General features: G+C 35.8%; 9 protein-coding genes and 1 long non-coding RNA gene across 30 annotated transcripts; 6 read left to right on the top strand and 4 right to left on the bottom strand.

The window, feature by feature from the left end:
- Positions 1-8730: 8730 nt before the first annotated feature.
- Positions 8731-19219, bottom strand: LOC148274307 (uncharacterized). Its single transcript, XM_088237327.1, has 3 exons — positions 19106-19219; positions 12755-13309; positions 8731-12100 (listed from the first exon to the last, which is right to left on the bottom strand). Exons 2-3 carry the CDS (start codon positions 13260-13262, stop codon positions 9957-9959), a joined length of 2652 nt encoding a protein of 883 aa, XP_088093453.1. The 5' UTR covers positions 13263-13309; positions 19106-19219; the 3' UTR covers positions 8731-9956.
- A 1577-nt stretch (positions 19220-20796) lies between these two features.
- Positions 20797-27715, top strand: LOC148274306 (uncharacterized). Its single transcript, XM_088237326.1, has 3 exons — positions 20797-20933; positions 24087-24923; positions 26373-27715. Exons 2-3 carry the CDS (start codon positions 24134-24136, stop codon positions 27158-27160), a joined length of 1578 nt encoding a protein of 525 aa, XP_088093452.1. The 5' UTR covers positions 20797-20933; positions 24087-24133; the 3' UTR covers positions 27161-27715.
- Positions 27716-29358: 1643 nt separating this feature from the next.
- On the top strand, positions 29359-38533 carry Zpr1 (zinc finger protein Zpr1). Its single transcript, XM_088237297.1, has 10 exons — positions 29359-29613; positions 31037-31289; positions 31726-31908; positions 32326-32441; positions 33972-34119; positions 34522-34592; positions 34775-34864; positions 36127-36293; positions 37281-37399; positions 38365-38533. Exons 1-10 carry the CDS (start codon positions 29518-29520, stop codon positions 38469-38471), a joined length of 1350 nt encoding a protein of 449 aa, XP_088093423.1. The 5' UTR covers positions 29359-29517; the 3' UTR covers positions 38472-38533.
- Positions 38534-46515: 7982 nt separating this feature from the next.
- LOC148274304 (uncharacterized) lies at positions 46516-51331 on the top strand. The gene is made up of 2 exons (XR_015824329.1): positions 46516-46667; positions 49090-51331. It is a non-coding gene; the product is annotated as an uncharacterized LOC148274304 (long non-coding RNA).
- A 21553-nt stretch (positions 51332-72884) lies between these two features.
- On the bottom strand, positions 72885-97878 carry LOC148274303 (cytochrome P450 9e2-like). Of its 3 annotated transcripts, XM_088237321.1 has the most exons (10): positions 97663-97878; positions 91857-92077; positions 85969-86132; positions 85733-85876; positions 83754-83959; positions 82678-82912; positions 80169-80390; positions 78520-78620; positions 76074-76242; positions 72885-73200 (listed from the first exon to the last, which is right to left on the bottom strand). In XM_088237321.1, exons 2-10 carry the CDS (start codon positions 92072-92074, stop codon positions 73025-73027), a joined length of 1635 nt encoding a protein of 544 aa, XP_088093447.1. In that variant the 5' UTR covers positions 92075-92077; positions 97663-97878; the 3' UTR covers positions 72885-73024. The 3 variants fall into 3 exon arrangements, with proteins under 3 accessions (XP_088093447.1, XP_088093450.1, XP_088093448.1); XM_088237322.1 differs by lacking the exon at positions 76074-76242 and having other exon boundaries at positions 73120-73200; XM_088237324.1 differs by lacking the exons at positions 85733-85876; positions 85969-86132; positions 91857-92077; positions 97663-97878 and adding an exon at positions 85503-85607.
- A 6219-nt stretch (positions 97879-104097) lies between these two features.
- LOC148274302 (uncharacterized) lies at positions 104098-124533 on the bottom strand. Its single transcript, XM_088237298.1, has 5 exons — positions 124362-124533; positions 121187-121420; positions 119580-119904; positions 117287-117466; positions 104098-110805 (listed from the first exon to the last, which is right to left on the bottom strand). The coding sequence occupies exons 2-5, from the start codon at positions 121414-121416 to the stop codon at positions 105253-105255; spliced, it is 6288 nt and encodes a 2095-aa protein (XP_088093424.1). The 5' UTR covers positions 121417-121420; positions 124362-124533; the 3' UTR covers positions 104098-105252.
- Positions 124534-127267: 2734 nt separating this feature from the next.
- Positions 127268-188262, top strand: LOC148274301 (uncharacterized). 10 transcript variants are annotated; one of them, XM_088237299.1, is made up of 5 exons: positions 127268-127527; positions 128085-128771; positions 141346-141492; positions 150150-150296; positions 160823-162291. In XM_088237299.1, the coding sequence occupies exons 2-5, from the start codon at positions 128207-128209 to the stop codon at positions 162157-162159; spliced, it is 2196 nt and encodes a 731-aa protein (XP_088093425.1). In that variant the 5' UTR covers positions 127268-127527; positions 128085-128206; the 3' UTR covers positions 162160-162291. The 10 variants fall into 10 exon arrangements, with proteins under 10 accessions (XP_088093425.1, XP_088093426.1, XP_088093429.1 ...); XM_088237300.1 differs by lacking the exon at positions 160823-162291 and adding an exon at positions 135869-136012 and having other exon boundaries at positions 150150-151611; XM_088237303.1 differs by lacking the exons at positions 150150-150296; positions 160823-162291 and adding exons at positions 135869-136012; positions 144573-145120.
- Positions 165287-201142, bottom strand: LOC148274300 (cytochrome P450 9e2-like). Of its 9 annotated transcripts, XM_088237314.1 has the most exons (12): positions 200942-201142; positions 198062-198267; positions 191441-191530; positions 189250-189470; positions 187616-187779; positions 186444-186587; positions 182745-182950; positions 175002-175236; positions 172763-172981; positions 171354-171454; positions 167963-168131; positions 165287-165980 (listed from the first exon to the last, which is right to left on the bottom strand). In XM_088237314.1, exons 4-12 carry the CDS (start codon positions 189465-189467, stop codon positions 165814-165816), a joined length of 1623 nt encoding a protein of 540 aa, XP_088093440.1. In that variant the 5' UTR covers positions 189468-189470; positions 191441-191530; positions 198062-198267; positions 200942-201142; the 3' UTR covers positions 165287-165813. The 9 variants fall into 9 exon arrangements, with proteins under 9 accessions (XP_088093440.1, XP_088093436.1, XP_088093441.1 ...); XM_088237310.1 differs by lacking the exon at positions 191441-191530; XM_088237315.1 differs by lacking the exon at positions 198062-198267.
- LOC148274299 (cytochrome P450 9e2-like) lies at positions 185314-233320 on the top strand. Of its 2 annotated transcripts, none has more exons than XM_088237320.1 (10): positions 185314-185334; positions 207093-207313; positions 210089-210252; positions 218315-218458; positions 219739-219944; positions 221146-221380; positions 223499-223720; positions 226539-226639; positions 229927-230095; positions 232540-233320. In XM_088237320.1, the coding sequence occupies exons 2-10, from the start codon at positions 207096-207098 to the stop codon at positions 232713-232715; spliced, it is 1635 nt and encodes a 544-aa protein (XP_088093446.1). In that variant the 5' UTR covers positions 185314-185334; positions 207093-207095; the 3' UTR covers positions 232716-233320. The 2 variants fall into 2 exon arrangements, with proteins under 2 accessions (XP_088093446.1, XP_088093445.1); XM_088237319.1 differs by lacking the exon at positions 185314-185334 and adding an exon at positions 203678-203817.
- Positions 233321-244483: 11163 nt separating this feature from the next.
- On the top strand, positions 244484-270556 carry LOC148274298 (cytochrome P450 9e2-like). Its single transcript, XM_088237325.1, has 9 exons — positions 244484-244610; positions 246608-246852; positions 250395-250558; positions 252548-252691; positions 253406-253611; positions 264991-265222; positions 267734-267955; positions 268858-268958; positions 270365-270556. The coding sequence occupies exons 2-9, from the start codon at positions 246608-246610 to the stop codon at positions 270539-270541; spliced, it is 1491 nt and encodes a 496-aa protein (XP_088093451.1). The 5' UTR covers positions 244484-244610; the 3' UTR covers positions 270542-270556.
- The last annotated feature ends 704 nt before the right edge of the window (positions 270557-271260 follow it).

The following is a 271260-nucleotide window of genomic DNA, read 5'->3' as shown; positions in this document are numbered from 1 at the left end:
AAACGAGGCACTAAATAAAAAGTCCAGATCTTGTCTCGATGTCCCTTATGTTTGTCAATGCTTCTTTCTTTTTTAAAAAATGTTTTAAACTATTCTTTTATTGTAATATTTAAACCTTATATATTGTATACATGGACAATGTCCGTTAATAAATAAATAAATAAATATTTAAACCCTATAAATTGTACACATGGACAATGTCCATTAAAAAAAAATATATATATAAAGTCCGTTATACGATGTTCCATTGTAATGGTCACCTTATACTTTTTAAACTCACGCCCCTTCCTTCATCCCCTCCGACCATTTCGTTGGTTTTATATTTTTGTGCAACATTCCATGAAAAACATTTATTGTTTTATAAAAATGTTCAGGGTTCAACTAAGGGTGAATTTTTTATTTCCATTTGCTGATTTATTAAAATTCTATCGTTAGTATTTTATATACTATTTATTTTTTAAATTTGTAATCCATCTTACTTTGGACCTTTATATGTCCTACATGTAAAATAATTATATCTTTTCATACGTCAAAATTATGTTTTAACTCATTTAAATGTTTTGAGTTTGTCCAAATTTTTGTAGACAAGGACTGGATTCAACTCCCTGGGGAGCTGTTAACATTAACGTATTACAACTCTCTTTTTTAAGAAAGTATAGTATAGTGTAATTTTTTTTAAATATATTTTTATTTTGTTAATCTTTGTTTTTAATTTTTGAATAAAATTGTCGCAGACCCTATGGCATGGAATGCTCTCCCAGCAGAGGTGCGAGGCTGTGAAAGCGAAGTGATGTTTCGGAAAAAACTTAAAACCCACTTGTTCTCTAAATCATTTGAATAAATCCGTAGCATGTGACAACAAAATAAATTATTTGAATTAAATTACAAATTTAAAAGAATCACTATGTAAAGCGCCCTTGAGGTATTTTGTTACGAAAATGGCGCTATATAAGTTATCCATAATAATAATAATAATATATAAATATATATATATAAGTGTTAAATAAATAAATAATAACATCCGCGAACACCTAATATTAAATGTCAATATATTTACGTTCCCCTCTCCTCTCTTCATAGTACAGTGTTAATTTTTTATATTCGTAGTAAAGTGTTAATTTTTATTTTGTTAATCTTTGTTTTCAATTTTTGTATAAAATTGTAAGATTCAATATGTCCATGTATTTATAATTTTCTCAAACTGAACGGTTTGGGTAGGTAGGGAGAAATTGCCTTAAGGCAATATGCCCGCCCTTATATGTGTATATACAATGTATATGTGTATATAAAGTGTCAAATAAATAAATAAACAGAGATGAAGAACATTTTAGAGAAGGTAATATGGAAGTCTAGGCATCTACAGGGCTTAAGACCTGTCATTAACTGGTTTAAGCGGCCACTTTACACACTGTGTAACATTCACCATTCTGCCCACAGTTCTTCATCTCTGTTGTAATATGTTAATGTTAACAGCTCCCCGGGGAGTTGAATCCAGTCCTTGTGTACTAAAATTTGGACAAACTCAAAATATTGTTGATAAATCCACCTGGTCCATGAAGAAGTATAGAAATTGAAAAAATTAAAAGTTTTCAGGCGTTGCCTAGTCTATAGGCGAAATAATTCAATCAGATAAATCTTACCCGCATAAAGGTTTCAGCTCTTTAACTTTACAAACATCAACAGAATTGAAGGAATATAGATGTTGATCGAATCAAAAAATAAGTAATTTGATGTTGTTCATGAAAAAAGTATAAATGTCTCATTTTTTGGTTAATAATTGTGTTAAACACACTATAACAGGCCTGTTTTTGCATTTTTTATATCAATTTTCGGAAACAGAGTTTCATGATTGCATGAAATCGATTTGATCAGTGATCAGTAACTCCCCATCACTAATGAAATGAGTTTAACAGCTGTCATTCTAATCAAGCTATATTTTAAGGACTATAGGGAGGCCTTCCAGCCAGTCTGCAAGCATTTGGACATACTCAAATATTGTTGTACCAAGTATTTTTAAATTCATGACTTATATGTAAATATAAATTTTGTTATTATTATTTAAAATAATGAAATCAATAATTGACAGCCCTGCTTTACTTGAACTAATTCAAATTCGAATACCTCGTCAGTGCACTAGAAGTAGAGAATTATTTTATTGTAACAATTCTCGTACCAACTTCAAAATGCATTCACCTATATCCAGAATACATGGGTATGGAAATAAGTTCGAAAAAATATTTGATATTTTTAATACAAACTCTGTAAATGCATTAAAATGTAATCTCACTCATTATTTTTTAGAAAATTAATGAATTTATTTAAATATATATTTTTATAAATTTAACTTTGTTTTTTGGATACATATTTTTGTTTATTTCTTTATATATAAATCGTTCATTTGTGGATTCATTGCCAAATTCCAACCAACTGATAGGTAATATAAAGGTGTTATTAAAATAAGCTTTCACATTGATCCAAAAACCGTATTATTTATAAAATCTTATTGTAGCATTATTTTTCTTTTTCATTATAACCTAGCTAAATACTAGTCGCTTTATGTTTATGTTAAATTATTCTCAATTTTAATTTGCTATATTTATATTTAGAACATAAGGTTTTCTCACTTCATTTTGCTATCTTTGATTTGTCATCTTATATTTGTATGTTTTTAAAAAAAAGTTTAGTTTTAATTATTTAGTTGAATTATAAAGTTATATTTCATATTGTATATTACATAATGAATTGTTCACTGCTGTGATTATTTCTGTAAAACTTTTTATTGTAAAAGGTTCTTTGAACCAAATAAATAAATAAGTTATTACATCATAACTATGGTAAAGGTGGCAAGTGGGTTTTGCATGTCGGTTTAATCGGTGTCCTGACAAAACCGGTAGACACAGAAAAGTCGGTAAGTGCTTATATACAAACATTCAATAACATTTGGTAAAATGTTTGACGACATTTTTGTTTCCAATTTCCACAGCACTAACTTCCTCATTAATAATTGCTTTGAATATACATAAATTACAATGAACTTTCACCGAGGACTTACGCTAATTAATGATAGACAATACAGGTATCGTCATGACCTTAGAACAACGACGCATGTGATTTACTTCAACTTTACACGAGATTGCTTTAAATTGTTTTGGACACGTTTTTGAACACAGCAAGCTGCTGCAAACATCAAGATGAGCACAGAAGTGCATCATTTGATACTTGGGTTTGTTCTATACATAGGCACACCACATACATAGTTATCAGGCAGACTCCTCGGACATCAGTATTCACTTTCATCTTGCAAACAATAACAAAGTAAAATAAATAAAACAGCTTTGTTTTTAACCACTAATTTTTATTTTTCACCGACCGGTTTCAAAGCAAACAAGCTTCTTTGTCAAGGTTTACGTAACTAATGAATTGATTCCTTTTTTATTTTTATCGTGTTCACTAAATACTACACGTGGACCCAATAAATCAAGTCGTTTTTTCCTTACACGGGTGGTAATTTGATATCATTATTTTCGAAGTAAGCCAGGAGAGGACTAAAAGAAATATTGTTTATTTGGTTATTAATTATTGTTTTCTTATTATGAATCGCTTTTTAAAGTTGTCTAATTTTAATATTTTATTTTCAACATGAAGTACTTTTAATCCAGTGTCTTTATTGAAGTTACGATGATTAGTTAGTGCTTCAAATATAAACTTTATAATAATATAGTACTTTATTGTTTACTTTTGTAAGTTTTTGTTTTTTTATTTATGTTTTTTTATTTAAATCATTGTCATAGACTATCAAATTATTTCAAACTTAAAATTCATAAAAATGGTTTAGAATCCCAACCGTCAATGCGCTTTGTAACTATGTGTTTGGATATTGTAAAGCCCTTGAGGTGATTTTCACAAAAATGGCGCTATACAAATTATCCACAATAATAATAATAATAATAGGTTTACAGCCAGACGTAGCAGTCAGCCATAGAAAAGTGAAACGTAGATAAAAGCAGTTTTATGAAATGAGTGAATAATCAAATCTACACAACAGTTGGAATGTTTTTTACTTTGAAGACGATAAACAATGCATACTTTATTTACATTTAAGTCAATATTGAAATGTCACCATCTAAATATTTAAGATGTTCCTTTATCCTTCTTTCCTTCCCACCCCCTCGCCCCTCTTCATAGTAGTGTTAATTTTTATATTTTTTATTTTGTTAATCCTTGTTTTTGATTTTGTATAAAATCGTAAGATTCAATATGTCCATGTACAAGCAAATGTCGATTTACGCCAATTTACAATTACGCCGGTTGGTGCGGCCGACACCAGAGGACAGTAGGCGCCGCGATTCTAAATAGCAGACACACTTTTACACGTTGTTTTATTCTATTACCGTGTACGCGAGCAGCCTATTGTGTGTGTGAAATTGTTTTCAAGTTAGTGTTCGTTTTGTTTTTTGTCAACACAGACGCCCAAGTTTTTGCATGACGCGTATGATCTATTTATTTCGACCACTACCTATGCTAAAGCCATCTACAGGAAAAAGACGGAAGTTGTACACCTAACATATTTGTTTTCAAGCCTGGTATAGCCTTTTCAAGATCAAATATTTAAAAAAGTCAATGTCGCATTTTTCTCACATTCGTCGCTGTTCTATAATCACAATGGCATATATATGTCTCACAAAGTACTTACACATATCGTAAAATTTTCAATTATCTTAAATATTGCACTTTCAATATAATTCAAATGAAGAAGTTTAATGTTACCTGCGTCCTTTTGCATTCCTTCAGGACATGCTGGAGACCAACAATTTGCAATTTAGAAGGGATGGGTTCGGACTGACCCGTTTGTGCAGGCTAACAAAAGGTCGCATCGAGAACTCGGCCACTTTAGACTGTCTGTTTTCATGTTCCGGGTGGATATCTCCAACAGCGTCAGCAGACTGTTTTACCTCCCGGCCTCCGGGACCGACCTGCTTCCGGTCAGCAGTCAGGCAGCTGAACATTTTCACTTCGGAGGAGATCGACACCTTTCACATCAGTGAAACTATTTTTACTCTCGCTATTGAAGTTTCTACATCATTTTCTATAGAATCCAATATCACATTTAATGCAATTCTATCAGCAGCTCAATCACAAAAAACTATCGACGTGCTTAAAAACATGCTAAGCATTTGAGCGATCACAATGAACAATAATGAACATGCTTAAGTTATCGCGGTCGTAAGTCAATGCGTGTATAATCTCTAAGTCAACGCTCGTGTCGGTTTTTGTTTTCCTCATAAATACAGTTCATTGGCGAAAAATCGGCGTATACTATAAAAAAGAATACAATATATACCAACAAAAACAACAACAAACCATCACGCCATTTCCCCGTAAGGGTAGGCAGAGAGGATATAACGCCACATCACTCTATCTTTATTTATTTATTCATTCAAAATTACACTAGTTTAAATATTAATAAACTTATTAAGGCATTTAAGGCTTTGTCCGTGTCAAGCCAAGCCCTTTGCATACAGGTCTCGCTTCCTCTACATTCATATATTTTCTCATGCACGCACGCCGATTATTACGACTTTTGACATGTCCATCAAGCATTTGTTGGATTTGGTCATGCCATGTCTTTCTCCGTCTTCCTCTATTTCTGCATCCATTAACATTCGCATTGTAAATATTCTTAGCCGTTCTTTCGCTGTCCATTCGTTCTACATGTCCAAACCAGCGCAGAGCTCCTTTCTTGATTTTGTCGATAATGCTCGTCAATAGTAAGGAGTATCTAATACAAAAAAGTGAAAATTAAATTACAAACAATTTCGATGGCGACTGCTTTTCTTGACATTTGTCTTGCCAATCGCCGGCTAAATGCAATAAATAGCATGAATAAAGGGCATTCATTTTCAATCAGCATTCAAATATGTGATTGCGCAGCAGGATTATACGTCGCAAAATGTAAATATTTTGACATTTTATATTAGGTGTTCACGGATGTTCCATTGTGATCGCGAATACGATAACAACCATGGTGACAAATTGTTATCACGTCGCTTTTTAGCACGTCGATAGTTATTTGTGATTGAGCTACTGGCCTGATATGTTATCCTAATATAACGTCTGAAACGTTTTGTCTTATTTATAATGTTATTTTGGTACAATAAAAATTTATTTGAATTTTTAAAACGTAGGACTACGTAAGGCTTGCGTTGACAGCACCCTAAAGCAGCTAAATTTGACTAAAGTAATTTGCGAAAATTTGTGAGAGGCGTACGCTAAGAATACCCTGGACAGCCAGACGCACCAAAGCCCCCATTCTTTAGGAACTGAAGCTGACTGACAGACTCTCGACATACCTCAGAAGAGTTCTCCATTCTGTTTTGGTCGCCTCGCAAGGAGAGAAGAAGATTGCTCGGAGAAGAGGACGGAAGGGTCTCCCACGAGCCGGCCTGACCAGATGAAAACTGCATCAGGTTCTTCCTTTGTGACAGCTTCTGGAAATGCGGGCTGCCGATACAAGCGGAGGATTGCAGTTTGGAGAGTGCGACATGGTGGTCATGATCCTGTCACGAGGGGTCGACTTGGAAGAAGAATCTGTCGACAATGTTTTGATTTCGTCCAAATTTTTGTAGACGACAGGATTCAACCCCCTGGGGATTTCTGCGGTTCGAATAAAAATTGTTAAATATTTTCAGGCGTTGCCTAGCATGCGTGTGAAATGATTCATTATTAGATGAATCTCACCCGTGTCAATAAAGGTTTCAGCTCTTTGACTTCACAAAAATCAACAGACAGAAGAATTGAAGGAATAAAAATGTTCAAACATGGGCAGAATGGTGAATGTTATACTGTGCGTAAAGTGGCCACTTAAACCAGTCAATGACAGGGCATTAGCCCTGTAAATGGCTAGAATTATTTTAAATAGTGAATGATATAAATTCAAATATAAATTGTATGGAATATATTAATATACAGGTGTCACATCCAAAACCACGATGATCAGTATAGACTAGCATATTAAAAAAAATATTTAGAACAAAGAATTTTTTTTTAAATAAAATATTTAAAAAACAAATGGTCGCTTACTTCTGCAGGGGAGAAGTGAGGGGAGCTCGGTTGTTGGGGTATCAGGCTCCCCCTTCCCCCCTCGTTTCTATCCTGCAGAAGTAAGCAACCATGTGCTCTTTTTGATATTTTATTTTTTTAAATTTTTTTTGTTCCAAAAAATTATTTTAATGTGCCAATATGTCTTCTTGCTCATACTGATCATCGTGGTTTTGGATGTGACAGGGTTTAATGAACACCCTGTATAGCTCAAAAGTTCACATTTTTCACCCACAGAACTGTTTTCTTCGTCCGACTGGACACGTGATAAAAAATAAGTGAACATTAAACTTCCCCATTTGGTCGTTTTATACAGTTGTCCGCCGGCCGATTTGACACTTTCAATCGCGCTGTCTCTGGTTAAGCAGAGGCATATGATAAATTGCAGTGGCAGTCACTTTGATGACATAAACTGACTCCCAAGATCGCTTGATCTCACCCTGAGCGATTTTTTCTAACAATACTACCTTAAATCTCGCGTGTACGCTAATTTTCCTTCAACAGCAAGTGCCCTACGGGAAAATATCCGATGTGAGATTGCAGCTCTCTGCGAGCGAGTTTTAGCCAATATGAGATCTCGATCGCGAGAGTATTTGCAACAAATTGTAGAACATCTGGGTGATTAAAAATAAATAAATAACATTTAAAATGTCAAATCTGCCGGTGGACACTTGTATTAGTTGACTGACTACATATAATATTGCATTTAACATTAAAAATTCTAAAGACAAGAAGTACACGGCTTAGTTAAGACTCAACATTATATAAATTTAAGTAATAAAATGAAAGATTTTTTGGCTATTTTATACATAAATTACATAAAAAAGAATTGGAATGACAAAATCAGCAATCAGCAGTCGAAGATATGGAAAAATCGGTTTACACTGTGAAGGATAAAATCCCATCCTAGTCTTTTTTTAACGGCATCATAGCTTTCAACGATTTCCTAATGCTAGAGATGGCCGGTGGACCATCGCCTAAACTGAGGATGCTAACACCCCGATACTTAAGGACCCGGGCTCGCAAGAGGAGATTTAGCAATAGACATGAAAACTCTCGCCTTCCATTCAGTAGCCTGGTTCTTTAAAGACAAGAATTAATTTACGGGGACTGCAGAGACGCCAGGAGCTCGTTTGGCACACTACTAAGAAAATCCAAGACGCTTAAGTCATTAAAACGCCTAATGTTACATTTATAAAGCTGCTGACCAGACTATTTATGTGACTGTCGAGCCTCTGCTGATGGTATACTGAACACGCTGAGTTTCCTAGTCCTTGTAGATACTCCAGCAATTCATACTTCTTGGCAAATCCTTGGGCATTTGCTACCATCATTGTCGAATAGGATGGATATTCATTTGGGTGCTTGCTTTTTTTTTTAACGGATTGGTGGGCATGCATACAGAATTCAGATATACTGAATGAATTAGATCTGTTTGTCCTGGTGAGACTTCGATCACGATCTTCAACAAAGGCAATATGGAGATATCGATGTACTTCATGACAGTGGGATTCCTCTTAGGAAAGCAATTTCCAAATTGTAATGTAAGTTAATTATAGATGATTATTTTTCCTATTAAATTGATCTATTTTGTAAGGTGTTGATGATTAATTCGATGCATTTTCTGTAATGTTTTTGATATTGTTGTTAAAATAATCTTCTACGCAGTCTCAATTCTGGGATTGGTTTGCAGCAAAGTCCCGCATCTTGCCCTCCACTGTGCTATATTCTCCGCAGCCCTCTTCAGATCAACGTATGGGCAGCAGTTCAAGTCCTTGCACTCTGTGGTTCGTGCCCTCAGCCATTCCTCTATTAGAGATCCTCATGGCGCATAATGTGGTTGACCCATTGGGCTCGCCTCTCTGATATGGTTTTAATTAGGTGCCTCCCGTCTTCGGTTCTACTGAGAACCTCGTCATGAGCTGGTCTCTCCAGGAAATTCCTAATATTCTCCTGTAGCATCAGTAAGGTACCATGTTTCACAGCCGTACACCAATCTGCTCCATACGTCTTGGCAAGTTGCTTTCGGATCTTTAGGACTTTGTTGTTGTTGACTTGAAAATTTTTGATTTCTTGTTAAACACAAGCCTCGCTTGATGTATGCGGATGTCGACATTTCTTTTTAATCTACCATCCCAGGTGATCCTTCTTCCAAGGTACACAAACTCTTTCACGGTTTTCAGTGTTGCTCCTAATTAATTTTCTGCTCGTTACGGCCCGCAGTCATAACATTAGTTTTGATTCTCTTAAATGAAATGAAGTCACTCACGATACCTTATTTCGGAAGCATATTTACATATTTCAATTTTGGAGTGACTCGCTGTACTCCAAAATAGTCTGTAGGTTCACACTGGTTTAATTATCAACTTAATCATAAAAAAATATGTAGGAGTAACTGTAAAAATATTATGCAAAATGACACTCACAATGGTCAATAATTTGTCTATTTAGGACCTCACTGTAATTAATAACTTTGTAAAAACAATTAATCAAACTAATAATAATATTGCGAGTTGAAATATTCTTCCAATCGCATTCTACAAATACTCAGGCTAGATGCAAAAATTTAACCATTCCTAAAGCCTACCTATATTTAAAAAAATAACTGGGTCATTTGAAAACATTAAGAAATAGAAGTCAATTTTCCCTTGCATAAGCTATAAACAAATTACTTTTACCCTTATCCAAATAAAATGATGCAAAGGGCACTATATTGGTACATTACTTGCAGCACATTTGAAAAAATGATAAATATTATGCTTCTGATAGTGCGAGTAAACAATTTTACAATATAATATTCTAGTTTTGAATAAGAACCAATCTCATACATGATTATCCATAAAATACATATTTGTATCCTAGCTGTCGAATGGTTCCCTTATGTCGTGAGATAACATGTGGGATTTTAAATTAGTTTTTTGCGAACACTTGAATCCACACATCAAACACGAAAACGGTTTCTCTCCCGTATGAGTTAATATGTGCGATTTTAAATTAACTTTTTGTGAACATTTATATTCACACTCTGAACACGAGAACGGTTTTTCTCCCGTATGAGTTAATATGTGTGATTTCAAGTTCGCTTTTTGCGAAGATCTGTAATCGCACTCTGTGCACGCAAAAGGTTTCATGCCCGTATGAGTGAACATGTGTAAATTCAAGCTCGATTTCTGAGAACATCTAAACGTACATACTGTACAAGAAAATGGTTTCAAACCCGTGTGAGTCAACAAATGCGATTTTAAGTTTACTTTTTGCGAACATTTAAATTCGCACAGTGGGCAGGAAAACGGCTTTTCACCTGTGTGAATTAAAATGTGCGATTTCAAATTCGCTTTCTGCGCGCATTTATAATCACATTCCGGGCACGCGAAAGGTTTATTTCCAGTATGTGTAAACATATGTAAATTTAGACTCGATTTCTGAGAACACCTAAATTCGCAAACTGGGCAAGAAAACGGCTTCTCACCCGTGTGAGTTAGAATGTGGGATTTTAAGTTCGCTTTCTGCGCGCATTTAAAACTGCATTCTGAACACGCGAATGGTTTTTCACCGGTGTGAGTCAGTTGGTGAGAGTTCAAACTTGACTTCTGCGAACATCTGAACTCACACAGTGAGCAAGAAAACGGTTTCTCACCCGTATGAGTAAGCATATGCGACTTTAAATTTACTTTCTGAGAACATTGGAATGGACACTCTAAACATGAGTATGATTTATTTCCAGTGTGAGATTCCATATGCGATTTAAGATTCGTAAGTCTCTTACATTTATATTCGCACTCAGAGCACGAAAACGGATTTTCACCAGTGTGCGTTAGAATGTGTAATTTCAAGTTTGCTTTCTGCGAACATTTGAATTCACACATTGTGCACCAAAACGGTTTCTCTCCCGAATGAGTCAAAGCGTGTGATTTTAAATTAGCTTTATGAGAACATCTAAAATCGCACTCTGGGCACGAGTACGGTTTCACACCAGAGTGAGTGAGAATATGCGATTTTAAATTTCCCTTTTGTGAACATTTAAAATCACATTCTGAGCAGGAAAAGGGTTTTTCTCCCGTATGAGTCATGCTGTGTGACTTCAAACTCGATTTCTGCGAGCACCTAAAATCACACAATGTGCACGAGAACGGCTTCTCACCGGTGTGAGTTAGAATATGAGATTTTAAATTTGCTTTCTGTGAACATCTGTATTCGCACTCTGAGCACGCAAAAGGTTTCTCTCCAGAATGCATATCCATGTGTAAATTTATCATTGTTTGTCTCTTACACGTATATGGACATTCGGAGCAAGAAAACGGATTTTCACCCGTGTGAATTAGCATGTGAAATTTAAGATTCGACTTCTGAGAACATTTGAATGGACATTCTGTGCACGAATAAGGTTTCTCTTTAGTATGAGTGAGTAAATGCGATCTTAAGTTCGCTTTTTGGGAACATTTGAAACTGCATTCTGAGCACGAGAAAGGTTTTTCACCAGTGTGAGTAAATAAATGCAATTTTAAATTCGCTTTTTGCGAACACCTATATTCGCAGTCTGAACACGCGAATGGCTTCTCCCCGGTGTGAGTTAACAAGTGAGATTTTAAATTAGCTTTTTGTGAACATTTGTATGGGCACACAACGCAAGAAAACGGCTTCTCGCCGGTGTGAGTAAACATGTGCGAGTTTAAACTAGCTTTTTGTGAACATTTAAATTGGCACTGTGGACACGAAAATGGTTTCTCACCAGTATGAGTTAACATGTGAGATTTTAGATTCGCCTTCTGCGCACATTTGTATTGACAGTATGTACACGCGAACGGTTTCACTTTTGAGTGAGTATTTAAATGTGTTTTTAAATTAGCCTTTTTTGAACATTTAAACTTGCACTCAGAGCACGAGAAGAGGTTGGCTTCAGGATCAAAAAACAAAGCTGAACTCAAATTTATTTCCTGTGAATATCTGCTGAAGGACGAATTTGTTTCTGAATTTCCCAATACTCCCCTATTCATTTGCAAATCTGAAAAAAAAAACGAATAGAAGCATATTAATTTAATTCGAAAGACGTATGTTTCGAGACTATTTCAATTTATACCACAAATTTAGCACTAATCGATAGTTCGAATTGATGGGAAACTCACAGAATAGAGACGTATCACTTTTTTAAAAACATTTTTTAAATAATAAGGGTCGATGAAATACTGTCAATTAAAATAAATAATTTTTTTGCTACTTTGGCTACGCCCCTAATACGTCACAATTCATGTTTTTATTCAACTTTGTTCCTGACCATTCAATTTTTTTTAGAACAATCTTATTAATTATACCCGACTCAGATTTACACTTTCGTCTGATTTCATCATTCGTAACCCTGTCATACATTGATTTCCCACAAATTCATCAAAGAGATTGTATTTCAATTGCATTCACTCGGCTTTCATCATTCCTCTGCCAGTTCCATGTTTCACTTCCGTACACAAGTGTTGAGACTAAAACTCCGTTGCGCACTGCCAGTTTAGCTTCGATTGACATTTTTTTTGTATCATCGTCCATTAAAGCTCCAAATAGACAAGTCATTTATCAAAATCATTATAATATTATTTGAATGCATCACGACTGAACGACGCGATATAAACGCAAACATGTATTTTGAAATGTGCTAAAAAAAACAAACCTGGGGCAAAGCGTGCATTGCGGAAGGATCCTATACAATCTTGTTTGATGTCCGGATAAGAAATGTCTATTCCAGGCAATGTATAAATACGTTTATCGAACTGAAGTTCAAAACTCGCTACCGGTTCCGTCTTCACAGAAGCAATAATGGGCCCATCACTCATGGAAGGGTAACTTCCGTGGGTTGTACCACCAGTTTCTGGGTCCACTTTAATTGCACCAAAACGCGGAGTCCAGCTTTGAGTTTCACATCTTAAATCGTAAGTCCCAGGTTCAGCCTTTACGGTAGCAACACCTGGCTCCTCGCTTCTGTAGGGAGATGACGTCCCTTCTCCATTATGGAGTATTTCTTCATCTGCATCATTAGCCTCCGGTTCAACTTTGATAGCAATTTGTTCCTCGTTTCTATCAACCCACGGTATTGCTTCTTCATTGTGAAAATCTCTTTCTGCGTCGCCAGTCCCCGGTTCAACCTTAATTTTAGCTAACGTGAAGTCCATTGGTTCCATCTTCGAATCTCCTAGAGTTAGGCCATTATTATCTGAAGACGAATTTCCTGCAAATGTACGAATTGTTAAAAACATCAATTGAATTTAAAAAAGCCCTTCAGATACCCCAGCGTCAAGTTGTTTGAGAAATTCGAGATCTTAGATATAAGGCAATTTAAATCTCTAGAATAATAATGTTTGTGAAAGCCAATTATTCTACCAAATCCCAAAAGGAACACTCCCACACTACCAGAAGTCAAACTAGAGGATGGGTACCATGTTTGTGGTAGACCCCATGGTCTACCACAAACTTTGAATTCGGGCAAAGAAGTTTTAGGTTTCTGGGCCCCAAAATATTCAATATGTTACCCGAACATTGCAAAATCGTGACCTGGATTCAATTAAATAAATTTGTAAAAAAATGGTTACTGGATTTGGGTGGAGAAATCAGAAAATTTACTCAAAAACATTCTAAAAAAATAAATGGTATAATTAAATATTGTATAACTGTATAATAAATTAACTAGTAGGTAGTCATGTTATTGTTTATTTTTCCATAAAAATGTCTGCCTTAAAACAGGTTGTACCTAGTTAGGCAGACTAGACATAACCCAGAGAAATCTGTGGGGTTCATAGTCCATAGTCGATGACACACACGTGTTAAATTAGTTCACCTGAAGTAGACTAATGACCAACGATGCAATGTCGTCATTTTCTATCGAATCCAATACATTCGTAGAATGCAACTCTTATAATATTGGACGTTAAACCGGGAGCATTGTTCTGAAGTACATTCACATTATCTCATGAAGAAATGAACTACAAAAGAACGTCATATATAAAGAAACCACAGGACGCAACGCCAGTCAGTCAGTCCAACAAGATCAGTGATGTTCCACTGATCTATTACCTAAGTATGTAGGTAGCAGATAAAGAAATTGTATTTTTTTGTTAATAAACCATTATTATTATAAATAATAATAAGGAGAACACAATTGCTAATGTTGTCTTATTCCAGCTCCGTAAACAGCCTCGACCGCGCAGGACAGAGTGTTGGGACATTACGAAAATTCAGCCGTAAATAAAAATGAACTTCCAGCAATAATTTTCACAAAACAAACAAACTTGAATCCTTAGGGGGTGATTTTTGTGTTCGTGGAATGAGGCAGAAAGAGACCGACCTTTTTTCTTTTTCTACCTGTCATCCCTTTTTTATTTTTAAATAAGTTTAAAAATGCGATTGTAGCGGTCCTAATATTTTTGTCGTGCGACGTCAGATAAACTTTCGGCAAAGGTTTTTGAATTACAAACAGCACGTATGGCGTTTTGACGTCAAACTTGTACGCAACGTTTATGAGAATCGCCGTTGGCGGTCATAACGCGTGACGTCAAAATGACGTGATGCCAAATTGTGAGCCGTTTTGTATGTGCTCATTAAACCAGAAACTTATAATTGAAAACTTGTTTTGAATACATTGATAGTTATAAAATTAGAATCATAAAAATCCGCTCTAAATATACATTATATTTTTGACGTTATTCTCGACGTGTGGTTGTGTTCAGCCGTTCGATCACAATCGCGGCAACAAGTCATCAAACACACAGTAGTTTTTTTGAATGTTGAATATTGAGGTACGTGCGGTAATTGAATTTTCAACATAACATAACTAGGCGGGTGCCACCGTTTTGCAGTAACAACTCACGCACAGTATATAATTGTAATGCCGTATTAAGCCGACTTCATGAACTCGGCAATAGTTGTTCCCACATATCGGATATATTTAATGTGGGGTATTGTTCTTATAGAACAAACCTTATAAACTTTTTCAAAGATGAGCAGTAATCATATTTAAGGTAGTTACTTCATATGATTTTCTGTTTTTTTTTTTTTTTTTTTTTTATATATATTTTTATTATAAACCTTATTATGTTTAAAATTTGATTTACTTTTTATATTAATTTTTAAAGTTCTCGTATACTTTTTATTTCAAACTTTTGTTTTATTTAAACTTTTTTTTTTTTTTTTTTTAAACATTATGTTATATAATTTTTATTATTTATTTTTAGGCTTGATTATTGTTCCTTAGTTTTGAGTGCAAATATGTAGTTTAAAAAATATCAAACCTTATATGTTTATATTATAAATTTGTAAAAGGCAATTATGCCGTGTATGTTAATAAAATAAAATAAAATAATATAAAATAACATTTTAAATGAAATTGGAGCGGTTTGCGGTGGCACTTGTCCCGGTCAAACAACGGTGTATAAGTGGAACCGGTTATTTCAGGAATATTTCAGCGAATTGGCGATGAACGAAAGTAAGTCAAAAGTGATAGTATTTGAAAGGGATAGTGAGGTTACTGACTGCATAATAAATGTAAACAACGAATGTCTCGAACAAGTAGAAGAATTTGTGTATCTTGGAAGTGTGTTTTCAAAAGATGGAAGAGTAGAAAAAGATGTTGAAAGGAGAGTAAATGCGGGCAACAAAATGAACGGAGCACTAAGCACAGTAATTGCTAATAAAGAATATGTCAATCGAAGCTAAACTGGCAGTGCACAACGGAGTTTTATGTGTGGAAGTGAAACATGGAACTGGCAGAGGAAGGATGAAAGCCGAGTGAACGCGGTTGAAATGCGATCTCTTAGACGAATGTGTGGGAAATCAATGTATGACAGGGTTACGAATGATGAAATCAGGCGAGAGTATAAATCTGAGTCAAGTATAATTGATAAGATTAAGAACGAATGGACGACGAAAGAATGGTAAAACAAGTATATATGGCGAAATTGAACGGTAACGTGAGACGAGAACGACCGAGGAAGACGTGGCATGATCAAATAAACCAAAACCTTAAGTCTGGTCATGTCAAAAACAGACAGAACCGAAGGGCATGTATGAATGTAGAAGAAGCTAGGAATGTATGCATGGATAGACGTGTGTGGCGGTTCATTCTCTCTGCCTACCCCTACGGGAAAATGGCGTGATGGTAGTAGTAGTAGTGGTAGTAATATTAATAGTAAAAATAGTAAACAAAAAATCCCACAAAGGCATGGCCTGTTCGTGGGTATACAAGAAAATGTCAATGAATTTTTGCTCCCATAATAAATAGACAGTTATAATATTTTTGAGTAACATAAGAAAGAGAAAATAAAATATTCTGATAAAGATTATATGGTATAGCCGGCGGTTGGCAAGCCAAATGTCAAGAAAAGCCGTCGCCATAGTAATTGTATTTTTTTAAAAACTTTTTTGTATTAGATACTCTTTACTATTTGCAAATGTAGTATATTGTATCAGTTTTTATAGTAAACGCCGATTTTTCGCCAGTGAATTGTATTTATTTACGAGGAAAACAAAAAACAAACCGACACGAGCATTGACTTAGAGATCACACAGGCGTTGACTTATGACTGGTTCATAATAATGAAGAATTAATAATGGCTCAATAGCTCAAATGCTTAGCATATTTTTAAGCACGTCGATAGTTATTTGTGATTAAGCGACTGTTCCCAAATTTGAAGAAACAACTTCGTGGAAGGGATTTTGATACTGGTTTGGCCGTTTTTGATAATGTGTCAAAGCGTAAATAAATTCCTATGCCTGTCTCCTTTTATTTCGCCAAATTCAATTCTGTTCCTTTCACACCTATGGGAAGGTTTCAAAACCAAATTCAAAGCTATTATTTGTCACCTGGAGTCAGTGTCCGCTTTGAATTCGATAGAAGTACACGACAAATCGATTTTGGTACAAAACGCATAGCAAATTACACAGAATTAAGAATAGTCCAGGAGCGTAGAATCATATTTGAATACATCGGACTGTGTCCGAAAATCCCCCCACTTTGCCCCACTTCCACCGCGCGCATTCTTCAAGTCACCGCGTAATGTTGCACGATGGGATAAATATAATCATAACACAAATGTAAGGTAAAAAAATCGATCTGTTAATTTCTCTAAAATTTTATTGTGCACGCAGAAACAATGATTGATACACAACAGAGTAGATAAGTAAAGGGTCATTTAATAAGAGTAATTGAATTAATGAAATTTTAACTTAAAATATAAAACAAATTTTATCTGACATAAAACAGATTCTTTTAATATCATGTTAAATAATATTTTATGTTTTAAAGATAGTGTCGGTCAAATGTCCACCACGGCGTTGTTTAATACGAGGTCCAATTTTCATTAGTGAGTAGGGTAAAAAAATTTACTACCCTGGCAACACTAACGAAATGTCCATTTTGTTTTCTTCGACAATCTGACAGATGGAAAAATAATTTAATTTTTAAGTATTGCATTTGGTACTTACACATACATTTGCTAATTACACATAAAATATGATCGCATCCTGTTTTTTAAAGATCCCGGCAGTATTCCTACACTTTTAAACGACACAAACGGCATTGTTAAATTCAAATCGGGAATTGCGTACTGAGCGACGTCTACAATGAAACTAATGGGTCAAAACGTAAAACTACTCTTTTAAGAGTCGTTTAGTCGCCTTCTGTTTGATGCGCGTATGCGGTTTCTGGACTATTCTTAATTCTATGGCAAATTATAAAATATAATTAATAATAAATAAAAAAAATAATGTTATGACAAAGAAAACGACGCTACTAACAGTGTGGCGTTTTGCCGCAGTTTCCAGAGGAATAAGAAAAATCTTCAAAAAGGTCCGTCTATTCACTCCATTTCCTTATTCATCTATTTACGCTGTGACATTTACAAAAATTAATATACCCGCTGTCGTGAACCAGCCCACGCTTCGCAAGCTACCGATGAGTCACCCATGCAGCAGTCAATGACCATTTTACAAGCAAAGATAAAAATATTTTTTACGAAGCGTTAGAAAAATTTGTCCTAAGAAGAAAATTGGCTTATTCCGCGAATATAAAAATTACCTTTAGCAGTTCACAACGGAGTCCTGGTCCCGACCCTGGTGTATGGGAGCGAAGAGAAGACTCGGAAAAACAAGGATGAAAGTAGGCTGAATGCTGTCGAAATGCGATCTCTCATGCGAATGTGTGATAAACTATGCTCGATAGATTCACAAATGTTGAGATCCGTGCCTTATAGCTGAGACACGCATTATCTAAAAAATCAAGGAGCTCTGCGCTGGTTTGGACATGTAGAGCGAATGGACAGCGAAAGAACGGCTAAGAATATTTGCAATGCGAATGTTGATGGATGCAGAAATAGAGAAAGACCGAGAAAGACATGGGTGGCATGACCAAATCCAACAAATACTCGAAGATGGACATGTCAAAAGTCGGAATAATCGGCGCGCGTGCATGAGAAGATGTATGAATCTAGAGGAAGCGAGATCTGTATGCAAAGATAGAGTGATGTGGCGTTTTATCCTCTCTGCCTACCCTTACGGGGAAACGGCGTGATGGTTTGTTGTTATTGTTGTCGTAACAATGATTTTGACGTGTTCCCATTTTCATGTGAATACTCGATTTTAGAAGTCCTGTCCCTTCTCGATTCTCCATCTCTGTTGCAATACTTGTCGAGTTGATATTATATTGAGAGTATATTGATTCAGTTGGTTGACAACGTATTTTTAGATATTCCCGTTGTGTTCGTACGCCTTCATTATTGTTCAACAGGAATAATTACTTTCAATTATTTTGGTATTTCGCATGATTCACACGAATATTTGGCTAAACCTAAGAAAAGGCAGGGATATTAAGAACATACTTTTTTAAAGTAATTAACACCGCAATTTACGCTTTTGCACTGTGTGCATACTCAAATAGATACATTTAATATTTTAAAAGGCGGTTAATCATTTTTATTAGTAGATCTGCGATTGTCAAAGTAATATACATAAAATACTATAATTATCATATCGTTACCTTTGGACCATTTCTTTAGAAACAAAAATACTTTACAAACAGCAAAAACTGTCGTAATATCGACGAAACACTATTTTTTTCCACAAAAATACATCCACAGCGGGCTCATTTGACACATGACATTTGGAAGTAGCACATAGACAATAATTTAACCCAAAGACAATAAAAGTCGATTTAGTTCTTATTTAAATTTATCGCAACAGAGAGGAAAAACATTATTGAAAAGGGAATATGGAAGTCTAGGCATTTACAGGGCTTATGACCTATGATGGGCTGGATTAAGTAACCACTTTACACACTGTGTAACATTCACCATTCTCCCCATGTTTAAACATCCACATTTCCTCAACTTTTCTATCTGTTTATTTTTGTGAAGTAAAGGAGCTGAAACCTTTATCATGCGGGTGAGAGATTCATCCGGCTGAACCAAATCCATATTCCATATCCCATTCTCAATGATGTTTTCCCTCTCCGTTGCAATAAATTTAAATATGAATAACCCCCTAGAGAGGAAATCCAGCCAGTCTGCAAGCATTTGAATATACTCAAACATTGTTAAATTAACTACCTGGTAAAAGAAGTATAAAAAACTGGAAATTGTTTTCAGGAGTTGCGAAGTTGGTGATTTGGTTTAGCCGGATGAATATCATCCGCGTGATAAAGGCTTTTATATTCTTTTATCGAGGCTTTTAAGTTCCCACTGATGAAGGAAGGCTGCATTTATAAGGACCTTATTGAGGCAAATGACAGGGCGATATTAATTTCCGTATATTAGAAGGGCAGAGTTTGATCAAGCTGGACACCTTAACGTAAGTAGTTATGAAGAATTTCGGAACTCTGAGAGGGTTGGTAACCCTTTAGTTTTCGCACAAATTTGCAGTTTCTGAAGCTTTTGGAATGGGTAGTATGTTCCTAATAAATCATTTATGACACGGAAATGATATCAATCGGTTTGTGATCCCGTGGCCAGTGAAGCAAACTTATGAACCCAAAGACCAAGCTTTTAGTCCCACTTTGCCACAATTTGAGTCCCATTTTAAATAGTGAAATACTCACTGCTCGTTGAAAATGATCCCCAGAATAACTAAAATTACGAAAATATGTTTGCCGTGACATTCTGCAGTATTTTTGACCAAAAGGAATAATGTAAAAATACATTATTCCTTTTCAATCAACACAAAATTTGAAAACAATAAAATCCAAAAAAATTACGACGTTTTACGAAAGAAAAAAATCATTACATATTCATCGTCAGCCTCGTGGTTAAAAGTGGTCAGCGCGTCTGCTAACCATGCAAGAGGTCTTGGACTCAATGCCCGACATGGTTGACATAAAACATATATTTATTTAAAAGTGTTTTTTTTCACATTATAATATTTCATTATTCCATAATTGGCACCTGAAGCGTAAGGCTTCTTATCTTACCTTCATGTAATAAAAATTGATCATTCTCCGTGATTGGTGTACAAATACAGTGCCCTATGCACTATTAGGTGCCGAAAAGGTACGACGATTAGTGCTTACGTACACCTAAATTATTGTTTATGAATATTTTGGGCATTGCCAATCCTTCAAAAATGAGTCTATTGTCTATGACTACATTCTATTGTCTATCGGAGTACGCGTCAGCGTTACATAAAATGGCGTCCGATGGCATCCCTTAATCAAAATAAAAACGCCCTTCGGCCGTAGTAGAAATGTGTGTGTGGCTTCTGTAACAATAATTATTACAACCAAATGATTATAGATACTCTGGAAACGCTATGAAGTTGTCAATTTTGCTTTCATTATATCTCCCAGTTGATGCGTACACCTTTCTCCTAAATGGGTAAGTAAGAAAGTTGTGTTTTGTATATTATCAACATCTTTACGGTAAAACAAAACTCTTGACTTAAAAAATAATGGGAGTTAGTTATATTTTTGTCTTGCTTATTATGTACAAGGTTTATCTTTACTACAAAAGGTCACCGAGGTATAATCAAATAGAGATAACCGAGTTTCTCCAGGATATGCTTGGCTACCACAGTTTAGAGACTAGAAGGAATGTGTATTTGACTACACATTTGTATCGATTGTTGCGCGGTATGATCAGTAATTCTGAGATTATGATGAGCATTGGTTTGTATGTTCCTGATAATTACCTAAGACAGCGTCTACATAGTTTGTTTCATATTGCGATATGCAGGAGCACCCTGCCACCTGCCTGCTACCGCTATGCTGAACAACATCGCTCTGGATATTGATCTGTTCCATGTATCCGAAGGGGTTTTCCGGAGCAGGATTCTCCTACTACTTTGACACGAGTCTCTCATGTATTTTCTTTTTTATAATATGTACCTACGTATTGAATATATGTTTGTAATGTATATGTTATATTTAAATAAATAAATTGAATTGAATACTTCATGGAACGATTTTTTTGAAATTATGAACCGAAAAATGAGCGTTGTCGCGTGATCATTGCCGTGCAGAACGTGTAGCAGGGTAAAAAATATTGTCTTTGCCAGTTTCCTGTGAATTCAAAGCTGTATCGCGCCTTTTGTACGCTGCTTCACGTTTACTGAATTCAATGTATGCTCCGGAACTCCAGTTGAATGGAACATAAGACGGGTGTTTATTGCTACATCTAGTGTATTATTATTCTTAGAGGTTGGGGTCAGCGTTATGCTGTAAACTCTTGATGTTACTGTGAAGATCTGTAGTGACAGGTTCCCGTGAATACATATCGCCTTCAAAGCCCAGGTCTATAAAGAGCCTGGCTACGGTGTGGAAGGCGAAAGTTCTCATTTTGCTAAATCTCCCCCTTCTAGCAGGCTATTAGGTAGGGGGCGAGCTCTTTAACATCCTCAGGTTTACCCAGCGTTCCCCGAGGATGAGGCTCCTTTTATGATGGAAAGTATAACATTGACTCATCTGCACTGCAGAACCTGCATCTAGAAGTTAGGAAAAGTTCATTCTAGCGCGGTGTTTGTTCAATCTGCAGTGCCCTGGGCGGCTCTAGTGAGGATGAGCTCTCACTTGATGAGGCTGAGCTTCATTAGGTCGAATGTATTCCTTAGCGAGTGAATCTAGTGTATTCACATATATTAATGCAAAAGGTATTGGAAAAATATGTGCTGATGCTGCAGCCAATTCAATAAACATGACTGACGATCTCTACTAAATAAAAGATCTTTATAATAGTGGACTGTATAAATACTTATTTTAAAGCACAGTGCGCTTCGTAAAGAACAAAGACTTCGAAAAAAAACGAAATAGAGAGCGATTATAGCCCTTGTGCTATCTTTATATACTACGCTATTAGTATTCACCAAAGCAAAAATACTCTGGTGTGGCACTCACAAAAATCAATATGAATTTAAATAACTCCTGGGAATGTAATTCAACGTATTATACTTACAAAATACTTTGTGTTATATGGTTTACAAATAAATAAAAAATAAAAAATCAAGAACTTTATTAAAGAAATAACTTAACATATATGTTATTTCTAAATTATCTAACTATCGTTTGAGGATCTGGTGGGATAGTCCGCTGCGGCCTTGTTAAGAAAGTGCTCGGTATTTATTAATTGAAGAAGAAACCTCTGAAACCTTATTCGGGAGATGCCGGACAATAGTCAATAGACAGACATCAACAGACCTTCCGTTCAACTTAGTCAGAATAGGCAGAGTTCATCATTTTGTGTACTTGTATTTATTTCAACAATTGTTTGTTGTTGGCGATAAGATTTTTTAAGACCGAGTTAACAAAAAACCTTTTCTTTGCGTATGTTTTATTTTAACAATCCAACACAAGTATGCCTTTGTTGGAATTGTATTTAGTAATGTATAGAAAACTATAATTGGCCCATAATTTTGGTTTATTGTGAATATTGAATTTTTTTGTTGTGATCACTGTTGTTTTTTTAAAGAAATAAATAATATTTATAAAAATGCCGTAGGTATGTGCTATATAAGCTTAGAATATAATAAATTACATATATAGTTTAAAATGTATATTTGAAGCCCTAACTTTTTGGTTATTCATTATAATGTAATAAATATAAAAAACTTTGTTTTTGACCACTTATTTTTAATTTTTCTACCGACTGGTCTCAAAGCTACAAAATCTGAAATTTAAATTTAAAGTTCTTCACGTTGAAATTAAAATATTACAATTAGACAACTTGGAAATCATAGAAATTAAAAAAGCGATTCATAACAAGATAAAAATAATACAAAGCCAAATAAAAAAAATAAATCCTTAAGTCCACTCCTGTATAGTTTTAAAGATCGTATCCATCTTATTTCACAACTCTCATCTTAACAAGAACAGCACGACAAAAAGACTTGCTGTTTCGGGTTCATTATCTTTTATTCAAGTGTCAATCCATTCTTTCCTTTGATTCCGGTGGTCCTTGTTTTGAATCCCAATGTACCTCCTCCCTGACGGCGAGTTAAGAAAGCAACGCGAAAAAACACAACAACGAAAACCGTACCGCGATCGTGACCAGTGATTAGAATCAGCAACATACACGAAACGTTCAAAGTGACTTGTGCAAGCGATAACGGTGTTTTTCTGGACCAGTGCCAAAGGGAGGAAATCGTATGTCCTTACTGCTTTCATTCATTCCAGGATTGACACTCAAAACAATAACGTCAATTAGTTTACATTAAGTCAAACGTTCCCTGTTTTCTTCGAACACGCGTATCGCGAGAGGGCAGGCCTTGTTTACAGTCCCGAGGTCGAAGGTATCGAGTATCCAACACTTGGCGTATTAGCTCCATATGTTTCGATTTCATATTTATGAAGCACTTAAAATAAAATAGCATAAGATTCATGATTAAATTATACCTTAAAAATAAAGCTTGTGTAGCTTTAAAATCGTTCGTTGTTTTAAATTTATTTTACTAAAATAATTCATTATATTCTAAGCTCATTTAATTTGCAATAAACTGTGGTTACGCGATCATCAAGTTTATTTATATTCCCTTTTCAGGATGTTTAAACGAAAGTCCCAACTAATAACTGTCTAAAATTGATCAAATGGAGTTCGTGAATAATGAGGCGTCTGGTAAAGTGGAAGGTGATGTTCATCATACTGCTGGAGATGCTGCATGTCCGGATATTATGGAAGGGCCATGTGTTGCTACCGTAAAAGCTGAACCTGGAATCATCGATTCAAAAAGCGGTATTCTCCTTACTGGGGAAGAGGCAACATGTTCCGATAGTGGAAATGAGCCAATTTTAGCTAAAATTAAGCTTGAACCGCTGACTAATGATGTAAAATATGTCATTTTCCATCCTGGGGAGGAAGTATCACATCTAGACACAGAGCCAGTTGCTGCTCCCCTGGTGGCGGAGCCACGGACTGGCGAAAGAGATATTCTCAATACCAAAGAAGCGATATCATTTGTTGATGGAAACGTGGAGAAAGGCATTGCTGGTGTAAAGGCTGAACCGGGAATTTGTAATGTAAATAGAGGTATTATCCATACTGCGGAGAAGACATCAGATCTAGGCACAGAGCCAGTTATTGCTCTCCTGGTGGCGGAACCACGGACTGGCGAAGGAGGTATTCTCAATACCAAGGAAGCGGTACCATTTGTTGATGGAGGCGTGGAGCGAGGTATTGCTGGCGCAAAGGCTGAACCGGGACATTATGATGTAAATAGAGGTATTATTCATACTGGGGAAGGGGCTTCTTGCATCGACAGCAGTGAGCAGACAGGTGCTGCCATTGTGAAGGCTGAACCGTGGATCAGTACTGAGCAACATATTACAATAGATTATCCCGATGAAAAAGAATATAAGAAATCGTCTCAGATTACTAAAGGTAAATGAATGAAAATAGTGTTTTTTTCACAATGTTTTGAAGACTGAATTTCACCCCTAAAGAGTCATTTAGATTAAAAATGGAGATCTTATTCAAAATTTTTGCAATAGAGAGGGAAAACATTTTTGAGATGGGAATATAGAAGTCTAGACATTTACAGGGCTTATGACGTGTCATTAGCTGGTTTATTTTTAGCTGGCCATTTTGCGCACTGTGTACACAGACCGTTTTACTTATGTTTGTTTTTTCGATTATTTAATTCATATTGCCAAACATTCAATTATTTAAAAAATTCCGACTCGAAGGGCCAAAAAGGAATGTTTGGTCAGTTCAATGCCTTTCAGGCACTGAGCACTGATAAACAGCGGGATTTAGAGTTTAGTGGACTGTATGGAAATTGTTACTCACTTTTAAAGTTTTTCCGATTGTTTCTTATATGGAACACTTCCCTATTGCTGTAGCACGGATACCGGTATCGTGTAGATGTCAATGAACTGTATTATTTAGCTGTTTATATAACACTTTACTTTACCTTGTACGTAATATGCTGATGCAGTATATGATAAAGATTTATCAGAGGGACAACTTTAAACATGTGACTTGCTCACAGGACGGTAGAAGCACAAGAATTTTGAAAAAGGAAGGATTTGGAAAGGAACAGGATATTTACAGTCTTATATGTGTTGCCAGTATAGAAAATGTAAATTCAGTACGTATTATAATTCGTATAGAGTAGTATAATTCATTCGATTATTTTTATAAATATTCTAGACTTCCATATTTCCTAATCTAAGATGTTCTCCATCTCTGTTGTAATTTGTCAATATTTTTAATTATGTTAGTATTTAACCACTCACCAACTTTTTGTGTCTACCGGTTTCGAGACGTGCCCATCTCTTCGTCAGGACACTCACTACACCAACATGCAATTACTTAAATACAATTAACATTTAACAACAAGGTGTTTAATATTTTTAAAAACCTAAAATATAATATTCCCCTTATGAATAATCAACTCTTTTTAAATTTTTCAATACAGCCACTTGTTGATTTAAAATTAAACCAATCGTGTAACCTTCAACCTCTTAGCCCCTTTCCTTTATAATCTGTTCTCCACACATTATAAATAATATTATAAACCTAATTTTAGTGCATGTTTGGACATGGTGGTGTTTGCATCCCCTTTGCTTTGATGTAATTTATGTATTTTTCATAAATACTATGTATACTTACTACGGTGACGCGAAAAGTAACTGTGTATTTTAGTATTTGCATGTTGGTGTAGTGAGTGTCCTGACGACGAGACAGGTACGTCTCGAAACTGCTAGACATAAAACTCTAAGTAAGTGGTTAAATACTTATATTTACTAACATTAATTGTTTTTTAGTAAGAAACATGTACCTATCTATTAATTTCGATACAATGATGTTCTTTTTCTTTCTTTTTAGATCTTCAGAGAAGCGAAGAAGACCCTAAATATTCAGAAAATTGTGATACAAAATCATCCTGCGTTTCTAGTTCGTCGAATACCTCAAAATGTTCTCAAAAAGATCGTGCACACAACTTAACCAATACTGTAGAAAAGCCGTCTTCCTCAAAATTTAAATATCACAAAAATCCAGTCCAAATTTATACGAGCGAGAAACCCTTTTTATGCCCTGAATGTAAATACACGTGTTGCAGTAAAGGCCGATTGAATAGTCACATGCTCACTCACGGTGATAAACCTTTTTCGTGTTCAGAGTGTAAATATTCGTGTCTAAGGAAACGCGATTTAAAAACGCACATCCTCATTCATACTCGTGAAAAGCCCTTTTCATGTTCAGAGTGTAAATATACATGTTCTAGAATTTGGGATTTGAAAAGACACGTTCTGACTCACACTGGGGAGAAACCGTTTTCTTGTTTAGAGTGTGATTACAGTTGTATGCAAAAACGTTCATTTACGTTACACATGAAACTTCATACTGGCGATAAACCTTTTTCGTGCTCAGAATGTAAATATACATCTCTATGGAAAAATGATTTAAAAAGACACATCCTTACTCATACTGGTGAGAAACCTTTTTCGTGTACCGAGTGTAATTATACGTGTTTACAAATTGGTCATTTGAAAACGCACATTCTCACTCATACCGGCGAGAAACCCTTTTCATGTTCAGTGTGTAAATACGCTTGTTCCCAAAAAAGTAATTTGAAATCGCATATGAAAACTCATACTGGCGTGAAAGTTTAAAAAGTATAAATAAGAATTTGCGAGTTTTCATTACGCATAAAACAAACAAACTGTCACGCTGATTTTTGTAGGGGTAGGCAGAGAAAATAGAACGCCGTATGACTCTGCTTTTGCAAAGAGAACTCGCCTAATCTATATTCATACATCTCATGCACGCACGCAAATTATTCCGACTATTCGCATGTCCATCTTCAAGTATCTGTTGAATTTGGTCATGCCATGTCTTTGTCGGTCTTCCTCGTTTTTTGCAACCATCAACATTCGCTAATAATATTTTTTTAATAATTAAGATTGGATGCAACAGAGAGGGAAAACCTTTTTGAGAAGGGAATATTTTGTGAAGAGAAGAGAGAAAGAAAGTCTAGGCATTTTCATGGCTTATGACTTGTCATTGGCTGATGTAGGTGGCCTCTTTACACACTGTGTAACATTCACCATTCTGCCTATGTTTGAACACCCACATTTCCCTAACCCTTCCATCTGTTTATTTTTGTGAAGTAAAAGAGCAGAAACCTTTAAAAGTAAATAAATTATAAGTAATTTACCATATAAAAATGTATTTTAATACCTCTTGTTTCTTCCTTTCCCGTATTACGATTAAAAATTACCAAATAGTCTTTCAGTCTGTAATGAATATATTTTGCATGAATTTGGTTGAACGGCGGTGTCCGTCGTGTAGTGGCTTAGGACTGACGCACAGAAGGTTTTCTTTTTTTCAAATAAAGGTAAACGTCATTTTGCGCCGGTTCGATTTACGCCGATTTACAACTACGCCGGTTGGTGCCGTCGTGGGACTCCCCGGTTTGGCCGACACCAGACGAAAGTAGGCGCCGCGATTCTAATAGCAGACGTACTCTTACACGTTGTTTTATTCTTTTATCGTGCACGCGATCAGCCTATTGTGTGTGTGTAATTTTTTCCGAGTTAGTTTTCGTTTAGTTTCTAAGAAAAATAAAAAGGTATGATTAATTTTTATACTTTATTATTATTAAAATTAAAAGAATATTCTAATATTTGTAGTTCATGCTATGATTCTGCAAGAAAGGAAGCAATAATCAAAGCAAATGAAATTGAACGCATTTTCAAAAAAATGTGAGAATTTAATTTAGCACCGACGAACTGGTGAGTTAGTATTTATTATTAAAAATTCAATATTTATATCAAGAGATTATTTATTTTGTAAACGAATTTGAACTGTTTCTCGAGGTCTCGTGTTCGATTCCTGACGTGGTTGATATGAAATATTTATTTAAAAGGGCGTTTTCATACGAAAATATTTTATAGTCTCTCAACTGGCACCTGAAGAGTAAAACTGATCATCTTTATTGATTGATTTAATCATTTTATATACATATACAGTTTACGTACATATGTATAAGGGCGGGCATATTGCCTTAAGACAATTTCTTCCTACCAACCAAAACCATTCAATTTGAGAAAATCAGTCGTATATGAACATATTGTTTGTATATTTTAATCTTTTTTTTCTTATTCTTCTTTTCCACATCCGCTTCTAAGTGAAGCATGTGGACATCACCATTTTCCTCCAGGAGACCCTATCGCCAGCCAGCATTTTCGCCTCTTCCCACGTCAATCCAGCGCTCCTTAGTTTCGCCGAATAAAGTCGAAAGATCGTCATTGACGGCCTTCCAGGACGGCGTAAGCCAGCAGGTTTAAAGAAGAGGCAACTTGGGTTTAGGTTCTCCTGAGGCATGCGCAGCACGTGCCCAAGCCAGGTCCACCGCTGTATCCTCAAGACGCTCGTTATAGGAGGCTGCTGCGTCCGTTCTCGGACTTCAATGTTAGTTATAAAATCGAACCACCTTATACCTAATATTCTTCTCAAACACTTACTCTCAAAACTCAGAAGTTTAGTGTTTTGAGCTGTATTAAGGTGCCAAGATTTTTTTATAAAACAAAATATTACAAAACGCATTTAAGAAATAAAAATTGACCAAATGTCTACACTATACAATGAAAAAGAGGAAGGTAAAGAAATAAGGAAAGAGAAAAATATCTTCTTGTAACAAAAAATATCAAGATACGCTGCGATTGGCGTATCAATGCAGTGCCCTATGCACCATAAGATACGGAAATGGAATGATGATGAGATTCTTATCAACCTAGGCCTTTGAGGCCCGATAAAATGAGGTGGAGTGATAAACAAAGAAGAAGAAGTGAATATTTATGTTTTATCTATGGAGTGAAGTGTCAGCACTTGTCAACTGTCAGCGTGCAGAGCCGATCAGCCGAGCCTAACCTATAAAATTGCAAAATAAACCGTTGTCTGCTGTTGTCAGTTGTGATTCCGGCCGATTTTGTACAATTTGTTCACAAAAGCTCACAGATTTGCTGCCATGGACGCCGAGAAGCCGGTGTTCAGCGACTTGAGCGCGGAGGACGATCCTGAGGTCACCGTAGTCGACTCCTTGTGCATGAACTGTCACGAAAATGTAAGTAATTGCTCGTTTTTCATTTCAATCGACGTATGACCGTTGAGGTATATAACTAGAGTATACATAAGTGCGAAGATTTTCACGGTCACAGTTATCAATATGTTTCGTTTTTGTGTGATACCGTGCGTGTTGGATTTGTTCCGACGTCTCGGCTACCATTGCAGGAGCCATCTTCTGGGTAAACTGAGTGTTTTTGTAGAAAAAAGTATGTGTTTAAGTACTAGTAATTTGTACCGTGTCGCAGTCGGCAGTAGGCACATTTCTATTCATTTTCGAACATTCACATATAAAAAAAACATAAAAATATTCCTTATTGTTAAAGGACAACTAAATGTATCATAGAAAAAAAGAGTATATAGGTGAAGTACAAATTTTCTTCATTTTTAATATTACTTCCATTTGTAAATACTCACTACAAACTACAAACTTTAAAATATATTTTTTTTCACTTAAATTTAAATTTTTAAACAACTTTCATTTATATTTTTCTTTTTCCTTCTCTTTTTTATACTTTCATAATTAACCTTACATATAATTGCTTTATAATATGGAAACTTCACCGGTCCATTAGAATTAAGTCTAATTGAGTAAAATATTAAACTTTGTAACTGTACTGTATGCTTCCTAAATAAAAGAAAATAAATAAACATCACAACAGAGATGAAGAACTTTTTAAAGAAGGTAATATAGAAGTCTAAGCATCTACAGGGCTTATGACCTGTCATTGGCTGGTTTAAGTGGCCACTTAACACACTGTAACATTGATTATTCTGCCCATATTTCGGGGGTTAAGGGTCATAAGGGCGAAACTACAAAAACACAGTTTTGAGATAAATGATAAAACAGTTTTCAAAAAATAATACTGTCTTTTAAGGGTAACAAATAAAGAAAATAAAAAATACAGTTAATAGAGCATCAAATGTTTTAGAGACAAAAATATGAAACTACGCTTTCGTCTATATGACCCTAACTTGCGCTTACATTAGTAAATTAACAAAATGATGTAAAAGGTGTTTTATTCTTCTGACTTTAAACAAAACGCTTCATTTGTAGTTTCACACAAATTTATCTAGGTAACTACTTATCGGATGAGTTTCATCTTTTTGTCACTAACAGGATATTTTGTTTGGATATCAGATTAGTACTTAACACAAAACAGCATTTTTTGTAGTTTCGCCCTTATGACCCTAAGCCCCCGATTTGAACATCCATATTCCTTTAATTCTTTCATCTGTTGATGTTTGTGAAGTTGCAGAGCTGAAACAGAAACCGCTCTTCGTTTGGTGAGAGTAGTCAGAGTATGGAAAGAGAAAGAGTCATCATACGAATCGAATATTACATCATGTTCTTATCTTGGTTTGTTTACATCTTTTTCCATATGGTTTATTTGCTTAGTTTCATCAATGCGCGTGATTTCCAGGGCAGCACGCGCATCATGCTCACGCGCATCCCGCACTTCCGCGACGTGGTGGTCATGTCCTCCTCGTGCGCGCACTGCGGGCACAGCGACAGCGAGCTGCGCGAGGCCGGGGTCACGCGGCCGCAGGGGTCCGCGCACCGCCTGGCCGTGACGTGCGCGCGCGACCTCAACCGCCAGGTCGTGCGCAGCGAGCGGGCCGTCGTGACGGTGCCGGAGCTGGAGCTCGAGATCCCCGCCCTAGGACAGAAAGGAGGTCGGTTTTTATTACCTGTCTACTCGTTATCATCGTTCCTTTTCCTCACCTAATGATGCATAGGGCATTTTATTGATACACTGACCACACCGTATTTCGATTACTTTACAAGAAGGTAAGTTGATCAGTCTTACGTTTCAGGTGTCGGTTTAGGGACAGTGAAATATTTTAGTGTATGTAAATACATTTTTTATTAACATATTACAACAGAGATGAAGAACATTCAAGAGAAGACAATATAGAAGTCTAGGCATCTACAGGGCTTATGACCGGTCATTGGCTGGTTTAAGTGGCCACTTTACACACTGTGTAACATTCACCATTCCGCCCATATTTGAACATCTATATTCCTTCAATTCTTTCATCTGTTGATGTTAGTTAAAATTAAATTACATAATTAAACTGAAATTATTTCCTCGCTTTCTTTTGACCGTAGAGGTGACGACAGTGGAGGGAATACTCGACCGCGTGTCAGCGGGGTTGAAACAGGACCAAGAGAAGAGACGGATCGAACACCCAGAGGATGCAGAGAAAATAGAGCTTTTCCTACTGAGCCTTCGGAAGCTGAAAGACGTCGAGGAGAACGGACCGTTCAATCTCGTACTAGAAGACATTAGTGGTAAAAACTATTTTTGCTTGTTTGTGTATCGTTATGATTTTTTTACTAACGTCTTACAACAGAGATTGTCTACAAAAATTTGGACAAACTCCAAACATTGTCGATGATTTTATTAATTTGAAGTTTAGTAATTTTGCTAATCCCTACTAAAATTTTGAAATAACACCGCCATCACAAGTATCGTTTTGGTCAGTGAGTGTTTCTGACATTTAATCCTTCTCTCACTGTGCCAAAAATGTCCGCGTGTTGCGGTGCTGTGTAGTCGCTACACATGCAAGAAATGAGAGATTTTAAATAAAAAAAAATTGAATATTCATAGGCAATTGCTTCAATTATTTATAGTTAAAGTCAGAAATAATAAGGTTTTAAATCTAATTGGTAAAAACATGAAAAAACCATCGGTTAATTTATTTTTAGGTAACAGCCATATAGAGAATCCTAACGCGCCCAAGCCTGATCCCCAGTTAAAGGTGAACTATTTCAACAGAAATGAAGAGCAAAATAGAGTACTGGGCATATATTCTGAGTCTGAGGTAATTCAAAATTATAAAAAATACTCATTTTAAGTTTTAGATGCAGATCTTGTTACTACTCGGTAATTTATTTTAATTTTTTATTTTATTTCACTGGAAAGCCAACAGACATTTATAAATTCATAAGATACAATTTTATTATAAAACACCAAATTTCGATCACCTTCAAAGTATTCTCCCTTGACCACAACGCACTTCTGCAAACGATCTTTCCATTGTTCAAAACATTTTTTAATTCACTTATCGTGATGTTCTTTAGGTCTTCGAGCGATTTTTATTTTACCTCCTCCACAGTGGCAAAATGCTTTCCTCTCATGTTCCTCAAAAAACAGCTTTACAGAGAGAGCGGTGTGGGCCGGCGCGTTGTCATGATAGAAGAACCGTTCGCTTGTGCGCCAGAGATCTGCCCTGATCTGCAAAGCTGTTTTCGACCTAAAACGGCATGACCCCAATTGTTCACCTCCCCCCCACTGACCGGATCTAGCCCCCTGTGATTTTTTTGTTCCCCAGACTCAAAAGGGACATGAGGGGAAAGCGTTTTGCCACTATAGAGAGGAGGTAAAACAAAAATCGCTGAAAGGCCTAAAGAACATCCCGATAAGTGAATTAAAAAAATGTTTTGGACAATGGAAGTATCGTTTGCAGAGGTGCGTTGTGGTCAAGCGAGAATACTTTGAAGGGGATCAAAATTTGGTGTAAAAGAGTTAAAAAATAAAGAACCCAAGACGAAATTCCCATTTTTCGGGTCCCCCCTCGTACATAAACATTATTATTTTTGTGTTTCGAATTACATAAATTATGAGGATATGCGATGAGAGAGAATTTTGATAATTAGGTATTTGAACATTTTTTTCCCGTCACTTTCTTGAAGATGCCTCCCCGATGCTATGCAAAAAAGACAAATGCATTTCGGACTTAACGCCTAACTAAAATAGACAAAATCGACGTTTTGTTGTCATGGAAAAGACGGAGTAACTTTTCGTTGATAAGTGGGAACCTAAGTGCTTGTTTATGGTTGAATGCCGAATCTAAAAATAATTAGTATTCAAATATTGAATTTAAGTAGGTACCTAAGTACTTGTTTATGTTTGAACTCCAAAACACAAAATAATTCATTTTCAAATATGGAATTCTCTTTGAAAATGTCAAACTCTGCTCTTCTCATCAACTGGGTTGCACTCTATTCAGAAGTGCGATTTTCAAAAATTTATTGAATGTCAGGTAATATTATTTTTGTATTACCAAAAATCCAGTAATAAGATTTTAATGGGTAGTAATTATAAAGAATTTAATGAAATAACCTGATCCATAAAAAACGAAAGTTGTTTGTAAACATTTAAAAACAAACTTTTTTTATAGACAAAAAATAGCATACTAAGCGATGTCTACAGAGTAACTAATGGCCAAAATTTAAAACTACTCATTTATGAGTAGTTTAGTCGGCTTCAGTTTGATGCGCGTACTCGGTTCTGGACTATTTTAATTATATGCTCAATACTTTGTTATATTTTTTATTTGAAAAATTGTTAGATCGCAGGTGACGACAGCGAGGGAATCTTGCACAATACTAAAGAGGGGGAGCATTCCTTGCAAGAATTAGAGGCAGGGGAAGTCCTCACATTCCGTACGAATTGCCCCGAATGCAATTCTCCTTGTGATACCAACATGAAAGTGACGAGTGAGTTGATTTTAAAGTCAAAATTTGCTATTTATTAAATCTCCTCAGAGCAACTTTTGCTCAGAGTAATAATGCGCCAAACTATAGAGGAGCCCAAACGTAGGATAACCATTCTACGACTATTATAGTTCTCAAAATATAGCTTGATTAAAATGACAGCATAAAAACTAATGTCACTAGTGATGGGAAATTACTGATCACTGATCATGTACCGATCAAATCGATTTTATCAGTTTTTTCATGCAAACATAACACTCTGTTTCCGAAAATTGATATAAAAACGTAAAAACAAGCCTATTATAGTGTGTTTAAGACAAGTATTTACTAAAAAATAAGACATTAAATATTTTTTTTCATTAGTTGACAAGCGTTGATATTTATTCTGAGTAATGGTTTTTGCAGGTATACCTCATTTTAAGGATGTAGTTATCATGGCGACATCTTGCGACCAATGTGGACATCGCACCAATGAGGTAAGTAAATGACAGTTGAAGATCTGTGGTGCCATACTTAAAAAAGTTATACCATATAAATAATATTACCATTAAAAAAATATATATATTTAATAAAAAAATCGTATGCATTTTATGTAAGTTAAAATTTTTAGAAGTAGCTAGATAAAATTATCTATGTCAGTCTGTTTGAAAATTTTCAGGTCAAGTCTGGAGGAGGCATCGAAGAAAAGGGAGTTAGAATCGAAGTGAAGGTTAGGACCCGAGATGACTTCTCTCGAGACCTTTTGAAGGTAAATTTTACTTGATTTAATATTAAATCTGACTAATTAAAACTTTTTTTATTATACTGATAGATCGTATTTTTAATACTTTTATAATTATTTTTCCAATTCCATACTTCGCTCCCATCGATAATCTGAAAAAGGCAAGCCATAAGATTTAGTGAAAGGAAGGAAATGTTAGAAGTAATTATTATAGTTTTGTGGTTAAAAATGAATTTTTGTTTTTAAATATTTTTTTCAATGTTTCAATATACAGGTTGTTCTTTAAACCCTGTCACATCCGAAACCGCGATGATCAGTATGAGCAAGAATACATATTGGCGCATTAAAATATTTTTTTAGAACGAATAAAATTTTAAAAAATAAAATATCAAAAAAGGAAATGGTTGCTTACTCCCGCAGGGGAGAAACAAGGAGGGGGGAGGGGGAGTCTGATACTGCGCCGCGCTCCCCTAACTTCTCCCCTGCAGAACTAAGCAATCATTTGTTTTTTTTAAATATACTTATTATTATTTTATTTTTTTTTTACGTCTTTATTACAGCAATTTACAAGTAATTATTTATACAACAAATTAATTAAGTAGTAACAGTAAACATACATATTTTTTATTTTTGCTGTTGGTTCATCTAAACTGCCTAACTAGGGATAGCTTCCCCGTTCTAAGGCAGTAAATTATGTATTTTATAATAATATTAAAAAGTAATTACAGTTTTATCATGATGTGTGCTTTTTCAGTCTTGAAAGTGAACAATGAATATCCAGAGAAAACATAAATAATACCAAAATCTCTATATCCTAAGTCCTAAGTCATTACTAGTAAAACAAGAAACCAGCTTACGTCCTTCTACATCGGACAACGATTTCTCTGACTCCCTCCGACCAATATGGATTAAAAATGCAGTCAACACCTTCCTCAGCCTGGCAATCCAACCACATTCCCACGAATCTGGGATGAGGTTATATACCCTCGGGCCTATGTAATATTGCTGCCTTTGTGCCAAAAAAGTATTAACTCATATTAAAAATATGCTAATATGTCTTCTTGCCCATACTGATCATCGTGGTTTCGGATGTGACAGGTTTTAAAGAACCCCTTTATAATAATATAATGTCACATAGAATAGTCAGGATTTACGCAACTTTTTCTAAGTTCCCTTGTTGATATTTATTGCCTCTCAGAGGACATAAGGAGTCCTGCTCCCGACCCTGATGTATGGGAGCGAAGTATGGACTTGGACTAATGTTGGAAGTGTCTTTGTCCCGATTGCAGTCCGACACTTGCGACATGCTCGTGCCCGAGCTGGAGCTAGAAGTGGGCGCGCACTCTCTGTGTGGACGCTTCACCACGGTGGAAGGTGTCCTTAGAGCAATGCGCGACCAGCTGACCGGGCTGGCCGGAGACTCGGCGAGCCAAGATAGAGCTACGCAACTCGATAAGTAAAGAACATTTAAATTAATTTCTGAAATTTCTTGATTTAAGTTTCTTAAATATAGTGTCCGTGCGGCTCCACTGTGGAATCATCTCCCATCCACCATCAAATATGTTAGTACATTATCTCTGTTTAAATCACGTCCGAAGAAACATCTCCTTTCTCTTCCTTAATCTCTTCTCCTTTCCTCTTTCCTCTTTTTTCCTTTTCCCCATTGATTAATGGTTTTGATATAAGATAATTTATAAACAAAAAAGGTTATTTCTATTTCTGTATATCTTCAGCTTTTTAATCTTTATTTTCTATTGAATATGTTCTGTAACTTGAATTATAAAAATAAAACTTTTATTTTATTGGTTGGTTGGAAGAAATTGCCATTTGGCAATAAACCCGCCAATGTACAAATAACATTATGAACAACATTTTGAGTTTGTCCAAATTTTTGTAGACAAGAACTGGATTCAACTCCCTGGGGAGCTGTTTATATTAACATATTACAACAGAGATGAAGAACATTTAAGAGAAGGTAATATAGAAGTCTAGGCATCTACAGGGCTTATGACCTGTCAATGGCTGGTTTAAGTGGCCACTTTACACACTGTGTAACATTCACCATTCTGCCTATATTTGAACATCTATATTCCTTCAATTCTTTCATCTGTTGATGTTTGTGAAGTTAAAGAGCTGAAACCTTTATTTATGCGGGTGAGATTCATCCAATTGAATTATTTCACCTACATACTAGGCAACGCCTGAAAATATTATTTTTTCAATTTCTATACTTCTTCAAGGACCAGGTAATTTATCAACAATATTTTGAGTTTGTCCAAATTTTTGTAGACAAGAACTGGATTCAACTCCCTGGGAATTCTATATTACCTTCTCTTCTATATTACTTTCTCTTAAATGTTCTTCATCTCTGTTGTAATATGTTAAAATAACATTATGTACAAAAAGTTGAATAAATGAATATTATGAAAATATAATTTTTCAGCTTCGTAGCTCGAATGGATACTGTCATAGAAGGGAAGTTGTCCGTAACATTAGTTCTAGACGACCCAGCGGGGAACTCCTATGTACAGACTTTAAATACTGACGGAACTCTGGATGAAGGTAATTTTAATTAATTTATTTTAATGAATCACTGGAATCGTTTGGCGCTATGTAGCTGAAAGACTTTTGTACTATGTCTAAATTAAACCTCAACTGTATATAGGGTCTGGTATGCATCTGGTCGGGCATGCACATTAGAAATTAAAAGACCCATTCTAATCGCAAAAAATGCCAAGACTCGACGGACCGAAATTTGGCAAGATCGGGGCATCTCTTCTTGGAAAAACTTCTTGGATTTATTAACAGAAGCACAGCTGACTTCAAAAATATCAATACCCTTAAAACTCTCTTCTGTTCCCTGGTTCGCCCGCACCTAGAGTATTCCTCTGTTGTCTGGTCTCCATATTATGATGTTCACATCAAGAATATTGAATAAGTTCAACATCGATTTTTGAGAAAGATAGGCTGGAGGTTGGGCTTATCCAGAGACCAATATACGTATAATGAGTTAGAAACTACCTTAAATATATCTTCTCTTCAAGACTGTCGAAATAAATCCGACCGTATAGTCCTATTTAAAATTCTCAACTCACTCTTTGATGCGCCTGAACTACTGAGCTCAATAAAATTAAATATCCCAACTAGAAACCTCAGACAAAACTTACTCTTTCATACCGATAACCATAGAACTAACTATGGTTTTCATTCCCCTATGCCCAGAATTCTCAGGTCTGCCAACAAACATACCAGTCTTGATTTCTTTGATAACAAGTTGTCTTCTTTCAAACGATCACTGAATCAAATTCAATTATAAACACCTCTCTCCCGCTTCCACTCCCACAAGGTCTACTATAAACCATTGAGTCTTTTTAATAATAATTTTCTATGTATAAATGTGTCCATAAAAATGCCCATTGGGCGTATATATAAACAAATAAAATAAATCTAAAATGTTAACGTAAAGTGCAGACTCATAAAGATGTAACATTTCTATCCCCACGAGTATAAAGGTTTTGCTTTTTCAGGTCTGAAGATAACCAAGTACGAGAGGAACTTCGAACAGAATGATGAACTCGGACTCAATGATATGAAGACTGAAGGCTATAATGGCAAGCAAGATCTTGGAAATTAATGATAATCAAGTATCTTCAATTTTGTACATTTAATAAAATAAATATGATTGTATTTTTAAAATGTCGTTTTTCTTACCTTGATGCTGCCAATGTTGATATTAATGTTGATATTTGCCAGGTTGACATTAATACACGGCAGTTGCGTGCACAGAGATTTTAACTAGGGTAGGCAGTAGAAAAAAAAGTATGTTTTAAATAATACAAGTAATCGATCTTAAGTCTGGTAAAACGCACGCAAAATGAGGAAATCATACAATTTTGTCATTTTAAAACTACTTTTTTTTTAATCACACAATAATAAAAAAACATGAATTAGATTAAAACAATATTTTTAAAGGTAATATTAAAAAATACACTTGAAAATTTCATGTAACTAAAATATAATTACTTTTAGACCGGCAGATTACGCCATTTCAAATTTAGACTAAACTTAGGTATCTGGGATATCAATAAAGACTAAGTATTGAATTAAAATTTTTTGCAATAATTTGAAGGTAATAAATTGAACATGAAGTGGCCTAAGCGAAATCTTAATTTTTTGTTTTCGAAAAGAAATAAAAGCATTTTAAATCACATATATTTTTGTGACATTTTCTTTTATTTCTACGTAAAATTATGCCTTCGTTAATATACTTTTTTTGATAAGTAGCTACCCAGGTACTTGCTTGTGATTAAATTCCAAAGCTAAAATTAGTTAATATTCAAACATTTAAATTTAAGTAAGTACATGTTTATGGTTGAATTCCAAAACATAAAATAAATATTGTTTCAAATATAGCATTCTTTTTGCAAACGTCAAACTCCGGTCGTCTCACCAACAAAGGGGTGTACTTATGTAGGAATACGATTTTTTAAAATGTGTTGAATTTAATATTATTTTAGTGTTACCTAAAATCCAATAAAGATAAATAAATTGGTAGAAATTATGAGGAATTTAAGGAAAGAATCTGATTGAGATCCACAAAAACAAATGATGTTTGTAAACATTCAAAAACAAACTTTTTTTATACATAAAAAAACAACTACTTTCCATTTTTTTGCAAATGCATTCTCCTCAAATGCGACCCTGGTAGATCGATAAATAAAACATTTATGCTCCTTACTTCTTTTTTTACATATTCGATGAAAGATTTTAATATCTACAAACACGCACAGTGCAAAGATCTATATTTCTCTGAAAACCGCACATAAATCGGTTAAGCCGTTTAGGAGTACGGTGACATCACACGTACAGAGGAATTATATATATATAAAGATTACTAGCCAAGTATTGGGTATCTGAAGTGGCCTTGATAAAGGCCGATGTCTTTGTGTACAATTTAATTAATTTATTTTAAAGAAACAAACAGTCAACAATGATATAATATCATTTGTTAAAAGTATGGTTTATAGACAGAACAGCAAAGTTTCTAAACAAGAATCATAAATATTATTAAATTGTGTTTACAACAAAGGGTGTGTTTATGTGTATTTGTATGAGAGTAAGTGTAGATGTGGGTTTGTGTGTATTAGTGTGGAAGTAAGTGTTCAGGTGTATGTAAGTGTGAGCATCATTAAATAGTAAGTGGGATCGTATCGCAGCCAGAAAAAATAAGTCTTAATTTATTTTTAAATAAATTAAGGGGCATGTAAAATATATCAATAGATGAAAAAAAGCATTCTATAATTCTGACTATTCAGAGCAAAAACAATAGAGGAAAGAGTGTTGTGCATAGTTAGTGCTACAGACTGGCAGATGGAATAAATACTTATTTCTTGTCACGCGAAAGGGGACATTAAGATTAATTTTGGAGAGTAGGTTAGAAGAGTCTACTTTATTATTGAATAATTTATGTAAATAGCATAATTCAGATGCAGTGCGTCTATTTTCAAGGGTAAAATATCCATTTTATTTGGCAGATTGGCTGTAAGTACAAAGCATTTTATTGTTTTTATAATCTAGGTATTTAAAATTTTTCGTTGAACATTTTCCATCCTTTCAATGTTTGTTACGTATTGTGGGCTCCACACGACGGATGCAAACTCCAAATATGAGAGTAAAGTCCGTCTTTTAACTAATTTGTATATTAAATCTACGCACCTATCTTTGATGGGTGGACATAAGTATAATGGCAAAAGTTGAACTTTTTAGGAGAGCAAAAAAACGTTATTATGAACCCAATCTTCATAGAATTAAGAATAGTCCAGAAGGAGCGTATAATCATATTTGAATACATCGGACTGTGTCCAATAATTCCCCCACTATGCCTCACTTTCGCCGCACGCATTCGTGATGCCGCAATGTAATGTTGTTGCGGGAAAAAGCAATCTGTTGATTTCGCGAAAATTTAATTGTGCACGCGGAAACATTGATCGACACAGAGTAGATAAGTAAAGGGTCATTTAATAAGAGTAATTGAATTAATGAACTTTGAACTTAAAATATAAAACAAATTTTATTTGACATAAAACGGATATTTTTATATCATGTTAAATAATATTTGATGTTTTAAAGATAATGTCGTTCAAATGTCCACCACGGCGTTGTTTAATCTGAGGTCTAATTTTCATTAATTCTTTCATTAGATGAGCAAAGTAGGGTAAAAATATTTACTACCCTGGCAACACTAACGAAACTTCCATTTTGTTTCTTCGACAATCTGACAGATGGAACAATAATTTGATTTTTAAGTAATGCATTTGTTATATACACATTCATGTGCAAATTACAGATGAAATGTGATTGCATCCTGTTTCTTTAAGATCCTAGCAGTATTTCTAAACTTTAAAAGGACACAACACGGCATAGTTAAATTCAATCCAGGAGTTGCGTACTGAGCGACGTCTACAAAGAAACTTATGGGTCAAAACGTAAACCTACTCATTTATGAGTAGTTGAGTCGCCTTCTGTTTGATATGCGTATGCGGTTTCTGGACTATTCTTAATTCTATGCCAATCATTTAGCTACAGAACTCATTTCGCAAAATGTGTTATTATTTACAGATTACAGTAAAACCTCGTTTTTACGTTCCTCAATTTTACGTTTTCCCGCTTTTTACGCCGAAATGTCAAGATCCCATTTTTTCCCCATACATTCTCATTCAAATATCCCCCTAATTGACGTTTTTGTGTTTTTCACAACTTCGGTTTTACGTTGAAATTGGAAAAAAAATAATTTCTTTAATGGGCCGATATTTGCCTTTATAACACCATCGTAAAAAGTGCCAGAACGCTTTAAATCCAAAATGAGTTTCTTTACTATCGAAATCATGGAAAGTTCGGAAAGACACTGTTGACCTTGCGCGCTCCGTAAATATGTGTGTATCCGTTTTAAAGCCAAAAAAGGTCGTTCAGTTGACCCACAGTTAACTGTAAAACTTGAGGAAAAACAAAATGTAAATTATTTTCAGAAAGATGTTCAATCATTTTGTAAACGCCAAGAGTTTTAAATTCTAGCGATTTGTAAATGCACCTCGACTCATTTCTAAGGCGATCCATTAAATAATAATTGATTTGATTAAATAATAATAGAAATAAACGCTAGATGTCAGTATTATTATACATAACATATATAGCGCCATTTTCGTAATATAATACCTCAAGGGCACTTTACGAAGTGATTACATCCCAGATAGCAGTGAAACTTGGTACAAACTTGATTTAAGATTGATGGAAGGTTGAAAAGGAAAATTTGACGCGACAAGTTTTTATCAAAAGTTGCTGGAATATTGTTATGACAAATTTGAAGAGACATGTTTTGACAAAACTTGCTAGAATCTTGTTATGTCAAGAATGGTATTTCAGAATCCGAAAGTCATATAGTGATGATCAACACATTGCCATATATGGAAAAATGATATATTTCACCGTTTTTGTCAGTGGGTTTCATGTCATTTTTAATTACGCATTTATATTGAACGTTTTTCCGGCGATTTGAAAACTTTTAATATTGTCGAAGTGTTAATACTCAGTTAAAGGATAAACTATTGATATGGCACTGAGGAAAAAACAATAAAAATGAGTTTTTGTTGCACTGTCACTCGACAAAACCGTCTTGTCAAGAGCTCTTTAAAAGTAAGTATGATATAAATATCTCATCCTCTGCATGATGCTTACAATAGTTTAAATTGATTAATTATTAAATATCACAAACATTATACTATTATTGAATTGAATTGATTGAATTATGTTTTATTTACAGAACGAAAAAGCTGTTGATAATATATCGATATAATAAACCAATACTTTAACCCCAGAGGCTCTTATACTTCACAAAAGTCAACAGATGGAAGAGTTGAGGAAATGAAGATGTTTAAACATAGGCAGAACGCTTAATGTTACACAGTTTGTAAAGTGGCCACTTCAACCAGCCAATGACAGTACATAAGCCCAGTAAATACCTAGACTTCCATATGTCCTTCCCAAAATGTTTTCCCTCTGTTGCAACAAATTTTGATTTGAATATCGGATACTTTTTACCATGAGAAATCCCACTAGTCGAAAAGCTATTAAGTCATAAAACCGTTTTATTTATTTGTTTCAGAGTTGAGAGACAAAAAAATACACCGGACTCTGATCATCACATCATCTGACTTTCTTGGCAAAAATAGCCCGTAATTTTTATTATTTATTCAAAATAAATATACTGAGTAATAGTAACAAGATATTTTATTTAATATTAATATTTTTAAGAAGCTTCGTGTTTTTGTTTTTTTTGGTTTGTGTTTTTTATTGTTTCTTTTTTTTGTTTTTTCCTTTTTTTTTGTTTTTTCTTGTTTTTTTTCTCTATTTTTTGGTTTTTTTGTTGTATTTTTTGTTTTTGTTTTTTGTTTTTGTTTTTTGTTTTTTTTTTTGCTAAATAAATCCAAACTTGCATATTTGTTTTTTTGTAAAAAACAAACATCATGCAAGTTTGTTGGATGGTAACTAGGAAGTTTGCTTTAAACTTGCCTCAAGTTTACAGAGTTGCGATCTCAAACTTGGGTCAAGCTTGAACTCTTGATACTTCAAACTTGATACAAGCTTGAGGCAAGTTTAAATTGCTATCTGGGATGAAGATATAAATTTAATTTAAACTTTTTAATTTAAGAAAAACAATATACTTTGTCACCACATGCTAAGGATTTATTCAAATGATTTAGAGAACAAGTGGGTTTTAAGTTTCTTCCGAAACATCACTTCACTCTCACAGTTTCGGCGGTCTGCTGGGCGAGCATTCCATGTCGTAGGGCCTGCGACTGAATTTAGTGCGCTGTTTGCGTAGAGGTATAATAATTTTTCCTTTCGACGTAGATGTAGCTGATCTAAGCGTAAGACGTCTGTCAGCTAGTTCACCTGGAATCCAGAGTTCCCTTAGATATTCCTGAGCAGAGTTGTGCAGTGACTTATACATAAGCCAACAGAGTTTGTATTCCACCCTCTGTGGAAAACGTAGCCAGTGTAATTCCCTGGCTACGTTTTCGTAAAAGTAAGTGGAGTGATTTGACTGAACTTAGAGATTTAAAAAATAAGCCTCGCTGCTGCATTCAATACAGACTGAAGGCGAGTCATTTTATTAAAAATTAAAAATCACAGAGTCGTAATTGGCCCGCAACAAATTACACGCGCACTTTGACAGGTTCTGCCAAGCCACTGAGTAAGGTTAGTGACTAAAGCTTCTGAGGGAAGTTAGTGACATTAATCTACTTTCGTCCTTAATGTACCAAATTTACAGAAATCAAATGGATATTATATTTTTTATATATTTTTAAAGGTTGATCATAGATTAGACTTTTTGGGCAAAATATCCATCCAGGGCAAAATTGGACGGTTCCGCGGTATGCATTTAATCTGTCTCAGCTGGTAAAAGCATGAACTTATTGTTCTACTAATTATATAATTATAATACGAAGCGGATGAGGAAAAGAAGAAGAAGTATTCCATCTACTTTGGGTAATTCTATAATTTTATTGAAGATGCATGTGAAATTGTATTGACGAATGTCTTCAAATTGTATGTTTTCTAATATGTATCTTTGTTAAAATACCTGATAATTATGTAGCAAAAATATATGCGAAATTTATCTTTATGTTTTGACGTTAAGCATCACCTTTGACATTAAACATCGAATTTTAATAAGATTACATTTTAATATTTAGTGAGGTGCGAAACAGGAATAAACGGGTAACACATAAATGGATTTATTTATTTAGAATAATTTGTATAGCACCATTTTTGTGAAACTCATCTTAAGAGCGCTGGTCAATAAGCATCCCAACACGCCCTGCAGCTACAGAGCGCATCGGGCAAGCGCAACGGTTGAGATTCTAGTTCCTCATTTCCATTAAGGTTGAATTTTAATGATTATACGATTAATTAAGTTTTAAGATATGGCAATACCAGTGTGAATGTGTCTAATCTGAAATTGCTATCGTATAGTTTGCCATTTTTAATGGTAAACTTACTCAGAACGTTTTGTCATACGAGTGATATTTATGTTGTTTTCAGATACTTAAAAAAATAATTTGATCTAAAAAGTGGAACTAAATTGTGAACATTTTCGTGCGAAGATTTTCTATGACTTTCGACGTGGATTAAACCAACAGCAGTGTGCCGACCAACTCGCTGCGACTTTTGGTGATGAAGCACCATCTCGAGCCACCGTGTTTCGCTGGTTTTCTGAATTCAGTCGAAGGTCGTCCAAAATCGGCTGTTGTGCCAGAAAAAATCGATGCTTTGCGTGAACCGATATTGCAAGATCATCATGTGACATACCGTGAGATTGAGACATGCTTGGGCATTAGTTCCGCTGGAGTCTCTTTTCGTAACTATTTAGTGTGGAACCCAATTGAAATTTCTGTTGTGGAGGTTATCACAACCAAGCCGTAAAGTTGGCAGGGCCGAGCACCGTTTTGGCCCGCAACGCGTAACCCGACGCAACGTCAGCTCGGACAAGCAATAAAACGTCGTGCAGCAAAATAATATGCACATTTCATCTTGGCATTTCGTGTCGCCCGTCCACCAGCTCCTCGCCAGTGTTTGCTATTGTAAATTCTTTCTGTACAAAATTGTAAGGATGTAACTCGTGTGTATCTACTCAATAAATAACTTCAATTGTAATCCATCTTTCTCATTTAACCTCAAATCAATTCACGCGCACTCATCCATACACTGTGATAAAAGTCTAAGAATTTTTTTCGTACAGATTCAACAACACATATATTTATTGTAATGTGGATTCCAAATGGTTGATCCGTATTCAATTTTACTTCCTACTATAGTCCTTAAAATATAGCTTGATTAGAAAGACAGCTGTCAAACAAATGTCATTAGTGATGGGAAATCTATAATTCTATAATCACTGATCAAATCGATTTTATCAGTTATTTCATGCAATCATGAAACTCTGTTTCCGAAAATTGATACAAAAACGCAAAAGCAAGCTTATCATAGTGTGTTTAACACAATTATTTGCCAAAAAATAAGACATGTATACTTTTTTCATTTAATTATTTTTTTATTCGATCAATTTACATTGATCGATTTGTCCCATCTCTAACATTTTTGCAAAATGATGTAACCTTGTAAGAACGTCGTTAATAATTAGGTTTATTTTAGTTTTAAAGCTGATTTTATATATTTATGTTGATTTATGTGTCAAGCATTGTATTACAAATATTAATTAACACGCCAGATACGAATGACTTTTTGTGTGTCAATATAAATAACTCCTTTGACGTTACTACAAAGTTATGTTGTCACTTTTTCTGACAAATGTCATTCTAATCAAGCTATGTTTTAACGACCATAGAGAGTTGTATAATTTTATAGAAGATTGATGGTATTTAAATATGCTATTCAAAAAGTACTTTTGGGTCTAAAATAATCCCAAGATATTTAATTTCGCGCTTTCTCATTAGTACCTACATTATTGTTAAGTTTGTAATCAAAATTAAAATAAATATTCATTGTAATAATGTGCCAACTAACAGTACAACACTATAGTGACATAATCTATTACGTACGTAGAAATACCAAGAAATAGATAATTTTTCAATATTTTATAATGTTCTATTACAGTATTATTTATTTGTGTGAAGAACTAACTTTGTGGTTATTCATTATTATAAAATAAACATAAAACAATAGTTTTATAAATAAAAGCTTTGTTTTTAGGCATTTATTTTTTATTCTTTCTACCGACCGGTTTTAAAGCCTCACAAGCTTCTTTATCGAGGTATACTTGACTAATAAATCTAATCCTATTTTATTTTAACAGTGTTGACATATTACAACAGTGATGAAGAATTATGTAAACTAACTGAATAATAGTTCAAACTAAACAAATTAGTTGAAGTAAAATATATATTTTTTTAAATGCAAAAAAGTAAACAAGAAATATTTCTAAGAACACAAATAAAAGATAACAATTAACATATATTACAACAGATATGAAGAACATTCAAGAAAAGGTAATATAGAAGTCTAGGCATCTACAGGGCTTATGACCTGTCAATGGCTGGTTTAAGTGGCCACTTTACACACTGTGCAACATTCACCATTCTGCTTATATTTGAACATCTATATTCCTTCACTTCTTTCATCTGTTGATGTTTGTGAAGTTAAAGAGCTGAAACCTTTATTTATGCGGGTGAGATTCATCTTATTGAATTATTTCACCTACATACTAGGCAACGCTTGAAAATGTTATTTTTTTCAATTTCTATACTTCTTCATGGACCAGGTAATTTATCAACAATATTTTGAGTTTGTCCAAATTTTTGTAGACAAGGACTGGATTCAACTCCCTGGGGAGCTGTTTATATTAACATATTACAACAGAGATGAAGAACATTTAATTATAATAATATTAGCTTTTCTTCAATGTTCTTCATCTCTGTTGTAATATATGTAAACTAACTGAATAATAGTTCAAACTAAACAAATTAGTTGAAGTAAAATATATATTTTTTTAAATGCAAAAAAGTAAACAAGAAATATTTCTAAGAACACAAATAAAAGATAACAATTAACATATATTACAACAGATATGAAGAACATTCAAGAAAAGGTAATATAGAAGTCTAGGCATCTACAGGGCTTATGACCTGTCAATGGCTGGTTTAAGTGGCCACTTTACACACTGTGCAACATTCACCATTCTGCTTATATTTGAACATCTATATTCCTTCACTTCTTTCATCTGTTGATGTTTGTGAAGTTAAAGAGCTGAAACCTTTATTTATGCGGGTGAGATTCATCTTATTGAATTATTTCACCTACATACTAGGCAACGCTTGAAAATGTTATTTTTTTCAATTTCTATACTTCTTCATGGACCAGGTAATTTATCAACAATATTTTGAGTTTGTCCAAATTTTTGTAGACAAGGACTGGATTCAACTCCCTGGGGAGCTGTTTATATTAACATATTACAACAGAGATGAAGAACATTTAATTATAATAATATTAGCTTTTCTTCAATGTTCTTCATCTCTGTTGTAATATATGTAAACTAACTGAATAATAGTTCAAACTAAACAAATTAGTTGAAGTAAAATATATATTTTTTTAAATGCAAAAAAGTAAACAAGAAATATTTCTAAGAACACAAATAAAAGATAACAATTAACATATATTACAACAGAGATGAAGAACATTCAAGAAAAGGTAATATAGAAGTCTAGGCATCTACAGGGCTTATGACCTGTCAATGGCTGGTTTAAGTGGCCACTTTACACACTGTGCAACATTCACCATTCTTCTTATATTTGAACATCTATATTCCTTCAATTCTTTCATCTGTTGATGTTTGTGAAGTTAAAGAGCTGAAACCTTTATTTATGCGGGTGAGATTCATCTAATTGAATTATTTCACCTACATACTAGGCAACGCCTGAAAATGTTATTTTTTCAATTTCTATACTTCTTCATGGACCAGGTGGATTTATCAACAATGTTTTCAGTTAGTCCAAATTTTTGTAGACAAGGACTGGATTCAATATTTGTTTATATTAGCATATTAGTATTTTTTTTGTCCTAGTTTTAATTTTTAGTGGTATTTAATTTTATTAGTGCCTGTATCTATTACAAGAAATTGTATTTACCATCCTTAGAATGGACTGCATAAGTCCGTCAAATAAATAAATGAAAAAAAAAAAAACACAACAGAGATGAAGAACATTTAAAAGAAAGCAATATAGAAGTCTAGGCATCATGGCCACTTAAACCAGCCATTGACAGGTCATAAGCCCTGTAGATGCCTAGACTTCTATATTTTGTGACAATGTATGTAAATTTAGGTCAAAAATTATAGAAATTTTGAGAGAAGCAGATATTTAACTTTATTATTTTTATTATATACATATTTTTTCATTTTGTTTCTTTTACATATATTATATTGAACATAATTAAATTATTGTCTTAAGAGTAAACAATATTTTTGTGTGTGCATTAGTTTCTTACACTAATATACAAAGAAATTGGCAATAGATGTGTACATACTGTTTGTTTACCTAATAAAATAAATAAATATTACCTTCTCTTAAATGTTCTTCATCTCTGTTGTAATATGTTAATATAAACAGGGAGTTGAATCCAGTCCTTGTCTACAAAAATTTGGAAAAACTCAAAATATTGTTTGTTCTATTGCTTTACAGCTGATGAACCCATTGCGGAGAGATGAAGCTGGTTTGTTGCCTAGTCATGGCGTTAATGTTCGCGTCGCAAGCGCCGGCCACGGCGGCAGGCAACTTTAGGCGGCTCCAGCGACCGCGAGACCTGGACACCTTGACGTGTTCAGTCGTCGCTGACAAAAATGGCCCTGCTGCGTTCTCCGCGAAAACCGAACCGGGGCATTTGACACAATTGAAAATTAAGAATATCCGCCACTCTGCGAAGGTCCACGCGTCACTCTTCACCAACGTGTCATCGCTGATGAAGCTCAATCTCTCTGGGAACCGAAGATTGTGCATCGAAGGGATGGCGACATCCACATACCGAGTCTACAAACATTCGTCTTGATCGACTCATCACTGTCGCCTTGCAACAAACACATCAGATTTCAGATCCCCAATTACGATTTCTAGACGTTTCTTCAAACAACGAGAACAATACGGTAATATTACGTCGGAATCCAGACGCATGTTGGAACTCCAAGAGCTGCCATCTCTTCAGGTGTTGATACTAACGCGCGCGTCATTCTTTCCGGCTGTCGTATTGTCCTCATTTGGGTTCGTTAAGAATCTCAGATTCCTAGACGTCTCGTTTTCTCGAAATGTGACTTTTGGCGACGGGTTCTTCCCTGCCGCGCGCAATATCAAAACTCTGAATATGACAAACTCGAGTTGTTCCTTGCACGGACCATCCGACTTCTCCCGCGCTGGGGCACTCGACGAACTGAATCTGTCGAATAACAGTCTGACTTTTGAATCCGTGTCAAATATGAAACTACCTTCGTCTTTACGTTCGCTCAATTTATCTTGCAACAGAATTGAAATGTTGTCCTTTAACAAGAATAGTATCTTCGATTTCATCGGCTCCGTAGAAGTTCTAGATTTGTCGTACAACAGTATTACGGATGCGAGTTTAACTTCCAAGAAAATTGAGATAGAATCGTATCGCTAAACTTGTCATACAACAAAATGAAAATAATTTCTGTTGACATATACTTTCCACTACTTTTATCTTTGGACCTTTCGCACAATGAGTTAGATTCTATCGGTACTTTCGTTTTTCGTTATTTTTTAAACGTGACTTCGTTGAACTTGTCTTTCAACAAATTGAAATATCTGGAGAGACAAATATTCGAACAAAACGACAATTTAAAAATATTGCTATTACGTCACAACAGTCTAAAACAATTAGACGTTTCAACATTTTACTCTCTCAGATCTCTCTTCGCTTTGGACGTGAGTAATAATTATTTGACGAATTTGACAGAAGACTTCGTTTACTTCTTAACTAATCTTCGGCTGCTGGATGTTTCGTGCAACAGGCTGTCAAAACATCGCTGTGCACCTTTCAGTGGACCCAGATGTAGTATTGTCCCTTCGCATTCACGGGAACCCATGGCAATGCGGGTGTCTGGACGACATTTACCTCGGGAATATCATAATGGATGAACATTTGCTGTTCAGTGGAAGATACCCGAGTTGCTACGTCGGTAATTATAATGCAAGTTCATGCGATGACGTGACTCTGACGAGCGAGGACTACGTGGCTTGGGAGAAGTCCATATCGCAACTGGTATGCCATGTCTAAACACTGACCCTCAGCCATAGAATTAAGAAAAGTCCGGAAACCGCATACGCACATTAGACAGAAGGCGACTTAACTGCTCATTAATGAGTAGGTTTACGTTTGCCCCATTAGTTTCTTTGTAGACGTCGCTCAGTACGCAACTCCTGATTTGAATTCAACTATGCCGTGATGTGTCGTTTAAAGTGTAGAAATACTGACAGGGTTTTAAAGAAACAGGATGGCATCACACTTCATGTGTAATTAACAAACGAATGTTTAAGTAGCAAATGAATTACTTAAAAATTTAATTATTTTTCCATCTGTTAGATTGTCGAAGAAACAAAATGAAGTGTAGATTGCCGTAGTGTTGCCAGGGTAGATTTTTTTTACCCTACTTTGCTCATTTAATGAAATAACTAATAAAAATTAGACCTCGGATTAAACAACGCCGTGGGGGACATTTGAACGACATTATCTTTAAAACATCAAATATTATTTAACATGATATAAAAATATCCGTTTTGTGTCAAATAAAATTTGTTTTATATTTTAAGTTCAAAGTTCATAAATTCAATTACTCTTATTAATGACCCTTTATTTGTCTAATCTGTTGTGTCAATCAATGTTTCCGCGTGCAAAATAAAATTTTAGAGAAATTAACGGATTAATTTTTTTTACCTTACATTTGTGTTATGATTATTTTTTTTCCCATCAAGCAACATTACCCGGCGACTTAAGAACGTTTTAAAATGAATAATTGTTGTATCACAAGTAATTAGTTGGCTAAGGAATGTAAACGCGGAATCGGAGAGTGTCGTACATAGTTAGTACCTACGTATGAAGTTGCAAACAGCTCCGTACTTCTAGTGACTATTATATTATGTATTACATAATCAATTGTTTACTGCTATGATTATTTCTGTTAAACTCTTTATCGTAAAAGATTCCTTGAAGCGTTGATGTATAAATATTCATTTTATTTACTTAACTTTTTGTACTACTGTTATTGTACATTGGCGGGCTTATTGCCAAATGGCAATTTCTTCCAACCAACCAATAAAATAAAGTTTTATTTTTATAATTCAAGTTACAGAACATATTCAATAGGAAAAAAAAGATGTTAAATATATAAAAACGAAAATAAACGTATGTGTTTATAAATTACCTTAAATCAAAACTATGACTCAATGGGAAAAAGGAAAAAAGAGGAAAGAGGAAAAAGGAAAGGAGGAGAGATTAACTCATGTGTGGCTATGCGGTAACGGATGTCTACCTCGGGTAAAAAACATTTAATAACTCTCTTATTTTTTTAAATAACCAACTCATATTTTTTTGTAATCCTTATATGGACTTTTTTACACCAAAATAAGGAAACATTTTTATAAAAAATGCACGGGCTTTTTCTATAAAAAACAATTTCTTCATTTTGTAAAATAAATTAAAACAAACGAAAGAGATGCCAGTATTATAAGTAGTTTATTAAATTTTATAAGAAAGAGCACGAGAATATAGCATATCAGAAGACCGACAAGGACACTATTTGTTAGGGGCGGAGCTTGAGTGACCGAGAAAACAATACCGAAAGAGCACGATACAGAATTATACCACTTGTGGGACAGAGAACACATCAGTCGCGTGAAGTTTTTTGTAGTATACTGAGCTGACGCTGTATTTAACACACCGTGTTCCCGAATGTTTCTACAATTTATTCACAATTTATCTGATTTAAATTATTTTTTGACAACTCTTGATGGAATTTCATTGTAATGATGTAATATTTACATACATTTACATATAAGTTATTAATCAAAAATACTTGGTACACTTCCACTCATTTCCACACTTAAGATAATATTTTGATTTCTATAAATCATCCTTACATTGTATAATATTCGCCAGTCTGAAGATGTCCATTAGAGGATGAAAGCGCTAATTGGTCAAACAAATAATTGGAAGTGTACCCAAGGAAGTGTGCAAAGTTATTTCATTTAAAGTGTTCAAAAAATTTGTTTGTAACTAGTTTTAAAAAACGTGTTTACGTTGTCATTTTTGTGTATGTTTAATTATGATTTGATTATATCACGTATTACGTACTATTATTTTATTTCTTACAAGTTTTTTTTGCTATTTTTTTAGGTTTTATTTCAATATTATTCTAAGAATATGTTTTAACAGCGTTTTTATTTATTCTAATAAAATCTAGTATTTATTTGCAATAAAAATTTGATATTCTTTTTTGCATTCAAATAAGAGTTGTATTAGCATAGCATACTTTCTAGTCTCCCGGTTGATCTATTTCCGCTAAATTCAGTCGTAAGTGTGATTCAGTCGACAACCAGACGCGGGCGGCAGTGCTTGCTGGCGTGATTTTAAAAGGAATGAACACAATTTCTAACTCTATTTTGCATAAATATGCTTTAATTTTATATTTTTTATGTAACATCTTTGAATAAAGATCATTTTTAACACATACCATTGTAAATAATTTGGTATTTTAGCTTACATTTCAAAATATCTCGACTTATGCTTGTGGTCACATTGTGTTACACCACCGGCTGCAAAGGGATTATTCAGCACAGTCTTTTAAGAGTTAAGGAAGAGAAAGGAGATGTTTCTTCAGACGTGATTTAAACAGAGATAATGTAGTAACATCTTTGATGGTGGATGGGAGATGATTCCACAGCCGAGCCGCATGGACACTATATGAGTTAGAGAAGAAAGAGGAATTGTGGATGGGTATTAAGAGAGTGCCTTGAGAATTAGAACGAAGAGGTAAACCATGAACTGATAAGCGTTGAAATTTTACACGCTGGTATATACCAGCGTGTAAAATTTCCTATATAATCTAATTTCCTATAAATCCTATATAGGAGCGTTAGGACTATGAAGTACATTGAACAGAAGTGAGAGGGAGTGATAGTCTCTCCGCAGTCTAATTTTGAGCCATTTCAGTTGCCTACGATAATCAGAAATATGGTCATATTTCCCAAGACCAAAAATGTACCTTATGCATGTATTCTGAAGTCGTTCAAGTTTATCGAGTTGCTCACAGCTTAAATCAGTCATGGAAACATCAGCGTAATCTAGAATGGGTAGTAGTAATGCTTGTACAAGGGTGCATAATGGATAAGAATTTTCGCAACCTTCTAAGTGAGTGTAGACTGAAAAATATTTTGCGGCTTAATTCATTAGTATGAGCTCGCCAGCAGAGATGTTCGTCCATTTGTACTCCTAGATTGTTTACGGATTTCCTGTATTGAATATTGGTACCATGACATCATTACGTCTAGCTTACTAAGCAATCTTTGACTACCCGCAAACATAATTTGTGTTTTAGATGGGTTTATTAGTAAACCATACTCTTTTGTCCATGTTGACACACAATTTAGTGTTTTAGACATCGATGCTATTGCTTCGCTGGTGTTTTCAGGTCTGCAATGAAGATATAATTGTAATCATTATCAAATATCACAAATTATAGTCAATAATGATCATAAGATAACACCGTGTTTATCAGTAAATTAACGTTGATTGTGGGCGTGAATTAAGATATTATGTACGATGTTTGGTGGAGCAAATCAGCGAATAGAGGAATTTAAATGTGGGTGAGATAGAATTCATTATACTCTGATTTTCTACATACATACTTTACAAAAATTATGACTATTTATATTTTCATTTGAATCGACTTTGAAAATTTTTGGCGTGCCAATTATATTAAATTGTGATTAAGTAATTCGTGATACCATAGTGATTCGAGTTTTGTGAAAACTGATTATAAAATGGTTACTACATATCAATCGATGTTCAATCAGTACTTTGAATTGAAATCGATGGTGGTTACGTCCATCAGCAGCAATGATAATCCGTTGTTTTTAAGTAATTTAATTGAGGAGTATCCAACATCGCGCAGAAAGAAGGAAAACATTAATAGTGCATCAGAGTTTTTTAGTTTAATGGAAAAATTAGACGCCCTATCCTTTGAAAACATTGACATTTTTTTCCGTATATCTGATGAACTGAAAGACCGAGAATTGTCAGAGAAATTGTCAAAATACAAAAAGTACGTGGCAAGTAATAGTCACGTGAAATATCCAACATATATGGGTAAGCTTTATATCATTTACTAAAATTTGTAATTCGTGCAGTCGGCGGTGTTTATTTATTTATTCCATATTTTTCGTTTACAAACTATAATTAATAATAAAAATAATGTGACCTCACTGGGGTTTCCCGTGCCGAGGACACTTAACAATTTAGTTTTTTTAAATTACATTTGAGAATAAACAAAGAAGGCTAACTTAAAAACAAGCATAATTAACAAATATTCAGACAGTTTTAAAAACACTTATTTATGTACATCTATATTATTTATATTACAAAACACACAATGAAAATAACAAAAACCTAACATAAGCTATACACTTGTGGAGCAGTTGATTCAGTATTGGTATGGGCGAATGAGACAATCCATTTTACTTCTACCCAGCTCCACTATCCATTTGTTTATATCCTTTTTGAATATTTTCTCGTTGGTAATTGTTTTAATAGATAGTGGAAGTGGGTTATAGATTTTAATTGAATAATACTCAAAATCCCTTTGTCCGAAAGTGGTATTAGTTTGTATTTGTTTAAGTTGTCTATGTGTTGAGGATCTAGTGATTATATTATTTGTATGTGATGTATTGTGGGGGTTATGTCTTTCATTTGAGTAAGAGTAGTTTTTGAATCTATAAGTGAGTATTGTTTTAGCGTATAATTGTTTTGGTGTCATAAGTTGTGATTTATGGAATATTTCTTCAGTAGATGTCGATGTAGATGTAGATTTATATGTATTACTTCGACGGCTTACGTCTTTGACAAAGTATAAAATAATATTGAAAAACAATTATAATGAAACAAAACACAGTATAAAAATATAGATACATGAAATAAAATCAGCAGAAAATAAGGAAATAATAAAGAAAAATTAAATAAGAAATTATAACATAGGTATGCAGAGAATTAACAATAAATAAAGAGTTTAAATATAAACAGTATTGAAGTAACAGAGGCGATGTATCGTAGCATAAACAGTAACACAAGTATAACACTTAGTAAATTTTTATAATTTAGAAAAGAAGTGATTAAAAAGTAATGATTTTAATTGGTATAAAGATAAATTAAATAAATCTAAGTTTCCATGCTTGTTTGCTAACATGTGGAGCCGTGGAATAGGTGAGTATTTGGCATAGTTTGAACTATGCAAATCAACAGCAAAAGAAGTATTTTGTCTCGTCCCACGCTGTCTCACATAAAAAATCACACATTTTGAAAGTTCGGGACTGTCAATGACATTATTTAATAACTTATAAAACAGCGCTAAATCTGAAATTTCCCTTCTATCACTAATACATATTAATTTTAACTGCTTCATTAAACTGCTCTTCTTAATACTTGGCAATCGCGATGGGAATCTTCCTCTTCAGGGAGGGTTACCTTTCTTTTTTTTCCTTCGATCCGTCAGCGCCTAGAACCTTCTTGGGTTATCCCCGATCACTGGACTACGCAGTTTTTATCAGGTCATGGTAAATTTAATCAAAAATTATTTGTTTTTAATATTGTTGACTCCCCTTCGTGCTGCTGCGGATATCCTAACCAATCTTCTGAACACATCCTGTGGTCTTGTCCCTTTCCTCTTCTCTATGATTACCGAATGGAGCTTCTCGCTACTATCCGTGGCCCTGTTATAGGTCCTGTCGGATATACAGATCTGGTGGCTTCTAAAAAGAATTTCAAGGCTTTTAAAAAGTTTTGTAATCATTTCGGCGAATTGATCATGTCCAATCAATTTAATCCCAGTCAGTGAAGAATTCACTTCCCTCTCTTCTCAATCCAATGAAGTACATATTATGTACTTCTGGATTACTTTCTTTCAGCACAAAGATGCTAAGGCTACCAGATTTCAGAGAGCTCCTTCGGGCAGCTTTTCTCGTTTGACAACGAACAAATTTTCCGTGTATGTGGGCACCGCCAAGGAGACTTATGTCCTCAGATGCGGTGTGCGGTATGTGGTGGGTAAGCTGCTTCATTAAACATTTATAGTTAAGCTCTTCAATTGGAATGTTTAATTTGAAATTTATAAATCTTAAAAAATTGCTTTGGATCTTCTCCACACTGTTTGTATGGGTGACATAATGAGGACCCATATTCTAACTAGCTTCTTACTAGGGTCATGTATAATATTTTTATTTGTATAATATTTTTCACCCCTGTCCCTAGGGGGTAAAATCCAATCTTTTTGCCAACAAACATTGTAATGAATTGATTTTATTTTCAGATAACATCATACGGGAAGATATTGACAACGGACGAGAAAATGTCGCTCAGCCCCCAGTTTCCGATGAAAAGAGATTGATTTACGAGACTGTCGCTTACAAGATCGGTAAACGCTGGAAAGTACTGTTACAGAAGTTGGGTTATACTCAAGCTGAGATTGATGTTATAGCAATTAGATCCTCAAATGACATCAAAAACACAGTTTATCAGTTGCTCAAGGAGTTTGATGAAAACAATCCCGGGAGATTTCAAAAGAAATTGGACTCGGCATTAATAGAAGCACGCCGTGAAGATTTAAGAAAAAAGGTTTTAAACATTTATTTTGATAGAAATCTGGATTAAATATTTCTTCAATTTTTAAAATCTTTGTGTAGGTATAAATAGTAAATATAACTTTGTGTAGGGTAAATATGGTATTGTAGGATGGTGTGGTGCATATCCCAATATATTAAACCCCTTTAAAATAGTACAAAGATTAACTATCAAAGTAATTTTAAAGAAACCCTCAACATTCAATACGGAAAGTCTATATAACATATTTAAGGTTCATACAGTAGACACTCTTTATAAAATAAATTCCCAGATACCAAAATAATGTGGCGCCTCCTCATAAACAATCCTCAAGGACCTACCGAGGAGCGAAACCACGCAAGCGAACGCAGCTCGTTAAGTTACCAGCCTGCGGTTCGATACCCAGCCGGAAGTAGAGGGCGACAAGAACAAAGGCTATAAAAGGCGCGAAGTTCAAGGCCCGTCCTTCTCTCCTTGTCCGAAACTCAACTGCAGTACTTCCTCACATAACATTAGTCTTCTATAAAACACGTGTTAGATATAAATTCGAAGTAAGTTAGATTTTATTGAACGTGTAATAAAATATCTTTGTATTACACGCCAGTTTTCTTATAAAATAAATAGTGTTATCCATGTAAGTAAGCCGTTCTTATTTCTTGTGTGATAATATATATGTGAATCCTTTTCCCCGCCACCTTCTGAAAAGAACGTAGTAGGGTGTTGAGCGAGAGGCCATAAGGCACCGACGGGACTGATTGCAGGCTCCAGCAGGGACGCGAACCCCGAGCGGACGGATGCAGGTAAAAAGGACGATTGCCTAATCCTACCTCACGCACATGCCTGTGCGTATAAAAGTTACACACAGCGTGTACAGAGAGACCCCGACAGGTAAGCCAAAGGCCGCAAACCACCCCCACAATAATATTAAAATTTCTAAATTCCACACGAGTCATGGTCAAAATAGCGTTGTCTTCAAAGGTGTGAAAAATTATAATAATCTCCCTAATGAATTAAAAACTATTTATTTATTTATTTGACGGACTTATGCAATCCATTCTAACGATGGTAAATACAATTTCTTATAATAGATACAGGCACTAATAAAATAAAATACAACTAAATAAAATTAAAGCTGGGACAAAAAAAATAAAAATTACTACCTCAAGACAAGATCTGGTCTATCTTAGTGAATTTTTAAAACTATAAAGACTTACACCAAAAAAGTCCAAATCTTGTCTCGAGTTTACAATACGACACAATCGGGACATTGGTGCATGCGAGCCATAGTTTGCGCTGTGTTGATCGAGGAACAGCACATTATTATTTCGCAACCGGCGGATCGGAACATTGAGTGCCACCTGTTCCAGTAACGATGGTACATCAATTAAGCCATTCGGCAAATTAAACATAAATATGGAGTCAATGTTATTTCTACGTTTTTGTAGACATGAGATTTTTAACATTGGCTCACGTTCTCCGTAAGTGTAGTCTCCCCTCTCGAGCATGGATGATTGGCCATGCTACTTTTCTTAGCAAACGATGTTGCATCGATTCGATATGATATATCCGGCCTACATAGAAGGGAGATCAGATCACGGATGCATATTCTAAAAGAGGACGAACAAGAGTATTAAAAATAATGTATCAATAAATGAATTTAAAGTAAATCTAAAGAATTTTTTTAAACTAAATTAGTATGAATAGATGATTTTTTTTTCTTTACATGTTCCTATGTTTTTATTTTTCTCTTGTACTCGTATTTTCAAAATTATATAAACTCTTATAAAGTTTTCAAGAGATGGAAGAGTAGAAAAAGATGTCGAAAGAAGAGTGAATGCGGGCAACAAAATGAACGGAGCACTAAGCACAGTAATTTCTAATAAAAATATGTCAATCGAAGCTAAACTGGCAGTGCACAACGGAGTTTTAGTCCCAACACTTATGTATGGAAGTGAAACATGGAACTGGCAGAGGAAGGATGAAAGCCGAGTGAACGCGGTTGAAATGCGATCTCTTAGACGAATGTGTGGGAAATCAATGTATGACAGGGTTGCGAATGATGAAATCAGGCGAGAGTGTAAATCTGTGACAAGTATAATTGATAAGATTAAGAAAGGGTCTCTGAGATGGTTTGGTCACGTAGAACGAATGGACGACGAGAGAATGGTAAAACAAGTATATGGCAAAAATGAACGGCAACGTTAGACGAGGACGACCAAGGAAGACGTGGCATGATCAGATAAACCAAAACCTTAAGTCTGGTCATGTCAAAAGCAGACAGAACCGAAGGGCATGTATGACAAGATGTATGAATGTGGAAGAGGCTAGGATTGTATGCCAGGATAGACGTGTGTGGCGGTCCATTCTCTCTGCCTACCCCTACGGGGAAATGGCGTGATGGTAGTAGTAGTAGTAGTAGTACTTATAAATAAACAGCTACAACAGTGTAAGTCACTCTCCAAGCACAAGCGTTTGTCTCTTTTTTTGGAGAGTTACAGTGATAACATTTACTAGATGTATAAAAGTAGATCTGTACATAATTTAAAAAAAACATGAACCTTTTATGAATATTATTAATAAAAAAAACTAAGGTTACAGACCCAATACCTGGCAGCTTAAGGAAAAATAATAACCTCACCCGTTATTGAGCTTTCCATTGTTACTAAAATTAATATGAATTTTGTCCAGCACATAAATAATACCTTTTTTTTGTTTCCCCAGTCATCAAGGAGTTGCACCGTAATCTTTGCCAAGGGAGGTCACGTTCCGTGAGCTCCGTTAGTGAAAAATTTACAAACAGCGATATTAGTGGTTTTTTCTGCGTTTTTTTATATGTGTTATACATCGTTCGACTCGTGTTTTTTATGCGCGTCTAACAGTGTTTTTAGTTTTTATGTACGTGTTTTGTTTTGTTAAAAAATAGTAAAAAAGTGTTTTTTCGCGTTAAAAAGTGCCGTTTTTTAGAACGCTGCCCTTATGGTAGCGTTTTTCATAAATATTTTTTGCTCATTTTGTGCACCGTCAAAAGACCTTTAAAAAAGTCCGCGGTAGATATATACTACCACCTACCGTTTTCGAGACAGACTGTTTTTTCACTTTGCCACGTGGTTGTGAAAAAATCCGTTTGTCACGCAACATAGTGTTGTGATATATAAATCTGCGCGGATTAGTAAGACGAACTCAAAACTAGTTAAAAAAAGTGAAATTTAGTGACAATACTGTGTAAATAACTAAAAATTGACCTTTTTTGCTGAACGCTCTTTTTGTGGTGAAAGATAAAATTGTGCAATAAACACTATTAGACGCGGCTCGACCAGAGGAACATTTAAGTCCGCGACAGCACATTTTTATCTTTTATGGTTGGGAAGTTATTGCGTATTTTCGGTTTTATACCTACGTTGGTTGAGTGAGAAACCACCTGTGGGGTCCCACAGGGTAGGAGGTTTGGGTGCGTTGTTTCCTGGGGCGTTCTCTCGACTGTGCAGTCGATTCTTCGTGTGCTTGAGGAGCGTCCTTCACTTTTGTGCCCTTCCCTTCCCCTTACCCACGGCTTTCGAGCACTCTTCCGTCACGTAGGTGGCACTCCGCGAACCTGAGGACCAGCTAGCTTTTTCCGGCTGTGCATCGACGCCAACTGGAGGACTCACCCCCTCTTAGTGGGTGTTCGGTGTATCAGTTGCGGGCGGAGGGTACGTGAGCGAGGGAGTTACCCCCCAACCTCTCAAACCACTTCGCTCCCGGGGTAGTGTCAGGTTTGTCCGGCTGCGGGCGGGGTTGCCGGGGACAGGTCGTCGGACCAGAACCGGTTATATTTCGTTCGCGGTTGTGAGGCTATATCCTCCTCGGGCTAGGGTTTAGTTTTTGCGGCTGCCCTCGGTTGGCGGGAAGGAATTTATTTTTCTTTTGGCCATTCTCGAGGTTTGGTAACGGGTTGGCGCGCAGGTGTCGAGTACCCACTCTAGTCCTGCAGTGACCAGCTTTCGCTTAGATTAGATTCACCGGTCCTCGTTAAGGTCGCATTCCTGGTCGACCACCTCAGCTGCTTGACCTGTTTTTACTAACAGGATCAAATCAGCGCAGGTGATTGGACGGTTTCCGTCGAGCGTTGTTTTACCTCACCCGGAATCTCCGAGTGAGGGTGTAGACACTCCGTCTCCAGCTTCCAGCTGAAGAGGGACGCCGACGTCCTTCCAGGTCCAATCCCGACCGCAAATCAGCAGCTGGGAATGTCGACGCCGGAGAGAAAGGCCACGGCGACGCCTTCGCCTGCAAAGAACCCCTTCGAGACGTCAATTTTGACGCCTCGTTCTCCCCCTGTCATTATTAGATCAAAAAGCAGCCCGGAACTGAAGATCAAGAAGGATCAGCCGAAGAAAGGAAATCCCGTCATGGAAAAAAAGCCCGAGCAACCCAAGAAGCTGCAGCAACTGAAGAAATCGACTCGCCAGACCCAAGCCAAGGCAAAAGAGGCAATCCCGAAGACAGCCGATACAAAGGAGCCGACTCCCTCTTGTTCTGGGACAACGTCCCAAACAGCACCAAGGTCAAAGGTACCAACCCCTTCGACTTCGCTAATCGCTTCCCAGAGGACCCCCCCGCCCACTTCGAGCCAGAAAATAAGCCAAGAAAGTAAGTCAGAAGACATGCCTCTCGACGCCATGTCTTTGAACATGATAACCCTTTCGACCAAAGGCTTGCGCATGGTGGACCCTTTGAAAGGGAATATTACAAAAGAGACCCGCGAAGGCCTGATGAATCTGTTTACAGACATCATCGATTTGGCCTCCGCGATGTCCAGAAAATCCCAGCAGCAAGAGACGACTTATTTGAAAGAAAAAATCGCTCTGATGCAGAGAAGTGTCTTCGCCAATGCTCCATCTTCAGCCAGTCCGAAAAGCTATGCTTCCATGGCAGCATCAGGATCCTCCCATGCTGTCATCATCAGTTCTTCGGACAAATCCAAGACGAGCTCTGACATCATGGCTTCATTGAGACAGGATGTCAGACCATCCGTCTTGAAGGTCGGAGTAAGTGCCATGATTCCAGCTAAGGATAACAAGGTTATCATTAAGCTCCCAACGTCCAATGATGCCGAAACTATAAGGGCTGCTCTCCCAAGGTTGACCAAGGGAAACCTGGTCGCCAAGGAGGGCAAAAGGTTAATGCCGACAGTCCTGCTGAAAGGCATTGAAAAAGAAACCCACGATGAAGACCTGATCGAATACATTCTCCAGCAGAATGACTCGATCTTCGAGGCCGCGGGGGAAAACAAAGACGCTTTAAAGTTGCAAAGGTCATTCCGCAACAAGAACAGTGAGCGTTTGAGAAATGCCGTCCTACTTGTGAGCAAGGAGGTGAGAGAAGCCATGATCAGCCAAGGCCGAATCAGCATCGGTTATCAGAGGGTGCAGGTCGAAGACAGCTGCCCCTTAATGCAATGCTACAAATGCATGGGCTTTGGTCATTCTGTGGCAAGATGCCTGGAAAATAAAGACCGTTGCTTGCATTGTGCAGGAGACCACAAATCTATAACCTGCACCAAGAAGGACAAAGAAACCGATTATCGATGCTGGAACTGCATCAAGATGGCTAAGGGTAAAACCGAGGCATCTAAGCACAGGGCCAACGATAGGGAATGTCCCTATCGAATCAAAATGATGATGAGAACTATGGAGAGAGTCAATTATGGCTAGCTCCATTCTGACAACCACAACCGGGATCCATTCACACATCGCCGGCGCGACTAAAGTTATACAATGGAACCTGGGCCGCTGCAAAGCGGCACAAGAAGAAGCACTGGCCAACAGACGGGGGGCGGATATACTGCTGCTTCAGGAGCCTTACACGGGCAACACAGGCAAAATTAATGCATCGGGAATTACCGTCTATCAATCGGTAACATCATCGCAGCATGTCTGTAAAGCAGCGGTTATAATCTGCAAACCCAATTTAAATGGAATTCTGTTGAGTAAATACAGTGACTCTAATACAACGCTGGTTCAAATAACAACTGACGCCGGACCCATGGTAATCGGATCCATGTACGTGGAACCAACCTCGGATGTTGCTCCCGCACTAGACAAACTCAGGCTCCTGGGAGATGTTCCCATTCTCATAGGAGGTGATCTTAACGCCAAAAATGTGTGGTGGGGAAGCGCAAGAACGGACCGAAAGGGCGAAAAAGTTGCAGATTTCTTGTCTGAACTTAATTTGCACACCTTGAATGAAGGTAATCGGCCCACTTTCGAGGCCTTTCGCGGTCACCTCCACCTCAAGAGCGTTATTGACATAACATTCTGCTCTTCAAGTCTGATAGACACCGTCGACAGATGGAGAGTGGAGTCTAACAATAACCATCTTAGTGATCACAATCCTATATACTTCGAAATTTCAGCCAGAATATGGAACCCTACGGAAACCAAAACGGCCATTTATAACAACAAAAAGGCCAACTGGGAGAAATTTTCGAAAGAAGTTCGACGTAAATTAAAGGAACGTAAAATATCACAGATTTCTTTCTCCGAAGTAAGTAACTCGCTGGATTTGGAGAAGAAAATCATTTTGTTGATGGAAATTTTAGACGAATCGTGCAAAGCAAGTATACCAATCAGGAAACCCTTCAAAAGGCAACCCTGTCCTTGGTGGAACACTGAGCTCGATAAACTAAAGAAAGTTGCTAGGAAATGCAGGCACAGGCTTCAGAACTCAAGTTCTCTCCGTAGAGAGACTAAGACACTTCCTGAGTACCTCGAGGCTAAACAAGCCTACAAAATCGCCATTGAAAAAGCAAAAACGGAATCCTGGAAGAATTACTGCGGCTCTCAAAACAGAGAAACCGCCTGGTCTGCAATTCACAGAGTGCTGGTCAACCGGAAAAAGACTACTCCATTAGCGACGCTTAAGGATGGCAGCGAATACTTGGCTTCGGCTGAGGAAAGCGCTAGACGTCTATTGGAGAGGTTCTTTCCGGACGACAATACACAACAAGAGACTAGTGAGCAAATCGACATCAGGCGGATAGCAGAAATCATACCTTATACAGAAAGCGACCCGATATTTACGGCAGAGGAGATTGAGGATATAATATCAAATATTAATCCAGAAAAGGCGCCCGGTGAAGACCATTTCACCGCGGACATCTGCCTTCACTTCTTCAATGTGAACAGGTCTCTGGTACTGGGTATGTATAATGCATGTCTCAGAGTGAGCCACTTTCCATCTCAATGGAAAATAGCGAAGGTCATTGTCATACCCAAACCGGGAAAGGATGACCTTCAAGACATCAAGTCCTACAGACCGATCGGACTTATCTCGGTATTTGGCAAAGTACTAGAAAAGCTGATGATCAATCGGATCAACTGGCATTTTCATCGCAAAGGTAAGTTGAGTCAGAAACAATACGGATTTACACCCCAGAAATCAACAGAAGACGCTCTTAACGCATCAGTTAAGGTAATCAGGACTGCACTGCATGACAAGAAAATGATCATAGCGATCTCGCTCGACATAAGAGGAGCCTTTGATAACGCTTGGTGGCCATTTTTAATGTGCCAACTGAGCAATAAGAAGTGCCCTCGAAACTTGTTCATGTTGGTGAAGAGCTATCATCAACAAAGGAAAGTTGTATTGTCACACTTCGATGCCACTCTCGAAAAGGTAACGACCAAAGGATGCGTTCAGGGATCCTCCTGTGGACCGAGCTTCTGGAATTACATCTTAGATGATGTACTCCAGAAAGACTTGGGTGCGGGAGTCGAACTGAAGGCATTTGCGGACGACCTTCTCTTGACAGCCGTGGCAGACAATACAACAGAACTTGAGAGGATGACAGACAATGCGCTGAAGATTATCACAACATGGGGCTCAAAAGCTAAACTCCAATTCGCTGAAGACAAAACCAACGTGATGTTTATAACCAGAAGAAAGGACCGCCAGCCAACCATTCATATGAACGGAGTCCAGTTGAACTATGTGGACCACTTTAAGGTTTTGGGTCTTACCATAGATCGCAACCTAAATTGGTCCAAACACGTTGACGGTGTTTGTAAAAAAGCCGCAGGTATTACAAACAAACTCGTGAGAGCCGCCAAACCCACATGGGGTGCATCGCCGGAGGTTATGCAGCAAATATACGTAGGCGCTGTAGAGCCTCTGATTACGTACGCCTCAAGCGTGTGGGTGGACGCGGTCAACAGGAAAGTCAATCGGAAGAAATTGAACTCCATCCAACGACAAATAGCCATCAGGTCATGCAAGGGATACAGAACAATCTCCTTGGTATCAGCACAGGTTTTAAGTGGATTCATGCCACTCGATTTGAGAATCAGGGAGCTTGCAGAAGCATATGAGGTGAAGAAGAGCCTCACTTTGCAAGACTTGCCACAGGACAGATTTTACCAGGGAGTGGGAGACTATTTCTCACTTCCTCATCCGGCGGAGCGCTATCCGATAGATCACGGCTATGATGATCAGGTTCTGCCTGGGACGGCGCAGGAAGAGTTGAGGATCTACACAGATGGCAGTCTCTTGGACGGCAAAGTGGGTGCAGCGTTTGTACCTTACGATGGCGTCAGAGAGCTGCCGTCGAGAAAGTTGAAACTCGGCGATTTCTGCTCCGTGTTTCAGGCGGAACTCTTTGCGATCAGAGAAGCCCTGGTCTATGTTTTGAAGAAACCACCAAACAGATGGAAGAAAATAACGATCCTGACAGATTGCAAATCTGGCGTCCATGCAATAACTGACCGAAATTCGGTCAACCCTATTGTAATGGACATTAGAACAGATATCCAGAAGCTTCGATGCAGACACCAGGACGTGTACATCGGCTGGATACGGGGACACTGCGGAATCCTTGGCAACGAAAAGGCTGACGAAAAGGCTCGGGAAGCTACACTCAAGAAGACAGCCCCCGATTTTGCCGATTTCCCGCTCAGTTTTGCCAAAAGGAAAATAAGAAGCAGAACCCTTCAAGTCTGGAACGATCGTTATTTAAGTGAACCTACCGGAAGTATAACTAAAATGTTTTTCCCTACCATTTTCCATGCCTTTGATTTCAGGAGAAAGCAGAATGCTGGCTACGAGCTCACCCAGATGCTTACGGGTCACGGTGGGTTTATGAGCTACCTGCATCGCTTCAAGATCTCCGAAATCGACAGCTGCCCATGCGACGATGAAACTCCTCAAGATGTCCCTCACCTGTTGATGCATTGCCCCCTTTTCAGCTTTCAAAGACAACAGCTGGAGGCGCGCTGCAGAAGCTTGGGTGAAGATCTATGCGACATCCCATCGGTGATAGGTAATAAAGAACTCACACGAGAGGTAGTATTATACATGATCAATATAGTGCAGGCTATTGGTAAAATAAACCAAAGTAGGGAAGAAAATGCCGAACACTCCTCTAGTGGAACGGAAGGCCTGTTGACTACTGCCAACAGGCCGGCTTCTCCTGAAGAGTTTTGAGTGGTTTCCTCTCCACATAAGCAAATGCTGAGAAGTTCCTGATTGGCCCACATTAGTATATCCCACCTGATCCCAACAGTTTAGATCAATTTAAAGAAATTTAATTGCAGAAAAATCCACTTTTGAAATATAAACCTTGTATATTATAAGCAAGGTAAATAATAAAGCAACTCCTATATAAAAAAAAAAAAAAAAAAAAATAAAAAAAAAGTCATCTGGGGAAATAAAAAAATAAAACAAATCCACAGATAAATACAATTTTTTTTGTTAAAAAAAAATAAAGTTAAAAGTACCTACCAATAGCTGGCATATTCAAATCCGCCTTCCTCCAATAACTGGCAAAAACAGGACCAATAACTGGCAGTCAGACAGCTTACCCACCACATACCGTACACCGCATCTGAGGACATAAGTCTCCTTGGCGGTGCCCACATACACGGAAAATTTGCTCGTTGTCAAACGAGAAAAGCTGCCCGAAGGAGCTCTCTGAAATCTGGTAGCCTTAGCATCTTTGTGCTGAAAGAAAGTAATCCAGAAGTACATAATATGTACTTCATTGGATTGAGAAGAGAGGGAAGTGAATTCTTCACTGACTGGGATTAAATTGATTGGACATGATCAATTCGCCGAAATGATTACAAAACTTTTTAAAAGACTTGAAATTCTTTTTAGAAGCCACCAGATCTGTATATCCGACAGGACCTATAACAGGGCCACGGATAGTAGCGAGAAGCTCCATTCGGTAATCATAGAGAAGGGGAAAGGGACAAGACCACAGGATGTGTTCAGAAGATTGGTTAGGATATCCGCAGCAGCACGAAGGGGAGTCAACAATATTAAAAACAAATAATTTTTGATTAAATTTAGCATGACCTGATAAAAACTGCGTAGTCCAGTGATCGGGGATAACCCGAGAAGATTCTAAGCGCTGACGGATTGAAGGAAAAAAAAGAAAGGTAACCCTCCCTGAAGAGGAAGATTCCCATCGCGATTGCCAAGCATTAAGAAGAGCATTTGAAGTCATTTTTCTAATATTTGACTGAGACATTCGTTCAGTCAGACTTAGTCAATATTAATTTAATATATAAACGTGAATTGATATTAAATCTCAATAGTTTGCATTCTTACAAGAATAGGTACTAACCAGTGGCGTGTCGTCCATACATGCGATACATGCGGCGCGTGCCTTTAATACTGGAAAACTATGTAGGTAGTAGGTACATAACTTGTAAATGAAATATATGTACACTCTAATTATTAGATCTCACATAAGAATATGTTTATGTGTGCCCTATTTCAAGATTTGAAATAATAAAAATAAAAAACATCAAGTATTTTAATCATAGATTATTGACGTAATTATTTTATTTTATTTATTTAATTTTACAATACGCCCAAGGGGCATTTACAAAAAATATACAGTTAAGTACAAACATAGTGCGTAAAAATTTAAAAGATAAACAATGCTTTTTTGTATACATTTAGAAACAATAAGAAGCATACTGCCATGCAAAATAAAAAGTGAAACTTTACATAGTAAAAAAGAAAAAAAATATTTTAGATGGATATAATAAAAGTAATTGAAATAAAAATCAAATTGTAAATAACTTCTAAAGAATTCAAACAAAAAAATATATACATTTTCATATACTTATAAGTATAAAAAAAAAATGGTATCAACAAATTTTTGTTAAAAACAAATAATGAAAATTAGTTAACAGTAAGTATATATGTGAAAATACTATAATATACGGTACACAAAAATATTTGATAAATTAATATCAGAAAGAGATAAGATAATAATAATACACATCAAAAACAGAGAAAGAATTGTATGAAAAAGAAAGTTTTATTACGACATTAATAATTTGTTTCAAATAGTGCATTTAAGAACGTTTTAAAATTGATAATTGTCGTATTAAAAATGTCTATTTCACAAGTAAATTTGTTGGCTAAGGAATGTAAACGCGGAATCGGAGTGTCGTGCATAGTTAGTACCCACGTATGTACTCGTAGTTGCAATGAATTATGAAACATAATCGCCCCTAAGATCGGCTACAACCAACCACGCATCACAGATGACCGCAGCCGACTGACGAACTGATACGCATATAAAATATTAGATGCGCATACGCTCAAAATGCTCCTGGGATTTTGAATAGTTGGCGCATGCGCATTAGAACTGAAACCGCTAATTGCGCCCATGTATTGGAGTGTTTTACACTGTTATATCAACCTACACTACCAACTGTGCATGCTGCTCTTATTTTGCTTTTGTATGAGGAAAAGATTACCTACCAAGTAATAAAAATTATTTTTGAAATACTTTTCCATTTTTCGTGGTAAGGACTTTTTTGTGGTTTTCTACATTTCTTTATGTTTATAATTAAAACTGTTAACTAAATTGAGTAAAATATTCAGGAAACAGAATTTTGTGAATATAATTTTCAAAACATTATAATTATGTAACCAAACGAAAATTTCGATCTGTTAAAAAACAATAATTACCTAATTAAATTTTTTTATATTTTATTTAGTGTAAAACAGCGTTGTTAGAACTCTTGACGTTTTATCACTAAAACAATGTTGACTTCCGGTTTTTATTATGCCTTACCCAAACAACGTAATTTAAAATTATTTTTGAGTGCAGGGTTTTTTCACGTATAATATAGCTTATCGCGATAACTTTTACATTTTTAACTCCAAAATTGCAGTCTGAATCATTATTTTTGTTTTTTATTTTTAGTTATTTGTTTTTTTATCTCATAATCCCTAATATGGCCGCTCGGGGAAGCAAATTGATTGAAATTGCCTAATTGAATCTTTACTGAAGAGAAGTTTTAGTGGTCTTCCATTTAATTAAAAGGAACGTTATTATTATTATTATCAACAGGATATTTAGTTTTATAGATTTTTTTTAATCGGCGTGCGTGGAAAGTACGCCAGGAAATAGTGGTATGGCGTTCTATCCTCTCTGCCTACCCCTTAGTATAAAACTTTGAACTTATCTGAGAAATTCGCAATTTTGTTTCAGGGGTTTTATTTTTGTCAGTTAACATTTTTACTATCGAGATGGGGTTCCACAAAAAAGTGACCAATCATAATTAAGGTTCCATAGGCAAAAAATGGAAATTGCTGTTCTAAAGCATACGATATTATGTTTATCAAATAATCAAGTTGTGGTCCTGTGGCTAGTATTTCGGACTCACAGATCAAAGGTCCGTGATTCGAATCCCACTCTACCCCAACTTGATTCCCATTTTCTAATAGTGAGTTATTTACAACTCGTTGAAAATGGTCCTCAAAATTAAATATTTGGGTAAATCATAAGAACGCAAATATTTCTTCATTTAAAAAAAATAAAAAAAGTTAATAATGTAAAAAAAACAGATTTTTTTTTAGATTCCAATTTGTTTTTTACCTTCTTATGACCGCATGCCCAGTTTTAAAAGTCACCGCACGCCACTGATGTATATATTTTTATTTATTTATTTATTTATTCACACTCTTTATCAAAATACAATTCCATATTCACTTTGCCCAGCTAACAAGGGTACATACCCCGTTCCAAGCTAGGCAATTACATTTTAATATATTATAATACTTAACAAATTAATATAGAGCACAGACAAACAAAATATAAACTTATTCGGATGCACATTTTGATTCATATACATACAGACATACACATATATACACACATATATATAAATATACACATATATACACATGTACATACACACACACGTACATACACTCATGCGCATACACATACATACATTCATAAAAAAACATAGACAATTTATTTATGCGAAACTTCATGGTTGTCATCTATAAATATATATTTTTTAAATTATTCCTTATTTTTTATATTTTATTTTTGACATCCAGTAAGGTTCTCCAATCCGTGGCATGCATCAACTTTTCTGACTCCCTACGGCCAATGTCATGAAAGAGCGAGGTCAACGCCTTCCGTAACTTGACAACACTCCCGTCTTTCCACGATTCTGGCAAAAGGTTATGGACCTTTTTGCCTACGTTATAGTGTTGTCTCGATGCCAGAACAGTGTTGACCCCTTCACTTAGTATCAGATCCCTATTAGAGTATCTTGTATTATGGTTGTGGTTGACGCTTGAGTAAATGTCTCTATTGATGTGTGTAACCACTACCGTTCTCAATATATACTGTTGAATAATATTCAGTACTCTGAATTCTTTGAAGAGCAAGTCACTTGGATAGCGAAATGTTTTTTTTAAGATGACTCGGATTAAAGATTTCTGTGCAATTGCTACAGGTTCAAGGGCGGTTTTGTGCAAGCTCCCCAACCAATTAGAGCGTAAGTCAACACAGAATTTGCCAGTGCATGGTATAGGTGTTTCAAGTCCGGGACTTTAAGTATATTTCTAAGTGCGATGAAAAAATGTATTAAGCGCTTAATTTTTGTGTGTATATATTATGTAAGTTTGTGTATATGTATGTATGTAGTATGTATGCTATATATATTTAATTGTATTTTTACATTTAATGTAAACTGTACTTTTTTTTCATTTCTTCTCTTTTGGGCTATAGCTGTTTTTTTATTTTTTCAATATTATTTTTATTTATGGGAAATATATTCGAAAACCATATTTGCCGCAACAAATCGGTTTCTTATAAAATGCATTTGCCCATATAGGAACCGATTGCAACATTAGGCATACTAATATTTCTGGTATGCCGACCCTTCATGTACTGAGCCTACTCCTAGTACAAGCAGAATTTGCCAGAGTGTTTTTTGTGCCATTTTTGTAACAATGTATGCATAAACTAATAAATAAACACATAAAAATAAATAAATAAAGGGAAAGCCGCCACTGAATGTAATAATAATAATAATTAGGGAACATCGTCAAGTCCCCCTCCTTCCTGACCACAGAATCTGATCTGATCCAGACTGTCGCTAGAGAAGCTCCAAACAATGGGGTGCCAGAACTCCAGTACAAGGTAGGTAATTGCATTCATTGTATTAGGGTTCAGTGGCAAAGTAGACGAAAATAACGCATCCCGCGAACCAACCAATTTCGAGCGTTCATCTGCCATCAGGCAAGTGGCGCGATCAAACGGATTGTCGTATTTTTGCATAGCGATACTTGGAGGACCGGCAATCGACTGGCTACCCGATCCCGTTATATCGAAGAAATTCATATTGTTAAACGACAGAGGTAATTGATTAACTAATTTCTCCCTAATACCATGCGAGCAAAGCCAGCATATAACATGGTGACGAGACTGATAAATAAAATAAAAGAAAGCGTTGAGTTTTTTTTAAATGTGTATTTATTTCCAAATTCTAAAGTTATTTACATTATGAGGACATGATTAGAACATGCCTGTGGCTAATAGTGTGGCCCATACGGAGAAAAAACACTCTATGATTATTGAAAACGAAGTCAGCTACAGATCACAGCAACACAATGGGCCGTAGTAAGACGTTTGTTGTTAAATTGACCGAAAATTTGCAGCGCTTTTGTTCTATGCGACAGAGCTGAAGGGCTTCTCCAGAGAATTATTTCTCTGAGAGGAAATTGTCCCAACTCCGAGGAACCTAAGTCCTGCATTGAGTTGTGGACGAAGAGTGCTACATAGTACAACAAACATAATTAAAATATAAATATAATAATATTTTGAGTTTGTCCAAATTTTTGTAGACAAGGACTGGATTCAACTCCCTGGGGAGCTGTTTATATTAACATATTACAACAGAGATGAAGAACATTTAAGAAAAGGTAATATAGAAGTCAAGGCATCTACAGGGCTTATGACCTGTCGATGGCTGGTTTAAGTGGCCACTTTACACGCTGTGTAACATTCACCATTCTGCCTATACTTGAACATCTATATTCCTTCAATTCTTTCATCTGTTGATGTTTGTGAAGTTAAAGAGCTGAAACCTTGATTTATGCAGGTGAGATTCATCTAATTGAATTATTTCACCTACATACTAGGCAACGCCTGAAAATGTTATTTTTTCAATTTCTATACTTCTTCATGGTGATGGTGAATGGTGAATGTCACACAATGGTGTTACAGAATGGTGAATGTTACACAGTGTGTAAAGTGGCCACTTAAACCAGCCATTGACAGGTCATAAGCCCTGTAGATGCCTAGACTTCTATATTACCTTTTCTTAAATGTTCTTCATCTGTGTTGTAATATGTTAATATAAATATAATAGTCGTAAATTATCAAACATATAGCGTATGAATGCATAATTATGGATTATTGTTGTGTTGACTGGATTATTGTTAGTTTGACTTATTTCTGGGCTTTAAGCCAATCCAAAACCCGTTTTTAGCCATCATGTTGAAAGTATTCATCTTTAATTCCATCGGATGTTTGGTTTTTGGTATTTTCACAAAGTCGAACTTCCGCAACAGGTGGAATATAACCGCCTTGGCCTCCATAAGGGCGAATCGGGACCCTGAAATAAATAATAAAAAATCAACGTCATTCCGTTGGTGCAAATCAATCATCTGTTGAAGAAGGTGAAAAGTCTCGAGCTTCTGGAAAGAAATAGAATATTCCAGTACGGAACCACCTTTTATTTATTTATACATTATAACGTATCGCTAACTCTACGAGGCCAAGAGCCCTGTGTTGAGTTGGGATACAACAAAACGGAAAGTGGAAGCATTCATATTGTAACGTACGCGTTACCACGATTTTGCTGGTCCGTCGCCGCGTCTGCCGCAGTCCCGACAGTAAATGAGAAGCCCAGACAGAGTCAAAGACAAAGTCGGAAGGTAGGGGCACAACTCCGCCGACCGCAAGTCAACCTCAATAGCCCTGAAAAGAACCCGGTCCAAGTGGTGTAGAGAGGCGAAGGTAGTCAGCAGCAGAGCGGAGAGCAAAGTGCAGAAAGGCGAAAAGAGGGAGAACAGAGTAAAACACGTGTGAGCTGTTCAGAGTTAGGAACTCAACTGATTTGTGGCGAAATACACGCCTTATAAAGCGGTGCGCGTTGGGCTCCGCGAGTCCGCATCATTCGCGCCGGCCGGCTTGGAGTGGTGGGAGTGGCTTACCCCCCCACTCGCCGCATACCACTGGCCGCAGGTCACGTAAATAGGGGCGTACGGGCTGTTTCGCCGGCAGCCGCGATGCGCGCAACATGACAAACATAATACAGTGGCCCTTTTAAGAGCTTTATTTACATACAAACTCATTATTTTGAAGTAAAAATGAGTTTTCAAGGGCCTTATTTTGCCCCAGTATTACTGAGGCCGGGCTCAAAAGCAAATAATTTATTTTTATTGGAAGTCAGCACTCATATTATATTTTAGACGTGTATTATAACGCATCCGGAACACACATTATAAAAGAATACTACAAAAAAAAATGATTACATAAACATTTTTTTTTAATTTTCGGCATTATTGGCATATGTTTTTGGCATTATTCATTTCTAGAACAAATAGGCCAGTTGGCAATTTAGCCGTTATTAAAATACCTAATACTGACTGAATTATAAACTTTTATATAAGTTATGAGTTAAATTAATAGACAATATAGCTACACAATACAATATATCACGAAGTTACGTCATTTGAGTTGATTTCACAGATGAGAGTTTTTGTTTCACACAGAACCACAGAAAAAATTGCAATTTAAACTATATATAACCTACATTATTTTATAGCTTACCTGTAAATAGAATCACCGTTCGTCACAGGTAAATGCCTATACTTCCATATCCCTCCTCAAAAATGTTTATCCTCTCTGTTGCAGCAAATTTAGATCTCAAGATCAATAACTCATTTGGACTCGTAACATTTGGACACACTCAAAACCATAGAATTAAGAATAGTCCAGAAGGAGCGTAGAATCATAATTGAATACATCAAACTGTGTCCAATAATTCCCCCACTATGCCTCACTTTCACCGCACGCATTCGTGATGCCGCAACGTAATGTTGCACGATGGGAAAAATATAATTATAACACAAATGTATGGTAAAAAAAAGCAATCTGTTAATTTCTCGAAAATTTGATTTTGCACGCCGAAATATTGATTGACACAACAGAGTAGATAAGTAAAGGGTCATTTATTAAGAGTAATTGAATTAATGAACTTTAAACTTAAAATTTAAACCAATTTTATTTTACATACAACGGATATTTTTTAATCATGTTAAATAATATTTGATGTTTAAAAGATAATGTTGGTCAAATGTCCACTACGGCGTTGTTTAATCCGAGGTCCAATTTTCATTAGTTCTATCATGAAATGAGCAAAGTAGGGTAAAAAAATTTACTACCCTAACAGTACTAACGAAATGTTCATTTTGTATCTTCGACAATCTGACAGATGGAAAAATAATTCAATTTTTAAGTAATGCACTTGTTACATACACATTCATTTGCTAATTACACATGAAATGTGATTGCATCCTGTTTCTTTAAGATCCTAGCAGCATTTCTACACTTTAAAAGGTCACAACACGGCATAGTTGAATTCAAATCAGGAGTTGCGTACTGAGCGACGTCTACAAGGAAATTAATGGGTCAAAACGTCTCATTCATACATCTTGTCATACACGCCCTTCGGTTCTGTCTGCTTTTGACATGACCAGACTTAAGATTTTGGTTTATCTGATCATGCCACGTCTTCCTTGGTCGTCCTCGTCTCAGGTTACCGTTCATTTTCGCCATATATACTTGTTTTACCATTCTTTCGTCGTCCATTCGTTCTACGTGACCAAACCATCTCAGAGACCCTTTCTTAATCTTATCAATACTTGACTTAGATTTACACTCTCGCTTGATTTCATCATTCGTACCCTGTCATACATAGATTTCCCACACTAAGAGATCGCATTTCAACCGCGTTCACTCGGCTTTCATCCTTCCTCCGCCAGTTCCATGTTTCACTTCCATACATAAGTGTCGGGACTAAAACTCCGTTGTGCACTGCCAGTTTAGCTTCGATTGACATATTTTTATTTGAAATTACTGTGCTTAGTACGCCGTTCATTTTGTTGCCTGCATTCACTCTTCTTTCAACATCTTTTTCTACTCTTCCATCCCTTGAAAACATGCTTCCTAGATACACAAATTCTTTTTCTTGCTGGAGACATTTGTTGTTTACATTTATTATGCAGTCAGTAACCTCACTATCCCTTTCAAATACCATCACTTTTGACTTACTTTCGTTCATCGCCAGTTCGCTCTCCAGGCATACATCATTCATTCTAGAGACGATTTGCTGCAAATCATCCTTGCTGCTTGCTAACAGAACTGCGTCATCAGCATGATTTGCCTATTCAAAATATCGTTAAGTGAATGAAAATTCTTTACCAATGCAGTTTCTTGGTCCCGCGCCGAAGGGAATGAAAGAAAATGGTACAATGTCGTTTTTATTCTCATCGGAAAACCTTTCGGGGTCAAAAGTGTCCGGATTCTGAAAGTAGCGGGGGTCGCGGTGTATTCCCACAATTGGAATTATCAAGCCGTCTTCGGGTTTTAGCTGAAAAATATCAAATTTATTTCAACAGAGAGGGAAAAAGTTTTCGAGAAGAAATTTGGAAGTCTAGGCATTTACAGGGCTTATGACCTGTCATTGGCTGGTTAAAGTGGCCACTTTACACACTGTGTAACATTCACCATTCTGCCCATGTTTGAACATCCACATTTCCTCAACCCTTCCATCTGTTGACTTTTGTGAAGTGAAAGAGCTGAAACCTTTATCACGTGGGTGAGATTCATCCGGCTGAACCAAATCACCTACTAGGCAACGCCTGGAAACATGGATGGAAGGAGGAAATGTGGATGTTCAAACATGGGCAGAATGGTGAATGTTACACAGTGTGTAAAGTGGCCACTTAAACCAGCCAATGACAGGTCATAAGCCCTGTAAATGCCTAGACTTCCAAATTTCTTCTCGAAAACTTTTTCCCTCTCTGTTGAAATAAATTTAAATATGAACAACTCCCTAGGGAGGAAATCCAGCCAGTCTGCAAGCATTTGGACATAATCAAACATTGTTGAAAAATATCAAGTTTAATTAGTCGGGGAGGTCCCCTGACTAACAATAAGTTAAGACATCTGTCATTCATTCATTAGTGATGGGAAATTACTGATCACTGATCAAATCAATTTTATCAGTTTTTTCATGCAATCATGAAACTCTGTTTCCGAAAATTGAAATAAAAAACGCAAAAACAAGCCTATTATAGTGTGTTTAACACAATTATTCACCAAAAAATGAGACATTTATACTTTTTTTATGAACAACACAAAATGAATTATTTTTTTATTCGATCAACTAACATTGATCAATTTGTCCATCTCTGACGTTTTTGCAAAATGATTTAACATTGTATGAACGTCGTTAATACTTTGTTTTATTTTAGTTTTAAAGCTGATTTTATATATTTATGTTGATTTATATGTCAAGCATTGTTTAAAAAATAAATTAACACGCCAGATATGAATGATTTTTCGTGTCAATATAAATAACTCCTTAGACGTTACTACAAAGTTATGTCGTCACTATATTATTTATTGACTCGGCGTTAACATTGTGGAATAACATATTGAATTGTATAAATAAAACAATTTTGTTTTTAGTCCACTGAGTTTATATATTTAACACGACATATTTCGGACACGCAGTACTGTCCATCTACAGGTGTATTTAAAAACTGTTAAAAACAGTGATAACTGTTAAAAACAGTTTTTAAATACACCTGTAGATGGACAGTACTGCGTGTCCGAAATATGTCGTGTTAAATATATAAACTCAGTGGACTAAAAACAAAGTTGTTTTATTTATACAATTATGTCGTCACTTTTTCTGACAAATGTCTTTCTAATCGCTATATTCTATATATAGTGGAGCATGTAGCATGTGGACATCATTAAACGCCTCCAGGAGACTCTCTGGATTCCCGCTGGATTCTCTGGTTCTGCTGATCGCCATATTGAACATTCAAGACTCAACCTGCTCCGTAGTGATGCTGGACTTTAGTCCGTTTTCCAAATTCCGCACTCGAGATCAATTTATCACGTCATCTTCTTGCCATGTTTTGGAATTGTTCTGAAGTATAAAGCTAGGGTTTCCTAGGACAGCGGTGCCCGTATTTTAACGGCCGTAGTGAACGGTGATGCAGTGGACAGCCGTCGTAAAGGTGACTAGAGTGTGGTTTTCTAGGAAAACGGTGTTATCAACACCATTGACCACGGTTTTCTAGGAAACCACTCTCTAATCACCTTTACGACGGCTGTCCACTGCATCACCGTTCACTACGGCCGTTAAAATACGGGCACCGCTGTCCTAGGAAACCCTAGCTTTAGGTTTCGTTAAAATATGTATTTATTTATTTATTTTAAAGAAACAAACAGTCGACAATGAAATAATAACATTAAAAAAAATACGGTTTAAAGACAGACCAGCGAATTTTCTAAATAAGAATCATACATATTATTAAATTGTGTTACAACAAAAGGGTGTGTTTATGTGTATTTGTATGAGAGTAAGTGTAGATGTGTGTTTATGTGTATTAGTGTGGGAGTAAGCATTCAGGTGTGTGTAAGTGTGAGCATCATTAAATAGTAAGTGGGATCGTATCGCAGCCAGAAATAATGAGTCTTAATTTATTTATATATCTCTGTTCCCGGCAATCGCCCTCCTTTAAATTTCTTTCTCAATCATTTCATCCCTAGTAAACATACTTCCCAGATACACAAATTCCTCTACTTGCTTTCAAATTCTTTAATAGGAAATAAAAAACCATAAAATTACCGTGTAACCCGTCGAGGCGTTTTCGTTCGATGGAGGAAGCGTATATGTTTTGACGCATTTTCTATCAATGGACACAGCGGGAGGCCAAAGCCGCAAACTTTCTAAAAAGACAACAAACACTACTAACAAAACACAGCAATATGTATTTTTTTTTTGTTTTTATAGATCATTAGCATATTAAAACATCATCATTGGTATTTGCTGCCCACTAAGCCCTGGTTAAGATGTTGCGATTCCTACTGTGGGTAGATACCACATTTTTGTCTCCGGCCCAACATAATAATATTTGGTGTACCCATAAGTATTCAATTATTAAAATGGCAACAAAAGAAGAATTTAACTACATTTAATTTCATTTTTAATCGATTATATAATCTCCATCGTTATTTAGGACCTTTTGCCATCTTGTTGGTCGACTTTTAATTCCTTTTTCATAAAATTTTGTGTCCTTTGAAGAAAAATATGCTTCTAGGTTAGTTCGAACGTCATCGACATTTTTTTTTAAATTTATTTATTTACAATTTTAAAAAACCCGTTAGGGTTACATTAGAAATTTAACATTGTCTAGTCATTTTATGTCTCGTCTAGTCTAGTTAGTTCAGTCATTATGTGCTTTTTTAGATGGATTTTAAATTTGTCTCCAGTAAAAGTTTTCAAGTAGTAAGGTAGGTCGTTGTAGTGTTTAAGTCCATTATGTAGTATTTTTGACTGTCCTGTGTTTGTCTTTGCTTTTTCAATATGATAGTGTTTTTGTTGTCTGGTGTTATATTTATGTATGTCAGCATTTTTTACTAATATTATGTCGTCGTCTTGTATGTTTCCCAGTGTTATTTTGTGCACCATTTTTAAGGTCTCAATTTAAGTCAAGTAGTTTATGTCAAACTGGTGTGTTTTTTTGTACAGTTCAGTCGTAGAGGTCAGGTAGGGTAGGTTGTATGTTAGTTCAAGAATTTTATTTTGTTGTCTTTGTATTCTTGTTATGTCTGTATATTCTATATTCTTTTATTTAAAAAAAATTCTTCAAGTAGTGTTCCATGGACCGGAATAAATAAAAATCGGATTGTGCTGTGTCTAAGGAATATGGGGATGTGGTAAAACCTCCCAGTTTAGCTGCCTTATTTTTTCTCGGGTTAATCTTGCTGCATGCGGCCGGGCATTTTGCAATATACCCGGTCGTTTTACCAACGATTGGTTGTGCAATAAATTGGATAAATCCAATTATTGGCCACACAATTCAGGCGTACCTGTTACTCCCAGTTTTAATAGCTCAAAATGAATGACGCCACCACAGTCCCACCAAACGCACAATAACACCTTTAAAGTGAGGGATGGTTACGGCTAGTTGATTTGGAGAAAGCCATTGTTTAGTGCGCTTGTTGTTGTTCACTTCTAGTAACCCATTTTTCGTCACTAGCAACAATCCTTCGTAAAAATGGATCACTTATTTTTCTGCACAAAGGAGATCTTTATTCATCTCCGACAATAAATGTGGGGCCCATATACCCTGTCTGCAAGCAAACCTTCCCGATTTCGTGAAAAGGTAGGAATGAAAATATTTCAATTGTCCGCTATCACAAATTTATTTAAATCTCAAAAGGTTAATTCTATTTACACGGATTCTCCAAGTGGTGAAACAAATTAATATCTACCTGAGACTACCATGTCCAAATACTGCATACTTTGAAGATCGTTGTAAGAGATAGAATTTGAATTAGAAGCTGCCACTTCATCTATTTCTTCTTGTAGCCTTTTCTGGATAGAAGGATGAAGAGCTAGCTCGTGTCCCATAAAGCACAACAGTGTAGAGGCCGTGTCAAAGCCAGCAAGTAAAAACAAAAATGCTTGTGCTGTCAATTCATCGTCTGTCCATTCTGCAAACAAAACGCATTTTATAATTTATAAACAAACAAACAAACAAACAAACAAACAAACAAACCATCGGATAGAACGCCATATCATACAAACGCCATACATCTTCTCATGGACGTAAGCCGATTATTCCTTCTTTGGACATGTACATCTTCAAGTGTTTGATGGACTTGATTGTGCCATGTCTTTCTCGGTCTTCCTCGTTTCCTACACCAATTAACATTCGCATCGTAGATCTTTTTAGCCGTTCTTTCGCTGTCCATTCGCTCTACATGTCCAAACCAACGCAGCAACGTTTCTTAATTCTGTCAATAATGCATACCTCTTATACATTCTAATAACTGTCGTCGTAATACATTGTTATAGTAACTGTCTTGGCATTCAGACCTCGCTTCCTCTACATCAATTCATCTTCTCATGCACGCACATAGATTATTATCCCAACTTTTGACGTGTCCATCTTCATTGAATTTGGTCATGCCATGTTGTTTCTTTCCATCAAATCAACATTAGCATTGAAAATATTTTTATCTTTTATAGTAAACGTCGACTTTTGACCAAAGAACATACAGTTCTCTCGCTTCCACTACATTAATACATCTTCTCATGCACGCACACAGATTATTCCGACTTTGGACGTGTCCATCTTTAAGTATTTGTCGGATATGATCATGCCATGTTGTTTCTTTTCATCAATCGAAATTCGCATTGAATTTTTTTGAACGCCGATTTTTCACCAATGAACTGTATTTATTTACGAGGAAAACAAAAAAACAATCTGACACGAGCGTTGACTTATGACTGCGATAACTTAAGCATGTTCATTATTGTTTATTGTGAGAGCTCCAATGCTAAGCATGTTTTAAAAGGCACGTCGATAATTATTTGTGATTGATCTTACAGTACCTACATAAAATAAACAATGTCTCAGAGGGGAAAGTTGGAGGACATTGAAACATCACTCTAAGAATTATTTTTTATATATTTGTTAGGGGGTTCGTGACGGACGCCGCGCAACCTCCCCAGCCCAGTATACCACATAAACTGACTGGAAAGTAGTGAAATCGCAAATGGGGGACATCGAAGCATCACATTCAATATTATTTTTTGTAGTATTTAATTATTATTTAATATGTATTTGGGGTAGCGATTATAAATGTCGGTTCCATAGTCCATAGTCGATGACACACACGTGTTAAATTAGTTCACTTAAAATAGACTAATGACCGACGATGCAACGTCATCATTTTCAATCGAATCCAATATATTCGTAAAATGCAACTCTATGAGTATTTCACATGAAATCGGAGGGCATCCCCCTGCAGTACATTCACATCGTCCCTGCCATGAGGAAATTAACTAGAAAGGAATACGGTATATAAAGAGACCACAGGACGCAGCCAACATCAGTCAGCTCGTTCAGTCAGCCCAACAAGATCAGTGCACTTCACTCAGTTCCAGCATGTAGTTCAAGTACAGTTACTTCTACCTATCATCGCTGCTACGCTCGCGCTACACAAACAAGTGCTGTATCTTATTTGCCATGTAATAAATACGCATTAAACAGCAACCCGTGTCTTCTCTGTCAATCTATTACTGGGGTAGGAACTCCAACCAAAACCCTCAACTACTTTTATCCTACATAAATTTGCGTAGGTATTATTTAACTGAATTGTTGATATGTGTTAATTTTTTCAGGGTGAGAAAAGATGCGTTTGCGCGAAGTGGCAGATGCGGACTAGAACAGTATGCGGCCAAACAAACTACAGCAGATAAAAATCCTACCTTTGGGAAGTCAGGAAAGGGAACCAGGGACAGGAATCCGGACGCTATCTCCAAGTCCTGGCTTCTGGGTGGTGTTTCCTTTTTCGGCAACAACAGCACTTTCACTATAATTATGCGAGGAATATATCGATGAATGTGGCGGCGCGGCGGTCAGAATGTGAAAAGGTGTGCGGATGCGGGCAGATGATTAAAGGGCGAGCGGATGCGGGCAGATAAAATAATGAACATGCGGTAGTTGAGACAGTACAAAACTATCAAGAGAAAAAAAACGTGATTGTTGATGTTGGTTGCTATGGATTTTGAAAATTGTTCTCATAGCAACCGAGCTACCCATGGCCATAAAGACGAGGAGAATAAACTAACATTGGAAGTTGGGAGATCACAGGATGGGTAGGATAGGTGGATCTTCATCCATTGGCAGTCCATCCAGCCACAAACCACTCAATCCCATCAACCACTCTCGCAACCAGTACTTATATTTCAAATAAATAATAAAACTAATACTTCTTTTGACAGTTGTTTTTCCAATGGTTGATTCCTCTACTGTGGCAAACCCTGCTTCCTTCGTATCCTCTTTTATTGTATCCTCGTGCTTCAGTGACCCCTTCTTGGCTTCCATCAGGAGTTGAATCATGTCGGGTCTGACGATGTTCTGTTCTTCCCTCTGCTTCATTGTTCCTTGTACCAAATTTCTGAAGAAGTTTTGCACTTCCTCCGTCATAAATGGTATTCTCAAAAACTGAAAGAAATGCTTACAATGAGAATATAAGAATGACGTTTTTTGAGTTGCTTTCTTTTTCCGAAATGCAAGATGTACATGTTATTTTTGATCGAAAGTTGTCTTTTGTCAGGCACATAAATACTGCGTAGCCTCCGTGGTGTAGTAATATCAAGACGCTTGACTCGTGCATGGAAGGTTCCGGGTTCGATTCCCGGCGAGAACACAATTCTGTGTTGCAATTCACTACTGTAATTGGGTCTCCTGGCTTGTTGTGCAAAAAAACAAATAAATAAATTGTCAATGGCTGGTTTAAGTGGCCACTTTACACACTGTGTAACATTCACCATTCTGCCTATGTTTGAACATCTATATTCCTTCAATTCTTTCATCTGTTGATGTTTCACAGGTCATAAGCCCTGTAGATGCCTAAACTTCTATAATACCTTTTCTTAAATGTTCTTCGTCTCTGTTGTAATATGTTAATATAAACAGCTCCCCAGGGAGTTGAATCCAGTCCTTGTCTACAAAAATTTGGACAAACTCAAAATATTGGTGATAAATAATGTTAGAATAAGTATAGATGTAAATATTGTGTTGTAAATATATATTAGACTATATTAATCATAGAACTAAATAAATAAAATAATAATAATAATATGTATTGACATGCATTTTTTTAGACTGCTGGTAAACTACGTGAAAACACGGGACCGGGACACAACGCACGGTTATATAATCACGTGTTTACACGGCTCCGGGATACAGTGTCAACACCTTAATCAACCATATAACCTAGCTAATCTCTATGAATCTGGTAAGTATCAATTTTAGGATTAAATTCAGAAAAAAAACGGTTTACCGACAGAATTTTAGGGGATACAAACATCACTAGGAACTTGAGCATTTGTACTCCCGAGAAGTCCGTCGCTTGTTTGCCCATCTTGTAGAAATGGTTATCATAGTCTTTCAGGGAGTTCACTTCGAGGCCGAAGGCCGACGTGGCTATCACGTCGTTCGTGTATCTGGTGAATGCGTCCTTCATCTCCACCTCGACGAGTCCTTTAGCTAAAACAGAGATGCATTTTGTTCAGTGGTTAGCAAGCCAGGCATTTCCTCCCTAAGGAGTTTTTTAGATCTAAATTAGTTGCATCTGAGAGGGAAACATTTTTGAGAAGGGAATATGGAAGTCTAGGCATTTACGGGGCTTTTGACTTATCTGTTACGTACTGAATTTACATTTTCTATACTGGAAACTCATATAAGACTGTAAATATCCCGTTCCTACCCAAATCCTTCCTATTTCAAATTATTGTGTTTCTACCGCCCTGTGAACAAGTCACATGTGAAAAGTTGTCTCTCTGATAAATCTTTATCATATACTGCGTCAGCATATTTCGTACAAAGTGAAGTGTAGTTTTACATAAACAGTTCATCATCATCTAAACGATACCGGTATCCGTGTTACAGCAATAGTAGAGTGCTCCAAATAAGAAACAATCAGAAGATCTTTAAAAGTGAGTAACAATTTCCATACAGTCCACTAAACTCTTATTCCTTCTGTTATCAGTGCACAATACCTGAAAGGCATTGAGCTGACCAAACACTATCATTGTGCATTTTTTGTATGTAGTTCGTTTTGACCATTAGCTACTCTGAAGACATCGCTTAGTACTCAATTGTCGATTTAAATTCAATTACGCCGTATTGTGTCGTTTTTAAGTGTCAAAATACTGCTGGGATTAATAGGAAATAAAGTGGGATCATATTTCATGGGTAAATAGTGCATTTACAAATAATATTATTACAGAATTCGATTATTTTACTGTCTGTCAGATTGTTAAATAAAACAAGGCGGACATTTTGATAGTATTGCTAAGACAGTCGAATTTTTTTACCCGGCTTTCCATTAATAAGCCTAAGTATAATATTAAACTGAATTTAAAAAAATAATTAAATAATCATTTAGTGATTAAGTCAAATTAACACATTCAAATATTATATTAGAAAGCCTACCCTAGTTGTACTAACAAAATGTCCACCTTGTTTTATTTAACAATCTGACAGTCGGTAAAATAATCGAATTCTTAAATAATAATAGTTGTGGATTCGCTACTTACACATGAAATGTGATTACCCAGCAGAAATTTAAAAAAATGTTTCAACCGAGAGGGAAAACTTTTTTGAGATGAGAATATGGAAGTTAGGCAATTGCAGGGCTTACGACCTGTCATTGGCTGTTTTGAGTTGCCACTTTACACACTGTGTAACATACACCATTCTGCCTATGTTTATATATCCACATATCCTCAACTCTTCTATCTGTCGACTTTTGTGAAGTAAAGAAAAAGCTCATTTACTTCACAAAAGCCATGGAGGGCAAGAACTAGCTAACGAGGATCCGTCAAAATAGATGTGCACAGGTTGCAGTGACACCAGGAGCTTAGAAAGCACTGACCCCCCCCCCCCCCTTCAAGAATACACTAGTTTTATTGACTTTTATTTTCTGCTTGGCCGCCTGCTCCAGGTAGTAATCGGCCATCTGCTCCCTGCAGCGAGCCACGAAATCAAACATTTCCCTCGTCTACAGGAATAAAATAGTTGTATTGACCTTTATTTTCTGGTCGGCCCGCCTGCTCCAGGTAGTAATCGGCCATCTGCTCCCCGCAGCGAGCCACGAAATCAAACATTCCCCCCGTCTACAATGATAAAATAGTTGTATTGACCTTTATTTTCTGGTCGGCCCGCCTGCTCCAGGTAGTAATCGGCCATCTGCTCCCCACAGCGAGCCACGAAATCAAGCATTCCCCCCGTCTACAATGATAAAATAGTTGTATTGACCTTTATTTTCTGGTCGGCCCGCCTGCTCGAGGTAGTAATCGGCCATTTGCTCCCCACAGCGAGCCACGAAGTCGAACATTCCCCTCATCTTGGCGCTGGTGAAGGCGGGGCTCAGGGTGGACCTCATGTCGCGCCACTTCTGACCTGTGATACCAGAAATGATTTGTTGAAAAAGCCGGTCCCATTTCCCAAAATTGGATTAATATTTTCATTCTAGATATGGTTGAACTACAAACCTTTGAGCGAAAATAGATTGTTGGCAAAAAGAGGGTCTATTTTTTCATTAGCCAAGCCCAAGTGGTCAGAAAAATGGTCAAAATCCTTGACAGTTATCTGCTTCAACAGTTCCAAATCCGTAACCATTATTAGGGGCCTGAGGAACTGTCTCACTCCAACATATCTACAAAATAAAGTGTTTTACTCACTGGTCAATTTTGAACGCATAAGCCCTGTAAAGCTACCCTTTACAAGACTGCTTTCTTCTTCAATCAGACATTAACTCTTTTAACCGATGGTGTAAAGTCAATAAATTAGAACTAAATATTAAAAAATGCAAAATAATGTCATTTCATAGAACAAAACAACCAATTTCCTTCGAGTACCTTTTAGAAAACTCCAAAATTGATGAAGTCAAGTCCATCAGAGATTTAGGAGTTGTTTTGGACTATAAACTGACATACAACGAGCATATAGATAATACAGTAAATAAATCACTGAAATTACTTGGCTTCATTAACAGAATATCCTCCGATTTTACTAATGTCCGTACAATCAAAACTCTTTATTGCTCAACTGTTCGCCCTCTTCTTGAATATGCCTCAGTGGTCTGGTCTCCATTCTATGTCAATCGCATAAATCACATTGAATCAGTCCAACATCTCTTGCTTCGAAAAATAGCGTGGATGCTTGGACTAGAGAGAGATAATTATTCTTATGCTGAAATAGAGTCAATGTTAAATATTTCTAGTCTACAAAAACGTAGAACTAATATTGACTCCATATATATGTTCGGCATACTAAATGGTATAATCGATGTTCCATCATTACTGGGACAAGTAAAATTCAATATTCCAACTCGTAGATTGAGAAACAATGAAGCACTGTTCATCGATCAGCATAGAACAAACTATGGCCTAAATTCTCCAATGACCCGCCTTTGTCGTATTGTTAACTCAAGACAGGATCTGGACTTTTTTGGTTTAAGTTTACAACGATTTAAACGAGCACTAAATAAATAGTCCAGATCTTGTCTCGATGTCCCTTATGTTTGTCAATGCTTCTTTCTTTTTTCTTTAAATGTTTTAAACTACTCTTTTATTGTAATATTTAAACCTTATAAATTGTATACATGGACAATGTCCGTTAATAAATAAATAAATAAATAACATTTATTTTTGTGTGTGATAATGTAGGGAAAAAATTAAGTCCATACTACAAAGTACTGCGAACTTTATAGATCTATTGTGATAGATCTACATCAGTTGATTTTGTATATTTCAGTTAGCCTTAATTCCGCCCCTTAATTCCGCCGAATAAAGTCGATAGATCGTCATCGATGGCCTTCCAGGACGGCGTGAGCCCGCAGGTTTAAAGAAGAGGCATTTTGGGTTTAGGTTCTACTGAGGCATGCCAGATCCACCGCCGCATCCTCAAGACGCTCGTTATAGAAGGCTGCTGCGTTCGTTCTCGGACTTTAATGTTAGTATTTTTTATTAATATCCCTACAGAGATGAGGTAGAATTTTTTTCAAATTCAGGATTATGGATATTCGAGCGTTTACAGGGCTTATGACCTGTCATTGGCTGGGTTAAGTGGCCACTTTACGTTTTACAACATTCCCCATTCCGCTTATTAGCGAATATCGACAAAGGTAACATTTTGATTTTTGTATATATCTTATTAAATGAGAAACCATTCACTAGCGTGTTGGAGCGCCATCTATGTATTGATATTGAAGTTAAGTATTTTTAATTAGCATATTACTTTATTTTATGAATTTAAGACTCTTCCGAGTTAAATTAAGTACTAGTAATCGCCTGCAGATGATTCTACAATTTATTTATACTTATATTTTGACCAGATCTTATTACACAACATTATTTTTTAGTATGTGTATTTTTATACATACACAAATTTGGATTTCTCCCGAGGGGGAGTAGGTATATATTTTTTATTAATATCTTAAAGATATTAATAATGTTGTTTAATGTTAGTGATAAAATTGAACCACCCTCTACCTAATTTCCTTCTCAAGCACTTATTTATTTATTTATTTATTAACGGACATTGTTCATGTATACAATTTATTAGGTTTAAATATACAATAAAAGAATAGTTTAAAACATTAAAAAAAAGAAAGAAGCATACTCTAAAACTCAGAATTTTGGTGTTTTGAGCTTTGGTAATGTGCCAAGATTCGCACCCATATAGGAGTAGTGACGTTCTGAGCAGATAATTGTTTTTTTATTTAGTTTTTCTATTTAGTTTTTCTACTTAGTTTTTCTTCTTGGTTTTTCGTATTTTTAATTTCTCTCTATCTATCCTCGCCTCTATTGTATACACCATGATCGGTCTGACACACGTTTTGTATATCCGAATTATGTTTCCAATAATCATGTGTTCATTGCACCATACGAAATTTCTTAGGCATCCACATGTTTACTAACTGAGATGGATATGTTCTCATCATCACTATGGCAGCATCATCTGCATGGCATGTGATGTTAATGACCTTATCTCCCTTAGTGGATTCACTACTTTTTTATTTATTCTTAAAAGCGTTTTTTTATATATATTTATTCTGCTTGTGTAAGAAAGGGTTTTTGGCGTATATATTGTTGTGCTATATTTAGTTATAAAGGTGCTAAACTTGCTTTGTTTCTTTGTTGTTCTCAATATGTGTTATTTTTCAAATGTTAATATGATTTATGTTCCAAATCGAGTTGTTGGTACTCCTGGGAATGTAATTCAACGTAATATACTTCTAAAATACTTTGTGTTATGTGATTAATAAATAAAAAATAAAAGTAGGCATTATTCAAGAGTTGACTGAGTATAGACTAGAGTTCCAGACAACACGCATCATGTTAAAAGTTGCTCCAGCAATTCCTAGGCGGGTGGCGAGCTCTCTGTGCATGCTTGCATCCTCAGTTGTGAGTATTAAAGCTGTCGACTTTCTCGATCCTCTGCCCATTATTATAAAGAGGCTGATCAGGGTCAGGACAGGAGTTGTTGCACATAATCAAAGTCTTTTTATGTCATCAATCATGGACTGTGAACTCCACCCGACCAGACGTCTCCACACGAAATTGCGGATAACGAAACTTTATTAGTGTTTGTGAAAATGTATCTACAGTATCAATATTTGCATAGATGATAAATAATATTCTTATCTGCGGGGAGTTCATAAAATTGTGATTTTCAGTAAATGTTTTGAAATTTACCATCCAAATCAATGTATATGATAAACTTTTGAGCGCATTTTTGTTATCAAGTTATATTTCTATAACACAAGCAAAATTCTTTATAGATAAAACAACTAGCGAACAACAAAGGAGATAAGAACATTTAAGAGTGTTTATTTCTTAACTTATCTTCTGGTTTTCTTTCTAAAGATTTTATTTATAAATGAATAACATACTGGGTATAACCTGTGTTAAGGCATTTATTTAAATTAATTAGTAAAAAATAATAGTAAATGTATCATAAGTACTGCGCAGATATTACGCCGAGATGCAAGCCGCTGTCGTGGGCTATTTGGCACCTCTACATCGGCAAGTTCCTGATAGACCAACATCTGCGCAATTACGAAATATACAATGAACACAAAGTAATGTTTATTTTATCAACATATACGGCGAAACTGCCATTTAGACAATTTATATTAACATATTTGGCTTAATTAACGCGTACAATACTTTTTGCCCAAGATTTAGAAACAAACATTAAACCTAAAAATTCTATAACACGTTTAAAAGAAGTTAAAAAAATTTAAAAATAAATAAAAGTCATAGAGCACTGTGGTTGCGCGAGTGGTTGGTGGAATTAAGTGGTTTGTAGCTGGATGGACCGCCAGTTGATGAAGGTCCACCTATCCTACCCATCCTGTGATTTCCCAACTTCCAATGATATTTATTCTCCTCGTCGCTATGGCCATGGGTAGCTACGGTTGCTATGAGAACAATTTTCCATATCCAAGCAACCAACATCAACAATCACGTTTTTTTCTCTCCTGATAATTTTTATTGTCAACAACCGCATGCATCATATTAATTCTGCCCGCATTCGCTCGCCCTTTAATCATCTGCCCGCATCCGCACACCTTTACATTTTCTGACCGCCGCGCCGCCACATTCATATATATACTCCCCGAATAACTGTTGTGAAAGTGCTATATAGACGCAAAAAGGGTAACACTACCCAGAAGCCAAGACTTGGAGGTTTGGTATCCGGATTCCTGTCTCTGATTCCCTTTCCTGACTTCCTTTGGGAGGATTTTTATCTGCTGTAGTTTGTTCGGCCACATACTGATTTTTCCCGCATCTGCCATCATCGCAAAAAAGCATCTTTTCTCCCCCGCAAATATTTACACAGATGAAGGATTCAGTCAAATAATACTGTAACGTACGCGTTACCACGTTGTGTTCGCCGGTTCGTCACCCGCGTCTGCCGCAGTCAAGCTTCCCGGCGTAAGTGGGAAGCCGCCCTCCCAGACAGAGTCAAAGACAAAGTCGGAAGGTAGGAGCACAGCTGCGCCGACCGCAAGTCAACCTCAATAGCCCTGAAAAGGACTTTCCACCCGGTCCAAGTGGTGCAGAGAGGCGAAGGCAGTCAGCAGGCAGAGCGGAGCGAAGAGCGAAGTGCAGGAGGGCGAACAGGACGGAGAACGGAATAAAACACGTCTGAACTGTTCAGAGTTACGAACTCAACTGATTTATTCATTCATTCATTTTTTTTAAATTCATTTATTAGTTTATACATACAATGTTATAAAATGGCACAAAAAACACTCTGGCAAATTCTGCTAGTACTAGGAGTAGGCTCTGTATATGAAGGGTCGGCAAGCCAGAAATATTAATACGCCTAATGTTGCAATCGGTTCCTATATGGGCAAATGCCTGTTCTAAGAAACCGAATTGTTGCGGCAAATATGGTTTACGAATATGTTTCCTATAAATTAAAAACAATATTGAAGAAATAAAAAAAAAACAGTTAAAGCCCAAAAGAGAAGAAAAGAAAAAAAAAATAAGTTTACATTAAATGTAAAAATACAAAGACAGAAATACAACAGACAAAGTAGACAAAAGGTGGAGTAAATAAAATAGAATAGGAAGGTGGAAAAATGGAAAAAGATAGAAAAAGGTAGAAAAAAGGTAAAAAAAGGTAGAGAAAAGGGAACCTTTATAAAACACAATCTCATTAGAATATGATATCTCTCTCTACAAGAATTTCGGTAATAAATTTAAAACAAATAGGCTTGCGTTACGTTGAACGTTCCCTTTCTTGAAGGACTACATTTTTGCCTCTCTTTGAGTCCTCGCGCGACAGTTGGACCGTTCGTCCCGAGTTTTCAAATGGAAAAGAAGTTATTTCTAATGCACGGATATCGTATGGATGAGTTACTACCGCGCCCATCAGATGGCGCTAAATCAGGCAACTTAGAATTATAATCCAGTACTAAAATGCTTTCAAAACGGGGATCGTTGGACTTGTTTTTTACAACGTTACAATATATAATGATAATCAATATTAATATTGTATCCCTGGGGTATATTTTTTCCCCCGACATTCATATATTTTGTTTTTGACATATTTCATTTTAATTTATTCACTTTTAACCATTTTGATCTATTTTCCAAACCGTTATTTATCTTATTTATCATTGTATCATAATTATCTCCTGATATGTAAACCAGTGCATCACCTGCAAAAAGTTGTGCATGACTCCTCCGACCAAATGGAATACGAAAGTCCAATTTCTGTGTTTAGTGCGGCGTCGATTTTGTTTTAAGAAATCTGCAACTTTAAACAGCTACCCCAGCACCATTTATTATGGACAGCAACAAAGCCTGCATTAAGTAAAATAAAAGTTGTACAGATTGGCGAAAACATGTTTTATAATTACTTTTCTGCTGGATATGAGTTGTACATTCTTTGGGTGAACCCGAGGAAGTGTTCCTTCCCTGTTAGAATTTTCATCATATGTCCCACGAAGGGAAAGCCAGTTGGTAGACTCTTGACTCCTCTACTACCGAAGCGGCTGTTCTCCCATTTCCCGTACAGGTAGAGGGCAGTGACTGCTCCTATCACCACCAGGAGGACGTCCCAACTCTCAGCAGACATTGCCTGGAACATATTATTTTATTTTTTATTTTATTTGTGAAACCAACAGTTCTACATACATATTTATAGTAAACAAACAGATATAGTGTATAAACTCAGAACTAATAACAAATTTCCACAAACTATACAAAGTTAGTAAAGAAAATTTATTACATATTAAATAAATACAAATAAGTTTATACATATTAAAATGTTATTTTCATGTACTTGTAAATATTTTTCAATAATCAAAGATTTTTTTTAAGAACAGCAAGTTATTGTAAATTGGGCGGGATTGGGACAAAGATGCTTGAAGAGAGGATACGGAGGAGAGGGGAGATGTACATATTTATTATTATAATGTTTACTAAGTTACATAATGCATTTTTAGTGTAAAATTTAAATCTGACAAAGTGATATGTCTTTAAATTTTGTATTGTACACTGAAAAAGTCCTACGAAAAAAAGCATTTTTAACATACGATGTTTTACTTATTGGTACATGAAACAGGTGGTACCGTCTACAAATCCTGGCTGGCACGTGTATTGTTATTAAACTAAGTAGTTCTGCACAGTTAACACACTCTGCGGTATTGTAGAGAAGTGATTCCATGGTAGGCGGAGGCAGCGAGAGTTGATACTTAAGAAATACCGATTTTGTGTTTTAGGTACTTTATACATTTGTTTTGAATATTTTCTATTCTTGTTATATATATGGCATACTGGGGATTCCGTATCTGAGATGCGTATTCCAAATGGCTTCTTGTCTAATATAATGAAATTGGGGCCTTATATTAAGTACAGTGGTGCCTCACACAACGAACTTAATTCGTTCCAGGAGCAAGTTCGTTATGCGAAAAGTTCGTTATGTGAAACGCGTTTTCCCATAACAATACATGTTAAAAAAAATAATTCGTTCTGTAGCATAAAATATGGTAAGATGACATAAAAAAAAGATAAATTTTTTGTTATTATTTTTATTTAGATACATCTAAAAACATAATGAAAAAAACACACATTTTTTAATTTTAAGAAATAATCGAATCTTGCACATCTTCATCCATTTTCCGCTTTTTGGCCGATGGTGCAGTGAAAAACCTGTCCAAAGTCGTTTGTTTCTCTCTTTTCTTCAACATCTGCCGGAAATAACGGACAAGAGTATCGGAGTACAGGTCGTTGATCTTGTTTGCTTCAGCGGAATCCGGATAGTGGGCATTGGTAAACTCCTGAACTGCTTTCCATTTGACCAGGATGTTCTTGATGTCAGCAGTTGGAATTGGTTGATTGTTTGATTGTTGCTCCTCGTTATCAGATGACGCTTCCCTTTGAGCATTGTCCTGTTGTTGGGCCAGAAGTGTTTGGAGCTCTTCAGTTGTCAGCTCTTCTTTGTGTTCCTCAATAAGCTCCTCTACATCCTCTTCAACGATTGCTGCGACACGTGCGTAAGTTAAGCGTACTGCTCAGTGACTAACGACTGCCTGCGCGGAAGGATGCAATAAATCGGCAGTGATCGTGTGAAGTGGGCGACTTCGTTGTGTGAAGCGAAGTTCGTTGTGTGAAGCGAAGTTCGTTGTATGAATCGTGAAATGAACGAAAAAGAAGTTCGTTGTGTGCAGCGTTCGCTGTGCGAGGCGTTCGTTATGCGAGGCACCACTGTATTATTATCACATGTCCCGCAAAGGGGATTGTAGTAGGGAGACTCCTGGGGCCTTGTGCTGGACTCGTTCGTCTTTAGAATCGTATGCGACTTCCGTAATTCAACGAGCGACAGCATTCTTGAACCACCCATACGAATGCAGTCGATTGAAAACCAATCGACATTATCTTGAGTGCCCAAAAGCACTTGACATTGACAATCGAATGCGACATCGCAACTTCAGCTGTCAAACTTCCTTCTTGTAAAACGCTCGGCATTCATGTTTGAATGACGAGTAGGTATTTTTGTCGTATTTTACCTTTAAATGAATAACACTGATCGATATTATGATGATAGCGTATCAATAAACGTGCAACAAATAAATTGTACTTATTTTTAATCCATTATCAAATGATAGTTCACTAAAAACATGATTTTATCACTCGTCAATGTCAAAATACGTAACGCGAAACCGTCCAATTTTACCCTTAATGGATATTTTGCCCAAAGAGTGTAATCTATGATCAACCTATAAAAAATATATTTCCATTTGATTTCGGTAAATTTGGTACATTAACTCTTGTGTGGCTGTGATGTCACACAAGTCGACATAGGACACAAGACTTGATATATCTCTCTTATTTTTTTGAGTGATGAATTCGTATTTTTTGTAATCTTCAAATGGACATTTTCATACCCGACTTGGAAAGTAAAATTTGTATAACTATGCTAAATGTTTATTCAAAAAATATTTATCCTTGCTACGCGAAGAATGAATGTCCGCTAATTCAGCAACACATCTATACATATACCTTATACAAGAGAGAGCACGAAGATATAAGTCATAACAGGAAAGACAGACTCTGTTCTGCGGCGGGTGTCGTCTAAAACAGATTTAGCCTTCAGTTCGTTAATGACAATGATAGGGGGCGCACGCGCGTAACATGAGCGGCGTATTTATGATTTTTAATTTATTTGCTATAACAGGGCTAAATTATATGTTTATTCACATAAGTTATGGAAAACGAATTTTAAACAGTTTGTTTCCATGTTTTTTATTTTTTTCAAATGTCTGAACTTTAGAATATTCCGTCTTTTACTAGTGGTAACACGATGTTACATCACCGCGCGCAAAAGGATTATTTAACACAGTCTTTTAAGAGTTAAGGAGGAAAGTAAATTTATGTCACTTACTTCCCTCTGAAGCTTTTGTCCCTAACCTTACTCAGCGGCTTGTCAGAACCTGTCAAAGTGCGCGTGTAATTTGTTGCGGGCCAATTACGACTCTGTGTTTTTTAATATACTGCTCGATAGCAAACACAAAGGTAAGTTTTTCTTGTTGCATAATATAGACCAAGGTTTTTAGATCATTTCTTGTTTATATTATGTGCTGTCGGTAGCTTAAATCAAGAATTATGACGATGGGAAAATTAATACGCAAAAGTTGAGCCTCTGGATTGTCAGTTTTACCCAAACGAAAAATGCGTTAAGGTTGTCACTTTCTTATTTTATAATTAGTTTAAATTAAATTAAAACTATTATGAAGGTTAATGGTGCCTTAAAGTCTGTCGTAGCAAATAAGTGTCTATCGCAAGAGGCTAAATTAGCAGTTCATAATGGAGTTCTGGTACCAACCCTAATGTATGGAAGCGAAGCATGGAGTTGGAAAAAAAGGGACGAAAGTAGACTGAATGCTGTTGAAATGCGATCCCTCAGGCGAATGTGCGGAAAAACAATGTATGATAGGTGCCCTAATGTCGAAATTAGAGCAGAATGCAAGGCTGAGTTAAGCATTATCGACAAAATTAAGAAAGGTCTTTTGCGATGGTTCGGTCATGTGGAGCGAATGAATGATGAAAGAACGGCTAAAAAGATTTATGATGCGAATGTGTCTGGTTGTAGAAGTCGAGGAAGGCCGAGAAAGACATGGCATGATCGAGTACAACAAATTCTTGAAAGTGGTCATGTGAAAAGTCGGAATAATCGACGTGCGTGCATGAGAAGATGTATGAATGTGAAGGAAGCAAAGGAAGTGCGCCAGGACAGAGTGGTGTGGCGTTCTATCCTCTCTGCCTACCCCTCCGGGGAAATGGCGTGATGGTTAGTTAGTTAGTTATGAAGGTTTTGCACACATCAGGTATTTTAGATTTTCAAAAGTATTATCATTTTTGTGGATAATTTAATTTAATTCTTCTTTGCCTTTCTTAATTCATTTGATAATGTGTTTTTACATTTTTAATATTGCTTTTTAATATTTTCTGACGCATTTCTCATATTTTGCATGGCATAAAATTTGTTTCTATATTAGATCATTTTCATTTTATCTGGAGTGCCCCAGCCTTCATTATTATCCACCCTCAAATTATATTTTTTCGCTTTCATAGCTATGGGCTTAGATTCCGGAATAATTTATTTTAATTTTTAAAATTGATGTCGTCTAGTTTTAACCTTCTTAGTTGTTCGTTAACTATATTCCCGAAACAGTTATTATTTCTCACAGCAAAAGCATATGTATTTGCCATTTCGAAAAATGTGTGTACCTACCTGATATTAGAAATTGTCATTTAGGTAATTAAGACTAGGATTATTGGTATGTGTTAAATAACACATTTCTTTAAATAAACAAGATTTATCAATTTTTCTTAAGTTATCAACCAGTTTTTGACAACCCTAAGGCCTATAAATTGTTTGTATGAAAACAAATAAAGTTCGGCAGGTAAATTTGCCCAATCGTTTTTGGACGAATATTTTATTAGTTAGCTATTGTAAATATGTTCAAACGTCAATTTTGCCGTTGAATAATTAATTCAATAAAGTAGTTCTTAGATAAGAACGCCATATGAGCTACAGTTCAACAAATAATCGTTGCGGACAAACGTGGAGGAACATGCAGGTAATTTTGCCCGCCATCAACATTTTTAATTGCTTGAAATCCTTTAAATTTATTTCAACAGAGAGGGAAAATTTTTGAGAAGGCGATATGGAAGTCTAGGCTAGTCTAGTAAGTCTAGGCTTATGACCTGTCATTGGCTGGTTTAAGTGACCACTTTACACACTGTGTAACATTCACCATTCTGCCCATGTTTGAACATCCACATATCCTCAAATCTTCCATCTGTTGACTTTTGTGAAGTAAAAACCTACACCTACACTAAACCCGGTAAAAGAAGAAGTATTAAAAATGGAAAATTGTTTTCAGGCGTTGCATAGTACGTGATTTGGTTCAGCCGGATGGATCTCACCCACGTGATAAAGGTTTCAGCTCTTTAACTTCACAAACATCAACAGATGAAAGAATTGAAGGAATATAGATGTTCAAATATGGGCTGAACGGTGAATGTTACTCAGTGTGTAAAGTGGCCACTTAAACCAGCCATCGACAGGTCATAAGCCCTGTCGATGCCTAGACTTCTATATTACCTTCTCTTAAATGTTCTTCATCTCTGTTGTAATATGTTAATATATTATATTTGTTACCTTTACTACTACTTCTTTGAAAAATAAAAAACAGTACGTCAAATTCGTTTCTTACCGCAAAATACCGTATTTTACCAACAACTGGTAAAATACCGTATTTTACCAACATCTGGTAAAATACCGTATTTTACCAACATCTGGTAAAATTCCAGTAAAATACAGCGGTAATTTTACCGCCTTGCATCGCTAATACAGACATAAATATAGGATCAGAAACACAAAAAATAATTTAAAAAAACATAAATACAGCACATCAATATGGTAAACAGTAAACTCAAACATTCGGAAAATCATCAAGGAGTTTCCTACTCAAATCCTTGTTTTGTATCAACACCAAACTGCACTATTATTTAAGCCTGATTTATATCATTAAAATCATTCTGAAACATCTATTTGTTTTTCGTCTATAAAGCTTAGAGTAAAAAGTGTACGAATCCTACCTGCTCTCCCCTTTGTACTAAAAAAATGTTAATTTAATGAAATATTTCAAATCTCACCTCTGTATCTCACTTTAAAACTAAAATGGGTTTTAATGATTTTGGTATCAACACCTTTGGAGTTTATCAAACCTGGGGGAACCCGATTCTATTTATAATGATAATTTATTGTCTTCACAGTAATTACACACAAGTATTATTAATTGATATAAGCCCGTCCTCACAGAGATATCACAATAACTGGCCATACTCCATGACTGTAATATGTGAGGTGATTTACTCAAGAGTAAATGATTTTAATCATAAGATAGAGTGAATTATTGATACGGGGTGTTCATTTATTTATAGTGACAGACTGAAACAGAATTCCGGCTTTCCGGAATGTTCCGGCAGAAAGTTCGGCCGAAACCGAAAACGAAACTTATTTAGATTAGATTAGATTTAAATTTATTTCAACAGAGAGGGAAAACATTTTTGAATAGGGAATATTTTTATTTTTATTTTATTGAAATAAACGGCACTTAGTGCCTTTTACATATTAGTTACAAATACAATTAAATATACATACATGTAAACATAGTTATAAGTAATACAGAGCATTTAAAACAATATTATTAATTTAGAAAGTCTAAGAAATATAAACTATATAAAAGAATAAAATATTACCAGTTATAGAATTATCGATAAAAAAAGATAATTTGGTATTAGAGATACTTTGAACCAGTTAAAAAAATAACTAAGAAGTAAATTTTGAATAACATTAAAAATATATATATATTTATATATATATGTATTATTATTGAAAACTAATATTTAGGTAAATAGTATATGTTTATGTATAAAAGTATATAATGATATAAAAAAAATGAAAAAGAGAAATATTTTTTACTTATAAATTAATTAAGAAAAGAAACGAAAAAAGAAAAAAAAAAACACTAATAAAGAAATATGGAAGTCTTATGAAGGGCTTATGACCTGTCATTGGCTGGTTTGAGTGGTCACTTTACACACTGTGTAACATTCACCATTCTGCCCATGTTTGAACATCCACATTTCCTCTACTCTTCCATCTGTTGACTTTTATTTATTTATTAATGAAATCATACAGTCTTTATACAAGGTACAAAAGAACAATTAAAAAAAGTAAGACCAATTTCAGATTTCACACTAATTTATTATGAATGCCGGAGGAGAGGGGAAAAATAATTGAATTCTAAAAAAGTAAAAATAAAAATACTAAATAAAAGTACATAAAAAGGAGAAGACATTGCATAATGTAAATTTTAATTCAATTAATATTTATAATTGAATTAAAATCTAAAATTTACTTCTCTCTTTGCTTCCATGAACATTTAAATTCATTTGTAAAAATTCACAACCAACAATAATTTATTAGATGTAAGTAAGTATAAATTAAGAGTTGAAATCAAAAGTTAAAATTAAAATGAATAGTTTAAATTAAAAGTTGAAATTAAGAATTTAAAAAAAAAAGTTAAAATTGAAAGATTAAATAAAAAATCAAATTAAAAGTTAAAAGTCAAGCAGGAGATAAATTTAAAATGTCTCTAACAGATCTGATAAAAACATCGTCGCTTCTACGGCAAAACCACTTATCAGAAAATTTTGTGAAATTATACTAAAATTCATAATTCTACACCAGTAGGCAAATACTCGTATACGGGGGACCAATAGAAAAGCTTCAATTTGAATGAGGAAGTTCAGTAGTTTAAAAAAAAAAATATTTGTCAATAGACTGTTAAACTAAGTCAAAAATTTTTTTTTTAAATTTTTATATGTCGTATTATCGGCGCTACGATTTTTCAAAGTCTTGTATTTCTGAAATAACTCCGCGTGTAACGTCAGAGGTTCATTTCCGCTTATTCTCATTCAGTTCTTCCCATTGGTCCAGAAGCGACAAGCAGACCGGAAATCTTCCATAGCTCTCAGATCATAGGTTGATTCACATGAACCAGTGACGTCATTTAAAGTAGTGCGTTTTTATCAAAATATTTTTTATTATTTCTTCTGAACATTTTCAAGAAACTTTGCCGTACAGTTTAATGGTCTAATTTTTACCCCGCGTAAGAAAACATTTTTGTATCCAATTTCCCGTAGGGCTGAACTTCCTCTATGAAAACATGTATCAGCTTGTTTCTTTTTGTGGAGTGGTAAAAACACGAATCGGCCATTTTGCATAGACTTAAAGTGACAGTTGGTTAAGTTTGAGATGTGTTCCTAGGAAAATGGTAAATATACGTTTATTTTATACCGTACTTCAAATATTTTTGTAGAAGCTTATACAAAAGTGTCTATATAATAATATTAATAACATATTTGGGTAAAATAATCAGTAATCAGTACTTTGTAAACATTATAATATTTCATTTCTAATAAGGTAAAGGCACCAGTGATGGACAGTTTTAGAAAATGTTTTTAGACTTCATAACCCTACGATCCATTTTTAACAAAATGAAATCAGACGATGTGAAATAATAATAGTACGGTATGTTGGAAATCTTTTTTTAATAGTAAAATTAATAACGGGTTACAGGTTTAAATAAAAAATAGAAAAACCATAGTTACTTCTAATCATCAGTGATGGACAGACAAAATCTAATTATGGACACCCATTAATGGACAACGTCCAGTAATGGACGTCCAGCATTGGACGTATGAGTAACAAAATCTCTTTAGGTCATATAGATATTAGGTAAATATTTTTCCATCTTCATTACTTAAAAAAAAACCTCTTTTATTTTGCTGTACAGGATCATTTATCCTTTCCACAATGTCTTCTATTTTGTACCAAATCTTATCGGTTTTTCCGACCATCTGAAGGTGTTTCCAATAGATAACGTCATTGTACTAATTTCAAACAAAGAAAAAAGTTTGTTTTCAATTATTCCGGGTTATTTATTTGTGGTACACCATATTTTAAGGCCGCTGCCCCTACTGCTTCCCCCCTGTTCACTGCATCTACGGCACGTCCCATTTGTTTTGGCGTATATTTTTTTTTGGGTGCCATGGCTAGAAAATAAAACACAAAATATACCTTTATTTAAGATCCACTTATGGACAACCAGTATTGGACACCCATGTCCATGACTAAATTGCGTACACTTATCAGTACCACAAACATAATGTACAACAAAGACGGCACGACAGACTTAAATTGAAGGTAACTGCGATAAAAACACAGATAAACTATTTGACTCAATTTATGGACATTTTGTCCATCACTGGTCTAAGATGAAAATCGGTAGTCAGTTATGAACATTCAAATTTGACAAAATATACAAGTAGCTAGGTATGAATTTAGATTGATTTTGTATCTACGGTATGTCTAGAAAACGTATTATTTAATATTTCAATAAGTAATTACTAAAATTTCTACCAACTAATTACAAAATAGTTACTCACCTCACTAATTATTTCTGCAAGAAATTATGAATTTCGCTAACGCCGTTCGATTGGTGCCTTTAAATGCTAGCTATTTTTTAACGTAATAGCCGATTGTCGCGATATGCATCCCGGTTGATAGATAAATATCTATAGTTTATGATTCATTTTTTCCAGTATAAAAATATGTTGAATATTTCTTATTTTAAAGGATTTAATAAACTTTTGTCCATAACTAAGGTGCAGTCCATTACTGATGCCATTACCTTACGAGGTTTTACTTCGGATTGCTTTTTTTCTTATTCTTGTACGTGTTTTTGCTTCAAACAGATTCCAACAATATATTGAATACTTATGGTTATTTTTAAATAGTACACAAGTGTTTGCATTCGTAATCTAACGAACCGTAATTTTTATAGGTTTATCGCTCGATGAGATTGGAGTATTATTACTGGAAGAAGATGGCAGTGACAATACCTAGGTAAAAACGCTTGACAATATCAACATACTTTTACCAAACGCTCAGAACAACACTGGACAGGTGGATAATATGGAACAAGAAGAACTATCGGTTCAAAACATACCTTTTAATTCTATTATCGAAGCCGAAGTTCGGCCTTGTCCAGTTACAGAAGTTACACCAGATGACGATACAATCATGACCCAGAAACTTGATGCAGATACCACCACAGAGTCTGCTTCGCAGCAAAGAAGCAAAAATAAAAAGTTAAGGGAAACTGGAAGAGAATATATGGGTTTGAAGAAGAGAGTCGACTCTGCAAATTATATTATGCAAAAAAGACAATAAAGAAAACTCGGAGCAACTTGTGTTTCCGAAAAATGTAAAAAAATACTAATATATTTTGTCCATTCATAAGTCAAAATCAACGACAGACTATTTTTGACTCTTTTGGGCAAAATATGAATTGGAACACAAGAAAACTATACGTGTCTTCATGCGTTGACCAAGTTCCGAGTAAAAAAAAGACAGAAGATTCTTGTAGATTCTTGTAGATATATCGTGTTTACAAAGCAGTGTATTCTACTCCGAGTTTAAGGATCTGAATCTATCCACATACATCCCCAAAAAAGATCAATGTGATGTATGTATTGCTCACACTCACGGAAACATTTTGGATGAAGTCTTTCATGCACATCAACTGAGGAAAGAAGCGGCTCGAAGTTCTAAAACAGCGGACAAAAAAATGGCAAACGATAATAAAAACGAAATTGGTATCTTCACGATGGATGTTTAAGCAGTTAAACTGTCTCCATTCTTGAATGCGAGCTCTATGTACTACAAGACCAAATCATGCGTCCACAATTGGACAGTATTTAATTTGACATCAAAAGATGTTTCGTGTTATTTGTGGGATGAGAGTCAGGGTGGTCTAGATGCTGATATGTTCACGTCTTCTATGATAAACTATTTACAATCATATTTATCGCAAAATCCAGAAACGGAGACTTTAATATTAAATAGTGATGGATGCTGCTACCAAAATCGTAATGTCACTACTTCAAATGGTCTTCTGTGGCTTTCGATCCAAAGCGGTGTAGAAATGTCACACCCAAATGGAGGTAAACAGTGCTCACAGTTTGATTGAGCGCAAACTCAAAAACTAAGAGTTTTGTTTGCCTACTGATTACGGTTTTGTATGTAGAGATGCCGACTTCAACAAAGATTTAATGTAAAATATTTAACGTATGATTTTTTTCAAAAAGTATAGTGATCTTTCATATTATGCCTCTATTTGCCCTGGCGCTCGAAGAGGTGACCCCGTTGTTACTGACTTGAAGTGTTCGCTACAAAAATGGTCATATTTATTTTTTAATTAATTTCCCTCATGAATGGAGAGAATTGCCGAAGAAACCTATTAAGTGTGACATGTTGATGATTGTGCTATATTGCAAAATAATTTAGATAAGTTATCTGTATGGTGTTCTATTAACAACCTTCAATTGCTTATAAAAAAATGCCATATCATGAGATTTTTCAGGATAAAAAATCATATTTTATTTGACTACTCAATCGGTAACACTGCATTGGATCAGTTACTGAGATGCGGGATTTGGGTGTGATTTTTGATCAGAAATTGTCTTTTATCAGTCACATTAATGATATTAGTAGTAGATCTTTGAAGACGCTTGGGTTTATTTTGCGCATCACTAAGGACTTAAAAATATATACACTTTGAAAATTTTATACACCTCCTTGGTGAGAAGCATCTTGGAGTATAATTCTACAATATGGAGCCCTTATTATGCCTCTCACCAAATTACCATAGAAAGAGTTCAGAATAAGTTTTTGAGATATGTTAATTTTAAGTTAGGAATACGTAATGAATTTCGTAACTATGATTATGTATTAAATATGATTAAATTAAGGGACAGGAGAACTATTAATGATTTATGAGTTCTATTTAAAATCGTTAATTCAGTATTGGACAGCCCTGTGAAATTTTGGCCCTCGTTAGTGACTAGGCTAGTTCAACTTTATCACTGCAACAATCATATCTCAATATATTCGAGCAATTCAGTACTGAATCGTCTACATGCGCTGGGTAATAAACATTCGGATTTAGGTGACATATTTTTATTGAAATTTCCAGCTTATAAACAATTACTTGTAAAACATTTTAGTGTGGAATCAATATTTTAATTATGTTTGTAACAGACGCGGCGGATCGCTGGCTTCCGTAGCAATCGCGCCCGTCACAAGAACTGTATTTCTGTCGGTGCTGATGTCAACGCAGAGTGGCCGGGCGTAGGCGGGCCTCGGCCGACGGACGATAAGCTCCGGGGGAGGTATCGCTGCCTAGAGATCCCTTGCGGGGTCGCTAGCGAGTAGCGCTGGCGGCCGCAATCCTGAGTCAGGCAACCGGGTTGTAAGGCCGGTATCTCTCCGTCGGCGGGAGCGGCGGGGTGTGTTCCGGGGAAGTAGCCAAGGGTCCAAATTATCCGGGGTCCAAAATCCAATCCAAAGAGTATCCGAGTTCCAAGTCCAGGGGGTAGCGGTGTTCGAATATTCCAGGTGGCGATGAGGTCCGGTTTGAAGCGAGGCAGGGAGACGCGGTGGAGAGTAAAAGCCCTTAGTAGCGTGACGAGTTGACTAGTTTATTATTTGCCCGGCGGGGCTATATATACAATATATTTTGCCGTGCGGCGGCGGTGCTGGGCCAACAGCGGGCGGTACTAGGTTGACCAATCACGCGGCGAGAGAGATAGCGAGCACATTCGCCGGCTCTATCGGTCTCTCTCGCGCCACGTATAAGGGCTCCTCCCTCCCGCTACCCGGCCGCAGTTCTCCGCCGACCGCGCGGCGATCAACACTCATACAGAATAATCGATAATTTATAACATAGGCAGACAATAATATTATTACGATTCCTAATCTATATCTGCTTCAGTATGGCGATGACCACCCCCGAAAGCGACAAATACCGGTCTTTATTGGGGAGGTGGTACCTCGCTTACACATACTGAAGCTCCTATGCTACATTATTTTAAAAGCCCCGGGAAGGGCCGCCAAGTTTATATAGGCGCTTTACGTCGGCAACAATGTTCTTTCTAAGTAAGCATTGAAAAGGTTGTTACTGTATATACTCCACTGTAAATACTTATTACGTTACGTTATCTTTATACAGGGTCTTTCATTAAGCGTTTCCTATCTTTAAATTGAAATAAAACCAAATGTGTGTGAGATATCATCGAAATTTTAGATTAGTTTGGAAGGTCTATCGATGCTATTATGTATGGAATATAACATCGCTCAACTGTCCGCCGTGGTATCTCTGGGTGGCGCGCATCCAAAATGTCAAATTTTCCATGACTGGCGCAAAAATCAGGCTGAATTTGTCTGACGGCATGGGTTATGTTGGCTTTGAAGGCTGCTGTGGTTTGTGGCTTATTTGCGTAGACCTGCGACTTAAGAAAACCCCACAAGAAACAGTCTAACGGGGTCAAATCGCACGATCTCGGTGGCCAGTTCACATCACCTCCGCGTGAGGTGACATGCCCTCAAATCACCCGTGCAGAATGTCCAATGTGGCATGAACTGTATGGCACGTAGCGCCGTTTTTTTTAAACCACATGTCGTTGGTGTCCACATCATTCAATACAGGACAGAAGAAGTTGGTAATCATCATCCTATAGCACTCGCCGTTAACGATGATGGCCTGGCCAATTTAAAGCCTTGGTCACGATGATGGCCTTTTAAAGCTTTCCGTACACTCGCAAATGGTTATTGTTTTACTCTGAATCGGAATCTGAATCTTCGTCATCAGCTTCGATCAGTTTCAGAATGCTTTCGTGATCATTGAACTTTTTCACGCAAAGGATCTGCGGCCTGCTTTTCTTCGCCACCAAATGTAATTTTTTAAACGAATATTCTATCTGGATCGGCCTAGTATCACCGGCCTCCAGATCGTTGCCAGCAATGACTTTTAATTGATTTTTTCGTCTCATTACGGAAACGTTATTATTAACATGATCTAATAACTCCGCAACTTTTGAATCGTTCGGGCTCAAAATGCGGATCATTCGATTCCGTCCATCTTTCATAAGTTTATCAGCCTTGTATTTGTTTTGCAGCGCCAATATCGCTGCAACTGTATTCTGCGTCACGGCGGTGTCACGGTGTTTTGTTCCTAACTCCTTAACTTGAAGTCCGAGTACGGAGAATAATAATGTTGATGCCTCTTCGAGTTTCTGTTGACTCGCTAAAGCAGTGGCTGTATTGTACATCGCTCTCAATGTGACCGGATGGTCGGAGCCGAAAACCGTCTTCTTATCTTCGTAGATCTGCTGGATTAAAAGAAATGCTTCCTCAAACCTTTCTTGTTTGCTTAGCAAACCAGCCGTGTTACCGAGAACCCAGGAAACCAATGGATATTCAGGGTTTAGTTGAAGAAACGATCGATAGATTTCATCATTCAAATTCGGACAGGGTTCATTTCTGTTCAAGCATACGAGAGTATAAGCTTTGCACGTACGAGTATACAAAGTGTCTACGTGATCTTCTCCAAATAGCGTGCTCTGAGATTTTTGGACAGCTTCATACATATCCAGCGCTTCTTCGTATCTTTCTAACTTGGCTAAAATCAATGCGATAATAGCTTTCGCCCTCAAAGCAATTCGGTTACATTCTCCGAAAGTTTTTTTTCTTTTGGCATAAACGTCTTGATATAAATCTAACGCTTCGATGTTACGCGATCTGTATAAGAGAATGGTGGCTTTCTGCGCCAAGAGTTCCCATACTGCCGGATTGTCATCACCCAGAGTGTCGCTAGTTTCCTTCAGAAGAGATCCTATCGAGTCCAGAGCACCAGCGAAGTCTTCGTTCAAAATTAAATCACGACATGCAAGTTTTTGGTTCGATATGTTATCTTGCAATATTTCCTGCAATATTTTGCATTCATTGAATTGTTCCCGTATGGCTACCACAACAATCGAACAGTTTTCACTGTTTTTTGCCCTCATCACCGCTCTCGCCTTCCCAACATCTTCCGTTTCTCGGAGATCCTCAATCACGCTTGCATCGTTAGTTTCTACCTTCCGAAAGCATTTGGCCACAAATTGGATCAAATTTTCTATATTTTCATCTTCCAGTAAGAGAGCTCTGTCTGTTTCGAATTTAGCTCCGTAAGCTAAAAGCATCAGGCAAATATTGTATCGGGACATTTCAGCGGCGTAATGCAGGGGCGATTTATTTTCGCTGTCCAGACTATCAGGGTCAGCTTTGCTTTTGAGAAGAATATCGCATGTGGTCTCATTCCCCTGTTTAACGGCTGCGTGAAGAGCAGTCCAGCCCTCGACAGATCTCGCGCACGCAGCAGCGCCCTGAGCTAGGCAAGATTCCACAGAGGGAGTATCGTTGCGCACGACAGCGGAAAACAATAAATCGGTATACTTAAACAGTTTCAAAATATTATTATCTCGAGTATAGTCCTTGGGTTTATCATTTACATCGACGCCATCGTACTGCGCTCCGGCTGCCAGCAAATCTCTGACGATGGAGAAGTTCCCTCGACTGGCGGCTATGTGGATCGGCTGCAAACCGTTCAACGTGACTGCGTTTACGCAGGCCCCGCGGGATATCAAAAAACTCGCCACTTCAGTTTGCGAAACGAATGCCGCATGATGCAACAAATTCATCCCTTTCGAATCTATCTCATTAACGTCTAACCCATAATCAAGGAGATATTCGAGTACTTTAAGACTTCCTCTGCCAACGGCCACGTGTACCGGTTTCATATCTGTCGAGCGTATCATTTGATTTATATCCGCTCCTTTGTGTATCAAGTACTCTACAATTTGTACGCTGTCCATACTAGCTGCTAAATGTAAACTGGTGAATCCATTACTATCCGCTTCGTTTAAATCGATATTATGAAAATGATTCTCTCGCGGTTCGTAAAATAATCTTACGACATCTAGGTCGCCGATGTCAATCGCATATTGCAATGTCGAATGATTTTCTTCTTCATTTTCGATAGTCAAACGAAGATGCAACGTCGCTAACGCACCTTTTGTTAGTAAGTAATCGACGAATTCTTTTCGACGGTGAAAAATCGCAACTGCCAAAGGAGTGAAACCTTGATTATTTGTGGAATCAATTTCGACCTTCCTTTTAAGACACTCTTCGACTACAGTAAATATGCCATACCGGGCTGCCATATGTAACAGGGTGTCTCCTTTAGGATCTACCCCGTCGAGGATAATGTTCGTGTTCTTTAAGAGAATTTCGACGACTTTGTTGTTACCAGAAGCGATAGCGTGTTTCAATGGTCTTCCTTGTCTGGCGTTCACGTCTGCGCCACGCTCTATCAGGAAGTTGAGTAGCTCTATGAAGTTGTGACAAGCGGCGAAGCAGAGTGGCGTGTCATCTTCCCACACCGCTTCTATGTCGGCTCCGTTGTTAGTGAGGATTGTCACGATTTCGACGTTGTTATTTTCTGCAGCGATGATCAAGGGAGAAATTCCGTTATATGTGAGGGCGTTCGGGTCAGCCTTTTTGTCGATTAAAAATCGTACTTGTTCGACGTGTCCGAGGGAGCAGGCTAAATGTAACGGGGTGTAACCGATCGCATTTCTAGAATCGATCTTCGCTCCTCCTGCAATTAGGACTTCCATCGTTTCCTCCGAAAATTGCTCGTTACGAAGTGCTTGATGTAATGGAGTCAATTTATCAACTGAGAAAGCATTTACATCGGCTCCGAAGAGAATCAGTACGGAGGATATTCCAACGTGGCCATGAGTAGCACTGGCGTGTAACGGTGTCCACCCATCTTCTGTAGCGCGATCGACGAGCGCTCCCGCCTCTAGCAGAGTTTTCACAGCCTCTAAATGGCCGAATTTCGCGGCCAGGAATAAAGGAGTCATAAAACTCTTACAAATAGTGTTCGCGTCAGTCCCTTTTTCGAGGAGTATTTTGATAATACTGTTGTTACCACTGATCGACGCGCAGTGGATAGCCGATAAGCCGGAAGAATTTTTTCCAAACGGATTTGCCCCTTCATCCAACAAGTATTTAACGATTTCTAAATGTCCTTTGTAAGCCGCGCACATAAGAGGAGTCATGCCATAGTGCCGGGGAGCATTGATAAGGGCGTTTTCTTCGTCGTATCCGACGAGATTCAAGTCATTCTTGTATTTTTCTAGTAAAAGCTTAACAACGTAAATATTATTCTGATAAATGGCGGCGTGAAGAGCAGTTTCAGAATGTTCATTTGTATCTGTAATCGAAGCTCCCTTTTCGAGGAGTACTTTCACAATACCTCCGCCGGAGTCTTTCCCTCCATAAATAGCGTTGAGTAAAGCAGTTTTCCCCGAAACTCGCGCCTTGTGGTCGACATCGGCTCCCCCGTCCAGGAGCCGTCTGACTATCTCGGAGTGACCGCCGTTAGCCGCTAACAGCAAGGGAGTGTCCCCTTCCCAACTGACAGCGTCGACGTCGGCACGATGATCGAGTAACAGATCGACCATCTCCAGGTAGCCGTACTCTGCGGCGTAGTGCATGGCCGTCAAGCCGGTATCGCTGAGGGAGCAATTAACGTCGACGTCGCAAATTTTCAATAAAACTGTCACCACTTCAATGTGGTTATTCCGAACTGCCACGTGTAACGGATGAACATTCATTTTGGTGTTGCGGGAGATGCTAGCTCCGAGACGTATTATTACTTCTACACATTCAGTTTCCCCGTTCTGAGCGGCTATAATCAAAGGTGTTTTCCCCGTAAAATCCATCTCATTAATGCATAAACTCGTGTGGTCCACTAAATACCTCACCATGTCCCTGTGCCCGTAGGCTGCCGCAGAGTGTAAGGCAGTTTGCCCAGTAGCATCCTTAACATCCGCAATATCCTCGTCAATCTGAGACACCAAATACTCGACCATTTCAATATTGTCGCGTCCTTTAGCAGCCAGATGCAGAGCGGACTGTAGAAGAATGTTTCTGAACTTGATTTCGGCTCCTAACTCGAGGCATCGCTGTAGATCGTCGAGATTTCCACATTCCAACGCTTTCCTCAAGTTTTCTTGCGCGTCGAGGATGAATAAATCTCTCTGGTATTTATGTTTTAATTTTGCTACGTCGTTGTGGTGTATTTTTCCGATGTTTCGCTTGTTAGTGTCGGCGATTTCCGCAAGTATGGCAGCGTTGTAAAATACAGATACAAACGGATCTGTAAAGAATATGTCAAATAGAGGACTCCCGTGAGCTAAGTAATTCCTCAGGCCTTTTCCCGTCAGCACGGGGGCGTCATCTTCTATGTAAAGGGTATTCCCATAAAGGCATTTAGCATTTTTCAAATCAGACAAAATGTCCAAGACGAGTAGTTCTACTTTGGCTCGACAAGCGTTCCTACTGACTGACGGCGACATTTTCTTAATTTGGCACAATATTTCTTTAAGCTTCGTCTGAGAGGCATTGTAACCGGGTACTTTACTCACATATTTTTTCTTTCCTATTTTATTACTCAAATCTGTTTTATATTCGTCAATCCATCTTGTACTGTGATTTTCGTAAGATAATAAATGATGAATTCTAAAAATCGTTACGGCTAAATGAGTTCTTTTATCATTATCGAGTTTATTGTAAACACTTTCATAAAATGTTTGCAAGTTGTATACCAGATTGTTGAGCGAATCGTAGTCTAAGAAATTAGCAGAGTCGGGTTGGAGCTTGTGAAATATGACCGAAGCGGTGTCCTTTATTCTAGCGAGACAAAGTTCGTCTATCTGATTACACCTTTCCTGGAAAACATACTCGCAAAAATCTTTAAGCATCGCCAAACCGTCGGAATATTCCTTGATAATTTTTTTGATGTTCACCGAATCGGATATGATCTCGTTTATCTTCTTCAACAATTCTTCTTCGCGTCGCGTTTTGTCCGGAGTGCGGCTCATGTCTCGGAAGAGAGTCTCCAGTTTGATGAGTTCATTTGTGTTCAGATCTAACATCATCTCATCTATCTTCTTGGAGAAGGTGAAGTCTTTGAACACATCCATGATCTCATCTAGTTCGCTTACTGTTTGAACGCTCGCAATTTCCATCAGTCTCTGTCGGATCTTGTTGATCTTGATGGCGTAGAGCCAGCGAGACGTGGCGACCCTAACTTTCTTGATGTCATTGCGCAAATTGCGGCGAGTGTCCGCGCCTCCCTGGAAGTCGGCAGTGTTGACACGAGCGAGGTAGTTTCGCACCTTGGTCAGGAGAGGCCGGGCCGCGAGCAAGAACATCTCCGGGGGGGGTATACACAGGTTGGGAGAACTTATCGTGTTCTTGAGCTGTTCCCCGAGCACCTGAAACAAATACACAGTTAATCTGCGGGGGTCATAGTCCATTGATGGATCACACGCACGTGCGATGATTTCTCCTGAAATGTAGAGCGACGACCGATGAAGTGAGTCATCATTTTATATTGAATACTGTAATAGAAGTTATTACTGAGGAACTTTCAGAGATGGCGCTGACGTATGAAAAATGGTGGGGATACCTCACAGAGAGAAGAAACCGTAGCGTATCTGCCGGTGCGTAGTGCCAGGAATGCATCTAGGAACTTATGGATAAATATGTAGGATTAGGTTGTTGAGGGTTGGTTGGAGCTCCTACCCCAGTTAGAGATTGACAGAGAAGATGAGTGTACAAAAAGATGATCGTGTTAATATTTCTAGTGTTCCTATGTCTCTAAATATGATTGTTAATATTATTAAGAATCTCTCTAATAGCTCAAGTGGAGGAAGTGACAATATTCCATCATATTTTATCAAAATGTGTTGTCATGAAATTGCCAAACCCCTGTTACTAATATTTAAAACATCACTAAGTGAGGGAGTATTTCCTGACATATGGAAACGTGCCCTCATTACCCCGATATACAAATCTGGCTCCAAAAATGATGTGAAAACTACCGCCCGATATCTAAACTGTGTGTCATGAGTAAGATTTTTGAAAAAATTATTTACAATCACTATACAATGCTGTCCAGAGCATAATTATTGAAAATCAACACGGTTTTGTCAATTTAAATCTGTCACATCCAACCTAACATTATTTTTAGAATACGTTTCAAAGGTTATGGACGAAAGGGTTCAAATAGATGTAGTCTACACTGATTATTCCAAAGCCTTTGACACCGTTGTACACAACATACTCCTTACTAAACTATGGAGTTTGGGTATTCATGGTGATCTGTACAGGTGGCTCGTTTCCTACTTAAGTAATAGACTTCAATCAGTGGCCATTAACGGGTTTATCTCAAAGGACGTAAGCGTGCCCTCAGGTGTTCCCCAAGGATCGCACTTGGGGCCGCTACTTTTTATCATCTTCATCAATGACATCAGTAAATGTTTTAAATTTGCCAAATTTTTACTTTTTGCAGACGACATGAAAAATTTATTCTGAAATCAATTCACATCAAGATTGCTCTAATTTTCAAGAAGATCTTATTAGGCTAAATGAATACTGCAAACTAAATCACCTTAAACTAAATACTAAGAAAATGTTATGTAATGACCTTCACTAGAAATAAAAACAAAAACTAATTTTAACTACACAATTGATAACAATATCCTCTCTAGAGTAAACGAAATTCGCGATCTTGGAATTATACTTGATTCTAAATTAACTTTTGAAGCTCACATTAATGCAATCGTTAAAAAAGCTTATCAAATGTTGGGTTTCCTAATTCGCATAGGCAATGACTTTAGTAATATACAAACCATTAGACTATTGTACTGTACATATGTAAGAAGTCAGTTAGAATTTGCGTCACCTGCCTGGAACCCTCATTATAAAAAATACATTCATCGAATTGAATCTATTCAATCAAAATTTATATCATACTGCAGATTTAAATTAAGGGTTTCAGAAAATGAAACCAATGAATTTCTCACTCATCTTAACCTAAAACCACTGAAAACCCGTAGAAACGTAGCTGACCTTGTATATCTGTACAAAATTATGAATAATCAGGTTGACTGTCCACAGCTCCTATCCCTAATTGGTTTTAGGATCCCTGTAGCGCAGACCAGAAACAAAAACCAATTTCATATTTTTAAAATATAAAACTAATGCTTGCCAAAATTCTTATATATGTAGAACTTGCAATCTGTATAACAATAAATTTAACCATATTGATATTAATAATATAACATGCAACAATTTTAGAAAAGTAATTGAAAATCAATTTATGTTTCACTATTTTTTTTTATTTTTTTTTTTTTAAAAATATGTTTTTTAATATTCTCTTAATAATATCTTATTTAACCGAAATACCTACCTGTGCAGTTAGATTGTGTATGGATATGTACATGTACATGTGTATGTGAGTTTTGATATTTGGTTAATTATTATAAACACTTTATTTTATTTTAGTTTTTGAGTTTTTATTTATTTTTATAATTATTATTTTCTTCAATTAAGTTGTTCTTCTTATAAGGCTCAATAATTATCGCAAATGTTATACTCGCTGCATATGTATGTATACTTATTATTATGTTATCCGCACTGTAAAATGTACATACATATCTAAATTTAATATCTATTCTTAACTTCTTATTAGTAATATTTATCTTTTAGCTTACGAGAAGGCCTGTAATTGGATCTTAATATATAATTTAACCTACACTGTAATTAATAAATATTGTAATCTGTTGGCTTTCCAAAATAAAAAAAAAATAAAAAAAAAAAAAAAATAAAAAAAAAAGACACGAGGTTGCTGTTGATGTTTATTTATTACATGGTGAATAAATAATGAATTATGTCGGACGAGTGTTACGTCGATGATGGGTTGAAGAGATTCATGCTGGAACTGAGTGAACTGGACGAACTTGTGGGCTGACTAACTGAACGAGCTGACTGACGTTGGCTGCGTCTTCTGGTCTTTTTATAGACAACGTTCCTTTGTAGTTCATTTCTTCATGGTAGGGACGATGTGAATATACTGCAGAACGATGCCCTCCGATTTCATGTGCAATACTCATAGAGTTGCATTTTACGAATGTATTGGATTCGATTGAAAATGATGACATTGCATCGTCGGTCATTAGTCTATCTTAGGTGAACTAGTTTAACACGTGTGTGTCATCGACTATGAACTATGGACTCTACAAATATACTTCTCTGTGCGAACCGAGTAAATAAGTCATCTTTCATTCTTGTATCCATCATTATTTCTTGGGAAAACATTCCTATAAGCTGATTTTCAGGAAGTACATATATTTCCAAACAGACTAAATATGATCAATATGTTTTTTACAAAAATTTTGAGTTTTTCCAAATTTTTGTAGACAAGGACTGGATTCAACTCCCTGAGGAGCTGTTTATATGAACATATTACAACAGAGATGAAGAACATTTAAGAGAAGGTAATATGGAAGTCTAGGCATCTACAGGGCTTATGACCTGTCAATAGCTGGTTTAAGTGGTCACTTTACACACTGTGTAACATTCACCATTCTGCCTATATTTGAACATGTATATTCCTTCAATTCTTTCATCTGTTGATGTTTGTGAAGTTAAAGAGCTGAAACCTTTATTTATGCGGGTGAGATTCATCTAATTGAATTATTTCACCTACATACTACAACTAGGCAACACCTGAAAATATTATTTTTTCAATTTCTATACTTCTTCATGGACCAGGTAATTTATCGTAATTTATATTATTAATAGACTTCCATATTACCTTCTCTTAAATGTTCTTCATCTCTGTTGTAATATGTCAATATGTTTTTTTTTGGGTTTTTGCTACCATTGCAGGAGCCATCTTCAAGGTAATCTGTGCCACACAGATTATACACACACAAATTTTTAATAATGTCCTTTGCTATATTTTTACTTCACTACCATTTTTTTTTTTTTTAAATATTGATAACTTTTTCTTTATTTTTTGCCTAACTTAGAACGGGGTAAATAACCCTAGTTAGACAGTCAAAGCAACTTTGTATAAATGTGTAATTTTGTGTATACAATATGATAAGGATAAATAATATATTTGCATTCTTTTGATTTAGCCAAATATTCAATTTTGACGGCCATTTTCAACGAGTTGTAAATAACTCACTATTGAAAATGGGAATCAAGTTGGGGTACAGTGGGATTTGAACCAGGGACCTTTAAGCTGTGAGTCCAAGACACTAGCCACGGGACCACAACCCGATTAAAACCGGCATTTATTTATTTATGCATATTTTTCGCTTACAAACTATAATTAATAATAAAAATAATGTGACCTCACTGGGGTTTTCCCGTGCCGAGGACACTTAAGAATATTTATTTTTTAAATTACATTTGAGAATAAACAAAGAAGACTAACTTAAAAAACAGAGATAATTAACAAATATTCAGACAGTTTTAAAAACAAGGTATTTATGAACATCTATATTATTTATATTGCAAAACACACAATGAAAATAACAAAAACCTAACATAAGCTATACAGTTGTGGAGCAGTTGATTCAATATTGGTATGGGCGAATGAGACAATCCATTTTACTCCTACCTAGCTCCAATATCCATTTTTTTATAGCCTTTTTAAACATTTTCTCGTTACTAATTGTTTTAATAGATAGTGGAAGTAGGTTATAGATTTAAATTGAATAATACTCAAAATCCCTTTGTCCGAAAGTGGTATTAGTTTGTATTTGTTTAAGTTGTCTTTGTGTTGAGGATCTAGTGATTATATTATTTTGTATACTCCGAAAGTAAGTTACATTTGACAGGTTAAAGGAAATTAGTACATATTTAGGAACATCTTTGGACCTTAAACTATTGTTCATACTCTTGTACAACTCTTGTGTGGCTGATCACAGCCACACTTACTAGCCAACATACGATACAAGACTGAATAATATATCTCTCGTATTTTTTAAATGATGAATTTGTATTTTTTTGTAATCTTCTTCTTAATATTTAACCCTGTGACGCTAATACAGGGATAAATATGTATCAGAGAGTGCAAGAAGATACTCGTAACAAGGAAGACAGGCGCTGTTTTGCGGCACAAACAATTTGTAATGAATTTTTGTGTTGCGAATGACTCTATTATATCAGGAAAAAGAGTATTTGAGAGGTATACAAAGTTCAAAGAGGGTCGTGATGTGGTTGAAGACTCGCCTTGTCCTGGACGTCAAATTACTGAAGAAAGCGTCAACCAAGTAAAGAAATTAGTGCTTGACGAATGTCATTATAGCTCGAGAGAAACTTGCATGTCAAACTAAAACATCTCTCACAAATCAGTTCATATGATTCTGATTTTAGTGTAGTACATTGTAAAATATTTATTTAGAGATGATTTGAATTCACAAAGACTCTAGTTAAAAATGTCATAAGACACACATTCATTCCCTAGTCTCCATATCCGCGGTGCAGGTGAGTGAGAAAGATAGTTGGTTAGAGAAAGGTGACAATAATATGGCGCATTAGAGTCTAGTTCTGCGCGTTGGCATGTCAATGTTTATTACATCCAGGAGTTAAATTTGTTATCATCCTGCAATCCTCTAAATTAAATTCAAGAATTTTAACAAAGATGCATTCACTTGTTCTAACAAGTTTGAAATTTAAGTTTATGAATATATGTTTTGGAATTTATTTATTTATTCATTTAAAATTACAAAACTAAATATTTATGAACTTATTAAGGCTTTTTTAGGCTATGCCCGTGTCAAGCCACAATAATTAACAAAAAAAAATACATAGTAAAATCAATCAGATCAAATTATAATGACATAGAATCACAATCTAGAAAAAAAGGCAAATGCATTAAATAATCAAATTCCAAAGAATACAATGCAAAAAAGATAATCAGAAATATTTTTTAAAATATAAATTATACAAATAAGGATTAAACATAATCAAATATACAAAATAGTGGTACCATTAAAATCAACAAAATAATAGTAAAATATAGTAGTATTAAAAAAAAAAAATAACACAAAATAAGAGCATGATTTAAATCATTAGAAAAAGAATATATATATAAAAGCATAATTGAAATGATAATTGAGTTATGTTTTCTAGAAATTCACTCAATTATAGTAAGAAATATAAGGAATAGGAGCAATAATAGACAAGACATAAACAAGTTTGAAATACTACAAAATAGAGCAATGAGAATTATACTGAAAAAAAGCAAATATAATAGTGTTGAAAAAATGAGAAAACAATTGAACTGGATAGGAATAAAGAAAAGACTATTGTATAATGTATTTGTATTTATATATAAAGTGTTTAATAATCTCATGCCAAAGTATTTTATAAGTGAAATTATATTAAATAGAAATGTACATAAATATAGGACAAGAAATAGAAATAGGATAAGACTACCACTTAAGAAAAAAACAAAATCACAAAATAGCTTAATGTATAAAGGGTTAAAACTGTATGATGAGATGCCTGAAAGTATGAAGAATGAAAGAAAACTTACGGATTAAAAAAAATAATGTTATGTTTATTGTAATAATGTAGTTATGTAAGAAATATTTAATAAGTATTTGTTATAATTGTAAATATATTAGTTAATATACAATGTAATATTAACTAACTTAAGTAAATAAATAAATAATAGATATAGGTATCAAATAAATGAAAAATGGGCAAAATTGTGGTAGGATTCTTCATACTGAACAATCATTTAAGCAATATGACATTACCTTAGGACATTATCCACAATTGGATTACACGTTTTCCTGTCATCTGCAACGATCCAGTGAATTCGTAATTGTTATTTACAGTGACGGGGGATGCACGCATGTAAGATGGACGGCGTATTTATATAGATACCTGCAATGCTCGTTGTATGGGGACATCTGGCTCCGCGTAACGCCGTATGATGTCCAGGGAGTATACGACTCGCACTTCCTTGTAGTCCTCGCTCAGTTGCGTCAGGTCCGTCCCTGCTTCCGCACTCGGCTGGGTGTGCATCGGCTCCACACTCGGCGCAGCCGCCTGACTCAGCAGTACCTATTATCCGAAACAGGATATTCTGAGAAAATATTCATAATTTCAATAAATCTCCAATTTTATTTCCGTATTCAATAAACAACATTCAACTGGAAAAGGTCCCAGAGATTCGAGATCTTGGTGTCATATTTGATTAAAAATTTAATTCAAAAGCCACATCGACCACATTACTTGTGGATTTTTATAAGCTGGCGCGTGCGCTTTACTTACACATACGCATTGTGTAGTATCAGTGAATAAGTCCATGGTATGACATCGCACGGCATACGCATTATGAAAATAATCTCTGTCTCTCTCGCGCTCAGACGCGCTTATGAGCGTGACATAGACAACTATTGCTTTATTAGTTGCTAATGATATGGTAGTACAATATACACAGGATGCTTCTGCGTTCGTCCGAATTTCGCTGCGATTTTAATTAGTAAAAATATAATAATATGTACGAGTATTAAATTATTGATTTAAAACACTGGTTTATAAATATGTAGGTATTTTCATTTAATCAAATCATGAATAGGTCGATTATGTAGTGCTGGCGCTTTCGCAGAAGTCAACAGATGGAAGAGTTGAGAAAATGTGGATGTTCAAACATGGGCAGAATGGTGAATGTTACACAGTGTGTAAAGTGACCACTGAAACCAGCCAATGATAGGTCATAAGCCCTGTAAATGCCTAGACTTCCATATTCCCTTCTCAAAAATGTTTTCCCTCTCTGTTGAAATACATTTAAATATGAATTGCTCCCTAGGGAGGAAATCCAGCCAGTCTGCAAGCATTAGGACATACTCAAACATTGTTAAAAATATCCGTTTTATGTAAATTAAATTTATGTTTCTTCATGTAACTCTTGTAATTGACTTAGGCCGTATATATAATAAATAAATAAATAATGAGAGAACTAATGAAAATTAGACCTCTTGGATTAAACAATGCCGTGGTGGACATTTGACCGACATTATCTTATAACATCAAATATTATTTAACATGACATAAAAATATCCGTTTCATGTAAAATAAAATTAGTTTTTTATTTTAAGTTTAAAGTTCGTTAATTCAATTACTCTTATTTAATGACCCTTTACTTATCTACTCTGTTGTGTCAATCAATGTTTCCGCGTGCACAATAACATTTTAGAGAAATTAACAGATTGCTTTTTTTTACCTCACATTTGTGTTATGGTTTTTTTTCCCGTCAAGCAACATTACGCTACGACTTCACGAATGCGCGCGGCGAAAGTAGGGCATAGTGGAGGAATTTTATTTTATTTATTTGGATAACCAACAGCTATAATTATCTATTATATATATTACAAAACAAATAACAAGTAAGCCAATTACAGGTTTTCACAAGTAGCATCGCAGTGAGTTAAAAAAGATTCTCGAACATAAAATGAAAAGTAATTAAATGTAAATTCAAAAGAAAAGCAAAAATACTACGAATTATTTCGAAAGCAAATGCCGTAAATAAATCTATGTTAAATGATTTATTTATTACATTAAAATTATTAAAAGTTCGCCATAAATATGAATTTTGCCTATAATTAGATGAAACAAGAGGCATGTGGAGAAGAGGGTTATTTCTTAAAACTTTGGAAGGAACATTGACAGAAAGTTTGCAAAGTAGTTCAGGACAGTCAATTGAACCAGAGGCAATTTTAAGTAAATAAATTATATCCGATATTTACCGACGATTTTTGCAGAGGCAATAGGTGATGTTTTTTACATATATGAATATACTGGTCGGATTTAAACTCAAGTTTCAACACAGTACAGTAAAGGATTTTAAGTGTATTTGACATAGTGAACGACGTAGAGCTACGCATAACAAAGCCGAGCGCACTCGATGACCTTTTTATGATGCTGTCAACATGGGCGTCGAAAAGTAATTTACTATCATGGAAGACACCTAGATCCTTTACACATAAAGAGCGTTGGAGGTTTTGACCCAACCCAATTATTGGACAAAGTCCGATGTGTTCAAATATGATTCTACGCTCCTTCTGGACTATTCTTAATTCAATGGCGGGAGTGTTCCTTTTGGGATTTGATAGAATAATTTACTTTCACAAACATTAATAACAACGTTCAATTATTCCGCCCGGACTATACTCACTGGATATATTTCTAATTCTCGCAGCCGCCTTATGAACTTCCTAAGGTGTTCTGCCACTCGAGAGGCAGTCAGCACGGACCTATAGAACATGTTCATCTCCCGGGGAACAGTTCTGATGGAGACGAACAGGGCGAGAGCGAAGATCATTTCGTCCCACGGCAGAGAGAGACCCAGCGCGGGCTGCTGCTTCAGGACGCACATCAAACCGGCCGCGAACCTGCAGTGGTAGAGGAACCCGGCGTCCACGGGAGGTTCTACTCGGTCGCTGCTGTCGACCAGCAAGCGCAGTCGGGCGCCGATGTCGGCCTCACTCAAATCTGGAAGCCTGGAACAATGTGAGGATCAGCGGTGCGGGATAAATATTAGTATAAAACCATTTACCGACTTTTTTAGTCCAGCTGGGGTGCTATTCTGCATATTCTATGTTTATTATTTAGTATGTTAACATGTATTTCTTTTTTTTTTTTTGTAAATGCCTTTTTGGCGTTAATGAACAAAATAAATAAATAAGTATGTGTAAGTAATTATTTTTTATGTCACCATACTCCTTCTAAACGGCTTCGTGGATATTAAAATCTTCAATCGAATATGTAAAAAAAAGTTAGTAGCACAAATGTTTTGTTCGTCGATCTACCAGAGTTGCATTCAAGAAGAATGCATTGATAAAAAAATGGAAAGATTTTGTTTTTTTGTTTGAAAAAAAGTTTGTTTTTGAATGTTTACAAACAGCATTTGTTTTTTGTGGATCTCAATCAGATTCTTTCCTTAAATTCCTTATAATTTTTACCCATTTATTTATTTTTACTGGATTTTTGGAAATACTAAAATAATATTAATTCAATAGACTTCATGGCCTCTGCAATAGTTGTTAGCACGTATCTAATATATTTAGTGTGGGGTATTGTTCCTATAAAACAAACCTTTTGATCTTTTTCAAAGATGGTGAAGGGTAATTATATTTATTTATTAATGCATTTCATAATATATATATTTACAGTTTTTTGTTCACTTTGCCTAGCTGTGTGAAACAGTACTTATGATTTTCTTGTTGTTTTACTGTGGAATGCTTTATTATTTAAACTTTCTACTGAATATGCTGTATAATTTTTAGGTTAATTTTTTAAATATAAATCTTGTATAATTTTTGGTTTAATTTTTTTTTTATAAATCTTGGGTATAAGGAAATTCATCATTTAAAAAAAAATAAAAATATGAAGCCAAATATGTTAATATTATAAATGTTTGTAAAAGGCAGACTTGCCGTTTATGTTTATAAAATAAAATAAATACATTTTTAAAAATCGTATTCCCACATAAGTACACCCCTCTGTTGGTGAGAAGACCGGAGTTTGACGTTTGCAAAAAAACCATATTTGAAAAAATATTTATTTTATGTTTTGGAACTCAACCATAAACAAGTACCTACTTAAATTTAATATTTGAATATTAACAATTTTTAGTTTTGGAATTCAATCACAAACAAGTACCTAGGTACCTACTTATCTATAAAAAGTATTTTTCCAAGGCAAGCCAACGTTCGGGCAGGACAACGTGACTGTAGATTTCAATAAATAATTTTTTTTTAAATCGAAAAAATCTTTGCTTACTTAGTTTCGGCCTCGGTGTAAAATCGCAGTGTGACGAGTTGTCGGCACACGGCGTGTATCATTTCATCAGTCAGCCGTACATTATAGAGCATTAGTTCATCATAAGCCCTCGCGATGAAGGAATCCACAGTCCCGTGATGAAGCAATCCACTGACGACATTCTCGAACCTCCGCACATCATTACTGCGAATTGCTTCATACACTTTGCATCGTTCTTCGGGGTAGTCCATTTTGCTAAAAAAAAACACGTCATCAGAATCAAATGTACAATCAATTGTGTTAAGGGAGATGCTTTGAATCAAATTTGTATTATTATTATTAATAATACACTAGCAGCCATTAAGCTGATGCGTGCATATCAAGTGTACACGGTTATTAAACATAATACATTGCTGTGTGCATCTAGTTAACATTCGCTGAACTAGCACTGATCACTCTCTCCGGAAGGCCATTCCATTTCTGCACGACGCGGTTTGTCAGGAAGTTCTTCCCGGGGTCGGACGAGAAGGAGGCAGTGTTGAGTTGCAATGAATGACCTCTGAGATGGCGGTTGTCGTTCATAGTGAACATTGTTTTCAACTCGGGTACATTATATTGCTCAGTTAAGATGGAGTCACCTCGCTGCCTGCGCTCCCAGTGAACTTAACCCGAGCTCCCTTAAGCGGGCTTCGTAGGATTTATTTCTTAGAGAAACTACCATTTTAGTTGCTCTTCTCTGGACTTTCTCCGACAACTCTGTCTTTTTCAAAATAGGGACTCCAGATTTGGTAGGCATACTCCAGGAGTGGACGAACACAAGTTTTATAAATTATAATATATACTATGAATTGATATTTTTCTGTGGTTCTGTGTGATACAACAACTCTCATTAATGAAATCAACTCAAACGATGTAACTTTGTTATATATATTTTTAAAAACATGTGTTTGCACATGTGCGATACTGCGACAGTGACTATAGTCACTATAGTGACTACAAAAGCTACCCTTCGGATATTTTTATCTGTAATGTTATCCAAAGTGTTGAAGTGCTTTATCTGTTTAGTTTTTTATTGTTTACTTTTTAGCACGAACACTTGGCAAATTTACTATTATGCTCAATGTTTGTTTTTGTAAATTTATTGATAATTTTAAGCTGCTAGAATTTCACTCGTCCATGCACTTTGTAGCTGCAAGACGATTAGTAATCTAGCTTCAATAGGTAAATGTTATCAACTATCAAATCTCCAAATTTAGTAAGTTAGGTCTAGAATTCCAACCGTCCATGCGCTCAGTAGCTGCGAGACTTGTTGTTATCTAACTTCTATTTTTATAAATTTGTTTTTGATTAAATTTTTTTAAATTTCACAAAATCTCTAAACTTTATTGCCAAATAAAAAAATGTAAATAGGGGCTAGATTTCTGATTGTATATGCGCTCTGTAGCTGCAAGACGTGCTGTAATCTAGCTCCAGTATATTATAATTGGAGACGAGGAACAAGAATCCCAACCGTCCATGCGCTCTGTAGCTGCAAGACGTGGTGGGATATTTATTTACTGTACAGCGCCCTTGAGGTGATTTTCACAAAAACGGCGCTATAAAAATTATCCATATGTATATATATATATGTATATGGATTTATTATTATTTTTTTATTTTAAAAAAAAAAGAAATATTTGCAATCTTATGATTTACCCAAATATTTAATTTTGAGTGCCATTTTCAACGAGTTGTAAATAACTCACTATTAGAAAATGGAATCAAGTTGGGGTAGAGTGGGATTCGAACCCTAGACCTTTGGTCCGTGAGTCCGAGACACTAGCCACAGGACCCACAACCCGACGAATGATGACTTCCGAGGGGGTGAAATCCAGTCTTTTGTCTACAAACATTTGGACAAACTCAAATATTGTAATAAAACCAACTGGTCCAAGAAGTTTAAAAATAGGAAAATGGTTTTCAGGCGTTGCCTAGTATGTGAAATAGTTCAGTCAGATGGATCTCTTCGCAGCAATAAAGGTTTCAGCTCTTTAACTTGACTAAAATCAACAAATGGAAGAATTGAAGAAATATGGATGTTCAAACACTGGCACCACAACCCGATTCAAAATCATGTGAAACCCTCTCAAAAATGTTTTATCTGTTGAAACAGATCAAGATCTAAATAACTCCCCAGGGAGGGAAATTCAGCCTATCTGCAAACATTTGTGGCATACTAGAACATGGTCGAAGTACCATACTGGTACAAGAAGTATAAAAATTGGAAACTATTTTCAGGCGTTGCCTAGAAGGTGAATCGGTTCAGCCGAATGAATCGCACCCACGTGATAAAGGTTTCAGCTCTTTTACTTCACAAACATCAACATATGAAAGAATTGAAGGAATATAGATGTTAAAATATGGGCAGAATGGTGAATGTTACACAGTATGTAAAGTGGCCACTTAAACCAGCCAATGACAGGTCATAAGCCCTGTAGATGCCTAGACTTCTATATTACCTTCTCTTAAATGTTCTTCATCTATGTTGTAATATGTTTAAGAGTAATACTTTCAAAATTCCTCTCAAACATAATACACGCTTCACGTAAAATAATGGTTTGGTAGTACCAAAAGTATGTAATAAGTTTGGAAATAGAACTCTCAAATATTTAGTACCTGGCATTTTTAATTTATTGCCGAAAGAACTTAAATTTAACTCACATTGTAACAAGAGCTAAATAAAAGAGTGGCTACTTGATCAAAAGTTTATTTATGAATAGTATTTAGCTTGTGTGTAAATATTTTAATTTTAAATATATTTTCTTGTATTTAAAAAATAAATTTATACATTATTATTTGTATATACATGTACATTCTGATCTTTCCGGCTGTTCATTTATATCTATTATTCATTGTTTTCATAAATGTAGATAATATTGTATAAGTTAATGTAAATATAATCTCCACCAACAAGCTACTGAAAGTGGCTTGGTGGGATTTTAGTTTTAGTAAAAATATAACAATTGAAATTTTGAAAACTGTAAAAACGTATAATTATATTATTTAAACAAAAAAACATAATTTAAAAATGGCGAATGTTACAGTGCGCCGAGTGGCCACATGAAACACCCAACGACGGGTCATAAGCCCTGTGAATGCCCGCACTTCCATTTGCCACCTCTAAAATGTTATCCGTCTCAGTTGTAATATTACTTGCCTACTAACTCCGTAGAAAGAAATATGTTCTTGTCTGCAAAAATTTGGAAAACTCGAAATTTGTTGGGTATTTTAAAAAAAAAGTAAAACCAGTTATACAGTTTTCTCAACTCCAGGAATTGACTCAGTCTTGTACTAAATAATCTACGATTAAGCTACATAATTTTCTATGTAAAATTATTATTTTCTAATTTAGTGAGATAGGTCAGGAATGGAATGGAATACCATAGAGCAAAAAAAATAAAACGGGACCTATCTGAATATTTATAGATTCAACAGCCATAAAGCTTTAAAGTTTAATTTATTATATAAATAAAACACGAGTGATCTTTAATCCACAAATTTGGAATCAAAGTATCACTCGTGTTTTATTTATATAATAAATTACAATGAACTTCCATCAAGAATTTTCACTTACAAACTTAAATGTTAAAGTTTGATGTATTTATTTATTTATTCATTCAAAATTACACTAGTTTAAATATTAATGAACTTATTAGGGCTTTTTAAGCTATGTCCGTGTCAAGCCATAATAATTAACAATAAAAATACAAAGTAAAATTAATTAGATTAACAATGTTTGAGTATGTCAAAATGCTTGCAGACTGGCTGGATTTCCTCCCTGAGGAGATATTCATGTTTAAATTTATTTTAACAGAGGGGGAAAACATTTTTGAGAAGGGAATATGGAAGTCTAGGCCCTGTAAATGCCTAGACTTTCATATTCCCTTCTCAAAAATGTTTTCCCTCTCTGTTGAAATAAATTTAATTAGATTAAATTATAATGACATGTGATGCAATAAAATAACAATCTAGAAAAAATGGTATAAGTAATAAATAATAAAATTTCAAAGAAAACAATGCAAAAAAGATAATCAGAAATAATTTTTAAAATATACATAAATTATACAAATTAAGATTCACACATAATCGAATAAAAAAAATAATGGTATCATTAAAAATCAACAAAACAATAGTAAAATATAGTAGTACAAAAAAAAAACAAAATAAAAGTAACATTGAAATTAACAGAAAAATAATGTATTTATAAAACATAATTGAAATGATAATTGAGATATGTTTTCTAGAAACTTAATACTATAGTAATAAATAAAAGAAATAGGAGTATATTTTTTTAGTTCTTCAGACATATTTCCAGGGGGAACTCTGATAGTTCCGAGAAAACTAGCCTCCTGGGAAGTGTCGAAGGTATAAGATCGCATGGACGTCAACCGCCAAAAGGGAACGGCTTGGTCACTAAATTATAAAATAAATTAAGCTTTCACTGACAAATGCCTACAGAGCAGCACAAGGCTGTTTCAGGGGACTGTCTAATGACGAGCCATGCCTGGAGTCAGGCGTGATCACCATCCTCAGACATGAGACACGGATTTACCTTTCCCTCACTAAGCGTCCAAAATTACACATGATCTAACGGGGGGACCGAACAACACCAGCGCCTACTTGTATATGGCGTCAGGAGAATAAATCGTTGGAAGTGTTATGACCGTGCAATAATTTATTCATGTTTTCGCATACACATATATTGCTTATTTGTGTATTTTATTTATTTTTAGTTTGCCAAATGCTTTTATACATAAAGTGAAATTGACCCTTATATTATTTACGTCTTTTTTGTTTTAATATTTAAAAAAAAAACTACTTCAAACTTAAAAAAAAAAAAAACAGGAAAATGGTTCTTTCTATTAATTCATCTATTAAAAAAACATATACGGCAAATAGCTTTAATATTTGAAAAGGGTCTATGGGGGATTCGGATCCCTCCTTCGGTCCGGCTAGGTTAAAGTGAGATAATACATATCACAGGTGGATCAACAGAAATGAAAAATGTATCGTTTATGGGGTAGTTTGTTTATTTTGAAAGATGGTGGCGAGATTGAGAAAATATTGATGAGAATAAATTATCTCGAAGGCTATAAAATCAAATTCCACGTACGCGCGTATAAATAAATGAAAGCTGTCCATCTCTCCGCTAAGTGAGAGGAAACGGGAACATCCGCCGATCGGAAACTTGAGATTAAATGAAAGATCGCAACTTCCTGGTACCATATTGGATATGTAAAAATATATATTTTAACTTACAGAAGATAAAAATAAAAATTATTTATCCTGAAAACGGTATTGGAAGGTTTGATTGATTCATATTGAAATCTATTTTTAAACATTGCTGCATTGTTTCCTAACAAAAACAAAGGTTGATTTAAAAAAAATAAAAAATATTTGTTTAATTTTTTTGTTTTTTTACTATAAATTTAAGTGATAAAACAGAGTATTCAAAAAATAAAGCATAATTACATAGCAATAAAATACATATTAATAGTAAAATAGTAAACAAAAATCCCACAAAGGCATGGCCTGTTCGTGGGTATACAAGAAAATGATAATGAATTTTTGCTCCTAAAATAAATAATGGACAGTTATAATATTTTTGTGTAACATAAGAAAGAAAAAAATAAAATATTCTGTAAAAGATTACTTATATGGTATTTTTTATGGTAATTAAAAAAGGAACTAAAAAATAAAATGAGTTACAAAATGACACGCTCATTTTACGCGAAAAAAGATTTTAATGATGAATATTTTAGGCATTTATGTGTAGCCCGTAACATACACAATGTTTGAAAATGGCGTCTAAAATAAACCAAACATCGGTGTTGGGTATTGTGGCCTTTAACCATTAAAAAAAAAGTGGTCACACATTTTCCCAGATCTAGGCAATGCCCATTCCTCATCTTTAATCCTAAATCAGAATAATTTTTCTTTGGATGTTTCAAATAATAAATTCATTCATTTGTAGTTTATTCAATTATTAATTCATTCGAATATATAACTGCATTTGATTATTTTCATTCGAATGAACATCTCTACTTTTATCTATGGTGCTGTCACTTGGTTGGCGTTTGGCGTTGCCTCTGTCACAGTTAATAAAGGCTCGTCGCTGTCACAATCGGTTATAATTAATATTAAAAACTTCGACCAAAAGAATCATGACGCTCTAACAACAGTTTAAAGTTTTTAATCTTACTTCTAGTTTCCGCATATCTCCTATTTGATACATTCATCTTTCTCAAAGTGCGCCCCAGTTTCTAGTATAGTAAAAATGTGAGGTTATGTCGTGCGATCTCTGTGTCATGTAAAGGTACTCGGTAAGTAAAATGGATGTGTTTTTTGTATTAGGTTGAGGGGTACGTTAATTGTAGCTCAACAATGTTTGTGTATGTCCAAATGCTTGCAGACTGGCTGGATTTCCTCCCTAGGGAGTTATTTATATTTAAATTTATTTCAACAGAGAGGGAAAACTTTTAGAGAAGGGAATATGGAAGTCTAGGCATTTACAGGGCTTATGACCTGTTATTGGCTGGTTTAAGTGGCCACTTTACACACTGTTTAACATTCACCATTCTGCCCATGTTTAAACATCCACATTTTCTCAACTCTTCCATCTGTTGACTTTTGTGAAGTAAAAGAGCTTAAACCTTTATCACGAAACCTCATCATGGATGAATCTCACCCGCAGGTCATAAGCCCTGTAAATGCCTAGACTTTCATATTCCCTTCTCAAAAATGTTTTCCCTCTCTGTTGCAACAAATTTTAAATAAAATATCTCCCAAAAAAGATACAAATTGATTTATATTTACCCCTTCTCAAAAATGATCTTCATCTCTGTTGTAATATTTCAATCTAACTTCGTTACTTTTTCAGGATATCAAACGAAAATCGCAACTCGTATGCAGCGTCCAGCGAAGAATAAGGCTTAACCAGAACTCGGTTATATAGAAGGTGATACTCGTCATACTGCTAGAGACGCTGCATGTCCAGATATTATGGAAGAGCCAGGTGTTGCTACGGTGAAAGCTGAATTGGGAGTTGGCGATTCAAAAGGCGGTATTTTTACTACTGGGCAAGAATCGCCATGTCCCGATAGCCATGATGATACTAGTTTAGCTAAAGTTAAGGTCGAACCGTGGAGTGACGATGAAGAAGACGATACCGGGGAAAATGGATCACGTGATAGATGCCCAGGGCCAGTTGTTGCTTGCCCCGTGACCGGACCGGGAACTAGTGAGGAAGATAATCGCAGTTCGAAAGAAGCCATGCCATTTGTCGGCAGAAGTGTGGAGCCAATAAAGGCTGAACCAGGAATGACGAATGAAGAATCTGATAGAGCCAAGGACCAAAATATCGTTTATATCAAAGTCGAACCGGAGAATGACGATGCGGAAGATATTTCACACACTGATGAAGAATTGCCACGTCTTTGTAAATCCGAGGAGATAGATCTTGCCACTGTGAAGGCTGAACCGGGCACCAGCGCGGAGCAATGGTATGCCATGGATTGTTCCAATATTAAAGAAGAGCATATGGAAACCTCTCTCGACACCGAAGGCAGTAAGTCATTCATATCATCGTTATTATAATTAACAATATTTTGAGTTTGTCCAATTTTTTTAATATTTTTTTAGTTTATTTTTCCATACACATATTATTTACAAAGAGATATAATTACAAAAATACACTTTAGAAAAATAAATCTTAAAATTAAGCTATAACATGAATTGGAAAAAATGCCCACAAAGACTACAGCGTCTGAGCGTGGGCTGTTCCTTTTTTAATTATTGAAAAGTTAATAGCATATTTAATATGGTATGACATGAACATGAAAATAAAGATAAATTAAATTAACATATGCTGATATTACAAAAACATGATTTATTTGCAGAATGCATTTATTTTGAATTTTGAATTAATTTTTTAAAGAATGTGTCTGTCTGTCCCTTCCATGCTGATCCAAGACCTCAAACCTACTTTAAAATGTACCGGTGATTTGATATTTTGTAGTTCCTTGGTTGGAAAATTGAAGGACTTGGACCAACAAGTGAGGAGCGCCTCTGTGCGAACTTAGTTCTGCATCCTGGAACTGTCAGTACACTATCGGATCTATTACTAATACGATTTAAATTATTACTAGACAATTCTCTATTCAAGTAAACATATTTTATGCACTGAAATATATATAATTTTCTTAAACTAAGGAGTCCACTCTCTACGTATAATTTATTACTAGGAAATAGTCTTTGTTTTTTGTAAATTATATTTTTCTGTGCAATTTCTATTAAGCAACTATGCGCGTCCAAGACTCCTCCCCACGCTATTAAACCATATGTTATCGAAGACTAAAGTAAAGCGTAACATACAATTTTTAATTTTTCTTTGGTTAAGATATTTTATAGTCTTTGGAAAACAAGATAAATATCTGAGTTTATCTGTTAGTTTAGCAATATGTTTTTCCCATTTGAGTCTATAATCTATGTATATATTTATTTTATTTATTTGACACTTTATATACAATGTTCACGCCAGCTGGTGCAGGGTTCTCGCTTCGACGGTCTCGCCAATCTCGGGTGACATGCAAACGAGGAAAAAGACACACAGTTCCTTCAAAATATTATTTATTTTCTAAATTCCTCAATGTCACATAAATTACAATAGAATACAGTCTGAAAAAGGTGAGCGGCCACATAGTCATTAAACAAACAAATCAGCTCAAATAAAACCACAGGGTCAATCACACTCGTAACTCGTAACACTCGAGGATGCGTACAAGCCTCGCCTGTCACTTAATACAAGTAACACTCGAGGATGCGTACACTCCTCGCCTGCTACGGTCTGACTTTCCGTCAGCAACTCTACAAGCGCACTTGCAGACTTCAAGAAGAAGACTGAAGCTTGTTCCTCTCTCACAAGCTTTCCAAAACCTATTTTAATTGCATTCTGCTCGACTCTGCCTGTTCGAGGACTACTGTGGCTTTGCATCATTTTGGAACAATTTAATAGTAATACATTCAAGTTTCCTCTCAAACATAACCATAATACACACTTCACGTCTAATGATGGCTTGGTAGTACCAAAAGTATGTAATAAATATGGAAATAGAACTCTCAAATATTTAGTACCTAGAATTTTTAATTTATTACCAAAAGAATTTAAATTTTACTCACATTGTAACAAGAGCAAAATAAGAGAGTGGCTACTCGATCAAGAGTTTATATATGAATACTAGCTTAGGTGTAAATATTTTATTTTTTCATATATTTTCTTGTATTTAAAAAATAAATTTATATATTATTATTTGTATAAACATGTTTATTCTGATCTTTCCGGCTGTTAATTTTTATAGGTTATTCATTGTTTTTATAAATTTAAATAATATTATTAAGTCAGTATAAATATAATCTTCACCAACAAGCTACAAAAAGTGGCTTGGTGGGATTTTAGTTTTAGTAAAAATATAACAAGTGAAATTTTTTTTAAATTGTAAAAATGTATAATTATGCTATTAAATAAAATAAAAAAAAATGAAAAAAAAATCTACAAATAATAATGCTCATATATTAGTGCCAAACAAAATATATCCGAGGCCTTTTCAAACCATTGCAAGATTTCTCTTCCTCAATAAATTAAATTATATGTGACATCCTAGGACAAAAAACAATAAATTAAACTAGGATCTTAACACTTAAGTATAGGAGTAATGCCCGGTTCTTTAAAATATTACATAAAAAATACGAGGGTCCAAAGTATCCACAGTCAAATAAATATCTCAACTTCAGTAGACGACATTTAAAAGGGTATAAAACAATAATTCACGATATACGACACTTTTGAGAGAAATGAACATGTTGCAAAGCAGAACAATATCATCCGAAATTGCTAGTCGGTATACAAAATTAACCAATAAAGCGTTCTTTGTAAAGTATTATTTTAGCCCGCCAATTCGCAACGAAGTTGTTAGCGATTTAAATACCTTCTTTACAAAATGTATTATTAAATAAACTAAATATTGCTCAATTTAGTTTTGGCCCCAACATACAATATATATCCATATAAGGGCGGGCATATTGCCTTAAGGCGATTTCTTCCTACCTACCCAAACCGTTCAGTTTGAGAGAATTATAAATACATGGACGTATTGAAACATACAATTTTATACAAAAATTAAAAACAAAGATTAATTAAAGAATTAAAAATGAACACTATACTATGAGGAGAGGAGAGGGGATGGGAAGGAAAGAAGAAGGATAAAGGAACAATTTAAATATTTAAATAGTGACATTTTAATCTTGACTTAAATGTAAATAAAGGAGAGACGTCTCTAACATTAGTGGGTAGATTATTCCACAATCGAGCGGCTACTACTGTGAAAGAGGAGGCAAGAAAATTAGAGCGATGACAGGGTATTAAAAGGGTTCTCTCGTTACTAGAACGAAGAGATAGTCCGTATTGTGATAGAGGTTGGAAGAGCTCTCTCAGATAAACAGGCGAAGTGGGATTATTTAAAATATTGCGAAGAAGCGATGGAATGTGAATGTTTCTTCTATGCCTGATACTGAGCCAGTGTAGTTGCGTGCCAGGTCATAAGCCCTGTAAATGCCTAGACTTCCATATTCACTTCTCAAAAATGTTTTCGCTCTCTGTTGAAATAAATTGAAATATGAATAACTTCCTAGGGAGGAAATCCAGCCAGTCTGCAAGCATTTGGACATATTCAAACATTGTTTTGGAATTCGTGTTCAACTTCTCTTCTTCCCAATTTTGTTTTTTTTTTCTCCATGGTCTCTGACAGTAGTCTTGATTTGACTTTGACGTTTGTCTGTGTTGTTATAAAAGTTACCGTGCATCAGTGCTGACTGTTTAAAAACATAAAGCATGAAATAACCCGTGAATCGTTATTCTATTTAATCTATACATGGACAACTGTATGAAAGAGATAGAATGTGTGGGTATTGGAGCAAAAATGGATAATTTTTCAGTAAGCTGCTTGTTGTATGCTGATGATGCAGTTCTGTTAGCAAGCAGCAAGGCTGATTTGCAGCAAATAGTCTCTAGAATGTATGATGTATGCCTGGAGAGCGAATTGGCGATGAACGAAAGTAAGTCAAAAGTGATGGTATTTGAAAGGGATAGTGAGGTTACTGACTTCATAATAAATGTAAACAACGAATGTCTCGAGCAAGTAGAAGAATTTGTGTATCTGGGAAGCATGTTTTCAAGAGATGGAAGAGTAGAAAAAGATGTTGAAAGAAGAGTGAATGCGTGCAACAAAATGAACGGAGCACTAAGCACAGTAATTTCTAATAAAAATATGTCAATCGAAGCTAAACTGGCAGTGCACAACGGAGTTTTAGTCCCAACACATATGTATGGAAGTGAAACTTGGAACTGGCAGAGGAAGGATGAAAGCCGAGTGAATGCGGTTGAAATGCGATCTCTTAGACGAATGTGTGGGAAATCAATGTATGACAGGGTTACGAATGATGAAATCAGGCGAGAGTGTAAATCTGAGACAAGTATAATTGATAAGATAAAGAAAGGGTCTCTGAGATGGTTCGGTTATGTAGAACAAATGGACGATGAAAGAATGGTAAAATAAGTATATATGGCAAAAATGAACGGCAACGTGAGACGAGGACGACCGAGGAATACGTGGCATGATCAGATAAACCAAAATCTTAAGTCTGGTCATGTCAAAAGCAGACAGAACCGAAGGGCATGTACGACAAGATGTATGAATGTGGAAGAGGCTAGGATTGTATGCCAGGATAGACGTGTGTGGCGGTCCATTCTCTCTGCCTACCCTACGGAGAAATGGAGTGATGGTAGTAGTAGTAGTAGTAGTAGTAGGGTATAGTTATTTCTTAATATAAACCTGGTATAAGGAAATCGAATAAGTAAGGCCCTAACAGAGATTGAGAACGTAAATAAATGTTTGTCGCAAAAGGAAAAGTTAGCAGTTCGCAACGATTCGCCGATTCTGGTGTATGGGAGCGAAGTATGGACTTGGAAAACATCGATGAAAGTAGGCTGAATGCTGTCGAAATGCGATCTCTCGGGCGGATGCGTGGTAAAACTTCATTATGTAATGCCGAGACAAGCATCATCGACAATACCAAGGAAGGAGCTCTGCGTCGGTTCGGACATGTAGAGCAGAATAGACAGCCAAAGAACGGCTAAATTTTTTTGCTATGTGAATGTTGATGGATGCAGAAATAGAAGAAGATAGAAAAAGACTCAGCATGACCGAATCTGAGAAATACTTGATGATGTACATGTCAAAAGTTGTAACAATTGGCGCCCTCGCACGAGAAGATGTTTGAATGTGGAGGAAAAAAAAAATGTAAAAAGAATGCGAGATCTGTACGTAAAGACTGTGTAAGATGGCGTTCTATCCTCTCTGTCTAACGGAGAAACGGTCTGATGGTTTGTTGTTGTTACACGCAGTTCGCATTTGTCGCGTTTTTGTGTACGCTGATTTGCATAATTCTAGCGACAACGTATGATGGCATTTTTATATGTGCGTGGTCATAAATAGAGACCAGATTTTAAGTTATTTCATATTTGCGTTTGCATATTTTGGCTATTTTTAAAGGTCTTAGCATGTTTTACTGAAAACATGCCGATGGGGCATATTTGCGCTATTTTTAAAGGTTTTACTAAAAACATGCCGATGGGGCATATTTGAGCTATTTTTAAAGTATTTAGCATATTTTACTGAAAACATACCGATAAGGCATATTTGAGCTATTTTAAAAGGTTTTTGCATGTTTTACTAATTTGAGCTATTTTTAAAGGTTTTAGCATGGTTTACTGAAAACTTGCCTATGAGGCATATTCTCGCTATTTTTAAAGGTTTTAGCAGGTTTTACTAAAAACATGCTGATGGGGGCATATTTGCGCTACTTTTAAAGGTTTTAGCAGGTTTTACTGAAAACTTGCCGATGGGGCATATTTTCGCTATTTTTAAAGGTTTTAGCATGTTTTACTAAAAGCATGCCGATGGGGTATATTTGCGCTACTTTTAAAGGTTTTAACATATTTTACTAAAAACATGCTGATGGGGCATATTTGCGCTACTTTTAAAGGTTTTAGCATGTTTTACTGAAAACTTGCCGATGGGGCATATTTTCGCTATTTTTAAAGGTTTTTGCATGTTTTACTAAAAACATGCTGATGGGGTATATTTGCGCTACTTTTAAAGGTTTTAACATATTTTACTAAAAACATGCTGATGGGGCATATTTGCGCTACTTTTAAAGGTTTTAGCATGTTTTACTGAAAACTTGCCGATGGGGCATATTTCCGCTATTTTTAAAGGTTTTTGCATGTTTTACTAAAAACATGCCGAAAGGGGAAAATTTGAGCTATTTTTAAAGGTTTTAGCATGTTTTACTAAAAACATGCCGAAAGGGGAAAATTTGAGCTATTTTTAAAGGTTTTAGCATGTTTTACTGAAAACATGCCGATGGGGCATATTTGCGCTATTTTTAAAGACCTTTATAGTTGTGGCCGACCTTAACAATCTTTAACGCTCTTAGTAGCCGCCCGGTTTTCGCTAATTAATGTAAACTTTTGATGATAAGTTTGAAAACATCTTACAAAACGACCCTGGCTTCGAACCATTATGTCAAATTAATAGTTTATAACACGTCTGGTTATATTTATTGATTCAGTTCGTACTAGAAGTGGTTTAAAAAAATGTTACTGCTGTTTCAAAACAGTCCCAAATCCTCCCAAAACAACTAAAACAGTGTCAATGACATGTCATAAGCCCTGTAAATGCCTAGACTTGCGAATTCCCTTCTCAAAAATGTTTTCCCTCTGTTGCAACAATTCATTATTACATTGGTACACAAATCGCAGCGTATCTTGATAATTTATGTCACATGAAGGTAAGATGATCAGTCCTACGCTTCAGGTACCAGTCCAAGGACTATGAAATATTATGGTGTGAAAACTCTCTTTCAAAATGAATATTTTATACCAAACATGTCGGAAATCGAACCCGAGACCTTGGCATGGTAGGCAAACGCGCCGACCATTACACCACGAGGCAACAAATCATCAAAATTATCATCATCATTCCATGCCTGAAGAACCCTCTAGGCATCTCTGTCGGCTGCCAGCTCCTGTGCATCCCCTAAGTCAGGTTTGCGTCCCAAAGTTCTGACATGAACTGCCGACGGACAGTCAGCAGTGGACGTCCAGGACGTCGAGAACCTGATGCATTTTAAAGTAGGCAAGCTTGGTTAAGGCTCTCGGGAGGCATCCGCAGTACATGGCCGAGCCAACCGTTTCGCCTCCGCTTGACGATAGTTATCACCGGAGTTTGCTGCGTCCGTTCTCTTATTACCTCATTCCTCACAAAGTCAAACCACCGCACACCCAATAATCTTCTGAGACACATATTCTCGTAACTCGGAATTTTGCTATTTTGGGCCCCAGTGAGGTGCACAGATTCGCATCTGTAGAGGAAAATAGGTGTTGTGCAGGCGTTATATCGGCGGCATTTGGTTTTCACTGAGTAAATCCGATCTCCACACAGCCTTTCTACTGTTGAATGTGGCGCCTGCTACTCCTAGTCGCACTCCCAGTTCTTTTTGTTTATTAATATTAGTTGCGAGTTTTAAAATTTTTCCTTTACTTTTTAGATCTTCAGAGAAGTGGAGGGCGACCTGAATATTCAGGGAACTGTGATTCATCATCGTCAACATCGAAACCCTCAAAATCTTCTAACAAAGAGTATTCACACAGCTCAGTCAGTCCTACGAAAATAGACAGTACAACCCATACTGGTAAAAAGCCCCTTTCATGCTCAGAGTGTAATTACACGTGTTTAAGCAAATGTCATTTAAAAACGCACAAACTTACGCATTCTGGTGTAAAGCCATTTTCGTGTACCGAATGCAATTATACGTGCTCGCAAAAAAACAATTTAAAACTTCACATTCTTTCCCATACTGGCGAAAAACCGTTTTCATGTTCAGAGTGTAATTACACGTGTTCACGAAAATCTTCTATTATAAGTCACGTAGGAATTCATAATAGTAAGGGGCTATATTCATGTTCGGAGTGTACATTCCGTTGTTCTCAAAAAAGTTATTTAAAGAGACACATTCTCATTCACACTGGTGGGAAACCCTTTTCGTGCTCCGAGTGTAGATACAAATGTTTCCGAAAATCTTCTTTAGAAATACACATGGGAACTCATACAAGTGAGAATCTCCTTTCTTGCACAGAATGCAAATATACGTCTTTCAGGAATGATGATTTTAAGAGACACATCTTCACTCATACTGGGGAAAAGCCCTTTTTATGTTCGATGTGTCCATTCTCTTGTGCACGTAACTATAATTTAAAATTACACACGCTCACCCATACTGGTGAAAAACCATTTTCATGTTTAATGTGTAAGTACACATTTTCGCGAAAAAGTCATTTGACTAGACACTTGAAAACTCATAATAGCGTGATGCCCTTTTCATGTTCAGAGTGTAAATATACGTGTTCACGAAAAGGGAATTTAAAATTACACATTAAAACGCATTTAGATAAAAAGCTCTTTGCATGCTTAGAGTGTGAGTACAGTTGTTCTCAAAAAAGCTATTTAAAAACGCACATGCTCACGCATTCTGGCGAGAAACCCTTTTCGTGTGCAGAGTGCGATTTCAGTTGTTCACATAAAAGTAATTTAAAAGCACACATTCTCACGCATACCGGTAAAAAGCCCTTTTCTTGTGCACTGTGTAAATTCCGTTGTTCGCGAAGGAGTACTTTGAAATTGCACAATTTCACCCATACTGGTGAAAAGCCCTACTCTTGTTCAGAGTGCAATTACAAATGTTCACAAAAAAATGTTTTGAAAAATCACATGAATACTCATGCCAATCTGAAGCCCTTTTCGTGCTCAGAATGTGCTTACAGTTGTTCATTTAAAGGTAATTTGAAATTACACATACTCACCCACGCGGGTGAAAAACCCTTTTCATGTTCAAAGTGTAAATACAAATGCACGCAAAAAAGTTATTTACAAATACACATGAGAACTCACACTAATCTCAAACCTTTTTCGTGTTCAGAATGTAAATACTCATGTTCACAAAGTGGCAGTTTAAATCGTCACATTCGCACTCATAAACGCATGAATTAATACTTAATATTTACATATTACTGCTGACGTAAGCTTACTACCTGTCATTGGCTGCTTCAAGTGGCCATTTTGCACACTGTGTAACATTCATCATTCTGCCTAAATTGAAACATCTATATACTTTCGATTCTTCCATCTGTTTACGTTTTTAAAGTCAAAGAGCTGAAACCTTTATTGTTGCGGGTGAGATTCATCTGATTGAATTATTTCACCTACATACTAGGCAACGCCTGAAAATATTCTTCAATTTTTATACTTCTTGGGTCAGTGGATTTGTCAACAATGTTTGAATTTTCATCAATTTCAATCCAAATTTTTGTAGACATGACTGGATTCAACCCCCTAGGGAGATGTTAATATAAACATATTACTACAGAGATAAGGAATTTTTTAAGGGTATATAGAAGTCAAGGCACCCACAGGTCTTATGACCTGTCATTGGCCGGTTTAAGAGGGCACTTTACACACCCAGGCCCTGTCTACAATAATTTGGACAAACTTCAAACATTGTTAATCAACGCTTATTTTATTCGGAAAGTAAATGACTTCTTGCATCCAAATGAATCTGTATCGTATCCTCGAAATCTCTCCCGGCCCCTGCCATCGGTCAACTCGTCCGCGTCCTCCAGCCTCCAGCCAATACGTCGACCAGTACGCTGGCGTGCGTATTGCGAACGAAATCACTAAACTGCCCCACATTGGCGAGTCATTCTGTATCCGTACGCGCGAGCTGATGTGCGGACTGTTCCCTGTGCTCGCCGGTAGTTCTTAGCGTACTAAAAGCTGGGCTAACGTGTGGACGCGTTCAGTAGCGTTCACTCAGCGCCCTTTTGATCTGTCTCGATGAAGCGACAATAGACTGATTACGCGATTATTTTCGTGATCTGTATGTGCGTAGATTTTCGGTCACAGAAATCCAATATATCAAATTAGTGTTAATGAAATTGATGTTTTTTTTTAAATATTTCTTGATAAAACTCCATAGTTAATGATTATGATAAAATTATAAATAAATTTATCAATGACACTTCTTGGTTTAGTTTTACTTTATATTATTTTGACCAACGAGCGCTTTCGCCTAAGTAGGCATCTTCAAGACTGGTGAATTGTTTTTTTTTTTTTTTTTTAATATATATTTGGACCTCTGTATTTAGTCGCCTTACGTGCCATGTACAAGGCTAAGGTACTCGGAAAAAATCGTTTTTGTTTGTCTTGGAAATGGGATGTTCGATCACTGATTTTGGTTTATTACCTTTATGAGTCCAATCACCATTGTTGCAAAGTTCAAGAACAATGGCGCGTGATAACTACTTTTAACGACAGTGTGGATATCTGTTAAGGATATTCCATCTTTCCTGCATTCTGCTTCAAGATTATGGCGTTGCAAACTGAAAAATGGGCACTGAAATAACAGACGTTCGATACTCGTGAAGAAATATCATCGCACGGACAATAGTCATCATTCCTTCATTTAAACCTATATAGGTAACTTCTCATAGCTCCGTGTCCGGTAAAAACTTGGGTCGTTTCGAAAGTACTTTGGTGATGATGACGGAAGTTTGAATTGTTTACAACATTTACAGTTTTTATACTATTCTTAACATAGCCTCTCCTTTTTCCTCTTTCATCTTTTTCCCCTTTTCCCATTGAGTAATAGTTTTGATTTAAGGTAATTTATAAACAAATACGTTTATTTCTATTTTTATATATTTTTAACTTATTTATTTATTTATTAACGGACATTGTCCATGTATAGAATTTAATAAGGTTTAAATATTACAATAAAAGAATAGTTTAAAACATTTTTAAAAAAAGAAAGAAAGAAGCATTGACAAACATAAGGGACATCGAGACAAGATCTGGGCTATTTATTTAGTGCTCGTTTAAATCCTCGTAAACTTAAACCAAAAAAGTCCAGATCTTGTCTTGAGTTAACAATACGACAAAGGCGGGTCATTGGAGAATTTAGGCCATAGTTTGTTCTATGCCGATCGATGAACAGTACTTCATTGTTTCTCAATCTACGAGTCGGAATATTGAATTTTACTTGTCCCAGTAATGATGGAACATCGATTATACCATTTAGTATGCCGAACATATATATGAAGTCAATATTAGTTCTACGTTTTTGTAGACTAGAAATATTTAACATTGACTCTATTTCAGCATAAGAATAATTATCTCTCTCTAGTCCGAGCATCCACGCTATTTTTCGAAGCAAGCGATGTTGTTAATCTTTTTTTTTTCTATTGAATATGTTCTGTAACTTGAATTATAAAAATAGAACTTTTATTTTATTGGTTGGTTGGAAGAAATTGCCATTTGGCATAAGCCCGCCAATGTACAAATAACATTATGTACAAAAAGTTAAATAAATAAAAAATAAATAAACATATTTTGGAGATAAGATCAAATAAGTATTTTAAGCTAAACAGTTCATTTTTGGGAGTTTTTGGACCGAAGTTGGGATTAAGCTTTTATTATTTAAAGCTGGGAATAGGACACATGGCGAAATACAACAGAGTGGGAAATACACATTTGAACAGATAAAGTTAGCACAATAAATAGCATTCATCCATAGGAATGTAAACTTCCCTGTCAAAAATCAAGTATTGTGCTAACTTTATCTGTTAAATGTGTATTTCCTACTCTGTTGTATTTCGCCATGTGTTCTATTCCCACCTTTAAATAATAAAAGCATAATCTTGATTTCGTTCTAAAAACTTCCAAAAATGAACCGTTTAGCAAACTAGTTGTAAATATTTATGTTTCAGTCCCCTATTAAAATACCCTTTTGATCTTATCTCCAAAATATGTTAAGAATAGTATTAAAACTGTAAATGTTGTAAACAATTCACCAGTCTTGAAGATGCCCACTTAGGCGAAAGCGCTCGTTGGTCAAAATAATAAAAAGTAAAACTTAACCAAGAATAAGTTGTTAGCCATTGATTAGTTTATTTATAATTTTATCATAATCATTAAATTAGTGTTGTGTCTATATTCATATTATTTTCTTAATATTTAAAAAAAACACTAGCCTACTAGTTTTTTTTCGGTCAATTAATTCGCCTTTTAATTTTCAAACACGAATGTCAGCGTGTGCCCCAACAAGGCGAAACAATAAAATTGTCTGATTTTTTGTTTTTCAAAAATAAAATTAGGCTTAAATCAGTTCATTAAATATTAAGATTAAGCTTTTATTTTATTTCATTGTATTTTATTTTATTAGTGCCTGTATTTATTATCAGAAATTGTATTAACCATCGTTAGAATGGACTGCATAAGTCCGCAAAACAAATAAATAAATAAGATATCGTCTTTTTTAGGTCATCCCATGCAAGTTACATTCGCTTCGACGTTTCGGCTACCGTTGCAGGAGCCATCTTCCGGGTAAACCAATGAGATTGTGCAGAGTTATTATGCCCTGTATCGTTCGTACTATTTACAAAGTTTCAGATCGCATTACAGCGTCCATCATCAGGATTAATGTTATTTGTGTAGATAGACGTGTAACGTTAATAACTTCGGATTTGTACCGTGTCGCTGTCTACAGTCAATTTAAATCAATGGACGATGAACGCTGTAATGCGATCCGAAACGTCGGTAAATGGTACGAACGACCGGCGGCACAATAATCTTGAAAAACTTATTGTATGTCTGAACGGCCGTGAAAATCTAAGAAGTTTAATTGTAGTGTATAAATTCATCACGCATACTAGTAGCTTGTACCGTGTCACGGTTGGCAATAGGCACATTCAGTGTTGTCATTTTGCTATTTTTCGTATGTAGCGAAAGTGGAGAAATCCGGGCGGAGTCTGGTCTAAGCTTTTAAAATCCGGTCTTGGCTCTCAATCCCCACTTTGAAAGTCTTTGAATCAGTCACAGCTAAAGGCCTTTTAATATTGAGACTGTAAAATTCCCTTTATGAGTGTATTTGCGTATCAGTTTTGACTTAAAGTTTCTTCCCTTTCTTTTTAGATCTTCAGAGAAGCGGAAGGCAACCTAAATATTCAGGAATCAGTGATACATGTTCATCATCGACATCGAATCCCTCAAAATCTTCTCGCAAAGAGTATTCACACAGCTCAGTCAGTCCTACGAAAATAGACAGTACAACCCATACTGGTAAAAAGCCCTTTTCATGCTCAGAGTGTAATTACACGTGTTTTAGAAAAGATTATTTGAAAATTCACATACTCACCCACTCTGACGTAAAGCCATTTTCGTGTACAGAATGTGATTATACATGCTCTCAAAAAAAGTATCTAAAATTTCACGTTCTTTCTCACACTGGTGAAAAGCCATTTTCATGTTCAGAGTGTAATTACTCTTGTTCGCGTAAATCTTCTTTGATTAATCACGTCGGAATTCATAATAGCAAGGAACTGCATTCTTGTTCTGAGTGTACATTCCGTTGTTCTCAAAAAAGTTATTTGAAAAGACACATTCTCACTCACACTGGTGGGAAACCCTTTTCGTGTTCAGAGTGTAGTTACAAATGTTTTCGAAAATCTTCGTTGGATATTCACATGGGAAGGCATACAAGTGGGAGTGTCTTTTCTTGTACAGAATGTAATTATACGTCTTCCAGGAATGATTATTTGAAGAGACACATGTATACCCATACTGGTGAAAAGCCCTTTTCATGCTCTAAGTGTTCTTTTATATGCGCACGAAAATGTAATTTAAAATACCACATGGTAATCCATACTGGTGAAAAGCCCTTTAAATGCTTGCAGTGTGAATACACATGTACACTAAATAGTAATTTGAAAAGACACATGCTGACTCATAGTCCGAAACTCTTTTCATGCGTAGAGTGTAAATATACGTGTTCGGGAAAAAGAGAATTAAACTTCCACATTAGATCAACGCATTCGGACAAAAAGCCTTTTGCGTGTTCAGAGTGCGAGTATAAATGTTCACAAAGAAGTGATTTAAAACCACACATGCTCAGGCATACTGGTGAAAAACCCTTTTCGTGTTCGGAGTGTGATTTCAGTTGTTCACATAAAAGTAATTTAAAATCACACATCCTCACGCATACCGGCGAAAAGCCCTTTTCTTGTCCGCTGTGTGAATTCCGTTGTTCGCATGGTAGCACTTTAAAATCGCACATTCTCACTCATTCTACTGAAAAGCCCTATTCATGTTCAGTGTGTGAATACAAATCTTCTCAAAAAAAAAGTTTAAATCTTCACATGAAGATTCACGCCATCCAGAAGCCCTTTTCGTGCTCAGAATGTACATACAGTTGCACATTTAAACGTAATTTGAAATTGCACGTTCTCACCCACACGGGTGAAAAAGCCTTTTCGTGTCCAAAGTGTGAATATAAATGTACACAAAAATGTTATTTAAATAGACATTATATGAGAGTTCACACAAATGTAAAACCATTTTCATGTTCAGAATGCAATTACACATGTTCGCAAAGTGGCAATTTAAACCGTCACATTCGCACTCATAAACGTATTAATTAACTCTCACTTGATTTATAGAGTAAATTACCAGCAAGTAACTTATTACAGCAAAGATGGGAAACATTTTAAAGAATGAATATAAACGTCTAGGCATTTACAAGGCTGTCATTGGATGATAAAAAACATTCGGCAAATTCTGAATATTATTTGTGAAACCAACTGCTAATAATGGCTGCCAACCGTTGCTATTACGCGCTTCTGAAATAATTAAGGTCTAAACTAATACGAAAAAATACTAAGATAATACTGTACAAAACTCTGATCAAGCCAATCCTGACATATGCCTTCGAAACCTGGGGTACGACAAAAAGTATGGAGGGAATCATTGCAGCTTTAGAAAGAACAATCCTCAAAGTTGTCTATGGATCTGTGCGATGTAATCAACTCCATCAAGGTGGGGGCACTCGATGTGGACTGGGCTCATAATTAGAATGGACGACGAAAACCCCATAAAACTCTCAAGTCTCTCTGTGCCACAAGGAAGACGAAGACCAGGAAAGCCCAATATGCGATGGATGGACTGCATCAGTGCGGATACCACTATGTTGGAATTGAGGAACTGGAGAGGAAGGGTAGCAGACCGGCAAGAGTGGATGAGACTCGAGACCGAATAGAAATAATACAGACAGGGTTCATAGTGCAACGACCGATGAAGCAAGTCAGCGTTTTCTTATTATGCAACTTTAAAAGTATTGCAAATAAAGACGAGAGCGTCGCCTTGCAGTACATTAACATCGTCCCTACCATGGAGATATGAAGAACAAAGGAACGTGACCTATAAAAGAGACCACAGGGCGTGGTAATGCTCAGTCAATCAGTCAGTCAGTCAGTACCAGCATGTAGTCTAAGTGCAGCTTGCCCACCACATACCGCACACCGCATCTGAGGACATAAGTCTCCTCGGCGGTGCCCATATACACGGAAAATTTGCTCGTTGTCAAACGAGAAAAGCTGCCCGAAGGAGCTCTCTGTAATCTGGTAGCCTTAGCATCTTTGTGCTGAAATAAAGTAATCCTGACGTACATATTCACTGACTGGGATCAAATTGATTGGACATGAACAATTCATCGAAATGATTACAAAACTTTTTTTAAAAGCCTTGAAATTCTTTTTGGAAGCCACCAGATCTGTATATCCGACAGGGCCTATAACAGGGCCACGGATAGTAGCGAGAAGCTCCATTCGGTAATCTTAGAGAAAGGGAAAGGGACAAGACCACAGGATGTGTTCAGAAGATTGCAGTTACTTCAACACCTTATCGCCGTAACACTCGCGCGATATAATTCAATTCCTTATTTATTGAAAAATGTCTCATGTCTCATTTTTTGGTGAATAATTGTGTTAAACACACTATAATAGGCTGGTTTTTGCGTTTTTTATATCAATTTTCGGAAACGGAGTTTCATGATTGCACGAAATAACTGATAAAATCGATTTGATCCGTGATCAGTAATTTCCCATCACTAATGAAATTAGTTTGACAGCTGTCATTCTAATCAAGCTATATTTTAAGGACTATACCTCATAAACAGCAGCTGGATATTAAACAACGCACGACTTCTGTATTCAAACTTGCGTGATAACAATTCACTTAAACGTGTGCACAAAAAAGTTATATCAATAATTCCCATTACGCATTAATTTATTCTTGCGATGGCTAATTATTTCAAAAATTGCAACGCTGCTCATTCCAATGGTTTATTCACACACCTTGATTTCCAGCCTCGTGGGACGAGCCAAAATCGTCCAACAGATTCAAGAATAGCTTTGTCATCACATTACCAGGATAACCAGCATCAGCAGTACTTCGCACCAAGATACAAGTGTCCTACAATAAAGGAAGTAAACTTCTCCTATCAAGAGAAAAACTTCATGCATCGTGAGATCACCTCTCAGAAAGGGTACTGTGGGTTCATAGTCCATTGATATTTCACCTGAAATTATAATGCGACGACCGATCGAGAGAGCCAGTGTTTTCTATAGAATCCAATACAACATATTATGCAACTCTAACGGTATTGCGGATAAAGACGAGAGCGTCGTCCTACAGTACATAACAATGTCCCTACCATAGAGATATGGAGAACGAAATAACGTGGCCTATAAAAGAGACCACGGGCGTGGTAACGCCAGTCAGTCAGCCAGTCAGTTCCAGTATGTAGTCCAAGTGCAGTTACTTCAACACCTTATTGCCGTAACACTCGCGCGGCATCATTCAATTCCTTATTATTCGCCATGTAATAAATACACATTAAACGGCAACACCCCTTGTCTTCTGTTAATCTCTAACTGGGGTAGGAGCTCCAACCCTCAACCACCAAATTCCTACACAAATGTGAAAACATGATCGAAATGGTGAATGCGTCAAGCTAACGACCCCTGCAAATGCCCAGAAATATTTGGATATTTTATACATGGAATGTTATCAGTTTGTTACAATCCAAAGACTATCCGCCTGAAGCCAGACATACTGATTTGAATTGGATTTAGGAGTCATTGGTCGCTGATGCTAATGAAGATTCCCCATCGTCTAATGATATTATAATAATTAACTTGATAGGAGATTTTATTTTTTTGGTGTGTGTATTTTTTGTACATACACAAATCTGGATTTTCTCCCGAGGGGGAGTAGGTATATATATTTTTTATCAATATTCCTACAGAGATGAGGTAGAATTTTTTCAAATTCAGGATTATCGATATTCGAGCGTTTACAGGGCTTATGACCTGTCATTGGCTGGGTTGAGTGGCCACTTTACGTTTTAACAACATTCCCCATTCCGCTTATTAGCGAATATCGAATATCGATATATTAACTTCAATATCAATACATAGATGGTGCTCCAACACGCTAGTGAATGCTCTCTCGTTGAATAGGATATATACAGGAATCAAAATGATGCCAATGTCGATATTCGCTAATAAGCGGAATGGGGAATGTTGTTAAAACGTAAAGTGGCCACTCAACCCAGCCAATGACAGGTCATAAGCCCTGTAAACGCTCGAATATCGATAATCCTGAATTTGAAAAAATTCTACCTCATCTCTGTAGGAATATTGATAAAAAATATGATAGGAGATTGATTTCTGTTATATTCCTGTAGTTTTCCTTAATAAATTTTATCTTTTACCCTCGGCTTCGCTCGCTTGGTATAAGGGAGTTATAGGTTAAGTAATTATTAGTTTTATCGTTTAGAAATCAGAATTTTAACAATTTATTTTTCGGGGTAGAAAGTAGCCTGATCGATTACCGTCCCTCCGACTGACGCCGTGAAAAAATACGACGATCTTTAGCGACGTAGCGTCGTTATTCTGTTCACAAATCCAAAATTCTAACTAACTAACTAACTAACTAACTAACCATCACGCCATTTCCCCGGAGGGGTAGGTAGAGAGGATAGAACGCCACACCACTCTGTCCTGGCACACTTCCTTTGCTTCCCTCACATTCATACATCTTCTCATGCACGCACGTCGATTATTCCGACTTTTCACATGACCACTTTCAAGAATTTGTTGTACTTGATCATGCCATGTCTTTCTCGGCCTTCCTCGACTTCTACAACCAGACACATTCGCATCATAAATCTTTTTAGCCGTTCTTTCATCATTCATTCGCTCCACATGACCGAACCATCGCAAAAGACCTTTCTTAATTTTGTCGATAATGCTTAACTCAGCCTTGCATTCTGCTCTAATTTCGACATTAGGGCACCTATCATACATTGTTTTTCCGCACATTCGCCTGAGGGATCGCATTTCAACAGCATTCAGTCTACTTTCGTCCCTTTTTTTCCAACTCCATGATTCGCTTCCATACATTAGGGTTGGTACCAGAACTCCATTATGAACTGCTAATTTAGCCTCTTGCGATAGACACTTATTTGCTACGACAGACTTTAAGGCACCATTAACTCTGTTACCGGCACTAACCCTCCTTTCAATATCCTTGTCCATATTTCCATCTCTAGTAAACATACTACCCAGATATACAAATTCTTCGACCTGTTTCAAACTATCTCCATTCACTACAATCTTACATTCAGTCATAGTTACATTTCTTTCAAAGACCATGACGTTCGACTTTTGCACATTCATTAGCAAATCACTCTCCTTGCACACTTCGTAAACCTTTGTAACCAAGGATTGCAGTTCCTCTTCGCTGTCAGCTAGGAGGACTGCGTCATCGGCGTACAGAAGGCAACTGACAAAATTCCAAATTTCCAAAATTCTACTATTACAAAACCAAAACGAAAAGCAAACCAAATTAATCAAAGATAAAGCAAGTCAATTATAGAAATGTAAAGAATTACCTTACTGGCTAATAATGTTGCGCTTGTTGCTATATTTAATTATTTTTTATTGTACTTTTTTAAATTTCAAGAACTAGGTAGCCTATTTCTCTTCGCACCTCTCCGGCTATCTCTCTGCAAAAAATCACGTCAATCGGTCGCCCCGTTGCGTAAGACGTAAAGGAACCACAAGCGAACAGACAAACATACTTTCGCATTTACAATAGTATGGAGGGGTCGTCGATGTAGAGGAAGCGAGGTATATACGCAAAGACAGAGCGATACGGCGTTCTATCCTCTCTGCCTAGCCCTACGGGGAAACGGCGTGATGGTTTGTTGTTGTTGTTGATGGGTCGATCGTTTGTAAAATTCGTCTTATCCAGGTTTTAATCAAATTGAACTGGGTATGTCATTTTATGGCTTATTGATGGAGGCACATAAATCTTCAAGAAAAAATCCAAAACTTCACTTTTACATTTAGTATAACGGCCGAAAAACTACGCCCAATCACAGAATGTCAACGTGTGTCAAGGCAAAACAGTAAAATTGTCATTTTTTTTGGTTTTAAAAATAAAATTAGTAAATTTGATGCAAAAGAGAGGGAAAACATTTTCGAGAAGGGAATATAGGAGTCCAGGCATTTACAGGGCTTATGACCTGTCATTGGCTGGTTTAATTGGCCACTTTACACACTGTGTAACATTCACCAATCTGCCTATGTTTGAACATCCACATTTCCTCAACTCTTCCATCTCTTGACTGTTGCCTAGTAGGTGAATTGGTTCAGCCGGATGAATCTCACCCATATGATAAAGGTTCCAGCTCTATTACTTCGCAAAAGTCAACAGATGGAAGAGTTGGGGTAATGTGGATGTTCAAACATTGGCAGAATGTCGAATGTTACACAATGTGTAAAGTGGCCACTTAAACCAGCCAATGACAGGTCATAAGCCCTGTAAATGCCTGGACTCCCATATTCCCTTCTCGAAAGTGTTTTCCCTCTCTTTTGCATCAAATTTACTAATTTTATTTTTAAAACCAAAAAAAATGACAATTTTACTGTTTTGCCTTGACACACGTTGACATTCTGTGATTGGGCGTAGTTTTTCGGCCGTTATACTAAATGTAAAAGTGAAGTTTTGGATTTTTTCTTGAAGATTTATGTGCCTCCATCAATAAGCCATAAAATGACATACCCAGTTCAATTTGATTAAAACCTGGATAAGACGAATTTTACAAACGATCGACCCATCAACAACAACAACAAACCATCACGCCGTTTCCCCGTAGGGCTAGGCAGAGAGGATAGAACGCCGTATCGCTCTGTCTTTGCGTATATACCTCGCTTCCTCTACATCGAGGAAGCGAGGTATATACCAGCCAATGACAGGTCATAAGCCCTGTAAATGCCTGGACTCCCATATTCCCTTCTCGAAAGTGTTTTCCCTCTGTTGCAACAAATCTAATTATGAACAACTCCCTAGGGAGAAAATCCAGCCAGTTTGCAAGCACTTGGACATACTCAAAACATTGCTGGATAAAATTAGTAGGCTAAAATCATTACTTAGAATATTAAGATATCGTGTTTTTTAGGTGATTCCATGTAGGTTGGGTTCGCTCCGACGTTTTAGCTACCGTAGCAGGAGCCATCTTCCGGGTAAACTGATAGGATTATACACAAAAGGTTTTCTGAGTTATTATGCCGCGTCGTTCGTACTATTTACCGACGTTTTTGATCGCACTACAGCGTCCATCATCAGGGTTGATGGTATTTGTGTAGATAGACGTGTAACGTTAATTACTTAGGTTTTGTACCGTGTTGTTTGCTATTTGTCGTGTGTAACGAAAGGGGGAAAATCCGGGCGGAGTCTGGTCTAAGCTTTTAAAATCTGGTTTAATCCTCACTTGATTTATATTAGGATTTTTACCTAATATTAGCCATCGAGTCGAAAACGCTCTTCCAGGATTCTGTCTGTACTTCACGCATTCAACTGTATTATTTTTTTTATTAATATCCCTACAGAGATGAGGTAGAATTTTTTCAAATTCAGGATTATGGATATTCGAGCGTTTACAGGGCTTATGACCTGTCATTGGCTGGGTTAAGTGGCCACTTTACGTATTTACAACATTCCCCATTCCGCTTATTAGCGAATATCGACACAGGTAACATTTTTTTGATTTTTGTATATATGTTATTAAATGAGAAACCGGAAGCGGAATGGGGAATGATGTATATACGAAAATCAAAAAAAATGTTACCTGTGTCGATATTCGCTAATAAGCGGAATGGGGAATGTTGTAAATACGTAAAGTGGCCACTTAACCCAGCCAATGACAGGTCATAAGCCCTGTAAACGCTCGAATATCCATAATCCTGAATTGGAAAAATTCTACCTCATCTCTGTAGGGATATTAATAAAAAAATATATACCTACTCCCCCTTGGGAGAAATCCAGATTTGTGTATGTACATAAAAATACACGTACCAAAAATAATGTTCAACTGTATTATTCATTCGCTTGGTCACTGAATAAAAATATGTATAAATTATTAAATTAAAAGTTGGAGACTACTGGTTGAACCTGGTGATATTAAAGAACTCGCTCCCTACCTAATAGCCTTATACTTTACGGATCTGGGCTTGGAGGGGAAGATTGCGCAAAATGAGAACGCTTGCCTTCCGCACAATCTCTTCAAAGACGAGAATTAATTTACCCGTCACGATAGATCTACACGGGTCGCAGTGACGTCAGGAGCCTACAAAGCACTGACCCTCGTCTCTAAGAATAAGAATAATACTAAAAACAACGTGTTTTTTTACCAACAGTATTTTAATAATTTTTTTTACACAAATTTTTACCATTTATAGATTTTTTTGACAGATCTTTTAAATTAGCAAAAGCTTAAGGCCCTATATGGAGACTTCAACATTTCCTTTTTAGCAGTATTTGCGTTTTTAGATGCGTATCAGTTTTAATTTAAAATATCTTCCCTTTCTTTTTAGATCTTCAAAGCAGCGGAAGGCAACCTAAATATTCAGGAATCAGTGATACATGTTCATCATCAACATCGAATCCCTCAAAATCTTCTCACAAAGAGTATTCCCACAGCTCAGTCAGTCCTACAAAAATAGACAGTACAACCCATACTGGTAAAAAGCCCTTTTCATGCTCAGAGTGTAATTTCTCGTGTTCACATAAATCTTCCTTGATCAATCACGTCGGAATTCATAATAGCGAGGAGCTGCTGTATTCATGTTCTGAGTGTTCATTCCGTTGTTCTCAAAAAAGTTATTTAAAAATACACTTTCTCACCCACACTGGTGGGAAACCCATTTCGTGTTCAGAGTGTAGTTACAAATGCTTTCTAAAATCTTCGTTAGAAATACACATGAGAAGTCACAAAAGCGAGAGTGTCTTTTCTTGTACAGAGTGTAATTATACGTCTACCAGGAATGATTATTTGAAGAAACACCTCTTTACCCATACTGGTGAAAAGCCCTTTTCATGCTCTTTGTGTTCTTTCGTATGCGCACGAAAATGTAATTTAAAATACCACATGGTCACGCATACTGGTGAAAAGCCCTTTAAATGCTTGCAGTGTGAATACACTTTTTCGCAAAAAAGTAATTTGAAAAGACACATGCTAACTCATAGTCCGAAACTCTTTTCTTGCCTAGAGTGTAAATATACCTGTTCACTGAAAAGGGAATTAAACTTCCACATTAAAACGCATTCGGATAAAAAGCCTTTTTCGTGTTCAGAGTGCGAGTACAAATGTTCACAAAGAAGTGATTTAAAACCACACATGCTCAAGCATACTGGAGAAAAACCCTTTTCATGTTCAGAGTGTGATTTCAGTTGTTCACATAAAAGTAATTTAAAATCACACATCCTCACGCATACCGGTGAAAAGCCCTTTTCTTGTCCGCTGTGTGAATTCCGTTGTTCGCATGGTAGTACTTTAAAATCGCACATTCTCACCCATTCTAGTGAAAAGCCCTATTCGTGTTCAGTGTGTGAATACAAATCTTCACAAAAAAAGCGTTTAAATATTCACATGAAGATTCACGCCATCCAGAAGCCCTTTTCGTGCTCAGAATGTACATACAGTTGCACATATAAACGTAATTTGAAATTGCATATTCTCACCCACACGGGTGAAAAAGCCTTTTCATGTTCAAAGTGTGAATATAAATGTACGCAAAAATGTTATTTAAAAAGACACGTCATGAGAATTCATACAAACTTAAAACCATTTTCATGTTCAGAATGCAATTACTCATGTTCGCAAAGTGGTAATTTAAACCGTCACATTTGCACTCATAAACGTATTCATTAATTATTATTTAATTTATACAGAATATTACTTACAAGCAACTTATTACAGCAAAGATGGGAATCATTTTAGACAAATAATATAGACGTCTAGGCATTTACAAGGCTGTCATTGGCTGATTAAAAACATTTTGGCAAATTCTAAATATTGTTTGTAAACGACCTGTTTATAATGGCTGCCAACCGTTGCTTTTACGCGCTTCAGAAACAATTACCGTCTAAACTAATACAAAAAAATACTTACATAATATTGTACAAAACTCTGATCAAGCCAATCCTGATATATGCCTCCGAAACCTGGGTTATGACAAATAGTATTGAGAGAACCATTGCAGCTTTAGAAAGACCAATCCTCATGTTCCCCGGACACCATAAAGTCGCGTTTGTTGCGTGTCGTGGACTGGAATGTAGATTCATTCATTCAGAAATAGATTAGGTAACGAAAATGCCGCAAAACTGGTATAAATATTTGAGCCAACACGCTGAGGCCAGACATACTGATTTGAATTGGGTTTGTGAGGCATTGGTCACATGCTCATTAAGATTCCTTATCGTCTAATGATATTCTAATAGTTTACTTGATAGGATAATAATTTCTGTTATATTTTCTTAATAAATACTAGAATTTACCCGTGGCTTTGCTTAGGCAGAAATTAGTTAAGTAATTAATTAGTTTTATCGTTTAGCAGTAAGAATTTTCCCCATGGAATCCTATATTTTTTCGCGGTAGAAACTCTGGCGGTTGCTGTGAAAAAAATACGACGATCTGTTACTCTTTTTTTTTTTTATTTATTTATTTCTCAAATTAGCTTATATTACACAGTATATAAACTGAAATTTACAAATGCCTGCAGACCGGCTGGATCCTCCCTCTCCCCAAGGAGTTGCTCACATTTAAACCTGTTGCAACAGAGAGGGAAAACACTCTTGAGAAGGGAATATGGGAGTCTAGGCATTTACAGGGCTTATGACCTGTCGTTGGCTGGTTAAGTGGCCCGTTTACACTGTGCAAAATTCACCATTCTGCCTATGTTTGAACATCCACGTTTACTCAACTCTTCCATCTGTTGACTTTTGTAAGGTAAAAGAACTGAAACCTTCATTATGTGGGTGAGATTCATCCGGCTGAACCAATTCACCTACCAAACATGTGTTACCTCTCTGTTGCAACAAATTTAAATATGAACAATTCCCTAAGGAGAAAATCCAGCCAGTCTGCAAGCATTTGGACATACTCAAAACATTTTTGAATTAACTACGTATTTGTGTTTATATTTAATTTATAGATAAATCAAAGAACAAAATCATAACATAAACTAGACGTTTGCATAGCAGGTGGTTCAATATTGATTCGGGCGAATGAGACAATCCATTTTACTTCTACCCAGCTCCACTATCTATTTTCGTATAGCCTTTTTGAACATTTTCTCCTTACTCATTGTTTAATGGACCGTAGAAGTTGGTTATAGATTTTTAATTGCATAATACTCAAAATCCCCTTGTCCGAAAGTGGTATTAGTTTGTATTTGTTTATTTTGTCTTTGTGTTGAGGATATAGTGATTATGGTGTTTGTATATTGTTGGGTTATGTCTTTCGTTTAAGTAAGAATAATTTTTGAATCTGTAAGCGAGTATTGTTTTAGCTATCAATTGCTTCGGTGTCATAAGTTGTGATTAGTGGAATATTTCTTCAGTAGATGTCTGTATCGGGACTCGTATTAATTTAAGTATGGATTGCTGTGCAACAAATACACTATTTAAAACTGTGTCGCTCGCACCACCCCATCCGGTTATACCGTGCTCCAAAATCGATTAGCACAATTCAAAATAAATCTTTAAAAAATATTTTACATTAATTATATTTGGAATTGTTTTGAATATAAACGTTAGACTTTTAAGTTTATTTGTTATATTTTAATCTGCTGTTTCTACTTTTAATTTATATTTGACATTATCTGCTCTATACATTGGGCAATTTAAATTAGCACTATGGAGGAAATTATTATCATGTAATTTGATGTTTAGACGAGCATTTTGCGAATAGTTTCAAGTACTGATTTGAAATAGAATAAAGTTCCATCCAGTCTGACGATGTCGGTCACGACGAAACTCGGTCATTGGTAAAAAAATTATAAATAAAAGTGTAATAAAACCATATACGTATTTTTATTATTACAAAGAATGAAGTTAGTTTTAGATTTATTAAGAGTTAAGTAATTCGTGTCAAGCCATGCCTTTACTACATTGAGATATTTTTCGGCTTTTTCATATGTTCTCATACATGTCTTATCTTTAAATAATAGAACGTTGTCATCAGCAAAACTTGTAATAGAACCATCGATGTTTAAACGGCACAGACCATTTATGTAGATTAATAATAAAATTGGTCCTAGAATACTACCTTGAGGGACTCCGTAGGTAATATTGGTTTGGTCACTTATTTTATTTTCAAATTTGTTGCAACAGGGAGGGAAAACATTTATGAGAAGGGATATGGGAGTCTAGGCATTTACAGGGCTTATGACCTGTCATTGGCTGGTTTAAGTGGCCACTTTACACATTGTGTAACATTCACCATTCTGCCTATGTTTGAACACCCACATTTCCTAAACTCTTCCATCTGTTGATTTTTGTGAAGTAAAAGAGCTGAGACCTTTATCATGTGGGTGAGATTCATCCGGCTGAACCAAATCGCCTACTAGGCAACGCCCGAAAACAATTTTTATTTTTTTTATACTTCTTCTTTTACCAGGTAGTTAATTCAACAATGTTTTGAATATGTCCAAATGCTTGCAGACGGGCTGGATTTTCTCCCTACTAAGTTGTTTATATTTAAATTTGTTGCAACAGAGAGGGAAAACATTTTTGAGAAGGGAATATAGGAGTCTAGGCATTTACAGGGCTTATGACTTTACTTCACAAAAATCAACAGATGGAAGAGTCGAGGAAATGTGGGTGTTTAAACATAGGCAGAATGGTGAATGTTACACAGGGCGTAAAGTGGCAACTTAAACCCGCCAATGACAGGTCATAAGCCCTGTTCTAGCCTCCCATATTCCCTTCTGAAAAATGTTTTCCCTCTCTGTTGCAACAAATTTAAATATTAACAACTCCTTAGGGAGAAAATCCAGCCAGTCTGCAAGCATTTGGACATACTCAAAACATTGTTGACTTATGTATTGGTTTTTTTGACAACTTGTTTTCGGTCGTGAAAAGTGACTCCAATATATCTGATCGCGCCACTTGTTCGTTAGTAGATGCACGCTCAAATTGCTGGTTCGTGGGATGCGTTATCTTTTATTTACTTTGCTACAGAACCCTAAATACGATGACTGCAATCATCTACCTTATTCTGGGTTCTGGCACCTTTATTGTCTGGAACTTCTGTCGCCTGGCAGTCAGGATCAGATCCGATCTTGTTGTCAGGAAAATGCGCTATATATATATATATATACATATACTTATACAGATATAGATGTTTGCACATAGAGTTAATGTGGCGTAACCAATATCATTGAAGATGGTTGTAACCGTTTTCATAGTAATTTCGTCAGTGCCTGAAGAGCTACCAGCCTTCATTGAATTTTATAATGATTTTAATTTCGTCTTCTGTTGTAGGAGATATTTTAAATGCTGATTTGGATTTGGTGATACCAGTGAAGGATAAATGGGTACCAGGTCTATCATTTTTTTCTGCCAAATCAGATCCAACTTTGGCCAAGTAATTATTTATAAATTTGATTAGTTATTCGGAATTTTCCTCCATATTAATATTTTTTAGTTATCTTTTTAATTTCAGTTGGATTGTGCACATAAAGTTCTTCTGGGTAATTATGCCGTGTGTTGTTCGCACAATTTACCGACGTTTCGGATCGCATTACAGCGTCTATCTTGCAGGCTTAATGTTATTTGTGTAGATAGACGTGTAACGTTTATTACTTAGGAAATCCTAATACAAATGTCCGTCTCGCAGTCGGTGTCTACAGCTTGTCAATTTAAATCAATGGATTATAGACGCTACTACGAACTTAGAGAAACTTGTTGTCCATCTGAATGGCCGTGAAAATCTAAGAAGTTTAATTCTAGTATTGTGTAGAAAAAATAAATTAATCACCGTACTTGTACCGTGTCGCAGTCGGCAAGAGGTACATTCAGTGTCATTTTGCTACTTGTCGTATGTAGCGAAAGTGGAGAAATCCGGGCGGAGTCTGGGCTTTTAAAATCCGGTCGTATCTCTTGATCCCCACTTAGAGATTTTTTAAACAGAGTTTTCGAATCAGTCAAAGCTAAAGACCCTTCAATATCGAGATTGAACATTCTTTTTATAAGTTTATTTGCGTTTTCAGATGCGTATCAGTTTTAATTTTAAAATTCTTCCCTTTCTTTTTAGATCTTCAGAGAAGCGGAAGGCAACCTAAATATTCAGGAATCAGTGATACATGTTCATCATCAACATTGAATCCCTCAAAACCTCCTAACAAAAGGCATTCTAACAGCTCAATCAGTCCTACGAAAAAAGACAGTACAATTCATACTAGCAAAAAGCCCTTTTCATGCTCAGAGTGTAATTACACTTGCTCACGCAAATCTTCCTTAATTAATCACGTCGGAATTCATAACAGCAAGGAACTGCATTCATGTTCTGAATGTACATTCCGTTGTTCTCAAAAAAGTAATCTGAAAACACACTTTCTCACCCACACTGGTGGAAACCCCATTTCGTGTTCAGAGTGTAGTTACAAATGCTTTCTAAAATCTTCGTTAGAAATACACATGAGAAGTCATAAAAGTGCGAGTGTCTTTTCTTGTACTGAATGTAATTTTACGTCTTCCAGGAAGGAATATTTGAAGAAACACATGTTTACCCATACTGGTGAAAAGCCCTTTTCATGCTCCATGTGTTCTTTTGTATGTGCACTAAAATGTAATTTAAAATACCACATGGTCACACATACTGGTGAAAAGCCGTTTAAATGCTTGCAGTGTGAATACACTTTTTCACAAAAGGGAAATTTGAAAAGACACATGCTAACTCATAATCCGAAACTCTTTTCATGCTCAGAGTGTAAATATACGTGTTCACTAAAAAGGGAATTAAACTTCCACATTAAAACGCATTCGGATAAAAAGCCTTTTGCGTGTTCAGAGTGTGATTACAGATGTTCACAAAGAAGTGATTTAAAACCACACATGCTCAGGCATACTGGTGAAAAACCCTTTTCATGTTCGGAGTGTGATTTCAGTTGTTCGCATAAAAGTAATTTGAAATCACACATACTCACGCATACCGGTGAGAAGCCCTTTTCCTGTCCGCTGTGTGAATTCCGTTGTTCGCATGGTAGTACTTTAAAATCGCACATTCTCACCCATTCTAGTGAAAAGCCCTATTCGTGCTCAGTATGTGAATACAAATCTTCAGAAAAAAAGCGTTTAAATCTTCACATGAAGATTCACGCCCTTCAAAAGGCCTTTTCGTGCTCAGAATGCAATTACACATGTTCGCAAAGTAGTAATTTAAACCGTCACATTCGCACTCATAAACGTATTAATTAATTATTTTTTTATTTACTAAGTAAATTACCAACAAGCAACTTATTACAGGAGAGATGGGAAATATTTTAGAGAATTAATATAGACGTCTAGGCATTTACAAGGTTGTCATTGGCTGATTAAAAACATTTTGGCAAATTATAAATATTGTTTGTAAACCAACTGCTAATAATGGCTGCCAACCGTTGCTTTTACGCGCTGAAGCGCGTATGCAGATGATGTAGAGGAAGCAAGCTCTGTATGCAAAGACAGAGCGATATGGCGTTCTATTCTCTCTGCCTAATCCTACGGGGAAACGGCGCGATAGCTTCTTGTTTTTGATGAGTCTTTCGTTTAAAAAAATCATCTTGTCCACTTTTTGTCAAAAATGAATTGAGTATGACGCGTAAGTTTCTGAAGAAACAATTACGCTCCTAACTAATACGAAAAAATACTAAGATAATTCTGTACAAAACTCTGATCAAGCCAATCCTGAAATATGCCTTTGAAACCTGGGGTACGAAAAATAGTATTTAGGGAACTTTGCAGCTTCCGAAAGAAGAATCCTCAGAGTTGTCTATGGCCGTGTGAGAGAAAAAAACCATTGGCTCCGTCGAAATCTACGGAGTGCCCGATGTAATCAACGCCATCAAGGTGGGGCGGGGCGCTCGAGGTGGGCCGGCCATGTAATTAGAATGGACGACGAAAACCCCCTATACGCAAAACGCTCAACTCTCTATCCTACAATGACGCCGAAGACCAGGAAGGCCCAAAATGCGATGGATGAACTGCATCAGTGCGGATATGACAATGTGAGAATTGAGGAACTGGAGAGTGATGGAGACTCCTGGATTCAGCTAAGGTCCACCCTGGGCTGTTGAGCTAATCATGATGATGAAACTGACTGCTCCACGAAAAAGTATGAAAATAATAAAATGTTTTCAGGCGTTTCCCAGTACGCAAAATAATTCATTCAAATCAATCTCACTCGCATCAATAAAGGTTTCAGCTCTTTAAATTCACAAAAATCAGCGGATGTCAGAATTGAAGTAATACAGATGTTAAAACATGAGCAAAATGGTTAATGTGCGCATTGTGTAAATTGGCCATTTAGACCAGTCAACGACCTCTGTAAATGCTAGAATTATCTGGATATTTTTTTACGTAGTATGTAATCACTTTGTCACAATCCAGAGCCTTCATCCAACTGAACACGTAAAAGCAAGATTTGAAGGATAACATAATCAATGATATTCAAATGTATATAGTAGGTGTCTTTGTTTTTACCAGACATTTACGCGTTTCTCCGTGTTTAACTTAACAGAGCTTTCCCGGGCACCATAAAGTCGCGTTTGTTGCGTGTCGTGGACCGGAATGTAGATTCACCTGAAGCAATGAGAATATTGTGCAGCAACAGCACTCTAAAAATACGCTTTTCATCTTTTGGTTTAGTTCGGTCCTAACTAAGAAATAGGCTGGGTAACGAAAAAGCCGCAAAACTGGCATTCCTCTATAAATATTTCAACCATCGCCCTGAAGCCAGACATATTGATTTGAATTGGGTTTGGGGGTATTGGACACATACGCTTATGAAGATTCCCCATCGTCTGATGATATTCTAATAGTTGACTTGATAGGAGATGGGTTTCTGTTGTATTCTCTGTAATTATCTTGTTAAAAAGTTTATTAGGGAAAAATGAGTTAGGTAATTAATTAGTTTTATCGTTTAGCAGTAAGAGTTTTCCCGATGAAGTAGTATGTTTATTCGGGTAGAAAGTAGTCTGTATCGATAACCGGCCCTCCGACTGTTGCCGTGAAAAAAATACGACGACCTGTTAGTCTATAGCCACGTAGAATTGTAAAATCCTACTATAAAACCAAAACGGAAAGCAAACCAAATTAACCATAGATAAAGCAAGTAAATTACAAAAGGTAGACTTCCAGACATCCCACCTTACCGCCTACTCATTTTCAAATAATGCTGCGCATTGTTGCTATAATTCATTATTTTTTATTGTACGTATTTTTTATTTCGGGATTAAAAGTAAGTAGCACATTTCTCTTATCATCTTTCCGGCTATCCCTATGCAAAAAATTACGTCAATCGGTCGCTCCGTTGCGACGCAAAGGAACCATAGGCGAACAGACAAACGTACTCCCGCATTTACAATAGTATGGAAGGGTCGTCGATGTAGAGGGAGCGAGCTCTGTATGCAAAGACAGAGCGATACTCCTACGGAGAAACGGCGCGATGGCTTGTTGTTTTTGATGGGTCTTTTGTTTACAAAATTCATCTTTTCCACTTTTTTTCAAAAATAAACTGAGTATAACATTTTATGGCTCATCGATGTAAGCACGTGTAAATCTTTAACAAAAGATCCAAAACTACTCTTGTACAGTCAGTAAAACGGCCGAAAAATATATCCGTCTGCTTCCCATTTCCAAATAACAACATCTTGTCCATTTTGAGGTTACATATTTACAAAGTTTTTATTTTTTATGTTTTGATTATTGATGTAAGGCATTCATAAACATTCGTGCTCTAATAATAACAATGTAAATATATTTAATTTATAAGTTGTTTAACAGTCTTTACCTTCAGTTTGAATTTTGATTTTTTCCCCATGTTATCATAATATTTTTTACTGCTTTATGTTAAATAGAATTCTGTGACTTTTCTATTTAGAAAAAAATCCCACTTGGGCGTCTGATTTATATATATTTCTTATTATATACTGGTATTATGATCATGTAATCATAAATCAGGACGTGGTCCCGTGGCTAGTGCTGCGGACTCACAGATCACAGGTCCGAGGTTCAAACCCCACTCTACCCCAACTCGTTGAAAATGGCCACCAAAATGGAAATGTTTGGGTAAATGAAAAGAAACAATGTTTTGGGTATGAGCTATTTAGATCTAAATTTATTTCAACAGAAAGGGAAAATATTTTTGACAACGGAAAACATTTTATGCATAGGCAAAATGGTGAATGTTACACAGTGTGTAAAGTGTCAATGACAGGTCACAAGCCCTAAAAATGCCTTCACTTTCATATTCCCTTCTCAAAAATTTTTCTCTGTTGCAATAAATGTAGAAATTGTCTTTGAGCATTTTTTTTCTAAATTTATTGTTTTTTTAGAATTAATAGCTAACACAAATATCATTGTATTGTAAAATATTTTTTTCTTGTATTTTATTTACTTTTGTACTATTATTTGTTTTAATAAATAATTCAATCAACATAGGTAGTTATATTTTCTCCCTTAAAAATATGTTTTGAAAATATTACCATATTTAATTTTAACCTTTCAAAATATTTCCTAGCATGTACATAAGACAGTTACAAAAGTCATCCCGTCTAGATTTTATCCTCGCATAATTGCATTAAATTATCATTTAATCCGGGCTCGAATGAAATCCAAACGGAGTCTGGTCTAAGCTCTTGATCTTTACTCGATTTTCTTTTTCAAGTTATTACCTGAGAGTAGCGATCGAGTCGAAAACGCTTGTCCAGGATTCTGGTCCTATTTCACACAGGCTGTATTCTTAATTAGCTTAGTCACGGAATAAAATATATACATTACTTTCTCACTTTTAAATGTTTTAAACTCATTTAAATAGTGTTTTTTTACCAACAGTAATTTCAACTTTTTTATACCCTTCTGAGATTCTTTCCACATAGAGCACTCAATCAGTCCATGGCTGCTAAAGGCCCTTTTATGTGTAGACTTCAACATTCCCTGTATAAATGTATTGACCTTTTGAGATGTGTATCGGTTTTGATTTACAAATTCTTCCCTTTCTTTTTAGATCTTCAGAGAAGCGGAAGGCGACCTAAATATTCAGGAAACAGCGATACGTGTTCATCGCGTGTTTCCCAAACATCAAATCGCTTAAAATCTTCTAACAAAGAGTATTCGCACGGCTCAATCAATCCCACGAAAGTAGACAGTACACCCCATACTGGTAAAAATAAATTTTCATGCACTGAGTGTAATTACACGTGTAACAGGAAATACTATTTTAAAATGCACATGTTCGCTCACTCCGGTGTAAAGCCGTTTTCGTGTACAGAGTGTAATTATACATGTTCGCAAAAAACGTATTTAATGTATCATTCTCTTGTCCATACTGGTGAGAAACCATTTTCATGTTCAGAGTGTGACTACTCGTGTTCACGGAAATCTTCTCTAATAAACCATGTCGGAACTCACAATAGCAAGGAATTGTATTCATGTTCAGAGTGTTCATTCCGTTGTTCCCAGAAAAGTTATTTAAAACGACACATTTTCACACACAATGGTGGGAAACCCTTTTCGTGCTCAGAGTGTAGTTACAAATGTTTCCGAAAATCTTCATTAGAAATGCACATGGCAAATCATATAAGTGGGAGTGTCTTTTCTTGTACAGACTGTAATTATACGTCTTTCAGGAATGATGATTTGAAGAGACACGCCTTTACCCACACGGGCGAAAAGCCCTTTTCATGTTCAATGTGTCCATTCACTTGTGCACGAAAATATAATTTAAAGTACCACATAGTCATCCATACTGGTGAAAAGCCCTTTTCATGTTCTAAATGTTCTTTCGTGTGCGGGCGAAAATGTAATTTAGAACACCACATGCTTATCCACACTGGCGAAAAGCCCTTTAAATGCTTGCAGTGTGAATACACATGTTCACAAAAAAGTAATTTAAAAAGACACATGCAAACTCATGATGTTTCGAAACTCTTTTCATGCTCAGAGTGTAAATATACGTGTTCACGAAAGAGGGAATTCAACTTCCACATTAAAACGCATTCAGGTAAAAAGCCCTTTGCGTGTTCAGAGTGTGAATACAAATGTTTCCTGAAGGGTAATTTAAAATCCCACATGCTTACGCACACTGGTGAAAAACCCTTTTCATGTTCAGAGTGTGATTTCAGTTGTTCACATAAAAGCAGAATAAAATCTCACGTTCTCACGCATAACAAGCTGTTTCCATGTTCGAAGTGTGATTACAAATGTGAAAAAAAATCGCATCTAAAAGTGCATATGAGAACCCACACTGATGAGAAACCACTTTCGTGTTCAGAGTGTAAATATTCGTGTACAAAAAATTGTAATTTGAAACGTGACATTCCCACGCATAAACTTAATAATTAATCAACAGTGTTTTGTATATGTCCAAACGTTTGTAGAATAGGCTGAGCTCTCAGTCATTCCCAGTGCGTATTTAGTCGTTTTTCGACCAGCTAGGCGTGACGTTTAGAATCAAAACAAAAACGCCTACTTGTGTCATGAAAGCGTGTAAAAACCTTTCAGATAAACATTGTAAAAATGAACAATATTTTGAGTTTGTCCAAATTTTTGTAGACAAGGACTGGATTCAACTCCCTGGGGAGCTGTTTATATTAACATATTACAACAGAGATGAAGAACATTTAAGAAAAGGTAATATAGAAGTCTAGGCATCTACAGGGCTTATGACCTGTCAATGGCTGGTTTAAGTGGCCACTTTACACACTGTGTAACATTCACCATTCTGCCTATATTTAAACATCTATATTCCTTCAATTCTTTCATCTGTTGATGTTTGTGAAATTAAAGAGCTGAAACCTTTATTTATGCGGGTGAGATTCATCTAATTGAATTATTTCACCTACGTACTAGACTAGGCAACGCCTGAAAATGTTATTTTTTCAATTTCTATACTTCTTCATGGACCAGGTAATTTATCAACAATATTTTGAGTTTGTCCAAATTTTTGTAGACAAGGACTGGATTCAACTCCCTGGGGAACTGTTTATATTAACATATTACAACAGAGATGAAGAACATTTAAGAAAAGGTAATATAGAAGTCTAGGCATCTACAGGCAGAATGGTGAATGTTACACAGTGTGTAAAGTGGCCACTTAAACCAGCCATTGACAGGTCATAAGACCTGTAGGTGCCTAGACTTCTATATTACCTATTCTTAAATGTTCTTCATCTCTGTTGTAATATGTTAATTGTAAAAATGATTGTGTAACTTTTCATCGGTAATTATTTGTTTATGAATGATTTACAAAGCTTAAAACGATTAATATTCAAATATAATTATTATTTTTTGTAAACGTCAAAATACGCCTAGCGGTGCAATTTCGAAGATCTTCTTAGTTACAGTGATGCACTGAAAGGAAAACGTTTTCAATTTATTATAAACGTTAATTAATATTATCTTTTCGTTCTTAAAAATACGGTGAAATAAAATTAATGGGTATAAATGAAAGAAAATAACATAATTGGGATCCACCAAACAAATGTTGATTGATACTGTCATCAAATTAACAACCCATGACAAATAGTGAATTAATTACTACAATAGTTAACAACTTTGTATATTACTGTATTAAATTATAAACACAATATTTTAAATTAATAAATAAATTGGGCTAATACAGTAATTAAATTGTTTTAATGAAATTATTCCTAAACTAGCCACATCTATGTTACAGTTAACAGTTAATTATCTAACTCCTATTTTTTAAATGACTTTTTTTATGTTTTTACCATAGAATTAAGAATAGTCGAGAAGGAGCGTAGAATCATATCTGAACACTGTGTCCAAAAATCCCCCCGTTTTGCTCCGCTTTCGCCGCGCGCATGCTTGAAGTCGCCGCGTAATGTTGCCAGATCGCGAAAAATATAACCATAACACAAATGTAAGATTACTATATTGAAAAAAAAGGAATTTGTTAATTTCTCTAAAATTTTATTGTACACGCGGAAAATGTATTGACACAACAGAGTAGATAAGTAAAAGGATAAATTAATAAGAGTAATTTAATTAATTAACTTTGAACACTTTAAAACGACACAACACGGCGTAGTTGAATTAAAATCGGGAGTTTCGTACTGAGCTACGTCTAAAAAAAAACCGATGGGTCAAAACGTAAAACTACTCTTTTAAGAGTAGTTTAGTCGCCTTCTGTTTGATGCGCGTATGCGGTTTTTGGACTATTCTTAATTCTATGGTTTTTAATTTAATATCATTTAAAAACTTAACTTCATTGTCAAATTAAAACAAAATGTAAATGGGGGCTAGATTACTTACCATCCATGCGCTTTGTAGCTGCAAGACGTGCTGTATCCTAGCTCCTATATGTTAAAATTGAAATATATCATAATTAGACAGGAGGAACTAGAACCCCAATCGTCCATGCGCCCCGTAGCTGCAAGACGTGCAGGGATACTTATTTATTTTACAGCGCCCTCGAGGTGATTTTCAAAAAAATTGCGCCATATAAGTTATCCAACTATGCATTAAGGGTTAACCCTAAATTGCTTTCATTTAATAAGGATGTTCAGCCCTACGGGAAATTAGATATCAAAATGTTTTCTTACGCGCGGTAAAAATTATAGCATTTCATTGTACCGCAAAGTTTCTTGAAACTGTATGAAAAAATAATAAAAAATATTTTAATAAAAAAGAACTACTTTAAACGACGTCACTAGTTCATATGAATCAACCAATGATAAGAGAGTCGCGAAATATTTCCAGTTTCCGGTAAGTCGACGGACCAACGGCAGAACTGACCGAGAAGAAGCGGAAGAGAACTGGAGACGTCACACGCGGAGTAATTTCAGAAGAACTCAACTTGAATCAACCGGTGATAAGAGAGTCGCGAAAGATTTCCATTTTACGATTGGTTGCGCCGATATTATAGATTTATACATTTTTATTTATAATTTTATATATATTTATTACCCATATTAAAATTAATATTCTCACCCGCACCTGTCCCCAAGTCTCTCACCGCCCAGTAGTATAGTTAAGATTGAGCGCCGAGTCATCTACATCGCCGCCGCTTACCGCTCCGCACCGCGTAACCGCCCCGCTACCGCACATCGCAAAACCCCCACAAATTAAGTGAAAAGTGAAGTGTCCCAGAGCCATCTCCAGCCTCCAGTCAAAACACAAGATAGATCCGGAAAGTAGAAGATTCTTATAGCTTTCTGCTGGGATCTAAACCCGTCTCCATGGTTCCGTTTCACCGCACCGCTCCGCATGGCCACATGGCCCCTTCGACGATAAGTCGAAGGACCGATGACAGAACTGACCGACAAGAAGCGGAAGAGAACTTGAGACGTCACACGCGGAGTGATTTCAGAAATACTCAACTTTGAAAAAGCATAGCGCTTGATATTTTTTAACAAAGCTGCAGAACTTCCTTGTAATATGTGTGGGATTAGGTTGTTAAGGTTTGGAGTTCCTACCCCAGTTGGAGATTGACAGAGAAGACACGAGGTTGCTGTTTAATGCGTTTTATTACATGGCCAACAAATAATTAATTATATCGCACGAGTGTTACGACGATGAGGAGTTGAAGTATCAGCACTTGAACAACGTGTTGGAACTGAGGCTGGGCTGACTGACGTTGACTGCGTCCTGTGGTCTCTTTATAGACCACGTTCCACTGTAGTTCATTTATTCCTGGTAGAGACGATGTAAATGTACTGCAGGACGACGCTCCCGGTTTTATGTGCAATACTGTTAGAGTTGCATTATATATTGTATTGGATTCTATAGAAAACGATGACTTGCTTCTATCGGTTCTAAGTTTTTGACTGAAGTCATGAATGGAATTTCTGTACCATCTACTTCGAAAAGAGGAAGTGTGGAAAAATTCACCTTTGAATACATTTTTGATGTTGAGTCTTGGTGTGGCAGCCATTCGCGATGGAGCTTCCAATCGCCACACCGCTAGAGTAACTTCTTCACTGTGCTTATCTGACTCCAGTCATCCCGTTTACTGCTTAATTTAATTTAGTATCGTTAATTCCTGGGCTTGAAGCCTATCCAGAATCCATCTGTCGGTTGCAAGCTTATTGTGTCCTTTCTTAATATGATAGGATCTTGTGTTCTGGGAACTTTTACAAAGCTGAACTTGAGCAACATGTGGTACAGAACCGCTTTGATTTCCATAAGGGCTAATCTGGAACCTGAAACGACGAACACATTTCAACAAAGGTGATTCAAGAAGAAATGTCTGCTTAAGGGTCAGATATTAGAAACATCACCTATAACAGAAGTTATATTGCGCAACGGGGTTTTAGTCCCAACACTCATGTACGGACGTGAAACATCACAAGTGACATAGCTTCATTATGACGTCATAGTTGAAGATAAATTCTCCCCGGCAATTACGAAGATACGCTACCGATCCCCCGCCATCAAGTTTTGATGTCAATACATCGGTTTGTACCGACGGGTCTAGTACCCCTCGGTACGCATTAAAAGTGACAAAAAGTTTGTTCCATCTCGTAATTTTTCCTTTAATTACGATTTATTTAAATTTTTCATCTTTCTGATGTTAGCACTTTTTTTCTAAAAAGCCCGTTAAAAATATGAGAGAGAAATAAGTCTATTTTGAAGTCAAATTAAATTCTGACATAACTGTTGGGTTAGAAAACGGCCGCCTAGATGCAAAAATAATGTGGCTAGATTCTGCTCTATTAACAAATAAGTGCATCTGGGCTCAGATTATATCCTGTCACTCCAATATGCGGCGACAGATATCGCCTTGTCGTTTGCCACAATTAGGTCCCCAGGAGTGCAGCCTTCCTCCATGAGCGGGCATGTCAATAGGTGGTTGTCGTCCTGGGTCACATAATATGTCATCACCAAAGAGGTGCCCCCAACTTTGGAGATTTTTTTACATCGTGTAACACCCACCCGTAGTCTATTGAGGGCGATCCATAGAGAGTATGGTAGGTGTTCACCTCCTCGGATACCCTCATTTGGATCCATCCACGGTCTCGCTCCAAGATCCTGTTGCCATAGTTCTTCTCTCCGCTGTTGTAAGGATTCAACAGGGGAGGAGGCTTTGATAAAACTGTTTCTAGATCTCAGACGCGAGGCCGTTGGTTGATGGTGGTGTAGGGGATGTCTAGGATCGTAGGTTTGTTTGTACCTCTCTGCTTCTGCGGCTGTCCTTCTTCGAATTGGGTATATTTTATCAGTTGGTGCTGGCTTGAGGCATCCTGCTACTATTCGTGCCATTTCATTGACTGCTTTGTCCACCTGTTTGGAGTGGGCAGATTTTTGCCACACCGGACACCCATATTCGCTCAGTAGATAAATACAGACGATCTTTAAGCGTACCGTCTTGGTAATTGTCAAAAGTCATATAGAAATCATGTTAAAGCGAGCATTTTTAGTATGGATTGAGATTTATTGAAGTTTGTAATCGCTTTGAAGTGGGACATTTGTTATCACAGAAGCTTATTTAAAATATAAATGAGAACTATTTTATATGTTAATTAAGTAAGAAACGCGGACTTAATTTTCAGGGTCATTCATTGGTTGGATTCGGTCATATGACGAGGTAGATACAGATAGTACAGAAGTTAAGTGTACCGTATCGATATGTACAGATGAAGATAGCGTTCATAATCGCGGCACTTCTATTAAATGTCTGAAAACTGCTAATTTTAACTCAATATGTTGCGGGTGGTGTTATCTCGAAATTTCGGAAGGGATATTCCAAATTATAAAACTTAAAAAAACAGCAATGTTGAAACAGTCTATTAACAAATATATGTATTTAAAAAACGTATTGCTAATTTTATGAGGCCAAAAGTCCTGTGTTGAGTTGGGAGACAGCAAAATAGAAAGTGGAAGCATGCATATCAATAAAGAATACTACAAATAAAAATAATTACGCAAACATAAGTTTTAATTAACATCTAGACTCACTTAATAGTACTATAAATAATCTATGCAATGTTTCGCAGCAGTCTCCTGCAATGGTCTCTTCCCTTAGACGAAATCCAAACTGGTACACCTCTCCTGAAAATGGCTTTCGTTTTGGAGAACTTAGTATGTTCATCCGGGACATTAAATGCCTCGGGGCCACAGAAGATAAATTTTTCTGAGTGAAAGTCGTACGTTTTTTTCATGTTTGCGTCCATCAGATACTTACCAATACAGTTTCTTGGTCCTGTACCGAAAGGTATGAAGGAAAGAGGAACGATGTTGTCCTTATTCTCATCGGAAAATCTCTCTGGATCAAATGTATCCGGGTCCTTGTAGTAGCGTGGGTCACGGTGTATCCCCACTATGGGAATTATCAAACCTTCTCCTGGCTTTATCTGAAATTGAATACCAATTTTAACTTAATGTTATTGTGTCATCTGGTATTGGTGGCTCTTTTGGACATGAGTGCAGCATTTGATACTGTAGACCATAATATTTTGCTTGAACGTCTGGAGAAAACTTATGGTATCCGTGATCAGGCACATATGTGGTTCAGTTAATATCTTAATGAAAGAGAATATGCAGTTGTGTTCCAGGGTAAAAACTCACCCAACTTGCGGGTGTCTACAGGAGTGCCTCAAGGGTCAGTACTCGGACCACTCCACTATCTCCTATACACTAAAGATATAGAGAACATTATCAAAGAATGTGGATTGTGGTCTCACTGCTGTGCAGATGATACACAGATTTATTTTTATTGCAAACCAGGCGAGAGAAGTGTCCTTGTTAATTTAATTGGTAAATGCATTGAGAAAATAAGTAGCTGGGTGGCTGAAAACAGACTAACATTAAACCCATCAAAAATGGAACAGCCGGACGTAAGAATTTGATTCAGAATATGGCACTACCCATGTAGGGAGTACTGCTTTACCCATCGTTAAACTACTGGGAGTCTTACTTAATTCTAACCTTTCTCTTGACTCTTTTACCAGCTGAGACAGATTAAATGCATACGCAAAAATTTGCCAGTTGATGCCGCCCTTCAATCAATAAATTCATTGTAATGGTATCTACGCAGGTCTACCAATGAATAATTTGACTCGCCTACAGTCTGTATTGAATGCCGCAGCGAGACTTATTTTTGGAATCTCTAAATTCGGTCATATCACTACACTACTTCGGGAATTACACTGGCTACGTTTTCCACAGAGGGTGGAATACAAAATCTGTTCCGGAATATCTAAGGGAACTTTGCATTCCAGATAAACTAGTTGACAGGCGTCTTACGCTTAGATCAGTTACGTCTACGGCGAGAGAAAAAGTTACAATACCTCTACGCAAACAGCGCACTAAATTCAGTAAGCGCGCATTTGCGGTTGCAGGCCCTATGGCATGGAATGCTCTCCCAGCAGCGGTGCGAGGCTGTGAGAGTTAAGTGATGTCTCAGAAAAAAAACTTAAAACCCAGTTGTTCTCTAAATCATTTGAATAAATCCGTAGCATGTGGTGAAAAATTACATTATTTTTCTTAAATTAAAAAGTTAAAATTAAATTTATATCTTTATATAATCACTTTGCAAAGCGCCCTTGAGGTATTATATTACGAAATTGGCGCTGTATAAGTTATCCATAATAATAATACCACGTTCTATTGTAATGGTGTCTCTATACCTGACTCGTCACAATAGACCTTCACAGGTCGCAATGACGTCAGGAGCTTGCATAGCACTGACCCCCACCACTAAAAATAAGATTAGGAAAAGGTCGGGGATACCTAAAAGGTCAAGGTCAAAGTCGCTACTTCTTAAAAGTATGGATCAAAGATACTCAAACTACTCCTGGATCAAGGCCGCTCACACATGTATAGATCGGGAATGCTCAAATCGAAAGTCCTGGTCAAACGTTGCCACGCCCTGAGGTCTTTTTACAGGTGACGTTTCTTTGTAGTTTACTTCTTCATGGTAGGGACGATGTAAACGTACTGCAGAACGACGCTCCCGATTTTATATGCAATACTGTGAGAGTTGAATTATAATGTTGTATTGGGTTCAAACTGTCAGTAGAATCACAGTAAGTCACATCTTGCTGGAGGGTGTGATTTTATAAAATGCTGCGAACGCCCAGTTGCATTCCACCGGCAACACTACTGACTAGTCCTACTCGTTAGCGTCCACGTCGCGAACTCCGGGCAATGGGATCACACTCATAACGGTGTGATCACAGCAGATAACGAGAGGGTGAAAGGCGAGTTTCTGGCGCCTCCAAACCAGAACCGACCAGCCAAGGGAAGGTAACCCCGACAGAAAAATCCACCAGAAAAGGCAACGGGAAACCACTCTGGTCATCTTTTCCCAGGAATCGCTATGGCGAATACATCCAATAAGCAGTTGTCCTGGCTGCGGAGTAGCGCAGGACCGAGATGCTTTCGCTGTAGTGATCGCCAACGTCGGAGGGACCTGACAAGGCACCTCAAGAAGAATTGGGTTCTATAGAAAATAATGGCATTGTTTTCTTTAGTCGTCACACTATTTTAGGTGAAACGCTTTAGCACGTGTGTCATCGATTATTCCCTACAGGTATCATGCAACTCAATATAAATGACGTAAAAACATGATAAATGATTAATGACTAACGGAATCTTACAGTGAAAATAGGAAATTAGATTATTGTTATAATTACTAAGATAACTTTTTTTTTTTTTTGTTTATTTTTCCATACTGTTACATATTATGCATGTATTAAATTACATATTTTATACGTTATTTTTATTAAACATTAGAAGAGAAAAAGAGAAAAAATACATATTCTAAAAATAAACATAGCCTTAAATTTGGAAAAAATGCCCACAAAGACGTCTGAGCGTGGGCCATTCCTTTTTTGTTGTTGAATTTTTTGGTATACAAACACAAATATGACAATGCCATTAAAAATCATACAGAAATAACAGGAAATGACGTAAACAATGTAATTAAGACATCAAAGTTTAGAATATGCTGTTGTACGACTCTTTCACAATAGGTGTATATCTGTATTTTCCATGCTGATCCAAGTCCTCAAAGCCGCTTTAAACTTTGGAAGGGATTCTATATTTTGTATTTCCTTGGGTAGGAGATTAAAAGATCTTGGACCAACATGGAAAGAGTGTCTCTGTGCGAACCTAGTTCTGCATCCTGGAACCGACAGTACACTTTCTGATCTGCTACTAGTCCTATTTAAATTATTGCCAAACAATTCCCTATTTTTGTGTACATATTTTAAGCATTGTAATAAATATAACTTTTTTAAATTTAGGAGTCCGCTCTCTATGTACAATTCGTTACTAGGAAATAGTCTATGCTTTTTGTACATTATCTTAACTATACTCTTCTGTGCGATTTCTACAGGGTGACTATGTGCGTCCAAAACTCCACCCCATCCAATTATGCCGTATGTAACAGAAGACTGAATTAGAGCGTAATACAGCATTTTTAATTTTTCATAAGTTAAAATATTTTTTAATCTTTGGAAAACGTAGGATAAATATCTGATTTTGTCTGTTAATTTAGCTATATGTGTTTCCCATTTTAGCCTATAATCTATGTGGATACCCAGATATTTATAACTTTATTAAAAGCTTACAGTATATGTCTCTTTGCTTTGATCATTTGGAGGGGGCAAAGTATAAGTTTTAACACACTTTCTGTCCGTCGATATTGCTGGAGGCCACAAACGGAGCGTTTCTAGAAAAATATATACAAATCAATTAAAATTAGATTAAAACTTGTTGCAAAAGTGAAGGAAAACATTTTCGAGGAGGGAATATGGAAGACTAGGCATTTACAAAGCTTATGACTTGTCATTGGCTGGTTTGAGCGGCCACATTACACACTGTGTAACATCTACCATTCGCCTATGTTCAAACATCCACTTTTCCTCAACTCTTCCATCTGTCGACCTTCGTGAAGTAAAGGAGCTGAAACCTTTATCATGCGGGTGAGATTCATCCGGCTGCACCAATTCACAACTAGGCAACGCCTGAAAACAATTTTCCGTTTTTTATACTTCTTCTTTTACCAGTTATTTGATTCAAAAATATTTTGAGTATGTCCGAATATTTGCAGACAGGCTGGATTTTCTCCCTAGGGAGTTATCTTGATCTAAATAGTGAAGTGGCCACTTAAACCAGCCAATGACAGGTTATCATCATCATCAACATTCCCTTTCCGCATCCAATGATGCAAAGGGAACTTCAATGGTAACCAATCGCAGCGTATCTTGATCATTTTTCATGCATAAAGGTATGGGCACGCACTCACGGTGCATTTTTACCGCTAACAATCAGAATCTCCGTGTCCCTTGTCGGCTTCAGTTCAGTCAGCTTTTTGCTCTCTCTCTCTAAGACTTTCAAATACCCAATATAAATTCGTGTCACGGTTAATTCATTCAGTGTTGTACTTAATTTAATCGCTTTTTGTATAATCTTGTATTCATCATATTATCTTTTAAACTTTAGAACAATGTAAGTAAATCCTTTATTGAATTTCACGAAACCTACAACAAAAACTGCGGTAAGTCAAACAAACCATTTCATTCCAACAAAAGAATTCACTACAAAGGTAAGATGATCAGTCTTACGCTTCAGTAAAATATTCTAGTGTGAAAACACTCTTTTCAATAAATATTTTATATCAACCATGATGGGAATCGAACCCGAGACCTCTTGCGTGGTGGGCAAACGCGCTGACCATTACACCACAAGGCTGACATCAGGACATAAGACCTGTAAATGCGTAGACTTTCGTATAACCTTCTCTAAAAGGTTTTCCCTCTCTGTTGCAACAAATTTAGATCGAGATAACTCCTTAGGGAGGAAATCCAGCCTGCCTGCAAGCATTTTGACATACTTAACATTTTTTTATTGTGTACATATAATCTATATACGAGTTTATACTCAAATCTAGCAATAGCAAAGCATTGCTAGGTTCAGCTCGATTTTTTTTTTCAAAGCACCGAAATTCTTCATTATTCCAAATAGGCACCGTACAGACCTGAAACCACCATATCTAAATACTTCATGTGCTGAAGGTTGTTGTAAGAGATGGATGGATTGGAAGCTGCCACTCGATCCACCTCATCCTGGAGCCGTTTTTGTACGGCGGGATGTACGGCCAACTCGTGAGCTATGAAGCTCAGGAGCGTGGCGGCAGTTTCGAAGCCGGCGAGGAAAAACAAGAACCCCTGGCCATTCAACTCATCATCGGTCCATTCTGAAAGAAAGAAATTGCTTATTGACTTGGATATTCTTAGATCGTTGGTTGAGAAGTGGGAAACTCTCGGGGGTATCTCGTATTTACGAGCTACCTATTTTTTAAAGGAGTCCAAACAAACAAACCATCACGCCGTTTTTCCGTAAGGGTAGGCAGAGAGGGTAAAACGCCAGATCACTCTATTTTTGCATACAGATCTCACTTCTTTTACATTCATACATCTTCTTATGCACGCGCGCCGATTATTCCAACTTTTAACATGTCCACCTATTTGTTGGATTTGGTCATGCCATGATTTTCTCGGTCTTCCTCTATTTTTGCGTCCATCAACATTCGCATCGTAAATATTTTTAGCCGTTCTTTCGCTGTCCATTCGCTCTACATGTCCAAACCAACGCAGAGCTCCTTTCTTGATTTTGTCGACAGTACTTGACTCAGCCTTGAATAATGTATGGATCTCGACATTTGTACATCTATCGTACATAGTTTTACCACACATTCAACTGAGAGATAGCATTTCGACAGCATTCAATCTACTTTCATCCCTGATTTTCCAAGACCATACTTCCCTCCCATACATCAGGGTCGGGACCAGGACTCCATTGTGAACTGCTAATTTTGCCTCTTGCGACAAACATTTATTTGTCAAGGTTGATTTAAGTGTGCTGTCACTCTCCGGCACTCAGTCATTCCATCCCTAGTAAACATACTGACTAAATTTGTTGCAACAGAGTAGGAAAACCTTTTGAGAAGGGAAATGGGAGTCTAGGCATATACAGGGCTTATGACCTGTTATTGGCTGGTTTCAGCAGTTAATTATAAAGTTGTTTAGGCGTATTAAGTAATAACTTTACAAGTCAACAGATGGATGAGTTGAGGAAATTTGGACGGTCAAACATAGGCAGAATGTTAAATATTACACAGTGTGTAAAGTGTTCACTTCAATCAGCCAATGACAGGTCATAAGTCTTGTAAGTGCCTAGACTCCCATATTCCCATCTCAAAAATGTTTTCTCTCTCTGTTGCCACAAATTTAAATATCAACATATTACAACAGAGATGAAGAACATTTAAGATAAGATAATAAAGAAGTCTAGGCATCTACAGGGCTATGACCTGTCAGTGGCTGGTTTAAGTGGCCACTTTACACACAGTGTAACATTCACCATTCTGCCCATATTCGAACATCTATATTCCTTCAATTCTTTCATATTTGTGTTGATGTTTGTGAAGTTAAAGAGCTGAAGCCTTCATTTATGCGGGTGAGATTCATCTAATTGAATTATTTCACCTACATACTTCTTCATGGACCAGGTGGATTTATCAACAATATTTTGAGTTTGTCTAAATTTTTGTAGACAAGGACTGGATTCAACTCCCTGGGGAGCTGTTTATATTAACATATTATGTTGAAGAACATTTAAGAGAAGGTGATTTGAAAGTCTAGGTATCTACAGGGCTTATGACATGTCATTGGCTGGTTTAAGTGGCCACTTTACACACAGTGTAACATTCACCATTCTGCCTATATTTGAACATCTGTATTCATTAAATTCTTTCATCTGTTGATGTTTGTGAAGTTAAAGAGCTGGAACCTTTATTTATGCGGGTGAGATTCATCTAATTGAATTATTTCACCTACATACTAGGCAACGCCTAGTGTTGATGTTCAAATATGGGCAGAATAATGGTGAATGTTACACAGTGTGTAAAGTGGCCATTTAAACCAGCCAATAACAGGTCATAAGCCATGTAGATGCCTAGACTTCTGTAGTACCTTCTCTAAAATGTTCTTCATCTCTGTTATAATATGTTAATCATGTTCTTAATTAATTTAATTTAATTTCTTAACTTAAAATATTGTTGCTAAGAACATGATTATTTTTTGTCAGCATCCTTACTGATAAAAGTCACCGCACGTGCATGGTGTAAGCCACTCCTGAAAAGTTGGTGTCCATAAAATTACAAAGTTTGCAGTTTAGGGTGACGATATTATAATATTGTAATAAATAACGCATACTTCTTTTGACTGTCTCTTTCCCAATGGCTGATTCCTCCACTGTGGCGAACCCTGCTTCCTTCGCGTCCTCTTTTATTGTATCCTCGTGCTTCAGGGACCCCTTCTTGGCTTCCATCAGGAGTTGAATCATGTCGGGTCTGACGATGTTCTGTTCTTCCCTCTGCTTCATTGTTCCTTGAACCAAGTCCCTGAAGAAATTCTGGACTTCACTCTTCATGAGGGATATTTTGAAATACTAAAAGAAAATGTTTTTATTTTTTTATTTTTTTACAATTTTAAAAAACCCGTTAGGGTTACATTAGAAATTTAATATTGTCTAGTCATTTTATGTCTCGTCTAGTCTAGTTAGTTCAGTCATCATGTGCTTTTTCAGATTGATTTTAAATTTGTCTCCATTAAAAGTTTTCAAGTAGTAAGGTAGGTCGTTGTAGTGTTTAAGTCCATTATGTAGTATTTTTGACTGTCCTGTGTTTGTCTTTGCTTTTTCAATATGATAGTGTTGTTTTTGTCTGGTGTTATATTTGTGTATGTCAGCATTTTTGACTAATATTATGTCGTCGTCTTGTATGTTTCCCAGTGTTATTTTGTGCACAATTTTTAAGGTCTCAATTTTAGTCAAGTAGTTTATGTCAAACTGGTGTGTTTTTTTGTACAGTTCAGTCGTAGAGGTCAGGTAGGGTAGGTTGTATGTTAGTTTAAGAATTTTATTTTGTTGTCTTTGTATTTGTGTTATGTCTGTCTTGTTACCAGTTCCCCAAAAGGCGATCATGTAACTCAATTTACTTTTGACATGGGCTTCGTACATCATAATTTTTTCCTTTCTTGATATAAAATCTTTAATTTTGTAGAAGAGGCTATGTAGTGACGCCATTACTTTAGTGAGTCCGTCTATGTGTTTTGTCCATTTTAATTGTCTGTCCATTGTGAGTCCTAGGTAAGTCACATGTTCTAGTTCTTTAAGAGTTTCGTTGTTTATTTTTATGTTCATGTTATGGTTCTTCTTTTGTGTTTCGAAATGTATTATATTGCATTTCTTGGCATTTAGTGTTAAGAAGTTTTTGTTTGTCCATTCTAATAGTTTTTGCACGTCATTGTTGATGGTTTTAGTGGTTTCAGTGTCATTTTTGTTTTCATATAAAATTCCTAAGTCGTCCGCATAGATTGTTTTTTTTCCCATTATGTCACTGTGTATTATGTCGTTAATGTATATTATATAAAACAATGGTCCTAATATTGATCCCTGAGGTACTCCAAATTGCATTGTTGTTATTTCACTTTTGTGTTCTTCAATTTTCGTAAACTGTTTGATTTATATCTGTACCTCAGAGGCAGACGGATGCAAATCCAGAATTTGGGGAAATGCCATTTCGATTTCCGTATTCAGTTTATGATCATGTCCGTTGATTTTGAAAAAATGTATGCCTTATAATGAAAGAACCAATGTATTGATTCTAGAAATGCAAATTGATGCTATAAATTATTAGATATTACTTAGAGAAAGTAGATTCTTTAGGCTTGTTTTGAACATTTGATGTTTGGATTTGCATCTGTCTGCCTCTGAAGTACAGATATTAACCCTCCCTCCCCGGTGATGTGTAGCCAGTACACATTGCGTCTAATAACTATAATATCTTTATAAATATAATAAATATTGGCTTTAGATTTTCAGTATTCCTCCATTACACATTTACGTATCGACTGAAATATTTTTTTATTAAATAATAAGTACTTATTAGGCACAAAGAAAGCATTTTATCGGAAATCGGTGATAAATTACAAATATCATCAAAAGTATACTCTCAGTCAGTCACGTATTCCAGTACTATATAGCTACTTAGTAGTTCTCGGGAAGTTGGCGCGGGTGCACGTTTCACCCGAGTCGTTAGCGATACCCAATGGTTTTTTCATGTTTTCATCAGTTAGATTCGATATATTATCATCTTTGAATTAAATTATGGTAAATTAAAGCCATTCCCTATGAATATTCCATTTTTCCCTTTTAAATCTCTTATTTTTTAATGTGTAGTGTATATTACACATATCGGGTATGGGCAGTGGCGTGCGTTCCGTATAGGCACAAAAGCAGTGCCTACCCTACTAGAATTTCATTAAAACAATGACAAAAAATAATATAAAATATACGCTAACTATTTGTAAAATTTGAAAAATGTGCCAAATGTTATTCGGTTTTAAGAGTGTATTGTTCCGATCGTGGCGCCGCTAAGAGCTAATGTCGGCAGAATCACGAACTGCTAATGCCTATTTTCTTCTTATTGTCATATCTGTATTTTATTTATTTAAATCTTAAAGTAGGGCACACATATCATACATATTGTTATGTGTGTTCTAATAATAACATTGAAAATATATTTAATTTATAAATTGTTTATCACATATGTCTTGACCATTATTTTAAATTTTGATATGTTTTTTTCTTCATAAATATTTTTTTCCATTTCGTAATACTTTTTAATTGCTTTAAATAAAATTGAATTTTGTGATTTTGCCTTTTTCCTAAATGGAAGTCTAATTTTGTTCTTTTCTCTAGTATTGTGATCGTGTTCATGCTGGTTCCGATCATTTTTTTTCCAAAATTCTGTTTTTTTATTAGAGTTTATAATTTTATGAACAAATATCATTGTATTGTAAAATATTATTTGTTTATATGTTAATAATTTCATTTCATTTACCATCGACTTTTCCCTCGTATATCTGTTTTTTTTCAAAATGATTCTAAAGGCTTTATTTTGTAATACAGTTAGTTTATCTATGTTTTCTTTGTTTGATAAAAATAAAATGCTACTACAGTAGTTAACGTGTGGTTCAATAATTGCTTTGTAAATAGTTTTGCAGGAGTCCTTATCAATAAATCTTCTGATCCTTCCCAAAATTGATTTTTTTTTTGCAATCTTATTTATTACCATCTTAGCGTTTTGGTGAAATGTAAGTTTTGAATCCAACATTACACCTAAATATTTCATTTCAGTGACTTCATTAAGTTTTTCATTTTCTATTACAATTGATGGTGTAATTTCTATTCTTTTGTTTCCTATATTCATATATTTAGTTTTGTTAACATTTAATTTTAATTTATTAATTTTTAGCCACAGTGATACACTATTAAGATCATGATTTAGTCTGTCCATAATTGTTTTATAATTTTCTCCCGATATATATATTTAGGCATCGTCTGCAAAGAGTCTTATTTTTGAATATTTTAATGTTTTGACAATATCATTTATGTATATAATAAACAAAAGCGGTCCGAGAACCGATCCTTGTGGTACTCCCAATGAAATTTTGAGGGGCTCGGAAATTTCATCATTCACCTTCGTTATTTGGTATCTATCGCCAAGGTACTCTTCAAACCATTTTATAGTTTTTCCTTTTATTCCTATTTTTTTCAATTTTTTAATAATTATTTCTCGGTCTATTGTTTCGAAGGCTCTTTTAAAATCCAAAAAAACTGCAATTACGAACATGTTCTTATCGGTTTCCTCTTTCCAATCTTCTAAAACCAAGTTAATAGCCATTTCACAAGATTGATTGGTTCGAAATCCACATTGTTCTTTGCATAATACTTCCCATGTATACTCCTACACAACGCTTATGTGTGGGTTTTTTTTCAGTTGTAATTACGCGCGTATGGGTAAGTTAAAAGGCACTTTACAAGGGCTTAGAAAGACAAAACTAACACGTTACTGACATCTAGCGTTTTTTTCAATTATTATTTAAGTCAAAGATCAAAAATGACAAATAAATAACCTCAAATTGATTTGTTTTATACACTAGAGAATATATTCTGCGCTTACTTGTGATATTGACGGGAATGTGTGTTTAACGTTTTAAGGACAAGTTACACGTATATTCAGTGATTAATATTATGAAGAGTTTAACTGATAATAGTCCTTAAAATATAGCTTAGTTAGAATGACATTTGTCAGAAAAAACGACATAACTTTGAAGGAACGTCTAAGGAGTTATTTATATTGGCACACGAAAAATCATTCGTATCTGGCGTGTTAATTTATATTTTTAATACAATGCTTGACACATAAATCAACATAAAAATATAAAATTAGCTTTAAAACTAAAATAAACCTAATTATCACGGCGTTTTTATAAGGTTACATCAATTTGCAAAAACGTTAGAGATGGGACAAATCGATCAATGTAAATTGATCGCTTTTAACTCTTGTGTGGCTGTGTCACACTAGTCGACATAGGACACAAAATTTGATATATCTCTCTTATTTTTTTAAATGATGAATTCGTATTTTTTGTAATCTTCAAATGGACGTTTTCACACCCGATTTAGAAAATTAAATTTGTATCACTGTGCTATATGTAAATACAAAAAATATTTAACCTTGCTACGCGAAGCATGAATGTCCGCTAATTCAGCAACACATATATACAGATACCTTATACAAGACAAAGCACGAAGATAGAAGTCATAACTAGGAAGACTGAGACGCTGTTCTGCGGTGGGTGTCATCTAAAACAGATTTAGTCTTCAGTCGGTTAATGACAATGATGGGGGACGCACGCGCGTAACATGAGCGGCGTATTTGTGATTTTCAATTTATTTTGCTATAACAGGGTTAAATTATATGTTTATTCCCATAAATTATGGAAAAGGAGTTATTAAACAGTAGTCTCCATGTTTTCCATTTTTTTCATATGTCTGAACTTAAGAATATTCCGTCTTTTACTAGTGGTAACACGATGTTACTTCACCGCGCGCAAAGGGATTATTTACCTCAGTCTTTTAAGAGTTAATAATGGTTATGAACCAAATTTAATTGACAATATTTTGAATAAAAAACTAAAAATAAACTATAGGAAAAAATACTTATACAGTTCCCAAAACATTTCTAACAATAATGATAATCGGCGTAGAATTTTGTACATTAATTAATTTTCTAATAATATCGCTCAAATTGTACCTAACAATATTAGGCCAGTTTTTTATACTAATAATAATAATGGTGAAATATTATCAAATTGAAAAGATAAGGATGATAAATTAAATCATTCGGGAATTTATAAATTAAATTGTTTAAATTGCCCGAATTTCTATATTGGAAAAACTTCACGTAAATGTAAAGTAAGTGTTGGATGCTCGATACCTTCGACCTCGGGGCTGTAAACAAGGCCTGCCCTCTCGCGATACGCGTGTTCGAAGAAAACAGGGAACGTTTGATTTTAGGTAAACTAATTGACGTTATGGTTTTGAGTGTCAATCCTGGAATTAATGAAAGGAGTAAGGACTTACGGTTTCCTCCCTCTGGCACTGGTCCAGAAAGACGCCGTTATCGTTTGCACTGGTCACTTTGCACGTTTTCTTGTATGTTGGTGATTCGAAATCACTGTCACGCTCGCGGTACGGTTTTCGTTGTGTTGTGTTGTCACGCGTTGCTTTCTTGACTCGCCGTCAGGGAGGAGTAGGTACATTGGTGTTCAAAACAAGGACCACCGGAATCAAAGGAAGGGCTTGACACTTGAATAAAAGAAAATGAATCCGAAACAGTAAGAATCAAAGAACATGTAAGATGTCTCAGTAATAATAATTTTTTAGAATTCGCAAATCATCTTAAATCCGAACATCATGATTTCAATCAAGAAACTTGTGTAGGAATTTTGCGTGTCAATAAAAATGGTTTTCGTTTAGACAATTTAGAACGATTAGAAATTAGTAAATCAAAAACTCTTTTAAAAATATTCCCGTTACGATTCATTTTATCTTTTTATTTATATCACTACAGAGATGGGTAGAATTTTTGTTTCAAGATTATGGATATTCGAGCGTTTACAGGGCTTATGACCTGTCATAGGTTGGGTTCAAGTGGCCACTTTTATGTAGGTTCTACAACATTCCCCATTCCGCTTATTAGCGAATATCCATATCGGTGACATTTTTGGTTTTTGTATATATGTCATGAAACAAGGAAAGCTTTCGCTAGCGCGTTTGGAGCGCCATCTATGTATTTGATATTGAGGTTAAGTATTAAAGCAAATTACTTTATTTATGTAGCTAAGACTCTATCCGAGTTGAATTAATTACTAGTAATCGCCTGCAGATGACTCTGCAATTTATTTTTACTTAATTTTTTGACCAGATCTTGTTTACACAATATTATTTTTGGTATGTGTATATATATTTACATATTTATACACACACAATTCTGGGTTTTATCCCAAGGGGGAGTAGGTATATTTTATCTTATTTTTCTCTCTTTCTTTCATTTTCTGTCTCTTTCATACAGTGTTTTATAATATAAATATCAACGCGAGTAATTAAAAGTTAGTTTAATTACTGAAAATGAGGTAGTAACTGAAATTACTGAAAATGAGGTACCTGCAGAGATTTACGAACAAAGAAGTAATAATGATCTCCTGTACAAAACAATCAAAACTCTGCCTGTTCGAGGACTACTGTGGCTTTGCATCATTTTGGAACAATTTCATAGTAAAACATTCAAGTTTCCTCTCAAACATAACCATAATACACGCTTCACGTCTAATGGTGGCTTGGTAGTACCAAAAGTATGTAATAAATATGGAAATAGAACTCTCAAATATTTGGCACCTAGAATTTTTAATTTATTACCAAAAGAACTTAAATTTAACTCACATTGTAACAAGAGCAAAATAAGAGAGTGGCTACTCGATCAAGAGTTTATATATGAATGGTAGCTTAGGTGTAAATATTTTAATTTTTCATATATTTTCTTGTATTTAAAAAATAAATTGATATTTTATTATTTGTATAAACATGTTTATTCTGATCTTTCCGACTGTTAATTTTTATCTGTTATTCATAGTTTTTATAAATGTAAATAATATTATTAAGTCAGAATAAATATAATCTTCACCAACAAGCTACAAAAAGTGGCTTGGTGGGATTTTAGTTTTAGTAAAAATATAACAAGTGAATTTTTTTTTAAATTGTAAAAATGTATAGTTATGCTATTAAATAATAAAAAAAATTTAATAAAAACCTCGAAACCGGTCGAAGTATAACTCTAAATTAAAGTGGTTTATAAAAATTTATAAACATATAATAAATAATAAATTTAAAAAAAAGGATTTCGTAACAATATATTCTATAAATCATATAAAAAAATAAGTAATATATTATATGAATTTAGCATTTATTTGGATTTTAAATGTGGTTAGGTAATTTCAACAATAACTGCAAGTCAACAACACAGTGATTCAAACTAATGCGACGAGTGAAGGAAACTGTTTGGTAAGATTTATCACTTATATTCTATAAATCTTTTTTTTTTACTGCCTACCCTAGTTAAAAACTCTGTGCACGCGACATAAATACGCGGCATAGGTCATATATATATTTTTTTTTTTTTGATTATTTATATAGCGCCATTTTTGTGAAAATCACCTCAAGGGCGTTGTACAATAAATAAATATCCCAGCACGTCTTGCAGCTACAGAGCGCATGGATAGTAAAAAAATAATTGACATTGTAGTTTAGAGTTTAAGTGATATTTAAAAAAAAGAAATAATAAACAAATTTATAAAAAAAGAAGTTTGATTACAACAAGTCTTGCAGCTACTGAGCGCATGGACGGTTGAAATTAGATGTAGATGCCTAGACTTCTATATACCTTCTCTTAAATGTTCTTCATCTCTGTTGTAAAATGTTAAAATATTCTTGTGCTGAAACGTTCTTTTTTAAATATTTTTATATTTTGTAAATGTTTAATTTATTATTACCATAAGTATCTGGGGGCAAATGAACATGATTAAGAATTTGATCATTTGAAGTCCCGAAAAATTAGTTAGAAGTTTTCCCATCCGGTAAAATGAGTTTTCCTTGTCTTTCAGAGAGTTGACCTCCAGGCCGAAGGCTGTAGTCGCTATCACGTCATTTGTATATCTGGTGAAGGCATCCTTCACCTCGACCTCGAGCAATCCTCTATCTAAAATTAAAACAAAATTATGAAACTCCCCTCTCTTCATAGTGTGGTGTTAATTTTTTTTACATATATTTATTTTATCAATCTTTGTTTTTATTTTTGTATAAAATTGAGTTTCAATATGTCCATGTACTGGTAACTTTCTCAAACTGAACGGTTTGGGTAGGTAGGAAGAAATTGCCCGCCCTTGTATGTGTATAAATTGTTTATGTATATAAAGTAAATAAATCAATAAGCCAGCGAGATTCAAATAAATTAGTAATTTTTTACTGAATTTGTACCAATCCAGTGTCAAAGGATTCTGTGTATGAAACAGAATAGAGAAACACCACATACGAGGGCGGATTGATAATGAAGCTACCTAGCGCTAGATGGCAGCACAAACACAAAAAAGATTTATTTTTCCAAATTGCGATCTGTCAAACGGCAGCTGGTAAAATGTCACCCAAATTCATCGATTAGTTTATTTGTTGTAGTCGTTTGAAGTAAGCAAATTTTGTGTTTCTTGAAAAATTGAAAAAAGCAAATTTCGTGCAGTAAATAAAAACACTATTATTTGAAAGGGAAAACGGCAAAAGAGACAAAAAGAATAGCTCGATAAACATTACGGTGAGTCTGCTCAGTCAGATTATATGGTAAAATATTGGATTGCTGAATTTAAACGCGGCTGAACAAGCACTGCAACAATACCATTAACAGGAAAGCCAAAAGAGGTGGTTACTAAAGAAAATTCTCGATATAGTTATGAATGATCGCCGAGTTAAGTTGCGTGAGATTATTGAAATGGTAAACATCTCATATGAACGTGTGTTCAACATTTTGCATGAACATTTGCATATGAAAAAGCTATCGGCAAGATGGGTGACGCGTTTGCTCAGTGTCGAACAAAAACGAGTTCGAGAGACCGATTCACAGCAGTGTTTGGACATGATAAGGCGTAATCCTGTTGATTTTTAGCGTCGATTAATAACTGTTAGTGAAACGTGGGTAAACGTTCAGTAACTATACACCTGAAATTTAAATCAATCGAAACAATGGGTGGAAGCTGGTGGAAGTGCTCCGAAGAAGGCAAAGGCAGTGAAATCGGCTGGCAAGGTTATGGCCACTGTATTTTGGGATGCAATCGGAACATTGCTCATCAATTATCTTGAAAAGGGATCCACAACCACAGGAAAGTACGATCGTGCATTATTGGATCAATTGAATGATGTAATCAAGGAAAATTGACCACGTTTAAAGAAGAAAAAGTGCTCTTTCTTCAAGACAACGCACCGGTTCACACAGCATTAGATACGATGCTAAAATTACGTGAAATACACTTTGAATTGGTTGATCATCCACCTTATAGTCCAGATTTAGCTCCTAGCTCAGTATGACGTCATAGTTGAAGATAAAAGTCTCCCGACCGACTACAAAGGTATAGTACCGACACCCCCACAATCATGTTTTGATGCAAGTACATCAGATTATACCGACGGGTCTAGAACCCTTCGATACGTTTAACTACGCATTAAAATTTTGTTCCACCGAGCAATTTTTAATGGTGCATAGGGCATTGTATCTTGATTATTTTTTATACATAACGATAAGGTGATCAGCGTTACGGTTCAGGAACCAGCCTAGGGATTATGAAATATTCTAGTGTAAAAACACCCTTTTAAATAAATATTTCATGTTTACCATGTCAGGAACCGAACCCAAGATCTCTTGCATGGTAGGCTAACACGCTGACCACTACACCACGAGGCCCATTGAATCTAGTATGCATATAAAAAACACCATATTTTACACAAATCACTTCATAAGCCACACTCCTTATTCACCGCAATGGACAAATAGAGTCACGTGTTATACATGTTCCGTCATATTTTGTTGTCTGGTCAGAAATTGTATTGTACAAGGTGGCGACGCATGGATTTGAAAATGGAATAACACGCAGACTGTTGCAAAATGATCAAAAATTGAATAATTAAGTTTACATGGTTTGAACAAAGTATCGGCCAAATGGCGCCCATTACACCCCAAATACTGACTAAGCCTTTTTTTGAAATTTTCTTGCACTCTTTTAATTTTCGCTAAAGGGATTCTGGCAATATGGGCTCGGACGCTGTTTTGGAGGGCTTCTAGCTAGACGTACGTAGTTGAGACGTCCGTTGTAAACCAAGGATTTAAGGTATCCCCGCACAAAGAAAATCACAAGAGGCCAAATCTGGAGAACGCGCTGGCCAGTTCGAATCGCCTCTTAATGGGATGAGGCGCCCGAGGAACCTGCCTTGCAGAGTCCGTGCAAACCCTCACTGTGTGGGTTGTGGCCACATCCTAAAACCAGACGTCTTCCAGCTCCATTCCTTCCAACTGAGGCGAGAAAAATCCCGGTTCATGGTCAGGTAACGTGCAGAAGTGACTGTAACCGCTCGTTCATTTTTTTCAGTAAAATAAGAACTGATGAACCCAATTCTTGAAACGCACACCATATTGTCACCCTGTTTTTAAACACTTTTTTTTTTTAAACATTTTTTTAAAACATTTTTTTTGCACCACAACAGGCCAGGAGGCCTAATTACAGTGGCGAACTACATCACAGAGCACCCAGGCTTGAGAAAAATCACATTTTAATTTTTGTGTTCTCACCGGGAATCGAACCCGGAACCTCCCGTGCGTGAGTCAAGCGTCTTGACCATGGCACCACGGAGGCCGCCGCTGTTAGGGTGCAGGGGTCTCGGATGGAGCTCCCTGGGATTCGTATCATTCTAATACCGCATATTACCTTTATTGACTCATCCACTCGGGTGAAAATGTGCCTCGTCAGAGAAGAATTATACCGTCCCGAGGCAACGCAGCAAGCATGTTTTCACTAGCGAGTGATCTTGCTCCATTAGTTCTAATAGACCACTCCTCATGGTGACTGAAACCACATGGTACATAAACTTCCCTCCCCGCTTTTTCAAAGCATCCCACTTTCAACCGTCTAGGACAGTTAGGAAGGGAGCAATGCCCTCTTCAAATCCATGCGTCTGCCGCACACCACCCGTATATATTGTGTTGTGTACGTAATTGGTGCTGTGTTAGGTTCATGTTTTTTTATAATAATATCAGTCGGCCTTGTGGTGAAATGGTCATCGCGCTTACCTACCATGCAAGAGGTCTCGGATTCGATTCTCGACATGGTTGATATGAAATAATTATTTAAAAGGGCGTTTTCACACTAGAATATTTCATAGCCCTGGACTGGTACCTGAGGCGTAAGACTGATCATCTTACCTTCATACAACAAAAATGATCAAAATACGCTGCGATTTGTGTAACAATGCAGTGCCCTATGCACCATTAGGTGCGGAAAGGGAATGATGATGATGATATCCTTATATTATAACAACAGCAGCACTATGTGCGCAACAATAAACATAAGTAAATAAATAAAAAATGTGCTCACGGGCAAATGAAAATGTTGATGAAGTAATATTGACTCTGAAATTTAATTTTAAGTCATGTTAACCTTTATTTTCTGGTTTGCCCGCCTGCTCCAGGTAGTAATCGGCCATCTGCTCCCCGCAGCGAGCCACGAAGTCAAACATTCCCCTCATCTTGGCGCTGGTGAAGGCGGGGCTCAGGGTGGATCTCATGTCGCGCCACTTCTGACCTGCATAGACAGATGAAAAAATGATATTCTTATTGTGACAGGTCCCCGTAAATTGGTTGTCACCCTCCAACTCCAGGTCTTTAGAGAGCTGGCCTACTGTGTGGCGGACGAGTATTCTCATTGCTACATCTCCAAGCCCAGATTCTTGACGGCATTGGGTAGGTGGCGAGTTCTCTAACAAACAACTAACAATACAGTTACAAGGCCTTGAGTGTCACGTGGGGGCGTTCTGGTGCTCCAGAGAGTAGTAACTAACGTTTCCTATCACTGTCGACATAAAGGGGTTTGAACTGGGTAAAGGATTTATTTATTTATACTTCCCCTTGTCCCTACGACGATGAGAGGGGGTTTTAGGGCGACAGTGAAAGGTACATTGAAAGTTGTAAATGTAAATATTTGTTTGCGCTTTTCCTTACTGAATTTGGTTCGTAGAGGAAGAAATATAATCAAATTGTAATGAAAAAAAAAAATGCTCGCTTGGATGAGTGAATCCAAAGAAAGATATTCAGTCTTTAAAACGGATTCAGATATGTAGTGTATGCTTTCAATGTTAAAAAAAAAATACAGTTACAATCATCGAGATTAATTGGAACATGTTTTCAAAAAATGTGACACAGTATTCAAATTTGCTCAATAGTTTGTGTTTCTTGAAATAACTTGGCTAACTCAACAATGTTTTGACTATGTTCAAATGTTTTCAGGCAGCCTGGATTTCCTCCCTAGGGAGTTATTTAGAACTGCAGACTGGAACCTGACATTAAAGGAACCACAAAAGTTTGAAATCATCAGAGAGGCTTGGTATTTGCAGACGTCAAACGCTTTAGGGAGCAAAAATGATATTTGTATAGTCTGAAAACGGACGCAGCAGCCTCCCACAACGAGCGTTTTACGGGTGTGGTGGTAGACAGTAAGAAGTTGTCTTCTGAACTCCTGGAGGCGTCTGGTGATGCCCACATGCTCCACTTAATAGGGGATGCGGAAAATGAAGAAAGAGGAAAATATTTTTAATTTTTTTTATATGTACCTACCTTTCAGTGCCATAATATTGTTTGCTATTAACGGGTCAGTTCGTTTATCAATGAAAGCGAAATGGTCGGCAAAATGGTCAAAATCCTTGATAGTAACTTGCTTCAGTAAATTTAGATCCTTTATTAATATGAGTGGTTTTTGAAACTGCCTTACTCCAGTATACCTACAAAACAAATCAAATAAACCTTTATTTCGGGGATCCGTTTGGTACGCATCTCCCCTACAAATCTATTCCTTACTGATATCCCCTCTGTTAATATTTGTAAACCAAAAAAACTTTTTAATAATAAATCTAAGCGATAATACTTGAAATGATTTTAAAATGTAGTGCCCTGAGCATGTGTGCTTTTTTGTGATATCAATACCAAAGGAACAGATCAGAGACGAGTGAGAAGATCATGTTATGTAGGGGAGTTGTGTAGGGAAGATGTGTACAAAATGACATACGTAGTGCGTAGGTAAAATTGTGAATTAATTATAAATATAAATTTGAGGGTGTCTAATAATGCTAACACAGTAATTACAATAAGTAACAGAGATATATATTGAAAAAAACAGGTACATTTTTTGGTTTTGACCATTTTAAAAACTTAATAATTAATTTTCCACGTTAGTAAATAAATTGCAGTCCTGCCAATAAATGTCATTATTTTTATTTTTATTTATCCCTAATTGTGCATTTGGCACTTAATCTCAATCGTTTTTTTAAAGAAATATTTGTGTTGTTAACAAATCACTTCAGATAATAGGAATCAACTTAGAGAGTAGGTAGAGCGGGGTTCAAACCTTGGATCCATGAAACTGCGACATTAGCCACGGGACCACGAAGGTAAGATGACCAGCCTTACGTTTCAGGTGCTAGGGCAGGACAATGAAATATTGCGGTGCAAACATGCCTTTTGAACAATATTTTGAGTTTGTCCAAATTTTTGTAGACAAAGACTGGTTTCAATTCCCTGGGGCGCTGTTAATATAAGCGTATTACAACAGAGATGAAGAACATTTCAGAGATAGTAATATAGACTTCACAAACATCAACGGATGAAAGAATTGAAGGAATATTGATGTTCAAATATGGGCAGAATAATGAATGTTACACACACAGTGTGTGAAGTGGCCACTTAAACCAGCCAATGACAGGTCATAACCCCTGTAGATGCCTAGACTCTTATATTACCTTAATATAGAAGTCTAGGCATCTACAGGGCTTATGACCTGTCAATGGCTGGTTTAGGTGGCCACTTTACACACTGTGTAACATTCACCATTCTGCCTATTTTTAAACATCTACATTCCTTCAATTCTTTCATCTGTTGATGTTTGTGAAGTTAAAGAGCTGAAACCTTTATTTATGCGGGTGAGATTCATCTAATTGAATTATTTCACCTTAACTTCACAAACATCAACAGATGAAAGAATTGAAGGAATATAGATGTTTAAATATAGGCAGAATGGTGAATGTTACACAGTGTGTAAAGTGGCCACTTAAACCAGCCTTTGACAGGTCATAACCCCCGTAGATGCCTAGACTTCTATATTACCTTCTCTTAAATGTTCTTCATCTCTGTTGTAATATGTTAATAATATTGAATACACATTTTCTTATACCGAAAGTTTTTAAGAAAAAACTTACTTTTCAGAAGGAAATGAGTCGTAAATCCTCTTGGTCATGTCGATCATATGTTCCTTCCTCATCAGAACGTAGATCATATGTCCAACAAATGGGATATTAGTAGGTAAACTCTTGACTCCTTTCCTACTGAAGTACGTGTCCTCCCATTTCCCGTACAGGTAGAGGGCAGTGACTGCTCCTATCACCACCAGGAGGACGTCCCAACTCTCGACAGACATTGCCTGGAACATGTTATTATTGTAAGTATTCTCATCACATGTCCCACGAAGGGAAAGGTAGAAGGGAGTCCCCTGGCTCCTGTTTTCTCCAATTGAGGGCAGTAATGTCACCCCTTAACTCTTAAAAGACTGTGGTAAATAATCCCTTCGCGCGCGGTGATGTAACATCGTGTTCATTGTTTTATTTGATATATTTTATGAAGGCAACAGAATACAACACAATAAATATATACAAAAACGAGTAGGGAGAATAATGCCAAGGTATAAAATGTCATTTTAGTTGTATTCCAATAAGAGCCTAATTTTTTTTACTATGTATGTCAAAACGGGGTGTTTGTGTATGTGTGAGTGAGATAGGATGGGTGGGAAGGTGTATATGTGTGTGTGCGAGTGAGAAGATCATAAAAAAGATATAATTGAGGATAATTACAGTTTAATAAGCAAAGTGGCGACTTTATTGAGTCTTTTTTTTAAATCAAAAACTTTGTTTTGGAACTTTATTGGTAAAGGAAAATATTTTAATGTATGAAGCATGTGTAAAAACGAAACGAAATATGTTATATGCAACTATTATAGGGAACAGGAAATCAAAATGACATAAATAGACTACAAAGACAGCAAAATAAAATATTTAAGTTAGTATATGACCTACCCTATCTAACAGCAACTAAAGAACTTTTAAACAAACTAAACAATTAAATGTAACTGAACTCGTTAAACTAGAATCCTTAAAATATATTCATAAATTAGCCAGTGATGTTATTGTAGACGAAGAATTAAAACTTGAAAAAAACTGTAGTAAACATGGACACAATACAAGAATATCAGAAAAATATCATATACAACCTTTTAAAACGAGAAAAAAAAACGAGACTAATAAACCATGGACTGAAATTATACAATAAACTACCAGACAAAACTAAACAAAAGACTCAGACAACCTTTACAAAAGATGTTAAAAATATTATTATTAACAGTAGAATGTGAATTTAAATAAAAATATTAAAAAAACAGAATATTATTGTATCGGACATCGCCGCTTGTATAGCAAAAAATGGTGGAATGCGGCGGCAAGTGCCGATCGTTTAAAACATCATCAAACCTAGCAGTTTCTACACCTTGTTGGGGCTCATAGACAGAGGTGGTTGCTGCACGCATGTACACGCACTTGTACTATATAATCTGTGGCTGCACGGGGAAAAATTTTCGACTGAGCGCAGAGAAATCATTAGACCCCGATGGCAGCTGGAGCTTTGCACATCGTCGCTAGGGCTACACGCGGCGCTTCAATAAGAGTGACCGGCACCAGTGTTTTAGGAACACTTCTATATGTTAGTTTATTATGCTTATTTTGGCTAGTAGTCTCGATTTTGTAATCTAATAAGCTGCCCCTTTAATAAAGACGGTTAATTATGTCACTTGCGGGGGCAGGCGTTAGAATATCGAGACTCTAGCCACAAATATGTATAGGATTATAAGGTGCCAGGCCTCATTAAATCCCACTTAAACGTATGTCACCCCTTTAATCAGTATGTAGGATCTTTTCCTGTGTTATTTATGTATTAAATCGGACACGGGGATGATGCCTACATACTTCATTTTTATGTAAAATGTATGTATACCGAGGGTGTTATTTGACTTTAAAATACTGATGTAAAAATAAAGTATAAAAATGTCCAGCCAATGATAGAGCGTTCTACGAGTTTATCCGTGGCAGCTCGACCCCCTTTCGCTCTGCGGCTTATATATGCTGTCCAGTACCCTTGTCCGACAGCGACACGGTGCAAACAATTTAATAGAACCTGTGTGTTTTTTGTGAATAAAGTTGTGTATAAATCAAGACTAAGCGTGTTTTACTGGAATTACGCCCTCTCCGCCTTGGACTCTGACCAGCTAACTAAACACAATACGTACTATGTAAGTACATAACAATGTATTCGGACCAGAGAAAATTAACACGTAATAACACTGACTTTTCTGGTGATGAGTCTTCCTCCTTGTCGGCAATCAGCTCACGCTATCAGCAAAATTGGTCTTCAGGAGCACTGCTGGCACAATTTCGTCTGGAGGAGAAGGATGATGATGAATGGCGATGGATGATGTGATATGTTTGCGGCGTTGTGCGAGTTAAGGTGTAGCTGTAACAACTTATACAGCGAACAGCGCACATTACTTTTGCCAATTTAAAAGAGAGCACACAGGTCTATAAAGAGCCTGGCTAATGTGTGGAAGGCGAGAGTTAAAAATTTTCTAAGCCCAGATCCATAAAGTATCAGGCTTTAAGGTGGGCATCGACATTAGTCATAAAAAAATTACGTACCAAAATATGCCATTGTCAAAAATGATTATACAATTGGATAAATACATATTAAAAATGTTTTTTTTTTTTACTTTTTCATTTCAAATTACATTTGCGTACATATCCACCAACACATTATGAATTTTTAGGCTGTGTTCGTGTTTTTTTTATATTTTTTAACTTTATTTTTTTACAATAAACATAAACAAAACGGAGCATTAAAAAAATAAAGCATAATTACAAAGCAATGAAATAAATATTTATAGAAAAATAGTAAACAAAATATCCTACAAAGTTAACTTATTAAAAATTTTATGAAATATTCTAGTGTAAAAAACACCCTTTTTAATAATATTTCATTGTCCCTAGACAGGTACCTGAAGCGTAAGACTGATCGTCTTACCTTCATATAACAAAAATTATCATAATGCGCTGCGATTTGTGTACCGATGCAGTGCCCTATGCACCATTAAGTGCGAAGAAGGAATTATGATGATGACAATTTTATTTTATGAAAATGAAAGATATATTTTTTTTTAAAAACCAATCCAAATACAAGAAACAACATGAAATGCTGGGGATAATAATATTTTTTTTTATTATACAATGTTTAAAATAATGCAATTCAAATAAAAGAAATTTAAAATCCAGATTTTACTAACTGATATGGATATGTTCTCATCATCACTATGGCAGCATCATCTGCATGGCATGTGATGTTAATGACCTTATCTCCCTTAGTAGATTCACTACTTTTTTTTATTTTTAAAAGCGTTTTTTTATAAATATTTATTCTGCTTGTGTAAGAGAAGGGTTTAGGCGTATATATTGTTGCGCTATATTTAGTTGTAAAGGTGCTAAACTTGCTTTGTTTCTTTGTTGTTCTCAATATGTGTTATTTTCTAAATGTTAATATTATTTATGTCCCGAATTGAGTTGTTGTAACTCCTGGGAGTGTAATTCAACGTATTATACTTGTAAAATACTTTGTGTTATATGATTTATAAATAAAATATTTAAAAAAACATACCAATAAAGTAACAAACATACTATGATGGTATGGGAGAAAATGATCACTATTCATTCAATAAATATTTTATGTATAAAAACAGCAAAATACAAAAGTTTGTAACTTATGTAACTTATACTACAACAGAGATGAAGAACATTTAATCTCTGTTGTAGTATGTTAATATAAACAGCTCCCCAGGGAAATGAATCCAGTCCTTGTCTACAAAAATTTGGACAAACTCAAAATATTGTTGATAAATTACCTGGTCCATGAAGAAGTATAGAAATTGAAAAAATAATATTTTCAGGCGTTGCCTAGTATGTAGGTGAAATAATTCAATTATATGAATCTCACCCGCATAAATAAAGGTTTCAGCTCTTTAACTTTACATACATAAACAGATGAAAGAATTGAAGGAATATAGATGTTCAAATATAGGCAGAATGGTGAATGTTACACAATGTGTAAAGTGGCCACTTAAACCAGCCATTGATAGGTCATAAGCCCTGTAGATGCCTAGACTTCTATATTACCTTCTCTTAAATGTTCTTCGTCTCTGTTGTAGTATGTTAATATAAATAGCTCCCCAGGGAGTTGAATCCAGTCCTTGTCTACAAAAATTCGGACAAACTCAAAATATTGTTGATAAATTACCTGGTCCATGAAGAAGTATAGAAATTGAAAAAATAATATTTTCAGGCGTTGCCTAGCATGCAGGTGAAATAATTCAATGAGATGAATCTCACCCGCATAAATAAAGGTTTCAGCTCTTTTACTTCACAAACCTCAACAGATGAAAGAATTGAAGGAATATAGATGTTCAAATATAGGCAGAATGGTGAATGTTACACAGTGTGTAAAGTGGCCACTTAAACCAGCCATTGATAGGTCATAAGCCCTGTAGATGCCTAGACTTCTATATTACCTTCTCTTAAATGTTCTTCATCTCTGTTGTAGTATGTTAATATAAACAGCTCCCCAGGGAGTTGAATCCAGTCCTTGTCTACAAAAATTCGGACAAACTCAAAATATTGTTGATAAATTACCTGGTCCATGAAGAAGTATAGAAATTGAAAAAATAATATTTTCAGGCGTTGCCTAGCATGCAGGTGAAATAATTCAATTAGATGAATCTCACCCGCATAAATAAAGGTTTCAGCTCTTCAACTTCACAAACCTCAACAGATGAAAGAATTGAAGGAATATAGATGTTCAAATATAGGCAGAATGGTGAATGTTACACAGTGTGTAAAGTGGCCACTTAAACCAGCCATTGATAGGTCATAAGCCCTGTAGATGCCTAGACTTCTATATTACCTTCTCTTAAATGTTCTTCATCTCTGTTGTAGTATGTTAATATAAACAGCTCCCCAGGGAGTTGAATTCAGTCCTTGTCTACAAAAATTTGGACAAACTCAAAATATTGTTTATGTAACTTAATTATAACTTATGGCATAATAGGATGGGGAGGCACTAATAAATCAATATTAAAACCTCTCGAATCTGCTCAAAAATCAATAGTTAAAATAATTTTTAAAAAGCCCTTCAGGTACCCCAGCATCAAGTTATTTGACGGGTTTGATATCGTAGATATAAGGCAATTATATATTTCCAGAATAATAATGTTTGTGAAAGCAAATTATTCTACTAAATACCAAAAGGAACACTCCCACACTACTAGAAGTCAAACTAGAGGATGGGTCTATCGCAAACTCTGAATTCGGGCAAAGAAATTTCGGCTTTTTTGGCCCCAAAATATTCAATATGTTACCCAAACATTGCAAAACCATGACCCAGATTCAATTTAATAATTTTTTAAAATATTGGTTACTGGGTTAGGTCGAGAAAAATCTAAAAATTTACCACAATACATTCATAAAAAATAAATTGTATAAATTAATATTGTGTAACTGTAAAATAAATAAACGAGTAGGCAGCAATGTTATCGTTTGTTTTTGCATAAAAATGTCTGCCTTAAAACAGGTTGTACCAGTTTAGGCCGACTAGATATGATCCAGAAAAATCTATTACCTGTAGATCTGTACCTGTGGGTAATAGATTTAAAAGACTATAGTCTTTAAAATATAGCTTGATTAGAATGACATTTGTCAGAAAAAGTGACGACATAACTTTGTAGTAACGTCAAAGGAGTTATTTATATTGACACGCAAAAAATCATTCGTATCTGGCGTGTCAATTATTTTTAAATACAATGCTTGACACATAAATCAACATTAATGTATAAAATCAGCTTTAAAACTAAAATAAACCGACGTATTAACGACGTTCTTACAGGGTTACATCATTTTGCAAAACGTTAGAGTTGGACAAATTGATCAATGTAAATTGATCGAATAAAAAAATAATTTATTTGATTTAAGTATAAATGTCTTATTTTTTGGTGAATAATTGTGTTAAACACACTATAATAGGCTTGTTTTTGCATTTTTTATATCAATTTTCGGGAACAGAGTTTCATGATTGCATGAAAAGCTGATAAAATCGATTTGATCAGTGATCAGTGATCAGTAATTTCCCATCAATAATGAAATTAATTTGACAGCTGTCATTCTAATCAAGCTATATTTTAAGGACTATAGTAGTCTGTTCTTGCCACGTTAAGTGTTAGTCCAAATTTTATTATATTATAAGTATATACATTTATTCTATTCTTCAATTTTAATTGAATTATTTTTCTCTATTTTCCTTAAATATTTTAAACGTTTTTTTAAGAGTTTTTCTTTTCTATTTTCCTAATAATATTTTTTTATTTTTCAAAGCATCAAAAACAAAATAGTACATGTTAATTATTTTCTTAATTAAAACTAATGTCTGAGCAACTATTATTTAATATATTTTAATATCGGGAAAAAAATTGTTTTTATACTTTGTTTTCATTTTGTAATGTATTAATATTGTAAAAATGTGTGTATTTTATTGAATAAAGATTGAAAAAAATATTTAAAAATTCATATAAAGGCGGGACAAACCGTTCAGATTGAGAACTTTACAAGTACATGGTAGTGTACTTGTAATGCAAAAAAAAGCAAGCAAGCTGTGTGTGTAGTAGATAAAGTAATTGTTATCTTCTTTACTAAACTATTATATTATATTTTTATATTATTGTTAAAATATCTGGTAAATAAAATTTATCCGAATGATATGCAAATTTGATGATCATTTTCACACTCATAAACGTTATTTAATTTAAAATGTCTGTTTAAATACAGATTTAAGTATTTTATTTCTTTAATAAATTACAATGAACGTGCAACGAGAATTTTCACAAACAAACATGAAACATTTTGTCAATTTTGACAAAAACACGACACTATTTTATAGTTTTTAAATTTGCTTTAAAAACGGACTCACTTAGTAAAGTTTTTTCCAACTGTTTCATTGAATACGATATGTTAGAGATTTTTTGGTCGGGTTAATAAATAACCGCCTTCAATTGGCCTTGTGACGACACTGACTATCGTTCATAGGATGACCAGCAATAAAGATTAATTTACCTATTTATATGTGTAATGCACGTATAACACGGATCTGCGAACTGATAAACAATTATAAATAAAATATATAAATATAAAATATATAAAATAAAATAATAAAATATATAAATAAAAATAAATGCACTGCAGCCTTTTACAACAATAATTCCTTAGCTAATTTGTTGGTAAATAATAAAGACAAAAAAGTTAATTTTTTCAACTCAGGAACTAACCTTCTTATTTTTATTTATATCCCTACAGAGATGAGGTAGAATTTTTTTCAATTCAAGATTCAGGATTATGGATATTCGAGCGTTTACAGGGCTTATGACCTGTCATTGGCTGGGTTAAGTGGCCACTTTATGTAGGTACTACAACATTCCCCATTACGCTTATTTACACGAACCAAAAAATGTTATAAAAAATCTGGTAAAAATATAAGTAAAAATAAATTGCAGAGTCATCTGCAGGCGTTTACTTGTACTTAATTTAACTCGGCTGATGAGTCTTAACTACATAAAATAAAGTAATCTGCTAATTAAATACTTAACTTCAATATCAATGCATAGATGGCGCTTCCAACTCGCTTGTGGATGGGTTCTTGATTCGTAGCATATATACAAAAACCAAAAATGTTACCTGGTGTGGATATTCGCTAAATAAGCGTAATGGGGAATGTTGTAGTACCTACATAAAGTGGCCACTTAACCCAGCCAACGACAGGTCATAAGCCCTGTAAAAGCTCGAATATCCATAATCCTGAACCTTGAAATTGAAAAAATTCTACCTCATCACTGTAGGGATATAAATAAAAATATATACCTACTCCCGTCTTGGGAGAAAATCCAGATTTGTGTGCAGGTACACGAACCAAAAAATGTTAAAAAAACTTACCTTCTTAATTGTAACAACTGTAAAAATACACGCTACGTAGGCCAAACGGGTAGAGCCTTTAAAACACGCATAAAAGAGCACATACAATCATGGTCTAATAATTCAGAGAATTCAAATTTTGCCAATCAATTAATAGAAAATAAACATTCCTTTGAATTAAAAAATAATGTAAAAATAATTCATATTGCACCTAAAGGCCATAAACTTGACAAATTAGTAATTCTCGAAATTAATAGATTGAAAAATAAACCCGGCGTAGAATTACTTAATGAACAGATAACACGCGTGCATTCCCCATTACTTTACCCATTGTAATATAATTTTACTAATGACTTTTTACCCTTTGTTTTTCAAAAATCATTATTTACAAAACCACACTCACGAAGGATGGGACACTAAAAATAAAATAAAATACTTACTCATTAAAATAGCATTATATCAACTCATTAGTTAACCCAAAGAAAATTTGTTGATAATGATCCTTAAGATAAAAGTAACTTTATTTAATTTACTTACATATAACTTTGAATTATCTATCCTTACCTCTGTTTTGTATAAATACATTTAACTCTTTAATAAAGATACCAGTCTCGAAGATGTCGCGAAAGCGATGAAACCACATTGGTCAAAAATATATTCGTTTATTTCTGATTTTATTTATCTTGGTATAATATATTTTTACGACGTCCACATATACAGGATGTTAGGCAGACGGTTGTCCAAACGGGACAGGCGGCCAGTAGCTCAATCACAAATAACTTTCGACGCGCTTAACTCTTAAAAGACTGTGGTAAATAATCCCTTTACGCGCGGTGATGTAACATCGTATTACCACTAGTAAAAGCCGGAATATTGTAAAGTTCAGACATTTGCAAATAAAAACAAATAGACATACCTGTTTATTAATTCCTATTCCATCATTTATGCGAAAAAACATATAAATAAAGAAATAAAATCACAAATACACCGCTCATGTTACGCGCGTGCGTTCCCCGTCAGCGTCATCAACCGACTGAAGACTGAATCTGTTTTAGACAACACCCGCCGCAGAACGGCGTCTCTGTCTTGTAATGATTTCTATCTTCGTACTCTCTATTGTATCTGTAAAGATGTGTTGCTGAATTAGCGGTCATTTTTCGCGTAGCAAGGATAAATATTTTTTGTATTAACGTTTGGCATAGTTAAGCATTTTTTTTCCAAATCGGGTGTGAAAATGTCCATTTGAAGATTACAAAAAATACGAATTCATCATTTAAAAAAATAAGAGAGATATATCAAGTCTTGTGTCATATGTCGACTGGTGTGACATCACAGCCACACTAGAGTTAAAAACATGCTTAGCATTTGAGCGATCACAATGAACAATAATGAAAATCCACCTGGTCCATGAAGAAGCAAAAAAAAAAAAAATGAAGATTTTACATTATTTTTTTTACATTTTTACATTTTTTTTTTTTTTTTAACAGGCCAGGAGGCCTAATTACAGTGGTGAATTACATCACAGAGCACCCAGGCTGGAGAAAAATCACATTTTTTTAATTTGTGTGTTCTCACCGGGAATCGAACCCGGAACCTTCCGTGCGTGAGTCAAGCCTCTTGACCACTACACCACGGAGGCCGCCAGGCGTTTTCAGGCGTTGCCTAGTCTAGTATGTAGGTGAAATAATTCAATTGGATGAATCTAACCCGCATAAATAAAGGATTCAGCTCTTTAACTTTACATACATAAACAGATTAAAGAATTGAAGGAATATAGATGTTCAAATCTAGGCAGAATGGTGAATGTTACACAGTGTGTAAAGTGGCCACTTAAACCAGCCATTGACAGGGCATAAGCCCTGTAGATGCCTAGACTTCTATATTACCCTTTCTTAAATGTTCTTCATCTCTGTTGTAATATGTTAATATAAACAGCTCCCCGGGGAGTTGAATCCAGTTCTTGTCTACAAAAATTTGGACAAACTCAAAATATTGACCATAGAAATTGTAATTAAATTTTCACTTTTTCGTATTAAATACTCCTTACTATTTTGCAAATGCAATATATTGTATTATTTTTTATAGTAAACTCCGATTTTTCGCCAATGAACTGTATTTATTTACTAGGAAAACAAAAAACAAACTGACACGAGCGTTGACTTAGAGATTACACACGCGTTGACTTATGACTGCGATAACTTTATCATGTTCAATATTGTTCATTGTGATCGCTCAAATGCTTAGCATGTTTTTAAGCGCGTCGATAGTTATTTGTGATTGAGCTACAGGGCTGTCAATTATCAATTTAATTATTTTAAATAAGAATAATAAATAAGCTATAACTCTACGATCAGATAATTCAAGTAATCTCATTTCATTTCTAAGGAAATCATAATTTAAGGATTCTACGGGTATTTTCAATATATAATTTATAAAACGCAATAATTTATTTTGTACCTTTTGATAGCGTGTGAATGAATTTCATAGTAGCGGAGACCAAACCGTAGAGTTGTATTCAAGTCTACTCCTTACTAATGAGCAGTACCAGTAAATACATTTTTGAAATTTGACGCTACTCTCAAAATAAATCCAAGCATCTAATATACCTAATAGGGTATTTTCACGTTTTTTTTTATTTTGCAAAAAAAAAAAAAAAATTACGATGGTAACTGTACAGTTTTTATTTTTTTATGTCCACGCGTTAATTTTTCAGAGCGGTTTTAAAACTATACTTTGAATTGGCGCCAAAACGACCGTTCGGATGCCGTATGGGCTTGTGACGTCACGCGTTACGAATTTGACTGACCGTTCAAACAAATTCATACGAATTTGTAGAGCCTACGTGTTGTTTTTGTTATAATCGGTTGTTTTACACTGTTTTAACTAATTAACGCGCATAAAATGTCTTTAGTTATAAGATACAAGTACTGTTTAGTTCCGATGTGCACAAACACTACGGTGAAGACGCAAAATAAAGCTTTTTTGGCCATTCCTAGTACCTAATGAAAAAATGCAGAAAAAATGCTTGAACGCATTTGAACGTTATGAAACGAGATGTTAAAAAAAACAAACCACTATTCTTTTTTCCGTAGGTCTTGTTCAGTACAAAATACTATATTTTATGATGTAGACTGTAGACTATAAACATTTACTAACAGTAGGTACTGAAATTAGCACTTATAAAGCTTGACAGGTACTACAATACTAAAATAGTTTATTCTTTGAACGTTATTGCTTATATTTGTATTATATTTCTGTACTTATGTTACTTAGTTTAATTTGTGGATCTGTTGGTTTTCTATATGAATAAAAAATAAAATTACTAAAAAATTGCTGTATGAAAACCTACCATATTTATTTGTGAAATTTATTGCATTTACAAAATGGCAACTGACCTTGAGATGCTGGACAGTCTTCACACTTACAGGAATCTATTATTTCCTAGACTTCATCGCAAATCAACGTCACCGAGTACGCTTTGGTTCTAACGTTATGTTCTGCTGGGGTGACTCGACCTTTTACCATTCAAATATCACCCGTCCGTTTTACTTGAATGTAATCTATGGCATTGTCTCCGTAATTTACCCTAGCTGATATATTAATAAGTAAATCCCATTTAATAAAAAAAGGCATTAACACGCACTCGAGCAACAGAGGTGTTTACAAGCAATGGTATTTTATGGATTATGTTGTGTCAAAGTCACGTTACTTACCTTTTGCATTAAATGTACGCGAAACAATATATTTATAGTACATGCAAATAATACAACTATTTAAATGATCTTTTTTAACTTACTGTGATGCGACTTGTGAAAACCCGTAATTGGCTTATTTGTTATTTGTTTTGTTATATAAATATGAGATAATTAAAGCTGTTGGTTATCCAAATAAATAAAATTAAATGTGGCATTTTATCGACCGCCTAGCTGCCCATACCACGACATTACAGTTGTTGTCGCGAGACTGTGTCTCTCACGCTGTGTTAACTAATAATGACGCCTGATTTTGCAACATTCTCTGTAACATAATATCAGAAACCCGTTTCAAACGAATCCAATTGATAAAGTGTGTCAATATAGTTTATTTATTTATTTATATATCAACGGTTCAAAGAACCTTTTTCAACAAAAAGTTTTACAGAAATAATCTCAGCAGTGAACAATTCATTATGTAATAATTAATATGAAATATAACTATGTAATTTATTAACATACTACAACAGAGATGAAGAACATTTAAGAAAAGGTAATATATAAGTCTAGGCATCTACAGGGCTGATGACCTGTCAATGGCTGGTTTAAGTGGCCACTTTACACACTGTGTAACATTCACCATTCTGCCTATATTTGAACATCTATATTCATTCAATTCTTTCATCTGTTGATGTTTGTGAAGTTAAAGAGCTGAAACCTTTATTTATGCGGGTGAGATTCATCTAATTGAATTAATTCACCTACATACTAGGCAACGCCTGAGAATGTTATTTTTTCAATTTCTATACTTCTTCATGGACCAGGTAATTTATCAACAATATTTTGAGTTTGTCCAAATTTTTGTAGACTAGGACTGGATTCAACTCCCTGGGGAGCTGTTTATATTAACATATTACAACAGAGATGAAGAACATTTAATTATAATAATATTACCTTTTCTTCAATGTTCTTCATCTCTGTTGTAATATATGTAATTTAACTGAATAATTCAAACTAAACAAATTAGTTAAAGTAAAAATTTTTTTTTTTAAATGCAAAAAAGTAAATAAGAAACATTTCTAAGATGACAAATAAAAGATAACAATTAACATATATTACAACAGAGATGAAGAACATTTAAGAAAAGGTCATATAGAAGTCTAGGCATCTACAGGGCTTATGTCCTGTCAATGGCTGGTTTAAGTGGCCACTTTCATTGGCAGCCAATGACAGGTCAGAAGCCCTGTAAATGCCTAGAATTTCATATTCCCTACTTTAAGGTATTCTCCATCCCTGTTGTGATTTGTTAATCTTAATGGCTGCCGAGGGGGTGAAATCCAGTCTTTTGTCTACAATCATTTGGACAAACTCAAATATTGTTTTAAAAGAAAAGTTAAACAGTTTACTTCATGGTTTATATAAATATTAATACTAAACAATAATAAATTTAAAAAAACAATTATACACACAAGAGTAAACTATAAAAACAAAAGTGAAAAACTATAGTCCTTAAAATGTAACATGATTAGAATGACAGTTGTCAGAAAAAGTGACGACATAACTTTGTAGTAACGTCAAAGGAGTTATTTATATTGACACACGAAAAATCATTTGTATCTGGCGTGTTAATTTATCTTTTTATTAAATCAACATTAATATATAAAATCAGCTTTAAAACTAAAATAAACCTACAATGTTTGATTATGTCCAAATGCTTGCAGACTGGCTGGATTTCCTCCCTAGGGAGTTGTTCGTATTTAAATTTATTTCAACAGAGAGGGAAAAAGTTTTCGAGAAGGGAATATGGAAGTCTAGGCATTTACAGGGCTTATGACCTGTCATTGGCTGGTTTGAGAGGCCATTTTACACACTGTGTAACATTCACCAATGACAGGTCATAAGCCCTGTAAATGCCTAGACTTCCATATTCCCTTCTCGAAAACTTTTTCCCTCTCTGTTGAAATAAATTTAAATACGAACAACTCCCTAGGGAGGAAATCCAGCCAGTCTGCAAGCATTTGGACATAATCAAACATTGTTGAATTACTACCTGGTAAAAGAAGAAGTATAAAAATTGGAAAATTGTTTCCAGGCGTTGCCTAGTAGGTGATTTGGTTCAGCCGTATGAATCTCACCCATGTGATAAAGGTTTCAGCTCTTTTACTTCACAAAAGTCAACAGATGGAAGAGTTGAGGAAATGTGGATGTTCAAACATGGGCAGAATGGTGAATGTTACACAGTGTATAAAGTGGCCACTCAAACCAGCCAATGACAGGTCATAAGCCCTGTAAATGCCTAGACTTCCATATTCCCTTCTCGAAAACTTTTTCCCTCTCTGTTGAAATAAATTTAAAATAAACCTAATTATTAACGACGTTCTCACATTTTGCAAAAACGTTAGAGATGGGACACATTGATCAATGTAAATTGATCGAATAAAAACAATATTTGTTTGATGTTGTTCATGAAAAAAGTATAAATGTCTCATTTTTTGGTGAACAATTATGTTAAACACACCATAATAGGCTTGTTTTTTCGTTTTTTATATCAATTTTCGGAAAAAGAGTTTCATGATTGCATGAAATAACTAATAAAATCAATTGATCAGTGATCAGTAATTTCCCATCACCAATGAAATATGTTTGACAGCTGTCATTCTAATCCAGCCATATTTTAAGGACTATAATCATGATTTGAATTTGAATTTTTAATTCTTTTTCAAAACACAGGACTTGATCATCTGCGGCGTGGTATAAAATATAAAAACACATAATAAAGATATACTAATCATGACGTAATACAGAGTAATCAAATCATTGATTGGTAGGAGCTCGGTGTGGGAAAATGCTGTAGCGTTTACTCGGATAATCACACAATTAGTTATTATCTTAGACCTGCGCAGTGCGGTCAGCTTGCTAGCTTATTCGGTGCCTTAGTGCGCAGTTACATAAACAATCAACAAACGCAAGAAATACGCCGGTAAGTATTTGTACAGTCATCATAATCTCCACAGTCGCACCCGGTGATGCATAGGGCACTGCAGCGACACGGGTATTACGTCAGCGCAACGTAAATTTCATCATTTATTTCAATCTGCACGCGCGTGTATGTTTTTTAGATAAGGGAATCAATTAGCAATTTGAAAAATGATTTGACCGATAACACAAACAATTTTACCAAAGCTGCCCTGATTTTTTAGCTGGAATTACTACGGATTAAAATAAAATGAATTTACTTTACTTTCGTGATTTTTATGGCTAAAATATTTACGGATTTTAATAAAATAATGTTACTAATTGTATCGCGATTAGTTTAGCTTAGATAATAACGAATTAAAATTAAATAATATTACTAATTATGTCGTGATATTTATAGCGTAAATATTGACAGGTTTTAAAATTAATATTTCAAATAGTGTTATGATTTTTTTAGCTTAAATATTTGTGATTTTAATACAATAATGTTCCTAGTAGTGTCGTGATTTTTTAGCTTATATAATTACCCACTAAAAAAAACTAATAAGGTCGTGATTGTTTTAGCTTAAATAATTACGGATTAAAATAATTTTACTAATAGAGTCGTGACTTTTTTTGACTTCGATAATTACCGATTTAAATAAAATAGTTTTACTGAAAGTGTCGTCATTTTATTTGGCATAAATAACTACCGATTCAAATCAAATAATTTTACTAATGGTGTCGAGATTTTTTTAGCTTAATTAATTCATTACGGATTTAAATAAGTTCACTAATAGTGTCGTGACTTTTAAAACTTAGATAATTACCGATTTAAATAAAATAGTTTTACTGAAAGTGTCGTCATTTTATTTGGCATAAATAATTACCCATTCAAATCAAATAATTTTACTAATGGTGTCGAGATTTTTTTAGCTTAATCAATTCATTACGGATTTAAATAATTTTACTAATAGTGTAAATATACAGCTTAAATATTTATTGGTTTTAAAAAATATTTTTTCTAATAGTGTCACGATTTTTTTAGCTTAAATATTTATTAATTTTAATACAATAATATTCCTAATAGTGTCGTGATTTTTTAGCTTAGATGATTACCGATTCAAAAAATATAATTTACTAATGGGGTCGTGATTTTTTTTAGCTTAAAAAATTACGGATTAAAATAATTTTACTAATAGTGTCGTGACTTTTTTTAACTTCGATAATTACCGATTTAAATAAAATAGTTTTACTGAAAGTGTCGTCATTTTATTTGGCATAAATAATTACCCATTCAAATCAAATAATTTTACTAATGGTGTCGAAATTTTTTTAATTTAATTAATTCATTACGGATTTAAATAAGTTCACTAATAGTGTCGTGACTTTTAAAACTTAGATAATTACCGATTTAAATAAAATAGTTTTACTGAAAGTGTCGTCATTTTATTTGGCATAAATAATTACCGATTTAAATCAAATAATTTTACTTACAGTGTCGAGATTTTTTTAGCTTAATCAATCAATTACGGATTGAAATAATTTTGCTAATAGTGTCGTGATATTTATAGCTTAAATGTTTATTGGTTTTAAAAAATAATGTGTCTAATAGTGTCATGATTTTTTTAGCTTAAATATTTATTAATTTCATTACAATAATGTTATTTATTGTGTCGTGATTTTTTAGCTTAGATAATTACCGATTAATTTATTTTTTTTACTTATAGGGTCGTAATTATTCAAACTTAAATAATTACGGATTAAAATGATTTTAGCAACAGTGGCGTGACTTTTTTAACTTGGATAATTATCGATTCAAATAAAATAGTTTTACTGAAAGTATCGTCATTTTATTTGGCATAAATAATTACCCATTCAAATCAAATAATTTAACTAATGGTGTCGAAATTTTTTTAATTTAAATTATTCATTACGGATTTAAATAAGTTCACTAATAGTGTCGTGACTTTTAAAACTTAGATAATTACCGATTTAAATAAAATAGTTTTACTGAAAGTGTCGTCATTTTATTTGGCATAAATAATTACCGATTTAAATCAAATAATTTTACTTACAGTGTCGAGATTTTTTTAGCTTAATCAATCAATTACGGATTGAAATAATTTTGCTAATAGTGTCGTGATATTTATAGCTTAAATATTTATTGGTTTTAAAAAATAATGTGTCTAATAGTGTCATGATTTTTTTAGCTTAAATATTTATTAATTTAAATACAATAATATTCCTAATAGTGTCGTGATTTTTTAGCTTAGATGATTACCGATTCAAAAAATACAATTTACTAATGGGGTCGTGATTTTTTTAGCTTAAATAATTACGGATTAAAATAATTTTAGCAATAGTGCCGTGACTTTTTTAACTTGGATTATTACCGATTTAAATAAAAAAGTTTTACTGAAAGTGTCGTCATTTTATTTGGCATAAATAATTACCGATTCAAATCAAATAATTTTACTAATGGTGTCGAGATTTTTTCAGCTTAATTATTTCATTACGGATTTAAATAATTTTACTAATAGTGTAAATATACAGCTTAAATATTTATTGGTTTTAAAAAATATTTTTTCTAATAGTGTCACGATTTTTTTAGCTTAAATATTTATTAATTTTAATACAATAATATTCCTAATAGTGTCGTGATTTTTTAGCTTAGATGATTACCGATTCAAAAAATACAATTTACTAATGGGGTCGTGATTTTTTAATTTTTTAGCTTAAATAATTACGGATTAAAAAAAAGAATGTAAGTTTTTGTGTCGTGATTTGATTAGATTAGATAATGAGGGATTTAAATAAAATAATTTGACTTATTGTGTCGTGATATTTATTGCTTATAAAAAATAATGTTCCTAATAGTGTCGTGGTTTTTTTAGCCTTATTAATTAATTACGGATTCAAAGTTAAGTCTAGCGAGGGAATGTTTATCAGGGGTCCATAAAGCAGTATAGAAATTTTAAAAATAACATTTTCAGGCGTTGCCTAGTATGTAGGTGAAATAATTCAATTAGATGAATCTTACCCGCATAAATAAAGGTTTCAGATCTTTAATTTCAAAAACATCAACAGATGAAAGAATTGAAGAAATATAAATGTTAAAATATGGGCAGAATGGTGAATGTTACACAGTGTGTAAAGTGGCCACTTAAACCAGCCGTTGACAGGTCATAAGCCCTGTATTCTATATTACTATCTCTAAAATGTCCTTTTTGAATGTCAAACCACGATGTGTATGTCATGCTGCGCTGTCTTTACTTACTATGATATAATATGTTCCAGGCGATGTCTGTCGAGATTTGGGACATTATCCTGGTAGTGATAGGAGTAGTCACTGCTCTCTACCTGTATGGGAAACGGGAGGACACGTACTTCAAGAAAAAAGGAATCAAGAGCCTCCCCAATGCCTTTCCCTTGGTTGGGCATATGATGAAAATATTAATTAGGAAAGAGCACTTTAAAGACTTGATTCACAGAAGTTATAATGCTTTCCCAGAAGAAAGGTAATTATGATGTATTTTATGCTAAAATAAAACCCGATTATTCACAAGTCGTGTATGTATATCTAGAAACCAAAAATTAAGACTAGTCCAGAAGGAGCGTAGAGTCATATTTGAATACATCGGACTGTGTCCAAAAAACCTCCCACTTTGCCCCACTTTAGCCGCGCGCATGCGTGAAGTCGCCGCGTAATATTGCCAAATCACGAAAAATATAATGTAAGATATATAACATTTTTTGGTTCGTGTACCTGCACACAAATCTGGATTTTCTCCCAAGACGGGAGTAGGTATATATTTTTATTTATATCCCTACAGAGATGAGGTAGAATTTTTTTCAATTCAAGATTCAGGATTATGGATATTCGAGCGTTTACAGGGCTTATGACCTGTCATTGGCTGGGTTAAGTGGCCACTTTATGTAGGAATTACAACATTCCCCATTACGCTTATTTACACGAACCAAAAAATGTTATAAAAAATCTGGTAAAAATATAAGTAAAAATAAATTGCAGAGTCATCTGCAGGCGTTTACTAGTACTTAATTTAACTCGGCTGATGAGTCTTAACTACATAAAATAAAGTAATCTGCTAATTAAATACTGAACTTCAATATCAATGCATAGATGGCGCTTCCAACTCGCTTGTGGATGGGTTCTTGATTCGTAGCATGTATACAAAAACCAAAAATGTTACCTGGTGTGGATATTCGCTAAATAAGCGTAATGGGGAATGTTGTAGTACCTACATAAAGTGGCCACTTAACCCAGCCAATGACAGGTCATAAGCCCTGTAAACGCTCGAATATCCATAATCCTGAATCTTGAATTGAAAAAAATTCTACCTCATCTCTGTAGGGATATAAATAAAAAATAAAAAGTAAGATATATATTTTTAAAAAATCTGTTTTTCAATTTCTCTAAAATTTTATTGTACGCGTGGAAACATTGATTGACACAACAGAGTAGATAAGTAAAGGGTCATTTAATAAGAGTAAGCAATTTAATTAAATGAATTTTAAACATTAAAAATAAAACGAATTTTATTTTACATGACACGGATATTTTTATGTCATGTTAAATAATATTTGATGTTTTAAAGATAATGTCGGTCAAATGTCCACCACGGCGTTGTTTAATCCAAGAGGTCCAATTTTCATTAGTTCTCTCATTATTTATTTATTTATTATATATACGGCCTAAGTCAATTTACAAGAGTTACATGAAGAAACATAAATGCAAGAAACTGAACAAAAAGAACATAAAACTATTTAGCAAAGAACAAGGGCAAAATAATAATTGTATACAATATATTCAAAAAAACGAAAGACCTAAAAATTTGAGCTAAACCATGCCAATCCAACTTTTTCCCACACTGTTTAGTCGCGAAGAGATCTACGAAAAGCCGGAAGATCTATCCCCAAAAATTCCAAGTCGTGTGATGAATTGACTAATCTACACATTCTGGACATTGGGGCATAAAAACCAAAGTTGCTTTAGAAGATTTTACTATATGAGCAAAGCAGCGCAATTTTTTTACCATCCTGGCAACACTAACAAATGTCCATTTTGTTTTCTTTGACAATGCGACAGATGGAAAAAGAATATTTTTTTATGTAATGCATTTGCTACTTATACATGAAATGTGATCCCATGTTGTAAAAAAAAAGTGGCGACATAACTTTGTAGTAAGTTGTTTTTATAAATTTATTGATATTGTTTTAACTTTGCTGGAATTCCTCTCGTCCATGCGCTTTGTAGCTGCACGATGATTGGTTATCTAGCTTTCATATATCAACTTTAAAATACCTACATTTTGTGAACGGGGTCTAGAATTCCAATCATCTATGCGCTTAGTAGCTGCAAGGCGCGTTGTAATCTTACTCCTTTTAATTATTCATATTATTTTTTTTTAATACACTAAATTTATTTGTCAATTTTTAAAATGTGTAAATGGGGGCTAAATTTCTAACTGTCTATGCGCTCTGTAGCTGCAAGACGTCCTGTAATGTAGCTCCTATCTGCTATAATTTTTGATTGATCTTAATTGAAAACGAGGAACTAGAATCCCAACCGTCCATGCGCTCTGTAGCTGCAAGACGTACTGGGATATTTATTAATTGTACAGCGCCCTTGAGGTGATTTTCACAAAAATGGCGCTTTATAAATTATCCAACTATATATATATATATATATATATATATATATATATAACGTCTAAGGAGTAATTTAAATTGACACACGAAAAATCATTCGTATTTGGTATGTGAATTAATTTTTTTAATACAATGCTAGACATTTAAATTAACATAAATATTATACAAAATCAGCTTTAAAACAAAAATAAACTTAATTATTAACGACGTTCTTACAAGGTTACATCATTTTGTAAAAACGTTAGAGATGTACAAATTGATCAATGTAAATTGATCGAATAAAAAAATAATCAATTTGTTAATGTTCACGAAAAAAGTATAAATGTCTTATTTTCTGGCGAATAATTGTCCTTAACACACTATAATAGGCTTGTTTTTGCGTTTTTATATAAATTTTCGGAATCAGTCATTTTTGCATGAAAAAACTAATAAAATCGATTTGATCGGTGCATGATCAGTGATCAGTAATTTCCCATCACTATTGGCATTAGTTTGACAGCTGTCATTTTGGTCAAGTTAAATTTTAAGGACTATAATTACTTGATATATCTGGTTGAGGTGTGAGTGGTTTTCTTCGTCTCTGTTGAGATTGCGGTCTCATAATGCTGTTTGTTTCTTTGTAGATATAACGGAGTCAGGCAGGTTTTAAACCCAATGATAATGGTGACTGACCTGGAGTTGATGAAGCAAGTTTGTATCAAAGACTTCGACCATTTTACTGACCACGTTGGAGCCATACCCGAAGGCGCTGATCCGCTGTTTGGGAACAATCTCTTCTCAATGAAAGGTATGTTCTATCTCAAATCAAGGGTAGATGGCTTAAATGGACTCGTGCATTTTTTCCAGTTTGGTTGAGTCACATTTATTTATTTATTATCCGGCACAATTTGCGGTACACCAAAACGGTAAAACTGTTGTTAGTATATCTTTGTAATCAAATGTAATAATAATTCAATGTTAATGACGTAAGGAACGCGGGCTAATTGTTTGCGGTCATTCATTGGCTTGTTTCGATCATATGATGTCGATATGACAAGAAGGTAGAACATATCGAGGTAAGATACAGATGGTACAGAAGTTAAGTATACCGTCTCGACATTCTAGATTACGCTGATGTTTCCATGACTGATTGAAGCTGTGAGCAACTCGATAAACTTGGACGACTTCAGAATACATGCATAAGGCACATTTTTGGTCTTAGGAAATATGACCACATTTCTGATTATCGTAGGCAACTGAAATGGCTCAAAATTAGACAGCGGAGAGACTATCACTCCCTCTCACTTCTGTTCAATGTACTTCATAGTCCTAACGCTCCTATATAACTGCGTGGAAAATTTCAACGCTTATCAGTTCATGGTTTACCTCTTCGTTCTAATTCTCAAGGCACTCTTTTAATATCCATCCACAATTTCTCTTTCTTCTCTAACTCATATAGTGTCCATGCGGCTCGACTGTGGAATCATCTCCCATCCACCATCAAAGATGTTACTACTTTATCTCTGTTTAAATCACGTCTGAAGAAACATCTCCTTTCTCTTCCTTAATCTCTCCTCCTTTCTTCTTTTTCCCTTTTTCCCGTTGAGTAATAGTTTTGATTTAAGGTAATTTATAAACCAATTCGTTTATTTCTATTTTTATAAATCTTTAGCTTTTTAATCTTTATTTTCTATTGAATATGTTCTGCAACTTAAATAATAAAAATACAACTTTTATTTTATTGGATGGTTGGAAGAAATTGCCATTTGGCAAAAAGCCTGCCAATGTACAATTAACATTATGTACAAAAAGTTAAATAAAAAAAAATGAATGTGGAAGAAGCAGAAATGTATGCCACAATAGACGTGTGGCGGTCCATTCTCTCTGTCCACCCCTACGGGAAAATGGCGTGATGGTAGTAGTAGATTTAAGGTGATTTTTACTCTCCCTGTACTGGCACATGAACCCTACGACTGATCAACTTACCCCCCGTGCCGAAATAATGTAGTGCTCATGCCATCACCAAGGGCAGATAGAAATATGATGTTTTATTGATATGGGAAACTGATAAATATATTTGATAAAACATTAACTCTTAAAAGACTGTGGTAAATAATCCCTTTGCGCGCGGTGATGTAATTTTCTAAAGTTCGGACGTTTGAAAAAAATGAAAAAAATAGAGACTACTGTTTAATAATTCCTTTTCCATAATTTATGGGAATAAATATATAATTTAGCCCTGCTGTAGCAAAATAAAATAAAAATCACATATACGTCGCTCATAATAATAATAATAATAATATTTGGCTGATTTATATGACGCTATTTTTGTAAAAAATCACCTCAAGGGCGCTTTACAATTGTATATCTAAACTTACATTCTAACTAAACTTAAGTGATACATTATATTTCCAGATCTGAAATTGAGGGTATGATAGTTTGAAGAAGTGGGATTTTAGTTGGGATCTGAACTGACTGGGACTGTCGATGATTCGTAAGTTTGAAGGCAATTGGTTCCAGGCAGAGGGGCCGGCGGCGGCAAAAGCACGATCTCCAAATCTAGTGTTTGGGGAGCGCCGGATTTCAACAAGTTTTCCTCTTCCTGAATCGAATGCTGACCTAAGAGTAGATTTTCTTTGACATGTATTTTCCCTAATACAAAGGTCCGATAGGTATTTTGGAGCCATTTCATGAAGGGATTTGAATACTGTCCAGCACAGCTTGTATTTTATTCTCTCTGGGCTTTTTAACCAGTGCAAATCTCGAAGATGTTGTGAGATGTGAGAATATTTTTTTACTCCCGTAATTACGCGCGTGCATCCCCCATCATTGTCATCAACCGACTGAAGACTAAATCTGTTTTAGATGACACCCGCCGCAGAACAGCGTTTCTGTCTTTCTTGTCATGACTTCTATCTTCGTGCTCTCTCTTGTATAAGGTATCTGTATAGATGTGTTGCTGAATCAGCGGACATTCATTTTCACGTAGCAAGGATAAATATTTTTTGTAGTAACATTTAGCAAAGTTATACAAATTTTACTTTCAAAATCGGGTCTAAAATTTTCCATTTGAAGATTTAAAAAATACGAATTCATCATTTTAAAAAATAAGAGAGATATATTGCGTCATTCGAATGAGTAAACACTTTGATAATCCAAAGGCCCTAATTTCATTATATTATACATTTGTCAGAAGCCATTTGGAATACGCATCTCAGATATGGAATCCCCAGTATGCCATGTATATAACAAGAATAGAAAATATTCAAAACAAATTTATAAAGTACCTTTAATACGAAACCGGTATTTCTTATATATCAACTCTCACTGCCTCCACCTACCAAGGAATCACTTCTCTACAATACCGCAGTATAAATTTTTACTTTTTATATTTTTCTATTATAACTGTTATTATTCATATTTTTCTATTATAATTTTTATTTTTATTTTGTATATTGTTTTAATTATTTTGCATATTGGTTTGATTACTTGTGCATTGTTTTAATATGTAAATACATATTTTATATTTATATTTCGAAGAGTCCCGACTTAACACGGAATTTTCTAACAAGTCTGGACATAAAAAACATATAAATGTGTCTATGATAAAATTGTGCATTTTGTGCATTAAATAAAAATCCCGCCCAATTTACAATAACTTACTGTTCTTAAAAAAAAATATCTTTGATAATTGAAAAATATTTATGAGTACATGAAAATAACATTTTGATATGCATAAACTTATGTGTATTTATTTGATATGTAATATATTTTCTTTACTAACTTTGTATAGTTTGTGGAAATCTGTTATTAGCTCTGAGTTTATACACTATATCTGTTTGTTTACTATAAATATGTATGTTGAACTGTTAGTTTCCCAAATAAAATAAAATCAAATATCAAGTCTCGTTTCCTATTTCGACTAGTGTGACATCACAAGAGTTGAACTGAAATATAAAATTGTTTAGTAAAAATCTTGATAAGTAAGTTTTATAAATAGAATCGTTGATTGTTGATATATTTTTATCTTGATGACTTTAGAATCAACCTTACACAATAAAAGACAATACAGTAGTTCTGCGTGCAAAAAGAACGCAGAGGCCGGATGAATTATAGCTACTCTCAGGAGAAAATATTAAAAGAGGAAAATTTAAGCCACAAAGTACTCATATTACAACAGAGATGAGGAACATTTTAGAGAAGTTAATATAGTAGTCTAGGCATCTACAGGGCTCATGACCTGTAATTGGCTGGTTTAAGTTGCTACTTTACACACCGTGTAACATTCACTCAAACTGTGTTAATAATTAGTTTTGTAATTCAATTAGATCATCGCTGTTTTACCGAATTACTAAACTCGAACCTATATATTTCTATATATCCTATATCCTACCTATATATCTCTATATTTCTTTAGTATAAAATAAACATTTAATGACAATTGTATAACATCTATATTCCATCAATTATTTCATTTGTTGATGTTTGTGGAGTTAAAGAACTGAAACCTTTATTTATGCAGGTGAGATTCATCTCATTGAATTATTTCACCTACATACTAGGCAACGCCTGAAAATGTTATTTTTTCAATTTCTGTACTTCTTCATGGACTAGGTAATTTATCAACAATATTTTAAGTTTGTCTGAAGTGGTCATAAGCCCTGTAAATGCCTAGATTTCCATATTCCCTTCTCAAAAATATTTTCCCTCTGTGTTGAAATAAATTAAAACACGTTTTACAGGGCTTATGACCACTTAAACCAGCCAATGACAGGTCATACGCCCTGTAAATGCCTAGACTTCCATAATTCCTTCTCAAAAATGGTTTCCCTCTCTGTTGAAATAAATTAAAATATGAACAACTCCCTAGGGAGGAAATCCAGCCAGTCTGCAAGCATTTGGATATAATCAAACATTGTAGAAATAAACGTATTTGTTTATAAATTACCTTAAATAAAAAACTATTACTCAATGGGAAAAGGGAAAAAAGAGGAAAAAGGAAAGGAGGAGAGATTAAGGAAGAGAAAAGAGATGTTTCTTCAGACGTGATTTAAACAGAGATAATGTAGTTACATCTTTGATGGTGGATGGGAGATGATTCCACAGTCGAGCCGCATGGACACTATATGAGTTAGAGAAGAAAGAGGAATTGTGGATGGGTATTAAGAGAATTAGAACGAAGAGGTAAACCATGAACTGATAAGCGTTGACGCAGGTATATAGGAGCGTTAGGATTATGAAGTACATTGAACAGAAGTGAAAGGGAGTGATAGTCTCTCCGCTGTCTAATTTTGAGCCATCTCAGTTGCCTACGATAATCAGAAATGTGGTCATATTTCCTAAGACCAAAAATGTACCTTATGCATGTATTCTGAAGTCGTTCAAGTTTATCGAGTTGCTCACAGCTTCAATCAGTCATGGAAACATCAGCGTAATCTAGAATGTCGAGACGGTATACTTAACTTCTGTACCATCTGTATCTTACCTCGATATGTTCTACCTTCTTGTCATATCGACATCATATGATCGAAACAAGCCAATGAATGACCGCAAACAATTAGTCCGCGTTCCCTTACGTCATTAACATTTAAAACAATTCTCATTTAGAGTTTAAATAGGCTTCTGTAATAAAAAGTGCTCACCTCAAAGCGATTATAAACTCCAATAAATCCCAATTCAAGCAAAAAATGCTCGCTTGAACATGAATTTCGCATGACTTTTGGAAACCACTTAGACGGTACGGTTAAAGATTGTCTGTATGTATCTACCGATCGACTACAAAGCCGGCTCCTTTAACATCTCGATACGTACACTCCGGAAGATGGTAATACAGACGGAACAAATATAATAACTTAATTTATTTTTTATATCGGTAACATTTTACGGCTAGATGCTCTTGTATGTTAATAGGGCAGCATCTAGCTAATCTAGCCACTGCATCTAGCCACTCGTTTCCGAAACTGACATAACTGTCAGAATTTAATTCGACTTCAAAATTTACTGATTTCTTTCTCATATTTTGAATAGGCTTTTGAGAAAAAAAGTGCCAACCTCAAAACGATTAAAAATTTTAATGAATCATAATTAATGGAAAAATTGCTTGGTGGAACAAAATTTTTGACACTTTTAATGCGTAGATAAACGTATCGAGGGGTTCTAGACCCGTCAATATAAACCGATGTACTCACATCAAAACATGATGGTGGGGGGATCGGTAATATACCTCTGTAGTCGGTCGGGAGACTTTTATCTTCAACTATGACGTCATACTGAAGCTATGTCATTTTGGAGCGTAGATTTGTGTACCGTGACGTACGCTTCCCATTGTTTCATATCGTTGCACATACCCAAAACTTGAAGGGGGGTCGGTAGTATATCTTTGTAATCGCTATAGTGAATTTATCTTCAACTGTACCGTCAAGGTTAAGGGATGACGTCTTTATATTCTCATCATAATCGAGGCCCAGATCACCTTGAATGCAGAATAAATATTTAATTGGTAATTCATATGAAAATTTAAAGAAAAATATTCAAATCAAAATAAGGCTGTAAAAATTATTGCTGCAAATAAAATAAATCGCATATTTCATAACAAAATTTTGATATAGAGAATTCCATAATCATCCAAATTATTTTATGCCACTCGATGACGTCATCAAAATAATATTGAATTAACATAAACCATTTTATTCAAGAAACTATTGCTAATTTTCGGAATCCCATTAATATAAAAAACGAACCATACCCGAAAATTTGTGCTATTGCTAGATTTGAGTTCATGTTCGTATGTAGATTAAATGAACAAAATCAAATTCTGTCGATAGAGTGATGTGGCGTTCTATCCTCTCTGCCTACCCTTACTGGAAACGGCGTGATAGTTTGTTGTTGTTATTGTTATGGTAAAAAAAAAACATTTCTCCAAAGCCATAATTCAGAGACAAAATACGTGAATACGTTTGTATGAAGAAAAGTCGGGCCGCGTTTCCTCTTGAGATAAAACATAATTAAGTATACTTTTAAAACTTTATTGAAAATTTTTGAATAAAAACCGTTCGGATAAACGTAAAAAAGATGTTGTAACTTTTCATTGGTAAGTAGGTACCTAGGTACTCGTTTATGATTGTATTCCAAATCTAAAATTAATAGATATTTAATTTAAGTAGGTACTAAAAAAATAACAATTCGGCGAATGCAACCCTGGTGATGAATAAAAAAAACATTTACGCTCCTAACTTTTTTTGTACTTGATAAATTGAAGATTTTATGAGGTTTAAACCTTCCCGTGACAAAGGTGTACATTTATCTGAAAACCGCACGTAAATCGGTCCAGTAGTTATCGAGTCCATCGAAAAGAACCATTCGAACATTGCCTTTTATATATATATATATGGATTTAATTTTTTTATATTTTATTTATAAATCATATAACACAAGTATTTTACAAGTATAATACGTTGAATTACATTCCCAGGAGTTACAACAACTCAATTTGGGACATAAATAATATTAACATTTAGAAAATAACACATATTGAGAACAACAAAGAAACAAAGCAAGTTTAGCACCTTTACAACTAAATAAAGCGCAACAATATATACACCTAAACCCTTTTCTTACACAAGCAGAATAAATATTTATAAAAAAACGCTTTTGAAAATAAAAAAAGTAGTGAATCTACTAAGGGAGATAAGGTCATTAACATCACATGCCATGCAGATGATGCTGCCATAGTGATGATGAGAACATATCCATCTCAGTTAGTAAACATCTGGATGGCCAAGAAATGTCGTAAAGTACAATGAACACATGATTATTGGAAACATAATTCAAATATACAAAACGTGGATCAGACCAAATAATGGTGTATACAACAGAGGCGAGGATAGATGTAAATAAAATAAAAAATACGAAAAACCAAGTAGAAAAACTAAATAGAAAAACCAAATAACTGCTCAGAATGTCAGAGATGAAAGTACTAAAGGCAATCGCAGGGAAACCCAAAAGAGGCAGAATCTAGAGTCAAGAAGTTAGACGGATTTGCGATACCCATTGCATAGTAAATGGATTATGGAGAGATTACGTCAATAACTCCATTAATGAACAGCTCCAAAATCCCCTATACCATTGCCCACGAAATCCTGGCCGTTTGCCGTCTGCCCGGAAGACCACCAAGGAGAGGGAAGAACAGCTGAAACTCAAAGTCTCAGGAGTTAGCTTTTAGCTGATACCGAATGAATCGATCTTTCGATCGATTAAACTTTCAGAAATAATTTTTACGCAGATCTTCCAAGGTTTAGGTAGAAGTCCTTGAGAGCCACGCTTTGCAATTTACGCATTTCATTTTCTTTAATTTTGGTAGGTAGTTTATTATACAGCGTTCGAGACATATTCTCCTAGGACTTTTTACCAAACTTGGCAGAATTAAATTTTGGTATATGAAGGTTTTACGAGCTGCGCGTATTGTGGCTATGGATATCGCTATTAAAAATTTGCTTTAAATTTGTATGAGTTGAGGAATTCAAAATGTTTAAAATGGTGTTTGTGATATCATGCATAGGTATTACTTTAAAAGGAAGTATTTTTGTTTGACTGTAAATATCTTTTACATGTGTATCCCAAGGCAGACCAAGAATCTCAGAAATAAGCTTTTTTGTAGCAAATCCTAATATACAGGATAACTAAGCAAGATGTGAATGGATCATGGCATAGTAAATAAAAATCAGAAACACAATTTAGACAATTTATTTGTAATGTTGTTTTTTTCACTGAAATAATTAACACATTGCCCCGAACAGCATTGAAATTTTCAGCCAGCGCGCGACGTTATGTCAATGTTACATTTTTTTAAACCATTTCTTCTTGTCAATCAGGTCAGAAGTGGCGCGACATGAGGTCCACCCTGAGCCCCGCCTTCACCAGCGCCAAGATGAGGGGAATGTTTGACTTCGTGGCTCGCTGCGGGGAGCAAATGGCCGATTACTACATGGAGCAGGCGAGCAAACCAGAAAATAAAGGTTGTTATCATCATCATTCCATGTCTGCTCCCTAGTTGGAGCATATGGTGTCCACAATGAAAGCCCCACCCTTTTACCCAAATCTGTTTTAAAGGTCTTGTGGCCTCTTTTCACATCCGCGCATTGCAAAATCATCTATGCTGGCGAGCTCATACTTATGAATTAAGCCGCAAAATATTTTTCAGTCTACACTCACTTAGAAGGTTGCAAAAATTCTTACCCATTAATACTAAATGCACCCTTACAAGGGTGTACACAACCATTACTACAATCCATTCTAGATTATGCTGATGTTTTCATGACTGATGTAAGCTGTGAGCAACTTGATAAACTTGAACGACTTCAGAATACATGCATAAGGTACATTTTTGGTTTTAAGTAATAGGACCACATTTCTGATTATCGTAGGCAACTGAAATGGCTCAAAATTAGACAGCGAAGAGACTATCGCTCCCTCTCACTTCTGTTCAATGTACTTCATAGTCCTAACGCTCCTATATAACTGCGTGAAAAATTTCAACGCTTATCAGTTCATGGTTTACCTCTTTGTTCTAATTCTCAAGGCACTCTCTTAATACCCATCAACAATTCCTCTTTCTTCTCCAACTCATATAGTGTCCATGCGGCTCCACTGCAGAATCATCTCCCATCCACCATCAAAGATTACATTACATTATCTCTGTTCAAATCACGTCTGAAGAAATATCTCCTTTATCTTCCTTAATCTCTCCTCCTTTCCTCTTTCTTCTTTTATCTCCTTTCCCATTGAGTAATAGTTTTGATTAAAGGTGATTTATACACAAATACATTTATTTCTGTTAACTTGTTTTAAAATTTTCTATTGAATATGTTTTGTAACTTGAATTATAAAAATACAACTTTAATTTTATTTTACTTTCAAAATCGTACCCTTGCATACATAGTAGAGTTTTGTCACCCAGAATTGCAGACCCTTTTTGTTGCTAGCAAGAAGCACAGCATCATCAGCATACAAAATACAATTGACAGTTAAATCTCCCATTTTCGCTCCCATTCTTAAATCTTTATTGATGTGTGCGTTGAAAAGCCATGGTAACATTACACATCACGGTTTTACTTCTTTGGAAATGTCAAACCACTATGTGAACACGGAACTTCCTCATTAAACCTGACCCATTTGTCCATTCCTGATCAAGATCGATAAGTTCGATTTCCCACACTAAGGATTGCAATCCAAACACATCTCTGCTTTCGTCATTCCTCTTTAAGATCCATATTTCATTTCCATTATTTTGTTACAGAAAAGGGTGTTATCGAAATCGAAATGAAAGATGCCTTTACAAGATATACAAACGACGTCATTGCAACAGCTGCTTTCGGTCTCGAAGTAAATTCTCTCACTGAAAGAGAAAATCGGTTTTTCACGATGGGAAAAAAAACCACAGACTTAGGTGGCCTTGTGCTTTTAAAATTTTTCGCCTTTACGTCAATTCCTCGGATTATGAAGGTATGTTCAAGTAATATATTCAAGTCTCTTTTCATCATTATTATAAATTAGGATATGGAATCTAGAATTCAAATAACCTAGCTATGAGTGGAGTGCCACAAGGTCCATATTTAGGTCTGTTATTAAAAAAAAGTTTTATCTTCAACTACAAGATGTGTTATGTAATTAAAAGCACTAGAATATATGAACATCATTGGAAGAATGACGGAAGAGAGGGAACTTCATAGAAATTTCAAGCATGACTACCCCCTGTACGAGATCTATCAATTAAATCTCAACATCAATTGACAGGGTCATAACTGGAAGCTCTGTAGTCCTCAATTCCACCCCAATCCCAAAACAAACTTGCTTATGCACTAGGATGGTGTCAGGCTGGAATAAATTGCCAATCCTAGTTGTCTATTCCATTTCGGTCAAACAATTCAAAGAAGCTTTTTTAAAGGAAGAAGAACGCAGACAAAAAGCAGTACACGAGATATAGATACCAGCAAAGGCTATAACACATAATAATATTGATATATATATTTTTTTCAATTTTATTCACTAATTTTACTTCTTTATAGAAGTATGTCACCAAGTCTTTGTAAAATAGAAAGCTAAAATACCAATAGTGCTGATCTGACAAACCTTTTGCAACTAACTTTTCATCTGTTTATGTTAATGAAAATTCCTCATGTTCTATCCACTAGTTTAATTATTTTTTATTTATTAATCATATAACACAAAGTATTTTACAAGTATAATACGTTGAATTACATTTCCAGGAGTTACAACAACTCAAGTCGGGACATAAATAATATTAACATTCAGAAAATAAAACATATTGAGAACAACAAAGAAACAAAGCAAGTTTAGCACCTTTATTAATAAATATAGCACAACAATATAGTCAAAAACCTTTTTTTACGCAAGCAGAATAAATTTATATTAAAAAATGCTTGAAGAATAAAAAAAAAGTAGTGAATCCACTAAGGGAGATAAGGTCATTAACATCACATGCCATGCAGATGATGCTGCCATAGTGAAGATCGATTCCTGTCCGGGCGGACGTGAAATTTTGGTTGTAAAGGTGGTTCTAATCTGCAAATTTCACTGTTATTGTCTGACTGATCACCTAACCTAAAAACCAACAACGTGGAGGATACTGAATTTGATGACGACAGTTTCACTCGTCGCGTCGGTAATTTTCTGTGGTTTTTAGTTTTTCAGAATAACGCTGTTTTCTCCCGAGACTTGTGACTTCTTCAGGACCCTGGTCTCCGACACAATGAATGCACGAGAGGAAAACAACATCTTGAGGCCTGACATGATCCAACTCCTGATGGAGGCTAAAAAGGGATCACTGAAGCATGAAGAAGCGGTTGTTGAACACTCTAATGATGCAGGATTTGCTACAGTTGAAGAATCTGCCGTTGGGAAGACGGTCGTCAAAAGAAGTATGATTTTGTTATTTTTTATCATTATTTATTATTTATTCAAGTTTTTATACAAAATTGAGCTGTACATTGGCGGGTTTCTTGCTAAATGGCGAATTCTTCCAACCAACCAATCAAATACAGGTGTTATTCACATCTTGATTTGTTGCAACAGAGAGAGATAACATTTTTGAGATGGGAATATTGTTAAGTACTGAATTTACATTTTCTATACTGGCAACTCATATAAGACTGTAAATATCATGTTCCTACTCAAATCCTTCCTATTTCAAATTCTTGTCATTCTTCCGTCCTGTGAGCAATTCACATGTGAAAAGTTGTCTCTCTGATAAATCTTTATCATATACTGATGTAGACATTTTTAACAGCACGTTGCATTTGTACAGAAAATTTCTTCATGGGGTCGATTATTTGGGATAGTTGCTGAATGTGCATCTTGAGTGGTTTATGCTATGTATATGTGCCGCATGTAATGTATATGTTTGTGTGTGTTTTATATGTGCGTTCATGTGTGTGCGTGGATGGCTCGGAGTGTACATTCGGTATTTTTATTTATTTTAATTTATTACCTCCATGGAAAACGCAAATGTCAACAATTATTCTTTTCTCACTTAAAATTCTTATTTTTTTTTTTTTCACATTTAATGTTTATTTCTTTTTAATTAATGAAAACTTAATTGGTCTTTTTATGTTAAAAAATTGTTGTTTTTAATACTTATTTTATATGACTGTATATGTTCTGAATAAAATAAAATACTGCGTCAGCATATTTCGTACAAAGTGAAGTTAGTGTTGTATAAACAGGCTATATTATACAGTTCATCATCATCTACACGATACCGGTATCCGTGCTGCAGCAATAGTGAAGTGCTCCATATAAGAAACAATCGGAAAAACTTTAAAAGTGAGTAACAATTTCCATACAGTCCACTAAACTCTAATTCCCTCTGTTATCAGTAAGGCATTGATCTTAACATACAAATATGAAAGTCTAGACATTGATAGGGCTTATGATATGTCATTGACTGGTTTAAGTGCCCATTTTATACACTGTGTGACATTCACCATTCTGCGCATGTTCAAACATCCACATTTCCCCAACTCTTTCATCTGTTGACTTTTGTGAAGTAAAATAGCTGAAACCTTTTATATCATGTGGGTGAGATTCATCCGGCTGAACCAATTCACACAAATTCCCTAGGAAGGAAATCCAGCCTGTCTACAAACATTTGGACATACTCAAAACCATTGAATTCGAATAGTCCAGAAACCGCATGCGCGCAGCAAACTGAATCCGACTAAACTACTCACAAATTAGTAGTTTTACTTTTTGGCCATTAGGTATTCTGTTGACGTCGCGTCGTTTAGTACGCAATTGCTGATTTGAATTCAATTATGCCGTGTTGTGTCGTTTACAAATACCAAAAGACTACTGCTGTGATTAAAAGGGAATAAGGTAGGATTCAATTTCAATTCAATTCAATTCATTTATTTTAAATATAACATATGCATTACAAATATATATTCAATACGTGCATATTATAAAAATAAAAAAAAATACACGAAAGAGACTCATGTCAAAGTTGTAGGAGAATCCTGCTCCGGAAAACCCCTTCGAATACATGGAACAAATCAATATCCAGAGCGATGTTGTTCAGCAGAGCGGTAGCCCTACCAACAGGCATAAACATAGGCAGGTTGGTCCTGAATATCGGAATATGAAACAATCTATGCTGAATAACTCTCTTTGGTCATGTAGAACGAATAGATGGCAAAAGAATGGTTAAAAATATACGTGGGGCGAAAATGAACGGTAACATGAGACGAGGACGACCAAGGAAGATGTGGCATGATCGGATAAACCAAAATCTGAATTCTGGTCATGTCAAAAGCAGACAGAACCGAAGGGCATGTATGACAAGATGTATGAATGAGCTAAGGATATATGCCATGATAGATGTGTGGTGGTCCATTCTCTCTGCCTACCCCTACGAGAAAATGGCGTGATGGTAGTAGTAGTAGTTTTACGCGCCTTCTTGTATATTATAATTCTATGCTCAAAACGTTGTGATATTTTGGCTTAGATCTTTTTACTACCATGCCAACGTTTTGTTGCAGAATGGACAGACGATGAAATAACAGCCCAAGCGGTGCTGTTTTTCTTCGCTGGCTTCGATACTTCCTCCACCCTGCTGTGCTTCATGGCGCACGAGCTCGCCCTGAACCCGGCCATACAGAGGAAACTGCAGGAGGAGATAGACGAAGTTGCAGCTTCCAGCCAAAAGACTATAACTTACAACCATCTGCAGAATATGAAATACTTGGATATGGTCGTATCAGGTAACAATAATTATTTTGAAAGATAATAAAACAAAACACAAGCAGTCGTTTGTACTAGTACCGCGAAACCGTCCAATTTTGCCCTGTATGGATATTTTGCCCAAACAGTCTAATCTATGATCAACCTTTAAAAAGACATTGGTACCAAATTCACCGAAAACAAATAGAAATATGTCTATGATCAACCTTTAAAAAGACATATTTCTATTTGTTTTCGGTGAATTTGGTACCAATGTCTTTTTAAAGGTTGATCATAGATTAGACTGTTTGGACAAAATTTCCATCCAGGGCAAAATTGGACGGTTTCGCGGTACCTAATGTGCTCATTCGACTGTCATTGTTTTCATTTTCCGTTAAAAAGGGGATCCCCGAATAATTCTTTGAAGTTAATACTGTGTTACTACTAAAAAATATTGAATTAATTAATTATGATTGGGTTGTGGTCCTGTGGCTAGTGTCTCGGACTCACGGACCAAAGGTCTGTGGTTCGAATCTTGATTCCATTTTCTAATAGTGAGTTATTTACAACTCGTTGAAAATGGCCCTCAAAATTAAATATTTGGGTAAATCATAAGAACGCAAATATTTATTTAAAAAAAAAAAAAAAAAAAAAATTCAAAATAATATTAATATTTTAATCACTTACCATCAGACAATCGATGTGTTAGCTAAAGATAAATTGATAAATGGTAAAATGCTAAAATCCCCGCATTTGAGATTGAGTTGAGATTCCCCGCAGTTTGGGGAATTCCCCACAAATTGGCAACCCTGAAACTGGTATAAAATACACCGCGCTTTGTCTGACTTTGGATTATGGAACTGCGTAAGTACTTAAGTTCCTTTAGGGCGGGTGTCCGTACAGAATTTCACAAGTCCGCGCATGCGCAAATAGGGATCTTTGATATCTGTGGAAACAGTTCTAACAAACACATCCAGGTTCATTTTCCATGTATTGTGACGGTTTTATAAAAAATAGCACTCAAAATTGTGATGTACAAGTCGTCCCAGAAATCATTGTCAATACGCAAACGGGTGATAGGCCAAGTCGTGACAGTTATCAGAAAAATATAATAAAATATAGACTTTAAGGATTCTAGGTTGCATTACCGACATTTTATCTAATTAATCAGAATTGTCATAAAATTAGGATTCATTAAAAAACTTTTTTTTTCCTCAATTAAGAAGTTTTCTAGCAGGTGTTATACAATTTTAAAATTCAAACTAAACGCGCCAGTTTTTAAAGTCACTTGTCAAAAAAGCGTTGTATTTTTTTTTTCAGCACAGTCGGTTAAAGTTTGGCAATGTAATTATTATTAATTCAATTGGGCAAAAATCTAAAATTTTATCAGAAACTGAGGTAGGAACGTTTTAATTTTCAACTGAAATTTAGAGAAGAGTTAAATGGTTACATTACAGAAAAAAAATCTAAGAAAAGTTAATATTTGTAGTCACAGGAATGAGGAAGTTCAGTGGTTTTTTTTAAAAATTTTATTTGTTAATAGACTGTTAAACTAAGTCAATTTTTTTTTTTTAAATTTTTATATATCGTATTATCGGCGCTCCGATTTTTCAAAGTTTTGTATTTCTGAAATAACTCCGCGTGTAACGTCAGAGGTTCATTTCCGCTTATTCTCATTCAGTTCTTCCCATTGGTCCAGAAGCGACAAGCAGACCGGAAATCTTCCATAGCTCTTAGATTATAGGTTGATTCACATGAACCAGTGACGTCATTTAAAGTAGTGTGTTTTTATCAAAATATTTATTATTATTTTTTCTGTACATTTTCAAGAAACTTTGCAGTACAATTTAATGCTTTAATTTTTACCCCGCGTAAGAAAACATTTTTTGTATCCAATTTCCCGTAGGGCTGAAGTTCCTCATTGAATGATCATCACGAGGTGTCAGTTTTTCCGAATTATTTTTTGATACTTATAATTTAAAAAGTACTTTCCCAAAATTTTTTGAAATATTTTTCTGATAACTGTCACGACTTGGCCGGCCTATCACGAGTTTGCGGGTTGACGTTGATTTCTGGGACATCCTGTGTAACTCGGTTATTTTATTTTATTTAATTTTATTAACATAAACGGCAAATCTGCCTTTTACAAACATTTATAATTCTAACATATTTGGCTAATATTTTTATTATTTTTTTTAAAAACATAAATTTCCTTATACCCAAGATTTATAAAAAAAAATAAACCTAAAAATTATACAAAATTTATATTTAAAAAAATTAACCTAAAAATTATACAGCATATTCAGTAAAAAGTTTAAATAATAAAACTTCCACAGTAAAACAACAAGAAAATCATAAGTACTGTTTCATACAGCTGGGCAAAAAATATGAAATAAAATTTGTTTTATGGTTAATTTCAGAGCACTTCATTTGATATTATGTATCTTTTTTGGGTGATACCGTGTATGTTGGATTTGATCCGACGTTTCGGCTACCATTGCAGGAGCCATCTTCAGGGAAAACTGTGTGAACCTGAAGATGGCTCCTGCAATGGTAGCCGAAACGTCGGATCAAATCCAACATACACGGTATCACCCAAAAAAGATACATAATATTGATAACAGTGACCGTGAAAACCTTCGCACCTATTTCACTTCATTTGAATTTCTGTGTTAGTAGTAGGAATAAATTTTACCTATGTATGTACGTAGTACCAAATGACTGCTTTCCCTAATCGAAAACTTCACCGCAAGCTCCTGGTATAAGCTATCGTTTACTTTCAGTATTTGCTAAAAGTATTTGCTAAAGTTTGCTAAAGTATTTGCCAAAGTTCTACGTTCGATTTGTATTTTGTTACAGAAGCCCTTCGCTATTGGCCCCCGGCTGTGGCAACTGACAGGAAATGTGTCAAAACTTACACTCTCCCACCGCCCAACAAAAACAGCACAAAATCCGTCACGGTAACTCATTATTTTGACAGTTTAAACATAAAACACTCGTAAAATTGAGGCCATAAAAATTGTAAACAAAATTAGATTGGGAGCCATTAACATCGTCAGCCGTCTCTTGTCCAATGGTGAACATAGGCCTCCCCTTTAGTCTCCATATCTCCCTATCCTGTGCCAACCGCATCCAACCACTTCCTGCAACTCGGCTTATGCCATCAGACCACCTTGTCTGCGGCCTGCCGACACTTCTACCCGTTCTGGGTCGCCATTCCAGGACTTTTTTGGTCCATCTAGAGTCTGTGGTTCTGGCTATATGACCAGCCCCGCTGCATTTCTGGTTGGCAGCTCTGTGGACCACATCGGTGACCTTTGTTCTCGCTCTAATCCACGTATTGGGTTTTTGGGGAATCATACAAGACGACTATTATCATTAATATAGTTGGATAATCATTATTCTTATTAACATATTACAACAGAGATGAAGAACATTTAAGAGAAGGTAATATGGAAGTCCAGGTATCTACAGGGCCTATGACCTGTCAATGGCTGGTTTAAGTGGCCACTTTACACACTGTGTAACGTTCACCATTCTGCCTATATTTAAACATCTATATTCCTTCAATTCTTTCATCTGTTGATGTTTGTGAAGTTAAAGAGCTGAAACCTTTATTTATTGATTGAAACTTCTATATAACCTTCTCTTAAATGTTGTTGTAATATGTTAATATAAACAGCTCCCCAGGGAGTTGAATCCAGTTCTTGTCTACAAAAATTTGGACAAACTCAAAATATTGTTGATTATTCTTAGATGTATGGGTCAGTGCCATGCAAGCTCCTGACGTCACTGCGACCTGTGAAGATCTATACTGACGGGTCCCCGTGAATAATTTTCGCCCTCCAAGCCCGGTAGCTCAATCACAAATAACTTTTGACGTGATAACAATTTCTCACCATGGTTGTTTATCGTATTCGCGATCACAATGCAACATCCGTTAACACCTAAAATTAAATGTCAAAATATTTACGTTTCGCGACGTATAATCCTGCTGCGCAATCACATATTTGAATTTCACCGGTGTAAGTATGGAAAATATTTCAAAACTGCTATTTTTATTTTTTTACTTATTATTTATCGGTTGGCAAGCCAAATGTCAAGAAAAGCAGTCGCCATAGTGATTGTAATTTAATTTTCACTTTTTTGTATTAGATACTCCTTACTATTTTGCAAATGCAATATATTGTTTTTTTTTTTTAGTAAACGCCGATTTTTCGCCAGTGGACTGTATTTATTTACGAGGAAAACAAAAAACAAACCGACACGAGCGTTGACTTAGAGATTACACACGCGTTGACTTATGACCGCGATAACTTAAGCATGTTCATTATTATTCATTGTGATCGCTCAAATGCTTAGCATGTTTTTAAGCACGTCTATAGTAATTTGTGATTTAGCTACAGGTCTATAAAGAGCCTGGCTACTGTGTGGAAGGCCAGAGCTCTCATTTTTCTAAGTCGCCCCCTCCAAGTTCAGATCCGTAAAGTGTCGGGCTATTAGGTAGGGAGCGAGCTCTTTAACATCCTCAGTAGCTCAATCACAAATAACTATCGACGTGCTTAAAAACATGCTAAGCGTTCAAATGCTCAAGCGATCACAATGAACAATAATGAACATGATTAAATTATCGCAGTCATAAGTCAACGCGTGTGTAATCTCTAAGTCAACGCTCGTGTCAGTTTGTTTTTTGATTTTGTCGTAAATAAATACAGTTCATTGGCGAAAAATCGGCGTTTACCATAAAAAATAATACAGTATATTACATTTTCAAAATAGTATGGAGTATCTTATACAAAAAGGGGAAATTAAATTACAAACAATTATTATGGCGACTGCTTTTCTTGACATTTGGCTTGCCAATCGCCGACGCCAGCTAAATGCAATAAATAGCATGATAAATAATAAATCAACAAATAAACATTGCCGTTTTGGAATATTTTCCATATTTACACCGGCGAAATTCAAATATGTGATTGCGCAGCAGGATTATACGTAGCGAAACGTAAATATTTTGACATTTAATATTAGGTGTTCATGGATGTTGCATTGTGATTGCGAATTCGATAAACAACCAGGTGAGAAATTGTTACCACGTCGCTTATTAGCACGTCGATATTTATTTGTGATTGAGCTACAGGTTTAACCAATGGTCTCCCAAGGATGAGGCTCCTTTTATGATGTAAAGCATTACATTAACATAGAACACGTATACGTGTTTCCTCATCTGCACTGCAGAACCTACATCTAGAAGTTTGGAAAAGGTTCACTCTAACAAGGTGTTTGTTCAATCGGGTTGTGGTCCTGTGGCTAGTGTCTCGGACTCACGGACCAAAGGTCTGCTGTTCAAATCCTACTCTACCCCAACTTGATTCCCCTTTTCTAATAGTGAGTTATCTACAAATCTGCAGTACCCTGGGCGGGGTCTAGTGATAACCCTCACTTGATTTCGGCTGATCTTTATTAAGTTAATGATAAATTAATAAATTAACGACGGGTATGTTTTCTTGTCACTACTTTTATCTGATGGGAATCTTCCTCTTCAGGGAGGGTTACCTTTCTTTTTATTCCTTAAATCCGTCAGCGCTTAGAATCTTCTTGGGTTATCCCCGATCAGTGGACTACGCAGTTTTTATCAGGTCATGGTAAATTTAATCAAAAATTATTTGTTTTTAATATTGTTGACTCCCCTTCGTGCTGCTGCGGATATCCTAACCAATCTTCTGAACACATCCTGTGGTCTTGTCCCTTTCCCCTTCTCTATGATTACCGAATGGAGCTTCTCGCTACTATCCGTGGCCCTGTTATAGGTCCTGTCGGATGAACAGATCTGGTGGCTTCTAAAAATAATTTCAAGGCTTTTAAAAAGTTTTGTAATCATTTCGGCGAATTGATCATGTCCAATCAATTTAATCCCAGTCAGTGAAGAATTCACTTCCCTCTCTTCTCAATCCAATGAAGTACATATTATGTACTTCTGGATTACTTTCTTTCAGCACAAAGAAGGCTACCAGATTTCAGAGAGCTCCTTCGGGCAGCTTTTCTCGTTTGACAACGAGCAAATTTTCCGTGTATGTGGGCACCGCCAAGGAGAGTTATGTCCTCAGATGCGGTGTACGGTATGTGGTGGGTAAGCTGTCACTACTTTTAAAAATATTTTACTTTATAGGGTATGTCCATGTATTATTGTCAATGTATTATGATGATGTTTATGTTCTAATAAATAAGTAATTAATTTTCAATACAGCTCAACCCAGGAGAAGGTATATGGATCCCAGTGTATGCCGTTCACCATGACCCGAAATACTTTAAAGACCCTGAAAAGTTTGATCCGGAACGATTCTCAGATGAAAACAAGAATGACATATTGCCATTTTCCTTTATACCCTTTGGAATTGGTCCAAGAAACTGCATAGGTAATTTCATTATTCTATTTAATGGTTCACAAACAATAAACAATACATACAACATTGGCAATCAATTTCGGAGTATGGTGTAATCGGATGGGGTGGTGCGCGTAACACAGTTTTAAAAAGTGTATCAACAATATTTTGAATTTGTCCAAATTTTTGTAGACAATGACTGGATTCAACTCCCTGGGAAGCTGTTAATATTAACATATTACAACAGAGATAAAGAACAGTTTAGAGAAGGTAATATAGAAGTCTAGGTATCTACAGGGCTTGTGACCTGTCATTGGCTGGTTTAAGTGGCTGTTTTACACACTGTGTAACATTCACTATTCCGCCCATATTTGAACATCTATATTCCTTCAATTCTTTCATTTGTTGATATTTGTGAAGTTAAAGAGCTGAATCCTTTATTTACACGAAATGGGACACGAAATAGAGCTCGGAAAAGATGATTTTCCAAGCTCTATTTCGTGCCCTAGGTATATATAACTATCACCTTTTTTTGTCATTTTTCCATTTACCAAGATGTTACATGATTGGTTTGTATTACTCATTGCTTTAGTTTTTGAAACATTAATTTTCAAGCCTGTTTTCAGAAATACTGTATTAACTTCGTTTATCATGTTTTCAAGTTCTATCTTGTCTTTAGCAAATAGAACTAAATCATCTGCAAATCTGAGATTGCCATGAGTTCGCCGTTGATGTTAACACCTTTGTCGTTCCAGTCAAGAGTTTTGAAGAACAAAGTTACTGTACTAAAACCTATTTGTTTTTTTTTCACATAAGCATTCTTCTAAACAATTTTTTTAATTCCCGCCAAACTGCAAAAGCAGTTTTTTTGCAGGGATTTCTCTCTTTAAACATTTTGGTAAGACAATATAATAATGTTTACATAAAATATTTTTTTAAAAAATCTTAAAAATATCAATAAAATAAAAGTTTAAAAAAATTAAATACAAGTAAATCAAGTCTTTTTTGATAACGAAATATATAAAAAATAATAAAAAAACACTTTTTTTGGCACTCTTTTAAATTGTTTGGTTTCCCGATTTTTTTATAATTTTTTTTTACGCACTAAACTTAATGAATTTAAGAAAAAGATTTTTAAAACCAATTTTACTTTGTTTTTATTCATATCACTATTCTTTATTTCTCCCGGACGGGAGTCTCTTTACTATGCGAGGGAGTATATACGCCCTGGTCCTCTCTCCATACGCATTTATGGCTCTTCTTTCTCTAAAATTCCTCTCGCATTTTGGCGCGTTTCATGCTTATGTGATATCGGCGTTTTATAGAAATCCATGAAGTCCTCTGTTACCAGGCGATAGTATATCATATTCTGTACCGTCAAAACTTTACACATCGGGAAAAGATTTTCGTAGTCATTTTGACAAGCTATCATGTTGGTTTTACTTGCTAACATTTTAAGGAGATTTGATTAGATAATTTGTAATTTTTTATCCTATTTGTATACGTTGTAAATGTTAGCCCGTAACAACTCACTCCATACGATATAATTGACTCAACCAGCGCATGGTATAAACAGTACAAGGTGGACCGCGGAACACAGAATTTCAAATAATTAAATTTTATAAGTACCGCTTTTAGTTTTTTTTTATTTTTTATTTATTTACTTAAGTTAGTTAATATTACATTGTAAATTAACTAATATATTTACAATTATAACAAATACTTATTAAATATTTCTTACATCACTACATTATTACAATAAACATAACATTTTTTTTAAAAATCCGTAAGTTTTATTTCATTCTTCATACTTTCAGGCATCTCATCATACAGTTTTAACCCTTTATACATTAAGCTATTTTGTGATTTTGTTTTTTTCTTAAGTGGTAGTCTTATCCTATTTCTATTTCTTGTCCTATATTTATGTACACTTCTATTTAATATAATTTCACTTATAAAATACTTTGGCATGAGATTATTAAACACTTTATATATAAATACATTATACAATAGTCTTTTCTTTATTCCTATCCAGTTCAATTGTTTTCTCATTTTTTCAACACTATTATATTTGCTTTTTTTCAGTATAATTCTCATTGCTCTATTTTGTAGTATTTCAAACTTGTTTATGTCTCCCTCGTTAGCTAAATATAATATAGTAGAGCAATAGTCCCAATGAGGGGCAATTATTGTTTTGTATATAAGTTCTGCACTCTTTTTATTTTTTTTTTTTCGAATTCTTCCTAGGAAGAAAATCTTTGGCAAACACTTTCTACGTGAAATTTCCAATGAAAATTATTATCGATAGTTACGCCTAGATATGTATACTGTTTGACCATTTCTATCGTTTGACAGGCACAATTGCTCTTATTGCACTGGCATCCATTTTGTTTATCCACTCTTACGGCGGTTTCTAGCGTGTCTCATCTCCAAGATAGGTGTAAAAAATTAAATCACGATTCAAAATTAATTTCCAGGTTCGAGATTCGCCCTGATGGAAGCCAAGGCCGTCGTCTTCCATCTACTCAGAAAGTTTGATTTCGTCAAAACTCCTCAGACTCAAGATCCCATCAAACTCAGGATGGACACATTCAACATGCATTCAGAAAGGGGATTTTGGGTTGGACTCAAACCGAGAATCTTGAACAAATAAATCTGTTCAAACCTATTTTATTTTGTATATATTTTGTTAAATTTATCAATGTCATTCTATCTATACATTCTCGACTTGCGAGAAATATAATTAGTGTAACTCTTGTGTGGCTGTGATGTCACACTAGTATACATACAATACATGACTTGAAATATCTCTCTTATTTTTTTAAATGACGAAGTTGTATTTTTCATTATCTTCAAAAATACATTTCGCACTGGATTTGGAAAGAAAAATTTATTAAACTATGCTGAATTTTAACACTTTTTTTAATCCTCGCTACGCGAAGATTAAATGTCCACAAATACAGCAATAAATATATGTAAGAGAAAACACAAAGATAGTACTTATAACAAGAAAGACAGAGACGCTGTACTGTGGCCGGTGTTTGTGAGAAAAGGGATTCTGTCGGTTAATTTAAAATGAAGCACTTAATTTTTACCAAATGAGAGTTTAAAAATATATTATAACACAATTAGTTTCAGGTATTTTGAATAACCCATCATCAGGTGTAAATATGAACTATATTTAAGTGTGCCATTGTAAATAAATTCAAAATGTTTTTCCACAAAGTAAATACTGAAACAATAAATAATATATTCATATTGAAATTTGTTTCAATAGGGGGGTAATATGGAAGTTTAGGCATTTACAGAGCTTTTGACATGTCGTTGGCTGGTTTAAGTGGCCACTTCACACACTGTGTAACATTCACCATTCTGCCTATGTTAGAACATCCGCATTTCCTCAACTCTTCCATCTGTTGAGTTTTGTGAAATTACACGGTTTGTGAAGCGCCCACTTAAACCAGCCAATGACAGGTAATAAGCCTTGCAAATGCATAGACTTCCATATCACCTTCTCAAAAATGATTTCCCTCTTTGTTGCAAAAAAATAAACATGAATAACTCCCTAGAGAGGAAATCCAGCCAGTCTGCAAGCTTTTGGACATATTTAAAACATTGTTGAAAAATATATTCAGTCGGTTATTGGCAGTGATGGGGGATGCACGTACGCGCGTAAGATGACCGGCGTATTTATGATTTTTATGTATTTTAAATTAAGGAAAAGGAATTATTAAACACAATATGTGTCGAAAGGTCTTTTGCGATGGTTCGGTCATGTGGAGCGAATGAATGATGAATGAACGGCTAAAAAGATTTATGATGCGAATGTGTCTGGTTGTAGAAGTCGAGGAAGGCCGAGAAAGACATGGCATGATCAAGTACAACAAATTCTTGAAAGTGGTCATGTGAAAAGTCGGAATAATCGACGTGCGTACATGAGAAGATGTATGAATGTGAAGGAAGCAAAGGAAGTGTGCCAGGACAGAGTGGTGTGGCGTTCTATCCTCTCTGCCTACCCCTCTGGGGAAATGGCGTGATGGTTAGTTAGTTAATATGTGTCTTCATGTTGTTTTTTTCTAATTTAGAACTAATATTGACTCCATATATACGTTCGGCATACTAAATGGTATAATTGATGTGCCATCATTACTGGTACAGGTAAATTTCCATATTCCGACTCGTAGATTGAGAAACAATGAAATACTGTTCATCGATCAGCATAGAACAAACTATGGCCTTAATTCTCCAATGACCCGTCTTTGTCGCATTGCTAACTCGAAACAAGATATGGACTTGGTATAAGTTTACAACGATTTTAACGAGCACTAAATAAATAGTCCAGATCTTGTTTCGATCTCCCTTATTCGTCAATGCTTCTTTACTTCTTTTTAAATATTTTTAACTGTCCTAATATATTTAATATTTTTCCCTATGAATTGTTTAAATGAACAATGTTCGTAAAAAAATTAATAACCTTTAGAATATTCCGTTTTTTGCTTATGGTAACATGATGTTTCCGACATGTTCCCTCGAATTCAGAACGAGGCAAAACGACAATGGAAGACCCAGTGGGAGCTTACCTCCAAATGTAAGGGAACTCTCTATAAAGATATCCAAGAGAGCATACCAAGCTCTCCTTGGTTCCACACAAAAAAATTGTCTAAGAGATTAATCTCAAACATTAGTAGACTACGAATCGGCCACTATCGCACTAATAGCCACCTTTCCAAAATTAATATTGTAGGAAGTCCATGGTGCGAATGTGGTTTGGACCATGAGACTCCAGACCATATATTCTTTGGCTGTCCAATAAGGGACAAACATAATATGTACTCCTCCTTAAAAAAATATCCTTACCCTATTAACATAGCATCACTCCTATCCATCCTTGATCCTGAAATTATCCACCATTTAGGAAGCTTCCTCTCAAAAAATATAATAAATTTTTTGTTTTTTTTTTAAAAATGTTTTTTGATATTTATTCTTTTAAATAAATTTTACTCTTGGCAGAAATCATCCTTCTTAGGATGGATTGCCTTAATATAAAAAAAAAAATAATAATAAAAACATGATGTTACATCACCGCACGCGAAGGAATCATTTACCACAGTCTTTTAAGGCTGATTGACGATTTTACCATTTCAAAACGAATGTTTTGTTAAAAATCGCACTATAATAAAAAAATATATATAAATTGGATAAAAACGATAATTTTTAAAGGTACTAAAAGAATGTACTAAAAAGTTTTATATGGCTAAAATATAATTACGTTTAGACCGGCAGATTACGAAATTTCAAATTGAGACTAAACTTAGGTTTCTGGACTCTCATATAAAGACTAAGTATCAAACTAAAATATGTTGTGACGATTTGAAGAATGGATTAATATTCTAGAAAATCCAAAAGAAGTTTCTGAGATATCTCTACATGAGAGAGTGCGGGTATTATCCTCGGCTCTACTCGGCCGAGTTTCTCCAGGATATGCTTGGCTACAACAGTTTAGAGAACAGAAGGAATGTGTATTTGACTACACATTTTTATCGATTGTTGCGCGGTATGATCGATAATTCTGATATCATGGTGAGCGTCAGCATAGATTGTTTCATATTCCGATATGCAGGACCACCCCGCCACCTGCCTGTTGGAAGGGCTACCGCTGCGCTGAACAACATCGCTCTGGATATTGATCTGTTCCATGTATCCAAAGGGGTTTTCCGGAGCAGGATTCTCCTACTACTTTGACATGAGTCTCTTTCATGTATTTTTTTCTTTTTAATAATATGTACGTATTAAATATATGTTTGTTATGTATACGTTGAATTTAAATAAATGAATTTAATTTAATTGAGTTTGTTGACATTTTTTCAATATGATAGTATATTTTAGTCCTTTTTAGTTGACAGTCTTACATTTCTCCCAAATATTTTATCGACTTTTCAGATTTTTTTTTTCGGAGTTTCAAAGTTACAGTATTTATTATGAAACGACATGTTAAGGTCATCCTAGTGACTCTCTAGGGCAGTGGTTCTTAACCGGTGCTTGTTGGCAGTGCTCCGCGAAATTATGAAAACCAAACTATAATTTTGACTCATTTACTGTGCGATTTGAGTTGCAGACATAATGGCTGGGTGGCAGCAGCCTTGCAAAGTGGAGTTGTGTGCGCTCACCTCACAACAGCGGTCAAGCGCAGGGGATTCCCTTGCGTTATTGCCTTTAAATCGGTTGGGATGGTGCGAGTGACACAGTTTTAAATAGTGTATTTGACGCACAAAAATCCATAATTATAATAATACCCAGAGTCCCGATACAGACATCTACTGAAGAAATATTTCACAAATCACAACTTATGACACGAAAACAATTATACGCTAAAACAATACTCACTTACAGATTCAAAAACTACTCTTACTAAAATGAAAGACATAACCCCTACAATACATCACATACAAATAATATAATCACTAGATCCTCAACACATAGACAACTTAAACAAATACCACTTTTGGACAAAGTGATTTTGAGTATTATTCAATTAAAATCTATAACCTACTTCCACTATCTATTAAAACAATTAGTAACGAGAAAATGTTTTAAAAGGCTATAAAAAAATGGATAGTGGAACTAAGTAGAAGTAAAATGGATTGTCTCATTCCCCCAAACCAATATTGAATCAAATGCTCCACAAGTGTATAGCTTATGTTAGGTTTTTGTTATTTTCGTTGTGTGTTTTGTAATATAAATAATACAGATGTACATAAATACCTTGTTTTTAAAACTATCTGAATATTTGTTAATTATCTCTGTTTTTTAAGTTAGTCTTCTTTGTTTATTCTCAAATGTAGTTTCAAAAAAATATATTGTTTAGTGTCCTCGGCACGGGAAACCCCAGTGAGGTCACATTATTTTTACTATCATTATAGTTTGTAAGCGAAAAATATGAATAAATAAATAAAATAAATATAGCTAATACCCAGATCCTGTGATTAAATCATATTTTGTGTGTTTTTTTCGACAGTGTTATATGTATGGCGTTTATAACATAAGTGCATCTTTATTTGATTTTTTGAACTACAGTTTTCAACTTCATATTTGTGTGAGCTAGGGTTTTTGAGATTAACCAATGTTAAAACGAAGAAACGCAAAAAACTTGGAAGCAAGGGTGAAGGAATGGGAGTAGCTATATCAAATTTAAGACCAGATATCGCTGAAATTTGTAAAAGCCGTCAAGCTCAGGTGTCACATTTAATCATTTTCGCCACCAAAACTTCCATTGGAGTATTTACGTTTTCATGTAATTTAAAAATTAACGTAATTTTTAACTTGTCTGTAATAAAATAAAAATAAAAAATCTTGCTTCGAAAAATAGCGTGGATGCTTGGACTAGAGAGAGATAATTATTCTTATGCTGAAATAGAGTCAATTTTAAATATTTCTAGTCTACAAAAACGTAGAACTAATATTGACTCCATATATATGTTCGGCATACTAAATGGTATAATCGATGTTCCATCATTACTGGGACAAGTAAAATTCAATATTCCGACTCGTAGATTGAGAAACAATGAAGTACTGTTCATCGATCAGCATAGAACAAACTATGGCTTAAATTCTCCAATGACCCGCCTTTGTCGTATTGTTAACTCAAGACAGGATCTGGACTTTTTTGGTTGAAGTTTACAACGATTTAAACGAGCACTAAATAAATAGTCCAGATCTTGTCTCGATGTCCCTTATGTTTGTCAATGCTTCTTTCTATTTTTCTTTAAATGTTTTAAACTACTCTTTTATTGCAATATTTAAACCTTATAAATTGTATACATGGACAATGTCCGTTAATAAATAAATAAAATAGTCAGATTTATTTTTAACACTTCGGTACCGGCCGAATACACATAGAATTTACCCTGTGCCCGGCCCATTTTTGTGAAATTTCATGCTTTGTGAAGGGTTTCAAAAGGGTCATAATTATGAAAATACTAGGTTTAATAAATTAAAACTTCTTAGATTTATTTTAAATAATTAAGTAAGTAATTTTTACATGATGGTTTAGCCAACATTGGCCTTTATGGAGACCCACATTGCGCATTGCAATGTTCGCACATATACAGGGCCTCACTCCTTTTTTTGTGCTTTGTATCCCGGAGCCGTGTAAACACGTGATTATATAACCACGCGTTGTGTCCCGGTCGCGTGTTTTCACGTGGTTTACCAGCTGTCTAAAAAGGTGCATTTTATTGACGTCTAGTGACTTTTATTAGTTATACTGATGTTTGCCTCGATTTACAATGTGGTATTTCTAACACACGATTCCTTCTTTGACTTGATCTATTTGAATTACTTGTAAATAAATTTTGCTTCTTAAATATATATTTTAAACATTGAAAACAATATATTTGTCTTAGGTCTAAAAGTTTAGCTTCTTGGAACAATTGGAAAGAGGGAAAAGTGCGATTTTTGTGAAGCATTATTTTTAATATAAATTTTTGAACAGTTTCTAATGGTTTAATATTTTGGCTGACCATTTTGTTTCGGTTGGTCACTAATAAATATATTTTGAAACTTGCGAAAGTAAACATGGACTCCAGGCAGGGGATTGTAATGTAAAATACCATACTATGAAAAACATTAATGAAAATTTTTTGTTTATTTAACTTTTTGTACATAATGTTATTTGTCTACATACGTGCGTTTCCAGAAATTCTCCAGCAGCCTATTGGACCACATGGTGACGATATCTACCTACTGTCTACAAAAGATTCTCTTCGGACATCTATCTCCCTTTGTTAACCATGGAGTTGATACAGTGCTTTATTTATTTAGTTTTTTATCGCTTAGTTCTTGGCATGAACACTTGACAAACTTACTACTATGCTCTATTTTTTATAAATTTATTGATATCATTCTAACTTTGTTAGAATTCCACTCGTCCATGCGCTTTGTAGCTGCACGATGATTGGTTATCTAGCTTTCATATACCAACTTAAAAATACCTAAATTTTATAAATGGGGTCTAGAATTCCAATCGTCTATGCGCTTAGTAGCTGCAAGACGTGTTGTAATCTTACTCCTTTTTACTATTCATATTATTTTTATTTTTTTTAGTATCATTAATACACTTAATTTATTTGTCAATTTTTAAAATGTGTAAATGGGGGCTAAATTTCTAACTGTCTATGCGCTCTGTAGCTGCAAGACGTCCTGTAATCTAGCTCCTATCTGTTTTATTTTTTTATTGATCTTAATTGAAAACGAGGAACTAGAATCCCAACCGTCCATGCGCTCTGTAGCTGCAAGACGTACTGGGATATTTATTAATTGTACAGCGCCCTTGAGGTGATTTTCACAAAAATGGCGCTATAAAAATTATCCAACTATATATATACATTGGCGGGCTTATTGCCAAATGGCAATATCTTCCAAACAATCAATAAAATAATAGCTTTATTATTATTGATGCTTTTTGTTGGTATTTCTTGATAAAACTCCATAGTTAATGATTATGATAAAATTATAAATAAACTTATCAATGACACTTCTTGGTTTAGTTTAACTTTTTATTACTTTGACCAACGAGCGCTTTCGCCTAAGTAGGCATCTTCAAGACTGGTGAATTGTTTACAACATTAACAGTTTTAATACCATTCGTAACATATTTTGGAGATACGATCAAATAAGTATTTTAATAGGGGACAGAAACATAAATATTTACAACTAGTTTGCTAAACGGTTCATTTTTGGAAGTTTTTAGAACGAAACCAAGATTATGCTTTTATTATTTAAAGGTGGGAATAGAACACATGGCGAAATACAACAGAGTAGGAAATACACATTTAACAGATAAAGTTAGCACAATACTTGATTTTTGACAGGGAAGTTTACATTCCTATGGATGAATGCTATTTATTGTGCTAACTTTATCTGTTAAAATGTGTATTCCCCACTCTGTTGTATTGTTATGTGCCGTGTAAGGTGTTGAGGGGCACTTTGTAATGAGTAATTGAATCGCCCTCCAGTAGTCAATAAAAGACAGCTTCGAAGATGGTATTGTTTTATTTAGTTCACTTTTGAAGAGAACAAGATGTGTCCAACTACACTCGTTGGGTTTACTGTACTTATAATTTTATAATATTCAAGTTTACATTTAATAATAAATTGTCGTAGTCACAACGTACTAAGTTAGGAATCTAATTTCAATGTGTCCTCCTGGAACCAATGTATTGGGCTATAAAGTGTATATTTTCAGTAAATGGAGGGGATTATAATAGGTTAATTTAAGAAATGTTCAGTTTGGAGCATCGCAAGGTGCATCTAAATAGTCAATCCTTAAAAAGACAATATTGTCCCTTGGGACATCCGCCCCTTGCAGGTGAGAGCATTAAGATAGGTAAATTATTAGACGCGTATAGACTCTAGATATAAATCGTCAAATGAGTAGAGACTACGACTAATAAATAACCCTTGGCTAAAATAAAATGTCAAGCCAAAGATCAAAAATAAAATAGTTACGATACCATATAAGTTATTAAGGTGTGGGAGATGGCAATTATCTAACAAGGGTTTGAGCTAGTTTTGAATATAACAAAAGGCAAAAGGTTAGCACTTAACAGTATTTCGCCATGTGGGTCCCAACGTCGGTCCAAAAACACCCAAAAATGAACTGTTTAGCTTAAAATACTTATTTGATCTTATCTCCAAAATATGTTTTTTATTTAATTTTTAATTTATTTAACTTTTTGTACATAATGTTATTTGTACATTGGCGGGCTTATTGCCAAATAGCAATTTCTTCCAACCAACCAATAAAATAAAAGTTTTATTTTTATAATTCAAGTTACAGAACATATTCAATAGAAAAAAAAAAAGATTAAAAAGTTAAAAATATATAAAAATAGAAATAAACGAGTTTTCCAAAAAAATCACCAGTCTTGAAGATGCCTACTTAGGCGAAAGCGCTCGTTGGTAAATAATAAAAAGTAAAACTAAACCAAGAAGTTTCATTGATAAGTTTATTTATTATTTTATCATAATCATTAACTTTCGTTAGTACTTTTTCGCGTGAAAACACGGGACCGGGACACAGCGCATGGTTATATAATCACGCGTTTAGACGGCTCCGGGATACAAAGTGTTAAAAAGACCTTGGAAACTTCCCCATTGCTATAAATGTTTTTTTTCAAAACGTAATTCTCAAAAATGATGCATTCCTCCATTTTGTTGTGAAATCAGATTGGCAGATTAATTTATAAACAGAGATATAGTATCTATTAATAAACCAAACAACAAAATATATATTTATATTACGAATATAAGAAATGTATATGAAAGATAATAACTCCAGTGGCTCTTGACATTAGAGCAGCGGTTTCCAATCTTTATGCTGCTACGCCTCCTCGAGTACTTTTTTGCGCCTCCCCATCTTTTAGTTCTTTAATAGTTATAGTAATAAAGGCGCGGTATAACGAAATCTAAGGGACCAAAAAATAAAAATTCGTAATAACGAAAAATCATACTAAGATCAACAATATTTTGAGTCTGTCCAAATTTTTGCAGACAAGGACTGTATTCAACTCCCTGGGAGCTGTTAGCATTAACATATTACAACAGAGATTTTATTTTATTTTATTTTATTGAAATAAACGGCACTTAGTGCATTTTACATATTATTTACAAATACAATTAAATATACATACATGTAAGCTTAATTTAAGTAATACAGAGCATTTAAAACAATATTATTAATTTAGAAAGTCTAAGAAATATAAACTATATAAAAGAATAAAATATTACCAGTTATAGAATTATCGATAAAAAAAGATAATTTGGTATTAGAAATACTGTGAATCAATTAAAAGAATAACAAAGAAGACAATTTTGAATAACATTAAAAAAATATATATATATGTATTATTATTGAAAACTAATATTTAGGTAAATAGTATATGTTTATGTAGAAAAATATACAATGATGTAAAAAAAAATAATAAAGAGAAATATTTTTTTCTTATAAATTAATTAAGAAAAGAAACGAAAAAAGAAAAAAAAAACACTAATAAAGAAGTTTAAAACAAATTTTTAACAAAAGTAACAAATAGTTACTTGGAACTATTACCAATAAAATAAAGAAGAAGAGCCGTTCTATATGTAATAAATTTCATGTGAAATGAGTCACCAATGTCCTGGTACTTATTGCCTAGAGAGCGAAGTCTATTGATGACTGCATTTTTACCATATGATGTCGAAGTATTGTTGCCACTGTATTGGTAGGTTTGCCGAGTTGTCCTTTTTGGTACATTAAAACTAATTAGTGATAAAAGTGCAGGGGTGTCAAACATGGAATGGATTATTTTATATAAATTTAATAAATCAGTTATAACTCTCCTGTCACTTAGTCTTAATAATTTCAAAATAAACAGTAACAAATCATAATTTAAAAATTCAATACCAACACCTAATTTAAAATTTATAAATCGCAAAAACTTATTTTGGACCTTTTCAATACAATATTGGTGCCTAGAATAATGAGGAGCCCAGATTGTAGAGTTGTACTCCAAAATGCTTCTTACAAGTGACGTGTACATTATTTTAAGTGCTCCAATATCTTTGAAATATTTAGTGGTTCTGATAATGAAACCCAACATTCTTAGAGATCTATTACTAATGCTATTAATGTGACCAATAAATGATAATTTGGTATCGAAAATAACACCTAAATCATGTATTTCGGAAACGATGATGAAACGAGATGAAGAACATTTAAGAGAAGGTAATACAGAAGTATTTATAGATGTTCAAATATGGGCAGAATGGTGAATGTTACACAGTGTGTAAAGTGGCCACTTAAACCGGCCATTGACAGGTCATAAGCCCTGTAGATGCCTAGACTTCTAAATTACCTTATCTTAAATGTTCTTCATCTCTGTTGTAATATCATACTACAATCCTTAAAATATAGCTTTATTAGAATGACAGCTGCCAAACTAATGTCAATAGTGATGGGAAATCACTGATCACTGACCATGTACTGATCAAATCGATTTTATCAGTTTTTTCGTGCAAACATGAAACCCTGTTTCTGAAAAGTGATATAAAAACGCAAAAACAAGCCTATTATAGTGTGTTTAAGACAATTATTCACCAAAAAATAAGGCATTTATACTTTTTTCATGAACAACATAAAATATTTTTTTTTTTATACGATCAATTTACATTTAACAATTTGTCCCAACTCTAACGTTTTTGCAAAATGTAACCTTGTATGAACGTCAATAATAATTAGGTTTATTTTAGTATTTTTTTTGTTTTAAAGCTGATTTTATATAATATTTATATTGATTTATGTGTCAAGCATTGTATTAAAAAAATAAATTAACACGCCAGATACAAATGATTTTTCGTGTGTCAATATAAATAACTTCTTAGACGTTACTACAAAGTTATATCGTCACTTTTGCTGTCAAATAATGTCATTCTAACCACCCATTGTTTCGATTGATTTTTGGTTTCAGGTGTATAGTGGTGCACCCACGTTTCATCAACAGTTATGAATCGACGCCAAAAATCAACAGGGCTACGCCTTATCATGTCCAAACACTGCTGTGAAGCGGCCTCTCGAACTCGTTTTTGTTCGACACTGAGCAAACGCGGCACCCATCTTGCCGATAGCTTTTTCATATGCAAATGTTCATGCAAAATGTTGAACACACGTTCATATGAGATGTTTACCATTTCAACAATCTCACGCAACTTCACTCGGCGATCATTCATAACTATATCGAGGATTTTCTTGATATTTTCTTCAGTAACCACCTCTTTTGGCCTTCCTGTTGATGGTATTGTTGCAGTGCTTGTTCGGCCGCGTTTAAATTCAGCAATCCAATATTTGACCATGTAATCTGACGGAGCAGACTCACCGTAATGTTTATCGAGCTTTTCTTTTGTCTCTTTTGGCGATTTCCCTTTCAAATAATCGTGTTTAATCACTGCACGAAATTAGCTTTTTTCCATTTTTCAAGAAACACAAAAGATGTTTACTTCAAACGACTACAACAAATAAACTAATCGATGAATTTGGGTGACATTTTAACAGCTGCCGTTTGACAGATCGCAATTTGGAAAAAAAAATCTTTTTTTGTGTTTGTGCTGCCATCTAGCGCTAGGTAGCTTCATTATCAATCCGCCCTCGTATTAGTCATCGAGCTTTCACAGTAAATTTTAAGTCGATTCCTTTAAATTTAGACCATTAATTACCTAATTTTTTACCAAAAAGTAATTTAAAAAAAAACACAAATTTATGTTTTTTGTTTTGTAAATTACAATGAACCTTCACCAAGAAACTAATTTGAACGATTGAGAAACACCACTATCTGAATTGGAGATAATTTAAATGACAGAACGCTTAAGCGGCGACTGGTATTTCAGTTCAGTATTGATATTATCATTGGATCGTCTGCGCCGTACATTTGACGAGTTTATGTTTACAAAAACATATTTTTATCTATTCTGTGAATGTAGATTGCGTCTTGGAATCTAGAGAAGATAAGAAATCAAGGTATATTTCACAACTAAATTACCTTATTAGTATAAAATTTACGAGTATAAATTAACAATTTTATTACACTGTTTTGAGTTTGTCGTTTTTGAGAATTACGTTTAACAAGCATTAAAAAATAATTTATAGAAATCGGGAAGTTTAGAAGGTTTTTAAAATGTTTTTGATTTCAATATTTTGAGTTTGTCCAAATGTTTGTAGACAAAAGACTGGATTCCACCCCCTAGAAAATCGTTAACACTTTGAGCGCCGGCCAAATACAGGTAGAATTTACCCTGTGCCCGGCTTATTTTTGTGAAATTTCATGCTTTGTGAAGGGTTCCTTAAAAGTGTCACAATTATGAAAGTACTGGGTTAAATCAATTCAAACTTCTCATTTTTATTTGAAACAATTAAATAAGTGAGTTTGTCCAAATGTTCATAGACAAAAGACTGGATTTCACCCCCTCGGGGGTCATTCAGATTAACAAATTACAACAGGGATGGAGAATACCTTAAATACGGGAACTGGCAGAGGAAGGATGAAAGCCGAGTGAACGCGGTTGAAATGCGATCTCTTAGACGAATGTGTGGGAAATCAATGTATGACAGGGTTACGAATGATGAAATCAGGCGAGAGTGTAAATCTGAGTCAAGTATAATTGATAAGATTAAGAAAGGGTCTCTGAGATGGTTTGATCACGTAGAACGAATGGACGACGAAAGAATGGTAAAACCAGTATATGTGGCGAAAATGAATGGTAAGGAAGACGTGGCATGATCAGATATACCAAAATCTTAAGTCTGGACAAAAGCAAACAGAACCGAAGGGCATGTATGACAAGATGTATGAATGTGGAAGAGGCTAGGATTGTATGTCAGGATAGATGTGTGTGGCGGTTCATTCTCTCTGTTTACCCCTACGGGGAAATGGCGTGATGGTAGTAGTAGTAGTAGTATATTAACAAATTACAACAGGGATGGAGAATACCTTAAATAAGGGAATATGGAAGTCAAGGCATTTACAGGGCTTATTATGACCTGTCATTGGCTGGTTTAAGTGGCCACTTCACACACTGTGTAACATTCACCATTTCGCCTATGTTTGAACATGTAAATGCCTTGACTTCCATATACCCTTATTTAAGGTATTCTCCATCCCTGTTGTAATTAGTTAATTTTAATTAAATAAGTCATTTTTAAATGATAGTTTTGCCAACATCCCACTTTATGGAGAGCCACATTGCGCATTGGTATGCTCGCACATATACAGGGCCTTACTCCTGTTTTGTGCTTTGTATCCCGGAGCCGTGTAAACAGGTGATTATAATAACCATGCGTTGTGTCCCGGTCCCGTGTTTTCACGTGGTTGACCAGCAGCAAAAAAGTATTAATAAATAAATAAGCGGCCACTTTACACACTGTGTAACATTAACCATTTTGCCTATGTTTGAACATCCATATTTCTTCAATTCTTCCATTTGTTGATTTTAGTGAAGTTAAAGAGCTGAAACTGACTCAAATATTGTAATGAAACCAACTGGTCCAAGAAATAGTTTAAAAATTGAAAAATTGTTTTCAGGCGTTGCCTAGTATGTGAAATCATTCAGTCAGATGAATCTCTCCGCAACAATAAAGGTTTCAGCTCTTTAACTTCACTAAAATCAACAAATGGAAGAATTGAAGAAATATGGATGATCAAACATAGGCAAAATGGTGAATGTTACACAGTGTGTAAAGTGGCCATTTTAACCAGCCAATGACAGGTCATAAGCCCTGTAAATGCCTAGACTTTCGTATTCCCTTATTTAAGGTATTCTCCATCCCTGTTGTAATTTGTTAATCTTAATGACTCCCGAGGGGGTGAAATCCAGTCTTTTGTCTACGAACATTTGGACAAACTCAAATATTGTAATGATTTATTTTAATTTTTGCTTAGTTCGATAGTCTTTGAACTAATAAATTATTTTTAAACAACACTGATCTTCCTCGCCATGTCATTTTTTGTTGTTTTGCAGATGATATCGATCGTTGTTGTTATGATATATAATTTCTTCGGCGCAGTATGGACAGCGATCATTGTGGGTATATTGGGAGCGCTGTACCTCTACAACCGCTGGGAGAGTAATTATTTCACGAGCCGTGGTATCAAGAGCATCCCTAGCAGGATTCCGTTCCTCGGCAATATGTTTAAAGTCTTCATACAGAAGGAGCACATCAGCGACGTCACAAGGAGACTGTATACCACATTCCCCGACGAAAAGTGAGCTCATTTTTAAATTCCGTTCCTTGCTTTATTCGCCCTCTTCTAGAATATGCCTCCGTGGTCTGGCCTCCATTCTATGTCAATCGCATAAATCAGTCCAACAGCGCTTGCTTCGAAAAGTAACGTGGACGCTTGGACTAGAGAGAGGTAATTATTCTTATGCTGATATAAAGTCAATGTTCAATATTTCTAGTCTACAAAAACGTAGAACTAATATTGACTCCATATATATGTTGGCAAGCTTCATGTAAAAAAGTAGTCGCCATAGTAATTGTAATTTAATTTTCACTTTTTGGAAAAAGATACACCTTACTATGGACTATTTCCATTAATAAATAAATAAATAAATTTAAATTCAAGGTCATACTTGTAAAACCATGATTCATCACCAGTTATCATCCTTTTAAAGAATCTATCATCGTTTTCATCAGCATGTTTTTGGCCAGGCCATCACCGTTAACGACGCGCGCTATAGGCTGATGATTACCAACTTCTTTTGGCCTGAATAGGATGATATGGACCTCAACTCCATGTGGTTTTGACAGGACGGCGCTTCGTCCCATACAGCTCATGCCACATTGGACATTCTGCATTAGCGATTTGAGAGCATGGCCGTCTCACGTGGAGGTGATGTGAACTGCATGTGATTTGACCCGTTAGACTTTTTCTCGTGGGGTTTCCTCAAGTCGCAGGTCTATGGGAATAAGCCACAAACCTCAGCGGCCCTCAAAGCCAACAAAACCCATGCCGGCAGTCGAATCCAGCCTAATTTCTGCGCCAGAGTCATGGAATATTTGACATTTCGAATGCGCACCACCCAGAGAAGCCGCTGTTGTATTCCATACATAATGACATCGATAGCAGGCGCGTGCGGTGACTTTTATCAGTAAGGAGAGCATGTGGACATCACCAGACGTCTCCGGGAGATCTTATCGCTAGCCAGCACTCTCGCCTCCTCCAACGTCAATTCCGCGTCCCTTAGTTTCGCCTAACGAAGCTGGAAGATCGGCATCGATGGTCTTCCAGGACGGTCGCCGTAGGTGTAAAAATAAAATAAACAATATAAACATCAAAACACCTAAAACAAGAACCGAGACAATCGTTCTTAAATTTCGCCAAGTGTCTACTTCAAACTTTACGATAGACGTTATTAGAGTCGTTTTTTCTTTGCGTTATACGAGTTGAATGCTTCGTATCTCTCCCGAGTCTCAAAAGAGAAATCTAAAACCTTATGAACCTAAAGCGCGTGCGCGAAAATTTAGACAATTGCTATGGGAACTAGACGCAACTCGACAAGCAGCATCCCGCGTGTACAACAAATACTATCAAGAACAAGATACCTAGATATTCAGTACGTACGTTGGTATAGGAAATACGCATATGTAGCTAGGTATGTATACTGAAGATATTGTTTGAATCGCGTGCACCCAAACATTCTCAGTAAGAATTTTAGGAATACTTGAAGGTTTTGTTTCGTATTTATAATGTTTTTTTGGTAAAATTCATGTAATTTTTTTTAATTTCAAGGGATGCGCCACATTTACAGTATCTTTGGACGGCACGCGCCTGATCAATAGACCTTTCAAACGAATAAAAAAATTGATTTTATCTCACACACACTTTGCTTTATTTCAATTTAAAGATAGGAAGCTATGAATTAAAGACCCTGTACGTAGAAGAGTTTATTAAATCGAGTAATCCGGCCGGGCCCTCGCAAATTAATTAGTTTTAACACTTAGGAACAGTCAAATATTGAATTTAATATTTTAAATAAAAATAACAAATAATTTTGAATTGAAAGACAGGGTAATGTCAATAGTTTTATTCTTAATACTGCGGTGACACAAAATAATGTACAATCCGGGAAGGAGAAGGAAGTGAAGGCCACCAACGGTCGTTTTCCTGGACTCGGTTCCAGGCAACATGGCGGCCACCCATCACTCTGATTGGCTGTCACAATCCCTCATTCTTGGTATAAATATTGCCATGTTACAATTTAATGTTCTTCGATTTTCTAGTGTTTGTACATGTAAATATTTATTTAAGTATGAGTAATTAATATGTTCAACTGAAATACCTAATTTAAAATCAACGAAACGTAAAAAAATATGTTGAACTCTTTCGATATTATTTATATGCACTTTATAATGGGCAATTATAAGCATTTTTTATAAGCTAATAAAGTAATCAATAAATTTAAATAAATTTACTGATTGTAAGCATTAAAACTACAAAAATGTAGTTAACTAAACTAATAGAATAATGTTTTGTAGTTTCTAACTCAAATTTTATTGTTTAATAAAAGAGAAGACTCGTTTTATATATTTTTTAAATTTTATGTTGAAATTTCTTTAAGAAGGTCACTGTGTTTTAATTTGAGTAAATTAAAATCTGCTCTGTTATAATATTACGATTCAAAATAATACATTTTTACAACTTAAACATTGTATTTTCATTCTTTAAATCTCTGGTACAACTGACCCCGGGTAGGGGACATTTGTACCAATCGACTTGGTCGGCTTAAAGGTCAAATATCTCTGTTGATATTGAATCAATACATTTAAAAGTGATGCCAACTTTAAATCGAATAAACCAAGTATATGAAAATATTAGTACTACAGGAATAGTATTTACAATTATCTCAGAATACAATGTTAAAGATAAAATGGTACAATTGTACCCGGTCTACCCTACGTGGCCAATTTGAACACAACTCGGATTTATGCTCATCATTAAGGGTATTATCACTCGGGAGGAATATAAACCCTTATAATGAATATTTTCATTCATTATTTTCGTTTCGAAAATAAGGTCTTTCGAGAACGATCGTTTCGTAAGTTGGTAATAAATTTTGTCACAGAAGTTCACGAGTAATGCATTCATTTTAATGTTGGTAATGCCACAGGCCACAGATAAAAATATAAGGAGAGTTGTCTATGTATTATCTCAAGCCCCCCCCCTTACCCACTCCACACTCCAGTTCCAGGCACTGACAGATGAAAGTCAAAACGGATTACATCTTACATCTCGAATTTCTTTTATTATTTTATGGTTTTTTAACCTCTTCTATATATTAATTTATTATGATAATGATAAATTTAATTATCAATTTATCATGAAAATTATGAATCACAACTCGTAGCGTTTGATAAGTGACAGGACGCCGTAAATGTAAACAAACGACACATAGAAAAAGGAAGCTGTCTAACAATACTCTATAAAATCCACAGACATTGATGAAAAAAAATCCGATGACGTCACAAAACATCCGAAGACGTCATACTTGATGACGTCACGAATTGTTTGTTTTTGGCACCATTCAAATTACTAGAATTTAATTCTAAATATCTCCCTTACTTCTGAACAGATTTTAATAAGAATAGTACTGATCGGCTTGTGATTTTTCAGATTAATTTATTGACTAATAAAAAAAATCCTTGATAATTGCCCATCACCTATGTATATATTAATTGCTCTTCTAATCAAAAACCCCACCGTACGCCCCTGCTATGCACCTATTGATGAATGCTTGTTTACAGGTACGTGGGAATACGCCAGTTTAACAAGCCCATAGTCTTAATTAAAGACTTGGAACTTATCAAGCAGATTGGAATTAAGGATTTTGATTTTTTCCAAGACCACATACAAACCATCGATGAAACGTTAGATCCTCTGTTCGGCAGCAATTTGGTGGCTCTAAGAGGTAAATTGTAAAAAATGATGTCGTTTTAATTCAATTCCATTCAATTAAATTATTTAAATACAACACATACATTTCAAACATACATTCAATACGTAAATATTGTAAAAAATAAAAAAATTCATGAAAGAGAGTTCATGTCAAAGTAGTAGGAGAATCCTGCTCCGAAAAATTGCTTCAGATACATGGAACAGATCGACATCCAGAGCGACGTTGTTCAGCATAGCGGTAGCCCTCCCAACAGGCAGTGTTCTCCTGTATATCGGAATATGAAACAATCTATGCTGATTCTGCCTTAGGTATTTATCAGGAGCATACAAATCAATGCTCATCATAATCTCAGGATTATCGACCATACCGCGCAACAATCGATAAAAATGTGTAGTAAAATACACATCCCTTGTAGTCTCTTAACTGTTGTAGCCGAGCATACCCTGGAGAAACTCGGCCGGGTAGAGCCGAGGATAATACTACTAATACCCGCACTCTCTCATGTAGAGATATCTCAGAAACTTCTTTTGGATTTTCTCTATCATAAGAGAGTACTTCAGTTCATGTGGCCCCCCAATCATCGAGCCACTCTCGAGTCTACTTCACACCGAGGAGTTGTAAAGAGTTCTCAGTACGCGGGTTTTAAAAAAAAACCCTGGCAGTACGCAGAACGAATCCTAACATCTTCAATGCATTACCACTGATTGTCTCTATGTGTTCATGAAATGTCAGGGCGCTTATAAATCTAACGCCCAGATTTTTAACGTTTGATGTTCGTATCAGATTTTGGTCATTTATTTTGTAGCAAAAAAATAGAGTTTTTTGGGCCCTAGTGACGGACGTGGCCAAACACTTATATCACATATATTAGATATATCCGCTTGGAAAAGATGAAAATCATCAGAAGTTGTCACCTTTAAGAACAATTTTAAGTTGTCCGCAAACCACAGAAAACGCGAGTTCAAAATTACATTTTTAGTATTATTAATGAAAAAAGAGAACAGCAATGGACCCAGGTTAGAGCCTTGCGGGACACCCAAGAAAGTATAGAAACACTCTGTCACAAATAGACCGCAAAAGACGTATTGGCTTCTATTTTGGAGGTAGTTCGCTATTAATTTTATCATACCATCCGAGAAACCGATTTAAACCTTACCTAGGCGCCCCAGAAATTATTTTTAATTATATTATGAAATAATTACCTGATAATTTAATAAATACAAGAATGCCTAAGTATGTCCAAATGTTTGCAGACAGGCTGGATTTCCTATCTAGGGAGTTATTTAGATCAAAATTTGTTGCAACAGAGGGAAATCATTTTTTGAGAAGGGAATACAGAAGTCTTGGCAATTACAGGGCTTATAGCCTGTCATTGGCTGATTTAAGAGGCCACATTCTGCCTATGTTTAAACATCCACATTTCCTCAACTCTTCCATCTTGACTTTTGTGAAGTAAAGGAGCTGAAACCTGAAAAAGTAAAGGAGAATGATGATCGTTACCAGCGTGTAAAGTGGCCGCTTAAACGGGCCAACGACAGGTCATAAGCCCTGTAAATGCCTAGACTTTGAAATTTTCTTCTAAAAAATGTTTTCCCTCTCTATTGCAGTATATTTATATATTTTTATACCCAATATTTCCACGAGTGTCCATTTCATAGTGTGGCAAATTTGATATACCATTTTTATTTTTCCGAATATTTTCTATCTAGGATTAAAAAAATATGAAAAATTCCATCCATTTTGAGCTTAAAAAAAAAAAAAAAAATTAAATTAAATGAAGGGTTAATATGCTTTAAAAGCACGTTTTAAAAAAAATGTGAAACTCCCTCAGCTCATTTACATTATGACTGTTAATAATGTCCTGAGGAAGAGAAGGGTACATCTCCATACCAGTTCCAGTTCTTTTGATTTCTGTTGCACAGCCCCCGTCGTGGCGAGTGCACTTGAATAAATAAGCTCGTTGACTCGCTCATAATGTCCTGATAAAGATTGTGTTTATAGGACAAAAATGGCGCGATATGCGATCAACGCTGAGTCCAGCCTTCACCAGCTCCAAGATGAAGGGCATGTTTCAGTTTGTAGCCGAATGTGGGGATGAAATGACCCAATACTTCAAGGAGCAGTTGGACAAGCCAGAAAATCAAAGTACGTTCAATCATTAGCTTAACGTGTCAAAAAAACAACATTTATATTTAGTTATATGACCCCCGAGATCGTTTATTTCAGAGATAGCTAAGTCTAGAGGTAGTATATTCCAGAGGTAGTTTGTTCAAGAGGTAGTTTATTCCAGAGATAGTTTATTCCAGAGGTAGTTTATCTAGAGGTAGTTTATCCCAGAGGAAGCTCATTCCAGGGGTAGCTCAGATCAGATGTTATTTATTCCAGAAGTAGCTCAGTTCAGAGGTAGCTCATCCCAGAGGTAGCACATTTTAACGGTAGCTGGATCCAATGGTAGCTTATTCCAGAGGGTAGCTCAGTTCAGGGGGAGCTCAGTCCAGAACAGAGGTAGCTCAGTTCAGAGGTAGCTCATTCCAGAGGTAGCACATTTTACCGGTAGCTGGATCCAATGGTAGCTTAGTCCAAGGTAGCTCAGTCTAGGGGCAGCTGATTCCAGAGGTAGCTCAGTTTAGAAGTAACTCATTGTTCCAGAGGTAGCTCAGTCCATAGGTAGCGCAGTGCAGATGTAGCTTATTCCAGAGGTAGCGCATTTTAACGATGGTTTGATCCAATGGTAGCTAAGTCCAGAGGTAGCTCAGTCCAGAGGTAGCTCAGTGCAGAAGTAGCTTATTTTAGAGGCTTTTTGAACAAAAAACCAAATAAATCCTGCAACCAAATATGATAATTTCATATTTTTTTTAGATAAGGAATACCTTGAAATAGACTTGAAAGATATTTTTACCAGATATACAAATGACGTGATTGCAACATCTGCGTTTGGTATAAAGGTTAATTCTTTGAAAGAGCGAGACAATACATTTTACACCATGGGAAAAGAAGCGACGAACTTCACCGGAAAGGCACTGATAAAATTTTTCTTCATGATTATTTTTCCAGGCATTATGAAGGTAAGTTACGTACTGAATTTACATTTTCTATACTGGAAACTCATATAAGACTGTAAACATAGCGTTCCTTCCCAAATCCTTCCTATTTCAAAGTTCTTATGCTTCTACCGTCCTGTGAGCAAGTCACATGTAAAAAGTTGTCTCTCTGAAAAATCTTTATCATATACTGCGTCTACATATTTCATACAAAGTGAAGTTTAGTGTTATATAAACAGCTAAATTATACAGTTCATCAACATCTACACGATACCGGTATCCGTGCTGCAGCAATAGTGAAGTGCTCCATATAAGAAACAATCGGAAGAACTTTAAAAGTGAGTAACAATTTCCATACAGTCCACTTAACTCTAATTCCCCCTGTTATCCGTGCTCAATGCCAACTGGCCAAACAGTAAGAATGATGCAGAACATCTTTTATTAATTTTATCTTATTTATTTATTTATATACGACATTTCTACCATTTACATATATGTGGTATAAAGAGTGCTTAAAAAAAAAAACTAGTATGAAATATTAATATACTCGTACTGTACACATTGCGAATTACTTGAAATACATATATATTTTAAAGAAATTACACAATAACAAAATACATTAATCAATCAAATTATAACTATTCCAACCCAATCTTCTGAAGATGATTTGCTCTTTTTGATAAAAATATGTTGGTCACTTTATTTTTTAAGTAAGGCAGAGATAAACTAAATATATCAAAATGTGATGCATATTCATTCCCGGTATTCTGTAATCTAACAATAGGTGAGTTATATTGAGCTACCGTTCGACAATTTTGACAATAAAATATTGTAGATGTTCTGCTTAATCTAGGTGGTACATAGAATGAAATCAATTTCAGTAGATCAGGGGTATCAAACATTGGTTTTATTATTTTATATAAAGTCGTACGATCGGTCGATGTTCTTCGTTCTTGCAATTCAGTTAATTTAAGAAAGTGTAAAATTTTGTTATAATTTAATTGACTAGTATTTGTTTTGTTTGGGAAACCGAAAGCTCTACATATTTATAATCAGGAATCAGAACCCATCGGCTTTCCACATATTTCAGTAAACACAGGACAGCCAGTAGTAGACGTGAGTGGAGGGTAATGCCGTACACCTAACTTTGAACGTCATTTTCTTGAAATCTATTCGGTATCAGGCTGACGTTGCGTTAGCCTTAGACTGTCATGTATTTTTAAACAAAAATCATGCCTTTTAGCATGCTTTCCTATTTTGAGATAACTAGCACTATCATTTAAACAACTCTCGACTCAATGCACAGTAACACAAAGCCCGCTTTCAATTGAGGCATCCATCGGTACAGTACTCAATCAAAAAATAATATTTATATTGGATCTGTGAAGTCTACAAAATTTGATACTAGATCTTTACGTACCAATTTCAAAATATACAGAAACAGGACGTGCGAATTGAAGAATTATTTTTTCCAAAAGTACTTTGTCAACAATATTTTGAGTTTGTCCAAACTTTTGTAGACGAGGACTGGATTCAACTCCCTGGGGAGCTGTTAACATTAACATATAACAACAGAGATGAACAACATTATAGAGAGGGTAATATGGAAGTCTAGGCATCTACAGGGCTTATGACCTGTCATTGGCTGGTTTAAGTGGCCACTTTACCCACTGTGTAACATTCACCTTTCTGCCCTTATTTGAACATCTATTTTCCTTCAATTCTTTCATCTGTTGATGTTTGTGAAGTTGAAGAGCTGAAACCTTTATTTACGCGGGTGAGATTCATCTAATTGAATTATTTCACCTACATACTGGGCAACGCCTGAATTTTTTTTTTTTTTTTCAATTTCTATACTTATTCATGGACCAGGCGGATTTATCAACAATATTTTGAGTTTGTCCAAACTTTTGTAGACAAGGACTGGATTCAACTCCCTGGGGAGCTGTTAACATTAACATATTACAACAGAGGTGAAGAACATTTAAGAGAAGGTAATATAGAAGTCTAGGTATTTACAGGGCTTATGACCTGTCATTGACTGGTTTTACAATTTATACAAAGTGGCCACTTTACAAACTGTGTAAAATTCCACAGGGAGTTAAATCCAGTGCCTATCTACAAAAATTTGGACAAACTCAAAATATTGATGAGAAACATTGTAACAGACGCGGCGGATCACTGCTTCGTCCGTAGCAATCGCGCCCGTCACAAGAACTGTATTTCTATAGGCGCTGGTGTCAAACGCAGAGTGGCCGGGCGTAGGCGGGCCTCGGCCGACGAACGATAAGCTCCGGGGGAGGTATCGCTGCCTAGAGATCCCTTGCGGGGTCGCTAGCGAGTAGCGCTGGCGGCCGCAATCCTGAGTCAGGCAACCGGGTTGTAAGGCCGGTATCTCTCCGTCGGTGGGAACGGCGGGGTGTGTTCCGGGGAAGTATCCAAGGGTCCAAATTATCCGGGGTCCAAAATCCAATCCAAAGAGTATCCGAGTTCCAAGTCCAGGGGGGTAGCGGTGTTCGAATACAGGTGGCGATGAGGTCCGGTTTGAAGCGAGGTAGGGAGACGAAGTGGAGAGTAAGAAGCCTTAGTAGTGTGACGAGATGACTGACTTTATTTTTCCCCGGCGGGGCTATATATACAACATTTTTGCCGTGCGGCGGCGGGCTAGGCCAATAGCGGGCGGTGCTAGGTTGACCAATCACGCGGCGAGAGAGATAGCGAGCACATTTGCCGGCTCTATCGGTCTCTCTCGCGCCACGTATAAGGTCCCCACCCTCCCGCTACCCGGCCGCAGTTCCCCGCCGACCGCGCGGCGATCAACACTCATACAGAACAACATAAAAACACATTATGGGCATACAAATATTTTCATGAATTCTAATCTATATGTGGGCTTCAGTATGGCGATGACCACCCCCGAAAGTGACAAATACTAGTCTTTATTGAGGAGGTGGTATATCGCTTACACATACTGAAGCCCCCTATGCTACATTAAAGCCCCAGGAAGGGCCGCCAAGTTGGTGTATGTGCTTTTACGTCGGCAACACTCCCCCCTGCCGAGGAGGCATCTCTGCGCCGACGTCGTCCTTGATCTGCAATACGGCGAGCTTGACGGCGGGTCGTGTGTAGGTTCCGGTGGCTGTCTGGACCCGGGCGCTCCTGACTTGTCCATCCTTCCCTGGTGTGACTGCTATGATGCGTCCCCGCGGCCATTCATTCCGCGGGAGGGCGGCGTCCGTTATTATGACCAGGTCGTCGACCATGATCGGTGTGGCGGCCTGTTGCCACTTCTGTCGCTGTGCCAATGTCGGGAGATATTCCCTCATCCATCTTTTCCAAAATGCGTCGGCTAGTTTCTGCGCCACCCGCCATTGTTTTCTGAGGCACAGTTCGGGCGGCGCGTCTCTGTAATCGGCCAGATGCGGCTGGGCCCCGCTCGACCCGATGAGAAAGTGCATCGGAGTCAGCGGAGCGTCGTCTCGGCTGTCAAGCGAGACGTGAGTTAGGGGCCGAGTGTTTACTGTGTACTCGGCCTCCGCTATCGCTGTCATTAGCGTTTCCTCTCGGGGGGCTTGTTCCTTTAGAATCACCATAAGCGCCCCCTTTATCGACCGGACGAGCCGTTCCCAGGCTCCCCCCATGTGTGGCGCCGATGGCGGGTTGAACACCCATTTGATCCCTCTCCTTGTTGCCTCGTTCTGTAGTTCGGGATCGTGAGCTAGTTCCTTCATGGCGGCCGCCATCTCTTTGTCTGCGCCTCTGAAGTTCGTCCCGTTGTCCGAGTAGAGCGTTGTCGGATGTCCTCTGCGGGCCGCCATCCTTCTGAGGGCCTGCACCGTCGAGTCAGTACTCAACGACGGTGTAATCTCAATATGCACGGCCCTCGTAACCATGCACGTAAACAGGGCCCCGTATCGTTTCTCCCGGCGTCTTCCGATAGTCACGTATACGGGCCCGAACATGTCCACCCCACAGTGGGTAAAAGGCCTTACGTGATGATCGAGTCGGCCGGCAGGCAGCTGTCCCATGAGCGGAGGCTGCGGGCGGGCCTTCTGTATTCTACAGTAGCGGCACTCGTATATAATTTTCCTTATATTTGTCCGTAATCGTGTTATAAAGAACTGTTGTCTGAGTTCGCTGAGTGTCCGCTCTGTACTTGCGTGTTGCCGCGACTCGTGATAATGCCTTATCAATAGACGCGTATAGGCGTGCGCTCCGTCCAGTATGACGGGCGCCTTCAGTTGCTCGCTCACCGCGGGCGCTTCCATAATTCGCGTCCCCATCCTGAGGACGCTATCTTTATCGAGGTAGGGAGTGAGGCCCAGCAGGCGGCTGTTCCGCGGGAGGCACTCCCCCCGTCTAATTGCGGCTATCTCGGCGTGGTAACTGTCTGTCTGGCTTATGAGTATCCACGCCCTCTCTGATGCCTTGAGTTCCGGGGCGATGAGTGTCGCGCTTCCTGTATTCTTTTTCCTGCAGCGGTTTATGAAGCGCAACACCCACGCTGTAGTCCTGATCAGTCTCCGCCAGGAGGAAAATCTTCTTTCGTCCGGGAGGGCTGTCATCACGATGGCACTGTTCGCACACTTTATTTCACTACTTGTATCCGGGGTCGCCGTTATTACCTTGAGCGGCGGCCATTCACTTTTATTTTTCTTTATGAAACTCGGCCCACTGAACCACATGCCGGCCGGGGAGATGTCTGGTATCTCGCCGTCCCGCGTCCCGAGATCAGCGGGGTTCTTCTTTCCTGGTACCCACCGCCACTCTTGAGCGTTCGTTAGCTCATCTATTTCCCCTAGGCGGTGGGCTACAAATGGCGTGAAGATACGCGAATCACTCTGGACCCAGCACAGCACCGTAGTAGAATCTGTCCAGTAGTAGGTATCGCGTATATTACTTCCGCATTCTTTCTTGATTGTGGCCGCCAGTCGTGCGGCCATGAGCGCGGCTTGTAATTCCAGGCGTGGAATTGATAGCGCTCGTAGCGGGCTAACTCGGCACTTGCTAGCCATGAACGTCGCATTCCTTCCGGCGGCGTTCTCCTCCACGATGTAGGCTACGGCGCAGCTCGCTTGTTCCGAGGCATCTGAAAATACATGTAGCTCTACTGGCTGGCCCTTGGCGCTCGATACGCGCCGCGGTATAGCGCACTCGGTATTGCGTAATATGTCCACCCAAGTGCGCCATTTCTCTGCGTGTTCTTCATTCACTTGTTCGTCCCACTCTATGTGGGAGCGCCACACATCTTGTAGCAGTATTCGCGGGCGTATTGTCAAACACCCTACGAAACCGAGCGGATCGAAAATGCTCATAACTTCACTTAGCATCTGCCGTTTTGTAGGCCTCTCTGTTGGAACCTCCCGTGACACTTTAAATTTAAATTGAAACTCGTCTGTCACCGGGTCCCATTTGATGCCGAGGACCCTCTCTGTCACGGAGGTTCCGCTAATTATTTCGCGTGCGCTTTTCCCTCTCAAACTCGAAGGAATCGCTTCCATTACGGAGGGATCATTACTCGCCCAATTCGCGAGGATGAATCCGCCCCGCCGTAGTAGTTTGCTGACATCGTGGCGCAGTTGTATCGCCTCTGTTGCACTGTCTACGGCATCCATATAGTCGTCCATGTAGAATTTATTTCGCACAGCATCCCTGGCGGCGGCCATCTCTCGCCCGTGATCTTCTGCGACTTGATTTCTCACGTACTGTGCGCTGCTCGGTGAACACGCCGCGCCGAACGTCATCGACGTCATAATCATTTCCCGAATTTCTTCTTCGGGACTATCGCGCCAGAGGAACAGCTGCGCCCTCTGGTCTTCTTTTCTTATTTTAATTTGGAGAAACATCTCCCTTATATCTGCTGCCAGCGCGATCTTTCCCTCGCGAAATCGCATTATATTTCCCATAAGCGATGAGAGAAGGTCCGGGCCGTTGGCCAACATGTCGTTCAATGACTTCCCGTTGCAGCGGCTGGCGGCGTCAAATACTATCCGTATTTTATCCGGTTTATTCACGTTCGTCACTGCGAAATGCGGCAAAAACCAAAGCCCACTCGCAGTGTCTTGTCTTTCAGCCAGCGTCAGTTCCCGGGCATACCCCTTGTCTAGATATTCTTTAATCTTTAACTTGTAAGCCGCGGCGAATTCACTGTTTTTACTGAACTTTTTCTCTATGCTTAAAAATTGATTCAGCGCTGTACGGCGATTATCCGGTAAACACATTCGATTGTCTTTCCACAGTAGCCCTGTCTCGTACTGTCCTTGCGGTAGGAAACGTGTCGTGGCTCTCATGGTTTCTGTGGCTCGCGCCTCCTGACGCGATATCTTGGCTGTCGAACTTATACCTAACGCGTCGACGGCGTAATTCTGTTTAACTAGATTTTCTAGTCTCTGTTCTGTACTAAGCGCCATTAGTATGCTGGCGTTAGTCTGGCGTGTCCGCCCACCGTGTATCACCTTTCCTAAGGCTGTCACTGAGGCGATGTATTCCCCGCATCTCCGTGCCTCTCTCGTCACTATGAGAGAGGCGTTATCTTGGCCGATGAGTAACTGCGGGCACACTTGTCGCATCCTGCCTTCCCTTTCAATCACGGGCTGTAGCGGCAGACTCAGCTTCTGTATTGTGTTTGCGCGGAGAGTGAATAAATCTTCCGTAACTCCGCGCACTTTAATTGTGACTTTTCTTGATGCACTATCTGTTACGCACATTCCGCCGGCACCGTGGATTTTTAATCCTCGAGTCTCTCCCGGCGCGCCGATGTCGTTTGCTATTTTTGCGTCAATCAATGTCACGGTTGATCCCTCATCCAGTAACGCGTACGCGTTCACTCGTCCTCGCGGACCACTTAACATGACGGGAATCACTTTTAGGAGGACCGGTTCCTCCCGAGCGTAGGTGCTCGTCACTATATTATTCGTCCGCGAACTGTGGCCGTAATCGTAGTTTCTTTCACTTGAACTCGCGGCGCGGGTTTCGTTCGCGGTCGGTCTGTTTCCCCCGGCGCCCGCCGCTGCAGGCGTGTCGCGGCGGGCACTATTATCTGGCGCTCGTATATCGGCGCTAGACCGAGCTTCACTGATATCGGCACTATTTCTGTCGTGTAATGTCTTGTGATGTGTTCGGCGACATCCATCGAGGCCGCACTTTTTTACATTTCTACACTTTATCGCCCGATGAGTGTTCGATAAACACGAAAAACACAAATTCTTTCGCTTCACTATGTCCCATCTTTCCGAAATACTACACTCTATGTATTCCTGGCACGTTTGTAGTAAATGTCCTCGTCCGCACAAAACACATGACGCTACACTTTTCCCGTTTCCCTCTGTTGAAATCACTGTATGCACTTGTTCTCGCTTCTGTGGCTTCTCGCGTTGTTTTCCGCTGTCCACTTGCGGCTCTATTCCGCCGCCTATCATTGAAGATTCCGTTAAATCTTCCAAAAAGAGCGCGAAATCCTTTGCGGAGGGCCTCACCCGGTTTCCTCTTCTGCTGTACCACCAGAGAGACTTCATGCACAGCGGTAACTTGCTCACTAGTTCACTTAGTAGTTGTGGCGTAGACATGTAATCGCCACCGAAGCCTTCTAAGGTCGCTATCGCGTTCCGAACTGCGCTAGACAGATCTACTAATGCTTGCGTAGATCCGTCGTTCTGTATGCAGCGGAGCCTTCTCACTTTTTCCAACAAGGAAGACGCTACAATGTCCGGCTGGCCGTAGTGTAGCTCCAACGTCTTCATTATCACCCTCACTTGGCTTGGATCCACTAGTAATGACGACACAGATTCTCTTGCCCGTCCTTTTAACGCACGCTGTAGACGCAGGAGGTTTTCTGGATCCGAAAGGCAGCACATCTCCGTCGACTGAGTGTACTGCGATTTGAAAGTAGCCCATTCCTGCGGCTCTCCGGCGAAGGCGGGTAGGTCCTTGGCAGTAGATTGGCGCGCTATCATGGCGCCGACTCTGCTGACGTCCTCTGGGGCTGAAGTCGGGCTTCTTCCTTGCGAGGCTTCTAGTAGAATCGCCATTTTTGACAGCACCGTCATGATGCCGTCCATATCCGTAGCACGCGGCGCGGGCTCGGGTGTCGTCTCCAAGGGCACGCGTCGGTCTTGATCGCGTAGTGAAGCACGGAGCGTTTGAACCTGCGTCCTCAGCCGCTGGACTGTATCTTCGGATGTGTCCGACTCGGCTGAGTCCTGATCTGTAGCAGGGTCTTCTCTCGGTTCCGTGCCTCCTCGACCCGAGCGGAGTGAAGGGGTTCTCGAAGTCATCTCTAGGCGCTCTGCGATGAATATCCGGTTCTTCTCGAAGGACCAACTTGTAACAGACGCGGCGGATCACTGCTTCGTCCGTAGCAATCGCGCCCGTCACAAGAACTGTATTTCTATAGGCGCTGGTGTCAAACGCAGAGTGGCCGGGCGTAGGCGGGCCTCGGCCGACGAACGATAAGCTCCGGGGGAGGTATCGCTGCCTAGAGATCCCTTGCGGGGTCGCTAGCGAGTAGCGCTGGCGGCCGCAATCCTGAGTCAGGCAACCGGGTTGTAAGGCCGGTATCTCTCCGTCGGTGGGAACGGCGGGGTGTGTTCCGGGGAAGTATCCAAGGGTCCAAATTATCCGGGGTCCAAAATCCAATCCAAAGAGTATCCGAGTTCCAAGTCCAGGGGGGTAGCGGTGTTCGAATACAGGTGGCGATGAGGTCCGGTTTGAAGCGAGGTAGGGAGACGAAGTGGAGAGTAAGAAGCCTTAGTAGTGTGACGAGATGACTGACTTTATTTTTCCCCGGCGGGGCTATATATACAACATTTTTGCCGTGCGGCGGCGGGCTAGGCCAATAGCGGGCGGTGCTAGGTTGACCAATCACGCGGCGAGAGAGATAGCGAGCACATTTGCCGGCTCTATCGGTCTCTCTCGCGCCACGTATAAGGTCCCCACCCTCCCGCTACCCGGCCGCAGTTCCCCGCCGACCGCGCGGCGATCAACACTCATACAGAACAACATAAAAACACATTATGGGCATACAAATATTTTCATGAATTCTAATCTATATGTGGGCTTCAGTATGGCGATGACCACCCCCGAAAGTGACAAATACTAGTCTTTATTGAGGAGGTGGTATATCGCTTACACATACTGAAGCCCCCTATGCTACATTAAAGCCCCAGGAAGGGCCGCCAAGTTGGTGTATGTGCTTTTACGTCGGCAACAAACATTATTCTCTACCTTCCGTCACTCTTTTCACAAATACAAGAGTTACTAGATACGCCACCCTGATGCTGCAAAAACAATTAAACATTATACAACCTTTGGTCAAAGAGGATTGGCCTACTACTCGGTTAAAGTGTACAATCTACTTCCATTATCCATAAGGACAATAAGTAAGATCTCACAGTATAAAATGGCTGTTAAGAAATGGATGGTGGAGACAGGGACGAAGGAGCACATGAAGCAAGTGAGGCTGAGGCTCACTAAGCAATCATTGCTTTTCACCAGGGCCTAATATGTATTGTAATTCGCATTATATTTTATTTATTTATTTATGTATTTTATTTAGAAAACATACAGTCATACAAAATAAGTACTAAAAACAACAATTTTTTAACATAAAAAGACCAATTAAGTTTTCATAAATTAAAAAGATATAAACATTAAATGTGACAAAAAATAAAAAAGAATTTAACTGAGAAAAGGATAATTGTTGACATTTGCGTTTTCCATGGAGGTAATAAATTAAAATAAATAAAAATACCGAATGTACACTCCGAGCCATCCACGCACACACACGAACGCACATATAAAACATACACAAACATATACATTACATGCGGCACATATACATAGCATAAACCACTCGAGATGCACATTCAGCAACTATCCCAAATAATCGACCCCATGAAGAAATTTTCTGTACAAATGCAACGTGCAGTTAAAAATGTCTACATCAATACTGAGTCCGTTATAATTTCTACAGGTACGTCTAATGAATGAATTCGAGGTATAATTGTTTTTACAAGTTGGTACATAAAAAAGGGAATTTAATCTAGTATAGCGAAGAGGACAACGGAAACCAATATTTTGTAAAAGATACGGCGAATCAACTATGTTATTGAGAATTTTGAAAAGAAAAATGAAATCATATCTAAGGCGCCTTTTTTGTAGTGATTCTATATTAAAATTGATCAAAGATGCGCCGTAATCATTTTCAATGTTACCAAAACGATATTCCAGGCTCCTTATAAATTTCTTTTGAATGTTTTCAATTTGATTAATATATACATTATATTGAGGGGACCATACTAATGAAGCGAATTCGAGTTGACTTCACACATAAGTATAGTAAAGAAGTTTTAATGTATTCGGTGATGAGAATGGCTCGGAGATTCGTAAGATAAACTCTAGAAGTCTGTACGCCTTATCTACTATTGTATTTATGTGATCTCTAAATAAAAGCTTATCATCCATCAGTACGCCCAAATCTCTCGCTTTCATTGAACGATTGACAATTTTCCCAGATAGTTTGTAGTCAAGTAGTATACTTTTTTTCTTTCGAGTAAATGACATGACAAGACATTTATCAGAATTTAATAATAACTGATTGTCCTTGCAATAGCAACAGATTCTATCTAAGTCAGCTTGAAGAACTTCGCAATCATTATCATTATCAACACATTATGAAGATAAAAAACTACCAAACAATATAAAAATGCTCAAAGATGCCTACAAACATTGCGTTGCCCAGTATGTAGGTGAAATAATTCAATTAAATGAATCTCACTCGCGTAAATAAAGGTTTCAGCTCTTTAACTTCACAAACATGAACAAATGAAAGAATTGAAGGAATATGCATGTTCAAATATGGGCGGAATAGTGAATGTTACACAGTATGTAAACCAACCAATGACAGGTCATAAGCCTTGTAAATGCCTAGGCTTCCATTTTCCCTTCTCGACAATGTTTTCCCTCTCTGTTGCAATAAATTAAAATTTATTAAATAAATAAAACACGAGTGATACTTTAATCCACAAATTTGGAATATCCAGTGACCGGTTTCATCGCTTTCGCGACATCTTCGAGACTGGTATCTTTATTAAAAAGTTAAATGTATTTATACAGAACAGAGGTAAGGATAGATAATTCAAAGTTACATGTAAGTAAATTCAATAAAGTTATTTTTATCTTAAGGATCATTATCAATATAGGATATTCCAAATTTGTGGATTAAAGTATCACTCGTGTTTTATTAATATAATAAATTACAATGAACTTCCATCAAGAATTTTCACTTACAAACTTAAATGTTTTATAAATTAAAATGTGAATAACTCCCTAGGGAGGAAATCCAGACAGTCCGCAAGCATTTGGACGTACTCAAACATTGCTGAATAAAGGTTTCACTTGTTTCAGATGCTGGGAATCAGAATCCTCAATGAGAAGGTGAGCAACTTCTTCAGGAATCTGGTGCAAGGCACGATGGACACTCGCGAGAAGCAAAATATCTCCAGGCCGGATATGATTCAGCTGCTGATGGAGGCCAAGAAGGGGTCCCTGAAGCACGACGATGGGAAGGATGATACCGTCGAAACTGGATTCGCCACCGTCCAGGAATCTTCGCTCGTAAAACAGGCTGTAAAGACCAGTGAGTTTGAAAATGATCTAACCCAACCTATAGTCCTTAAAATTTAGCTTGATTAAAATGACAGCTGCCAAACTAATGTCAATACTGATGGGAAAGTACTGATCACTGATCATGTACCGATCACTGATCATGTACCGATCACTGATCATGTACCGATCACTGATCATGTACCGATCACTGATCATGTACCGATCACTGATCATGTACCGATCACTGATCATGTACCGATCACTGATCATGTACCGATCACTGATCATGTACCGATCACTGATCATGTACCGATCACTGATCATGTACCGATCACTGATCATGTACCGATCACTGATCATGTACCGATCACTGATCATGTACCGATCACTGATCATGTACCGATCACTCATCATGTACCGATCACCGATCATGTACCGATCACCGATCATGTACCGATCACCGATCATGTACCGATCACCGATCATGTACCGATCACCGATCATGTACCGATCACTGATCATGTACCGATCAAATCGATTTTATCAGTTTTTTCATGCAAACATGAGACTCTGTTGCCAAAAGTTTATATAAAAATGCAAAAACAAGCCTATTATAGTGTGTTTAAGACAATTATTCTCAAAAAAAAAAGACATTTATACTTTTTTCATGAACAAAATCAAATGATTTTTTTATTCGATCAATTAACATTGATAAATTTGTCCCATCTCTAAAGTTTTTGCAAAATGGTAAAAACGGTGCTTTAGAGCCATAATCCTTAGAGAAAGTACGGGAATACTTTGTATGAAGAAAACTCAATCAGCAAACTTTGGTAACAATTGCCATCAAGCCCTGGCGATACAGATGGAGCCATAAACAATGAATGCTTCCTGGGAGCCTTAACCACACTTGCCTTCAAGAAGAGACATCAGGTTCTCGACCTCCTGGACGTCCGCTGCAGACTGCTTGTCAGCAGTTCATGTCAGAACAACAGAAAGCATAATCGACTTTGAAGGATGCGCTATGTGTTATGTGCTGATGTAGTAAGGATTAATCGACGTCCACTAGATCAATTGACAAGACACGAAGATGTTGTATTTTAATTTATTTTATTTTTTACGCCTTTTGAAAAGTTTGTCTGAGTCTTTCGTTTAGTTGTCTGGTAGTTTATTATATAATTTCAGCCCCTGATTTATTAGTCTCGATTTTCTTTATATAATTATTGGTTAAGTTGTTATTTTTGTCTTCATGATTATTTCTGTCTAAATGCCCCCGTTTGGCCGATGCATGTGGTACTTTACAAATGGATTCCATCATTTACTATTTTGAATAGCAACTGTAGATAACAGAATCCAAAAATACACTATTTTTGGTATTACAGATAATCTTAGACAAATGTTCCCTCCTAGGGCAGTGGTCGACAAACCGCGGCTCTTTAGCCACTCAAGTGCGGCTCAGCGCAAGTAGTTACACTTTTTGTTCAAATTATTTAGTCTACTAGTTCTACAGAATAACTTCTAGGACTATTGCCTTTTGAATTATTAAGGATATTGCAAATACTGTTATCGAATGCATGGAGAAGCATCATATTCAACTTGATGAAATTATTTCAATTTCAACATATGGAGCTTAAATTATGATCGGTTTTTTTTATTTTTCGAAGCAAAAATTAATCACGAAATGCTTTTTTACTATTGCATATTCATCAAGAGGCGAAAAATGTCTAATGTTATAGATTTTGTGATCAAGATTGTCACAAATTTCATTTACATCGCTAATTTAAAGAATGTTTACTCAATAACAGAGGGTAAACAGAGGTTTACTAAGCTCTTTATTGTACCATTTTTAATACAATTTACAAGTTTTAAGCAAATATATTATTTTCATACTTACGCACCCATACACACGCACCCTCTCCCTCTTTCATTCCCACACGCACATGTATCCTCTCCGTCATTCATTCACGCATACACACATTCACATACACATGAATACAAACGTCACACAAATACAATTACTAAACTTCTTTTCTTATATATTATGTGTCATTATATTTACAGTGGATTTTTGTAATTGGCTTTAGTATTGTTAAGATTTTTCTAATTATTTTGTTTATGTAATAGCTGTAAAAATCCCAAATAAAATGAAATAAAATAAAATAAAATAAAATAAATACGGAGATCTTCGCTGCATCATAAGGTTCGTTGGCTTAGAAGAGGAAACAGTTTAATGAAAAGAAATTTGGCTCTCAAAAGAAATCTTAATCGTTGTTATGCTGATCTTTGACTCTTTTGACTAATGAGTTTGCCGACCACTGCCCTAGACGGATTATGTTTAGCAGATGGGTAAATGCCATATGCGTCTGGGAACTAGGTACTTACTTTGCATCCCGAGTGGAACGTTATTCTTTAAAGCCAGCTGATAAAATGCAACATGTGCCTATGCAACTGCTTAATCATTTACAGATGCATGGGACCTGGCAGAAGTAATCACTTCAATTAAATTCATTTAGAAATAAATTGATTGTTGCTTGTCTAATTGCAGAATGGTCTGACGATGAGATAATCGCGCAGGCTGTGATATTCTTCCTCGCGGGCTTCGAGACCTCGTCCAACCTTCTGTGCTTCATGGCGCACGAGCTAGCAGCCAACCCGGACATCCAGCGAAGGCTGCAAGCCGAGGTAGACCTGGTCTCCCAGAAGTCCGATGGGAAGGTATCCTACACCGACTTGCACGCGATGAAGTACATGGACATGGTGGTCACAGGTAAACTATTCCACTAACAACTAGAGTAGTGGTACTCAGCAAATAGGACAAAACAGCATATTTCTGTTTTTTGGGCAATTGGTAGTGTTCCTCAGGGCTTTCACCTAGACCCGAAGCTGTTCTTAATATTTTCTAACAATGTTTCATCATAACCATCATCATTCCCTTTCCGTACCTAATGGTGCATAGGGCGCTGCATTGCTACACCAATCGCAGCATATCTTGATTATTTTTTTTTACAAGAATTTAAGATGATCAGTTATTATATACAGGATTATCATAGTTGAGGGTTGGAGCTCGTACCCCAGTTAGATATTAACAGAAGACACGAAGTTGCTGTTCAATGAGTATTTATTACATGGCGAATAAGATACAGCGCTTGGTTGTGAAGCGCAAGCGTAGCAGCGATGATAGGTTGAAGAGACTGCACTTGAACTACATGCTGAAACTGACTGGGCGTTGACTGCGCCCTATGGTCTCGTTATAGGCCACGTTCCTTTGTTGTTCATTTCTCCATGGTAAGGAAGATGTTAATGTATTGCAGGATGATGCTCTTGTGTTTTGCAGAATGTGATAAATTGAATTCAATAGAAAATGCTGAATTGCTTCTTGGAGTCATGACTATAAATTCAGGTGAAGTTATTTAGCACATGTAGGTGTGTCATTGATTATGGACTATGAACTCCATTAGTCTTACGATTCAGGTGCCAGTCCAGGCACTATGAAATATTCTAGAGTTAAAACACCTTTTCAAATAAATATCTCACGTCGACCATGTTAGGAATCGAACCCGAGACCTCTTGCATGGTAGGATACGCTGACCACTACACCACAATGCCGGCTAACAATATTTACATGGAATTTAATCAAAAAATATTTTAAAATCAAATATTTTTTTTTAGAAACATTAAGACTTTGGCCCCCTGGAGTTGCTTTAGACAGAAAGTGTGTAAAGCCATATACCCTTCCTCCTCCAAATGACTCTTCGAAAACAGGAATTATGGTAAAAAAACAGTATTTAGAATATCATTAGTCGGTATCATACTACTAACTTTGAGAAACCAATTTTAAAATGCAGTCTCTTCGTCAGAACACTAATTAAACCAACATGCAAAACCCACTATACACCTTCACCAAAGTTGTTGCACAAAAATATGAAACCAACACGACATGCATTTTAATAAGCACATTATTAGGACGAACATGCACTGATTAGATTATGAAAATATTATATATTAAATTTATTTCAACAGAGAGGGAAAATTTTTGAGAAGGGGATATGGAAGTCTAGGCATTTACAGGGCTTATGACCTGTCATTGGCTGGTTTAAGTGGCCACTTGTTTGAGAAATAAGACCTCAGAACCTCAGAGGTTTATACCCGTATGCAGAGACAAAACTTAAGGTGAGGAAAGTACATTCTAATCTCAAATGCGGAGAATAACTCGAAGATGAAGACAATAGAATGTACTTTCCTCACCTTAAGTTTTGTCTCTGCGTACGGGTATTAGTCCCAAATTTATCACTACTTCTACTACTACTACCATTACGCCATTTCCCCTTAGGGGTAGGCAGAGAGAATGGACCGCCACACATGTCTATCCTGGCATACATTCCTAGCTTTTTCCACATTCATACATCTTGCCCTTCGGTTCTGTCTGCTTTCGACATGACCAGACTTAAGATTTTGGTTTATTTGATCATGCCACGTCTTTCTCGGTCGTCCTCGTCTCATTTTACCATTCTTTCGTTGTCCATTCGTTCTACCTGACCAAACCATTTCTTAATCTTATCAATTATACTTGACTCAGATTAACACTCTCGCCTGATTTCATCATTCGTAACCCTGTCATACATTGATTTCCCTCACATTTCAACCGCGTTCATTCGGCTTTCATCCTTCCTCTGCCAGTTCTGTTTCACTTCCACACATAAGTGTTGGGACTAAAACTCCGTTGCGCACTGCCAGTTTAGCTTCGATTGACATATTTTTATTAGCAATTACTGTGCTAAGTGCTGCGTCCATTTTATTGCCCGCATTCACTCTTCTTTCAACATATTTTTCTACTCTTCCACCTCTTAAAAACATGCTTGCCAGATACACAAATTCTTCTACTTGTTCAAGACATTTGTTGTTTACATTTATTATGCCATCAATAACCTCACTTCCTCTTTCCCCAGGTGATAAAATAGTATTCGGAACTTCACACAGGTGTGAAAGGAACAGGATTGAAGTTTGCAAAAAGGAGACAGGTGTAGGAATTTATTTACGCTGTGACACATTATCAAACGGCCTAACCAATAATATTTTTAATGCATCAACAGACCTAAACTCTCTTGTTGTTCTAATAATAAAGCCTGGGGTTTTTGTGGCTCTTTTAACCATCTCATTCATTTTGTTGACTTTTTAGTTGAATGTCAACGACGGAATATGGCTGTCCATATATGACATCCACACGGACCCAAAGTACTATGAGCATCCTATGAAATTTGATCCGGAGAGGTTCTCAGATGAAAACAAAGCTTCTATCAATCCTCAGGCGTACCTACCATTTGGAATTGGACCGAGAAATTGTATTGGTAAGTGAAAGAGTGTTGAGCAAACAGTTGTTTTTAGTTCATTGCCATTTTTATTATCTGCACCCACAAGACACTAGATTGAGAACTATTCCTAGACTCAAATCGGTGTTCGATTTAAAATATTATAAGTTTATTCATTATAGTCCTAAAAATATAGCTTGATAAGAATGACGGCTGTCAAATTAATATCATTAGTGATGGGAAATTACTGATAACTGATCAAATCGATTTTATTAGTTTTTTCATGAAATCATGAAACTCTGTTTCTGAAAATTGATATAAAAACGCAAAAACAAGTATATTATAGTGTGTTTAACACAATTATTCACCAACAAATAAGACATTTATGCTTTAACATGTTACAACAGAGATGAAGAACATTTAAGAGAAGGTAATATAGAAGTCTAGGCATCTACAGGGCTTATGACCTGTCAATGGCTGGTTTAAGTGGTCACTTTATACACTGTGTACCATTCACCATTCTGCCCATATTTAAACATCTATATTCCTTCAATTCTTTCATCTGTTGATGTTTGTGAAGTTAAAGAGCTGAAACCTTTATAATGTTCATATTCTATATTCATTATAAATGTATGTTCATATACATTTATAATTAATGTAGATGTTTAAATATAGGCAGAATGGTGAATGTTACACAGTGTGTAAAGTGGCCACTTAAACCAGCCATTGACAGGCCATAAGCCCTGTAGATGCCTAGACTTCTATA

This window comes from Micrasema longulum, unplaced genomic scaffold (genome assembly GCF_059751315.1).
Source record: "Micrasema longulum isolate JH-2025_06_02 unplaced genomic scaffold, ASM5975131v1 h1tg001693l, whole genome shotgun sequence".
Lineage (NCBI taxonomy): Eukaryota > Metazoa > Arthropoda > Insecta > Trichoptera > Brachycentridae > Micrasema > Micrasema longulum.
The sequence above is the reverse complement of the archived record's forward strand: the minus strand, read 5'-3'. Positions and strand labels throughout refer to the sequence as shown.

Bases quoted from the DNA above. Each gene is read 5' to 3' on its own strand.
- LOC148274302 (XM_088237298.1), bottom strand. From the start codon at position 121,416: ATGGACTACCCCGAAGAACGATGCAAAGTGTATGAAGCAATTCGCAGT. The intron at 119,905-121,186 runs GTAAGCAAAGAT...ACATTGTTCCAG, and splicing joins TACACCGAGGCCGAAACTAA to GCTTCCAGATTTGAGTGAGG. The intron at 117,467-119,579 runs GTGAGTATAGTC...TTCGGATAATAG, and splicing joins GAGAATTAGAAATATATCCA to GTACTGCTGAGTCAGGCGGC.
- Zpr1 (XM_088237297.1), top strand. From the start codon at position 29,518: ATGGACGCCGAGAAGCCGGTGTTCAGCGACTTGAGCGCGGAGGACGAT. The intron at 31,290-31,725 runs GTCGGTTTTTAT...TTTTGACCGTAG, and splicing joins CGCCCTAGGACAGAAAGGAG to AGGTGACGACAGTGGAGGGA. The intron at 34,120-34,521 runs GTGAGTTGATTT...TGGTTTTTGCAG, and splicing joins TACCAACATGAAAGTGACGA to GTATACCTCATTTTAAGGAT.
- LOC148274300 (XM_088237310.1), bottom strand. From the start codon at position 198,103: ATGTTTTTTCGCATAAATGATGGAATAGGAATTAATAAACAG. The intron at 182,951-186,443 runs GTTAACATGACT...TTTTAATTTTAG, and splicing joins GGGCAAACCAGAAAATAAAG to ATAGAGGATTGCTCGAGGTC. The intron at 171,455-172,762 runs GTCTGTACGGTG...ATATTTTTCTAG, and splicing joins TTTAGATATGGTGGTTTCAG to AAACGCTCCGTTTGTGGCCT.
- LOC148274301 (XM_088237299.1), top strand. From the start codon at position 128,207: ATGGAAGAGCCAGGTGTTGCTACGGTGAAAGCTGAATTGGGAGTTGGC. The intron at 141,493-150,149 runs GTAAAAAGCCCT...CTTTCTTTTTAG, and splicing joins AGACAGTACAACCCATACTG to ATCTTCAAAGCAGCGGAAGG. The intron at 150,297-160,822 runs GTAAAAAGCCCT...CTTTCTTTTTAG, and splicing joins AGACAGTACAACCCATACTG to ATCTTCAGAGAAGCGGAAGG.
- LOC148274298 (XM_088237325.1), top strand. From the start codon at position 246,608: ATGATATCGATCGTTGTTGTTATGATATATAATTTCTTCGGCGCAGTA. The intron at 246,853-250,394 runs GTGAGCTCATTT...GCTTGTTTACAG, and splicing joins ACCACATTCCCCGACGAAAA to GTACGTGGGAATACGCCAGT. The intron at 253,612-264,990 runs GTAAGTTACGTA...CACTTGTTTCAG, and splicing joins TTTTTCCAGGCATTATGAAG to ATGCTGGGAATCAGAATCCT.
- LOC148274299 (XM_088237320.1), top strand. From the start codon at position 207,096: ATGTCTGTCGAGATTTGGGACATTATCCTGGTAGTGATAGGAGTAGTC. The intron at 207,314-210,088 runs GTAATTATGATG...GTTTCTTTGTAG, and splicing joins AATGCTTTCCCAGAAGAAAG to ATATAACGGAGTCAGGCAGG. The intron at 230,096-232,539 runs GTAATTTCATTA...ATTAATTTCCAG, and splicing joins TGGTCCAAGAAACTGCATAG to GTTCGAGATTCGCCCTGATG.
- LOC148274306 (XM_088237326.1), top strand. From the start codon at position 24,134: ATGGAGTTCGTGAATAATGAGGCGTCTGGTAAAGTGGAAGGTGATGTT. The intron at 24,924-26,372 runs GTAAATGAATGA...CTTTCTTTTTAG, and splicing joins ATCGTCTCAGATTACTAAAG to ATCTTCAGAGAAGCGAAGAA.
- LOC148274303 (XM_088237321.1), bottom strand. From the start codon at position 92,074: ATGTCTGCTGAGAGTTGGGACGTCCTCCTGGTGGTGATAGGAGCAGTC. The intron at 83,960-85,732 runs GTCAATACAACT...TCTCTGTTTTAG, and splicing joins GGGCCGACCAGAAAATAAAG to CTAAAGGACTCGTCGAGGTG. The intron at 80,391-82,677 runs GTATTAGTTTTA...TTTTGTTTGCAG, and splicing joins AAAAACAACTGTCAAAAGAA to AATGGACAGACGATGAATTG.
- LOC148274307 (XM_088237327.1), bottom strand. From the start codon at position 13,262: ATGGAACCAATGGACTTCACGTTAGCTAAAATTAAGGTTGAACCGGGG. The intron at 12,101-12,754 runs GTTTGTTTTTTT...TTTTTTTTTCAG, and splicing joins CAATGCACGCTTTGCCCCAG to ATTTGCAAATGAATAGGGGA.